At 36.3% G+C, this 256,475-nt stretch overlaps 65 protein-coding genes, 1 long non-coding RNA gene, 2 other non-coding genes and 1 pseudogene across 115 annotated transcripts in view; 32 read left to right on the forward strand and 37 right to left on the reverse strand.

The window, feature by feature from the left end:
* The first annotated feature begins 719 nt into the window (after positions 1-719).
* Positions 720-3,515, forward strand: LOC108814660 (transcription factor TGA4). 2 transcript variants are annotated; one of them, XM_018587272.2, is made up of 10 exons: positions 720-1,004; positions 1,385-1,478; positions 1,614-1,797; positions 1,887-1,958; positions 2,032-2,091; positions 2,180-2,257; positions 2,325-2,388; positions 2,471-2,742; positions 2,829-3,056; positions 3,157-3,515. In XM_018587272.2, exons 3-10 carry the CDS (start codon positions 1,624-1,626, stop codon positions 3,307-3,309), a joined length of 1,101 nt encoding a protein of 366 aa, XP_018442774.1. In that variant the 5' UTR covers positions 720-1,004; positions 1,385-1,478; positions 1,614-1,623; the 3' UTR covers positions 3,310-3,515. The 2 variants fall into 2 exon arrangements, with proteins under 2 accessions (XP_018442774.1, XP_018442773.1); XM_018587271.2 differs by lacking the exon at positions 1,385-1,478.
* Positions 3,516-7,650: 4,135 nt separating this feature from the next.
* LOC108817276 (probable inactive receptor kinase At5g10020) lies at positions 7,651-11,474 on the reverse strand. The gene is made up of 3 exons (XM_018589925.2): positions 10,295-11,474; positions 8,541-10,199; positions 7,651-8,462 (listed from the first exon to the last, which is right to left on the reverse strand). Exons 1-3 carry the CDS (start codon positions 11,235-11,237, stop codon positions 7,885-7,887), a joined length of 3,180 nt encoding a protein of 1,059 aa, XP_018445427.1. The 5' UTR covers positions 11,238-11,474; the 3' UTR covers positions 7,651-7,884.
* Positions 11,475-11,771: 297 nt separating this feature from the next.
* On the reverse strand, positions 11,772-16,362 carry LOC108817277 (protein HEAT INTOLERANT 4). Of its 2 annotated transcripts, XR_008936899.1 has the most exons (15): positions 15,721-16,362; positions 15,464-15,502; positions 15,332-15,385; positions 15,158-15,221; positions 14,874-14,932; positions 14,635-14,759; positions 14,466-14,525; positions 14,102-14,160; positions 13,872-13,948; positions 13,728-13,766; positions 13,534-13,596; positions 13,398-13,445; positions 13,180-13,308; positions 12,947-13,067; positions 11,772-11,992 (listed from the first exon to the last, which is right to left on the reverse strand). XR_008936899.1 is itself a non-coding variant. In XM_018589927.2 (14 exons), the coding sequence occupies exons 1-14, from the start codon at positions 16,162-16,164 to the stop codon at positions 13,020-13,022; spliced, it is 1,308 nt and encodes a 435-aa protein (XP_018445429.1). In that variant the 5' UTR covers positions 16,165-16,361; the 3' UTR covers positions 12,746-13,019. The 2 variants fall into 2 exon arrangements, 1 of the variants encoding a protein (XP_018445429.1); XM_018589927.2 differs by lacking the exon at positions 11,772-11,992 and having other exon boundaries at positions 12,746-13,067; positions 15,721-16,361.
* A 1,492-nt stretch (positions 16,363-17,854) lies between these two features.
* On the reverse strand, positions 17,855-18,287 carry LOC108815208 (probable ferredoxin-4, chloroplastic). Its single transcript, XM_018587856.2, has one exon. It carries the CDS (start codon positions 18,275-18,277, stop codon positions 17,855-17,857), a length of 423 nt encoding a protein of 140 aa, XP_018443358.1. The 5' UTR covers positions 18,278-18,287.
* Positions 18,288-18,556: 269 nt separating this feature from the next.
* Positions 18,557-20,000, forward strand: LOC108814666 (uncharacterized). Of its 3 annotated transcripts, none has more exons than XM_018587278.2 (5): positions 18,557-18,946; positions 19,091-19,141; positions 19,238-19,371; positions 19,471-19,559; positions 19,650-20,000. In XM_018587278.2, exons 1-5 carry the CDS (start codon positions 18,644-18,646, stop codon positions 19,841-19,843), a joined length of 771 nt encoding a protein of 256 aa, XP_018442780.1. In that variant the 5' UTR covers positions 18,557-18,643; the 3' UTR covers positions 19,844-20,000. The 3 variants fall into 3 exon arrangements, with proteins under 3 accessions (XP_018442780.1, XP_018442781.1, XP_018442782.1); XM_018587279.2 differs by having other exon boundaries at positions 19,653-20,000; XM_018587280.2 differs by having other exon boundaries at positions 18,558-18,946; positions 19,664-20,000.
* Positions 19,965-20,709, reverse strand: LOC108814667 (elicitor peptide 5). The gene is made up of 2 exons (XM_018587281.2): positions 20,271-20,709; positions 19,965-20,181 (listed from the first exon to the last, which is right to left on the reverse strand). The coding sequence occupies exons 1-2, from the start codon at positions 20,400-20,402 to the stop codon at positions 20,056-20,058; spliced, it is 258 nt and encodes an 85-aa protein (XP_018442783.1). The 5' UTR covers positions 20,403-20,709; the 3' UTR covers positions 19,965-20,055.
* A 3,430-nt stretch (positions 20,710-24,139) lies between these two features.
* Positions 24,140-25,525, reverse strand: LOC108816167 (elicitor peptide 4). Its single transcript, XM_018588739.2, has 2 exons — positions 25,316-25,525; positions 24,140-24,528 (listed from the first exon to the last, which is right to left on the reverse strand). Exons 1-2 carry the CDS (start codon positions 25,499-25,501, stop codon positions 24,409-24,411), a joined length of 306 nt encoding a protein of 101 aa, XP_018444241.1. The 5' UTR covers positions 25,502-25,525; the 3' UTR covers positions 24,140-24,408.
* Positions 25,526-29,333: 3,808 nt separating this feature from the next.
* On the reverse strand, positions 29,334-29,600 carry LOC130497769 (histone H1.2-like). Its single transcript, XM_056990915.1, has one exon. It carries the CDS (start codon positions 29,598-29,600, stop codon positions 29,334-29,336), a length of 267 nt encoding a protein of 88 aa, XP_056846895.1.
* Positions 29,601-34,587: 4,987 nt separating this feature from the next.
* LOC108838157 (transcriptional adapter ADA2a-like) lies at positions 34,588-35,387 on the forward strand. Its single transcript, XM_018611124.2, has 4 exons — positions 34,588-34,600; positions 34,686-34,811; positions 34,893-34,965; positions 35,053-35,387. Exons 2-4 carry the CDS (start codon positions 34,785-34,787, stop codon positions 35,247-35,249), a joined length of 297 nt encoding a protein of 98 aa, XP_018466626.2. The 5' UTR covers positions 34,588-34,600; positions 34,686-34,784; the 3' UTR covers positions 35,250-35,387.
* Positions 35,388-36,230: 843 nt separating this feature from the next.
* Positions 36,231-37,244, reverse strand: LOC108858544 (precursor of elicitor peptide 1). Its single transcript, XM_018632460.2, has 2 exons — positions 36,842-37,244; positions 36,231-36,494 (listed from the first exon to the last, which is right to left on the reverse strand). The coding sequence occupies exons 1-2, from the start codon at positions 36,971-36,973 to the stop codon at positions 36,393-36,395; spliced, it is 234 nt and encodes a 77-aa protein (XP_018487962.1). The 5' UTR covers positions 36,974-37,244; the 3' UTR covers positions 36,231-36,392.
* Positions 37,245-44,845: 7,601 nt separating this feature from the next.
* TRNAL-AAG (transfer RNA leucine (anticodon AAG)) lies at positions 44,846-44,926 on the reverse strand. Its single transcript has one exon. It is a non-coding gene; the product is annotated as a tRNA-Leu (tRNA).
* Positions 44,927-49,051: 4,125 nt separating this feature from the next.
* LOC108814919 (cytochrome P450 78A7) lies at positions 49,052-51,029 on the reverse strand. Its single transcript, XM_018587571.2, has 2 exons — positions 49,955-51,029; positions 49,052-49,841 (listed from the first exon to the last, which is right to left on the reverse strand). The coding sequence occupies exons 1-2, from the start codon at positions 50,948-50,950 to the stop codon at positions 49,233-49,235; spliced, it is 1,605 nt and encodes a 534-aa protein (XP_018443073.1). The 5' UTR covers positions 50,951-51,029; the 3' UTR covers positions 49,052-49,232.
* A 5,190-nt stretch (positions 51,030-56,219) lies between these two features.
* Positions 56,220-57,636, reverse strand: LOC108818391 (uncharacterized). Its single transcript, XM_018591353.2, has 3 exons — positions 57,460-57,636; positions 56,604-56,879; positions 56,220-56,380 (listed from the first exon to the last, which is right to left on the reverse strand). The coding sequence occupies exons 1-3, from the start codon at positions 57,478-57,480 to the stop codon at positions 56,333-56,335; spliced, it is 345 nt and encodes a 114-aa protein (XP_018446855.1). The 5' UTR covers positions 57,481-57,636; the 3' UTR covers positions 56,220-56,332.
* Positions 57,637-59,485: 1,849 nt separating this feature from the next.
* LOC108818389 (uncharacterized) lies at positions 59,486-60,351 on the reverse strand. Its single transcript, XM_018591351.2, has one exon. The coding sequence runs from the start codon at positions 60,173-60,175 to the stop codon at positions 59,618-59,620; it is 558 nt and encodes a 185-aa protein (XP_018446853.1). The 5' UTR covers positions 60,176-60,351; the 3' UTR covers positions 59,486-59,617.
* A 340-nt stretch (positions 60,352-60,691) lies between these two features.
* On the forward strand, positions 60,692-63,654 carry LOC108818388 (ABC transporter F family member 2). Its single transcript, XM_018591349.2, has 8 exons — positions 60,692-61,563; positions 61,766-62,107; positions 62,172-62,312; positions 62,393-62,572; positions 62,640-62,795; positions 62,901-63,002; positions 63,091-63,219; positions 63,310-63,654. Exons 1-8 carry the CDS (start codon positions 60,778-60,780, stop codon positions 63,508-63,510), a joined length of 2,037 nt encoding a protein of 678 aa, XP_018446851.1. The 5' UTR covers positions 60,692-60,777; the 3' UTR covers positions 63,511-63,654.
* Positions 63,655-63,659: 5 nt separating this feature from the next.
* LOC108818390 (DNA-directed RNA polymerase II subunit 4) lies at positions 63,660-64,999 on the reverse strand. The gene is made up of 6 exons (XM_018591352.2): positions 64,864-64,999; positions 64,601-64,709; positions 64,371-64,448; positions 64,163-64,196; positions 64,012-64,080; positions 63,660-63,891 (listed from the first exon to the last, which is right to left on the reverse strand). The coding sequence occupies exons 1-6, from the start codon at positions 64,913-64,915 to the stop codon at positions 63,814-63,816; spliced, it is 420 nt and encodes a 139-aa protein (XP_018446854.1). The 5' UTR covers positions 64,916-64,999; the 3' UTR covers positions 63,660-63,813.
* Positions 65,000-68,378: 3,379 nt separating this feature from the next.
* LOC108814218 (26S proteasome non-ATPase regulatory subunit 12 homolog A) lies at positions 68,379-71,057 on the forward strand. The gene is made up of 11 exons (XM_056991504.1): positions 68,379-68,578; positions 68,674-68,864; positions 68,954-69,061; positions 69,149-69,253; positions 69,347-69,403; positions 69,496-69,692; positions 69,867-69,966; positions 70,053-70,165; positions 70,265-70,418; positions 70,502-70,579; positions 70,669-71,057. The coding sequence occupies exons 1-11, from the start codon at positions 68,572-68,574 to the stop codon at positions 70,885-70,887; spliced, it is 1,329 nt and encodes a 442-aa protein (XP_056847484.1). The 5' UTR covers positions 68,379-68,571; the 3' UTR covers positions 70,888-71,057.
* A 1,999-nt stretch (positions 71,058-73,056) lies between these two features.
* LOC108818467 (uncharacterized) lies at positions 73,057-76,541 on the forward strand. The gene is made up of 13 exons (XM_018591442.2): positions 73,057-73,536; positions 73,620-73,692; positions 73,769-73,825; positions 73,968-74,023; positions 74,622-74,841; positions 74,997-75,083; positions 75,164-75,241; positions 75,332-75,415; positions 75,498-75,562; positions 75,649-75,829; positions 75,948-76,036; positions 76,130-76,244; positions 76,319-76,541. Exons 1-13 carry the CDS (start codon positions 73,163-73,165, stop codon positions 76,352-76,354), a joined length of 1,515 nt encoding a protein of 504 aa, XP_018446944.1. The 5' UTR covers positions 73,057-73,162; the 3' UTR covers positions 76,355-76,541.
* Positions 76,542-77,075: 534 nt separating this feature from the next.
* Positions 77,076-77,655, reverse strand: LOC108816650 (uncharacterized). Its single transcript, XM_018589213.2, has one exon. The coding sequence runs from the start codon at positions 77,539-77,541 to the stop codon at positions 77,272-77,274; it is 270 nt and encodes an 89-aa protein (XP_018444715.1). The 5' UTR covers positions 77,542-77,655; the 3' UTR covers positions 77,076-77,271.
* Positions 77,656-83,333: 5,678 nt separating this feature from the next.
* On the reverse strand, positions 83,334-84,719 carry LOC108815209 (putative FBD-associated F-box protein At1g05080). The gene has a single exon (XM_018587857.1). It carries the CDS (start codon positions 84,717-84,719, stop codon positions 83,334-83,336), a length of 1,386 nt encoding a protein of 461 aa, XP_018443359.1.
* Positions 84,720-85,226: 507 nt separating this feature from the next.
* Positions 85,227-88,047, forward strand: LOC108817095 (probable mediator of RNA polymerase II transcription subunit 26c). Of its 3 annotated transcripts, XR_008936743.1 has the most exons (9): positions 85,227-85,332; positions 85,857-86,152; positions 86,250-86,318; positions 86,402-86,487; positions 86,565-86,737; positions 86,812-86,933; positions 87,021-87,099; positions 87,203-87,463; positions 87,700-88,047. XR_008936743.1 is itself a non-coding variant. In XM_056990829.1 (7 exons), the coding sequence occupies exons 1-7, from the start codon at positions 85,787-85,789 to the stop codon at positions 87,316-87,318; spliced, it is 1,011 nt and encodes a 336-aa protein (XP_056846809.1). In that variant the 5' UTR covers positions 85,243-85,786; the 3' UTR covers positions 87,319-87,577. The 3 variants fall into 3 exon arrangements, 1 of the variants encoding a protein (XP_056846809.1); XR_008936742.1 differs by having other exon boundaries at positions 85,243-86,152; XM_056990829.1 differs by lacking the exon at positions 87,700-88,047 and having other exon boundaries at positions 85,243-86,152; positions 87,203-87,577.
* A 1,981-nt stretch (positions 88,048-90,028) lies between these two features.
* LOC108817096 (uncharacterized) lies at positions 90,029-93,235 on the reverse strand. Its single transcript, XM_018589699.2, has 3 exons — positions 92,680-93,235; positions 91,202-92,588; positions 90,029-91,087 (listed from the first exon to the last, which is right to left on the reverse strand). Exons 1-3 carry the CDS (start codon positions 93,083-93,085, stop codon positions 90,229-90,231), a joined length of 2,652 nt encoding a protein of 883 aa, XP_018445201.1. The 5' UTR covers positions 93,086-93,235; the 3' UTR covers positions 90,029-90,228.
* A 21-nt stretch (positions 93,236-93,256) lies between these two features.
* On the forward strand, positions 93,257-94,376 carry LOC108817097 (protein BOLA2). Its single transcript, XM_018589701.2, has 3 exons — positions 93,257-93,393; positions 93,887-93,909; positions 94,001-94,376. The coding sequence occupies exons 1-3, from the start codon at positions 93,334-93,336 to the stop codon at positions 94,200-94,202; spliced, it is 285 nt and encodes a 94-aa protein (XP_018445203.1). The 5' UTR covers positions 93,257-93,333; the 3' UTR covers positions 94,203-94,376.
* Positions 94,377-95,851: 1,475 nt separating this feature from the next.
* Positions 95,852-98,129, reverse strand: LOC108817098 (actin-7). The gene is made up of 5 exons (XM_018589702.2): positions 97,979-98,129; positions 97,421-97,486; positions 96,934-97,327; positions 96,239-96,852; positions 95,852-96,147 (listed from the first exon to the last, which is right to left on the reverse strand). Exons 2-5 carry the CDS (start codon positions 97,478-97,480, stop codon positions 96,082-96,084), a joined length of 1,134 nt encoding a protein of 377 aa, XP_018445204.1. The 5' UTR covers positions 97,481-97,486; positions 97,979-98,129; the 3' UTR covers positions 95,852-96,081.
* A 4,650-nt stretch (positions 98,130-102,779) lies between these two features.
* Positions 102,780-106,524, reverse strand: LOC108816207 (protein IDA-LIKE 3). Its single transcript, XM_018588775.2, has 2 exons — positions 106,052-106,524; positions 102,780-103,181 (listed from the first exon to the last, which is right to left on the reverse strand). The coding sequence occupies exon 1, from the start codon at positions 106,399-106,401 to the stop codon at positions 106,093-106,095; it is 309 nt and encodes a 102-aa protein (XP_018444277.1). The 5' UTR covers positions 106,402-106,524; the 3' UTR covers positions 102,780-103,181; positions 106,052-106,092.
* A 1,718-nt stretch (positions 106,525-108,242) lies between these two features.
* Positions 108,243-110,356, forward strand: LOC108815044 (histone-lysine N-methyltransferase ATXR5). Of its 2 annotated transcripts, none has more exons than XM_018587702.2 (6): positions 108,243-108,831; positions 108,926-109,006; positions 109,174-109,406; positions 109,503-109,603; positions 109,687-109,899; positions 109,983-110,356. In XM_018587702.2, exons 1-6 carry the CDS (start codon positions 108,453-108,455, stop codon positions 110,140-110,142), a joined length of 1,167 nt encoding a protein of 388 aa, XP_018443204.1. In that variant the 5' UTR covers positions 108,243-108,452; the 3' UTR covers positions 110,143-110,356. The 2 variants fall into 2 exon arrangements, with proteins under 2 accessions (XP_018443204.1, XP_018443205.1); XM_018587703.2 differs by having other exon boundaries at positions 109,177-109,406.
* Positions 110,357-111,257: 901 nt separating this feature from the next.
* On the reverse strand, positions 111,258-113,187 carry LOC108814850 (probable pectinesterase/pectinesterase inhibitor 51). Its single transcript, XM_018587481.2, has 2 exons — positions 112,232-113,187; positions 111,258-112,092 (listed from the first exon to the last, which is right to left on the reverse strand). Exons 1-2 carry the CDS (start codon positions 113,157-113,159, stop codon positions 111,410-111,412), a joined length of 1,611 nt encoding a protein of 536 aa, XP_018442983.1. The 5' UTR covers positions 113,160-113,187; the 3' UTR covers positions 111,258-111,409.
* A 5,023-nt stretch (positions 113,188-118,210) lies between these two features.
* LOC108815211 (transcription factor HEC3-like) lies at positions 118,211-119,067 on the forward strand. The gene has a single exon (XM_018587858.2). It carries the CDS (start codon positions 118,292-118,294, stop codon positions 118,949-118,951), a length of 660 nt encoding a protein of 219 aa, XP_018443360.1. The 5' UTR covers positions 118,211-118,291; the 3' UTR covers positions 118,952-119,067.
* A 1,153-nt stretch (positions 119,068-120,220) lies between these two features.
* Positions 120,221-122,692, forward strand: LOC108814852 (histone acetyltransferase of the MYST family 2). Its single transcript, XM_018587483.2, has 9 exons — positions 120,221-120,578; positions 120,862-120,950; positions 121,024-121,083; positions 121,193-121,402; positions 121,542-121,610; positions 121,684-121,845; positions 121,919-122,012; positions 122,090-122,232; positions 122,320-122,692. Exons 1-9 carry the CDS (start codon positions 120,272-120,274, stop codon positions 122,521-122,523), a joined length of 1,338 nt encoding a protein of 445 aa, XP_018442985.1. The 5' UTR covers positions 120,221-120,271; the 3' UTR covers positions 122,524-122,692.
* Positions 122,693-123,275: 583 nt separating this feature from the next.
* On the forward strand, positions 123,276-126,302 carry LOC108816108 (beta-D-xylosidase 3). Its single transcript, XM_018588678.2, has 6 exons — positions 123,276-123,734; positions 123,834-124,121; positions 124,217-124,386; positions 124,564-125,012; positions 125,117-125,530; positions 125,638-126,302. Exons 1-6 carry the CDS (start codon positions 123,297-123,299, stop codon positions 126,204-126,206), a joined length of 2,328 nt encoding a protein of 775 aa, XP_018444180.1. The 5' UTR covers positions 123,276-123,296; the 3' UTR covers positions 126,207-126,302.
* An 83-nt stretch (positions 126,303-126,385) lies between these two features.
* LOC108818533 (cytochrome b5 domain-containing protein RLF) lies at positions 126,386-127,689 on the forward strand. Of its 5 annotated transcripts, none has more exons than XM_018591528.2 (4): positions 126,386-126,462; positions 126,762-126,829; positions 126,917-127,190; positions 127,255-127,689. In XM_018591528.2, exons 2-4 carry the CDS (start codon positions 126,791-126,793, stop codon positions 127,530-127,532), a joined length of 591 nt encoding a protein of 196 aa, XP_018447030.1. In that variant the 5' UTR covers positions 126,386-126,462; positions 126,762-126,790; the 3' UTR covers positions 127,533-127,689. The 5 variants fall into 5 exon arrangements, with proteins under 5 accessions (XP_018447030.1, XP_018447031.1, XP_018447033.1 ...); XM_018591529.2 differs by having other exon boundaries at positions 126,785-126,829; XM_018591531.2 differs by lacking the exon at positions 126,386-126,462 and adding an exon at positions 126,473-126,528 and having other exon boundaries at positions 126,785-126,829.
* A 276-nt stretch (positions 127,690-127,965) lies between these two features.
* Positions 127,966-130,012, forward strand: LOC108818532 (malate dehydrogenase 2, glyoxysomal). Its single transcript, XM_018591527.2, has 8 exons — positions 127,966-128,126; positions 128,266-128,484; positions 128,572-128,886; positions 128,980-129,069; positions 129,142-129,261; positions 129,356-129,445; positions 129,543-129,637; positions 129,733-130,012. Exons 1-8 carry the CDS (start codon positions 128,052-128,054, stop codon positions 129,806-129,808), a joined length of 1,080 nt encoding a protein of 359 aa, XP_018447029.1. The 5' UTR covers positions 127,966-128,051; the 3' UTR covers positions 129,809-130,012.
* Positions 130,013-130,150: 138 nt separating this feature from the next.
* On the reverse strand, positions 130,151-130,224 carry TRNAV-AAC (transfer RNA valine (anticodon AAC)). The gene has a single exon. It is a non-coding gene; the product is annotated as a tRNA-Val (tRNA).
* Positions 130,225-130,337: 113 nt separating this feature from the next.
* On the forward strand, positions 130,338-132,126 carry LOC108814147 (soluble inorganic pyrophosphatase 6, chloroplastic). The gene is made up of 6 exons (XM_018586649.2): positions 130,338-130,688; positions 130,957-131,117; positions 131,197-131,297; positions 131,364-131,545; positions 131,629-131,727; positions 131,844-132,126. The coding sequence occupies exons 1-6, from the start codon at positions 130,425-130,427 to the stop codon at positions 131,934-131,936; spliced, it is 900 nt and encodes a 299-aa protein (XP_018442151.1). The 5' UTR covers positions 130,338-130,424; the 3' UTR covers positions 131,937-132,126.
* A 1,339-nt stretch (positions 132,127-133,465) lies between these two features.
* Positions 133,466-136,306, reverse strand: LOC108816426 (serine carboxypeptidase-like 19). Its single transcript, XM_018588998.2, has 13 exons — positions 136,089-136,306; positions 135,814-135,959; positions 135,583-135,659; positions 135,342-135,464; positions 135,139-135,241; positions 135,022-135,059; positions 134,837-134,938; positions 134,677-134,763; positions 134,421-134,588; positions 134,275-134,346; positions 134,058-134,176; positions 133,770-133,932; positions 133,466-133,650 (listed from the first exon to the last, which is right to left on the reverse strand). The coding sequence occupies exons 1-13, from the start codon at positions 136,220-136,222 to the stop codon at positions 133,570-133,572; spliced, it is 1,413 nt and encodes a 470-aa protein (XP_018444500.1). The 5' UTR covers positions 136,223-136,306; the 3' UTR covers positions 133,466-133,569.
* Positions 136,307-142,070: 5,764 nt separating this feature from the next.
* LOC108818033 (uncharacterized) lies at positions 142,071-143,992 on the forward strand. The gene has a single exon (XM_018590881.2). The coding sequence runs from the start codon at positions 142,337-142,339 to the stop codon at positions 143,792-143,794; it is 1,458 nt and encodes a 485-aa protein (XP_018446383.1). The 5' UTR covers positions 142,071-142,336; the 3' UTR covers positions 143,795-143,992.
* Positions 143,993-145,173: 1,181 nt separating this feature from the next.
* On the reverse strand, positions 145,174-146,856 carry LOC108818088 (succinate dehydrogenase subunit 3-1, mitochondrial). The gene is made up of 4 exons (XM_018590951.2): positions 146,696-146,856; positions 146,140-146,207; positions 145,960-146,041; positions 145,174-145,845 (listed from the first exon to the last, which is right to left on the reverse strand). Exons 1-4 carry the CDS (start codon positions 146,768-146,770, stop codon positions 145,435-145,437), a joined length of 636 nt encoding a protein of 211 aa, XP_018446453.1. The 5' UTR covers positions 146,771-146,856; the 3' UTR covers positions 145,174-145,434.
* A 373-nt stretch (positions 146,857-147,229) lies between these two features.
* LOC108818089 (uncharacterized) lies at positions 147,230-148,913 on the reverse strand. The gene is made up of 5 exons (XM_018590952.2): positions 148,765-148,913; positions 148,415-148,486; positions 148,239-148,322; positions 147,940-148,118; positions 147,230-147,524 (listed from the first exon to the last, which is right to left on the reverse strand). The coding sequence occupies exons 1-5, from the start codon at positions 148,784-148,786 to the stop codon at positions 147,426-147,428; spliced, it is 456 nt and encodes a 151-aa protein (XP_018446454.1). The 5' UTR covers positions 148,787-148,913; the 3' UTR covers positions 147,230-147,425.
* A 608-nt stretch (positions 148,914-149,521) lies between these two features.
* LOC108816445 (guanosine nucleotide diphosphate dissociation inhibitor At5g09550-like) lies at positions 149,522-151,963 on the reverse strand (annotated as a pseudogene).
* A 399-nt stretch (positions 151,964-152,362) lies between these two features.
* Positions 152,363-153,522, forward strand: LOC108815036 (uncharacterized). The gene has a single exon (XM_018587695.2). The coding sequence runs from the start codon at positions 152,417-152,419 to the stop codon at positions 153,269-153,271; it is 855 nt and encodes a 284-aa protein (XP_018443197.1). The 5' UTR covers positions 152,363-152,416; the 3' UTR covers positions 153,272-153,522.
* A 707-nt stretch (positions 153,523-154,229) lies between these two features.
* LOC108814447 (protein PELPK1) lies at positions 154,230-155,369 on the forward strand. Its single transcript, XM_018587017.2, has one exon. The coding sequence runs from the start codon at positions 154,326-154,328 to the stop codon at positions 155,103-155,105; it is 780 nt and encodes a 259-aa protein (XP_018442519.1). The 5' UTR covers positions 154,230-154,325; the 3' UTR covers positions 155,106-155,369.
* An 864-nt stretch (positions 155,370-156,233) lies between these two features.
* Positions 156,234-156,933, forward strand: LOC130497443 (protein PELPK1). Its single transcript, XM_056990222.1, has one exon. The coding sequence runs from the start codon at positions 156,358-156,360 to the stop codon at positions 156,805-156,807; it is 450 nt and encodes a 149-aa protein (XP_056846202.1). The 5' UTR covers positions 156,234-156,357; the 3' UTR covers positions 156,808-156,933.
* A 2,856-nt stretch (positions 156,934-159,789) lies between these two features.
* On the forward strand, positions 159,790-162,679 carry LOC108817725 (transcription factor bHLH143). 2 transcript variants are annotated; one of them, XR_001944032.2, is made up of 5 exons: positions 159,790-159,948; positions 160,191-160,661; positions 160,767-160,951; positions 161,080-162,231; positions 162,304-162,679. XR_001944032.2 is itself a non-coding variant. In XM_018590488.2 (4 exons), the coding sequence occupies exon 4, from the start codon at positions 161,129-161,131 to the stop codon at positions 162,140-162,142; it is 1,014 nt and encodes a 337-aa protein (XP_018445990.1). In that variant the 5' UTR covers positions 159,790-159,948; positions 160,191-160,661; positions 160,767-160,951; positions 161,080-161,128; the 3' UTR covers positions 162,143-162,679. The 2 variants fall into 2 exon arrangements, 1 of the variants encoding a protein (XP_018445990.1); XM_018590488.2 differs by having other exon boundaries at positions 161,080-162,679.
* Positions 162,680-168,678: 5,999 nt separating this feature from the next.
* On the reverse strand, positions 168,679-169,886 carry LOC108814459 (protein EXORDIUM-like 4). The gene has a single exon (XM_018587038.2). It carries the CDS (start codon positions 169,824-169,826, stop codon positions 168,930-168,932), a length of 897 nt encoding a protein of 298 aa, XP_018442540.1. The 5' UTR covers positions 169,827-169,886; the 3' UTR covers positions 168,679-168,929.
* Positions 169,887-178,917: 9,031 nt separating this feature from the next.
* On the reverse strand, positions 178,918-180,203 carry LOC108815932 (uncharacterized). Its single transcript, XM_018588472.2, has 3 exons — positions 179,411-180,203; positions 179,255-179,322; positions 178,918-179,173 (listed from the first exon to the last, which is right to left on the reverse strand). The coding sequence occupies exons 1-3, from the start codon at positions 180,161-180,163 to the stop codon at positions 179,056-179,058; spliced, it is 939 nt and encodes a 312-aa protein (XP_018443974.1). The 5' UTR covers positions 180,164-180,203; the 3' UTR covers positions 178,918-179,055.
* A 2,209-nt stretch (positions 180,204-182,412) lies between these two features.
* Positions 182,413-185,888, reverse strand: LOC108814644 (outer envelope protein 64, mitochondrial). The gene is made up of 13 exons (XM_018587257.2): positions 185,527-185,888; positions 185,188-185,340; positions 184,982-185,106; positions 184,751-184,876; positions 184,400-184,582; positions 184,179-184,314; positions 183,879-184,047; positions 183,637-183,774; positions 183,363-183,560; positions 183,149-183,276; positions 183,013-183,064; positions 182,818-182,887; positions 182,413-182,644 (listed from the first exon to the last, which is right to left on the reverse strand). The coding sequence occupies exons 1-13, from the start codon at positions 185,769-185,771 to the stop codon at positions 182,562-182,564; spliced, it is 1,806 nt and encodes a 601-aa protein (XP_018442759.1). The 5' UTR covers positions 185,772-185,888; the 3' UTR covers positions 182,413-182,561.
* A 415-nt stretch (positions 185,889-186,303) lies between these two features.
* LOC108815212 (uncharacterized) lies at positions 186,304-191,485 on the reverse strand. Its single transcript, XM_018587859.2, is given in 6 exon segments — positions 186,304-187,439; positions 187,442-187,990; positions 188,192-189,244; positions 189,410-190,337; positions 190,460-191,405; positions 191,457-191,485. Coding segments are annotated over 6 exon segments (4,641 nt in total).
* Positions 191,486-192,385: 900 nt separating this feature from the next.
* Positions 192,386-197,564, reverse strand: LOC108817797 (calmodulin-binding transcription activator 1). 6 transcript variants are annotated; one of them, XM_018590595.2, is made up of 13 exons: positions 197,301-197,564; positions 196,895-197,014; positions 196,658-196,773; positions 196,359-196,447; positions 196,183-196,225; positions 195,967-196,096; positions 195,716-195,769; positions 195,369-195,577; positions 194,617-195,063; positions 193,847-194,535; positions 193,128-193,713; positions 192,701-193,033; positions 192,386-192,607 (listed from the first exon to the last, which is right to left on the reverse strand). In XM_018590595.2, exons 1-13 carry the CDS (start codon positions 197,344-197,346, stop codon positions 192,488-192,490), a joined length of 2,982 nt encoding a protein of 993 aa, XP_018446097.1. In that variant the 5' UTR covers positions 197,347-197,564; the 3' UTR covers positions 192,386-192,487. The 6 variants fall into 6 exon arrangements, with proteins under 6 accessions (XP_018446097.1, XP_018446093.1, XP_018446095.1 ...); XM_018590591.2 differs by having other exon boundaries at positions 196,895-197,023; XM_018590593.2 differs by having other exon boundaries at positions 197,375-197,563.
* Positions 197,565-198,029: 465 nt separating this feature from the next.
* Positions 198,030-200,333, reverse strand: LOC108814704 (protein LIN1). 2 transcript variants are annotated; one of them, XM_018587326.2, is made up of 9 exons: positions 200,168-200,333; positions 199,700-199,886; positions 199,487-199,612; positions 199,215-199,388; positions 198,958-199,087; positions 198,829-198,870; positions 198,585-198,720; positions 198,369-198,446; positions 198,030-198,220 (listed from the first exon to the last, which is right to left on the reverse strand). In XM_018587326.2, exons 1-9 carry the CDS (start codon positions 200,239-200,241, stop codon positions 198,151-198,153), a joined length of 1,017 nt encoding a protein of 338 aa, XP_018442828.1. In that variant the 5' UTR covers positions 200,242-200,333; the 3' UTR covers positions 198,030-198,150. The 2 variants fall into 2 exon arrangements, with proteins under 2 accessions (XP_018442828.1, XP_018442827.1); XM_018587325.2 differs by having other exon boundaries at positions 199,700-199,953; positions 200,168-200,330.
* A 272-nt stretch (positions 200,334-200,605) lies between these two features.
* On the forward strand, positions 200,606-202,869 carry LOC108815941 (uncharacterized). Of its 3 annotated transcripts, none has more exons than XM_018588483.2 (11): positions 200,606-200,715; positions 200,795-200,841; positions 200,935-200,990; positions 201,117-201,177; positions 201,282-201,318; positions 201,414-201,488; positions 201,588-201,643; positions 201,739-201,799; positions 201,876-201,958; positions 202,078-202,299; positions 202,605-202,869. In XM_018588483.2, the coding sequence occupies exons 2-11, from the start codon at positions 200,815-200,817 to the stop codon at positions 202,752-202,754; spliced, it is 828 nt and encodes a 275-aa protein (XP_018443985.1). In that variant the 5' UTR covers positions 200,606-200,715; positions 200,795-200,814; the 3' UTR covers positions 202,755-202,869. The 3 variants fall into 3 exon arrangements, with proteins under 3 accessions (XP_018443985.1, XP_056847087.1, XP_018443986.1); XM_056991107.1 differs by having other exon boundaries at positions 200,650-200,715; positions 200,802-200,841; XM_018588484.2 differs by having other exon boundaries at positions 200,666-200,715; positions 201,287-201,318.
* Positions 202,870-203,462: 593 nt separating this feature from the next.
* On the forward strand, positions 203,463-206,081 carry LOC108816269 (laccase-14). Its single transcript, XM_018588847.2, has 6 exons — positions 203,463-203,582; positions 203,678-203,829; positions 203,911-204,155; positions 204,228-204,359; positions 204,464-205,414; positions 205,810-206,081. The coding sequence occupies exons 1-6, from the start codon at positions 203,463-203,465 to the stop codon at positions 205,938-205,940; spliced, it is 1,731 nt and encodes a 576-aa protein (XP_018444349.1). The 3' UTR covers positions 205,941-206,081.
* Positions 206,082-206,864: 783 nt separating this feature from the next.
* On the forward strand, positions 206,865-209,710 carry LOC108817299 (NAC domain-containing protein 82). 2 transcript variants are annotated; one of them, XM_018589953.2, is made up of 5 exons: positions 206,865-207,020; positions 207,395-207,927; positions 208,024-208,301; positions 208,404-208,874; positions 209,045-209,710. In XM_018589953.2, the coding sequence occupies exons 2-5, from the start codon at positions 207,771-207,773 to the stop codon at positions 209,420-209,422; spliced, it is 1,284 nt and encodes a 427-aa protein (XP_018445455.1). In that variant the 5' UTR covers positions 206,865-207,020; positions 207,395-207,770; the 3' UTR covers positions 209,423-209,710. The 2 variants fall into 2 exon arrangements, with proteins under 2 accessions (XP_018445455.1, XP_018445456.1); XM_018589954.2 differs by having other exon boundaries at positions 207,398-207,927.
* Positions 209,711-210,011: 301 nt separating this feature from the next.
* On the forward strand, positions 210,012-212,287 carry LOC108817298 (vacuolar protein sorting-associated protein 9A). 2 transcript variants are annotated; one of them, XM_018589951.2, is made up of 5 exons: positions 210,012-210,192; positions 210,414-210,561; positions 210,654-210,824; positions 210,910-211,089; positions 211,223-212,287. In XM_018589951.2, the coding sequence occupies exons 1-5, from the start codon at positions 210,101-210,103 to the stop codon at positions 212,156-212,158; spliced, it is 1,527 nt and encodes a 508-aa protein (XP_018445453.1). In that variant the 5' UTR covers positions 210,012-210,100; the 3' UTR covers positions 212,159-212,287. The 2 variants fall into 2 exon arrangements, with proteins under 2 accessions (XP_018445453.1, XP_018445454.1); XM_018589952.2 differs by lacking the exons at positions 210,012-210,192; positions 210,414-210,561 and having other exon boundaries at positions 210,682-210,824; positions 210,914-211,089.
* A 126-nt stretch (positions 212,288-212,413) lies between these two features.
* On the forward strand, positions 212,414-213,530 carry LOC108817300 (pentatricopeptide repeat-containing protein At1g62350). Its single transcript, XM_018589956.2, has 2 exons — positions 212,414-212,899; positions 212,975-213,530. Exons 1-2 carry the CDS (start codon positions 212,552-212,554, stop codon positions 213,392-213,394), a joined length of 768 nt encoding a protein of 255 aa, XP_018445458.1. The 5' UTR covers positions 212,414-212,551; the 3' UTR covers positions 213,395-213,530.
* Positions 213,531-213,867: 337 nt separating this feature from the next.
* LOC108817301 (probable gamma-secretase subunit PEN-2) lies at positions 213,868-214,620 on the forward strand. The gene is made up of 2 exons (XM_018589957.2): positions 213,868-214,169; positions 214,294-214,620. Exons 1-2 carry the CDS (start codon positions 213,899-213,901, stop codon positions 214,452-214,454), a joined length of 432 nt encoding a protein of 143 aa, XP_018445459.1. The 5' UTR covers positions 213,868-213,898; the 3' UTR covers positions 214,455-214,620.
* A 121-nt stretch (positions 214,621-214,741) lies between these two features.
* Positions 214,742-216,319, forward strand: LOC108816122 (putative pectate lyase 2). Its single transcript, XM_056991012.1, has 3 exons — positions 214,742-215,726; positions 215,806-215,941; positions 216,036-216,319. The coding sequence occupies exons 1-3, from the start codon at positions 214,951-214,953 to the stop codon at positions 216,258-216,260; spliced, it is 1,137 nt and encodes a 378-aa protein (XP_056846992.1). The 5' UTR covers positions 214,742-214,950; the 3' UTR covers positions 216,261-216,319.
* A 109-nt stretch (positions 216,320-216,428) lies between these two features.
* Positions 216,429-217,924, reverse strand: LOC108816123 (uncharacterized). 2 transcript variants are annotated; one of them, XM_018588695.2, is made up of 2 exons: positions 217,822-217,924; positions 216,429-216,901 (listed from the first exon to the last, which is right to left on the reverse strand). In XM_018588695.2, the coding sequence occupies exon 2, from the start codon at positions 216,869-216,871 to the stop codon at positions 216,530-216,532; it is 342 nt and encodes a 113-aa protein (XP_018444197.1). In that variant the 5' UTR covers positions 216,872-216,901; positions 217,822-217,924; the 3' UTR covers positions 216,429-216,529. The 2 variants fall into 2 exon arrangements, with proteins under 2 accessions (XP_018444197.1, XP_018444195.1); XM_018588693.2 differs by lacking the exon at positions 217,822-217,924 and adding an exon at positions 217,388-217,716.
* A 1,269-nt stretch (positions 217,925-219,193) lies between these two features.
* LOC108815864 (vacuolar protein sorting-associated protein 20 homolog 2) lies at positions 219,194-220,907 on the reverse strand. The gene is made up of 6 exons (XM_018588387.2): positions 220,719-220,907; positions 220,231-220,383; positions 219,972-220,124; positions 219,790-219,873; positions 219,509-219,647; positions 219,194-219,409 (listed from the first exon to the last, which is right to left on the reverse strand). Exons 1-6 carry the CDS (start codon positions 220,818-220,820, stop codon positions 219,384-219,386), a joined length of 657 nt encoding a protein of 218 aa, XP_018443889.1. The 5' UTR covers positions 220,821-220,907; the 3' UTR covers positions 219,194-219,383.
* A 178-nt stretch (positions 220,908-221,085) lies between these two features.
* Positions 221,086-222,922, forward strand: LOC108815956 (RNA polymerase II transcriptional coactivator KIWI). Of its 2 annotated transcripts, XM_056991013.1 has the most exons (5): positions 221,086-221,169; positions 221,794-221,952; positions 222,161-222,266; positions 222,573-222,595; positions 222,690-222,922. In XM_056991013.1, the coding sequence occupies exons 2-5, from the start codon at positions 221,818-221,820 to the stop codon at positions 222,747-222,749; spliced, it is 324 nt and encodes a 107-aa protein (XP_056846993.1). In that variant the 5' UTR covers positions 221,086-221,169; positions 221,794-221,817; the 3' UTR covers positions 222,750-222,922. The 2 variants fall into 2 exon arrangements, with proteins under 2 accessions (XP_056846993.1, XP_018444001.1); XM_018588499.2 differs by lacking the exon at positions 221,086-221,169 and having other exon boundaries at positions 221,723-221,952.
* A 1,125-nt stretch (positions 222,923-224,047) lies between these two features.
* Positions 224,048-226,596, reverse strand: LOC108814431 (amino acid permease 2). Its single transcript, XM_018587001.2, has 7 exons — positions 226,480-226,596; positions 226,095-226,212; positions 225,775-226,008; positions 225,595-225,688; positions 225,298-225,512; positions 225,070-225,209; positions 224,048-224,873 (listed from the first exon to the last, which is right to left on the reverse strand). Exons 2-7 carry the CDS (start codon positions 226,210-226,212, stop codon positions 224,217-224,219), a joined length of 1,458 nt encoding a protein of 485 aa, XP_018442503.1. The 5' UTR covers positions 226,480-226,596; the 3' UTR covers positions 224,048-224,216.
* A 338-nt stretch (positions 226,597-226,934) lies between these two features.
* On the reverse strand, positions 226,935-229,958 carry LOC108818355 (uncharacterized). Of its 8 annotated transcripts, none has more exons than XR_008936895.1 (8): positions 229,635-229,958; positions 229,052-229,271; positions 228,889-228,970; positions 228,761-228,824; positions 228,280-228,624; positions 228,026-228,191; positions 227,155-227,958; positions 226,935-227,071 (listed from the first exon to the last, which is right to left on the reverse strand). It is a non-coding gene; the product is annotated as an uncharacterized LOC108818355 (long non-coding RNA). The 8 variants fall into 8 exon arrangements; XR_008936896.1 differs by having other exon boundaries at positions 228,761-228,845; XR_001944138.2 differs by having other exon boundaries at positions 228,280-228,824.
* A 2,317-nt stretch (positions 229,959-232,275) lies between these two features.
* LOC108816166 (serine/threonine-protein kinase Nek6-like) lies at positions 232,276-234,289 on the reverse strand. 9 transcript variants are annotated; one of them, XR_001943801.2, is made up of 7 exons: positions 234,120-234,278; positions 233,615-233,948; positions 233,162-233,393; positions 233,037-233,092; positions 232,873-232,922; positions 232,713-232,786; positions 232,276-232,631 (listed from the first exon to the last, which is right to left on the reverse strand). XR_001943801.2 is itself a non-coding variant. In XM_056990626.1 (7 exons), the coding sequence occupies exons 3-7, from the start codon at positions 233,309-233,311 to the stop codon at positions 232,577-232,579; spliced, it is 300 nt and encodes a 99-aa protein (XP_056846606.1). In that variant the 5' UTR covers positions 233,312-233,393; positions 233,615-233,948; positions 234,136-234,289; the 3' UTR covers positions 232,276-232,576. The 9 variants fall into 9 exon arrangements, 4 of the variants coding, with proteins under 4 accessions (XP_056846606.1, XP_056846605.1, XP_056846607.1 ...); XR_008936650.1 differs by lacking the exon at positions 234,120-234,278 and adding an exon at positions 234,030-234,105 and having other exon boundaries at positions 233,011-233,092; XM_056990626.1 differs by having other exon boundaries at positions 233,011-233,092; positions 233,273-233,393; positions 234,136-234,289.
* Positions 234,290-236,265: 1,976 nt separating this feature from the next.
* Positions 236,266-238,518, reverse strand: LOC108814121 (nuclear transcription factor Y subunit A-4). 8 transcript variants are annotated; one of them, XM_018586615.2, is made up of 6 exons: positions 238,185-238,516; positions 237,737-237,820; positions 237,492-237,671; positions 237,236-237,419; positions 236,917-237,009; positions 236,266-236,687 (listed from the first exon to the last, which is right to left on the reverse strand). In XM_018586615.2, the coding sequence occupies exons 1-6, from the start codon at positions 238,272-238,274 to the stop codon at positions 236,626-236,628; spliced, it is 693 nt and encodes a 230-aa protein (XP_018442117.1). In that variant the 5' UTR covers positions 238,275-238,516; the 3' UTR covers positions 236,266-236,625. The 8 variants fall into 8 exon arrangements, 5 of the variants coding, with proteins under 5 accessions (XP_018442117.1, XP_018442118.1, XP_018442120.1 ...); XM_018586616.2 differs by having other exon boundaries at positions 237,492-237,656; positions 238,185-238,515; XR_008936400.1 differs by having other exon boundaries at positions 236,631-236,687; positions 236,917-237,132; positions 238,185-238,518.
* A 4,488-nt stretch (positions 238,519-243,006) lies between these two features.
* On the forward strand, positions 243,007-244,313 carry LOC108817628 (protein ATAF2). Its single transcript, XM_018590365.2, has 3 exons — positions 243,007-243,266; positions 243,353-243,633; positions 243,725-244,313. Exons 1-3 carry the CDS (start codon positions 243,107-243,109, stop codon positions 244,124-244,126), a joined length of 843 nt encoding a protein of 280 aa, XP_018445867.1. The 5' UTR covers positions 243,007-243,106; the 3' UTR covers positions 244,127-244,313.
* A 33-nt stretch (positions 244,314-244,346) lies between these two features.
* Positions 244,347-246,444, reverse strand: LOC108817626 (uncharacterized). Of its 2 annotated transcripts, XM_018590362.2 has the most exons (5): positions 246,191-246,444; positions 245,890-246,039; positions 245,007-245,794; positions 244,819-244,906; positions 244,347-244,714 (listed from the first exon to the last, which is right to left on the reverse strand). In XM_018590362.2, exons 1-5 carry the CDS (start codon positions 246,218-246,220, stop codon positions 244,415-244,417), a joined length of 1,356 nt encoding a protein of 451 aa, XP_018445864.1. In that variant the 5' UTR covers positions 246,221-246,444; the 3' UTR covers positions 244,347-244,414. The 2 variants fall into 2 exon arrangements, with proteins under 2 accessions (XP_018445864.1, XP_056847166.1); XM_056991186.1 differs by lacking the exon at positions 246,191-246,444 and having other exon boundaries at positions 245,886-246,014.
* A 38-nt stretch (positions 246,445-246,482) lies between these two features.
* On the forward strand, positions 246,483-247,526 carry LOC108817627 (uncharacterized). The gene has a single exon (XM_018590363.2). The coding sequence runs from the start codon at positions 246,483-246,485 to the stop codon at positions 247,398-247,400; it is 918 nt and encodes a 305-aa protein (XP_018445865.1). The 3' UTR covers positions 247,401-247,526.
* Positions 247,527-249,349: 1,823 nt separating this feature from the next.
* Positions 249,350-251,904, reverse strand: LOC108814206 (uncharacterized). Its single transcript, XM_018586723.2, has 4 exons — positions 251,568-251,904; positions 249,850-250,895; positions 249,690-249,764; positions 249,350-249,603 (listed from the first exon to the last, which is right to left on the reverse strand). Exons 2-4 carry the CDS (start codon positions 250,768-250,770, stop codon positions 249,487-249,489), a joined length of 1,113 nt encoding a protein of 370 aa, XP_018442225.1. The 5' UTR covers positions 250,771-250,895; positions 251,568-251,904; the 3' UTR covers positions 249,350-249,486.
* Positions 251,905-252,533: 629 nt separating this feature from the next.
* On the forward strand, positions 252,534-255,308 carry LOC108817949 (alternative NAD(P)H-ubiquinone oxidoreductase C1, chloroplastic/mitochondrial). Its single transcript, XM_018590777.2, has 9 exons — positions 252,534-252,714; positions 253,042-253,238; positions 253,348-253,443; positions 253,530-253,596; positions 253,672-253,855; positions 253,959-254,052; positions 254,127-254,339; positions 254,426-254,865; positions 254,952-255,308. Exons 1-9 carry the CDS (start codon positions 252,672-252,674, stop codon positions 255,193-255,195), a joined length of 1,578 nt encoding a protein of 525 aa, XP_018446279.1. The 5' UTR covers positions 252,534-252,671; the 3' UTR covers positions 255,196-255,308.
* A 498-nt stretch (positions 255,309-255,806) lies between these two features.
* LOC108817947 (probable E3 ubiquitin-protein ligase ARI16) overlaps positions 255,807-256,475 on the forward strand; it is a 2,698-nt gene continuing 2,029 nt past the window's right edge. The window contains exons 1-2 of the mRNA XM_018590774.2: positions 255,807-255,962; positions 256,073-256,475. The exon at positions 256,073-256,475 is cut by the window's right edge and continues 390 nt beyond it. Coding sequence (XP_018446276.1) covers positions 256,075-256,475 — 401 coding nt within the window. The 5' untranslated portion in view covers positions 255,807-255,962; positions 256,073-256,074. The remainder of the gene's footprint in view (positions 255,963-256,072) is intronic.

Genomic DNA, 256,475 nt, shown 5'->3' on the forward strand with positions numbered 1-256,475 from the left:
GTCATGTCATATTATTTTGTGAAAATGATTGTAGAATACATGTGGCAAAATCACTTATCAAATATAGTCTAGGAGATGAAAATTTCATAATTTTCAAAATTAAAATTAAAAAATATTTATAAAATCTGTAGATATATATAAGAAACTAATGATTTTACGATTTAATTTGATTTTATGATTTAAATTTTGTAATTTTCTAAAAATATGTATATTTTTGAAATATTTTTAATTTAAATGATATTTCGAAATTTGAAATGCCATAATTGAATATATTTATTTTAATGATGATTTATGAGTTATTACCATATTTTTAAAAAGTCCAAAAATATAAATCGAAAATAAATGTAATATATGAGTTATTACCATATTTTAAAAAGTTTACCAAAAATATAAATTAACATTAAGTATAATTGTCCATGTCATATTAATCTATAAGACATGTCATCAATTTTTATTAGTCATGTCATATTATTTTTGTGAGAATGATTGTAGAGAAGACATGTGGCAAAAATTGTCCATGTCATATTAATCTATAAGACATGTCATCAATTTTAGTAGCCATGTCATATTATTTTTGTGAGAATGATTGTAGAGAAGACATGTGGCAAAATCACTTCTCAAATATAGTATAGGGGATACTAAACCTAAACATGTAAAAAATATTCATTTTGTAGTTACTGTATTCGGTATTTGCTAACTGCGTAAAGACAAAAGTCACCGAAGAACCAACCAAACAAAAAGAGACGAAAATTTAAAAAATTCTGTCTAAATGTCTCTCTCTTTTTAAGTTGTCGTCTTCTCGCACATGATTCTTCTTCTTCCTCGAGATGACAAGGCTAGAGAAAGAGATTCTATCAGACCGATCATCATAACTACTGTGTTTTCTGGGATTTCCATCAGGTTTCGTCGCTGAAAGTGAAAAAGTTGCTTTGCTTTTGGCTTTCATTTCATGGTTTCCGCGGGAAACATTCGCCCTCCCTTTTGACGCAAAAGACGAGAAGAAGGTTCGACCATTAAAACTCTAATGATTTACTTCTCCTTTGCTTAGGGTTTATTGCAACTCTGACTGGTTCATATCCACGTGATATTTTTTCTTGTGTATCTCTCTTCTTCTCCGAGCTACCTTTAATCTAATATTGACTTTAATGTGAAAGAAACAGAATGTTTAATCAAATCAGTGAAAGAGAGAAAGAGTAATGAAACTTCCTTTTTTATTATTTTCCTTATTGGGAGGTGTTGAAGATGGTCCACCATTAGGTAACTAAAAGAAAATGACACAGTGAGATCCAATGACTGACACTATAATTTGGTATACAACTGTTTGTGCGATTAGAGGTTTTTGATCAATTTTCTCTTCATTATACAGTTTTTTTTTTTTAAACAGTAGTAAGAACAGGGTCTTTCTGGTGTATAACATGAGTCCGATGTTGAGCTTATAGTAACAAGTAGGAGAAGTAACGTTGACTATTTGTGTGATGGTAAATGACTTAAAAGCCACATCCTTTTTTATCGTCTTTTCTTTATATGTATCTTTGTTGCAGTTCTTGAGTCTTGTTGGGGTTTTTTGATTAATGAAGTTTTTGTATGTATCTCTTGCCTTTTTTTTTTGCCAGTTGAGGAAACATGAATACTTATACAACAACTTCGTCACATTTTGTTCCACCGACAAGGTTTGAAATCTACGACCCTCTCAACCAAATAAGTACTATGTGGGAAGAAAGTTTCAAGAACAATAATGGAGGCTTCTATACTCCTAACTCTGTCATCATCCCCTCAAACGAAAAACCAGACAGCTTGGTACAATTTTCACATTTTATCAACTTCTCTCGTTTTTTTTATTTTGAATTCAGAAACTAATGGTTTGCCAATTTTCATCTTTGTTTCAGAGTGAAGATGGAACAGGAGGGACTCCTCACAAGTTTGACCAAGAGGCTTCCACATCTAGACATCCTGATAAGGTCCGTTATATAATAAGCTCATTTTGTTTTATCTTAATTCCTTTTGTGAATTAAAATCTTTATATCTTCACAGACACAGAGACGGCTTGCACAGAATCGTGAAGCTGCTAGGAAAAGTCGTCTGCGTAAGAAAGTATGGAAACTTCATTACAAAGATCGTGAAAGAGTTATGTTTTTTTTTGTTTAGTTAAAATGATGTTTTTGAGTCTTTGTCTCGTTAGGCTTATGTTCAGCAGCTAGAGACAAGCCGGTTGAAGCTAATTCATTTAGAGCAAGAACTTGATCGTGCTAGACAACAGGTTTGCTAAAATAATCTTTCTTAAGTCTCTTATCGGTATAATGATGTATGATCATGTAATCTTGTAGGGTTTCTATGCGAGCAACCGTGTAGATACTAATCCTCTTAGTTTCCCAGATGACATGGGCTCAGGTTTGAATTTTTTCACCTTTTTTTGACTAATCATTTCAAGTTCAAGATTTTCATTTGTTTGTTTTTGTGATGTTGCTGGTAGGGATTGTTGCATTTGAGATGGAGTATGGACACTGGGTGGAAAAACAGAACAGGCAAATAAGCGAGCTAAGAAGTGTTTTACACGGACAAGTTAGCGATGTAGAACTTCGTTTGCTAGTTGACAATGCAATGAAACACTACTTTCAACTCTTCCGAATGAAGTCAGCTGCTGCAAAACTAGATGTCTTCTACATCATGTCTGGAATGTGGAAAACTTCAGCAGAACGGTTCTTCTTGTGGATAGGTGGGTTTAGACCCTCGGAGCTTCTCAAGGTACTCAAAAAAAAAAAAACTCAAGTTAATGTTTTTTTCTACAATGGTTTTGGGTGTATAGACTTTCTTGATTTTGTTCTGGTTAGGTTCTGTTGCCGCATTTTGATCCTATGATGGATCAACAAGTGTTGGATGTATGTAACTTGAGGCAATCATGTCAACAAGCGGAAGATGCAGTATCTCAAGGTATGGAGAAACTGCAACATACATTAGCAGAGAGTGTAGCAGCTGGGGAACTCGGTGAAGGAAGTTATGTTCCTCAAATAACTTGTGCTATCGAGAGATTGGAGGCTTTGGTCAGCTTTGTTAATCAGGTAAGAAAGAAAGATTGAAACAGTAACAACTAATCTAATAAGAGCTTATCATTATTTATCAGGACTAAGAACTGTTTTGTTAAACTGTTTTTGTTTGTAGGCTGATAATCTGAGACATGAGACATTGCAACAGATGCATCGGATCTTAACCACGAGACAAGCGGCTAGAGGATTGTTAGCATTAGGTGAATATTTCCAAAGGCTTAGAGCTTTAAGCTCGAGTTGGGAAACACGGCAACGTGAACCAACATAAGCAAGGAGATTAAATTTCAAGAACAAGAACATAAGCTTGTGTTTGATGATAATATAATGATTTTCTTCTCTTGCGGCTTTGACGAAAATTGTAAATATCATCAGCAACGTAAAGCTTGTGGCTAGAAACCCAAGCTGTAAATATGTAGATCATGTATGATTTGCTTGTGGTATATTATACGTTATAGTGTATGTTTATAATAATTACGGAATCATATCACACAGATAGGAGGAAAGAAAAATTGATCAGAAGATATATGTTGGATGACTGCATAGAATCTTTGGATGTAGATCGTTGATAAAAAAAAAAAAAAGTAGGTCAGAAGATAAAAAAGACTAGTACTTTCTAAGAGCATATTTATCCCAGTTTTTTGGCCTTATCTTGAGAAAAGAGAGAAAAAAGGGGACCCATGAAATTGTCAAAACCCATGAGAAAAGTTTTCTGAGGAAGAAACTAATCAGTTAAGTTTTTGGTCTGATTGTGAGAGAAGGAAGAGAGAGGGAGGGAGACCACCCTTTAAATCAGATTAAAAAAAAGGAAAAAAAAGAAAGAACCCCATTTGAGTTTATGAGATGAATATGCTCTAAGAAAATTATCTCTAAGAAACTCAATTATTTGGACAACTCTTTGGATGCTTTTCTTCGAGTTTGAACAAAAGCTTGAAGCCTCAAAACACGAGGCAAGTCATTGAACTTGCAATACTTGAAATTGAATGTGTTCTTATTGTTCTTCACTTTACCCATACTCAATGATCCATGCCCAATGTGTGTTTTCCATAGCATATACCATTTTATCAAGTTTTATTTGAATATGTTCTTATTGTTGTTCACTCTACGCATACTCATGAGATGATCCATACCCATTATGTGTTTTTCAAAGTACATACAATTTTATCAAGTTTATGTGCTAGTACAATCATAGTATATCACTATGTATGTTATATGTTTCCCTACATATATGAAACTTAGTTGGTATCTAAATATTGAATGGTCATAAGATAAGGTTTCTTATGATCTATCTTGGCGGGGTATGGGTTGATAATAAACTCGAAGCAAAGCATTGTCAGCCAAGGCTGGGTGCATGCCACATGTGTCTTCCTCTGCTTTCTCAAGAATTATATCAGATCCAATATCCGCCGTATCCACAAGAAGCTCGGCTGGGAAGAGGCTAATCCGGTGGCCACTGATTCGTCGACGTCTGCAACAGTCCAACTTGCCAACCAGGTCTAGCTAATCTTGATTGTTGATTGTGATGAGAAAGAAAATATTTTTCTTGATTGTTGATTGTGATTGTGACAGTAGTTGAATTGACAAATGTGAGCATTAAAAAGACAAGTCAAAAGATCTCTACATCACTGTTACAATCTATTATAATCTCCGTAATGTTATAACGAAATAAATCAAATAAATAGAACATAAATTAGCCATCTATTTTGATCTTTCATTCTCGCTTTCGTTACTTTTGAGACATCATTCTCTTTTCTTCCCAGATTTTGCTAGCTTTCTTTTTGGTTCTAGTTAGTAAAATATCAATTTGAGTATTTTTCATTGAAATTGCTCTAATAAGCTAATTGAGATACAATGGTGACAAAAAAAAGATACAATAAGTTCAAATACCAACTAAACTAATTACATATTTCATTTACTAAAATGATTCACATGATTCAATGTTAAGTCAATGTATCGAGAGTTGTTAGAATCGAAAGCTTCCCCTCATGATGTGTTACTAGTTTTTAAATTTTTGGATCTCTCTTAGAGACCATCAGTGACCTGTGTCTGATCCATGCGACGCATCCTCTCAGTTTCTTCCTCTTTCTTATCATTCTCGATTTTTTAAATGATTTTGAGGAAACTCTTGAGATTTGCGATAATCACACGTTTGTTGGGTACTTGATGATGATGAATGATCATAAGATTGTGAAATTCTTTGTTTTAAGAATGTAATTTTCTTAATTTTTGTGCACTAATTCAAAACATGATTAGAAAAAGGGAATAACATTCTTAGAATTGTTGTTTCCAAATTTGTAAATAGTATTCTATGAACAGTTTCTGTTGGGAATACAAACTTTCACGTATAATAATCAGAACAAACCCTAGTATTTCTAAAGATTTTTTTACTCTCTAGGACACTTTATGTCTTATGAATTACTCAATAAGACACTTCCTACTTGCCACACACATTATGGCTGTTGAAAGTCCTTTATATCCTTATTTTTGACTAGACCACACTAACCTAACCAGAGACAAGTAACTATGGTTTCTTTTTTTTAATTAAAATCCATTTTCTGCCAGACAAAACAAAACACGTGATTCAAAACATAGATCCATTTTCACTTTCCAAAATTTCAAAACCCTTATTTCTGTTTTCTCCATACCTCGAGAATCAAAAACGAAATCGATGAAGAACAATGGTGAAGAAGAAATCCAGAAACTCCAATATGTGCTCTACCTTGATTTTCTATTCCCAATTTCACAGATCTGTCTGAAAAATTCAGTTTAGATTTCAAAAAAGTTAGTTCATCAGATAAGAAACCAAATCTGAGAAAAAATCATCTTTCATTTTAAAGATTTAGTCTTTCCTCTGTTATGTATAAATATAACGAATCTGTTAATTTTTTTTGGAACTGATTTTGTCTATATATGAATTGATGGAACTGATCTTGTTTGAAGGAGAACAAAAACTCTATGAGAGATTACAAGACGCTTTACAAGTTATTCAATTATTCCACTTGTTGAATTATTCATGTTGTTTATTAATTTCTAGTGGTTAGTTTGTTGTGGATGTTAAATCTGATTCCACATTTTGAATTACACACGAGTCCACATGTCGTTATTCATGAGTCTACATTTTTTTTTTATCATATATGTCCACATTTAACTTGTCCACAAACAAATCATCCATATCCACAATTTGTTTTGTGCATTAGTATGTTTTCTTTCGGTTTTGAGAATGTGAACAAGTTTTGTCATGAGATCTCCATCATTTCCACTTGTTGAATTACTCCGGTTTCTTAGACTCAAGTGTGAACACTTGTCTACTGATAAGTGTAAGACTCAATGTGTATTTTTCACGTTTAAGTGTAAAACATGAACACATCTTTCTATCCACATTTTCCATGTCCACACATTTTATATAATCTTTTAAAATATATAAAATATATATATGAAAGTAGATCTTAAAATGTAGAAAAAAGGAAATTACAATCTGCTGTGAAATTATATTTATTTTATATATATTAAATTTTAAGGAAAAGCAAATAAAAGCATTTGATAAAATGACTAATAATAAGAACTTAAAATAAGAAAAGAAGGATGTGTACATTCTTTCTCTTAACCAAACTAAAGGATAGCGATGTCAAAACACATGAGAAAGAAAAGAAAAAAGTGTACCTCCAGCGGAATGTGCCTAAACATGTCAAAAAAAGAAAAAAGTGTCTTGAAGAGTAGCTAACTCTAATATGAATCCTAACAAATCGGAACATGAGAAGGAGTTGCTACAAAAGTAATTGAAGTTAGAAGGGTTAACATGGTAGACAAAAATTTGGGAAAAAAGTTGATTCTAAGCGGATATACAGACTTCTCATGTCTACGGTTGGAGCACTTAATGTAAGCCTGAATGATGAAGTGGCCCAACGACAAGATAGTAAAGCCCACACATCAGAAAGGCCCAGTGAATCAAGTCTCCTACGGTCGTCATCGTCTCTGATAATACCTGTGAATAAGACAACATCCGTAGAGCTGCGTAACTAATTCGACGCTCTCTTAGCTGTGGGAGAAGGACAATAATACTTTCCAGCTGTCTTGTATATTTGTCACTCTTATCTGTCTTTACTATAGAATGTTCCTAGGACTCATATAAGAGTATGATGTGAGACATTGTGAAAGGTTAACGAGAATAATATCATTTCACTCCAAAAGCTCTCGGTTTTACTCTGTTACGCACACTTAAGACTGATGAAGTGGAGAACGGTCCTTCACAGATTTATTCTCCACATGACTTGGACTAGAACTTTGTCAGACAAAACAGGAGACATAACTTCGTAGTTAAAAAGATTAGATTGTTGGTGAGTGGATTTTAAACAAAAACATAACCTGGTCTTTTTATATGGTAACATGATGATGATGATTCAACCTTGATCAGCAACGTGAAGGTTGTTGCTTTGGAAACCAAGTTCTTTTTTTTTGTCGACTTTGGAAACCAAGTTCTCTATAGTTGTTTTCTTGTATTGTGTAATATTATATAGAATCGCATGTGGTATACTATATGATAGTGTGATGATGTTTACAATAGTTATATTCAAGAGGAAAGAAAATTTGATCTAAAATATAAAAAAAAAATCAATAACCAAACTGAAACTTTGTTCCGTCAGAATCAATGGGATTAGTTTTTCTTCTACCTTTACAAAGGAAGGGAAAAATAATCAACAAAATATAAAACTGTAAGAACACCTGAGAATCTGAATCATCTGATCAAAACCACTGGAGAAACATAAAACCACAAAGAAAGAAAAAATGGGATGATGGATGAATAGAGATATCCATAGAGATATACAAAGGAACAAAAAAAAAACAAATCTCAAGAAGATAATGAGCTAAGAAGATCAAGAACTTGTCTGATGTTAGGCCTTTCATTTACAGAGGCAATGCACCTGATTGCAATAGCAAGTGCATCCTCCATGGCCTTTGAGAATTCTTCCCCACCTGCAATGTCTCTGTCTATGCAATCCATTCTCCTACCTTCCTGATCACACAACCTCACCCAATCCGTCAGATCAACGGCTCCTGATTGACCCGAGATTATGTCACCTGCGCTCCGTCTAGTCAGAAGCTCCATAAGTATCACTCCAAACGCATAGACATCGGATTTGAGCGTTGGAACTGGTTTAGAAGCTGATGCAAGTTCAGGAGCTGAGTAACCGAGTGCACTCATGTTTAGGATCTGTTCCGCTACACCAGAGGAACTCATCAGACGGTGAATACAGTAATCCGTTATCCGCACTGTGTTGTCAGGACTCGTGAGGATAATGTTTGTAGGCTTTAAGTTCCCGTGCGGCATCGCTCTATCGTGAAGGTAAAGAAGACACTGCGCAACTTCAACCGCAACTTTTAGTCTTTGGGTGAAAGACATTGGAGAATACCTACGAGGAGTAGTCTCTGCAGAGAAAGGCTTATCACTTTTTAGCTCGAAATAAGATTTAAAGAGACTTTATATATAAAGAGATTCTATCTAACCGTATAGATGCATGGCCAAGCTTTCTCCTCCCAAGTAATCAGAGAGAAGAAGCCTTTCTTGTTCTCTGGGACCCCAATAGTATGCTCGCAGTGGGACAATGTTTGGATGTTTCAACGAACCAATCTTTTTAGCTTCTTTCGCAAAATCTTTCTTGTGCCTCACGAGTCCAACTCTCAACCACTTCACGGTCAACATATGCCCGTTATCCAGAGTCGCTTTGTATAGTGTCCCGTGGCTGCTTCTACCTAGCACTTCTGCAGGAGCTCGTGATAGCTCCTCTGCTGTTAGCTTTAACGAGACATCCAAAAAGAAGAGTTCTCCAGCCAGACGATCGGGTGAGTAAACATCTAACATCACAGGCTGGTCGCTAAAACGAGGCGAAGACAAAGGGGAGCCTCCTCCTGAAGAAGACTTCCGTCCAGATGCTGCGGGATAATCATCAAGGAGGTTAGGTATTGTAGTGGCGGGTAAACACTGCTCGGTTATCTCAGCTTCAGACCCGGGTATCCCGGATAAAGACCGTGAATTCGCGGTGAGCAAGTGGTCGTTAGAGAAGCTCAGAGATGAAGACTGGTGGTGTTCAGCGTTTGAGGTGAAGTTGAGAAAGGAGGGACGAGTAGAGCGTCCGAATTTGGCGTCTCTAGTCGTGGCTCCGTTCTTCCTCCCATGAAAGTCCTTGAGCTGTGTTCGATGATAGACAAACAAAACAAAGAGAACCATAAGAGCTGCTCCAACCGAAGCGACGATGATAGCTATCTTAATGCTAAGCCTCGAATGATTATGACGACCCGCTTTCTCATGCACAGCCAGCTCACCGTTAGAAGAACCCACTGGAGGAGTCCCACCTGGGAGACTTAGCTTGGAGTTACCAGGATAGAACGATGAATGCGGGTAGCTTCTCAGGCTTTCAGGAATGATCCCTGATAAATCGTTGTACGACACATTGAATCTCGCCATTCCGGAAGGGAGCTTGTCAGGAATCTGACCGTTGAAATCATTGTTCGACAAGTCAAGGTACTCAAGGTCACTAAGCTTGTTGAGTTCGCTTGGAAGCTCCCCGGAGAGCTTATTATTAGCAACATTCAGCACTCTGATTCTTTCCATCGTACCTATATCTCCGGGTAACGCACCGGTCAAAGAGTTAGTCGAGAGATCAAGCAACTCCATCTGAGGATCAGAACTTATAGCCATAAGCTCGCTAGCACCCGAACCGCGAAAAGGAATCGGCCCTTCCAAGCTATTCATAGAAAGGTTCAAACTCCTCAAGCTTGCAAAAGCGAAGAAGCTTTGCGGGATCGAGCCGCTGAACTTATTAGAGCTTAGATCAATCACGGAGAACTGAGAAGAAGCCCCTGAATCATCATCCCACAGAGAAGGCAAGCCACCGGAGACAGAGTTATTCCTGATGCTCAACACGCTCAACCTAGAAAACGTATTAGTAAAGTTCGGCAAGGCTCCCGACAAGGTGTTTGAGCTCAAGTCAAGAAACTCTGGAGTAGCCTCCCACTTTCCGACAACAGACACATCTCCTGAAAACGCGTTCCCGCTCAGATCTACCACTAAGCAGGTTTTGAAACTCGACGGAAGATCACCGGACAAGCCGTTGGAGGAAAGATTCAACAGAGTTAAAGTCGTCGAATTGATTTCACTAATTGATCCTGCACTTTGAATAAATTAAAAAAAAAAAGAAAAAACATAAGTTCAGTTATAATTTCGCTAAAATAAAAAAAAATCAAAATATTTCAATTTCCACCTGTGAAACCGTTTTGACTGAGATCAAGCTCTCGCAACGGAATCGAGCTCTGCAGCAGCTCTCCAGGGACTGTACCGAACAGCTGGTTACGCGCGAGCCTCAAGATCCTCAACCCAGGCTGCGATCCGAAACGCGGCAGCTCGCCGTTGATCTGGTTGTTCTCTAAATCGACGACCTCGAGGCTCTTGAACGAAGCGATTGAATCGGCGGCGAAGAAACCTCCGTTCAACGCGTTGTGGCTCAGGTTCAAGTGACGGAGAGTGTTGGAGACGCTGGAGACGTTTTCGATCGATAGAGAAGACAAGCCGCCGTGGAAGCGGTTAGAGCTCAAGTCGACGAACTCGACGTTCCTCAGCTCGGGGAGAATCTCCCGGACGTCTCCCCAGAGCTCGTTCCCGCGCAAATCGAGAGATCTCAGCTGCTGGAGGTTCCGGAACCCGCCGACCGGGAACCCGCCGGAGAATTTGTTGGCGGAGAGGTTGAGGTGGTTGAGGTTCCAGAGATCCGAGATCCGACCCGGGACGGGTCCGTAGAACCCGTTGTCCGACAGATCCAGGCGCTGGAGAGAGGAGATGGCTCCGAGGGAAGGGACGACCCGGCCCGAGAAGTTGTTTCCGGAGAGAGTGAGGTTGCGGAGGGAGGTTAGGCCGGTTAGGGTGCTGAATTTGAGCTCTCCTGATAAACCGAGCCGGTCTAGATTAATGGCGACGATTGAACCGGTTTGTGGGTCGCAGGAGATGCCGGGCCAGTTCTCGGGGCAAGTGGTGGGGTCGGTTAGGCTGCTCGTTGCGGACCATGAGATGCGCTGGTTGGAGGCCTCGTCGCGGATGCCTTTGCGGAACTCGAGTAGAGATCGGAGCTCAGGCTCGGTTACCGCGTTGGCGCCGAGTAGGAGGAGGAGAGAGATGAAGCAGAAAGCGAGAGTGTGGTGGAGAGGACTCATTTAGCCCCGGAAGAGAATGTAAAAACGGAGGATGTGAACCCTAGAGATTCATTATCTGTTGTGTGAGAGAGAGAGAGAGAGAGAGAGACAGTGAGACGGAGATTTAGGGATTGAAACTCGAAACCCTAGATTCTGGAATTTGGAAGAGGGAAGAAGAAAGAGAGAGAGAGAGAGAGTGTGTATCTGTGTGTGTGTGTGTGTGTGTGAAGAGAGAGAGAGTGTGTTCGAGGTTTTACAGAAAATATAAATTTTTATATTTTATTACTATTTATTATGGTATGTCTTTCTCGCTAACGCAATTACAGATGAGATTTCTTTACAATTTCTTCTGTCAATCACATTAATCAATAGTTTCCACTTATAGTTTCATTTTTAAATCGTTTTTACCAATTATGAGTTTTCTCGTATGATTTTGTTCCAAACTAGCTAACTAAAACATTTAATTTTAAAACGTACTTAGTGGGACTAGAGTCAAGAGGGCTAGATTTACGATTTAAAATTTTGGATAAAGGTATACCAAATATCTTCAATATAAATTAGAAATATATTTATATAGAAGAAAAAGAAGACATGGTGGAAGGAATATGATTAGTTTGCAGATAAGTAAAAGAAACAGACTGGAAAAGACAATGGCATGTCGTGGAGTCGTTCTGTCTTTTTTTTTTCCTTTCTTCAGAAAATTCGTACCAAACCCACCTTCTTCGTGTGACGCAACGTCGATACGTGACGGAGAAGTGCAACGCGGCAACACCGTCCTAAAACGGGACGGAGAGACAATAACTTGGTGTGTCACTATACGATTCTTCTTGACCATCAAGTCAAAGTTTGTTTGCTATTTTAAAACTTTTTCAGTTAATTTCAGTTAAGCAATATTAGTTAATCCGAATCACATAAAGTATAAATTAACGTAGTTATATAAACATCATTTCGACAATCTTAAATAAATAATTTTTTAAACAAAACTCAATTAAAAAGTATTTAGATTGTAAAAAAAACAGTTACATTTCATCCACCCCCCGTAAATGTATTTTAAAAGTAAGAAAAGTTCATTATTTTTAGCAGGAGGCTGATGAAGATACATGGTTAATAATGCTCGGAAGAAATGAAATTGTTCGTTTGAAAATTTATGGCACTGTTTTACTGATTGATATATTTATTCCCACTTGGAATATGTATACATCAATCAAATTTGTCGCGACAAATTTTTTGATACGCAAAATATGAACATAGATCTTGAAGAGTCAATTTATTTGGTCCTTTTTAGAATGTCATTTTCTCTAATCATAAAATGAGAGATGCCAAAGTTATTCCACTGTCTACATATGCACACATTGTTATATGTCAATCTCTCTTTCTACATCATATCGGGTCCATCATAATAAATATCATTTTGTCATTGTCGAAACTTGACAACAAGTTGAAATACCATTATTAAATACTCTGCTTTTCTTAGTATATAGTAGTATTAAACTAATCTTCTAGAATAATTAGAACATGCCATTGCGTAATAAGAAAAACTTCAAAGGTAATATTATAAATTGTTGTTTCCAAATTTCCACCGAAAAAGGTTGGTTTCCCGTGACTCTTCTAAGATCTCAAGTTATCTCTAGGAGGAGAATAAAAACTCATAAATGTAAAAAGTACATTTTGTCGTCCAAACTTGCCTTTTTTTAACTATAAATAAAGCTCAAAAAGTTTCTGAGAAGCACCTGATTAAATATAAGTTTCACTGCTATTGAAGCGGCCAAGAAAAGCTATTCCGGGTTCTCAAGATTTGAGATATCAAAGGACTTGATGAGCCTTTCCATAGTATCTGTTGATGAACGGCGACTGCAAAATGGGCAAAAACAAGCAAACCACATTTTACATATTGACGGCTCTGTAAACAATTAACAAACCATACTAAAAAAAAAAACTGTTTTTGATTCTCTTTTGTTCTTACCTTGACGCCACTGACATCTGGTGTTTCTGGTGAAGGCTGAGGGTAGAATTTGTAGAACTTCATGCTTTGAAAAGCTTGCTTAGTATCTTCGCTCATTTCTTCTATTGCTTTCTTTCGGGCCTCTCTAGCCTGCAAGGATCGTTCCGTACGCAAAACAGTTTAATTTTAATGTTGTAGCGCACAGATATCATTCATCTCGGTTTGATTAGGTCTTTTACCTCTCGATTAGCTTTCTTTGCAGCTCGAACTTGCTCTTTGACATACTCCTGAGATAAAAAAAAAAAACAAAAGAGCTTAGACAAATCTTCAACCGTCATGAACTAGCTATTGAGTTATATATACATCTACACTTACTTTGAACTCATCCTTTTGCTCTGCAGATAAGGCTTCCTCTTCAATCAGTTTATCAACAAATTCCTGGAATACATAAGCAAAAATCAATGCAAGAACACACGAGGACGGAGCGGTGCTAACATGAATACGCTCTTCAGCCAAATGAAGAAGTGATTTTCAAGTTTCATCATTACAGAAAAGCCAAAGGCACACACCTCAAGTTCGTCAAACTCCCAATCAAACTCACATACAACCTGCACAGAGAGATCATTAAAGCTTTGATTATTAAAAAAAAATACCCCACATATTTTGTGTAAACTGTCACTTCCAGTACATTCATTACTTGCTGGGAGACTTACCGGCGGTTCAGAGGGGAACATTATTTGGACCTCAGTACTCTGTTCGAGTTCATCTTCCTTAAATGGCTGATAGAAATCTGCAAAGCGAAAAAAAAAACGAGAGATCAGATATTATTTGATAACCACATGACATAACAATGAATAAACTAATAGCATGCCAATGACATGTACTATAATGATTCTCACTCTGCAAATGTTAGATAGTATTAGTACTGAAAAACAAAACTCACATGGAAGGCAGTACTCGTACTTCTTAACACGATCTTCCTTCATATGTCTGAGAGCAGCTCTGCACATAATATAAAGCTAAAACTGAGCACACCGAAATTGGCAGATTCATTCAAACAATACTATCTGTATGAGAATAAAGATCTGCAATACTAAAGACCCACATCTAAAATCATGCTCCCTAACGACAAATTACTAGGCAGAGATAGCGGAACAAACGATGCAACGTGAAGCCATGTTTCATGGTCTAATGTCAATACCATATGCAATGTAACTCACAAATCCTTTCATAGCAAGTAGACATCCAGTTTTTTAATTCTATCAGTTATCTGACATTGAGAAGAGAAGACAACACATGTTACTTACCTCCTCTGTGTACAGGTCATGACAAAAATCTGAAAGTTCATCCTATCAACTTGTCTACCTCTGCAGTAAAATAAAGAAGCAAAGGTAATTAGCAAGTGCTAGTAAACATTCAAAAAAGAATAGTAAGCAAATGTGTTCAGATACAAGTGAACTCATGGACTAAGAGTACCTTTTGTCAAACGGAATGTAAGGAAGCCAGTCCATTTTCATCGTCTTCATTGGAAGGATTTCCTCAATCTCTCTCTGAACCGACGTGACTCCTATCTTATCAGAAGGTGGAAAGGGTGACTCAACCTACAAATATAGCATGGATAAATTAATCACAAGAAATGATATATGATACTGAATCCAGAGATCAACGATAGCAAGCAAACATTGGCAGAGCCAGAGATTCAAACAAGAACTTACAGCAACAACGGCCGGGACAAGGACAATCTTGTTTGCGCCTTTGTAAGGGACTAACTGAGCTGTAACGATGAAAAGAAAAAATTAAAGAGTAATTATAAGTAAATTTTTAAGAAAAAAACGGAGAGCATACTGCACAGCCTGGTAGAGATTTAAGCACTTGGAAAGAACAAGATGTTATAACAAGTTTGAAGACAAGGAAACTGCCAAACATAAAAGAAACGTAGCACATACAGCTCCAACTATCAATAACCAAAACAAGAACAAAAGCGAGAGAGACCGCTTACGTTCCGTACAGCCAAAAACAAAGACCTTCTTCCCGTGGAGCAAACCACCTTCCTCCAATGCTTCCTAACATACAAGTGAAGAAACAAAAAATATTCAGAATCTCATCAACCTTGGAAAACTTGCAAACTAAACAATAGACAGCAAAATTGGAGAATGTAACCCAAACAACTTACTTCAAGATTTTTGAAATCCCAATTGAATTGATAAACTGCATCCAACTTGTCCCACTGCCATCACAAGTTTAACAAACGTAAGCAAAGAACAAATTGAATTTATCAATAAGAGACATTAACTACACAATATACCTCAGTTCCCACTGGAAATGCAGCCTTCCACAAACCCTCCTGAAAAGAAAAACAAACAAGCGCACATGTACCATTAAGAAAACTAACTATCCCTTTGTTTAGAAATACAAAACACTGAAACGCTTTCAAGATACCAAGAGAACAAGATACACTACAACATTCAATAAGAAACTTTCCCTTCAGTAACTCCATCTCACCATGACATACCATATATGGCAAAATCTGTTGAAATGATTATTCAAGAGTAAAGGCATTACCAGATTACGCTCATCCTCGAAGTACTCAGGCTCTTCCTGTGGCTTAGCCACTCGAGCTTTCTTAGCTCTGGGAGCAGGTTTCTTCTCCTCCTTCACTTCGACATCCTTCTTCGCTGTCCTCTTTCGCTTACCACCACCTCGACCAGCAGGTTTCTTCTTATCTACCTCTACATCCTCCTCCTCCTTTTGCTGAGAAGACGAAGCGACATCGACCTGCTTCGACGAATCAGGCTCCTCCGGTTTAACTTCCTCTTCCTGATTCTCCTTGACCTCTTCTCCGTTCTCCTCGGCGACTGCCTCCTTAGGCTGTTGTTGACTCTCCTCCTGCGTCGACGCCTCGAGAGACTCGGCAATCACCTCGTCGTTCTGTCTCTCCGCGACAGCAGCACCTTTGCGGCCACCTCCTGCTTTGGAGGCACCCCTTCTCTTCGCTCCTTTCTTCATCGCACAGATTGAGAAGAAACGCTACTAGTGCTTCGCCGACGGAGAGATAGAGAAGTTAGGGCTCTGTGGCGGTGGATCCGGAATTTCGAATTTCAGATTTTAAGGGTTTTGTTTATTTTATATATCTATTTCATCCACGTTGTCTGTGTCCTGCGTCAAAGCAACGCCTCTTCTAAATAGAAATTAGGGTTTCTTTTTCTTTCTTTTTTCCCCCAAATTAAATAAGGCGCCGGTTTGCTTAAATATTGCAAGTCCCAAAACTAAAACTAAAACATTTATTTTGCCGGTAATAATTTAATTATTTTTGAATTTTGGAATGGTGGAAGTTTGACGATCATCTTTCAGATTTATTTGCATTTTATTTTCATCTTCATTTTTTTCATTTTTTTTTCATCTTCATAGCTTTTCCTTTTTGGTTTGTCAACCTCACACATACATAGAATTTTTACATAGTTTTAAAGGATTTTTCTTTGTTTTATTAAAAATCCTATATATTTCTTTTACAGCTATGTTGTTTATATTTGAAAATTATTTTCAAAATGTGAATGAAAATGAAAGCCTACCTAAAAAATATTAGAGTTCTCACAGTCACACACATGTTATTTCATTTCTTAATGGGTTTGGTTTTTTAAACAAACGGGCCTATATATTGAAGACCAATTACATGCGCATCGTTAATTCAAGATGACTCAGTGTGTGTGTGACTCAGCAAAGATCGGATTGCTTGTGGGTAGGGATGTTAATATGGGTAAACCCAACTCGTTTAGACCCGCCCCATTTAGAACCCATATAAGTTTAGACCCATATAGGTTTAGACCTAACTATTATGGCTACCCATTTAGAACTCACGAAATTTACATGTACCCATTTAAACTCATTTAGATCCATTTAGATCAGAAATACAAATCGAGTTTTCCTATTAAAAAACACAAATCGAGTTTTCCCGCCAAAACTGTTAAATCGAGTTTTCTCACCAAAACCACAAAATTAAGTTTTCCCGTCAAAATCGTAAAATCGAGTTTTCCCGCCAAAATCGTAAAATCGAGTTTTCCCGCCAAAACCACAAATCGAGTTTTTCCACCAAAACCGTAAAACATATTTTTCCCGCTAAAAACCGTAAAATCAAGTTTTCCTATCAGAAATACAAATCGAGTTTTCCCGCCAAAACCACGAAATAGAGTTTTCCCGCCAAAAACACAAATCGAGTTTTCGTATCAGAAACACTAATCGAATTTTCCCGCCAAAACTGTAAAATCGAATTTTCCCGCCAAAATCGAGTTTTCCCGCCAAAACCACAAGAATCGAATTTTCCCACCAAAATCGTAAAATCGAGTTTTCCCGCCAAAATCGTAAAATCGAGTTTTCCCGCAAAAATCACAAATCGAGTTTTCTCGCCAAAACCACAAAATCGAATTTTTCTGCCAAAACTGTAGAATCAAAAAATTTCCGTCAAAACATCAAAATCAAAAAATTTCCGCATAAACCACAAATCTAATTTTATGTTAAATTACAACAAAAAAACATAAACGGGTTAAATGAGTCTCCATTTATTTTAGTGAAAACCCAATTAATAAATGGGTCTTAAAAGGGTTACCCATTTGAAACCCGACTAGCTAAATGGGTCTAAATGGGCATTTATTTTTTCTAAAACCCATTAAGAACCCGCGGGTTTGAACCCATTTTAACATCCCTACTTGTGTGTGTAGACGACACAGTCCTCTAATGGTTGTGCGACGCAAGTGAGGACGTAACCCTTCTGAATCTGCTCTTCGTCAATGAAAGAACCTAGCGACTGATCCACTTTTCCAGACACTATCTTCCCGCAACAAGTCCCACAAGTCCCTGACCTACAAGAGTACGGCAGTTCCATTCCCGCGTTCTCCGCCGATTCAAGTATGCAACTATCTTCGACTACTTCGATCTCCCGCCCCTCTCCCTCCGTATTAATCAGCTTCACTCTACGAGACGCCGTTGCAAACACCTTCACACGATTGCCTCTCGACGACGGGGAAAAAGACAGAGCATAAGGCTTCTTGAGCGTGGTCATAAGCCGAGAACGTGATGGTGATATTAGAGGAGGTTTGATGCTGCATGACAGCACTAATTGAACCATGATGCCTTCTCTTTGGTTGAAATTGTGTAAAAAACAATTAATGAATCAAGATAAAACTTATATATTTTACGCTTATACATGATACATCAGCGCGAAGATCATGCACGTAACACGTGCAGAGAGTGATGCTATGTGTAGTTATAGCTCGCAACCAACGTGGTGTGGTCCGATTCACTCATAATGCGAATCAGGTTAAATTACTCCAAACAGTACTATGAGGTATTTTGCTAATTAAATCGTTATCCGAGGACTTGTTTTACAAATCTACTGTTTCTAAAACTTGTACTCCACTGTTATCGTCTCGAATCGGAAGCTCAAAAACAATGGATTCCGAGGAGTAAGTAAGCACGAAAGCATTTATTCACTATGTTCTCCTCTTCGAAACTGCAACCGCCCAAACCTGCAATCTTCGTGAATCCGATTTTCAAACAAGGATTCATCGGCAAAAGTCCTCCGTTCCGCCGCCGGTACACTCTCCGGCGAGCCTCTCTGCGATTCGCCAAGGTTTCGGACTCAATCGCGTCTCCATCGCACTCGAATCCGCACGAATCTTCTTCCGAATCGTCGTCCCGTCTGACCTCTTCCGTTGGACAACCTCCTCTCCAACTCTCTCAGTGGACGCTCACGCCGCAGAGACACTTCGTCTTGCTCAACGTCGTCGCTTGCGTTGTAAGTCTCTCTCGTGGATCTAGGTCAAATCAATTTTGACTGCTTCTTTGCCAAATTCAATATAAGCTGACGATAGATCATCACCATGTATTTGATACTTATTGATTCTAACGATGCGTCATTACCATTACTGTACACTTGTAGACGGCGATCTCAGCATCATGGCTATTCTTAGCTGCGATTCCTACTCTTCTGGTTAGTTCTTGAACATTTGCTTTTTTTTATAGATTTAACAGATCTTTGGGGTTAAATCTCTTTTAAGTGTTGTTTACATTGACATGTTGTTAAAAGGCTTTCAAGAAAGCAGCAGAGTCGCTTGAGAAGCTTTTGGATGTAACCAGAGAAGAGTTACCCGATACAATGGCTGCTCTTCGCTTATCAGGGATGGAGATCAGTGACTTAACTATGGAGCTTAGTGATTTAGGGTTTGTTTTTTGTTTTTTGTTTCTTGCCTCGCAATCGCATATACATCTTCGTTTCATGTCTGACAACTCTTTGGTGTTGTTGTGTTTGTTTTTTGGTAGCCAAGGCATCACTCAAGGTGTTAAAAGCTCAACACGGGCTATTCGCGTGGCTGAAGATAGACTAAGGCGGTTTACTAACATGAATCCAGGTTTAGCCAATCATTACTTTCAAAAGCTTTTGTTTTTTTCAGATATGGGATACTACTTCATGGTTAACTTCCATGTTTTACTTCATTCAGTAGCTTCAATGCAGGAGGAGGAGGAGGTGATGCATCAGACCAAGAGAAAGGAAACAGAACCAGCGGTGGCTAGAGCAGCGAGGAACTTCAAGGAAGGGATCGTTAAGGGACGTTCTTTATGGCAGTTGTTCTTCACATTCGCTCGCTTCTCCAAAACCGCCACGAGTTATTTGGCGAAGCGAGTTAAGCAGTAGAAGGTTTATAATCACATCCTTGTTTTTCCCTTTGCCCTTTGACAAAAACCGAGTCTAGCTCGAGTCTTGGTAGCTTAAGAATACTCTAGTTTGATGGATATGAAACTATGAAGATGATATGAATCATAAGACGTGCATCAAGTTTCTTTTAGTGTTATTGGTAAACAAGAGTATTTAATTCTACATCATAACAAAGTTAAGAAAGACTATAGCTACATGTCGTACTTGTTAACTCCACCTCTTTTCCCCGAGCTCACCATCGGTTTCCTTGTCCGTTTACTTGCCACGTTGAGACTCCTCGCTGTAGTTTTAACATGTGAAGCTTCTTCTTCCTTCTCCTGCCACACAAAACCAGAAGCCAAGCATAGAATAAAAGAACATAAATACTCGTCTTAGGTTACAAAAGAGAAAATAATCATCAGTTTACATTTCTTGATTTAGCTTTAACTGCGTCTGAAGAAGAAGATGATCGTCTGAGATTCAGACACTCTAGGAAAGCCATCACAGTTTGAGTGATGGGCTTGCGCCTATGTCTTTTGTTATCCCTCTCTTTACGCATCTTCTCTGTGTCTTTAATTAATTTCCCCTCTTTGTGACTTTATGACCAAATCGTCCTTTCTACAAAAAGACCAAAAGATTAATCATTCTTCTAGATGCGACTAAAAAGCAGTAAAGATAGATTCCAATTCAATCTTGTTTCAGTTTTTGCTCCTCGTTTCTATGCAGTGGCCGTCTCTGTCTTTGTAGAAGCTGCTAGAAAAAATCCAAAAAAAAAATTGATAGGTCCGATAAGCAATCCAGTATCCACCGAATCCGGTTTATGGATAGTCTTAGGGATAGGTATTTAATCAGATACCCGAACTCATATCCCAATTGGATCCAAAAAACTCGAACCAAACAGCAAAATATTCGAACATGTATTGATTTAGAAGATACTCCCTCCTTTTTTTAAAGATATATTTTTTAGAAAAATAAATTGTTTCACAAAGATGTATTTTTTATGTTTCCTATATAAAAATTGCAAATTTCAATAAAATTGATTGAATTTATTAAAAGACTATTGGTTAAAATGCATTGGAATTCGATAATTTCTAAAAAAAATGTATAATTAATGTGTTTTCTTAATATATGTGAAAACACCAAAACATACATCTTTAAAAAACAGAAGGAGTATTAGATATCCAAATCCGAACGAATAATATTCAAACCTAAACAAATAATATCCAAAAATAACTGAATATATGTATATTTTTCTTATATTTTTAGTTTACATGTTTTATTTTATTTAAAATATTTATATCAATGTTACGATCATATAATATATATAATTACGGAGAAAATGATTTGATATTCATTTAAAATATATGTAAAATTTTTGTTTTATATATTAACAAAAATTATATCCAAATTTAAAAACAAAAATCAAACTAATGTCTACTTATTTTTGAATTCTTAACTCCAAGACTTAAAAACGAAAAAAATCTAATTCTTTTCTTTTAAAATTTAATTATTCGAATCTCACTCGAATTAACTGATCCAAATTAAAAAACCTGAATTCGATCTGAAATACAAAAATATCCAAAGGGATTCTATACTACTATAACGAAATTCTCAAAAGTCCAAAATATTCGACGTAAATCCGTTGATAGCTATATCTATTTTATTAATTCTTCAACATGTCCAATTGATATTAGTTGTGTCCATTTTAAAATATAATTTTGTCTAAAATATAACTACATAAATTAAACTATAAATTCAACTAAGTATAACTGTATCTAAAGTATAACTGCTCCACGTTTGCTAACCACTAAAAATCCTATTTTAAAGGGATATGAATATGGCAACAAAATGTAGATGTACGTATGTTGACAGAAATGATAACCATCTAAATATAACTGCTCCATATATTATGTCCAAGAACTAAAATGAATTATTATACGTATGTTGACAAAACAAAACACATGTGTACATATATGTATATATATAACATTAGTGTATTTGATTTAGCTAAATCGTTAACTAATATCTTGATTCAAGTCTCAGTAAAGATATATATATATACAAATATATAAAATATTTAGAAAATACACAAATTTAGTTTTTATATTTTATTTTCATTTGACATATAAAATATAAAAATAATCTTGATTATTTAAATATTTTTTTGTAACAAGTTAAGATTTATGACATTTAATTGAAAATATCAAAAATTTATAAATATTTATTTGTTTAATGTAAATAATAAAATTAAACTTCAAATCCAAAGTAAAACAAAAGTAAAATATTATTAATAAATTGTCGATAACAGAACTAAAAAACCTAACTACTTTATCAAAAATCACAAACAGATTTTAAAAACAAAATTAAAAACTAAAAAGGGTAAAATTTATTTATTGGTTTAACCAGTGGCTTAACCGGTAACCGGATTCCATGTTTTAGTGATTTTTGCGGGTTTTGTTAGATTTATAAATATAAAAACTTAAAATTCATAAATATTTATATGTGTAATGTGAATAATAAAATTAACTTTCAAAAAGTAAACGAAAAGTAAAACATTATTAATAATTGTCGATAACAAAATTGAAAAACGTAACTTCTTTATTAAAAATTATACAAAATAGATTTAAAAAACGTAAATAAAAACTAAAATAAAAAGAGTAAAAGTTATCTATTGGCTCAACCAGTGGTTCAACCGGTAACCGGGTTACGAGTTTTAGTGGTTTTTTGTGGATTTTATTGAGTTTTAAATATCAGAAATTATAAATTCATAAATATTTATATGTGTAATATGAATAATTAAATTAAATTTAATATCCAAAGTAAATCAAAAATAAAACATTATTAATAAATTGTCGATAACAAAACTGAAAACTTTAGCTTATTTATTGAAAATTATACAAAACAGATTTTAAATACATAATTAATTATCTTTTTAAAAGTAAAATTTATTTATTGGTTTAACCGGTAACCGAGTTCTAGGGTTTAGTGATTTTTAACGGGTTTTACTAGATTTTTTCACAAAACTCAAACTGAATTTATCTTGATCACCGGATTTACCGGTTCATTCGCAAATCCGAATACAGTTGATAGTTTTTACAAAAGCATAATAATAATATATATAATTTTATTAAAATATTTAATATATGATCATTAAATAGAGATTTCCTTAAAATTTTGTATTTAATATAATTATCAACATCCATTTTTATTGCAAACTATTCTTCCATATAAAACCAAAATTTATGTAGAAATCTGTTTTACATTTATAGTTAACTCAAGTATATTCTATTTATTAATAATGTTAGTTCTAAAACTCACAAATATAACCTTAAAAATCATTATAAAACCTATAAACTAAAATTTATAACAAAAATAAAATGAATTTACCATATAATAAAAATAAAATAATTTCTTCAATTTTATGTAAATATATGAGAAGTTTATTTTTTTAAAAAATCAAACTTTTCTAAAATTTTGCATGATCCATCGGTGTTGGTTCATAGGTTAACGACAGAGTTTTAGATTTATTTTTATTATATGGTAAAAATAAAGAAGGTGACAAAGAAGCTTCACATCAAGAACATCATTTTGGTAATGTCGAGACAAAGAAGGCAAATCAAACTTCACAATATCAAGATTGGATGGAAATTAATAGAGAGAATAAAGATAAAAGAATGAGTAACCTGTTTACAAACTCCAAACAAAAAGAAATGCATTATATGCATTTTCTTTTAAATCATAACAAAAAATTGACCAACTACACAGATTTACGAACTGTTAATGGAGTTTTGTATCCAACTTTTGAAGATGCTTATAATGCTCTTTTTTTTTAATTACTATTTTTTCTTTAGGGATTTTTTTATTTCTTTGTAAGCTTTCGTCCAATAATAATTTCATTTCAATGTTCAAAATAAGAAGACTAATCATTTTGAGAAAAAAATACACAAGTAAAATTAGAAATAAAAATAAAAATTTGCCCAAAACACACATATCTGATACAAAAATATATATATAATAACAAAAAAGCATACACTTAGAAATGCAATTTCAATAAAACATACAAAACAAAACATATACCCGTCCTCTTAGGGCGGGTCAAAATCTAGTTAGTGTTTTAAAAAGAAAAAGTGTTCCAAAAAAAAATAGCCCTGCTATTTTTTTAAGAAAGCTAGCCCTACTAATATGATTCTTTGTAATAAATGTACATATTCGAGGCTAGCTACATAACACGTGCGTATGACCAAAGGATAATGATGTGTAGCACTATTATCATCGACGATTTTGATGGGGTAGGTAGACACTAGTACAGAATGTACATGCAATTAATTTTGCGGGTTCATACGATTATGTTATTTGTTTTACAACATTCTCGCCAAGAATCACACAAGATTCTCACCGTCTTTTATTATTATGAAACAAAAGGTCTCGGTGAACTTGCAAGCTTCGAGAAATATACAATGCAAAATCAGTAAAAAGAAAAATACAGTGCAAAAGGAGAAGAGAAATCACATTTTCTTAATTAGCAGAGCATGTAAGCAAGAATCTTTCCGTAAATTATACATAACTTAGGAAGGCTTCTTGTTAACACTTCCGGGCTTGCCGGAAGTTGCTTTCGACTTCTGCTGTAGTTTCGGTTTCGCCCGGAGCCCCCTCGATGATACTTCCACAACCTCAACTTCTTCTTCCTGTTGAGTGAAAATATGATATTTTTTTAAGACTTTTGTATCATGTAAAATGAGTTAATGGGTCATGTGTTGTCACCACTAGCGTTGAGAGGATAAGTTTTGTTTTGGTGAGGTGTCAACATCTTATTAAATTTAATACTGTGAATATTAATTTATTTTAAATACCTTCTTTTTAGACCACCCAAAAAAGTTCATTTAAAACTTCAACATGTTTTTGTTTTGTTTTAACAGTTCATACTAAGATGCATTGATCAATATGTAAGGGACAACTAGTAGCTCTAAGTCTCTAACAATATGCAAATAAAAATTTATGACGAAAACTAAAAGGAGAAATAATAGTGTGTTCAGAATTGTGTTTTAAATCATTGTTTTTGAGTATCTACGATATCAGAAATATAATTTTGTTGACGACTCTACTGTGATTAAAGAAAATTTTAGGCGAGTAACACCATTTAGAATTAATTGTTAAAGTTCTTTATATAAAAATCCAAACAAATCAAACCCTGGCTACTTCAAGTGTTATGTACTTCATATGAACTTACAAGCGCCTTGGACACTGCGGTTATTACAATTCAGAAAAATTGTTACGTAACTTTTGTTGGTTGTTGAACATGGTACACAAGCAAAAGCAGAGTCCATGGAGGAAAATTTAATGCAATAAACCGCAAATACCATCACGTTGGGGATATATTAATTGTACCATGTTCAAAGAGGTAGATCTAAAATCACATGAACCTTCACATACAACTGAAATGTTAAACTGCTAATGGTTAGTTGAATTACTTACCTGAAAAGTTTGGTTAGAAGGAGTTCGCAGACCGAAAAGCTTGAATAAGAGAGATCGGAGAGTTTGGTAGATGAACTTAAACGGAATCCAAAGATAGTAAAAAGCTCCTTCGCCTTCTTTTCTTCCTTCTCTCTCCATGTTCTCTCCGATTGAGCTAAGTGAGAGAATCAGTGACTTGAGTTCCATTTAAATATTTAGATAGGCAGGCTGCATCAGTTTTTACATCAATTGTCGTAAAATCGTAATTAAATATAATATCATCTTGACTAGTTAGATAACAACAGCTCATTTGGCGCGTCTATTTGTAGCGTTGCATGTTAAGTGTATAATGTTATTTATCTGCTGTATTTATTTTAAAATATTTACTTTGTTATAAGTCATATACACCAATTTGTATTCATCAAGTTCAGACTTATATTTCAAACCAAATGTGTGTGTTTTCTTAAAAAGAAAATAGCAATAACTTTTTTGACTCCATGTACAATTGTCAGCCTAGACTATGAGAAACTGGCCTTGTCAATTCACACTGCTGCTGATTTTTACAATAAACTACTCAAACAGACTTACAAACCGTCAGTAATCATTTACTAATATACACAAATGAATAAATATCTATAACAATTATACATCAATGATAAGAACATACTAAGTTCGAGATTTCTCCGTACGTGCATTACTAACTTGAAAGGTTGACTTTTGTCTGCATGGCTTCATTGGCTCGCCGGAACTCGTTTTCTGATCCATTTGAATTTTCCTCGACGACCCTCTTCACTTCTTTCTTCTCTCCCCATCTCTTCCTTTTCTTTTGGTAAAATGTTAAGCTAAACTATACGTGTACAAAAGACTAACCGGATCTTTAATATAGTACACTCATCATCTATATTCTTGGTCAACTTTCAGCCTTCACGTTAATTACTATTAAATACTTTTACAATTTATTTAAGTGTAACAGCTCATCGGTTGGATGACTCTGATACCAAATGATAGGTCTCAAAGACTTAAAGAACAAAAACACAAAAGTTTACTGCAATTTTCTTTTCATATCATCCAAATAAAACTACATCGTTATATAATAGCAAGCACCTAAAGTAACTACCCAATCTTCCAACTATCACACGTTAGATAATTCCACTAATACAAGAGCAGTTCCACTAATACACGTGTATTTTTAAACCAAATGATTGGTTTACTTTGGTTAAGATCTTATCAATGTTAGGAGTAAACTCAATCACCCCTTTGATATCTTAGAACACAAGTTTGCTTTGATGCCAATTAAGGCCCCTCCTCAAAGCTAAGAGAGTTTGTAAAAGAACAAACTAAATAAACAAAACAAGTTACCACAATTTTCTCTTCATCTTCATTAACTTCCCAATTCATGCTTAAATACAAGACTAGAAATAAACTAACTACTACGTGAACATGCACAACTAACACATCCACTACACACCCTTCCACTAAACAAAATATTAAATAAAGATAAATGTTTGAAACCGTTATTTTGATCTAAGGCCACGTCATCTTCTTGTATCTCATCAATACTACCGCCCTCGAAATGAACCTTGTCCTCAAGGTTCAACAATGGAGAACAGTGTTGAAACCGATTCATGATCTGCCAAGTCCTCTCATCTACTGGCAATTCTTGTCCTTTCATTTGTGTTTCATGCAGAACAATATCTCCACCACGCTCATGAACAAGACGTTGAAAGGAAGACTTTCGTATTACCAACCCCTTACACTTTTGAAAGGTAAGGATATCATCATGGAAAGGAGTCGTTCTGGAACATAAACGAAAAGACTTACCGTCTCCTCTAGTGCTAGGCTTATTTCTTCTCGTCGTCTTGAGAACAATAACGACTTCGGGATAGTAATGTTGAGGCTTCTTGACCAGTCCGGTTGTAGGCTCACTTTTCTTTGTTGTCTTCATGACGCTTTGATTCCCAAGAGTTTTTTGACTCTTTGATTTTGTCTTATCGAAGTTGTGATCACGTCGACATGTGTCTAACCCTTGTCGGAAACTCTTAAATCTTTCTTTGAGCCGGCTGATGGAGGCGATAAGGTGTTGGAATTGATCTCCCATATCTAGCCTCATCTTGGTCATCTCCTCTTTTAGATCCAACGTCATCTTGGCCACCCCCTTTGTTAGATCCAGCTTCATATTGGCCATCTCTTCTTTTAGATTGCCAATGTTTTCCCGTACATCCATTACGTAACTTTTTTTTTCTTTTTTTTTTTTGTGGAGTGTTTTGACTTGATACCACAATGAAGTGGTCCGGATCAAATCGGTGAAATGAATTCGCAGGATAGAACGTGCTCTGATACCAATTGTTAGGAGTAAACTCAATCACCCCTTTGATATCTTAGAACACAAGTTTGCTTTGATGCCAATTAAGGCCCCTCCACAAAGCTAAGAGAGTTTGTAAAAGAACAAACTAATGAACAAAACAAGTTACCACAATTTTCTCTTCATCTTCATTAACTTCCCAATTCATGCTTAAATACAAGACTAGAAATAAACTAACTACTACGTGAACATGCACAACTAACACATCCACTGCACACCCTTCCACTAAACAAAATATTAAATAAAGATAAATGTTTGAAACCGTTATTTTGATCTAAGGCCACGTCATCTTCTTGTATCTCATCAATACTACCGCCCTCGAAATGAACCTTGTCCTCAAGGTTCAACAATGGAGAACAGTGTTGAAACCGATTCATGATCTGCCAAGTCCTCTCATCTACTGGCAATTCTTGTCCTTTCATTTGTGTTTCATGCAGAACAATATCTCCACCACGCTCATGAACAAGACGTTGAAAGGAAGACTTTCGTATTACCAACCCCTTACACTTTTGAAAGGTAAGGATATCATCATGGAAAGGAGTCGTTCTGGAACATAAACGAAAAGACTTACCGTCTCCTCTAGTGCTAGGCTTATTTCTTCTCGTCGTCTTGAGAACAATAACGACTTCGGGATAGTAATGTTGAGGCTTCTTGACCAGTCCGGTTGTAGGCTCACTTTTCTTTGTTGTCTTCATGACGCTTTGATTCCCAAGAGTTTTTTGACTCTTTGATTTTGTCTTATCGAAGTTGTGATCACGTCGACATGTGTCTAACCCTTGTCGGAAACTCTTAAATCTTTCTTTGAGCCGGCTGATGGAGGCGATAAGGTGTTGGAATTGATCTCCCATATCTAGCCTCATCTTGGCCATCTCCTCTTTTAGATCCAACGTCATCTTGGCCACCCCCTTTGTTAGATCCAGCTTCATATTGGCCATCTCTTCTTTTAGATTGCCAATGTTTTCCCGTACATCCATTACGTAACTTTTTTTTTCTTTTTTTTTTTGTGGAGTGTTTTGACTTGATACCACAATGAAGTGGTCCGGATCAAATCGGTGAAATGAATTCGCAGGATAGAACGTGCTCTGATACCAATTGTTAGGAGTAAACTCAATCACCCCTTTGATATCTTAGAACACAAGTTTGCTTTGATGCCAATTAAGGCCCCTCCACAAAGCTAAGAGAGTTTGTAAAAGAACAAACTAATGAACAAAACAAGTTACCACAATTTTCTCTTCATCTTCATTAACTTCCCAATTCATGCTTAAATACAAGACTAGAAATAAACTAACTACTACGTGAACATGCACAACTAACACATCCACTGCACACCCTTCCACTAAACAAAATATTAAATAAAGATAAATGTTTGAAACCGTTATTTTGATCTAAGGTCACGTCATCTTCTTGTATCTCATCAATTTGCCTCAGTTCCTATAATTTCATGTTTGTGATTTTCTTACAACTTTATTACCTAAGTATGCAAAAGTTGAAATTGAGTCGTATTCGGATGTATTCTATACGCTAAGACCATTATTATCGGTGTCCTTAGGCTGAGTTCTAAGCATTATTGGGCCAAAAAATAAATCAAAAAAGCTGAAATTACAGAGGGACGTCCTTAGTTAAGAAGTTTTCGCGTTAATCCTTAGTGCCACCTGGCAGAATGTAATTGGGTGTTAATTAGAAAGGAGAGAAAGAGAGAGAGAGACACAACGAAGGCGAGAACACCTTGTGCTTCTCCTCGATGAACTTCTGAATTGCGTATTGGCTAGAACCAGTTCTCTCCTTCAACAATACAATCGCATCCTTGATCATCTTCTTCGGCTTCGCTTTTTTAGCTTTCTTCGTCGTCTTGCCTCCCTTCACAGCAGGCTCCGTCGTAACCGTCGTGTTGATTCCGTCCACAGGAAGAGGGATATTCTCTTGATCGACCGCTGGACTCGTCATCTGAAACCGTAAACGTAAGCTTTTAAGAGAAGATGAGAAGTTATTATGAGAATGGGTGATGTGATCGTATCATCGGAAACGGCCGATTTATATATTGACTCAATGATTCAAAGGTTTGATCTCGAATTGACTCAATGATTCAATTTATTGGTTTAATTTTTCTAGCTAGGAAAAACTGTGTAAAGTTGATCCGTTTAGGCTCAAATCACTGGTGGTGTTGTTTGTTTGTTTGTTTGTTTGTTAGTGTTGAATGAATCTTATCTAAACCCTTTTTGTGTGTGTGACAGGACAACTTGTCTTTTCCGCTTGTTTCTTGTGATTGGAATGTGGATGAAGAGATTGTAATGTATAAAGCTCTGCAACTTGATCTGAAAACCGTGATCTTATTCATCAATAATAGTTGGCTTTATATAGCCTACAACACCAATGGATAACTACATAATGGATGACTCCGAAACTTAAGCAAAACATAAGAGATAACTCCAATCTTAAAGATAACACCAAAACAAACTTGTGCCTAAAGTCACGGCTAAAACAAAACGATAACGACACCAACGACACTTCAACTCTATCTCCTTTATTCTTGTTTGCTCCAACAAACCCTCCCTAAACTAAGCCTGGTTCACAAGGCTTAGCTTACTAGAAACAGAGCAAACTCCAAGCTTTCTTCTTAAGTTCTCGAACACTTCTCGACGCAGTGGTTTAGTCATAATGTCTGCTACCTGTTCCAGTGATCCGCAATGCTCCAACACTATTTCTCCATTGTTGACCAACTCTCTTAGGAAATGAAAGCGAACACCAATATGCTTACACCTTCCATGAAATACTGGGTTTTTAGATAACTTGATAGTTGACGTATTATCACACCATATGACCGTTCCTCCTTCTATGTGATGACCCAACTCTTCCAAGATTCTTTTATACCACACTGCTTGACAAGCACAAACTGATGCAGCAACATATTCAGCTTCTGTAGTTGAGAGAGTAACGATAGGCTGCTTCTTAGAGAGCCAAGTAACAGCTGCATCATCCATCAGAAACACATACCCTGAAGTACTCTTTCTGCTCTCGACGTCTCCGGCAAAGTCACTGTCCGTATAGACCTTCAGCTCACCCTTTCCTCCTCTCTTGTACCAAATTCCAAAGTCCATTGTTCCTTTTAGATACCTTAACACTCTCTTTGCCGCTTGAACATGAAGCAATGTAGGTTTTGACATGTAGCGACTCAGAAGACTAACCGAAAACTGCAAGTCTGGCCTTGTATTAGTGATGTACATCAAACTCCCGATGATCTGTTTGTAGTAAGTCTCGTCAACACGTTCTCCTTCTTCATCCATGTCAATCTTACTTCCAGGAACCATTGGATTACACACTGAGTTGCAGTTCTCCATGTCAAAACGCCTTAGAATCTCCAGAGCATATTTTGCCTGACAAATATGTATACCGTGTGGTGTCTGCAGCACTTCAAAGCCTAGAAAATACCTCATTTTCCCTAAGTCAGTCATATCAAACTCCTTTTGCATTGACTTCTTAAACTCTTCCATCATATTAGGGTTGTTTCCTGTGTAGATAAGATCATCCACATAGACACTCACCATCAAGATATCATTATGTTCTGTTTTTAGAAACAGAGTTTCTTCGTTTTGTGACTTCTCAAACCCATCTTTCATGAAGTATTCCTCGATGCGACTGAACCAGGCTCTAGGCGCCTGTTTCAGGCCATATAATGCCTTGTGGAGCTTGTAGACCTTGTCTTCATGTCCTGCAACTTCATATCCTTTTGGCTGTTGGATATATACCTCTTCTTCGAGTACTCCATGCAAGAAAGCTGACTTTACATCTAACTGATGTATCTCCCAAGCTTCCCGTGCAGCTGTTGCAAGTATGGTTCTAATAGTGTCCATCCTAGCAACAGGCGCATATACCTCTGTGTAGTCTATTCCATGTTCTTGAGAGTACCCTTTTGCCACTAAGCGCGCCTTGTACTTGCTTACTTCACCATTCTCATTGAGCTTAGTCTTGTACAACCACTTCACACCGATGCATTTGGCTTCTTCTGGTAAGCAAGATAGCTCCCAAGTCTCATTCCTTATAATAGAATTTATTTCTTCATTCATAGCCTCTCTCCACTTCAGACTTTTCTCAGCTTCCTCAAACGTAGATGGATCTGTGGAGTTAATCTCTACCATATTCACCATGTGAGCTTCATCTTCCTCATCTACAGCTGCGCTTCCAGTAACATAATCATTCAGATAACGTGGACGTCTTGTTCTACGTCCCTCCCTAGTCTGTACTTCCTGCTCGTTAGGAACATCTGATGCTTCTGCAGGTTGTTCTGGTTCTGGTTCCTCATTATGTTCTGGAGCAGCCACCGGTGTTTCATCATCACTGCCTTCTTCTTCACTTTCTTCCCAGCTTACATCGTCATCATTCCAAGTAAGAACAGACTCTGATTGGTGATCGTGTTCTTCTTCCCAGTTCCAGCCCTTCTTTTCTTCAAATATCACATCTCTACTTATCACAATCTTTTTCGTTTTTGGATTGTAGAGTCTGTAAGCTTTTGATTCTTCAGAGAATCCAACTAGTACACACGCCATGCTCTTATCATCAAGCTTGCTTCGTTTCACATCAGATATGTGAACATGACCAATGCTCCCCCACACACGGAAGTGTTCCACACTTGGTTTGACTCCATTCCAAGCTTCTTGTGGCGTAATATTCTTCACTGCAGCAGTAGGACAACGATTTAGGACGTAAAACGTCCAGTTTGCAGCCTCAAGCCAGAAGTGTTTCGGTACTTTCTTGGCTGATAGTAGTGATCTGACCATGTTCATTACGGTTCGATTTTTCCTCTCTGCAATCCCGTTCTGCTGCGGTGTATAGGCTGTGGTTAGTTGCCTTCGAATCCCTTTCTCCTTACAGAAATCAGAGAACTCATGTGACGTGTATTCTCCTCCTCTGTCAGTTCGTAAGCACTTTATGCTCTTACCAGTTTCAGTCTCCACCTTCTTCTTAAATATCTTAAACTGAGTAAATGCTTCTGACTTCTCACTCAAGAAATACGCCCAAGCTTTTCGACTGAAATCATCAATGAAACAGAGGATGTATCTCTTACCACTTGGAGATGTAGGGTTGATAGGCCCACATATGTCAGAATGCAGCAGCTCCAATATTTCTTTAGCTCTCCATGTGCTCTTCTTTGGAATAGGGTGCCTTGGTTGCTTCCCTACTAGACAATCTGAGCATGTGAAGCTCTGAGCATCGAACGTTGGCAGTCCACGCACCATTTCTCTGCTCTGCAGTGTCTTCATCCCACGATGACTTATGTGACCGTAACGCTCATGCCACAGCATTGGTATATCATCTGCAACTGTCTGCAGACAACGCTGCTTTAATCTCTCAATGTCACTAGTCTGATCCATCAATACAAACATTCTGTTTGAACTCATTCTGCTTTCTGCAAGCAGTCCTCTTTCGTCGTGATAGATCTTGCATCTTCCCTTCTGAATGACAATGGCAATGTTCTTCTCTTGTAGCTGTCCCAGACTCAGTAGATTGTTCCTTAGTTCTGGGATGTAGAAGACGTCACTGATGGTGTAGCTCGTGTCTCTCAGTACTATCTTCACGTTCCCTTTACCAACAACCTCCATCTTCTTGTTGTTTCCCAATTTAACTGAGTGTTTTGAACTTGTCATTCATTGTTGAGAATAACTCTCGATCCCCACTCATGTGATTTGAGCATCCTGAGTCAAGAAACCATGACTTCTTCCTTGTTTCCTCACGTGCATCTGAGTGAATCACTAGTGCTTGGTCTGTGATGGTTTCTTCATCATCTTCTTCGTCAATGTATGCCATTAGTAACATGTCTTCATTCTCCTCTGTGTAATTTGCTTCTTCCTCCCACTTTGGACACTCGAATTGGAAGTGCCCAAGTTTATGACATTTGTAACACTCGACCGTGCTTCTGTTTGTGGTACTGCGACCACGTCCCCTTCCTCTACCTCTTCCGTTATAACCTCTTCCTCTGTTTCCCATTCCTCTTCCTTGAGTTACAATCAACAGCTTGTCATCTTCCTTGTCTGGCTTCCTGAATTTTTGTTCATGGACCACCAGAGAACTCTGCAGTTCTTCCAATGTGATGTTCTCAATCTCCTTGGACTCTTCTATGGAGACCACAACATACATGAATCTCTCGCTTAAGGTCCTGAGAATTTTCTCTACTACCTTCAAGTCTGGCATCTCCTCTCCGTTACTTCTCATCTGATTTGTGATGGCCAGAACTCTCGTGAAGTACTCTTCCACTTTCTCAGAATCTTTCATCTCCAATAACTCAAAGTCCCTTCTGAGTTTTTGCAACAACGATCTCTTCACACGATCGTTTCCTCCAAATTTCTTCTTCATTGATTCCCAGATAATCTTGGATGTTCTCCTATCCAAGATTTGTTCAAGCGTTACCCTATCAATGGATTGATATAGGTAGTGTTTGACCTTATGATCACTTGTCTTGTCGCTTTCAAGACGATCCCTCTGTTCCGTTGTCAAGATTGTCGCATCTGTTGGTTCTTCATAACCGGTTTCAATCACGCTCCATAGCCCCTTGGCTCTGAAGAAATTCTCCATCACTTCGCTCCAGTGGTCCCAATGACCGTCGAACTGCGGCAACTTCATCTTGTCATCACCCATCTCTTCCGGTTGTCTTTGAAAAACAGAGCTCTGATACCACTTTGTAATGTATAAAGTTCTGCAACTTGATCTGAAAACCGTGATCTTATTCATCAATAATAGTTGGCTTTATATAGCCTACAACACCAATGGATAACTACATAATGGATGACTCCGAAACTTAAGCAAAACATAAGAGATAACTCCAATCTTAAAGATAACACCAAACAAACTTGTGCCTAAAGTCACGGCTAAAACAAAACGATAACGACACCAACGACACTTCAACTCTATCTCCTTTATTCTTGTTTGCTCCAACAGAGATACTCCTTCTTGAGGTAAAATCATTCATTCAAACGTTTCTATCACTAACGTATTTTGGTTTTGACTCTTGGGGGGTTTGGCTATTGTTTTTTTTTCTAGGCAATTGTGACATACGGGTTTGGGAATTGGAAAGAAGTTGTGAACTATGTTGGCAGTAAGACGCAGGCTGAGTGTATTGATTACTTCAACTCTGCTTACATGCAGTCACCTTGCTTTCCCCTTCCGGTAAGAACACACATGATCTCCAGATAAATTGACAGTTGTCTCGTTTATTTTTATTTTTTACTAAAGCTCTTGGCTGTGTAGGGCTTGTTTCGTACAAATGGAAAGAGCAAAGATGAGCTTCTTGCTATGAGTAAAGAGCATGTTGTGAAAATAGGTCTGCTTGATGATTTTGGGACTCTCGTATATTATTAACCTTGAAAGAAAAAACTGACAGCTCATTCTTTTTGTTTGTTTGTTACAGAAACACCTGCACTCTTGATGAACCTATCGCCAAAAGAAGAGCTGCCAATGTCAGCTGAAATCAAGTATGTAACAACCAGTGTCCCGTGTGCTATATTCCCCTGCCTCGACTTGATGCTCTCGCTGCAAATCGGTTCTTTATTGGTATGCATATATCCTATCACAAGCCTTTTTGATATTCAGATTGTATGGTCATGAAGCTATGATTTTGCATTTCATTCTCTGATGAATTGGAGTAGTTAGAAGGGAAGAATGAGTTGTAGTTTTGTGAACAATACGAGTTGGATGAGATGAAGAACAGATTTTTTGGTTTTTGTTTTTTTTTTTGTTCCAATTTTGTAATTTTATTATGTTTTCAATTTTTATGTTATATGTTTTATTAAAAACTTATCTTTTATATATAATTACTTATTAAAATAAAAAAATTATTTTACTAAGAGACAACAACAAAAGTCCTACCAATAATCTATATTTTTGGGATTGTCCTTAACTTTGTCTCTTAAGTAAAAAATAGTAATAAAATAAGCTAAGGACTAGAATTTTTGTCCTACCAATAATGTTGCTCTAATCTGTTCGGTTTAGCGATATTTCACATGCGAATTTCCCATGCGCATATTTTTTAGCAACACTTTTCATGTACATCTAATCGATCAAAAACATGAATTAATAGAAGTAAATGTTGACTATGATATATGCGCATATATATGCATATGTGGATTGTTTATGCATCAAAGCTGCCAGGTAACTGTACAGCACAAACGTTGACCATTGAGCGTTTATGCATCACGACAGAGATGTTTCGATTAGGGAATAATGTGTTATAAACAGCGAAAAATGATTTACACATTTTGATTCTAATCAGGTCTATACAATATATTGTTTTTTCTTTTTGTTTTTTTGGAACATTAGGTTTATACAATTGTTGTGACTTAGCTCTGAAATTAAAAAAAGTAACCCACGAGCAAGCATAAACAATGCTGTTGCTTTTCAATATATATTTTACACACTTGTAATTTCTAGATTGGTCCAGAAACTAAGATCAGCTAATTAATAGTGAAAACGTTTTTATTATTATTAAATATGTAAAATTTTGTAACCTTAGTCACCGTCCGCTATCGTCCAATTGCCACATACGCTTGAATAGTGATAATAATAACAGCTTTTGTATCATATTAGAAATTTAGAACCTTGTGAAAAAACTTCATGAAGTGAAACGGTCATTAGAAGAAACAATATATACACATTTACGATGATTATGAATGAACGTGAAATTGCATGCACTTGTAATCCGTTTTCCACGTGTATGGGTGATAGCAGCAAATTAACGAACAAATCAACTCCTTAGTTGTGGCGGCCTGGCCTTCCAGAGCTAGGTGTCTCTCTCCCTCTTTGCTTTGACCTGACTATCATTCCCCTTGTTGTCACCTCGCCGTTTGGAGCCTCCTACATGCATTTGTAAACTTCTTGTTAGAAATAGCTCATCACTTTATTTATCAGATATGAACTTCCAATTTGCTCAAGTCGATATAAAACAAAAAGAAAATTCATTTTGAAAAACTTCGAAACAAACTAAAGATATATATAGCAAACTATATGACCGGAGAAAATCAATTTATATGCACATGCATATGCATGTGAATTTATATATATATATATATATATATATATATATTTTTTTTTTTTTTTTTTTGTAAACTATATATATATATATATATTTTATTACACCTTTTTTTTTGTAAAAAATTTATTACACCTTGATCTCTTTACTTTCTCTGCTTATAATAGATTACCGAAGATGCCGAAGGAGAAGGGGAGATATGAAGACCAAGACACTTCAGGAAGCTCTTGATAGCTTCGTTAAAGAAATGAAAAGGATTCCAAAGATGAGAGCTTTCTTCTTCGCTTCGTCTCTCTTCCTCCATCGGAATCCAAGTCACTCTAGTTTATATCTTCTTGTGCGTATGTGTGAATAGATGTTTGAGTAAATTTAGAGGTGACGTTTTGTCTCAGATAGCCACGACCCTTTTTATAGCACTGAGACAACGAAGAATACCATGTGTCTCTCTAAAACTTGGTATTAGCAGGCCGGTTTAGCGGGGATGGAAGGTGCAACGTCCAACTTTGGGTCCAATAATAAAACAACTCGTTTATACATTTTATGCTAAAAAAATTCCAATTTAAAACAGAAGTCAAACAAAATTTACAACGTTAGCTAGTAATTATTTATAAATAAATCAGGTCTAAAAGAGATTTTTTTTGTCTGTTGATAAATGATATTTTAATTGTTTGTTTTGAGAGCCTCTAGTAATGTTGACTTTACCATGGGCCATGGGTATTAGTTGTCTTCAGTCCATTTGCATATTGCTGTATGCTTTTCAAAAAACTCCAAAAACTTTCCAATGCATTATTGGTGACCTTTTCTCGAGTTTTCAATTCATTGTCATACATGTATATATAGATTTTGATAACTTTTAAACAAGCAAAACATGTGCAATCATGACTGTTACTATAATAAGTTAATTTTGGAGATAATCCTTACAAAAAGTGAACAATGTTCACGCACTAGTCATATAAACTATTCCTGATTAGTTTAGTGGTATTATTCTTTATATGATAATATTAATTCTTATATTTTTATATATTGATATTTATTTTTCATAATTAGTTTTATATTTTTAAGATGTCATGTAACATAACTAATTATATTCAAAAGACATGAACCGAATCAGGTAATATGGTTATTTTGATACACTATTCGAACCGTTTTAGATATATTGGTTATTTAGATATTTTTAGGTTTTTATACATCAAAACCGAATTCATCCAGATCTGAAAGGATCCAACTCAAAACCCATACATAAATTTATAATATTGAAATGGATTTAATTTTAATACAAAAAACAATAACCGGAAAGAACAACTTGTACCTAAATAAATAACCAATGTTTATGCCTAACTGATTTTAATAAGAAAAACTCTTTCTATGTGTTTGGTTAAATTAAGTAAAATAAAAGTTTTTTATTTAGTAAATTATTATATGGAGTGAAAATTTAAGTGACAGTAAAAGTAACACATCTTTATTATTTTAATTTTAATTTATTATTTTATTAACAAAAACATGTATTTGAATTATGTTTTTGACTACGTAATTTTCTAATGAATTGAAACTAATATAAAAATGTTTTAGTAAATCAAATTAAACAGAACTTTTAACCATATATAAAATCTAATTATTTATATTTTTGATTTTATAATTGGCACAAGTTTATATTGATTAATTAATAAATAAAAATCTGCACTATTATTATGGTAATATAATTAATGATGTGAATTATTGTTTAGGTAATATAATTAATGAAATTGTTAAATTAAGTAAAATATGAAAATGCAATTAATGTAATATTGATATCTATGTTTCCAAACAATTTTAATTTTTTTTTTTTTTTTTTTTTTTTGATCAAACCTTCATTTATAATAATAAAACAGAGTTTTCAGTTCACTACAGAACCGTTTGACAACAGAAACAGAGCATGTTTAGCAAGCTCATCAGCTTGAGCATTACAGACCCGGGAAATAAAACGGTAAGAGATAGAAGTGAAGGATCGGCTCAACACGCATATGTCATGGAGGATCCCTCTAAGAGCTGTCACAGACTTGTTCCCTGTGAGCAATTGAACTAGACATTTAGAGTCTGAGAGACAGACAATGTCTTTGATTCCGGCCAGAGTCGCCTTTGAGAGTCCCTCTTTTAAAGCTAAAGCTTCTGCAACTAAAGCTGAGGGGACTAGGCTTCTTGGCGAGCTTCCTTGGGTAAGCGTACTTCCCAAGTGGTCTTTTATCATCCAGCCCAAGCCACCTGCACACGTCGAGCTGTTCCAAGCAGCATCAGAGTAAAGAGTGGTAGCATTGACCTGATTCTGAGTAGACGAGGGTGGACAGTCTTTAGATGAAGCAGTAGATTTTTTAGGTTTTTGAGTAGCTGATTGCCATTCTTTTGCATTCACAATAGCCTTTAACATCATTGCTGCTTCTGAGAAAGACTTATCCTCGAAAATAAATTGATTTCTGCTTGTCCACAAGACCCAAAATATCCAGGGGTACAAGGGAGCAGATAAGCCCGTAGGGGGGAGGTTTACCATCCGAGTACATGACTTGAGCAAGTCCTCCATGGAGTGGCATGAGCTACTTGACGGCACGAGAGTTGCGGGGGCAAGATCCCACACTTTAACTGCAAACGGGCAGGAAAACATAACATGAAAAACAGTCTCCAATGCTCCGCACCGTTTACACTTCCCGTCAACTTGCATCCCACGCTTTAGAAGCGCTTCGCCTACAGCCAGCGCATTGTTTTTTAGTTTCCAGAGAAAGTGTTTTAACTTTGGTGAACATTTGACATTCCACACACACTGTTTCCAGTTGAAAGTAACTGCCCCTCCACCATTGTTCACCTTTGCCAATGCGTATCCTGTTTTTGCAGAATATTCTCCTGATTTTTCATAGAGCCAGATTCTTTCATCCTGCAGGTCATTTGAGCTCAGCACCAACTTTCGAATCTCCTTCTCATGGTGAGGGAGGTGGAGTCTTATCTGATCAACATCCCATTCCGCTGCATGAGGTAAAATTAAATCCTTGACCTTGAGGTTGAGAGCCTCTTCCGTGGGAGGCCCCATAGGTCCAGCCTGATGATTGATAGATAGCCAATTTTGGCGCCAGATGGGGATTGATTCTCCATTACCTACAGACCAGCCCATTCCTCTATTAATGATGTCCCTGCCTGCTAAAATACCACGCCAACCATGTGAGGCAGCATTAGGGGCAGAACACGTTAATAGGTCTTGGTGTAGACAATATTTGTTCAGGAGAGTTTGACCGAGTAGGGAGGAAGGGTTCCTTAGCAGCTTCCAGGTATGTTTTGCCAATAAGGCATCATTAAAGACCTCAATCTCTCGGAAGCCCAGTCCCCAGCGCCTTTTGGGAGAGTAAGTTTCTCCCATGAAACCCAACACATCTTTCGAAGCTCCGGTTTGATGTCCCACCAAAATCTGGTTAAGACACTTTGAATTTGTTTGCATAAGGACATAGGCAGCTTGAAGCAAGACATAGCATATGTAGGCATAGATGCTAATACTGCTTTTAGAAGCACCATTTTCCCCGCACCGGACAGGAACCTGGCCGTCCAGCTCTGAGCACGTTGCTTGATACGGTCCACTATCGATGCAAAGATATCCCTCTTCTTCCTACCAAAGTGCTCGGGCAATCCTAGGTACTTGCCTATCCCTCCTTCATTCTCAATGTTGAGCTCACGTTTTGCTCGAGTTTTACATTCCAGGCTGGTCTTTGAAGAGAAGGTGATTGCCGATTTCGAGCGATTTATACACTGTCCCGATGCTGCTTCGTACTTGGCGAGAATAGCTATGAGTGTTGAACAGCTCGCTGCGTTCGACTTCCCGAAGAACATCGTATCATCCGCGAACAGCAAATGATTTATAGGCGGGCAGTGTCGTCCCACTTTAACTCCAGGGAGAGTACCCTTCACTAGTGCATTGTTGCAGAGGCCCGACAACACTTCAGTGCAGAGAATAAAAAGGTACGGAGAAAGTGGGTCTCCTTGCCTAAGTCCCCTTGAGGGAGTAACCTTTCCTTGCGGTCCTCCATTGATTAAGAAAGAGTAAGAGACCGAGGACACACACTCCATAATCCAAGAGATCCAAGTATCATGAAACCCAAGGCGGTTTAAGACTTCCCGAAGAAAGTTCCATTCAATCCTGTCGTAGGCTTTGCTCATGTCTGTCTTAACCGCCATAGAGACATGTTTCCTCGCTTCTGATTTCCGTAGATAATGAAGGATCTCGTGAGTAATCAAAACATTGTCGGAGATAGCTCTACCCGGAACGAATGCTGATTGTGAAGGCGAAATCAGAGAGTGGAGCAGCGGTTGTAACCTCTTGGACAAGATCTTTGCAATAATCTTGTAATGGGTGTTGCATAAGGCTATGGGTCTGTAGTCCGAGACCTTTTTTGCCCCTGTCACTTTTGGAATAAGCCTAAGATGGGTCTCATTTTGGCGCGGGTGGAGGTAGCTGGTCTCAAAGAATTCCCTGATATCTCGAACAATGTCGTCACCAATTACATCCCAGAAAGTTTGGTAGAACCCTGCTGAGAACCCATCTGGTCCGGGCGCTTTGTCCGAGTGAATCGAGAAGACAGCCCTTTGAATCTCTAGCTTGTCCGGAATAGCAATCAGAAGTTGGTTCATTTCAGGTGTGACTTTCGGAGATAAGGCCTCACAAACCAATTCTTTTGCGTCCGTGTTGCCCGATTTAAAAATCTGCTGGTAGAACAGGGCAAATGTCTTGACAATCTGGGTTTCTTCATAAAGGCGTTCCCGACTTCATCTTCAATTATCGAGAATTTGTTACACGCTCTACGTCCCCTGGTGACAGCATGAAAGAAGCTGGAGTTTTTATCACCACCATTTAGCCATTGAATTCTGCTTCTTTGTCTCCAGAACGCCTCTTCTTCCGCATAAGCAGTAGCGAGAATCTTCTTTATTTCCTCAATCAGTCCCACATCCGGGGACGAGTTGGATAGTGCTTGCTCCAGCAGGTTCTGATTTTTTAAAATAAGCTCTTTGCTTGAAGCAGCCTGAAGTTTGGCCCACTCTACTAGTTTTCGCCTAACCAGATTTAGCTTTGTGATGACCGAGTCAGTACTAGAAGCCTGCCAAGTCGATTCTACAATACTGCGGATCTCGGGCTTTTCGCTGAGTCGTCGATCATATCTAACCAAACCCTTCTTCTTCTTTAGGTTCTGGTCAAAATGCGTTAGTAGAGGCCGGTGATCTGATCCCTCGAAGCGCAAATACTCACTCCTTGCAGCAGGGAAGAGCTCCATCCAGTCCACATTTGCCATAGCTCTATCAAGTCTTGACTGGATGAAGTGTGAGTACCTGGTTCCCCTCCAAGAAAGAGAGTTACCAGAAAACTGTAAGTCCCACAACCCGTTTTGGGATACGAAGTTGCGGAAAGAGAGGAAAGATCCCTCCCATCTCGGAGGTCCCCCCACTTTCTCGGAATTATCGAGTAGGTCGTTGAAATCTCCTGTGAGGAGCCAAGGAGATGATCTGCCTTTCCCTAACTCAGATATAGATTCCCAGAAAAGTAGCCTGTCTTCTCTATTTGGTGCTCCATAGATGTAAGATACATAAAAAGATTTGTTATTGAACTCAATCTTAGTATCAATTACATTAGCAGAAGAGTATAAGACTTCAAGGCTGACATTGTCCTTCCAAGAGAGTGCAAGTCCTCCGCTAAGCCCCACTGGTGGAACTGTGTAGAGGTTTTTGTAGTCAGAGCCCTTATACATCTTATAAATATCCTCGTCTTGTCTTTTTGTCTCCATTAAGAACATTATATCCGGAGAATTCTTGCGGAACTCCCGGAGACGCTGGACTGTCAGGTCGCTCCCAATACCTTGACAGTTCCAGCTCATGTTGACTAAGGAAGAGGTTTTGGAACGGACCGAAAATCCGCTCCCTTCTTCTTTGTTGCCGGAACAATGGTTGATTTGGGCTGATTACCATTTACTCAAGTTCCAGCAGCCTTATTCTTCCTCTCCGATGCAGGAACTGGCCTCACTCTCGGTGAGCTTTGAGCTTTTGTCGTTCTCCTCTTTTTAACAGAAACTCCCTGCGCAGGACTTCTTATCACTCTCTTTCTTGTGGTAGAAGTTTCAGGAGCCTTTCCTTTTTGAGAGCCGAGAGCGACAGTTGATCTTAGGTTTTTTCCCCTGCTACGAGTGGGTACTGTATCATCCTCTTCATGAATAATAAGAGGCCCCAGTCTCATTGAGACATGTAGTCGATCTTCACTAAGAGACCTTATCGGAGAGCGATCCTGCGTTGCATCGTAGTCCAGCACTCGATCCTGTATAGGGGTCTTAGATGATGATGGAACATTACTGCCACCTGATTGGATCCTGGGCGTAGTGTCTTCCAAGTACTGGATATCAACCTCTTGAAGTCTACCAGACGCAGAATTTGCCACTCCATCTTGCAGGAGGGGAATTCTCTCTGTTGGGAGGGAGAGTCTATCCAGTGCTGATCTTCTGTCTTGGGACAGAGGGTTACTATCTCCCGATCTCAGTCTACCATCGTGACTTCCTTTAACCAGACTAGAGCCACCTTCTCTCTGTGGTCTTGGGGAAGGGGTATGAGAAGACTGAGGTTGTACAGCCTTTGAGGAGTTACCCGTTTGCGAGTTAGAGACCAAAGGTCTCCATTCTGTTCTTGGAGTTTGGAATCTTGTGCGGGCTTGAGACTCTCTTTGAGACGAGGTAGTACTGTCTCTGTGGAAAGACAGTCTCTCTCTAGCAGAGGGTCGTTTAGCCACTTCAATTGGGTCTTGCCTTGAGGAGTACTCCTTGTAATTTGGATCTCTCCTTGCCCCATAGTTATAACGGAAATCTTTGTCGTGTTTCCAGTTAAACTCTCGAGTGGGGTAGTTGGAGGTTTCAAAACGCTGCCCAGATGAGAAGTTTGACTCTGCTCTTGATTCTTTCCTTGCAGCATTTCTTCTTCTGTCAGCTTCCAGTTTATCCAGAGTACGGGTTTGAGATATGCCCATTCTTGTGGATCCATCTCTAGAGTTCGCGGAGGCTCGGACAGAAGGGCAACTTTCTCTCTCGTGAGACAGGGAGAAACAGAGGAAGCAGTGCTTTTCTAATCCTTCATACTCTAATTCCACTTGCTTTATCTCTCCAGAATCCATAGCGATATCCAACGACATTTCCAGTGGCTTCAGACCATTAATGAGGACCCTGATTCTGCCTCCCTCCACATCAAAAACATCTACTGGTCCCAGTTCATTACCAATTGTTTCAATAGCCACATCAGACCAGTAGTGCAGAGGGATTCCATGTATCTTAATCCAGAAGGGGATTAGAGCAGGGAAGAAGTCTGATACAATAGGCTCCCACCTCTGAAGAATCAGCATCCATTTCTTAAAGTGGTAAGGAGCTTTAGAGAGTATAGCTTGTAGGTCCTTCTCACTTTCGAATTTGAACTGAAAGAGGTGAGGTCCGAGATCCCTTCCAGTGATAGAACCAGAAACATGCCAGTGTTGTAAGAAGAAGTCCACTAGTACTCTGGTTTTCTGGATTGAAGGGTTTGTGACTCTGCCTATAAGAGTGAACTTGTTTTCTTCTATCAGAGCAGCAGTGTTAATAGCAGGGATTTTGACAGGGGGGCGTCGGGTTTGTCTTGAGGAGTCAGCAGCCCACTTGCCTTTATCCATTCTTGAGTGTCGGTAGGCTATAAATGCCAAACTTCCAACCGTAAATTAACTCAGTAAAAACAAAAGACCTAACTGCAGTAAGCAGTAAAAACCTCAGAGACAAGGTAATATTTATGTTTCCAAACAATTTCAATGTGGACTTCAGTTTTAATAATATAGATGTTTCTTTATATGATAATAGTTTAACAAAACATGTTTCTTTTTAAGGTTTACTCAATTACTCGCTACCATTACTAACAGATCGTGATGAAGTATTAAGAGAACAGAAATGCGCAATTCAAATCTTAATTTTCTTGGTTAGGTTTTTGATTTACTCATTTGTTTGCCACAATATTTGAGTAGAAATCAAAATGTGCATATGAATTGACCCACAATATTTACACATTAGTTTTATCAAAGTAAAAAGGCCCATGATCGAAGGCCCAAATACAGTTTTTAGACTTGGAAATGGGCAACCTTAAACTGGTATTCCGCGATCATTAGAAACCAAAAAAACAATAGTGTTGACAGTGGGATTTGAACCCACGCCCTTTCGGACCAGAACCTTAATCTGGCGCCTTAGACCAACTCGGCCATATCAACTTGTTGTCAAGCATTTATCAAAGGACTACTCAATACGTACATAAGAAAAAGTGAAGCGGATGGCCAACAAATAAAAGGATGGGTCAATGTCACCTGAAGAATTGTCGACTGCCCCCAGCCACTAACATTGAAGCAGTGATAATTCAGTGTTTTGAAATGAAATGACTAGTGAAGAGACAAAGACACGAGCCTAGTTTCAGAATACAGAGATACGACTCCATGCACAGGTTTCCGTGTCTTTATTTATCCAACTAGACCATCAGTCTCAGCGACGAAACCTATGACTCCTTCACCTCCACATTAACTCTCTGTTTTCGTATCTCTTTTTATTTTAGGTTCCTAATGAAAAGACGAATAAAATATTAAGGATCTAGCGGATCAAATAAATCAAGTGAATCAGATATTAACCAAAATGTATCTAACATGAAAAAAAGAGAAACAAAATTCAGCTTTAATGTATTTTCTCACAGATTCAAAAGTAAAGTTCCTAGTGTTTTTTTTTTTTACTTTAACAACAGTACTTGGAGTAAAAATAAAATAATGTAGCCTATTTGATTTGTTATTTTTGAGCTGAACTCAGAATAAAATAGTTTTTTGGCTAAATAATTTACGCTAAATTTACTATACACTCATATTCCTAGCTATAAAAATATGGATAATACGGAGTAGAAAATATATGTTTGAATGGTATATGTTTGAACGATGAAAGTAGATAAAATGCATTTTAAAGTACTATATAAATTTAAAATTATATATATATATATATATATATCAGTTTTGTTTTTGCATAATTAGATAAAATTGTTTTTAAAGTAATTTGTAGCTGCAATAATTATGTAAAATCTTATGAAAAATACAATAAAATTACTTTAAAGATATATATATATATATATAATTATTTTGAATAATTTTTTAGATATATGAATTCTTATATCCAGAAACATTATTCATAAAATAAATTATATGATGTTATAAGTTTATAAAATTTAATTCTATAATAAAATTTATAGTCTTTTGTGTTTAGTGATAACTTTTAATCAGTTATTAATGTCGTTTATCCAAGAAAGATATAACAATTAATAAAAAAGTATCATTCAAATAAAAGATCATAGTAGAATAAAATCTTTTGCAAAAACTGTTACTAATTAGTTGTTATTATTTTTATGAAAACTGTTGACAAATATAATATTTATATATAGCATATTATATGAAAATATTATTTTCTAATCTTTTTTGACAAGAGATTTTTTTCTGCTGTGAATCATCTCATTTGATAATGTTTGTTTTGCTCCATTTTATTAATCAATGCAGTGATTAAAGAAAAATGGCTGTATCTTGTCTTTTTTAAGCGGTACATTAAATGAATCATTCATCTTATTAGATCCAAATAAACGCCTTCCATTCCAGGAACACGTCTCCTCGGCGATCATGGCGGAATCTCTGGCGATACGAGCTGCCCTAGGACACGCCGCTTCGCTCAATCACACAACAATCTGGCTCAGATCAGACTGCAAAGGGCTTATTCAAGCCATCACCACGAATCATCGCTCGGTTGAGCTCTTTGGAGTTCTTGCGGACATTGAATCGACTATCTCTACTGCTTTTCTCTCTTTTCACGCATCTTTTCTTCCTAGATCACAAAATGGGCCTACTGATTCTCTAGCAAAGGCTTCACTCTGTAACAAATATTCAGTGCTGGGCCTGAGCCCACACTAAAACTCTCTCTTTTCTTTTAAATGAATTTTTAGTTGCTCAAAAAAAAAAAAAGCGCCTTCCATTCAAAGTTTTAGCTTTTAACCTTTTGTGATAAAAAAGAAGAAGACTAGTAACTTTTTCATGGTGTTATTAGTTTATATATTTTGATTGATATAAATTTATGTAGTATTTATAAATCCAAAAAAAATATATATATTTTCAAATTTTTCTCGGATTAGTATTTACAAATTCTGAGGTTTTCTCTCGGATTTTGGTTTTTATATTTTTAACAAAAAAATCAATACAAATTCATTTAATTAATCTTATAAAATCAAATCTATTAATAAATTCGTATGATTGAATAACACTTGAATTGAATTAGAATTTATAAATCATAAAACAAATAAAACATGATTTCAATACATATTTTAAAATCATAAAACCAATAACACTAGATTTAGTTTAAATTTTCAAATGCATTAAAATACACTAACCAATAACAGTTTTGGTTTTGAGTAATCGTAGACATCATGTCGATACATTTTAATATTTTAATTATTTTTAGGCTATGTTTTGATTATATATCTGGAATCTCCAAAACTGTTCAAAAAAATCTGGAATCTCCATTTGATATCTCGGGCGATTTTCACTTTTGTAAAAAATATCCCAAAACTTAGTTATACCTACGAGATTTGAAATTAGTAATCAACGTTTATACTTTAGTCGCTCAAAATCTATCTTATTAAAACAGAAACATTCTGTTGGACCTAACATTTATTTTGTAAGTTTTTAAATTAAATACACCTTTATACTTTATAGTTAAACCTACATTAAATCACTAATCTTCTTTTCTTTATACTACTATTCATGTTTCCAAACAATATACTTATTTCTTTATACTACTATCAATGTTTCCAAACAATAAATTTTTATACTACTATCAATGTTTCCAAACAATACAATAATTAATCTTAGTTATTTTATATCTATCATTTTCTCTTTAAAATTTTGTAGAAACGTCATAATTTCATAAATTGCAAAATAATAAACTTTAAAATTTGGATTATAAGATTACAAATTATGAAACTATTACAATTTAAATCAAATTAAATTACATATCGGTCATCCAACAGTTCAATCGGTTAATCTCGGATTTTAATGATTTTTTCTAATATGAATATTTTTAAAACCTAAATTGAATTGTCAGATCTCGGATTAACCGGTATAATCACAATTCGGTTGAATTAAAAAATACTGATTTAAATGCAAAAATATTTTAAATACACACTCTTTAAAAGTTACCAAAATATTTGTTAAGTTATTAGTGAAATTTTTCATTGTAAAATATTCCGCGCTTCTAAAGCGCGGGTCAAAATCTAGTAATTGTTTATTTCCTATCAAATATAAGTGCTTAGTCGTTAGATCATCGGGTTATATATCTAACCATCATATCGATTATTTGTTTATACCGCTCGATTCGCACGACAACAAATCTTATATCAAAATATTATGTCATGTAAATATCTACTCATATTAGAAAAAAAAACAAGGTAACTCACCTCCTGTGAGATCGATCACCATCATCATATAGCTTTCTAAGAGCCTATTTATTTTTGTCCAGCAATGTTAACAGAATTTGTCTTGATTTGAGATGAATATGACAAAGTGTAATCAGTTCACTGATTTTTCTCTTCCAAATTATTTTCCCACCGACAGATCAAACACACCGAAAACATGTGTGTGTGTGTGTGGCTCCATCCATGAACTAGAGTTTCGTGCTATTGCTTCGTGCGGTGTTTTTGAAGAATTAACCGAGATACATAAATGATATTGTTAATAGCTTTATCAAATTAATGGATGTGATCGAACGATTTTCTAATCAACATCAGATTTTGAAACTGCTAGTTTAAAAATGTCCTTTGCATTCACCAGAGAATATATAGACCTCGAATTTGTTTCAAATAGGTTATCTGCCCATATAGACAGCTTCTTCTCTCTTTTTTCTCCGACTTTTAGTCCACAGCCGGTCTTCAAATTATGAAAGCACAAACTTTCATAATTAGCTAAATACAAATACTCGTGTCTGAATACATTAATGACATGATGCCATTTGAATTGCCTCCTCACTTATTACAAAATGACAACGTATTTGTCGGATGTAACTGACCGAGCAGGTGCATCAATTTGATTAAAATCGTCCAAATTATAATTAAAACGCAACCCTTTCAGTGTTTTGTCCACGTCCCATCCGGTTTGTTTCTTTTGATTCTGAAAATATCTCGTTGTCGCAAGCAAACAAGTGCAACTATTTCGACTTTTACAGGTGAGTTAAAGTAAGTACGTAGCGAAAGTCCTAACAAGGACAACTGACCAAAACTGATACGATATGTTGTCATTGCTGATCCATTAATTTATTTAAACCCATTCTAATTAAGGATAATGATAATGATATTACGTTCGTGCATAACAAACCGAGTTACTAAATCAACTAACTGTAAACAAAAGCAAACCACACGACAAGCAATCCAAACCTCTCTCGACAAAACAAAGCTAAAACGTATCAAATATAGAAAATACCATAATAAGGTTGACTATAGTCAAAAACCCTAATTTAATATATTTCCGTTACAACGGCACGTAACGGATGCTCCATCTCACAAGAAAGCTTCAAGACCTCACTAAGATTGACCGGTTCTGTCTGATCTTCACTCCACTCGAACCGTCGCACTAGCTCAGCCACCCAACGAGCCACAGTAGCTAAGCCCATGTTCTTCCCCGGACACACCCTCCTCCCGGCTCCAAAGGGAGCAAGCCTTAGATCACCACCACGTATGTCCACGTTAGCATTCCCAATGAACCTCTCCGGGTTAAATTGTAACGGGTCCGACCAAACCGTCGGGTCGTGAGTGATGGCCCACATGTTGACCATCGCTGTAGTACCCTTTGGAATCACCATGTCGTTGCTGAGCTGGACATCTGACGTGGAAAGACGGGCCCATGATAGCAATGGCCCCGGAGGATGCAGCCTTAGAGTTTCCTTCAACACTGCGTTCAAGTATGGGAGTTTTGCCAGGTCAGCATCCGACACCTCGGCTCGGTCGCTCACGGCCATTTTGATCTCGTCCCTTAGCTTGGCTTGCACGTTAAGGTTCAGTACTAGCTCAGCCATGGTCCACTCCGTTAATAACGCCGTTGTATCTGTCCCTCTAAAAATCATCTCCTATATGTATACATTTAAAAACAATAAGATAACAGTACAACGTACGAGACCGTTACATATATAAACCGTTATAATATAACGTGACTATTATTTCCAATTTCATAAGGACTTACCCATAAGACGGCGATCATGTCATCTTCTTGAATCTTCTCATCACCGTCTAAAGACAACAAAACGTCAACAAAATCTCCAATATCTCTTTTATTTTCAGAGTTACTTGCTCGATGTTCGTCAATAATTTTCTTGACGAGGGTGTTGATTCGAGGAACAAGATCTGAGCATCGTTGCTTTAAACGAATCGGATCATAGAAATAACTCAACCATGGAAGATGATCGGACCAATTAAAAGCACCCAAGAGCTCGAACCCTTCTCTAACTATTGATGTAAGCTCATCAAGAGCCTCTTTCTGAGTCAGAGGGTCGTATCTTCTTCCAAACACACTCCCCATGATGTTGTTCAAGGCCGCTAGCTGCAAGTGTTTCCTCAAAACGACAGACCCAGCGCCGTTTTGCTCTTCTAACACAGCTTTAACTATTTCAGCGCAGTCTAGCCGGCGTCCAGCTTCATGTGCTAAAATACGCCGCGGAGCGAATAGATGAGTCGAGGCGATCCTTCTTAACGTGCGCCAGTAAGCACCGTTGGGCGCGAAACCTATTGCTCGGCTGAACATGAGGCTCTTAGCCGACTGCTTAACCGGCCGGTCCGCAAAGTGAGGCGACATCAGAATCTCACGAGCCGTGTTCGGCTCAGAAGCCACGATAACAGCCGTATTGCCGAGGCTGAAAGCCATAATCTCAGTGTTGGCTCGGCTCCAAGCCATGGCGGCTAATGACCGATGAGCTAAGCCGCGGCTTAGAGTGAAAAGACTACCGAATACTGGTATGCCTCGAGGACCAGGAATCGCGACACGACCAATACGGTTACGACCGTTCTTCCATGCAACGCCACCGCCTCCGGCGAAAGCCCACGTCAGTAGAGAGAGAGAAACGACGGCGAGGATTAGATAGCCGAAGATTGAAACATCGTACATGTTTTGGGTTCCAAAAACGGCGGGTAGTGCGATCATCCAATAACTTGTTTCTTTTGACGCCATATTCATCAGCTCCATTTTTTTGTACTATTAATCTTGTATCTTCTCAAAAAGGTACTTTTATTTTGGTTTAGGAGAGGAACAATGGTGAAGGTATAGGCGGTATATATAGATACATATGAGAGTATAAATATACCCACATGCATTTTTTGGCAGCGTTGAATAAATGCGCAATGCATGGGACGAGAGACGTCTGTTTTAAAATGTTTATTTTATAGTATATGAATAAATAATCTTAATGTAAATTTGATTAATGTAGGGAATTGAAATAGTATGGTTAAATTGAGAGAGAATCACGTGGAGGGAGGTGGTGAGTCGCATGAACTGGTTTGGTGTTGAGATGAAAATGAAAGATATGCGTGTGAATGAGAGGGCGTTATGAACGTATGACAATAAATTCTGCATTTTTATTGTTCTCTTGATAAATCATTTAATTTTGATTGCACCGTTTTATTTCTTGGTTTTATTGTTTGCATCGATGCGAGGTACAATAGAATTTAATGAGGTTCGTTAAACAGAAAAATAATTTAATAAAGTCAAATATTATTTCGGCTTAGGGAATACGAAAGGAGGAACTAATTAATGTATACTCCCTCCGTTTCAATAAGATTCATATTCTAGAAAATACACACATATTAAAAAAACTTCTTAAATATACATTGTTTTTTGTGTTTAACAAATTTCTATAAGTATTAACCAATCAAAATTCAATAAACATAATTAATTTTCTTGAAATTTGTTATTTGTCATTATTATATGCATGGAAAATGTAAAATATTGATCTTTTTGAAACAAAATATTTTTCTAGAATATGGATCATTTCAAAACAGAGGGAGTATGTTTATTAGAAGTAATTAAATAATACTCTTTCCGTTTCGAATTACAAGTGTCGTTTTCGGTTTTCAATGCAAAATTTATTTACAATATTCTCTATTCTATTTTTTATTAGTTAATATATGATTAGATGTATTAGTAATAATGTTTTTGAAAATATGTAAAATTATATGTTTTATTAATATGTGTGTATAAACTTAGAACGAAAAGTAATATAAAATGGATGGAGTAGTACTTTGATAAAAATAGTACTAATCGGGTATACAGTGGGCTTAAGAGAGCTGTGACGTGCAAGGAATGGCTTGCCCTAATTAATGTATGGACAAGACTTGGGTTCACCTCCTATGGTGAACTTTCAAATTCACCACCTCTCTAATAACTAATCAAAGTGCCAACTAGATTAATGATTAAAAATATTAAATAATTTTTTCAAAAATCAAAATAATAAAAAAAAAATAAATAGTGTCAATTTTAATAATGCTAATATCATTATCTAATATAGAACTTTAAATTTCAAAAGAACAACATCAATATTAATCCAAATATTTAGGGTATAGGGTTTGGACTTTGTATTTACGTTATTAATTGTATCAATCCAATTATTTATTAGGGATTAAATATTGACATTAACATTATTAAATGTGATATTATTTATTTTTTTAATTATTTTATCATTAGTCAAGTTGGCACTTTGATTGGTTATTAGATAAGTGGTGAATTTGAAGGTTCACCATAAGAGGTGAACCCAAGTCTTGTCCTTAATGTATATGTTTGTTTTGTTTTCTGCTTATGGTTTTTCAGCATAGACGGTTGTAACTGGTGAACTAATTAGATAGAAAGAAATGTAATAAAATAATGAAATGCAGTAGAAAAATAAAATAGATTCATTCCATTTATTCTTTGAAAAAATTATTATGGATAATTTTATTTATATTTTATTTATTTTTTCTTTGGAATTGATGGAAATAAATAACATTCCACTCCATTCATGTTAAGTGGTAATTTTTTTATAAAATTAGTGGAACAGATCATTCTAAAACATTTCATTACAAATATAGGCAATCTAGTTGCAGCCATAATTGCAAAATCACGAGTTTGAGTCAGTAAACCGTATGCACGTATTTTTATGAGAGTAAAATTAACTTTTCAACCATCGTACGTTAGTTTTGAGACATCTACATGCAAGATGTTCATATTACTGCACCGTTTTCACTCATGTTCTAGATTCCATGATATTTCATCTCAACCCAGATCCAAATAATCAGGACGGTATAAATACATATTCCTTTATAAGAAATGCACTAATTTTCATTTTTCTTTTTTAGGCGATATTTTAAAATGCTGTCAAATCATCGCAGAGATATTGACTAAAGTAGTGAGCAATTTAATATCTTGTCATTATTCTGTTACGATTGTTAGAAATATCAATGGTTTGTTAAAAGTTGTTTGATCACAACTCGCAAGAGTTCATGCAGAGAAGAAAAAAAGCAACCAATTCGTATACCACGAGATCCCAAGTCTTTGTATCTCTTCGACGAGAAGTCGTTGTATGATATCAAATTAGTTGTAAAGTAATAACCAAGAGCTCTTGGCCTAGTGGTAATGGAACTCCAGCTGGAGTGCCCGCCCTGGGTTCGAGTCGCCTTGGCCACCTTCCCGCCTATAACCGTGCGTGCCCGGATGGAAGGCCTCGTGGGGATTAGTCTGGGCTTACCGCCTGGGAACCCCCACGGTTATCAAAAAAAAAAAAAAAAAAAAAAAAAAAAAAAAAAAAAAAAAAAAGTAATGGTGGAGTTTCTTCTTCTTTTCCTTCGAATTCTCTCACTATTTATCATATTCAGCATATTTTATACGTTCACAACTCACTAAGTCTTGGATAGAGGGTGGCATACGGCTCAATGTTCAACCAAACTTGTAAAAGACATATGGTTCAACCTATAAAATACATTCATAATATGCAACTTTGTTACTTATGATAATGGATCGTGTACAAACTTGGTTTATAACATATCTTTTTAGTATCTTATTAGAAATCGGTTAAGCAAACGTTGTTGCATATGTTGAGAATCTTAACCTGATTTTCTAGGAGAATCTTATATGATCCTATATTGTAAAATCTCCAGCATAATTTTAAGATAACGTAAGATTAATTTCATAATAAGATCTGATTGTCTTAAAATACTTATGTATAAGGTATCAATAGAAAGCTGGCTAAGTTTATGTAAAGATGCATTTATGAGTATAAACAATCTTAAATTGTACGAACAAGGAGGACAATCAAATCTCATTGAAAAGCCGGTTCACTATAAAGGTCTCATGCAATTTGTATGTTGCTTATTTCTAGCTCGCCGTTTACCGTTTTCTTTATCAGATAATGTTTATGAATATTAAAAAAAAAAACCCCTAACAAATTAGTGAAATTTAAATGAACCTGTTGTAGAATCTCAGAGGCTGGGGCTGTTAAGCACCGAATCATCCATTATCCATGTTAAATATATTAGATAACAGGTTCAAATCTCGGCATATGTCCAAACAGACAAAAATACATAACCAAAATAGAATTGTAGTTTTCATTTTATTTAGCTAAAGTTTATTAAATAATTTTAGAATCGCTCAAGATAAAAAAGTGTGAATGGTGAAGAAGGTAGGTTTGGCAGGGAATGGGGCTGGTGGACAAAGAACAGTAAATGATAGGAGACATGAACCATCCCAATGTCCACAAGTACTCAAAGTACATTGTACCTCTTCTATTTATACATACTACAAATTCGATCTTCGTTTCATAATCTTTTGAGATTCAGGTACAAGAATTTGATAATACATGTAACAATTTTAATATATATATATGTAATTCACGCGATAAGACTAAAACAATGAATGCATTTATTGGATTGAGCTAACCATACTTGATCATATATTGAATTGTCGTCTAATTTATCAGTAGCGACGTTGGGTAAGTCTGACAACATGCATGTTTCACAGTGATCAAACTAAGGGTTTCTACTACGAGCATTTCTGGGTATTTCCGGATTGTCTTTTGTCCTCTATAGCATATTTAAATAGAGGCAAAATAGATACAGATTACAAACTCACGTTTGATTATAGTGAAAAAAAACTGAAGCGGTGAGAAATATATGCATCTCACATATCACGATATAAACCATATAGTGTCAGTTCAAAAAAAAAAACCATATAGTGTTCATTTATTTTACACTGCGATACAAATCGCAGCAGTATAGTATTCTTTAAGAATGTTTACCAATTACCAGTGAAGTGAAATATACTCAAGGAAATATACGAATCTTAACAATCCAAGATCGTCAACTTATTGGCACAGGTAAATCATAAATATTATGGCGTGAAATATACTCAAGGAAACAAAAGTTATCTTATTATATACACCGATATACGCATTGGCCTCACCGACAAGACTCTACAATGTATCTAAGGTGTAAGTGAAAGAGCAACTAGGTCTGAACGAGACACCGTCTGATTTGGTTGACAATTTAGAACGATTCAGTCCTTCTGACATCTTGGAAGCAAGAATTGCAAATAGATTTGGTCGTCCACATGTATGTACTGTGTATGCCAGGCGAAAAAAAGTGGAAACATGCATGATTAAACCCATGAGTTCTCTCATCAAATACATAGCTTTTAATAAAAAGAATCACGAGTACGTATCATTCATATTTCGTTCATCATTCTTTCTTCATGTGTAACGTAAAATAGTTACAAAGTACACTAGTACAAAGTTTTGTGGTGGTATTTTAATCGGCTGATCCTAAAATATACGGACCCTGATACCACTATCCAACAAGGCAGAGGCTAGTGGGGCCATCAATAATAGTATAGATTTAATTATTAGTTAACATGTATTTCAAATTTTACCATATTTGCACTTTTGCAGCATAGTCAGTTTTATTCACCCATTGTCATCAAAATAGTTGTTTTCTTTTTTCATAAATGTAACGAGAAATAAACGAAAGGCAGGTAGGGCATGGGAGTTGGGCCGTAAACAAGACTAAACATATGATGTTGACCGTTGACAGATTCGTCCTCTCTGCCAGGTCTTCCTGATTGTGGGGTCCATCTTTTCATGACACTGTCTTCAACGTGGGGAACGCAATTCCAAATCCATGCACAGCGCGTGAAGGTGCTTGATGGGCTATATATTAAAGCCCATTTAAGAATTTTAAAAATGGCCACTTAAATTTCCTTTTGTTTTTAAACAGGCCTAAACTAGGAAATGCATAAATGTTAACAAGTTAATATGGATAAATTAATTACCAGCAAGTGTAGACCAATGGGCCTCTGAAAATTGCCCATTGCCATAAGTATTGGAGTGGTCAATATAAAGTTCGAAGTCGGACAAGTGTCCATGTTTTGCATTAAGCTAATTAACTTGATTTTAGCCTAATTTTTTTCTTTTTCTTTTTTTGTAATAGATTAGAAATGGATTCAAACATATATGAAACATAAAAGTGTCCTGATCACATAACATTTCCACATTGGAATGACATAAGTCAATATATAAAAGCTGCTCCATTGCTGCTAGAGAAGAATCCTTCAAGCTTTGACGCAGCAGTTGAAGCAGCTGAAGATGCTTCTCCTCGCCTGTTTCCAAACAACCACACACCAAATTCTCATCTTTACTTAAGAGTCATTATCATTATCAAGAACCGGCTAAATAAAACTAGATTCAAATAAGACGTCCTAATGATAGTAATGCAGATCTAAAAAATAAAGGATTTGTATGATGATGTGACCACAAATGCAAAATATTCATGTTTGACACGATTCGAATCAAAGACAAAACAAAAGTGGTTTGGAATCTTACGGAAGGGGGGGAATGTGGTTGGTGATGGTGGATTGGAGAGAAGTGATGTTGTTTCTCACTATGGACAGTGGTGAGCTTAGCGGTTGCTGTAGCTGACTCGGGTGGCGGCTTAACGAGTTCATCCTCGTTGCCAAGACTGGCTCGAGAAGGGTCTCTCTTGTTCTGTTTCCTCATCTCCCTAATCTTGGTGAAATCCATAGAGTAATCAGGAATAGTTCCTCCTCCTTTCTGGTCCCAATCACCAAACTGTGGCACTGATAGCCACGGAGAGTTCTTCTGCAAACCCCAACAACAACAAAAACGTTAAACAATCAAAGTGGTTTTATACTTAACGAATATAGACTTCAAAAAATACAGAGATGTTTTACATAGCGATGCATCCTGAAAGAAGAACGAGGAGAGGTGAGACAACAGCAAAGGGGGCAAAGGTCTCTTGACTTTATTGAATACTATCTGAGTAAAAGTAGGATCTTCTTTTGAATACCAATAAAGGTAACACAAAGTTTGAAGATACAAAACTAAGAAAATTCAAAACTTCGATGCCTCGTAATTAACAAGATTTCTGCTTCCAATAATAATCGAGGAAAAGAGAGAGAAGCTTTTACTCAGTTTTAGTTTCCGATTACCAATCGAAGTCGTGTCATCACTACAACAGCATCAGTACTGTTTGGAGCTTGTGTGTTTAAAATAAGTCTAAAGATGTTGTTCGATTTCCGACAAAAGCACAACAAAACAAGCAGATCTTCGATTTCATAGTTCAAAACAAAATAACTCGGGAAACAAACAACAGACAAGAGACGTTTTAAAAATAGATTTTTGAAAAGCAGGAACTGAAGAAGGATAAGATGGTTTGTACCTCTTTTCGATCATCCTCCATTTGATTAAAATCCGAAGAAGAGAAGGTTTCAGATAGAGCAAGATATATATATTAGTCCCTTCTGAATTCTTCTGAGCCCCCAATCAAAAGCGAAGCTAGAGAAACGGACTCAGTTATAAGAAGAAAGACTAAAGACTTGTGTATTTATTACAGCAAAGAAAAACAAGCTCGATTTACCAATTAAATTTTGTTTTAATTTCATGTCCAATGTCCAATAAACATTACGGAAAGTCCGAGGTCGCCTGTATAATCACGAGACTGCCATTTAGAACTTTTTATTCCTTTCTCCTTTCGGCGTTGGTCAAATCAAAGAATCTGATGTCAGGGGGGCATTAAAGTATTTTATTTAGAATATACTATTAGAAATGTTGACCCAAGTTATTTCTTATTCCTTGTTACGATTTACAATTAATATTCTTGTTACGATTTATAACCTTTATAATTAGTATAATTTTTACACATAATAAAATTTATGTTCAACCCAATTTAAAAAAAAAACATTTTAGTATATTAGTGTGATTCTAACATTATTATTATTATATTTATCTCTAACACAATTTCAAAACACAATTTTAACATTATTTAAAATACTGTGAGTTTTAATGTTGGGTTGAAAATATTTACTGTGAAAATTATATTAAACTAGGTGTTTTCCTGCACCATGTGCAGTTAAAAAATATTTAAAATATTTTTTAACAGATAATATAAATTATATTTAATTTTTTATTAATATTATAAATTTTATTTTTCTTATCAATATTTTAATATAAATTTGATTTAACTGAATATTAAAATTAAGATAAAAACTATTTTGTTTATTTTGAGTTATATTTAAGAATGTGCATGTATATATTTAAAATTATAATCTTAGATAGATTTTTCTATCTATTTTAATTAAATATATTAAATAAATATGTAAAATTTCATAACTGTCAAAAATTAAAATTAAACAATATTTATAAAATCTGTAGATGTATATAAGAAACTAATGATTTTACGATTTAATTTGATATTGTGATGTAATTTGATTTTATGGTTTACTTTTTTGTAATTTTCTAAAATATGTATATATTTTTGAAATATTTTTAATTTAAATGATATTTTGAAATTTGAAATGCCATAATTGAATATATTTATTGATGATTTATGAGTTATTACCATATTTTAAAAATTACAAAAATATATATCAACAATAAATGTAACATATGAGTTATTACCATATTTTTAAAAGTTTGTCAAAAATATAAATTAATATTAAATATAATTTTCCATGTCATATTAGTCTATAAGACATGTCATCAATTTTAGTAGCCATGTCATATTATTTTTGTGAAAATGATTGTAGAGAAGACATGTGACAAAATCACTTTTCAAATATAGTTTAGGGGATGTAAAATTTCATAATTGTCAAAAATTAAAATTAAAAAATATTTATAAAATCTATAGATATATATAAGAAATTAATGATTTTACGTTTTAATTTATTTTATGATTTAATTTTATAATTTTCTAAAAATATGTAATATTTTTGAAATATTTTTAATTTAAATGATATTTTGAAATTTGAAATGCCATAATTGAATATATTTATTTAATGAAGATTTATGAGTTATTACTATATTAAAAAAGTCCAAAAATATAAATCGAAAATAAATGTATTATATGAGTTATTACCATATTTTAAAAAATTTACTAAAAATATAAATTAACATTAAATATGATTGTCCATGTCACATTAATTTATAAGACATGTCATCAATTCTAGTAGACATGTCATATTTATTTTGTGAGAATGATTGTAGAGAAGACATGTGGCAAAATCACTTCTTAAATATAGTCTAGGGGATAGTCTTTTGGGATTGGTCTAGAGATTGCTTGAAACATAATAATTCCAGTCATGACTAAAAGGTCGGTTTGAAAAATGTTCAATTCAATATTAAATTTGACTAATTGATCACCTCATTTAATTTGTTCTTACTGCCTGTCACATTTCAGGTTTAGAGGAGAGATGGAGAAATAAAATTAAAGAGACGACAAAATGAATTCTTTGTTTGGATCAAACAATTTCTTTAGCCATACCCATACGAGAGAATTCAGAACATTACATGTAACCGAACCAAATAATTTCAATCGGACATCAAACTGAAGTGGGACACTGGTCTTGGAACACTAAACCAAACTCCAAACCACTATTACTAGTGACATTATTACTTAGAACCGGTCTTTGACTGGACAACTGAACCGGAGGATTTATCCATCTAAGAACCGGGCCGGCTATGAACAATGACTCAACCAACGATCCAGCTTCACTAACGGCTTGCAAAAACTTACCGTTTTCCGGCAACACTCCTCCGATGATCTCCAGCACAACGGTTTCGTAATCTCTCATATTCTCAACCACAAAACGCATCTGATTCGACAGAAGGCTGAGATCCAACGGAGATGAATTGACACTAAAATTCAACGGAGAATATCCGGTAAAATGATTGTAACTACAGTTCTGATGACCAGTAGATTCATCTGCGGCTTCTATGTAGTAACCGGGTATCTCTCCTTCAGACAACAGTACAGTGTTGAAGAGTTCCCGTAACTTAGAGACTTCGGCGAGTGAATGCATCAGTAGCTCTCTTGCTTCGTCTCTTTCTTGGACAGCAAGTCTCCACAGATGATAAAACTGCTGAATTTCTTGGTACATGTTTATACCCTTTGTGAAAATTGTGAAATGAGAAAGAAGATTTAAGAAATGTGGGGTAGCTTTTATAAGAGCTTAAATATAGTAGTAATAAATAAATAAATAAATAACGAGATTATACATAATTTTTTGTAGTGTTCTTATTTAATGCCCTAAATGATGATGGAAAGCTAAGTTGTTCTTTCCGAGCCTGTTGATTTGGAGAATATCTTACTGATTCACTTGCATTATATATCGCGCTTATACAAAGTGATCTAGATATTAAAATTAGGAAAATATAATATTTTATATTCTAGTGATATATTTTTGTTCCTCTTTATAAAAAGAGTGAGATGTATTTTACCCAAAAAAGAGATTGAGATGTTCTAAACAATTTTGAGCTCTTTGTGCGTTTTGAATGGTTATGTACTTGACACGTGACAATTTAAGAGCCTTTAGTTAACATGAACACGTGTGTTTCCGTAAGACTCTTCGCTCACGCTAGAGAAAACTCCAGAGTCTTTTGATTAACGATTAGAACTCTTGTTCTGTTTTGCTGTCAAAAAACAAAACATTTTTAAATCGTCTGATCCTTTGATATCTACAGTAGACTGATTTATCCCACAATGGATATAACGATGAACCTCCATAGATTCACTAGTCCTCTTCCTTGCCATACACTCTACCCCCTCAAACTCTCCTCTGTTTCAAACCCTAGACGAGAATTTTTCAAAATCAGATCCCATCTTCCCTCCATCAGCTCCATCTCCTCGAAGAACGAGCACGAGCCGCTCCTCTCCACAGAAGATCACGATCGTAAACCATCAATCGTTAAGCATTCAAACGACGACGGCGCGTCCACGATATCTTCCGGAGTGAGACTCGAAAACGTAAGCAAGAGCTACGAAGGGGCCACGGTGCTCAAGAACGTGAGCTGGGAAGTGAAGAGAGGCGAGAAGGTAGGGTTGATCGGCGTGAACGGCGCGGGGAAGACGACGCAGCTCAGGATAATCGCTGGCCAAGAGGAACCCGATTCGGGGAACGTCGTCAGAGCCAAACCCGATATGAGAGTCTCTTTCTTGAGCCAAGAGTTCGAGGTGTCGATGGGGAAGACGGTGAAGGAAGAGTTCACGAGCGCGTTTGAGGAAGAGATGGAGATCTCGAGGAGGGTCGAGAAGCTGCAGAAGGCTATAGAGGAAGCTGCTGATGATTTAGAACTGATGGGAAGGTTGCTCGACGAGTTCGATTCCTTGCAGAGGCGAGGTCAAGAGATGGGGTTGGATTCTGTGGATGCGAAAGTCAGCAAGGTGATGCCGGAGCTAGGGTTTTGCACAGAGGATGCAGATAGGCTTGTGGCTTCTTTTAGCAGTGGGTGGCAAATGAGAATGTCACTTGGGAAGATACTGCTTCAGGTATATCGATATACTAATTGAACCAATTATAAAATTATATTAATTTTTAGAGATTTTTTAGTGTATATTAATTTATCGAATATTAATTTAAAAAGTTCATAATGTATATATATTAGGGGTTATAGACCAATGTTTCACTAGTCTATGCTCAGGACCGGCAATGTACTGAACCTAAATAGCTAACGTGTGGGTATGTGTATAGGATCCGGATCTGCTGCTTTTGGATGAGCCGACTAATCATTTGGATCTTGATACTATTGAGTGGCTTGAAGGCTACTTGAGCAAGCAAGATGTGCCGATGGTTATAATATCACACGACAGAGCGTTTCTTGATCGGTTATGTACCAAGATCGTGGAAACCGAGATGGGTGTGTCCAGGACTTTCGTTGGTAACTACTCTCAGTATGTGATTTCGAAGGCAGAGTGGGTCGAAGCTCAGTATGCTGCTTGGGAGAAGCAGCAGAGAGAGATCGAAGCAACAAAGGATTTGATCGCTAGGCTAAGTGGTGGAGCAAACTCTGGTCGAGCTTCTGCAGCAGAGAAGGTAGTAAATAAAATATAGCAGCAACGTTTACTTCCAACATCACTGAACATTGTGTTATGAACAGAAACTGGAGAAGCTCCAAGAAGAGGAGCAGATAGAGAAGCCGTTTCAGAGGAAGCAGATGAAAATTAGGTTTCCTGAATGTGGATTAAGCGGGAGATCTGTAGTCACTGTGAAGAATCTTGACTTTGGTTTTGAGGATAAGGTGAGATGGTAACATTACCTTTCACTACTTGTTTCTGATCTCATGGTTTGATCTGTGTCTGATACTCTGATTGCATGCAGATGCTATTCAACAAGGCAAATCTAGTGATAGAAAGAGGAGAGAAGGTAGCTGTTATTGGTCCAAACGGGTGCGGTAAAAGCACGTTGTTGAAACTGATTATGGGTTTGGAGAAGCCTATGAGAGGTGAAGTGATTCTTGGTGAGCACAATGTATTGCCAAACTACTTCGAGCAGAATCAGGTTTGTTCTGTAATAAAGAAAAGGGTAGGAATCAGGAATATGGTTTTACTCACTTGTTGGTTATTAGGCAGAGGCTCTAGATTTGGATAAAACTGTGATTGAGACGGTTGTTGAAGCTGCTGTAGATTGGAGGATTGATGATATAAAAGGTCTTCTCGGTCGCTGCAACTTCAAAGCTGACATGTTTGATAGAAAAGTCTCTCTGTTGAGTGGTGGTGAGAAGGTAGTTTTATGATTTTATTTTTTATTTTTCTGCATTCACAATAATACTTTCTTAGTCTCTTTGGTATGTCATGTACTTCATCACTGTTTCTTTTGTGTTCTTTAGGCACGCCTTGCTTTCTGTAAATTCATGGTGAAACCATCAACTTTACTCGTGTTGGACGAACCCACCAATCATTTAGACATACCTTCAAAAGAAATGCTTGAGGTTACCTTTTTATCATTTTCTTTCTCTCTCTTTTGAACTGTTCTTGGAGGTTGAACAAGTTTTGATACTATGATTCCTTCTTCGTTAGGAGGCGATAAACGAGTACAAAGGCACAGTCATCGCAGTCTCTCACGACCGATACTTCATTAAACAAATCGTCAACAGAGTTATTGAAGTCAGAGACGGTGGTTTAAAGGACTACGCAGGAGACTACAATGTAACAAAATATATCTTTCTAGTTTCTTTCCTATGCACATTCGTCAAAATTGTTATTCTTGATTTTGTGCAACTCTGAGATGTTTCTCAGTATTACCTGGAGAAGAATTTGGAAGCTAGAGCCAAGGAGCTGGAGAGAGAAGCAGAACTGGAGGAAAAAGCTCCAAAAGCGAAAGCAAAGTCAAAGATGTCAAAGGCTGAGAGAGAAGCAAGGAAGAAGCAGAAGATGAGAGCGTTTCAAGCTTCCAAAAATAAGTCAAAGTCCAGCAAAAACGCCAAGAGATGGAATTAAAGAAAGCTTCACACACATATAGCCGTAGGTGTATGTATGTGTACAGTCATATTCATAATTCATATCCAATAGAAGTGCCAAAGAGATGGAGTTGAAGCTTTAGGGTACGTCATATTATTCATAATTCATATATCATTGCAAGCTTGCGATCATCCATTGCAAGTTACATTCATTTAACATTGAAGATATAGTTCCGGAAATACATGAAAGCTTTTATAATTTCAGACATGAAAAATCAACTTCAGACACATCAGCTAAAAAGATTTTATGTTTATAATGTTTAGATCTTGAGAATGTTCTGCACTACTCGAATCTCTTGACAAGGGAGAGATCATTGAGCATCTTCTCAATTGCTTCATCACTATGAGCTCTTCCTTTTGTCTACACAAAAAGAAGCTTACATCATATCTCAAAAGACCACAAAACATAAAAAAGGCTATTCGTTCTTTATACTTATCTGATCTTCCACTGAACAGAAAAGGTTAGAATGTTCTTTTTTACCTTGAGAGAAGGAACCATAGCCACTGCTTCTTCAGCAGTTTCAGGACATAGATTACCAAGAACACAGAGCTGTTCAATGCAATGAGTCTTGTGTCAAAAAGCGACACAGCTGATGACAAAAATCCAATCTCGAAAAGATTTAACATCTTACCTCAAACTCAGTGAGTTGATGTCTACTCAGAATCCTGTGAAATTTGAGTTAAGGTAAAAAAAAACTCGCAACAAAAATCATATGGCATATTCTCTCATTCATCATTCAGTGCTAGGAAAAGTAGAAACAATGCACTCTCATAAAGATGCAAACATAAGCGCAACCATGAGTTAGATACTATATATCAAGTCATTCAGAAAGAGGATACTCTCGAACTTGTCTAACAGCATCTGGATTCTTGTACCGGCTAAACCGCTTCACATACTGCAAGGACTTCTCAAACACTCTGCAAGGAGAGACAACATATATAAATTAATCACCAATAAAGAAGTGATATTTTAGACTAATAACAAAAGCAGAGTACATTTTTTTCCAATTCTTAATCTCAAAGATCGAAGCTTCTCTGCTAACTTCACAGTGAATGTTTAGAGAACTTACTGAGAAACTTGATTCATAGGATCCTCGGAGACCTGCTGAAGCTGTTCATACTTGTGCTCAAGGATCAATGAGACCTCACAGTTCATTAAACACTTTGCCTTCAAAAACTCTATTTGCCAAAAACCAACGAAACCACATTAATTAATTTCCAGGGTAAATAAAAGCTCAGTGAAGAGAATTCAGAAAAGACGATACTTTTCAATCCCTAAATTAGACTGAAAAGAAACAATTTTGCGGACATGGAGAAGGAAATAGAGAGGTACCATCTCCGATCTTGAGCTCGGCGGCGTTCTCTTCTTCTTCTTCTCCGGACATGGCGAGTGAGGGAGATTGAACCCTAAGCTTTTATTTTCTCCTTCTGACAGCGAAACAAGCAAAACCTATTTTGTCTGTAGGTAGCAAAACTATATTTATAGACAAAACAAAAAAAAAGTTAATTAGCAATAGCGAAAAAATTAAATAAAATAAATAAATAGCAATGCCCTGTGCTGAAACCGGATTTGAGTTAAACCGACGAATCTGATTAAAAATCAGTTACTGACTAAAACATTCACTCACGGGGCTGACTGGTTTTCCCGCTACCATCCGTAACCGCAGTTTTTGCGGTTCATAGCGGTTGTTGGCATTTCGAAACAATCACAGAAAATACTACAAATCGCTTCAAACCGCTCTAAACCTCTTAAAATCAAAAGCTGGTTCCAGCTAGCGTTTGCGGTTGCGGACGGTTGTGGGAAGGTAAAAATTTTTTCTTTTAAAAACAGAATAAAAAAAAATAATACTAAAAATATCCAATAAAATTTTTCAATTGAAATAATAGAAATTGTAAAATGTATTCATATTATATTTCAATTTATATTATAAAAATTCAAAACTAAAATATTTTCTATAAATTTTTAAAATTGAATAATATGATTTTATAAATATAAATTTTATATTTATCATATTATTATGATTTTTATAATTACATAAAATGTAAATATTGTTAAATTATTATTTAACAGATGTTGCGTTTGGTAGTTTACCACAAACTCCCGCAACCGCAACCGCAACCGCTGCGGTTACACCAGTCAGGTCCTAAAACAGATGATCTAGCTATACTAAAAAATGTGGAAGCCCCCTTGGTCCAGTGGTTTGACTAAGGTTCATTAATGCTTCTACACCCGAAGGTCTGGGTTTCGAGTCCCAGTGAAGACGAAATTATGCGAATAAAGGGAGAGAAAGCTTACAAGAGGTTCTGCAGCATGGCGCAAGGAGTACCGTCAGACATGGATACGATAGGGTGGTTCAGGTGAGGTGATGCAGTCAGTAACGGGTAAAATTGTCGGCTGTAAAATCGTCTGTAACATTCTCATAGTTTGTAATAGCATAATTATCCAGAGTTAAAAAAAAAAGCTATACTAAAACTTGGTTTTCTCAAATTTTTTTTTACTCAACAACTACTTCATACTGGGTTATTTTCCTGTGCGCATGCACAGATATAAATATTTATAAAATTAATATATTAAATAGTTTACTATAATTTTTTTATTTTTAAATTACTATGTAATTTATATTGTAATCAGTATGCTATTTTTCAAATAATATTATTTTATTTTAATCAAAGGTATAATTTTGGATATATAAAATAATATCTAATTTTCCGATTCAACCATAATTTGTTTATTCTATAGATTAAAATATTGATTAATTTTGTTGTTTACAATTAGATTTGTAAATATATTTAGAAAGATTATGTATAATTTAATATAATTTATTTTTAAAATCAAATAGTAAAAATAAATTAAAGTTTTAGTTGACTCAAAATTACTGATATTAATATAACAACGATAGTATTATGAAACCTCATGCATATGTATAAATTATAGAAAATAACTTAGTTGCAATAGTTGGTTAATATATATTCATAATATTAATTGAGATCTCATATTAGTTAATAGTATGTTACATTGTTCTATAGTTTATATTTATAAAAAATATTAATATGAATAATAATACATTATATTTAGTTAAGTGTTTGATTTTGTATTAAAAATTTAGATTAGTCCAATTACTCATTTTGTGGATATATTGTGTTACATATATTCCTTCAAACTAAAATATATTATTTCTAGTTTAACTCAACCAAATTGAATTAATTGTATTCCTTTGGTTCTTCATCATAGATATGTAAGTATGTTACTATCTTTTATAATTTGGTATATGTTAATTTGCAAAAAAAATAAAATAGAAAGTAAAGTCATGATCGGTACGAAGTTGCATAAAAATAACTTATAAACTTATAAAGTCAAGATTATTTTCTGAACTTTTTTTTTATATAAATTACATCACATATAAAAATGTTTTCATTATAAATTTTCTAAATACTTTCTTTATTATATATTTGATTTGGAAAAATATAAAAGGATACTTAATTAGAAAATAAAAAATGCATTTTTATTCATTAAAATATCTTGTGTTATGTTATTTATTTTTTTTGTAATAAATTTGAGAAATAGATTAATTAAAATAAAATAATTATATTAAATATATATTATGTTGTTTAAGATTATCTTTTAAAGGGATAATTATTTATTTACTCTAAAATCAAAATTATTTTGTTAAGTTTCCTTTTAATGAATCGCATTATATATAAAAGATATTTTTCGTTTTTAAAATTTACAATTTTTTTCATTATATAGGTTATTTAGAGAAGGAAACCCAAATAAAAAGGAATTTTTTTTCTTTTTAATAATGAGAAATAGATATATTTGATTCACTAAGAGTACTATTGTAATTAACCATCATAAGAATTAACGCGACCGCGACACATAGGAAACTGTCTTCTTAAATAATATTATAGAGACTAAAACTAAACAATATTTTTAAAAAATTTAGATATCTAAAAGAAACTAATGATATTACGATTAAAATTTATTTACTTTTTTAAAAGATGTAGAAAAGTTTGAAATTTTAGTAATAAAAATTTTATAATTATAAAAGTAAAATTAAATAAATTTCGAAATTTATAATTCATATTTGAATATATTTATTTTAGGGATGATTTATGAATTATTACCATATTTAAAAAAGTTTACCAAAAAATATAAATCGACATTAAATGTAATGTATGAATTATTGCCATATTTTATAAAGTTTACCAAAAATATATATCAGCAATAAATCTTATTGTCCATGTCATATTTAACTATAAGCCATGTCATCAATTTTAGTAACCATGTCATCATTTTTTGTGAAATTGATTGTAGAGACGACATTAAATTGATTGAAATATATATGGTGATGACACATATCAAAATCACTTCTCAAATATAGACTAGGGGATTAGCCAATTCAATGTTATACTAAAACTTGGTTTTCTCAAATTTAAATTTAAAATAATGTTTTTTTGCAAAATAAAATAATTTCATAAATATTGTAGTTGTTCTTCTTTTAAATATCTTATAAATAAATTAGTTTTTATTATATTTTGACTTTACATTTATTTTCATATTACTTTTAAACCGGCTTGATTATTGACCAACTAGAATGTATGTCCTATCCGGTTTTTAAAACATTGTGTATAACAATCATTTATTTTCTTGACATACGAATTATACGATTCCAAAAAATAATATGTTACACCATGTTTATATGATTGTGAAATATAATTTTCTTTTGATCAGATAAATATGTTAAATCAGCAAATTGCTTACCAAACCGGATTATGATACCAAACGAACCAACCAACCCCAAACTGGAACCATATTATATGAGCTGAGATTAGTTAATGGCCCAACAGTGGCCCACTGTAAGAAGAAAGGATTATCGGCCGAAGAATCTGAGATTTCTTGTTCAAGGGGTTCGGACTTTGCGATTTCAGCTGTTCTCGGCAACTCCATAAGCTCTCTTTCTCCCCCGTCGCCTCCTCTCTCCGTTCTGTCACCATAATCTCAACCATTCCCGATTTGAGTTTGATTAGCTGTGCTTTCGCGATGGCGAGTTCTCGATTTTCTCAGATCTGTTATTATCATCCATTGTTTCCTTGTTTCGAATTTTGCATCTCATTCTGTTTTATGATTTTGGATCTCAGGGAGACAAAGGGAACCTCGAGGCGTCGATAGATCGGCTTCTGAATGAAGAGAAGCAGATGAGACTGGCGGAGAATGTCTCCGGTACAAGGAAAGCCGCGACTGAGATTCTGCAGCTTTGTTTCGAAGCCAAGGACTGGAAGCTTCTCAACGAGCAGATTCTCAATCTCTCCAAGAAACGCGGCCAGCTTAAACAGGTACTTTCGATTGAGCTCGTGTGGAACAAGGACCTTGTTCATAGTTCTATGTTAGTGATCTTACTTTGCGAACTTGTTTCGTTTTGCAGGCTGTGCAATCCATGGTGCAGCAAGCTATGCAGTACATCGATCAGACTCCAGACATTGAAACGCGGATTGAGCTTATCAAGACGTTGAACAATGTGTCTGCTGGGAAGGTGCGGAGATCGAGAAAACTGATGTTGTTTGTTACTCTTCATCATATCTTGAGTAATTGTTTTGTATTTTGAACTCCACGTGTGTAGATATATGTTGAAATCGAAAGAGCTCGTCTGACAAGGAAGCTTGCTAAGATTAAGGAAGACCAGGGTCAGATTGCTGAGGCTGCAGATCTTATGCAAGAAGTTGCTGTAAGTTTTGTCTTTTTTCTCTGCCTTTTACTACTAAATCCATTGTAATTGCTCTTTCGTAGTTAATCCGTGGATTGTGATGGTGAACAACAGGTGGAGACATTTGGAGCTATGGCAAAAACTGAGAAAATTGCATTCATCCTTGAACAAGTGAGGACTTAGCTCTGCATTGTTGTTTAATATGTATCTATTGGTGTTCTCATTTGGTGTTGCTAACTACGTTTGGGGTAACCTTTTTCAAGGTCCGCTTGTGCTTGGATCGTCAAGATTATGTTCGTGCACAGATCTTATCTAGGAAGATCAATCCTAGGGTTTTTGATGCAGATACGAAGAAAGATAAGAAGAAACCCAAGGAAGGTGAGAACATTGTAGAGGAGGCTCCTGCTGATATACCGACTTTGTTGGAGCTCAAGAGAATTTACTATGAGCTAATGATTCGGTAAGGCTTCTCTAACATATTGTTCTTGCTTTGTGTTCTGTGTTGTTTTTTCTGAGTGTTTTCCTTGACCAGTGGTGTATAACATGAATTGCATTTATGTTTCAACTGACTTCTGATGATTTCCGCGGTATTTCGTATTTCTATAAATAACCATATAAAAACTCAACCGTGTAGGTATTATTCTCATAACAATGAGTACCTTGAAATCTGCCGTAGCTACAAGGCAATATATGACATCCCTTCTGTTAAAGAAACGCCAGAGCAGTGGATTCCAGTAAGCATCATACCCATTGGTTCAGTGTTTAGCCTACGTTCTATGGTTGGTTTAAGAATTACTTCTCTTTCATCTTCAAACAATAGGTCCTGAGGAAGATCTGCTGGTTCTTGGTATTGGCACCTCATGATCCAATGCAATCAAGCTTACTCAATGCAACTTTGGAAGACAAGAACTTATCAGAAATTCCTGATTTCAAGTACTTTTCTTTCTCTGTAAACTTGGTTTTCTAAATTACTGTTTTGGTCTCATATGTGGTGCTGAGTGGTCTATTATGTTTTTATATTTTTCGATCCAGGATGCTTCTAAAACAGGTAGTGACAATGGAGGTTATTCAATGGACATCTCTCTGGAACAAATACAAGGGTGAGTTTGAGAACGAAAAAAGCATGGTTGGAGGCTCTTTGGGTGACAAAGCTGGTGAAGATCTGAAGCTGAGAATCATTGAGCATGTAAGCCTCTCCATGAGAATCATTGTTGGTTGCTATGTCAGTTTCTGTTATAAATTTTCTTATTCCCTCTCTGTAATCTGCAGAATATTCTCGTTGTCTCAAAGTACTACTCAAGGATAACCTTAAAGAGACTTGCAGAGCTTTTATGCCTAAGCATTGAGGTAATTGATCTCTCTGGTTGTTACATATGCTTCTCACTTGGATTCCTTGGTAATTTATACAAACTGTATTTCTATTGGAATACCTTCAGGAGGCGGAGAAGCATCTCTCAGAGATGGTTGTGTCGAAGGCACTGATTGCAAAAATAGACAGACCATCAGGAATCGTGTGCTTTCAGATCGCAAAGGACAGCAACGAGATTCTCAACTCGTGGGCAGTGAATTTGGAGAAGCTCTTAGATCTTGTTGAGAAGAGTTGCCACCAAATTCACAAGGAAACCATGGTCCACAAAGCCGCACTGAGACCTTGAACATGTTGTTTCCTTGGCAAAACCTTTTAAGGATCTTCGTTAAGTTATTAGCGATTTGTGTTGAAAAAATAACTCGAAACAGTTGTTTACTTGGCAAGACTTGAAAAATGTAGTTGCTGTACACTAGTGGAGTTTTTGCCACTTCTTGATTTTATCAGTCATTTGTTTAACGGGAAAATTGCCTATTCCAACCTGAACTATTTGGATCGTGCCAAATACAACCCGAACAAATGGGTAGTGCTAAATACGACATGAACTCAATTAAAATTTTAAAAACCTACCTGAATTTTTTAAAACGTATCTAAATCTACATTAAAATATTATTAAATATTTGAAATTATATAAACTACTATTTTTCATCGTATTAAATTTTAAAACTTTGGTAATAATTTTTTTTCTAATTTATATAAACATATAACCTGTTTTACTTATTATATCTTCAATAAACTTATATCTTACTAAAATATAAATAATAAAATATTTATAATTACATGAACTTAGATATACTTAAAATTTAAAGTTATTTATAAAAATTTCTTGTATAGATTATTTTTATTTTTAAAACTTAAGTGAATTTTTTTCAAAGTTATTATTATTTATTTTGATACACGGGAAAAATATCTATTTCGATCCAAATAATTTTGGTGGTGCCAAATACGATCCGAACACATGGTCGGTGCCAAATACGACTTGATATCAATTATAATTAGAGAAATTGTCAAAATACCACAAGTTAAGTACCACTTTTCAAAAATACCCTCAATCAAAAATATATAAAAATTTGGGTTTAGGTTTTAGTGATGAGTGTTTAGGGTTTAGTATTAAGGGTTTGGTTTGGGTTTATATATGTTTTATAAATATTTTTGAAAAATTAGTTTAGTGTTATTTTATCAAAAATTTAGGGTATTTTTTGAAAATGTCCCTTTGTTGATAGTAAACATAAAAAAATAGTATCATCAAAGTGGTATAAGTGAAATTTTTCCTAATTAGAAAAAATACATGTACTTAAAATGTGTTTAAATCTATATTGACTCTAACAGAAATTAGTCAATTGTTGTTAATAAGATAAAACAACGTTGTTTTAATATATATATATATATATATATATATATATATATATATATATATATTAATATATGTTCAAAATATGTTTAGTATTTTGAGCAAGATATCTTAGTGAAAGAAAGTTAAAATGTTCTTAACATTTTTGAACAAAATATCAAATATATAATAATAACTTTGAAAAAAATTCACTTAAGTTTTAAAAATAAAAATAATCTATACAAGAAATTTTATAAATAACTTCAAAATTTAAGTATATCTAAGATCATGTAATTATATATATTTTATTATTTATATTTTAGTAAGATATAAGTTTATTGAAGATAGAATAAGTAAAAACATGTTATGTGTTTATATAAATCAGAAAAAATTATCACCAAAGTTTTAAAATTTAATACGATGAAAAAATAGTAGTTTATATAATTTCAAATATTTAATAATATTTCAATGTAGATTTAGGCATGTTTTAAAAAGTCCAGATAGGTTTTAAAAGTTTTAATTGAGTTTAGGTTGTATTTGGCACTACTCATTTGTTCGGGTTGTATTTGGCACGATCCAAATAGTTCAGGTTGGAATAGACCCATTTTCCCCATTTGTTTTCTTCTGAGTATTGATTGTTGGTGGATGAATTCTTTGGTTAAAAATTAACAAAAAAATATATATCTATAAAAACTTAGGAAACCTTTGATTATAAATTAAAAATAAGAAAAAATGTTTTGTAACTTTAAAAATAATTACTGAACTAGTTACTAGTGTGAAAACCTTAAACTTAATACTTAGATTATCAAGACATAAAACCAAATCATACGATACTAAAATGTATACATGATATATATCAAATTGATCTTTTAGTTTAAAACATTTTGCGTATTTGAAACACAGTACGAAATTAAAAATCAAATTAATATTCAGAAAATCTAAAACGTAATTCATATAAACCAATATAAAAACCCAAAATAATTCAAATCGTAGATAATAATAAGCAGACCAAACCGAGCATAAAATGGGCCTTTTTGGGTTACTGCAACACCAACTTAGGCCCATTATTAACGGTGCTAGTTTGTTTTGTTTATAACCTCGCCTATTTGTTTACGTATTACCCACCATCGCCCGTCTAGATATCTGTCGGAGCTAAATCCATTATTCCAATTCCTTAATCGCCTTCGTCTCAATTCGAAACCCTAATTGGTGAATTGCCGCGTCGTTGACGAGGATGGGGTTTGACGAGTACGATTACCTGGAGAAGACGGTGGAGGAAGGAGACGGATTGGATAGGAAGAAGGAAGAGAGCGGTAACGAGAGGAGTTACAGGAAGAGAGAAGGAGAGAGGCGTGACGTAGAAAACGGTGACGAAGAGCGAAGGAGCAGTCGGAGTAAGAGGTCTCGGGGAGAGGACGAAGAGAACGGCGAAGGCAAGAGAAGGGATCGGGAGAAAGAGAGGCACAGGAGCAGCCGAGACAAGGAAAGAGAGAGGGATCGTGAGAGGACTAGCAAAGAGAGAGACAGGAGCGATAGGGAGAAAAGCCGAGACAGAGAGAGGAGAAGCAGCAGTAGATCACGGAGGGAAGTAGAGGAAAGAGGAAGCAGGTAACGTTGTTGACACATGTTTATAGGAATGAATGATGCAAAGCTCCAATGTACTGAACTGAAAGCTTTTATGATTTGCACAGGAGACACAAGGAGAAGAAAGATGAGCCTGAAGCTGATCCAGAGAGAGACCAAAGAACTGTTTTTGCATATCAGGTAGACTATTGAAGTCACATGGTTAAGTTTCACTGATTAAGCCAACCTTAACTGTTTTTTTTTTTGTGATTCACAGATGCCTCTTAAAGCTACCGAGAGAGATGTTTATGAGTTCTTCTCCAAAGCTGGCAAGGTCAGTTTACTTTCTGTGCCTTCCTGTTCCTTTCCCTGTTGTAGTTTGATTATGCCATAGCAATGTGTTAATATTATTACTCCATCAGTCTCGGTCTTTTAGGTTCTTTTTCTTATGTTTCCTTCTCTCGTTGTGATTTCAGGTTAGAGATGTGCGACTGATCATGGACAGAAATTCAAGACGATCAAAAGGAGTCGGGTATGTTTCTCTTTCACCTTCTTGTAAACTTAAGTTTTGTGTATGTGCACTTGGTTCGTAATATTCTGCATATTCAGTTTTCTCTGCAATTTCAAGAGCTCGGTTTAACTGTATTCTTAGATGCACTATCAATGCGATAATGATGGGGATGATGGCACTTGTTTAAATCAATTCTGCCTGCTCAAGGTAGATGTCAGAAAACCTGAATCCTGTTTCAGTTGTTACTTTCCATTGCAAAAACTCTTCGGGAAGGAGGGAACCAATTAGCCTATCATTCTTATTTTAGATTCTTCCTCTCTTTTTCTTTTATGCTTCCTCCTTCTACTCTCTGGTGCTTTTTCAGTCCTCTGTTTGGGATATGTACTAATAGAGGAGCTTGCTTCTATCTCCATTGCTTATTAGATTTAATTATTGTTCATTTTATCATGATGGCTAACATTTTCTATTAATCTAGGCCTCTAACCAAACCAAGAGAGACTCAGCTTGATTCCCCGCACAAAAGTTTTTTTTTGTTTACAACTTCTCTTTGCTACGTTTTTCTGATATATTCATCTGACGTGTATTTTAAGTCAAGTATCTCTCTCTTGTTGACTTGCAGGTATATTGAGTTTTATAATGTGATGTCTGTTCCAATGGCCATAGCTATGTCTGGACATATGTTTCTTGGGCAACCTGTGATGGTTAAGCCCTCTGAAGCTGAAAAGAATCTGGCACAATCAAATACCACTACAGGCGTTGTAGGCGGTACTGGCCCTGTTGATCGAAAGCTCTATGTAGGGAACTTGCATTACAACATGACAGAGTTGCAACTTAGACAGGTATTGTCATATTCACCCTCCTTAATAGTATCAAAAAGAAAAGATAAATGGCTTCTTAAGACTTGAGATGCTGTATTACTTATGAACGGATCAGCAAGTGTTAGTGAAGATCTTTAATTAATCCATCTCTGCTCACATTTTTTTTTCATTGTCAGATTTTTGAGCAATTTGGTCCTATTGAGCTTGTTCAGATGCCATATGACCTTGTAAGTGGTCAGTGCAAAGGTTATGGATTTATCCAGGTTAGTAGAACTCATTTTCAAATTAGTTGGTGCTCTTTTTTTTTGGGGATTCCTCACTCATATTATTTCTCCTTCCATAGTATGCCCAATTTGAACATGCGAAGGCAGCACAAACTGCCTTGAACGGTCAATTAGAGATTGCCGGTAGAACAATCAAGGTGAGTTTTGAACTCCTCGTAGAAAAATGATCAGTTGATGAACTTGCTTGTTATTTCACACTGATAAATATATATTCTGTTTGCTTTTAGGTTTCGTTCGTCTCTGAGCATATAGGCACACAAGACGCTAATCCAAAATCCGCTGATTTTGATGATGATGATGGAGGTGGGCTGGTAAGCTAGAGAACATTCTTCTTGTACCCTTTGTCTCCTTTCTATTTACTATTACTTGTTCTTTAACGACTCTCTCTCGCAGGCTTTAAATGCACAAAGGAGGGTTCAGCTTATGCAAAAGCTGGATCGTACAGGTGTCGCAGCAAAGTATGTCTCTCTTTTATGCATTATTACTCCTTCAGTCCACATATTTTAAAATTTTAGTGCGTCTCTAACATATTTAATATGCACAGCATTGTGGGACCTTTTGGAGTACCAGCTATAAATGGAGCAGCTCTTAATCAACCAGGCATGAATCCTGGTTTCCCGACATCAGTGCTTCCGACAACAGCCAGCCCTGCTTTTGTCACAGAGCCTGTTGGTCAGCCAAGTCAATGTCTTCTATTGAAGAACATGTTTGATCCTGCAACCGAGGTCGGTTCTTGACTCTTTCTTTTCTCTTCGCCTTAGAGCTGTGGAAAAAAAAGTCTCAGCCTTGTGTAAAGCGGGTGCTGGCTTTTAATATTAACATTAAAACATTATTTTGTTGCAGACGGAATTGGATTTTGATGATGAAATAAGAGAAGACGTTCGTCAAGAATGCTCCAAGTATGGGCAGGTCAACCATATATATGTAGACAAGTAAGTATCATCCCATGAGTTTCAATAAAAATGTCTTGCATGTATGGTGTTTATAGATATGTGATGTTGGGGCTAAAACTTGGTGAAATGCAGGAAGAGCGCAGGTTTTGTGTATCTGCGGTTTGAAACGGTTCAGGCTGCAGCGGCAGCTCAAAGAGCGATGCACATGAGATGGTTTGCACAGAAGATGATATCTGCAACTTTCATGGTAAGATAGATCAGTTTATTCTCTCTTGGTTTCATCTATTTAAGGTTTACTGAGTTGAGTATCATTAATTGCAGCCTCCAAATGAATATGAAGCCAAAGCCAAGGCGTGAAATGCAGGCAAGATAGATTTGTTTGTTCCGACTCGGTATAAAACCTAAACTGGACTGCGATTCATAATCAGTCTCCTGACTGAAACATGTGTTATTATCTAAATCAAAAGATTATTGGAGACCTTTCCTTCCGTTTTTGGTTGTAACATTTCCATATATTTATATCATAAGGTTATTTTACTTTCTATCAACAGTGTTACTATTTGTTTACTGTTTTGAAATTGGCCTGGTGTTCTAGACGATGATACATGAGATTTAAAGATTTTGACTGATAGGTGTTCGAAAAAAAAAAAATTGACTGATATCTTTAGCCAACTATATACTAGCTTAGCCATACGGTTTAATCAATATAACTTGTTTTGATGATTTCATTTGTAATTTGGTTACCTAGAACCAAACCATACCGGTTCCAAACACTTTATGCAGGCATTTTGGCTATTCAAAGAAATCAATCAAGTTACAATTTAACTTCTTCTCCAAGTTCTCTTCCTCTATATCATCGCCAGTACGCCACCATCATCAAACAAATCCAGCTTCTTTGAGATGATCTCTCTTCCATTTTAGATCATCTCCTAGACCTGTATTCACCGGTCTCAGGATTCTGGGTGGATTTCTAGATTGGACTTATCTACATTTGTTTTCCTGTAAAAGTCGAAACTTGAAACCTTAACATAGGTTTACATAGAACTTGGCAGTTGCAAGCACACATTATCATGACATATATATACTACGATACAAAGCTTATCTCTTTAAATCATTTAACATTCATTCATATTCTTCTTTGAAATAATTATAAATTCTCAAATATAGATCATAATGTCTAGCTAGGTCTCGTCGCCATGTAAATGCTCAAAGAAGACCACTATAATGTGATAACAATAGAACCCTAAAATATCGAACCTAAGAGAGTTGTATCATCATCTTATCACGACCCTGATAGGTCGTGTCGCCATGTAAATGCTCTCGAGCGTCCTAATTTTTTTCTCCTTCTTCTTCGATGACGTTACTCTCAAGATCACCCTTTCTTTCGTGCATTGGTCTTCATGAGTATCATCTTCACCGAATAATTCTTCAATCTTCTTCTTCTTGATTACTTTGAAGCTAATCTCTTCGTCGCTTAGCTGCATCAGGTCCTCAGCTGCCGTCTCTATCTCCGTTACCATCTCTTCTCGTCTTCTCTTCTCCATAACCAGACGGAAAAAATCAGATTGAAGCTAAATATTAAATTATCTTCTGAAAACAATTCTATCTTGCAGATATAAAGTTTTGGTCGAATTCTTTTTTTAAAATATTTTATTTGTAGTAAATTTCTTGGATGCTTACGTAATATTTTATTTATAGTAAATTATCTTCTTTGAAACTACGACGTTGTTGCTAAGAAATCTATCTCTCTTTCCCCATCATCCTTTTGACTTCTTTCCATGGCAACGAAACGCGTGTCTGCTCTAACACCTTGGTTTGTAAGCTTTTTCTTTTCGCTGACTTGCTCTTATTTATATATCTTTATATAGAGTTTTTAACATAGATACTGTTATTGTAATTATATCGTTATTCAAAACACCTGAAAATTTCGGTGAGACGTGTGAGGGTCTTAATTAACTTATTATGTAATTTTTTTTGTCAACAAACTTATTATATAATTAGATACTCAATTTTTCTTTGTTTCTTTTGATTAAATGCACATTTTTTCTGAAAATAGGATCACGTATTGGTTGGCCTTAAATAATTAAACAAATCTATATCCTCCTGACAAATCTTAGTTTGGGATAAAAACAACTTGAATATTATTGATCATAAAGCTTGGTATTTATACCAAGTAAAGTAGTTCGACAATAGGAAAAACATAAAACCAAATCTATCTAGGAAAATCATATAAATCCTTATCTATAATTGTATTAGTATGATTTCTTAATCTATATAGAAATCATACTCCAATACCCCCCCTCAAGTTGGAGCATGGAAATTATTAATGCCCAACTTGAGAAGAAATGCATCAAACTCTTTTCGTCCAAGAGCCTTTGTTAAAATGTCTGCAAGTTGATCCTGAGACTTCACAAATGTTGTTCGAATAACGCCTTTTGCTATCTCATCTCTAACAAACTGACATACAATTCCCATGTGCTTAGTCTGCTCATGCATAACCGGATTAGCACTGATATGAAGAGCTGATTTGTTATCACAACAGACCGTCATAGGCTCTTTATGATCGATGCCCAACTCCAAGAGTAGTCCTTTGATCCAGATCAGTTCTTTAGTAATCTCCCTCATAGCCCGAAACTCGGCCTCTGTTGAAGATAGTGAAACCACATCTTGTTTCTTAGTTTTCCAACAAACTGGTGAACTCCCAAACTGTATTATCCAGCCAGTAAGCGATCTATGAGTGACCGGACAAGCGCCCCAGTCCGCATCGCACCAGCCAGTGATCGAAAACGTAGTGTTGGCACGAAACAAAATTCCTTGTCCCACGGTTCCTTTCAAATATCTGACCACTTTTAAAGCTGCATTCCAATGTTCTTCTCTTGGTTTTTGCATAAACTGAGTAAGAATATGTACTGAATAAGTGAGATCCGGTCGTGTAGCAAGAAGATAGATGAGACGCCCAGTTAGCCGACGGTAACGTTCTGGGTCTGGAAGTAGTGAGCTCTCCGATTTACCAAGCTTATGGTTTTGATCCATAGGTGATCCAGCTGGTCGACATCCCAACAATCCACACTCTGTAATAATATCCAGAGTATACTTTCGTTGACATAGGTAGATGCCTTGCGGACTTCGAGCAACCTCCAAACCTAAGAAATATTTGAGATGTCCCAAATCTTTCATTAGAAAGCAAGTAGATAGATATGTTTTGAATACTTTAATTGCATCTGAAGAGTCTCCAGAGATGATTAAATCATCTACGTAGACAAGAATACGCAATGTGACGTTGTTGCGAGAATACACAAAGAGAGAATGGTCGGAGTGTGTTTGAGTGAATCCATATTTGAGAAGTGCCTCCACTAGCTTAGCAAACCAGCAGCGAGGAGCTTGCTTTAAGCCGTATAATGATTTGCGTAAACGACACACACGAGTCTCGCCTGGTTGCCGAAAGCCAAGAGGTATTTGCATGTATACTTCTTCATGTAGGTCTCCATGAAGAAACGCATTATGGACATCCATTTGATGGATCTCATGGTTCTTCTTTACTGCAACATCAAGAAAAAAACGGACTGTAGTCATCTTTGCCACAGGTGAGAAGGTTTCCGTGTAGTCCAAGCCTTCCTGCTGGTTATTTCCCAAGACAACAAGACGTGATTTATGTCGTTCGATCTTTCCATTAGCAAGTAGCTTAATCGTATAAAGCCATTGGCTTCCAAGTGCCTTTTTCCCCGGTGGTAACTCTTCCAAGTCCCATGTATGGTTACGTTCGAGAGCATCCATCTCAGTCCCCATTGATGCACGCCAGACATCATATTTCATTGCTTCCCGAAAGCTTCGTGGCTCAATATGTGTTGTTAGAGCAACAAGATAGCTTCGATGGGAACTAGAAAAACGGTCATATGACAAATAATTATCAAGAGGAAATAGTGTACCTGAGGAAGGCTGAGGTGCGGATGATGGAAGAGAAGAAGCGAAGACGGGGATTGTAGTAACGGTATTCACGACGAAGTCACGGAGTCGAGTAGAAGGCATTCGTGTTCTCTGTCCTCGTCCCATATTATCTTGGGTTTCTGTGATAGGTTCGTCTATTACAGAGGTCGTGTCCTCTGTTTCAGTGGATGGGTCTGAAGAATGTGTCTCAGGGATCTCATTCTCAATTTCTGAGTCATCGGGTGATGTTAGTAATGGAGTCACTGTCTCCGTCTGTTGTTCAATCTGTTTTCCTTTTTCTGTGTATGGAAAGATGTTTTCCTGAAACTCCACATCTCGAGAGATGAATACAGTTAGCTGTTCCAGATCATAAAGCTTCCAACCTTTAGTCCCTGATGGATATCCTAGAAACATGCATCTCCTACTGCGAGGTGCAAATTTATCACCTTTAGTGTCTTTGTTGTGTGCATATGCCAAGCAACCAAACACCTTTAAGTGATTCATACTTGGCGGCTCTCCATGAAGAATTTCATACGGCGTTTTGTTCTTGAGTAAGATAGATGGTGTGCGATTGATAAGGTGTCCAGCGGTTAGTACACATTCACCCCAGAATTCAATTGGTAGCTTAGCCTGGAATCGTAATGCTCGTGCTATGTTGAGGATGTGACGATGTTTCCGCTCAGCCCTTCCGTTTTGTTGAGGCGTGTGGACACAGGATGTCTCATGAATAATTCCTTGCTCTTTAAAAAATTTTGTAAGACACATGAATTCGGTTCCATTGTCGCTTCTTAATGTCTTGACCTTTTTAGAGAACTGCCTTTCAATCATGATCAAGAAATCTTTGAGTTGCTGTGAGACTTTCGTCTTGTCTGGTAATAGGTAAAGCCATACTGCTCGAGATCGATCATCAATTATTGTAAGAAAATATCGAGAACCACAAAGTGCTGTTGTTCGGTATGGCCCCCAAAGATCACAGTGTATTAAATCAAAAACTTCTTTAGCATTATGAGAACTATCAGGAAAACTAAGTCGAGTTTGTTTAGCTCGAAAGCAAATATCACATGTCTTAAGAATATTATCAGATGATGGCGAGTTCTTAAGATCAGGGATCATGCCAGTAATGCGAGATGATGGATGTCCTAGACGTCGATGCCACAAAACCGAATCATTGAGAACAGTAGTATGGAGCGACACGAATGACTCTATTCCGCGAAACCGATACAATCCCTCTCCTTCTCTTTCACCCGCTCCAATCAGCATCCTCGAGGTACGGTCCTGCAAGATCATTAATTTATCAGTAACTTGGCCGACAAGAAAGTTGTCTGTAACTAGTTGACCAAAGGAGATAAGATTAGTATGAAATCCATCCACATAATACACATTGTGTATGTGTAATGTTGGTGTTAATTTAACCGTCCCTTGCTTAGAGGCAACAGCCTCTGATCCTGCAGGTAATATAACAGGAATAGGCAGGATATCACGAGTGTTCTCCATTAGTTCGAGACATCCTGTCATATGATGAGTGGCTCCTGTGTCTAATATCCAGACACAGTCGTCTCTCTTACCCTTCAAGGAGTCTGCAGAGGTGCCTTTGGTGATTAACTTTTGTACGATAGCCCACTGATCATCTGTGATGCCGCTAAGACCTAGACGATCTTCATCTGTGATGGTTACATTTGCCTGAATTGTTTTTGGTGTCGAGACCGTAGCTGTATTTGCTCTTGGCATCGTATTACGGTCTTGACTGCTGGAGGAAGTTGTTTTGTTTGTAGTATTGCGGTTGTTGCTCCTAGGTTTAGATCTCTCTTCCCACCATTCTGGATAGCCAATCACGGTAAAACATCCTGAAGCTTCATGACCTGTTCGTCCACAAACGGTACACTGACGAGAAGGATCTCTGTTTCCTGGTCTCGAAGTATCCTTTGCAGTCGGTCTGGAATAGTTTGCTGGTTTAGCTTGAGATGTGAAGCTCATGACGGATGGCTCTGTTTTTATGGTTGATCTGATAATCTCATTCTGTGAGATAGTTTGATAAACGCTATCTAGATCAGGAAGAGGAGAGATGGCACAAATTTGGGACCGTATGACACCGTGTACGGAGTCGTCAAGTCCTGCTAGGAAGTCGTGAATTTTTAGAGTCTCTGCTTCTTGTTCTCTTGCTGTATTGAGGTCACATTCGCACTTGCCACAGCCACACCGTTTAGATGTCATACATTCGGCAATCCCATCCCAGAGTTTTGTGAGACGTCCGAAGTATTCATCTACGGTGGAACCTTCTTGCTTGCAATTTGCGAGTGCTATCCTTAGTTGTTGAAGCCTTGCTCCGCTCTTGATGGAGTAACGCTTCTTGATGATGTCCCACAAATCTTTTGCGATTTCTCGGGTTGAAATTGATGATCTGATCTTTGGTTCTATTGTTTGTTTTATCCATCCTACTATCAGATGATTATTTGCAATCCAATCTTCAAGATAAGATGAATCGGCTGCCGGTTTTGGGAGACTGCCGTCAAGGAATACGAATTTCTTTCGCGAGCTAAGGGCCATACGGAAGTTGATTGCCCATTCATCATAATTTGACCCGTTGAGAAGTGGTTGTGAGATCACTGCTCCCGGATTATCATTAGATGACAGGTCGTATGGAGTGATGGTCTTGTATTTGACTTCACTTTTTGCTGTTGTAATCGACATTGTTTGAATGGATGACGTGTGCTTCAAGTTTCAGGAAGAACACAAGAATGATGAATGAATTCGTGTGTCTCAGGTTTTGAGAAGAACACGAGAATAGGAATAGATTTGGTGTTTAAATTTGTTTTGGCTCTGATACCATGACAAATCTTAGTTTGGGATAAAAACAACTTGAATATTATTGATCATAAAGCTTGGTATTTATACCAAGTAAAGTAGTTCGACAATAGGAAAAACATAAAACCAAATCTATCTAGGAAAATCATATAAATCCTTATCTATAATTGTATTAGTATGATTTCTTAATCTATATAGAAATCATACTCCAATACCTCCACTTCTCGTTTAGATCATTATAAATGAACAACGTTCCATGACTTGAATGCCTCCAAAGGTTTCCAGTCAAAAAAGTCACGTTGACCTTGACTCATTCATGCTTACCAAAAAATCCCTCAGAAGCTAGAAGAGAGAACAATTACATTCATACAAGTACAACACGTCAAAAATAATTCATACAACAATAAAATCACAAACAAACCTTTTGTTCTCAACGATTAAAGATGAAACCATCCTTTTTAAAAATCAGGTATGTAGAAGATTTTCTCAAAATATTGAATGAACGAATTAAGAACAGATAGACGATACCACCTTATTTTTGGGAAAACAGACAACACCTTCCAAAAAATATTATATATCTATGGCTTCATTACATTAACATCTTAGCATCTCAGAATTGAATTTTCGATTGAACAAAAAGGTGAGATGATGTTGAAACCCTAGGAATATCTTTCAACTTCTCGATGATGAAATCTTGCTCTTCAGGAGCTAACATGGGTCTAAGAGAGATTGTTGTAGTCTTTAAACACTTAGAATTGGATAGGATGTATGTCAAGAATCCTTCCTCTTCTTCTCTGTCTCCGTAGTATCTCCATTCAAATATTTTAAGATGCGACGACAAGCATCCAGGAATAGAACTTGGTTGATACCATGTAAGTGGGATATCCTCAGGTTCTGAGGTAAAATCACTGTTTGCTGAAAATTCCTCGAGTTTTGGAGTATTATCAAGTAAAAGGAAGAGTGGTTCCACCCAGTCTGATATACTTAGATCTAGAGATAATCTTATAAGTCGAGAAAATCTTAGGGTGCTACAGTGCACAAGCATTTCATCGGTAAAAGTCAAGTCAAGAGACAAGATGGCCGAAGAAGCTGTTATGATCTTGTCAAAATTAGATAAAGAGTTGACACTAATACCTGCCTCCTCAAGACATGGCATATTCCCAATCGACCAAGAGTCTCTTGAATAATCAGTGAAGGAAATTGTTGTTAATGCCGGAGTATCTATAACCAAACAATTACCAGAATCCACTAGGTCATTGTCATCTTGCGACGACGATGTATTATGATACCATAAAACCTGTAAAGAAGGCACTTTCACAACAAACTTTGTCAGATTGTCATTCTTCTTTCTTTTCATGGCGAGAAATATAAGGACGGGGCAACTAGATAAAAACCTAGACAGAGAGGCCTCGTCTTTATATACCACACAGATGAGTTGAAGTGTTTTGAGTGATGGGAGGCAGGAATTGGAAGGGAGATCCACAAGAATCCTGTAAGATAGAGTCAGTTCCTGGAGCGTTTCGCAGGTGTAAAGGCTCTTAGGCAATTTGGTTGGACCTGCTGTCCATCGAAGCTTGAATTTTACCACCACCACGCCGCGATCAACAGCCTTTGCAACCCACTTTCCTACATTAGTATCAGTAGGACATCGTCGACCAAGATTGATAAGCAATATTGCTAGCACATGTGCTTTGTGGAGTTCAAGTGACTTGTCTAAAAACCACCAGATGCTCTTCTTGCTCTCACCATCATCACCATCATCATCATCATCATCATCATCATCATCACTAACAACATGATCATGGTTGTCATCATTGTTTTCATTGTAATCAAGGATAGGCAACATCATCCATATATAGCGCCATCTTTTGGACAAAATCATGGTGGCTACTGCATCTTGAATCGGGACAAGCAACAAAATCGTCACTAGCAACTCTTCGGGCAAAGCACTGATCCTATCTTCACAATCTGTCTCTTTAGTTTTGGCTTCTGACATCTTCACGAGAAAAACCATAGGACAAGGAATCGAAAGCAACCAAGGAAATCGTTATGACCTAAATAATAGATATATATCTATATCTTTTTTTTTTGGTAAAAGTATATATCTATATATCTATATTTTTTCCTCAATCTAATAGGGTTTCTTTCTCCACATAATAATAAAAGGCATTAACACAAATTTTGTGACACTATCCTCTTTACTTACCCCTGTTGAAAAAACGTTTAATGTATCATCAAAACGAGACCGTATCAAAGACAGTCCAACAGAAAAAAAAATGGAGGATGACCCAAAGAGCGAAAACAAAAAAAAACCTTCCAACAAACAACGGTCCCCACAGTCCAACCGGGAAGCGTTACATTCAACTTTGTAGGCCCATTAATTAAAGTGTGTAAACATTTTAATTTTTTTTCAGCTTCCGACTTGTCTCCCCTTACTTTAGGCCTAACATAGGCCCAGTAACCAAAGTGTAAACATTGTGTTGTTATTTTTTTTTTAATTTCCGTTTTTCTCTTCCAAAAGTAAACGCTATTATTGATAACCTCTCTCTATCTCTCTCTAAGCTGTTCATCTCCCCCCCAACAACAACAACCCAACTAGCTTAGCTTTGGTCTGTCCAGGACAAAAGCATCCTTTGTTTTTTTTTCAATTGTGCAATTGGTTTTGTCTGGAGAATATTTTAACGGAAAGAAAAAAAAAAAGAAAACTTGGAGAAGAGAGTGAATGAAAAGGAATAAACAAAATCTAAAGCCTCAAATTTGGAATATTCCCATTTTCATCTTCCTTTGTTCCTTCTTCTGTTATTTCCTTATTGATTAGTGACCTCTCTTTCATTTTTTTTTAATCTCTCTGTTCCTCGTAACAGTAAAAAAGCTTCATCAAAGCTCGAAAGGCTCTTCTTCCTTTGATCGGATTTTAATCTATTTCTTATCGTTTTTTTTTCTTTGTTGGTTTCTCTTTCGATTTTCAATCTTCCGAACTGAATCGTATTGAATTTTAGATCTGGTCCCTGTAATAACCAATCAGCTGATCCGTTCCTTTTTTTTGTCGTTGGCGGCGCGGTAATGGATTTGGATGAATTCCGGTCGATTATGGACAACGCCGGTGTCGATGTTTGGACGTTTATCGACACAGCGATCCTGGTCGCGTCTCTCGATTACGGTCAAGAGCTGAAGCAGCGGAGAGATAACATCGTGGAGCGTCTCTACGCGACGTCCATGGCTAACAAGTGTAGAAACTGCGACTTTGGAAGCGTTTCGGAAGCTGCTAGGGTGGTTAATGGGAGGAGGAGGGTTCACGAGGAGGAAGAATTGAGAGAGAAATCGGTTAATGGTGATGACGAGGAGGAGGAGGATCCGTTTGCTGGTTTGTTTGATGATGAGCAGAAGAGTATTCTTGATATCAAGGAGAAGCTTGAAGAACCTGATCTGGTCTGTTTACACTCTTTCTTTGATTGATTCTTTTTTTTTTGTGTGTGTGTGTGTTCTAAAAAGGGAAGCTGATAAATTCGTTTTTGGTGTATTTTAGACAGAAGAAGCTTTGGTGGAGTTGCTTCAGAATCTGGAAGATATGGAGATAACATTCCAAGCTCTTCAGGTATAGTTAAGTTCAAAATTACAGACTTTATTTCAACTGTTGTTTAGTTTTTTTTTTTGAAATGATTCTCTGTTTGTTTTCAGGAAACTGATATTGGAAGGCATGTGAATCGAGTTCTTAGGAAGCATCCATCCAACGAAGTTCGAAGATTAGCTAAACAGCTTGTCAAGTTATTACCATCACCACACTCTGAAACCTTCCTCTCCTCTCACACTCTTGAATTCTAATTCATTTCTCTCTCTGCAGAAAATGGAAAGAAACAGTAGACGAGTGGGTTAAATTCAACCAGTCTAGTGATCTCCAACCTCCTAGTTTAACAGCTGATGAGGACTCACCGCCGCAGCAGAGAGCTAACCATAACAGTAATCGCCAGCAGGTTCCTGATTTTGGGTATTCACCTGCTCCCCAGACCACTCAGAGTAAGTTATTTGAACCAAGACATTTGGTATCCATACAAAGCTTTATTTCAGTTTTCGTTTTTTTTTTGTGACAGATGGGTATTCCAGTTCAAGCAAGCATTGTAACGTTACTGAGCCAGAGAGAAGACCAACAAGACCTGTTGCTCCTCCTCCAGCTAAGCTTTCTCGCCCTTCTCCTTCTCAACAACCCATTCAGGTATACATTGCCAAACACTGGTTCCTAATATCAGTGTTCCAAGTCCTTTCATCTTGATGCCAGTTTGGGTTTGGGGAATTATTACAGAGGGAGAAGGAGCATAAAGACATTGATTTTGACTCAGCTCGGAAAAGACTAAAACAAAACTACAAGCAAGCCGAGAATGGTTTTCTAAAACTCAGATCAATTAATCAAATCTTTGATGTCTGCTACGTTGGATTGTTTTATGACCTGACCGTGGGGTTTGTTATGTTTTTTTTGAATGCCAGCTAAAAAGCAAAGGACTATACAGGTGATGGACATTCATGAGATCCCTAAACCTAAGAAAGGTGGATTCTTTCCAAGAAAAGGCGGCAGTTCTCAAGGAGGTGCTAGACACTGGTAGATTGAATGAAGAAGAGAGTTGAGTGAAACGAGAGAAGAGAATTATAAAAAGACAGAGAACAAAGCTCTGTTTTTTTCTGAGACAGACACAAGATGAAGACAGTGAAATCTTAAAAAATGTGTCAAGAATTTGGAACTAAGTTGTGGTGGGTAAACTTGTTTTCCATTTTGTTGTTTACTGCTTATATTTCTTTTATTTGCTGTTAAAGAACATATTTTCCTTAGATTTTATGAATAATATGTTCTGAAAATCAAGTTTACCATATTTGCCTTGTGTTTTACAAAAGGATGCTTGTATCTAGTTTTCTTGAGAACTGATTCTTTTGCCTAATGCCAATTTATATCTAAATAACTGACAGTTTTAGTGTCTGTTTTTGTGCAGATTCGCGTTTGCTGGAATTTTTTAATAAACGGGTCAATGTAAAGTGAGAAATGTGATCTTTGTCGAGCTTAGCTTTTAGTTCGAGTGTTGAGAAGAAAAAAAATCGTTTATGACTCTTGATAAATCGAAAGAGCTTGTCTTTCAATAAATCGAAACACACCAAACAAAAAAAACGTTTTTCTTTTTCTTTTTGACTTTATGCCCTTGAGACCCGCCGCGATGAATGAGACACATTTTTATTATGTTCCAGTCCGAGTCATTGTGGATAGGCATGAGCTGTATATTCTTTAACTATGGTTTATACTCCACGCGGAAATGATAATAATAAGTTAATAACTAATATTGCCATATTGGCATATCTTAAGGGAATAAGACAAAACTACGCTTAACTAATAGGATAAATGATAAGTTTCCGATGTGGGATATTTCTCATCAATACCCTCCCTCACGCTCAGACATCTAGGTCTGAAACGTGGATAATGTGGGAATAACATCCACAGAAGGGCCCAACACCGGTGTAGTAGTAGTTGTAGTAAATTAGGTCAAAGGATCTTATCGCTCTGATACCATGATAAGTTTTTTTGGGCTTCCACTTAAAACCAATTGGCAATTAGTGGATTGACCCTAACCCTTTATATAGTAGTAGAATAATTCTTATATTTCCGATGTGGGATATTTCTCATCAATAATAAATCTCTTTTGTTAGTTTATCTATTGTTTAAGTGTCCACTGCTAACAAAAAGGAGGACGAAAATGGAGAACATGACGTTACTCCTACCACAGAGGTGGAGACAGCGCTCCCTTGGATACCCCGAATCCCTATCTGTCAAATTGATGTTTCATGGATTGATAATGGTAGCGTTAGTGGTTTAGGGTGGAGTTTCAAGGACCAAATAGGCTCTGAATCCTTTGAATTAAGGGCATGTATCAAGAGCCTCTCAGCTTTACACGCTGAGATGGAAGGTTTACTCTGGGCAGCTTCATGTATGAGGAACATGAGGATAACCACGATAAGATTCGAGACAGACTGCACGGACCTTGTAGACATGATTATAAACCCGAAGGAGTGGCCAGCATTCGCGACAGAGATTGGGATATTCCGGAATCTCCAAGACGATTTTGAGGATGTGAGACTATCTCATATTCCCCGAAATATGAATGGATGGACAGATGCTCTAGCAAAAGAAGCAAGAAAGAGAGGTTACATCTTTTCTCATATAGATCAGACCCGGTCAGATGGAGGGGCTCCTCGGAGACTCGGCTCGTCGGACTATCACTTGATCTAATGAAAATGGGCAGTTGACAAAAGAAAATAAGAAAAAAAGTGTCCACTGAGAAGACTCAAGTCGCAAAGATAATCCACCAAGCAACTCCACATGTACGCCACAATTTCATTTGAAACTTCTATCTTATTAAAACAGAAGTACATATATAAAAATACCTTTAATTTTCAAATTTAATTACACTTCTATGCCACTGAGAATTAAATTGAGTTTCCTATTTAAATACTTGTCTTTTCAGTTAGATTAATGTGTTTCTTTTTCTTTCCTATTTTAATGATTGTCTTTTTCAGTTAAATTAATGTGTGTTTTTTTCTTTCTTATTTTAATGTTTGTCTTTTTAGTTAGATTAATGTATTTTTTTTTATTTTTTCAACAATTAATGATATTTTAAAGTTATTTTTTTTGTCAACTTAAAATTGTCTAAACTATTTGAAAATATAAATAATAGTCAAAAGTAAACATGTAAAGTAGATAAACAATAATCAAACACCAAAAATATTTAAAATATATATTTATTCTCCATCCAAATATTGAAGTTCAACCTATTTTTTAATTTTTAGTTTAGGTATTTTGGCTTACATTACTCAAATTTATATGTTTTGATAAAATTAAAGTATATATAAATTTTGAAAATTTTAAAATAATTCAAACGGGTTATCTGTAACCGAACCGAACCAACAAATACCCGAATCAAACTGAAACCAAAATTTATATAAATTTGAATGTTGCTGAAATCTTTAAACTCGGGAATCTCAAACTCAAATAGATTTTAACCGAACAGTGGGTATCCAAATACACATCCCTAACATAGTCAATGTAAAATGATCAAGTATTACAAATACATCATTTAGTATAAATGAATAAAAACTAAAACAGAAAATTAATACCCGTGCGGTCGCACGGGTCAAGATCTAGTTATTAGATTAAATACTAGTTTTAATCATGGTCTGGTTGACGTGTTTAAGACCAACTTATTAATATTATACCAACTTCATGGATACCACGTGATGTTTAAATTAAGAAAATCAAAAAACATAAACCACCAATTAATGCAAGCAACTGTGTATTACTATTAGGTAATGGAATCTTCAGGGACACTAAATTACACTTTAATGTTTGAATCAATCTGACCTTATTTCACCTTAACAGGGTTCGGTTTACCATATACCAAACATCAAACCGGCTTCCACAAAACTAGACAAAACTAAACTTCCCGGGAGATTCTTCACTACAAACACACTTGTAGTCACTGAACTTCTGAATCTTTAACAAAAGAATAAGTCTTCGAAGGCTTTGGCTTCCTAACGTTGTTCACAACCTTTCTCTCCACTGGTTGCTCCATCTTAACCTCCCCACTGGTTTTGTAATAAGAATCCAGAATCTGCAATAACGAGCTATCTTTATCATTTTCACTCATCATCATCACCTCCTTCTTCTTCTTCTTCGGGGTGTCTCTCTCCGAACCAGAATCTTCATCCTCTGAGAGAGATGGTTCATACACTGGAACCTTTCTGGTCATCATCGTCTGGTGGTTACTCGTTGCTTCAGAAACCGGACCTAGCTCCTCGAACGACGAGTCTGACTCATCTTCTTTAGTAGACTTATTACCACCACTTGTGGAAGGAAAAACGTATCCGGATGATATCTTCACTCCAGGCATCACTTGTATCAGCGACTGTAGGTTCTTGTAACCGAGCTTCTCAACGGCTAAATGGTACCCGTACTCCTCCAAGAAGTCTTTCCTGAAACGAATCAAGCTGTAACCTTCAGGGCTCTTCTCTGTCATCTTCTTTATCAGCTTCTGACAATCAGCGAGAGCGTTGCTCTTGTAACCAACGGAAACTCCAGCATGAGCAACGTTCTTGAACTTTTTCTCACCACCGTCTTGTGGTTTTGCACGATCAGAGAATATCGAGGAAGAAGCATGACCGTGGCTAGTGCTAGAAGAGGGTTTGGTTACGCTGAATGGTGGGGAAGAAGAGGGGTTTTCTTCAATCCATTTCTTGTGTGATATTAACAAGGTAACTAAATGAAGCATGCTTGACTCGTCGAGCTGTTTAAGGCACGAAGGCCCTTCCCTCTGCAGATTTTTAGCTATCATTTCCCTGACAGGTTGAAAAAAAGAACATAAACGTTAGCCAATGGCTAATGCAAGAACCAATTGTAATCAATGTCTGATTCAGTCTTTCCAAGATTAAAAGGAGGAATGTGTAAGAAACCTTGTCCTTGAGTGAGAAACAACAATGTAGCCTCTTGGAGAATTAATAAAAGATTCAACATCATCCCAGGAAGACTCGTTTGCGAAAATGTCATGTACTTGGACCAGCTCCTGAGTCTCACTCGAGTCATTGTTTCTTTCCCAGAACTTGAAACTCTTCAGAAGCTGACTGAAAAAGCCTGGACTTGTATTTTTAACACTATTGCCTGCTTCATCAGTTCCTGTTTTCACACCCTCAGCAGGAGATTCACCGGCAAAAGAAGGGGAGATTTGGGACATGGAATCAGTTCCCTGACTCGATGATTTTAAGTCTTTCTTATCCTCAGCCTTGACATCATTAACAACCCCTTCGTCCGTGTCACCACTTCCAGAAGCATTTTTATTTTCTGAGAGATGCTCTGATTCCATCTCTGGTGAAACAGACCATAGTCTTTTCAGCTTCTGAAAAAAGCCATCTTCCATGGAATCTTCACTTCCCGCAGCTTTGTCATCTGCCTTACCGTCCTCCTTCTGTCTGACCAGAATAGACTCTTGAGAACTCTCTGGCGCTTTCTCTTCGACATTATTTTTATCATTCTCCTGCTTCTTTCCAAATGAGACATCTCTTCCTTTCCTTTCAGCAGCAAGCTCGAAATCATTCATCACTTTTGTAGTTGAAGCATTATTAGCAGACACCTTCTCTGTAACCTTCTCATCAACGGCAGTAACCAAGCCAGGACTTGATTCAACCCGCTTAGGAATCATCGCCTTCTCAGCGCCAACACCACGAACAACAAACAAACCATCACTACCTCTACTAACCTGAAAGACATCAGGCATGGACTGCAGAAACCGAGGAAAAGACTTATACCCATAGAACTCTTTATCCAACGCCACATTACTCTTAATCAGCTCAGCACGCAGTTCAGAAACAGACAACCCCTTGGAGGGAGGAAACAAGCTCAACACCATACGAATCTTATCAACAACCTCTTCTCTCGGGACAAGACGAGCCTTAACAGAACTCGAACTAAACTCAGATACTACTTCTTCAGTAGTAGTTGCAAAAGGGTCAAGAAGAGGAACCCTATAGTGACCATACCAAGAGTTATAAGGACCATCAGGAGGCTGGTTAAAGTACTTAGCAGTAACAACGCCATCTCCTCTAACCAAACCTTCCCAGTCCCACATAATCGAAGCAGCGCTACAAAGAACACCAGGAGGAGGAGGAGCAGATGAGGAGGACTTACTCGAAAGCAAAACGTTGTAGTTACTCATCCTCAACCTGTGCAACACGCTAGCAAACCCTTCGTCGTTGGAGATAAGAAAGACGTGAGCTGGAGGTGGATTCTGAGAAACCCAACACATGAGATCTGTAATCAGAGACCTATCCGCACTGTTCTTCCCACCTGGAGAGAGATAGAGAGATAATTAAAAAAAAAAAGATCAAAACTTTTTTTTTCCTTAAAAACAAAAGATTAAACTTTTTTCTCATGAAACCTTGAGGGACGTGAGTTAGAGAGATTCCGGTGGAGGAGAGAGCTTCTTGGTTCGATCTAGGGAGGTTGAGGACGTCTCCGAAGGCCGTGATTGAGATCGGACCTTTGATTCCGCTGTTTCTGATAGCTCCGGTGATGGAGTGAGCTAGCTTGAAGACGTTGGCGGTCGCCGGGAGGTTGCATTTGTCCAAGTCCCACCACACGGCGACTCTGACGGATCGGGAGTCTTCGTCGTGGTGGTGACGCCGAGAGGAGGAGGAAGAAGAAGAAGAGAGGCTGGAGGCGGAGCTAGTGGCGGCGGTGGAAAATGAATTAGAGAGGGCGATGGATCGACGGGGGTATAGAGCGGTGGAGGAAGAGAAGAGACGGAAGAGAAGGGACTTTGACGGTAGTGGTCGCAATTTCATGATGGTCGGAGAAGTGAATAGAACTCTCGGAGAGGGTTTTAGGAGGGAGTGAGGAGGGAGACGAAGAAATTAAGGAAAGGAGTGCTTAAACCCTATTTTCTATCCGTCGTAAACCAAAATCGAATCCTAACTGAAACTTAAACCGAGCTTAACCGAATTTAAACTAAACCACTATTCTAATTTGATAAGATGCAATTAGGGTTGTGAGACATTCATTGTATTCGCAGCAATAGAGAGAGAGAGAGAGGATGGTGACTAAGGAACAGGTCGAAGCTTCGCTGACTTCGAAACTCAAGCCTATTCATCTCGTTAGTTTTCTTCTTCTTATTCTTCCAATTTTGATCTCTTCATTGGTTCTTCTTTCAGTTTTTTTTTTGGTAAAAACTTCTTCTTTCAGTTTTGTCTTCTTCTTTCACTTTTGTCTGTTCATACATATATGTTCTGTTTTTTTCCTTCTATAAATTAATAACTGGATCAGAAGGATATTCTTAGTCCTATGTTGTCTCTTGGTTTCTTAATTCATGGTGGTGGTAATATGTTTTGTCAGCTTCTTGAGATGGTTTTCTGCTATGAAACATAAGATTATAAAAAGTGTTTGTTTAATTTGATATGAACTCATGATATATGAATAACTTAGGACTTGTTTGTCAATTTCAAGCTCAGAACTAAATGGGTTATATATATAAGGGAGTGTATTAATTTTTTTACCTTACAACGTCTGAAGATTGGAGTTGAGTTGTAAAGGTTTATCTTCTTTTCGAGTTTTCTTAACTGATATTGTCTCATTTTACCTTGTACCAGGAAGTCACTGACATATCTGGAGGGTAAGTATAGGATTTCCCAGTATCAAACATCCTTAATTCTCTGGCTTAAGGAATAAATCTCTGGTTCAAGGTAAATGTTTTGTTTTTGCAGTTGCGGTTCGAGTTTTGAAGTTGAGGTTGTATCTGAGCAATTCGAAGGGAAGAGATTGCTAGAGAGACACCGTATGGTGAATGCTGCACTTGAAGAAGAAATGAAGGAGATTCATGCTCTTTCTATTAAGAAAGCTCAGACTCCACAACAATGGAAGCCGTCACAAGACTCTTCTTCTACTACTCAAGCCAAAGATGCTTGAAAACTCTGTTTTTTTAAGGCCTTGTGAGAAAAGAACAAGAGAATGGCTATGTTTGATACTTTTTACTTGCAAATCTACAAGACTATTTTTATGCTTTCTTCTTGTAAAACGGTTTCAGTTGGGCTCGGATGAGTTTAACAGTACTATTGGATATCCATAACTTCAGTTTATGAATTAGCATATACTATTACACTGGCTTCTTTTGCCCAAAGCCCATTGGTGAAGACAAGGTTTTTGGAATATTTCGATAAGGCATTACAAAGGTGTAACATTAAAGTTAGAGACTATAGAGAAAGTCTATGATTGCCAGACAACTAATCGATTTTGTGTGTGTGTATGAGTTGTTCAGTCGTTTTATTCCGAAGTATCGATTAAAGCTGTTGGGTGATTTGGTTGGACCGACCATTTCAACAATTTCAAATGGTGGGGACAAAATAACTATAAATCGGTAGGAAGACAAACCGATTGTGACGTTTTAGACATTTTTGTGATTAGTAAAGAAATATTTTTAGAAAAATCCAAAAGCTTAACCAATAATATACGCATTTCCTCCAATAAAAACGATGGCTAACGTAGCAATCTTGGTTGAAACGACATTTTTAGTTGTTACAAAAGTCGACAGGAGGATGATGCGTGCTTCCACCTAAGCATGAGCATTCGGAGTCCCAATCGGGTTTCGGTTTTATCCAATCGGGTTTCGGTTATTTGGGTTTATCAAAATCATCCCATTCGGATTATTTACAAATTAGGTTCGGGACCGGTTCGGGTTCTATTGGGTTCGGGTCGGGGTTAATAAATCTTCCAAGAACCGGTACAACTCAATGTACTTTCGGATTTGGGTCCCAATCGGGTCTTCGGTTTAAAAATATCTAATTTTTACATACTTTGTAACCAAAACATAAGAAAATTCGGTTCTTCGGGTTTGAAATACTTAATTTGTAACTTTTTGTAACCAAAATATAAGTAAAATCAATTTAAAAATAAGAAATGAGTATCAACCGTGATCATTTAAAATCAAACAAAAAAGAAACATATTTATTGATAAAAAGAAAACCAAATAAACGAAAGCAGAAAACGAAAACCACGTTCTCATGAAATGATAAATATTGTTTAGTGAAAACAAAATCTAAATCTAAATATTTCAAGATCCAATAACCACATTTAACCATCAATCTTCATGTAATAGTACCACCAACTTTCATATAATAGATAAGTATTTTAAATATTCAATATATATTAATGTATTTTGAATATATATTAGGAATTGAGATCATATTTGGTACAAGATCTTTTTGAATTTTGAATGTTTCAGATTCTATCGGATATCCATTTAGATTCTGGTTCGGTTCGGATAATACCCATAACCCGTAATACCATAAAACAAGATCCATTCGGTTTTTATGTCGGGTTTGGATCAGTTCGGATTCTTTTTTATCGGATCGGATTCGGTTCAGATTTTCGGATTCGGTTTATTTGCCCAGCCCTACTTCCACCGCTGTTTAACGTTGGAAAGAAGCGGTTCTGTGAATTTTCACATTCAATCCATTGTGAACATTCGTTATGGTTTAAATCACAATTTGATACAAAATTGTGTCTGACACAAATAGAGTCTCAGTGACGAACAAAAAACGATCAAAACATCGACCAAATAGAATACGATATTTTTTTTTTGCTTAATAAGGACAAAAAAACCAGCATCATCACAAGCATCCTAAAGAGAAAATAATAAACAGAGGTAAAACTAAAGTACACAGACTCAAGAGAAGGTTTTTAAAAAGAGACCCACGAAAACAACAACCACATAACAACAGATAGTTTCACTTCCCATCTCAACTTCGGGAAATAGATTTGTAAAACAACACTCACCACAAGAAACCACTTAGAAGCATTTCCTGTGGACAATCGACGGACCGGACTCATCGTACTCTCCCTTCGAGATCCACATCTGTTTCACACACACACACACACAAAGCAAAACATGTTTCAATATCAAAGGCTTTTACAAAAGAGGTAGAAACGTTTTGTTTCTGTTTTACCTGTTGGAAAGTGCTGAGGGATGCAAGGATAGATCCTCCAATCCAGACACTGTATTTCCTCTCGGGCGGTGCGACCACCTTGATCTTCATGCTGCTTGGAGCGAGCGCCGTGATCTCCTTGCTCATACGGTCAGCGATTCCTGGGAACATGGTTGAACCACCACTGAGCACGATGTTTCCATACAGATCCTTCCTGATATCCACGTCACACTTCATGATGGAGTTGTAAGTCGTTTCATGGATTCCAGGAGCCTCCATTCCGATAAGCGATGGCTGGAAGAGTACTTCAGGGCAACGGAATCTCTCAGCTCCAATTGTGATGACTTGTCCATCAGGTAGCTCGTAGTTTTTCTCCACTGAAGAACTGCTCTTAGCTGTCTCGAGCTCTTGCTCGAAGTCGAGAGCGACATAAGCAAGTTTCTCTTTGATGTCACGGACGATTTCTCGCTCGGCGGTAGTGGTGAACATGTAACCTCTCTCGGTGAGAATCTTCATTAGAGAATCTGTGAGATCCCGACCCGCAAGATCCAGACGAAGGATGGCATGGGGAAGAGCATACCCCTCGTAGATTGGCACAGTGTGAGACACACCATCACCAGAGTCGAGCACAATACCTATACAAAACATCAAAAGAGACAAAATTAAGCAATTACGATATATTCCGATTTACATGTATAAAGTTTTTGAACACTGACCTGTAGTACGCCCACTGGCATAGAGAGAAAGAACTGCCTGAATGGCAACATACATGGCAGGGACATTGAAAGTCTCGAACATGATCTGAGTCATCTTCTCCCTGTTGGCTTTAGGGTTAAGAGGCGCCTCAGTGAGAAGAACCGGGTGCTCCTCAGGGGCCACACGGAGCTCGTTGTAGAAAGTGTGATGCCAGATCTTTTCCATGTCATCCCAGTTGCTCACAATACCATGCTCGATCGGATACTTCAACGTGAGAATACCTCTTTTGGACTGAGCTTCGTCACCAACGTAAGCATCTTTCTGACCCATCCCAACCATGACACCAGTGTGCCTGGGACGACCAACAATACTTGGGAACACAGCCCTGGGGGCATCGTCACCAGCAAAACCAGCCTGTACAAAAAAAAAAATCATGATCAAAGGTTTTCCACAAGTATAATAAAAGACACTTAGCTACTATATAAACAAAAATCTTCTTTAACTCACCTTCACCATTCCAGTTCCGTTGTCACAGACAAGGGGCTGAATGTCCTCACCATCAGCCATCTTTCACTAAGCAACAGAAAATGAAACTGAGTCGATCAAATAAAAGCTATTCCCTAAGAGCTAACTCGTCATGTAAACAACAACAACACTGACTACATGCCTAAGAATCACATCAAAACCGTTTTCAAACAACAACAACCACACTGAATATTCACGATTTGATTAAAATCAAGCATGGAGTTTAGTGAAACTTCATAGATCTCAAAGAGAAAACAACAGTCGATAAACACCGAGGCCGTTACAGATCGATGTATACAACTAAAGCATGAAATCATCCACAGATCTAACGCCTAAGCCTTAAGAAACCAACGATTGATTTAGATAGATCCAGCCAGCAGCGATTGAATCAAGCATGAAACAAAGATATGATGAAACAACTTTCACATAAAACTCAAACGCATGCTTGACAGATCTAGCAAATCAGCATCGCTAAACAGCAATAACCAAAAGGAAATCGATCGGTGAGTGGAAAAAAAGAAAAGCAGATCTAAAGCTCACCTTGGAACGAAGAAGAAGATGATTCGAGAAGCAGCGAAAGAGAGAGATGGAAGCAGAAACAAACAACAGCGGCCAGCAGCTCGTGAGTAAAGTGAAACTAAGAGTATATATTGTGCGAATATATAGCTAGGATTTTCCCTTCTTCTCACTCTTTCGTTTTTTTATTTATTTTTATTATTCTCTAAATTAATTGAAATTAATTTAAGAAGAAAAAAATGAGCTATGCTGACCTGGCTTGACTCTTGTTTTTACTTCACCGACGCCTTGTACGTCACCGTTAGATTGTTTAATATTTGATCTCAGCCGTTGATTTGCGATTCACTTCAAATAAATTAGCCCGCGAGCCGTGCCTGATCGTTACGGCTTGGCTAAGGCTCAGCTGTTGTGGTTTTCGACAGCGTTCAAATTTTATTCTCGATGATTGCATAAACTTAGCAATAATTTAAATTTAAATGTTGCTGACAGAAGACCTATGTGGTTTTTCCCGTGACTGTTTTTGAATATCTATCGAATTTTAAATTTGTATCATTTATGTTTATTTTATTAAGTTTTCGTCTTTGAATAGTATTTGTATCAGAATGTGGCATGCAGGCAAGCTATAAAATAAAGAGAGGTGCCAAAATATGACGGAAGCTTTTTACAAGTGTTGCCTCTGAATGTTGTATTCGGCGCCTATGCTGTATACCATGTGAGAAGGCAAAGAATTTGTTAGCAGTATGGTCTCACACTATGTCCTGTCTACATATACTATTCGCTTATTTGGTAGTCATGTCCAAAGTTAAACTAGTTCTATATTCCAAATTCTAATCAGCTTTTGGAATCATTTAATTTACAATAAAACTAATCTTTTTGAAAATAAAGTTCTTGCCCCATGTTGGAAGCATGTGCTTAATGCTTATTATACCCTTTGCCAGATGAACAAAAAAAAAAGCTGGAAAGTGGTCTCGTTTGGTTGGATGCTTAAATAATCAAAATAGTTTTGGGACGTTTCTGATTTATAATTCCACATTTAGTCTCTTAACACTTTTGGTAGATTAAAATATGTAATCTACTAGGTGTTTTGCCCGCACATGCGGGCATAAATTTCTTATAAATACTTATTAGTTTATGTCTTATTAATATAAAATTAGTATAATAAATTATTATTTATGTTTTTAAATAATTAAATCAAACATCAAAATATTTATATATGTCAAATACTTTTAATCAAAATATATACTTATTATTGTGTTAAGTTTTTTTAAAACACTCATATCTTAGAGATAGTTTAGAAAATATATTTATATTTTTATGTTGACTAATATTTAATAATAAATTGTTTTGTATCTCAATTTTTCTTTTAACTTTTATAATAAAAATATTGTTTTCAGATAGGCACAAAAAAGAATATATATAGAAGAATTATCTTTTTTATAGTTCTAAAATATTTTTTTGTAATCAATTATTTAATACAGCATATAGCATATAAACTTTATATCATTAAAATAAATTAGTGAATAGTTAGAAACTAATAATAAATTAATAACCTATCTAAAAGTCTAAAACCTAATAAAAATATGACAAATAAGAAAAGCTAATATAACATATAAATTTAATATTAATAAAATAAAATTCGTTTTTATTTATATAGAATATTCATCAGGCTATTATTTAAATTAATTATTTAGTAACACAGCTCAAAACAAATAATACATCAATGATAATTTAGCTTAAACTTAATAAGAATATGACAAATAAGCAAAATTAACTAAAATCATGGAGAACATGACAACTAAGCAAATTTACTTCATAAATAATAGTATAGATAACTGTGTTTGAGCAGAGATGTAAAAAGATAAATTTAAAGGGAAGCCAAAGCCGTCATCATTTGTAAATTGTAAGTTGCATTCCAAGGAAAGATAAGTTGAGCGACCATTCTTCCCACTTCCACTTTTACAGTGATTGCATACTTTGAATTGCATCTTATTCTAATATTCTTATCTATAGATAGACCGGAAACGATCATTTAATATTCAATGGGGATATATTCAATTCACACATGACTTACAGTATATCACTGTACAAAAAAATATATTTAAATTTTCAAAATTTTCAAATAACATAGTATTTATTGTTTATTTTTTTGGCGAAATCATACATCAGTCACCACATCAACTATCATGTCATCTAATATTACTCACATGGATGTCACGTCACCTAATTTTGCTCACGTGGATGTTACATCAGCTGATTTTAATGACGAAGATAACACACATATAATTTTTTTTTTTAAAAAAAAACAATCCTTTAATAAAAATAAAATTTTAGAAAATGTAAATTTATAGATTTTTATATTTATAAAAAATTTAAAAATAATTAGAAGATAATTTTTTTAATGAGAAATATATTTATAAATCTTATATGCTAAATTTTGCATTATTAATTTTTAAATGCGGCATTCGGGTACTTGTTAGGTTCATGTCAATTTTTCAGATTTTGATTCTATCTTGTAACACGTCGTAAGACCTATACTAATATTTTTGTAAGAATAAATCAGGATTGGATATAACACGGCATGTTTAGGTCGGTTCTTCATTACATCTTAGAATTCATAAAATAACCATATATCGTTCAGATTTAGATTATATCGGATCGAATTAGGATAATCCGAAGTAAAAACTAAAATTTTAAAAAAAATCAGAAGAAGTATATTCTTACGAAGCAACAATAACATTAAATTTGAATCATTACAACATATACATATAACTTTTATAAAGATGATATTGTGACAGGATCGAAAAATTTAGAAAATATTTTTATATGAGATTAAAATTTTATTATTTAATTATTTTTTGTTAATTTTACTAATAATATAAATTTATAAAATTTTACATTAAAAAAAATTATAAAACAATTATTTTATGTTTTTAGATTTTTTTTTGTCTTTTGTAAACGTAATACTTTTCGTCAGCAAAAGATTAAAAAAATATATATGTTATTTGGAATTTTGAAAATTTAGATATATTTATTCACAGTGATATAGATCGGGCATAAATCCAGCATATCAGATGACTGTTGACAAAAAAAAAAAAAAAAAACATGAAAAAATCATATTCAATCAAACTTTGTTATGGGTTCGTCAAAATAAACAGGCCGAATTGTAAAGGACTTAAAAGAAGATGATCAATGCCGAGAAAAGCAGATTATTAATAATATATTTGGGCTTAGATATGTAGGATGTAGTAAATCTAGCCCAATTAGTAACATTAAGACCCAATGATCCATCCCATCATTCTTTTTTTGGTCAAACCCAGTGATCTATCTATCTTCACGAATTATCTCAGGTTCTTGTCCAAGTTGGAATTTTGCAACTCATTAGCTATTTACCAAGTAGTTGTGTATAAGTGATTTGACCAGAGAATAAACGTTTTGATCTTTTGTAACCTAGTTTAGCTTCAAACATTAGAATGTACAGTCTATTGTTCAATACCCCATGCTGAAATGAGATATGATCTAATGAAATATATATTATGTGAATAGTGTTCAGGGAAAATACTTTGAATCCGAAAACATCACATCCAGACACATGTTTTGTGTGGTTTGCAGCACCACTATTTTGTTTGTTTGTTTAGAGCATGTTTATCGGTAATTTATTGACACAAGTTCTTAAGACTAAAACAGCTAAAATAATGAAAAATTAGAAATTGAAAATTGAAAAGTTCTTAGAGCAGTTCTGATATATGTTGAAAGAAGTTCTAACAATTAAAAGTAAAACAAAAAAAGTAAGAAAAATATGAGAAAGAAGCATGAAAGGTTCTTGTTTGGACATTTTAAAAATTCGTTTACACCATAAAGTAACCGATTGAGTTGCTCTTGCCTAAACATTTTTAAGAACCGGCTCCAACACTAACACACATATTAAATATATTAGTATAATATTAATATCTTTTTTCTCTTTTAGAATCCTTCACATGTTCTTATCGATGGGCATATGCTCTTAAGCTAATTGTAGTCGGGTTTTTATTTAAGAAGGTTGTCAGAGTTTGACGGTGACTCGTTGGAATATATCAGAACAATCTTATTGGAGGTATCTAGTTCAGAGATTATAAAAATATATAAATGTATATATTATATATGTGTATGTAATTACGAGTTTCTAAACTTTAGAACTATGTAATTAAATACACATATATATTGTATACACATACATTAATATATTTTTAGAACCTCTGTACTGGATACCTAATGGAGGTGGGATTTTCACATGATCTCAAAGTGCTCAGATGTCAATCAAATATATTTTTAACTCGCAGATGGTATAATCATAAATAAGCAATGTCCGTGAATATTTTCATTTGTTTTCTACATATATATAAATAACTCGTTGTTCTATTTTTTGTAACATGATTAATAACTCGTTGTTCTTGTAACCGGATAAATATTAGATTACATAAAGACTAAGCCGATTCCAAAGCGTAAAAACATAAAACATATATGGATACAGACTACATATCCATGTTTTCAATATATACTAATATCATTACAGTTCGAATAAATCAAACGACCAATAATGTCGAATCATTGATCAAAATGTCGAGTTTTTTTGGTAGGAATATGTTTGTCGACGCATGCATATAGTAAGTATATAACAATAATTCCATTAATACATTTTCTTTTGTAACATGCAATTTCCATAAATACATGTGATCCGAAATAAGCGAGGGTTGAGAGCCCTCTCTATCCAGGCGGGGTACACCGCACGTGGACAGGGGTACACACGTATGCACGAACACATCACATGCCGCAAATCCAACTTAATATACACTCTAGCATTTTTCACACCGTATAAGCCAATTTTGCTTATTAATTTATTCATTGGCACACGCATGCTTTGATTAATACAGCTGCAGGTCACCAAGTTATAGTATCTACAACAAGACGTCCAATACCAAACAAGAGATGCAAGCCATGTACCAGTAAGTACTGATACTTTATACAATCTTGTAAGACCAGGGCAGCGAGTCACTGACGTTATGTAAGAAAAAGACAAGTTCCATTTAACCAAGTCCTCTTGGCCCAGTGGTGAAGGAGTACCCGTTCCTCGAAGCAACGTGTCCCCGCCCTGGGTTCGAGTGCACTTGGCCACCGAGCTTGAAAATGGTATCTCGGGCCTCAGGACCGCCTTCGGGTGGATAGTCGGTCGGCCAAATTCCGAACCGGAGACCTGATTAAAAAAAAAAAAAAAGTTCCATTTTGGGAAATCTTTGGTTAATAAAAGAAAAATAAATCTCTTACTGTTTGTGGAACTAATCTACAGCCCACGCCTAAATAACTTTATAAGTGACCTGAAGTCGCAATTAAGAGTTTAAGACAAGAAACTAAGTTTGAGTCAAGGGACCTTAATGTTCGTGAAAAGTATATATCATCACATGGACGTCAAATAAAGTTATTCAAAGTTGAATAGAAAACAAATTAATATAATTGATTATTAAAAAAAGTTTATGCAGAACAATGCACGGACCAATAATAGTTCACTAACCCCAACAAAATGTTAAACATCTAAAAATCTTAGGAGGTATCACATCAAATCCTCCAATAAGAATCTGGATCCGTTGCTCCATCGCATTCACAACGACTCCTCAATGACATTGTTCGCTAAATTAAACAAAAAGGATAGTTCCAAAGTAATCAATTATAAATCCAATCTTAATCACACGTTTTAGTTTAAATCGCTATATATACTGTTACCAACTGACCATTCTTTCACACACGAACACAGATTGTTAGTGCTACTTGTCAAGAAGTCCATTGTATAGTTACTTTATTTTGACATATACCACGCACTATTTTATTTTTATTTTCTTTACAATATGTGTTACAAATGAAATTTTGCTTGGTTCCCAAAATTGTTAATCGGAATTGTATTAAAACTATTCTACCTAACGAGTCGGTGATTTTGTACGCAACCTATATTGACTGGGATGATACAGCTCCATCATTAATCCGGACTAATATACGATTGGGACATTGTATATCAATACTTTTCAATTTATTAAAATTGAAGTACTTCTTTAGAATAGAAATTCTTATTTTTGAATGTATTTACATCAGTGCCACTGCTTTTAATTTTAAAGTTAATAATTTTATTAAACAAAATAACTAAATATTACCTTATAGTTTCCAATAAATTTAATCATTCAAGCTTATTAAAAAAAAACATAAAACACGTCATTATTTTCTACATAGGACAACAAAAACACTCCATTGTTTTCTAAATGATATCATGCACGTGAAATATCAACATATTAGTGCAAACTCAATATTTTATTAATCATAGTTCCGTCATTTTGGTATAAATAAAAAGATTTAAATTCATTCGAAAACAAAATCACCAAAATATATTACATAATATATTTTTCAAATTTTTCTTTTTCTTTTAATCTATCTGAATTATCTGATATTTTATTAAAAATACTACAAAATATCATTTTATCCGAATTATTTAAAATTATATGAGAAATGAAAACCAACCCTAAACCAAATTGAACTCAAAATTTTATAAGGTAGTCCCTAACATTGTTATACAAAGCAAGCAAAAATAGACAAAATAGTCAAACAAAAACCAAATTCAAATTTATAAATAATAGAACAGTTCCTACTTCGTTTAGACTGAAAAACCAGAAAACTGAAAATTTAAAATTGAACCAAAACCAAATAAAATAGAAAAAAAAACTGAAATTGACCTGAACACTAGAGTGCATACATAAACAAATTAATGAACACAGAGACGGGTTCTACGTGTAACAACAAGGGTGCAGTTGCCACCACAAAATAAAAAATTAAATTTAAGTGCATAAAGGATGTCATAAATTATGCAGTTTAGTTGATTAAAAGTTTTACTTTGCCTGCCCCCCACTGACCCTGGATTCAAAACTCTCTCTTCTCATACATTCTTTAAAATTTATTTATTTTTCTCTTCTTAAAATATTTTTGGATAAAAAATATTTATGCGCGTGGATCAAAATCTATGGAAGAACGAACGAACTTTCCTTATAGAAACGGTCGGAAAGAGTAATAATTGTTTATTGGACAAGACTTAGGTTCACCCCCTATGGTGAACCTTTAAATTCACCACTCTACTTAAATCCAATCAAAACGCCATGTAGATAACTAAATAAAAAATATTAAATTATTAAAAAAATAGTTAAAAGAAAAAATAAAGTCAATTTTAATGATGCAAACTAAACCCTAAACCCTAAATCATAAATTCTAAACCCAAATATATACCCTAAACTCCAAATTTTATACCCTAAACCCAAACTATATACCCTAAACTCAAATTCTAAACTTTAAACCCAAACCATAAACCTTAAATACAAACCCTATACTCTAAATCGATCATATATCCTATACCCTAAACCCAAATCCTATACCCTAAACTCAAAACGTATATCTTAAACCTAAATTCTACACTTTAAACCCAAACCCTAAACTTAAGAATTTGGCTTTAGGATTTACGATTTGGGTTTAGGGAATAAGATTTGGGTTTAGGGTATATGGTTTGGTTTAGGGTATATAGTTTGGGTTTAGGGTATAGGATTTGGGTTTAGGGTATAGGATATAGAATGGGTTTAGGGTATAGCGTTTGGATTTAGGGTTTAGAATTTGAGTTTTGGATATATGGTTTGGGTTTAGGGTATAAGATTTGGGTTTAGGGTATAGGTTTTGCTTTAGAATTTAAATTTAGGGTTTAGTATTTAGTTAACGTTATTAAAATTAATATTATTTCCTTTTTAAACTATTTTTTTATAATTTAATATTTTTTATTTAATTATCTACATGATATTTTGATTGGTTTTAAGGAGAGTGGTGAATTTAAAGGTTCACCATAGGAGGTGAACCTAAGTCTTGTCCTTGTTTATTTAGACGACAAAGACCCTTATCTCTCCTCCTTTGCACTTTCGTACGTGCAATAATTCAAGGGATCTAACAAGAATCAATATTAAAAGGCAAAAACATGATGACCAGAATTATAAATCAAATTATTATTCTATTTACATCAGTTTGGACCAAAATTAAACCACAATCACTTACCGAAATAAAAAGGGAGAATGATTAATCAAATCTTTTCAGGTTCAAGGAGAAGGAGTCCTAGTAGTACTACTTAAACCGATGTCATTGTGTTTTCTGGAAGGACCAGAAGCTGGAACCGGAAACTGACGTGGCAAGAATCCCAAAACCTGTACATTTTTGTGATCTTGTACTTGATGATTGTGATGATGAGGGGGTGAAACAACGTCGGCTTGTTTGGGTGGTGAACTCGTGCTGAACATGTTCGTGGTTCTAGCTCCACTGCAGCAACTGAAAATAACAAGAAGAAGACCGAGTATAAGGATTGTTCTCCTGAGTTGGTTGGTTCTTGATCTGCGGTTTCGAGAAGACATTTGATGATTTAAAGATTGGAGGAGACGATGAGAGAGAGAGGGAAAATATTTTGTTTGTTTGAAGGGTTTTTAGGTGGAATTATTTAATATTTAAAGGGGTTTTCTTTGTTGATGGCGATGAATAAGGAGGTTGTGAATTGTTGACAGCAAGAAATATGGGCACATCAAGAGAGAGATACAATGTGATTGAAAGATGTTGACTTGTGGTTCTATTCGTATTTTTTTTATCTACTTTATGGTTCAATTCGTATTCTTTTCATTTACTTAAGGTCTTATATTTCGTAATTTTTTTTGTTTGTAAGGAAACTACAGAACCTAAATCCAAACTAATAAATGATTTTTAAGTCCTTAAGTAAAAACCTCACTAATCTAAACAAGTTTAGCGTTCTTTGTAGCTGCCTCTAATTAGGTGAACGGGTAATTATCACATTGATTTCTAATTTTCTTTTAACGGGTATCGTCATTGTTATTTGTTTTTTTTTGTGTCAATAAGTATCATATTATTATCATATAAGAGAAAAAAAGCAAGCGGCGACAAAAAGAGAAGAAAATGACAGTAGAAATAATTAGTGGTGGGTCAAGTCAAAGCTTTTTCACTTCATATTGTCCAAAACTTATTTCATTTGATTTAGTCCAATATTGTATGTAAACGATCTCTATTCGTTGAGCTAGCCAATGACGCATTAGCATAGATACTTATATATAGAATTATAGATTGACATTTTACATAACAACAAGTTCGAGTAAAAGAAAAAAAAAGTTCGAGTTAGAACAGGACTTGACGGTGACTCAATAGTCAATACAACTACTATACCGCAAGACACGGAACAACCAATATAAATTCTACGTTTTAGCAACAAAATGTCATCAACTGTTCGCCTAGTGAACAGTGTTCCTCAATGTAATCTACGTAAAGCTCGTAGGTTTTACCAAATAATGCAAACCTAATGTGTTGTATCCTCTTTTGTGGCATAAAATTTTAAGTGGAATTGCCTTTATTACCGACAAGATGTTAGAAGAGCAGAAGGAAACCGAAAATAGAAGGCAACAACAGTAGTTATGTCAGAAGAACAAGAAATAGAAAAAGCTTGTCTTATTCAAGACCCTAAGCATTACTGTATCAAAAACTGTCGAATTCTACTGTTACGACCCGCAACGTTCGTTCACACGTTTTCTTCGATGCATCAGTCTCATTGAAATTTTATATTGTTCGTATGTCTACCCTAAGCTCAATGTAACCAGCTGAAATTCTATATAATCAATGTTGTTCTCGCAGGTCGGTCCAGAACATTTTCAGTCTACCCATTTAGACATTCATTTTCTCCTTGGTTCAACTAAACCGAATCGACGTTTACTATTTATAGTCCTTCAAACCAAATCTTTAATGGGCTGGATTAAATAGCCCATTAAAGATTTTCCATTTTTTTTTTCACCTACTTCCTTGTGAAAATCAAAATTCCAATTGATACGATACCTAAGAAAGATTAATGACACTAGTTATATTAAATTTGTAAGAGATTATCATTAATAGCATTTAAAAACTGAAATGTTTATATTTTTGTTCAACATTTTCAACATTTTATGTGAGAACAAAACATTGAGATACAAGAAAAGTATATAAAATCCCTAGGAAACATACATTTCTAAAATTTTATATATGAGTTAAAAAAATCATTCATAAATAAAATATTATATTAAATAAATTTATTTCCTTTACAGATTTTTTTTTGGTGTATCAGAAACAGAGGTGTGGTGTATACAAGATTTATTAGGAAAAGATTTGATAATTCATTGTAAATTTATCTCTTACAATGTGTATTCAAGACGAGCACAATGCATCCTACCATCACAATGTTTGAATATGTCAAAGATTAAAAGATAAATTAAAAACCGGAAAAAGAGGAAAATGCAAAAGGAAGAACCCAAATAACACTCCAGGTGATGCGCACACATCCAGTTTTCAATGCCCACACGCGGTGCACATTAGCCCCCAACCAATCAAATCCATCTCCGGCGACGAAGCTCTTCGTCTTCTTCGTCAGCCAACCATCATGGCCACGTGGAACGCCTCCTCCTCCTCCCACCCGGCAGCGTCTCCTTCCCCTCGTCGTTTAATCTCCTATAGGAGAAGAACCAAAGCCACACCACCGAAGCGACCCTCCTCCGAATCTCCGCCGAGGAAGATGAGATCGATCGTCGATATAATGGCGAAATCCACGCCCGTGGTCTTCGAACAGGAGGAGCAAGACGACGACAGCTACGGAGACGTGACCTGCGAGAAATGCGACTCCGGAGATAGAGACGACGAGCTTCTTCTCTGCGATAAATGCGATAAAGGTTTCCACATGAAATGCCTCCGACCGATCGTGGTTCGTGTCCCTGTCGGACCGTGGGTCTGTGTCGATTGTTCCGACCAACGACCTGTAAGAAGTAGGCATCTTTTTTTTTTTCCTTTTTTTTTCAAAGTTCCTAACTTTTGTATGTTTTCTTTTGTTAAATTTTTCATCTTTTTAAATGTTTTCAGGTTTGTCTCAGAAGAAGATTATGCATTTCTTTCGTATTGAAAAGCAAATTGATCCAACGGAGAAATCACAGCTGAGTCAAGGTAATGAATCTTTACTTGATTTAACAGCTTAATTAATGAGTATGAAGGAGCTGAACTTTAGTCTATATAGTGTTCTTGAAAATCTTGATTAGTGTTAAGTTAATAAGCAACATTGACGAGAACTACTACATTTTAATATATTGATAGCTTTATTGATTGTTTTGAAGAAGAAACTAGAAAGCAACGGAGACGATCTTGCTCCTTGACAGTGAAGAAGAGGAGGAGAAAGCTGTTACCTATGGTTCCATCAGAAGATCCTGAACAGAGGCTTGCACAAATGGGCACACTTGCGTCTGCTTTAACTGCATTGGGTATCAAATACAGCGACGACTTAACTTATGTTCCAGGAATGGCTCCTCGGTCTGCTAATCGATCCAAGCTCGAGAAAGGTGGGATGCAGGTACAAGAAACAAAAAAAAAGACAAATCTTTCACCTCTTTTTTGTTCAATAACTCTCTTATATAAAGTTATACAACATTTTTTTTTTTTTGTGCAGGTGCTTTCGAAAGAAGATTTAGAGACGTTGGAACTATGTCGAGCTATGTATAGACGAGGAGAATGCCCTCCTCTTGTTGTGGTATTCGATCCACTTGAAGGGTATCATTCGATCAAATCTTCCTTTAATGACATAGTGGGAGTTATAAACATTGTTTTTTTTTTGTTGTCTCCGTGTAATACAGTTACACAGTTGAAGCAGATGGTCCTATTAAGGACTTAACATTCATAGCTGAATACACAGGGGATGTTGATTACTTAAAAAACCGTGAAAACGACGATTGTGACAGCATCATGACTCTCCTTTTATCTGAAGATCCATCGAAAACACTTGTTATCTGTCCTGACAAGTATGGAAACATATCTCGATTCATCAGTGGCATTAACAATCACAATAGGTACTACCAAAATTTAGTATCTTTATACAACCTTTGGGAATCATCATAGTCATTATTCATCACATCTACCTGATGGTTTGCAGGTTTGGTAAGAAGAAGCAGAACTGTAAATGCGTGAGGTATAGCGTAAATGGAGAGTGTCGGGTTCTTCTAGTCGCTACACGCGATATAGCTAAAGGGGAAAGGCTCTATTATGACTACAATGGTTATGAGCATGAGTATCCTACTCACCTTTTCCTCTGATCAATTTTCACTTCAAACAGTTTCACAAGAGGATCAATTGGTCTTTGTTTTGTTGCAAATTTACAGGTCAAAATTAGAATACTAGATTTAAACTGCATATGGCCTTTGAAGAGGTTATGCATTCTTGATTATGAATGTTAGTTATAGACTAATTATAGCTTCTTTGGCAATACTTCTATTCAATTTCAAAATGAAAATTTTAACTTTATTTTTCTTTGGAGAACTTTGCAAAACAATATTTTAATTATTGGTTATGGGCATGATCAACCGCTCCCGGTGGGATAATGCTTGGTTGAACGGCACATTGCTGCTGATCCTATCTGTAATTTTGTTGGTTTAGTCAAAAGGTATGGGTATACTTGCTGGCCCAAAGCTCAGTCCAAAATTAATTTGTGCCGGGCCTGATCATAGCTGATATAGTGGCACAAGTGAAAGTTGGGGGAGATTCCAGAAATTTATTTCACCTTGTTGGTTCTGCAGTTGTGAAATTTGATACTGATAAAGTGAACTCACCTATTGACAAAAAAAAAAGTGAACTCAACATATTACAAAGTGTTCAAAATGACCGCTTGATAATGTCCATCAACCGGTCAAGAGTAAAAGATTAGGTTAGAGTTTGTGACCTGACCAATCATCTCTTAACGTGTGGACCTAAGATTCACCAAAACATTAGAATTATGTGCCTAATGCATGGATACCTCTGACCTACCCCACTTGCAGGTAAACCACTTAAAAAGAACCCTAACAGACTATTATCCATATTGGTTACGGTTGAAACCTACTCTTCTTTGAAACTAAACGGTTTTTCTTACCTGCCCTTTCCCAGTTTCTGCAACCTCCATCCTCCTCCTGACTTTTAATGCCAACTCTCAAAGACATTGAAACGCTGATGATGATGTCTATTTCGTTGACAACTTAAAATAACAAACTCTTCTTTAACGTCAAGCAAAAAACATCATACGCTTCCGGGTCGCGTCACTAGAAAATCTCCTCCATACTGATTTATAATTTCAACCCAATACGCTACTTCGATAGTTGGATTCAGTGATAATCAAAAGCAAAAAAAGTTGCTCCCTTCTCTATAGTTTGGAACTTTATTATTTTACCTCAATTAGTTATAAAGATATGAAACTTCAATTTATATTAACTAATACGAATGCAAAAGTTTGAATTTATTTGTTTTAAAAACTTTCTCAGCTAAAGTACAATGAGAAAGTTTTCTTCTTACAAAAGCTTACTTTTGACCCTTTTTTAATCTTGACTTGAATCAACTAGACATCTTCCACTCATCGGCTTGAATAAAGTTAGCCACCGAGTACACATCAACATGCTCGTCTGGAATCACACTGCTCCATGGAACCCTTTTCGACCTATCAGCTCCCGGACCCGTGTTCTTAGATTCACCGTAATAAAGCGTCTTGAGCGACAAATCCCCGCTCCAAGGTAACCACCCATCAGGATGAATCAAAGCCTCTAAATTGCAGCCTATAAACACAGTCCTTGAATAATCTTTCCATGGCCTTCCCAAATAGTTCTTATGCACCTTAGGGTTAGCTTTATACAGCTTCGTGTACTCATCCGTTCCGCTTATCGAACAGTTCAAGAACACGAACCCCGTGGACTGCGCCGGGTCGATTCTCCCTTGGGCAGTGACGGCGTTATTCTCACCCTTCTCGGGGTTAAGTTGACGTGGCGCGATTAGGATCTCGCAGTCTTGGAACACAGACGCCGCGTTTCCAAAGATGAAGTCAACGTTTCCTTGGATACGGCATTTTTTGTAAAACTGACGTAGGCCATGGACATAGAGCGTGTCTTGGTTCCCAAGGAACTCGCAGTTCTCGAGCAGAGAGAAATCGCTGTCTGATCTAAACGCAACCGCTTGGTGAGCGTCTGGTCCCGCCGTGTTCTGGAACGTTATATCACGTGCCATGAATCCATCTCCGACCACTCCTATCAAACAGAACATGTAACAACACTATGTTATAATTTAAAAAATTAAAATAACTTAATTATTATCTACAATTAAATAAATAATTTACGTTGCTTTAACATTAAAAAGACGTTTACTTATGATAATAAAAAATCTTACCGACAGTTGCAGTGTTGTACGTGGTGATACCAGGCATACCGACGTTCAAAGATCCTGTAATGACCGTTTTGCCCATACCGTCTCCGATGAAGACAACGTTCTTCTTCTCAAACGGAACCCTGACGGTCTCCTCATACACACCTTCGTTAATCTTTATAACAAACTTACGCGCTCCGTTGTTATCAGGCGCCGCGTTAACGGCATCCTGCACCATCTTGTAACGGCAATTTCCGTTTTTACACACCGTAACGTCTTCTTTTAAACCGGAAGGGAAGCCCAAACTCGGCCCAGCAACCAGCTTAGGCCCAGTCTTATCCCAGAACCCGTCTCTTTCCGTCGCCGGAGGAGTCCACGAGGCGACCTTGTCTCCGTAGTTATCGTACGATACCATCATGCTGAGAGCGTTGCTGGTGACGTTGATGAGCCCGTTGAGAAACGACATCGTTTCAACGACTTGGTTCGTGTCGTTGACGTATTTGAGCGCGGACCATGAGTCGTACTGGTAGACGAGAGCAGCGCTCATCCAAGCGCGAGCGTTTTTTATTTCGCCACGTGTCAGAGCTCCATCAGTAGATTGGGTGCGGTGCTCGGAGTAAGAGAGTAGCTGGAGGCACGTGTTCGCGGCGTTGGTGCGGTTTAGATTGCCTGCGGAGGCGTCCAGGATAGACTTCACTTTCAACTGAGCGGTTTTGAGATTTTCTAAAGAGACGGAGATCGCTGAGTGGATGATCTGTGATGGGTTAGGGTCCGAAGGGACTTGACCCGGTTCGGATAGAGAAGAGACGCAGACGTCTGGGTGACGAGTGGCGTTGCATGCGAGCCGGATCTGTGCGGAGGGAGGGGGCGAGGGACTTAGGTGGTGACGGGAGGAGGAAGATGGAGAGGCGAAGAGGAAGAGAGAGAAAAGAAGGATGAGAATGGATGACATGATGATGGAGTAGTTTCGAATAAGCCATAGAACCGTGTATATAGAGATATATATATATGTGTGTTTATGGGAATGAATTATATTGTTTTCTGAAATTGGAAAGAAATATCAGAAAATTATATATTGATTACAGTCACAACTCACACACACACTATTAGAGTCACGGGTTGACCTTCTTTTAAACTGTCCATTAGAGTCACGGAGAGGATACCGATTGGAATTTTGTGGGTTGACCTTCTTTTCAAATTACGGTTTAATTAGGAAGGAAAGTAGATGAGATTATCCGGGTTGGTATATGGTTATTATCGGTTTAATGTTTATGTCTACGGTTAATTAAGCTCTATTGATCTGATTTTGAGGATGGTATGTAATTGTTGTTTTTCTTCGTTGATTTTTTCTACGTTTCTCTAACTTTGAATTGTAGACTAATTTTGGACAATTTTAATTTGAATAATAGCATAAATTTAGTAACTAAACAGTGATCCATTAAGCAAATGATGAACATATGTCACTATGAAGATACATTGGTAATATGGTTTTGATCTAGAAGTATATATTGTGTATTGAACAAATAATCTCCATTTCCAAATGTTAAATTAGAAAAAAATCCCAGTAAGTAAATACTTAACATATATGGCATATATTAATATGAAAAGATCGGTAGTATGGTTTTAATCTAGAAAGTATATATAGTGTATTAAATAAAAAAGTCTCCGTTTCACATGTGTTAAAGTATATATTTTCTGCACATAAAAGTTATAAAATTTAAATTATATTTAAATAAAGTTTTGTTAATTTTTTAGTTTTTATTAGTTGTTTACAATATTTAATTTTAAACTTTAATTTGATTCTATGTAAAATCTAAGATCAAATAAATATTTTTATATAAATTTATATTTAATAATATATATGTATATATTTAAATTATAATCTCGGAAAGATTTTCATTTATTTATTTTGGTTAAAATATATATAATCAAATTCTATAAAATTAGGAATTTTTTTTAGGTATATAATTATCAAAACGTAAAATTAAATAATATTTACAAAACTTTAAGATATTAAAAGTAATCATATTGTAGTTAGAAAATTACAATTTAAAAAACTGCATAAAATTTTGAAGATTGTTTTAGTAAGAAAAATTATATAATAATATAAAGTATTTCAAAAATGGTAAATATCATAATATTTTTTTCTACTATTTTATTATTTATCTTTGTATTAATGATGATTTATGAATTATTAGCATATTTTAAATAATTAATCAAAAATATAAATCATCATTGAATTGAATGTAGATATCCATGTCACAATTAACTTCAAACCATGAGTTATTAGCATATTTTAAAAAATCTAATCAAAAATATAAATCATCATAGAAGATTAGAAATAATGAAACTGAATGGTCATATCTTAAAAATTATTACTGATGCATTTATAAGAAATATGTAGGAAACATTTTCTTAGTTTCTTTAACACAAATTCATCTAAAGGCATATTAAATATTATTTTGCATGATTATATATTAAAAAAAATTCATGCAACATTACATTATGAATAAAATAATAAGATTAATGGATGTTGACAAAAAAAAAATCAGATTACTGGACGGCCCATATTTTGAAGAACAATACTTGGGCTCGAATCGGCCTCCGATAATGTAAGCTGCACCTAGGCAGATAACCAAAATATACACACTGGCTTTATATAGAAAACCCCATTAATTAAGCAAAACACACACACACTCAGGCGGCCTCTGACGTAGATGAATAAACCATTTAGGCTATGATTTTTCTGAATTTATCTGGAGCGGACTCGGACCACCCTACAGAAACAAATACCTGCTATGGCGCAAATTATAAAACGCTCATGAATTGTGTTCAGAATAAGTTTCTTACTATATATATGTTTTTGATATTACGAACATAATTCCCTATGTTTATTCATTTTTCTTTGTTTATATATTTTTTGTAGCTTTCTTGTTTATATTTCTGCATGCAATACTATATATTTCATATTGTACAAAAGAACCATATCAACATATATTGAATAATAAAGCTTGCAATTCGTCTATTTATTTATCTCCGCCCAAAAGATAAATAATAATTAAAGCGAAAACTCATTAAAGAGCTTTCCATATCACAACACTTTTTGGACCAAACAAGAGAGTTCTTCACTTTCTACACAGCATCTGCCCATACATTGTAATCAGTTTTCTAGACTTTTTTTTTCCTTTAAAATTACTTCCATTTATCTTTTTTTCTGTCTTCTCACAAAGACTTATAGATCTCACAAAGAAAATAACAGAAAGAAATTAGTTATATAGTTTTTACCATCTTTTTATCAAATATATAATTTTGTAACGATTATGTAAACTAAAATTCTAGAATTTTTTTTTTCTAAAATATTTTTTACAGTTTTATGTCAAAATGCCATACTTCTCATATCTCCAAACTATATATATCGACACGATTAACCACTAAGGATTGCATAGCTCATATAGCGGCATAAGTGAAAGTTGGGGGGAGATTCCAAAAATTTATATCATCTTGTTGGTTCTGCAGTTGAGAATTTTGATACTGATAAAGTGAAATCACTATATTACAAAGTGTTCAAGGTGCAAGCAGAAAAGGGAAAAGCGAGAAAAGAGAAGTCGCTGTCAGAGACCAGACTCTGAGGAAATGAGGTTAGGTCATTGGATCGTAACACCAGATTGTTTTTTTTAAAAAAATAAAACACTCAAACACACAAGAACTATGCGCGGTAGTTAAATGAAAAAAAAAATAATGGAGATCATGTCAGAGTTTATGATTCAATCTTCCTCGGAAAATGATACCTATTTGTTTCCCCCACTCAAGAGTCTATGTGCAGTACTACATACATTTTACATAAATTAGATTCATCTAAGTTAGGGTTTACAGTTACGGTTTATACCGGACAAAAATGAGATTTGTTTGAGGTGTCACAAGTTTCATATCATAAACTTAATTAAGTGATACTTCCTATGGTTCTTTAAAGTCACTTTAACACTTTTCTTTTGTTACACAAAGAATATCATTTTGAAATTTCAACGTATTTATATTTATTTTTAACTTAATATTAATTACAAAATACATTTATTTTATAAATAAATTTATTTATCTCAAATATTATTTATTAAATATATGTAATAAATGAAAACTCTAGCATTTCAATCATATTTTTAATATCAGTGAAAAGTATCTAATAACACTCTTACAAAACAAATTGAGTAAATGACAGAAAACATAATTACATCATTCTAGTTAGGTAAGAGTGTAAGTAGATATCTACATGTATATGTAGTTGGCGGTTGGATGATTTTTATAAGAACAAGATACAAGTAATAACAATGGATAAATACCAAAGAAGGAAAGCCTATCATAGTATCATGCATGATTGCAGCCTGCAAGCGCAGTTTGCAATTTGTATGATTATAATGCATAACTGATCATATCATATGTGCAAAAATATAATTCTTTCTCAGGTATATAGATACATGTAGATGTATATACACATGAGACATATGATATAACTCATAAGAAACTTGTCACAATATTACATCAGGACCATATATATGATGCTATTTATATATTAATTATAAGATAACACTAGTGAGCTAGTTGGATCATTAGTCAAGAAACGAGCAAATATTCTCCCTCTTTTGAAGTCTTGCATACAACTTCCGTGTATTTTAAGAAAATGGGTTTGTTATATAAACTTATTATACACGAGTGTAGTTACACAGATGTAAACTTAATGACAAAATGAGGAATTTGAAGCTGTAGGAACCGTAGCTTCAAGGTTTGAGGACACCTTTCTTTCGGTAGCTCGCGGTGCCCGGCTCTCTTTCTCGACTGGTCTTGGTTTATAAGGTCTGCGCTTGGCTCGTAACTAACCTGGTTCTTAGTCTTTGTCCTGCTTCCTTTGAGTTTGTTTCATTTCGCTTAGTTCTTTGTTTAGTTTCATTTTCCGCATTCCGCTATTTGTTCTCTATGTAACTTCTGTCACAAATTCAAAATTGGTATAATAATTTAACATTTTACTAAAAAAAGATAAATTTTCTTCGTGGAAAATGGTATATCCACCGTTTTATATAACGAGTCACGACGATGGTCGTCTTACACTCTTACTTGTTAACAACAATCATGGTTAACACCCAAATCTTGATGAAGATGTCCCCATGCGAGTGATTTGATGTGATCCTTCAAAGTTTAAACCCTTTAATCACGTTGCAGATTATATACAGCTTGTGGAGAAAAAAGCAACTTGATATTTGTTTTAAATTTATATTATAGCATTGTGAGTCACACACAATTTACATTCAATAATGGAATCACAATCGTTGATTGAGATATGAGAATACGATCAACAAAATGTGCTATTTAGTGAAGAGACAAGGGAATGAGAGAAAACTTATCAATATATCCTATTTTGAGATGAATGTGATTTGCAAAGAGAGAATGAGATAAAGAGATCGTAAAATTGAGAAGTCAGAATAAGAGCACGCAAGTGGTGACATCTTTTGAGAATCAAAGAGAAACTCATGTTCATATAAAGCAATTCACATACTTGTTCGTTATTACTTTGGTGAAATCCACTTTCTCGATATATCTACCCTAATTTCAAGTATCAATCTGAGAGAAGAGAACCCTAGCCAGGTTTTGTTATCTTCATGTTTATGTAAAATTTGTTAAGGAGTCAAAGGGCTTGTAATAATTATAATATATACAATCAGCAGGAGAAATAACTTGCTAGGAGTTTCTCTTTTAATCCGAAAGCTTTTTTGGGTGCAAAAGTGCAAACTAGCTATAGTTAATTTACATAATTTATACGACGATTATAAACATTTTGGAGCATTTGAGGGACTTCTTATTCTATTATAAACAATTGAACTTATTGTAGCGGCTAGTGACGTCCACTTAGTGAAAAGAATAAATATACAAATTCCTAAAGTTAATATTTTCGATCCTTATTGCATCACCAACCTAACCCCCTCATCATATGATGATCACCTTTCCACCTTTAAACTATATGCACAGCCACACATATTTATATATATATATCTGTATCAGTGGCATTAATTTTTTCACAAATCAAACAAACATAAAAGTATGAATGGTAATAATACGAACCCATCTGTCGCCCAAAATTACACCTGGAACAACATCGTCATGAACAACAAGAGTGATCATCACCATCACAACGATCCGATTGGTATGGCGGCCATGGACCAACACCCTCAACTCCGCATCTTCAATCCTTTCACTTCTTCTCATCTCCCTCCTCTCTCTTCTTCCCTCTCAGCCACCACGTTCTTCTCCGAGGATCAAGAAGAAGAAGAAGAGCCTGTAGAGAAACTCAGTGCCATGAAAGAGATGATGTACAAGGTCGCAGCCATGCAGCCCGTCGACATCGATCCAGAAACCGTCAAGATACCCAAACGGCGTAACGTTAGAATCTCCGACGACCCTCAAACCGTGGCGGCTAGACACCGCCGTGAGAGAATCAGCGAGAGGATCAGAATCCTCCAGAGACTCGTCCCAGGCGGCACCAAGATGGATACAGCTTCAATGCTGGACGAAGCCATACGCTACATCAAGTTCTTGAAACGGCAGATAAGGCTTCTCGATAATCCTCCACCGCCGCAAGATCAAGATTCTCAGGCGATGACCACGTCATGGTTTTCGCAGCTACCACCGCCAGATTTCGGCAGTGGTGCAGGAGGAAGTGATTGGTGTAAAACAGGTGAAAATTCCATTAATAGTAACTAAACCTATGTTATAAAACACAAACTGTGAGTTATGGTTCAATTATGGAAAGCGTTTATACATAAAAATGGACACGAAGTAAGAGTTTGTTAGGATAAATAAATTGTTGTTTGACCGAGAAAAGGTTGTGGAATACTCATAACGGTTAGTTTGAGCTGTGTACCACCATATATAATATTTATGTTATCATTTCATAAATAATAATAATAAGGTCTTTTTTTGCTAAAACGTAAATATCATATATGAACAAAAGACTTTTACAAAGCTCTAAAGTTTGAAACCAACTTGGCAAAAAAACAAGTTGGATCATGGAGAACAACAATAAAATCAACTCAGCCACATGACCATCATAGAACTAAACCCTTTCCTATTTTTTCTAGCTGAGATGATATTCCTCATTTCCTTGTCAATACCAGCAAACACAACAGCAGCAGAGAGTGAAACCTGATTGTGAATCAGATTATTTCTTTGCTTCCATAAGTGGAAGATGGTTGTTTGAACTGCAAGCTTCCTAAGCTTCCTAATAATAAGGTCTTGATTTGTAGTTTGGTTGTATACAAGTTTTGGCCGGGCGTTTTTCGGGAATAAGAACCATGACGCCAAGAAAGACCTTAATTATTTAACTGGTGCTATCACTACTGTAGACTTTTGTCTTTGTATACACACGACGTATAAATTTGTAATACATAGAGCCATATATATGAATCACGAATATGCTACTTCAGTGTTGCATTTCTCACTTATATAATATAGTTATTTATCCACATTTTCATAGTGTCGAGATACACATAACCTCATGTAAAAAGGAGCATGTTGACACATTTGTAAAGAGGATGGCGCGCGCAGAGAAAAATGTACTTGCTCGTTTATCTATTGAATTTAATGAATCGAAGTCCAATTTCAGTACTCTTTTTACCTTCCCAAGAATAAAAAGAAAACATTAACAACAAACGAACTTTAACTGAAACCAGAGCTTTGCTCCACACTTGTTGGTCAGAAGGTATGTTCTTTGTTGACTTTATTTCGATATTTCCTCTGTGACTTTTGTGTCTCCTCACATTCATAGGTTTTAGTTAAGACACAACCAAGTGTCAGTGAGATTCAAAGAAACCTATCCATCTTTCAGTTTCTTATTTTCTTTTGGAAACATACATCATTGTAGATTCATAAATGTATAAACCGAATAATTTTATTATTGCAGCCCATTAAGCCCAAATAGCGTGATCGTATCTAATGGGCTTTCGATTATCCATTTTTCTCAATCTAGAGTTCTCTCAAAACAGACCCACTCACCCACCCGGGAATCTCCGACCCGACCGAAGAATGGGAGGACCGTCTGCGAATAATACACAATCCAACGGCGGAACCGCCTCGTCGAATCACAATCCTCCGGCTACGAACGGCGGCGACGCGTCTCCGAATCAACCTCCTCCTTTAGCAACCAATCAGGCGATCACAGAGTCGGATCCGTCGAAGAAGAGGAAAATGGGGATGCTTCCGCTCGAAGTAGGTACTCGCGTGCTGTGCCGATGGAGAGACGGAAAACTCCATCCCGTCAAAGTAATCGAGCGCCGGAGGATACATAACGGCGGCCAAAATGATTACGAGTATTACGTTCATTACACAGAGTGTACGTCGTTTTTAACTCTTTTTACCAAGTTTTTTGAATTTTCTAGGGTTTACGTGTTTGGATCATGATGTGCAGTGTATTCAGTTTTTTTGGTTGATTTTGTAATGTTGAAACGCCTAAAGGGTCCAACTTTAGTAAAAGGGCTCGTGTTTAATTCGTTAAATTGCACCACTTTGTCAATTGGACCGTTTTGATATTTTGAACCCAACTATGATCAAGTGGTTATCATCAGTGGTGTATGTTTAGAGTGTGTCATGTTTAGGATTTGTTTTTGAAACTGCAGTTAATAGGAGGCTGGATGAATGGACTCACTTGGATCAGCTTGACCTTGATTCAGTTGAATGCGCCGTTGATGAAAAAGTGGAAGACAAGGTCGTTTTTTTTCTTACTCAGTTAGTTGCATAATGCTCCATTGTATTCAAACAAGTGTTTCTGTGGCTTTTAGGTGACGAGCTTGAAGATGACACGCCACCAGAAGCGGAAGATAGATGAGACACACGTAGAGGTAAGTTGTCAATGAATGCCAATAGATAGAAGGTGGAGGATCTTAGAAACATAAGGGTTATCACTTATGTCAGACTCGATAATCTGTGTTTTGAAATTGTTCTTATAAGGGTCATGAAGAGCTGGATGCAGCAAGTTTGCGTGAACACGAAGAGTTCACGAAAGTGAAGAACATAGCAACGATTGAGCTTGGAAAATATGAGATTGAGACTTGGTACTTCTCCCCGTTTCCTCCTGAATACAACGACTGTGTGAAGCTCTTCTTTTGCGAGTTTTGCCTGAATTTCATGAAACGCAAAGAGCAGCTTCAAAGGCATATGGTGAGCAGAGCAGCTCTCTTCTGTCCCCCTTTTAAAAAAAAAAAAAAAGTTTATGTATGATGTTCTGTGAGTATGTTTTCATTGTGTGAGCTTATTCAAATCCATATTCTATGTTCATCGCCTTGCTTTTTCCCTGCAGAGGAAGTGTGATCTGAAGCACCCCCCTGGTGATGAAATTTATCGAAGTGGTACCTTGTCAATGTTTGAGGTAATACACCGTGATGTTTACATTTCTCACCGGACAGATCATTTTAACTGACCCTATAACTCTGATGTTGCAGGTAGATGGCAAAAAGAACAAAGTCTATGCACAGAATCTCTGTTATCTGGCGAAGTTATTTCTTGACCACAAGACTCTTTACTACGATGTTGATCTGTTTCTCTTCTACGTTCTTTGCGAATGTGATGATCGAGGTTGCCACATGGTTGGATACTTCTCAAAGGTAAACATAGCCAACGTTTATTGATATGTTTGGTTTCAGCTTGTTGAAAATATATAAACTTCTGTTGGTACAGGAGAAACATTCGGAAGAAGCTTATAACTTGGCTTGCATTCTAACTCTTCCTCCATATCAAAGAAAAGGCTACGGCAAATTCTTAATAGCCTTCTGTAAGTTTTCTTATCACTTCCACAGTTCTCTTCTTCTCGTTGTATGATATAACAAAGTGTCCTTATGAGTTTTGCAGCTTATGAACTGTCAAAGAAAGAGGGAAAAGTTGGGACACCGGAAAGGCCCTTGTCGGATCTTGGCTTATTAAGCTACAGAGGTTATTGGACCCGTGTTCTACTAGACATCTTGAAGAAACATAAAGGAAACATTTCTATTAAGGTTAGATTGTGTGTTCAGTCCGATGGAAAACTCTTTTAAGGCTATTCTCTGAGATCTAAGAATCCATAACACATAATGATGATGTAGGAGCTGAGCGACATGACAGCAATCAAAGCGGAGGATATATTAAGCACACTTCAAAGCCTAGAGCTGATACAGTACAGGAAAGGACAACACGTGATATGTGCGGATCCAAAGGTTCTGGACCGACATCTGAAAGCTGCAGGAAGAGGTGGTCTTGATGTTGATGTTAGCAAACTGATTTGGACACCTTACAAGGACCAGAGTTAAAAAAAAGTTAAAAAAGTATCTTATTGATATGAAAGTTGAGTACACTCTTCTTCTCCTACAAGTGTCTGTGTAGTTTGCTTGTAAATGTTTAACTGTACTTAAAGTGGTGTTTATGACAATCTTTATGAATGGGGAATTTGAAGCAGCTTCATTGTTTCATCTTTCAGACCTCTAATATTATTTTAGTGTTTATTTTACACTGTTTATATATTTCTCTACAAAATATAGTTTGCTGTTTTATAGAGGCAAAATATATTTTTCACTAATTAAAAATTCTTGTTCTTTTTGATATATAGTTTGTGTTTTTTATTACATACTTTAGTACTTTTTTCTTTGACGTCCAAAGTAGATTTGCCGCCAACCAATAACGAGAAGAGTCGCTGAAAAATGTCTGCTGATGTCAAAATTTGAAACATTATATATCCATGTATACTCACGGCAATACAAGATTTTAAATCTGAATTAAGGAGAATCAGTTATACATTTCGGATGAAGTTTCCATGTTAGTTTTTTTTGTCAACAGTTTCTTTGTTAGCATTTCTACAAATAGCGGGAAGTATAGTTACCATTCGCACTTCGCAGTAGTCTTATCATCTGCTTCTCTATCTTTAGTTTCTATCTAGATAAAATGCCAGCACACATAAGACTTTTAAAAATTCTAATCCTTAAAAACTAACGTACAATTTTTTACTACTATATATATAACAGTGTCACAGGTTGATAAACAAAACACACCTAAACGAGAAACACAAACACAAGACACACACAAAGCAATGAGTTATCCTCGGCAAAAGATAGGAAACAGAGCACTCTCCTCTGTTTCCACACTTCTCCTAAGTATTCTCTTCTTCGTCTCCACCCCATCGAACGCCCAATCTTCTTCTCCGGATTTCGCATGTGACATCACCAGAAACCCTTCACTAGCAGGGTTCGGATTCTGCAACACAGGTTTGAATGCCGAAGCCCGAGTCGCCGATCTTGTAAGAAGATTAACTCTGGAGGAGAAAATCGGGTTTCTTGTGAGCAAAGCTACCGGCGTGAGCCGCCTTGGGATTCCAGATTATAACTGGTGGTCGGAGGCACTTCACGGAGTGTCTGACGTCGGAGGTGGTTCTAGTTTCGCCGGTCCAGTCCCTGGCGCAACTAGCTTCCCTCAAGTCATTCTCACCGCTGCTTCCTTCAACGTATCTCTCTTCCAAGCCATTGGCAAGGTAAGAAAAATTGTTTCTTGTTGTACAAGTAATAGACATAAGTCCTTTTCATGCTTGTAATTTTTCATTAATACTTTAACTGTATGCATGGTTTTTAAGGTTGTGTCGACGGAGGCGAGGGCAATGTACAACGTTGGAGCAGCTGGATTAACATTTTGGTCGCCGAATGTGAACATATTCCGTGACCCGAGATGGGGAAGAGGACAAGAGACCCCCGGCGAGGACCCGACGCTCACAAGCAAATACGCGGTGGCTTATGTAAAAGGTCTTCAGGGTACTGACGGTGGAGATCCCAACCGTCTAAAAGTTGCCGCTTGCTGCAAACACTACACGGCCTATGATGTTGATAACTGGAAAGGCGTCCATCGTTACACTTTCAACTCCGTGGTAAAGAAAACGATAGAGAGAACATTTGTATTTCTTTAGAATATTGTTATTGGTCACACCAAATACATTTCTATCTTGCTTTGTGTTTGGATTAGGTGAACCAACAAGATATGGATGATACGTTTCAACCACCGTTTAAGAGCTGTGTGGTTGATGGGAATGTGGCTAGTGTCATGTGTTCTTACAACCAAGTTAACGGTAAACCAACATGCGCTGATCCTGACCTGCTTTCTGGTGTGATCCGTGGTCAATGGAAGTTAAATGGGTATGGTTTTTTTTTTCTTTGACTATGACCGGTTCTTGCACAATCAACCAGATGAAACATTTGTCTTAATTCCCAAATTTTAAAGTGTTATTATACATAAAATATCATTACCCTTGCATTGTCGATTTTTTTTTAATTAAGATTAATCTAAAAAAATTGAGGGGTTTATGTTAATAGGTACATTGTTTCCGACTGTGATTCAGTAGAAGTGATTTATGCGAGCCAACACTATACCAAGACTCCAGAGGAAGCTGTGGCAAAATCTATGTTGGCAGGTTTAGATTTGAATTGCGATCATTTCACGGGTCAACACGCACTAGGCGCGGTCAAGGCAGGTTTGGTAAACGAAACAGATGTTGACACTGCGATTTCAAACAACTTCGCGACTCTGATGCGTCTAGGATTCTTCAATGGTGACCCCAAGAAGCAGCCCTACGGTAATCTTGGTCCTCAGGACGTTTGTTCTGCTGAGAACCAAGAACTCGCTAGAGAAGCCGCAAGACAAGGCATTGTCTTGCTCAAGAACTCTATTGGTTCGCTTCCGTTCTCACCTTCTGCGATCAAAACTCTAGCAGTTATCGGACCAAACGCTAATGTCACCGATACAATGATCGGAAACTACCACGGTAAATTAAAATTAACTCAACTGATAATTTGCGTTAATAGTTCATTGCTTAGGCTTAAATATGTAAAAAAAATGATATCATTTTAATTTTAAATTATTCTTTAGGCGTACCGTGCAAGTACACAACACCACTTCAAGGACTAGTGGAAGAAACAGTGTCGGCGACGTATCAGATGGGCTGTCCTAACGTGGCGTGCACAGAGGCGGATATAGATTCAGCAACTTCTCTAGCAGCTTCAGCTGACGCGGTCGTGCTAGTTATGGGAACAGATCTATCCATCGAGAGAGAGGACCATGACAGAGTCGACTTGTTCCTCCCCGGAAAACAGCAACAGCTTATAACTGAAGTGGCTAAGGCTGCGAAGGGACCGGTGGTGCTAGTCATCATGTCTGGTGGAGGATTAGACGTTACTTTCGCCAAAAATGATCCGAAGATCACAAGCATCATGTGGGTCGGGTTTCCTGGTCAAGCCGGTGGTCTCGCCATTGCTGATGTCATCTTCGGTCGTCATAACCCGAGTAAGAAATACACTGTTCTCTTAATTTAACCGGGGATAACCAACCGGTTTGATTTTACTATTGTAATTAGTTAACCGGTTTTTTTTTTTTTTTTTTTCTTGGTATAGGCGGAAAGTTGCCAATGACGTGGTATCCTCAGTCGTACGTGGAGAACCTTCCCATGTCGAACATGAACATGAGACCCGACAACTCAACCGGGTACCCGGGTCGAACTTACCGATTCTACAGCGGAGAAACGGTGTACGCCTTCGGAGAAGGAATGAGCTACACTCACTTTAACCACCGGCTAATCAAAGCCCCAAGACTCGTCTCCCTCGATCTAGACAAGAGCCACTCTTGCCGAACTTCAAAATGCCAATCAGTGGACGCGATCGGACCTTACTGTGGGAAGACTGTCGAAGTCCAGCTAAGAGTAAGGAACGCCGGAGAGAGAGAAGGGAGCGACACGGTGTTTCTGTTCACGACGCCGCCTGCTGTGCACAGGTCGCCGGTAAAGCATCTGGTAGCGTTCGAGAAGGTACGTCTTGAGAAGAAGGAAAAGGCGGTAGTTGGGTTTACGGTGGATGTGTGTAAAGATCTGAGTGTAGTTGATGAAACGGGAAAGAGGAAGATAGCTCTAGGGGTGCATGTTCTTCATGTCGGAAGCTTGAAGTACTCCTTGAATGTTAGGATCTGATGTGAATGTAAATTTGTTTTAATATTTGTGTTCAATGTTAAAATTCATTGAAACAAAAAGTTGTAAACTTTGATTGTTTCTTCTTTTTAACCGGACCAAACCTAACCGAATTGAACCGATTCGAATATGATACTAACCAAATTTGTCAATAGGGATCTCTCCGGTTTTTTTTTTTTTTTTCACTATTCTGTTTTCTCATTCGATTCTCTGTTTCAAGGAGGCCGAAGCTATTTCTACCCTCTCTCAGATCTACCTGGTATTCGATTTCTTCTTCTATTGATTGCTTGATAATGGGATTCATGAATCAGAATTTGCGTGGCTGGTTTGTGAGATTAACTCTTTTGCTTTTAATTGTTCTTCGGTTTGTTTCCATTATCTAAAGTTTGCATCTTTAGACTCTGTTCTGTCTTTAACTTTTCGTCTATGAAGTCTTTGTTGTATTGTGAAGTTGGATGAGTCCTTTGTTTAGATCTCTCTTCTTCTTCTCTAGAGTGATCTAGAGAGCTGTTGATGTTTAAAATTCGAACTGAATACAAACTCTTCTGAAAATTATAGCTCAGAGCTCTGTTTTTTTCCAGCTCAAGATGGATAGTAATAAGGATGATGATCTCACATTCTCAAAAGTAAGTTTGCACTCTCAGTCTGTAGGATAAAAACATGAAAGGTTAAGACTTTTATGATGATTGATTCTTGGTTTGTCCTGTTTTAAGGTTGTTCCACCAGATAGTGAAGTTGTTGTAGATGTAAAAGATCTTTCGAACTCTATTGCCCTTAAAGATCCTCAAAGCAAGTCTCTGAATCAAGTTTCTCCAAAGGAAAACACAGTTGGTTCTCTGTCTTTCACGGTGGTTGATTCTTCTTCACCTGACATTCTCAAAGCTTCTTCAGCAAGAAAGCCTATAACTCGTACTAAAGTCCCGTTTGAAAAGGGTTACAGCCAAATGGATTGGCTTAAACTTACACGAACACATCCCGATCTTGCAGGTAATAATGCTTTCTCTTCTTCCCCCCTAAATGCATCTTAGTGAAAGGACAATGTGTTGTGCAGGTCTGAAGGGAGAGTCGAACAGGAGGCTTATATCAATGGATGAAGTGAAGAAACACAAATCAGGAGATTCGATGTGGACTGTTTTGAAAGGACGCGTGTACAACATATCGCCTTATATGAATTTTCATCCAGGAGGTGTTGATATGTTGATGAAAGCTGTTGGGAGAGACGGTACACTCTTGTTCAACAAATACCATGCTTGGGTTAATTTTGATATGTTGCTTGAGAAATGCCTTGTTGGAGTTTTGGATGACTCCAAAGTGAAGAGCAAATGCTAAAAGGTTGAGATAATCAATATACTCGTACAGATGATTCTTATGACAAATAAGTGTTTACATTTTGGTTATTCAAATGAAAACGCTGGTCACAACTATGTACTGTGTATTAGACTTTTACACAACTATTTGATGCCAATATGAATCATTCATTGTATCATACAGTATGTGATTAACACTTCACAGTAGTAGTACATACAGTAGAGGAACAGAAGATAATAGAGTTTAGTGTTTGGGCCTTTGGTGGACTTTTGGAAAGCTAAATCAAAATCATTTTTAGCATAATCTAATTCAATTCTTTGAGAGCCACAACGGCCAAGAGAAAGTTGCAGCATGAAGAAGATAAAGGGATAAGGGTTCCTACTTGTGAACAACATTTATTTCCACACAAAACATTGTTATCAAATCTCATGATAATTTACAAGAAAATAACAAATGTTTACGTCGTACTCTTTCAGTCTAGTCCCCATATTTTAAGTCAAAACTCTTTGCCAGCTTCAAACAAAGAAAGAGAAGACAAGAATGGACTTTCGTGGAGATGCTAACCAGAGGATTGCTATGATATCAGCTCATCTTCAACCTTCTTTCACTTCTCAGGTTTCTTTTGCTTCTAAGTCAAGTTATCTTCTTTTGCTTATTCACTGTTTTGTTGTTCTAAACCAGAGTTGATAGTTAACATTTACACTCAAGCTCTCTAGCACTGAAAAGTGTTTTTTTTTTCTTTGTTGTTTACTAGACGGAGGCCAAGAACACTGTAATGGGAAGAAAAAACTGCAGAGGGAAAGGTGGGAACGCAGGATTCAAAGTAGCGATTCTCGGAGCTGCAGGTGGAATAGGACAATCTCTATCCTTGTTAATGAAGATGAACCCTCTCGTCTCTTTACTTCATCTCTACGATGTTGTCAATGCTCCCGGAGTCACTGCCGATGTTAGCCATATGGACACTGGAGCTGTTGTACGTAAAACTCTCTACTTTGGAAAAAGCTTGTTTTGAGTAATGTCTGAGTAAGGAGGACATACTCTTGATTGGTGGTTTTTTTAGGTTAAAGGATTCTTGGGAGCCAAGCAGCTTGAGGACGCGTTAACGGGTATGGATCTTGTGATCATACCAGCTGGTGTGCCGAGGAAACCAGGGATGACACGCGATGATCTCTTCAAAATCAACGCTGGGATTGTTAAGACACTATGCGAAGGCGTGGCGAAATGCTGTCCTAATGCTCTTGTCAACTTGATCAGTAACCCTGTGAACTCTACTGTGGCCATTGCAGCTGAGGTTTTCAAGAAAGCTGGAACTTATGATCCTAAGAAGCTCCTTGGAGTTACTACACTCGATGTTGCTCGTGCCAACACATTTGTGGTATGTAATGGTTTCCTCGCTCTCAATTATAGTTCTGTTGTTGACTTCTATTCAATCATCAAGATTTGATCTTACTGCTCAATCTTGTGAAAGGCTGAAGTTCTTGGACTTGATCCGAGAGAAGTCGATGTACCAGTCGTTGGTGGACACGCGGGAGTCACAATCTTGCCACTGTTGTCACAGGTTTCATATCAATAGGGTCATTTTCATTACATCAGCTTCTCTGCTAATTGATGTTCTTTTTTTTGGCCTCAGGTGAAACCTCCTAGTAGTTTTACACCTTCAGAAATAGAGTACCTCACGAACCGGATTCAAAACGGTGGAACTGAAGTTGTGGAGGCAAAAGCTGGAGCTGGATCAGCAACACTTTCAATGGTATATAAAAAGCAAAACCTACTTACTTCAAAAACATCATCATCACTTGGTTCTTCTCTTGGAAAATGTCCTCCTGAATGTACTATTACTACAGGCATATGCTGCAGCCAAGTTTGCAGATGCTTGCCTTCGAGGGTTAAGAGGAGATGCCAATGTCGTTGAATGCTCTTTTGTAGCTTCACAGGTGTGAATCCTGGAAAGGCTTTTCAGTTTTCTTTCTTTTAATGGAAAGTCTCTAACGGTTCTGATTTTTGTAATGGGTTTTTTATTGGCAAGTAAAGGTGACAGAGTTACCTTTCTTTGCAACCAAAGTGCGTCTTGGACGTACAGGAGCAGAGGAAGTGTATCAGCTTGGCCCCTTGAACGAATACGAAAGGTCTTGAAACATTCCCTCTTGAAATTACTTTGTCACAGTAAAAGAAAGAAAAGAGAGATGTTTTAATTAACTTGATGGTTTTAACATATATACAGGGTTGGTCTGGAGAAAGCAAAAGAAGAATTAGCAGGGAGTATTCAGAAAGGTGTCGACTTCATCAGGAGGAAATGATAGTTGGGAATATATCAAATCAATGAGACAGACAATATAAAAGATGGTCTTTCTGAAATCCTATATATGATCATGTACTCATCATGTCCTTTGTGCCTCTTCTACAGCTTTGTAAATTTCCTTTTTATCAGTTTGTGTAACTCTGTGGCCTCCTCTTAAACGTACTCTTCTATGGGTTTTTGAAATGAAGGGACATTACAGATATGTCAACAGCTTCTCAATACCGACCAGTTTAGGATTGTACACATAAGATTGAGAGATCCTTAATTTTTCAAAATGGCAAAAGAAAACGTTGTTGCAGTGTTAAGTGTGTGAAGGTGTAAAAAAAATTGAAAAAAGAAATGGCTTCGCCCGGGTTCGAACCGGAGACCTTCAGTGTGTTAGACTGACGTGATAACCAACTACACCACGAAACCTTTACGTTTAATGCCTTAAACTTTAAATACTTTTCAGAATTTGTTAAAGTTGGTATCACCTACCACATTACAAAACCCACGTGGATCTATAATTTTCCTTTTAAAGAAATAAAAATAGATTTGGTCAGGGAGAGAGAGCCAGCGAGTGAAACGAAAGGCCATCATCAACTACTCTCTTTTTTCAATCTCTCTCCACAGAAATGGCAGCCACAAGAGTGATCACTGCAGCTACACAACCCACCTCCTGTTTCCTCTCCAAACGAGCTTTCCTTCTCCCTGCCAAGACATCATCATGCGGCGCTCTCTCCTTCAACAGAAGAAGAGCAGCTTTGGTGTTGAAATCGAAGAAGCAGCGACCCTTCTCTTGCACTGCCATTTACAATCCTCAGGTTAAGGTTCAAGAAGATGGTCAATCCGAAACCCTTGATTATCGTGTTTTCTTCCTCGATGGCTCCGGAAAGAAGGTTCCTTTTTTCTCTTCCTACTCTGTTTCTCTCTGTTTTAAAGTTCAAACCTTTACTTCTCTCTCTGAGCTCTATGGATCTTTCGCATTGCTAATTGGAATACTACTATGGTTAGGTTTGGTTTACCAATCAATGTTTCTAAAGATCTGCTTTTGATTACATCACTCTGTTCTGTTCTGTTCTGTTCTGTTCTGTTCTGTTTGTTGTGTTGTGTTCTGTTTGTTCTGTTCTGTTTGTGGATTAAAGACTGAAAGGAGATTTTGTATAGGTTTCTCCATGGCATGATATACCGTTGACCTTAGGAGATGGAGTATTCAACTTTATAGTTGAGATCCCTAAAGAGTCTAAAGCAAAGATGGAGGTTGCTACTGATGAAGACTTCACTCCTATTAAGCAAGACACTAAGAAGGGCAAGCTCAGATACTATCCGTAAGTTGTTTCCTTCCAATATTCATCTAAGGTTTGCATCTATTGATAACTTATCTCCGGCACAACTGGATATATCCAGGTACAACATAAACTGGAACTATGGGTTGCTTCCACAGACATGGGAAGATCCATCTCAGGCTAACTCTGAAGTTGAAGGAGCTTTTGGTGATAATGATCCAGGTAATACTCTCTTTTGTTATCTACTGGAATATGTATCAAGCTTATACTTGGGTTTTGGATTTGTAGTTGATGTTGTTGAGATTGGGGAGGCTCAAAGGAAGATAGGCGAGGTCCTAAAGATCAAGCCTTTGGCTGCTTTAGCTATGATTGATGAAGGAGAGCTAGACTGGAAGATTGTTGCCATTTCTTTGGATGACCCAAAAGCTCATCTTGTCAATGATGTTGATGATGTTGAGAAACATTTCCCGGTAAGAGAGCTGATCTACTACTAGTAGAAATACCAGTCTAATATTCCTCAGGTTTCTGATCCTTAATCTGGTGGTGGTTGCAGGGTACATTAACAGCCATTAGAGACTGGTTTAGAGACTACAAGATCCCAGATGGAAAGCCTGCTAACAGGTTTGGTCTTGGAGACAAACCAGCAAACAAAGTAAGTTCCTTTCAACCAATTTCTCTTGCGTTATTAGCTTCATGTTTGGTACTGCATACTGATACAGAGAGGAGCTATAACACTTATCGTTTGGTGTGTTTTTTTTTTTGTTACAGGACTATGCTTTGAAGATCATCCATGAAACAAATGAATCATGGGCTAAGCTTGTGAAGAGATCCGTTGATGCTGGAGACCTTTCACTATTCTGAACAGTTTAACAATCATATCTTGCAAATGCAATGTGTCCAGTTATGAGCTTGAATAATTTGATTTTGATCAGACTCATGAGTCCTACATCATTCTTGTTTTTCTCTATCTCTAAAGAGATCTAAACATTGAGATTTTAGATTTCACAATTGATGACTGAGTGAAATAATAAAGACACTATTATTAGTTTCATCCTTTTGAAAATAATTAAATTGAAAAAATAAACAAGGCTTTATGACTTTGCCATCAAACACAGCTTTTATTTATTTATTTACAGGAAAATAGGTGAGATAACCAACAAAAAATCAATAATTCATTATCTAACTAAAATCACACACTTTCTACTATTTTTTCTTTCTATCTCTCTAGGAATGTCCAATCCTCTACTCTTTTCTCTTTCTATCTCTCTAGACGTATCCAATCCGAAGGTTTGGTTTTTTCAATATTTCGGTTTAAAAAAAGTGGGTACCATACTAAAATCATATCTACTTTAATTTGGTTCAGTTTATATACCGTCGACTTTGGTTTATTCGATTTTATACAAAAAACCATAAATGTTTTTATTCTTTATAATATATTGTGAATTTTACGTCAGTTTTAGTTTTAATATAACACAACGATATTTTGGTTTTTAAATAGATTTTTTTTAACTATTTAAATAATTAGTAATAATAGTAAACATATTTAGTTAATAATAGTAGTAGTTTTAAAGAATAAAAATAAGAAAAATTAGTTATCCATAATACTATAAAATAACTAAATATTAGCACACATATTTGTCAAAAAAGTAAAAAAAATATATTTTTTGTTTAATTTGATAAAAATGAAAAATAACTTTTAACTTAAAATAAAATAAAATATTAAATCACTAAAATAACAGTTAAGTACGAAGATACTATCAATAAAATAAATTATGTATATCTTATTAATCATATTATATAATTTACATATACATATACCACTGTATTTTAATTGATCAGTTTATTCGGTTTATTCGGTTTAATCGGTTTATATACCAAACCATATCCATATACTGTGGTTTCTTAAAAAATACATTCATTCGGTATATTCAGTACTACTAAATTCAAACTATTCTCTATCTCAGTTTAATTTTAATTGGTTTAGTTTTACCGGATTGAACATCTGTGGTCTATACACTCTGTCAAACTTTTAATGAGTCCTTTATTTATTTCAACAATAGCATCAATAGAAGATGAAAAATATGATTCTTTCATTATCATTCTGTTACTGTACATATTGTAATAGTTTTTTGTTATCATATTTTCTTAATTTCCACTTTTTTGTTTTTGCTTTTGAGTTTATATATGTTTGATATGTTTTTTTTTTTTGGTAAAATATATGTTTGATATGTTTACGTGCTATATAAAGTCTTATTTGCACGTGTCTAAATACTTTTACATGCATGGTATAGTAGTGAGCTTTTTTCAAATAGGTGAAACCCCAACGTAGCATTCAGGGTGTTTAAAATATATAAACTGGAAACTTGAACGGAACTATTATTTATGAAGACATTATTATGATATGTTTTTGAACAATTTAAATGGTAACATGAAAATAAGATTTGTGATTTGACAATTGACAAGAAGCTTTTGAGAGAGAAATGAGTGAGAAACTTCAGAGAGGTTTTCCATCAATCCATTTTTTGAACATAAGTGAGCATTGGTCTGGATTATACTCAGCGGTGTGTCCTCCTCCCTGCAAAACCACACAAATCAAACTCTGTTTCTTTTCACTATATTTACTGCAAAAGCTTTGGAGAAAAAAGAAAGAAAGAAAGAAAGGGGGGGGGGGGGGGGGGTTATATATATTAGTGCCTTGATGGTTGCAAATGTCATCTTATTAGCATAAGTCCTTGTATATCCAGCGACTTGATAGCTACTCATCATCCAAGGTCTCCAGTCATCAACAATGGAATAGTTGAGATCTCTGATCCATTCTTCCGTTGAAGAGTAAGGTGCCATCATATCATGATCACCACTGTTCAAAAACTTCTAGATACTTAGTTTGTGACTTACACACCAATAATGAATAAAATTTATGTAATATTAGTAACCCTCGAAAGAAAAAAAAAACAATGCCACATCAACAAACAAAAATCTTGCCTGTAGATGAGGAAGCGGAAGCCTTTACGACTATTATTCACGTGATATGGAACGGCATTGTCAATATCAAATGTATACGGAATGTTTTGGATGTTGCATCGGTTCCATTTTCCTAACTCCTGCATGATGATATTAACATTAAATTGGTCACTATTAGTGCTGCCTTTGTTATGTTTTTATTTAGAACAAAAAAAGAAAGAAAATCACATATATGTACCATCTTCGCGCCCAGAGCTCTGCGTACATTTTCATCGTTTGCCCAAATAGCAGACAGAAAATACCTATAAGTCTGCGAAGACGATAAATAATCAGAAATTTTCAAACCTATGAATATATAAATAACCAAAACAAGAGAAGTCTTACAAAGCAGCTAGGAGGAGGCAATGATGGTATATCATTTCCTGAAAACTCTTTCAGTTCTCGCCTTGTACCAGTTTTGATGTTTCGGAAGGTTTGTGGTATGTCTCCTAAGACGTAATCTACTGGGCAGTTTGGTAACAAAATCTGCTCTGCATATATCTCCGAGATACACTAATAACACTCAGAAACAAAGAGTCTGTGGGTTAAAAGCAATCAGATATATAGATATTCAAGTGGTGTTTGGTATTATGATCTTTACATTATCATAAGCTTGAAGATCATTTAAGCATTTTGCATTACTCGGGTCTACATTAATGTGTATTCCTCCACAACTTTTTTCAAGCGACTGCATAAAAAAGTAGTGAGAAAAAAAGATTAGAACCATATGTCTCAGCAGCCATATATACCATAGACAGTACCTCAAAGAGCTCATCTGAGATAAGTCCCATCCGATGAGCAAATGGAACTTTGTAACTAGATTCAAGGTTTAGATTTGTTATAGGGTTTCCAAGAACATATCCCTGCTCAATTTATTGGAAGATGTTATTAACCTCAGCCGAATCATTCAACCCAAAAAAAAGAGAAGAGAATAGACCGTTAATACCTGAATATTAATGAATGGTGTGAGACCTTTCTCATTTCCTGTATTTTCATATAGTATAATGTGATTAAGATCTTTATTGGAAGCCGCGAAAAGAAGCCTAAGTACTAATTAAAATACCAAGTGAAATCTGTTGCACAACTCCGGGAACAATGTGCCCGGAATATGAATCTCCACCAACGTAAAATGGATTCGATATAAACTCAGGGTGATCCACCAACCACTGCAGCAGGCAAACAAAATCTAAGGACGCTTAAGAAGAAAAAAACAAATGAAGAAACTGTAACAAAGCACAAAAGAAAAGAAAAGAAATTAAACTCAACTCTTCTAAGGAATTGGTCGATTTGATGAATTTGTTTGGTGTCGCTCGTCTCAGCAGCACGCGGAGTTTTGGCATAAGAATATCCAGAGCCAACAGGAGACTCCAAATATAAAATGTTAGCCACCTGAAAAAAATATGAATTATGTACAAATTTGAAAATGTTGTATTTTTTTGTTTGAATGTAAAATTTATAGAAAGGAGAGAAACGGTTTAATAAAGTTGGTATATATATTCTCTCTCACCTTTGTCCAAGAAAAAGATGTTAGCTCCAGAGGAGGTAACGTCCCATTATACTCATCCCCTTTGAAAGCTAAAGGACCTGACAAAACCCATTTGAGAAAAGAAAAAAACATCAATTCGAAGACTTCTCTTAGTCCTCCAAACTGGATTATGTGAATACAAGGTGGGAACAATAAAAAAAAAATGAAATGTAGGATTAACTAACAAAACTCATCAGGTAACAAATTTGTTACCGTTTGCAAAGAGTAGTCCACAAATGGAGCTGCATCCAGGCCCACCGGTGAGCCAAATCATGAGAGGATCTTTCTCTGGATTTCTCTCTGATTTCACAAAGTAGTAAAAGAGCTCAACATCCTCAGATTCACCAACACTCACATACCTTTTATTTTTTTCACATTTTTCAACCCATATGTAAGTGAAGCAAAGAAGAAAGAAACATGTAAGAAATTAGGAAATAAATAACTTTTCTGATAGTAACAAATTAGAATAAAGAGGTAGAATTTATTACCCAGTCTCGAGCGCAAAAGGAAGAGGACCTTCAAAACCAGGAAGATACTTCACATGCAAAGAAGTAACAACAACATAATGTATGGAGGTCAAGATGCTCAACAAAAATAAGATGAGGAGATGAATATTTCTCATTTCTCTGCTTCCTAACGTCGCAAAGCACTAGGTTAAAGGAAGGATGCTACGCTAATTAAGAGCATGATTACAGACCCATTAAAGGGTTTCTTCAAAAATTTTTTTTTTTACTTTTTGTCTTGAAAAAGAAAAAATTTAAAATGCATCAACCGCGAGCCGTCACGTGCCGGTGGAGTCCGCGAACAATGCAAAACACCACCAACAAACGTTTCTTCTCTGACGACTTATATAACATGTTTCTTATTTTTTGTGGGGTTCACAACCTACTTTTTCACCAAAAACTCCTCTGAAAAATTATCTTTATGCATTGAGGTTTTTATCAAAGATATAATATAAATTCAAATATATTATGTTATTTATTTATTAAGTATTAAAGTAAAAAGAAGTAGGCTGTAGACCCCACAAAAAGAAAAAAACATGTTAAGTAAGTCTTCAGGAAAGAAATGTTTGTTCGTGGTGTTTTGCAATGTTCACGGATTCCACCGACACGTGGCAATCTACAATTAGTGCATTTTAAAATTATATTTTTTTTTCAAGGCAAAAAATAAAAAAAAAATTGAAAAAACAGAGCATCCCCCGAAACCGATCTATCATGTAGGTTCTTAATGGGTCTGTACGATAATCATGCTCTAAAGAGTAAAGACCAATTAGCTAAAGTAGAATAAAACTAAAACATTAATAGTCAAACTAATTAATATTCATATGCATTATAATACATTAGTTCCCTACTATCACACCATTAAACAATATTCGCAGTTAGTTCATAAATTTATTAAACGAATATTATAGTACATATACAATACATTTTTCATGTAAATGATTTTATCTAGTTAAATAATTGATAAAGAAAGTCATATAAATAATATTATTTCATTAAAACATGACGATAATTAAACAACAACGTATGTATAATCAAACTAAATAAAAAAAAGTCAAACCTGCTGATTATGATGCATGTGATAAGATTCTTATCGAGCCAACAATTCATAATTCCAGTTTCGGTAAACAAACTTAAACTCTTTCATTTTTCTAAGGTTTAGATACATAATTATATTAAACTCTAGATAAATCTGACAATATAACATGAGCTGATCTATAATTGTTCAATTAAACTAATTGTCCAACTATCAGTTCTGAGACCACTAGCACATGATATAGAACATGATTTAATTAAAAAATTAATCATGTTATTTGATCAGATTAAACTAATACATTTCTCACATGTATGTATCCCAATTATTGAACAAAAAAATAAGTATCCCAATTAAAGTATAAAGAGCATGAATAAATTGAATAAAGACTTGGTTGAAGTGTTAGAAATACTTTGGAAGATCATACTGACGATCAGAGAGAACGTAATCGATCTATCATGAAGCATGATGTTATTATTCTCGAAAACTGATTAAATTGAGTGAATTTATTAAGATCAAATTAAAACATACTATGAAATAACAAACAGATCAAATCATAGTGTGTTTTTTTTTGTGACACAAATCATAGTGTGTTTACATTTACGTTATAGATCGATATTAGTATAAACTGTATGTGAATAAAAATACAGTAGTTAATTACACCCAAATAATACAGTAATTAAAAGAAGAGGCAAAAAAAATCTGTTACATAGAAACGGAAGCGGGTACGTGGAAACGAGAACATATAGAATCGTAGAAATGAGATTTAAAAAAAAATTAAAAAGCAGATACGTGTTGGAATCGTATATCATATATATATTTATAATAAAATTCTAGGACTAAAAATTATATGATTTAAATTTAAAATAAGACAGTTATTCATTTACAATAATTTTAAAATTATTTCATATTGAAACTATAAAAATACACATAAATCAAGATAAAAATTATTATATTAGTTATTTTAATACTTCATAAATAAATGACATAATATATTTGAATTTATGTTATATCTTTCATAAAAACCTCAATGCATAAAAATAATCTTTAATAAAATTGTTATATTAATTATTTTTAATACTTGTATATTTCTATACTATCTATTTCACTCTATTAAAATTTTGACTCTATATAAATTAAAACTATGATTTTATACTTTTATTGATTTATAATAATGTGTTTTAAAAAAAAACGGAAACGTAAAATTTCAACGTATTTTAAATATTTTTTGGAAGCAAAGTTTCGATTCCAAAACGGAAATCAGACGTCCGATGAACTTCCGCGTCATAATAAAGAGATCTGCACTTTTAAACATGATTTGATTATTGTGGATAATATTTTAGTTATTAGGAATTTATAATTAATGCGTGATTAAAAAATAAAGCACGAAGTACATATCGATAGATAACGAACATGGTGAGATCGAAGTTGCCATCGATCTGTGACAGAGGTGTCGTTGGCTATATGTGGCATGTATTAATTAGACGCCATGTTTCCTGAACCCGTCATGTTTGATTAAAATATATCTTGCAATCGAATAATCAACAGACGCTAGAAGCACTACATTATTCTCGTCTTGCTTTCAATATTAGATTTTGTTTTCACTATTCATAACCGAGGACTAATAAAAAGACATCTATAATATTAAAGAAGGATTTTATTGGGTTTTTTACTAAAAATACCCCTTCATTTACTAACATTGCATATTTCATTAAGGGCAATCAAGTAATATTAATAACACATTTATATTGGGCCATTTTTTTGGATCCAGCCCACTTCCCATATCAGATCTCTCTTAGGATATTTGGGCCGATTAAAAAATCAGATCCAATTTTATTTTTTTCTTCAAGTTCAAATAATTTATTTTCAATCATTCTTAATATTCTGTGTTGTGAACAAAAAATAATCACATAATTATTACTCCCTCTGTTCCAAAATAAGTGAGTTTTGAGGTTTTTGCACGTTGATTAAGAAATTACAAACTTTTATTCTATTCTTCTCGTTTACTTAAAAACAATAATGATTAAAGTAATTTCAACCAATAAACAATTATACTACAGAATATAAATAATTAAAAATATTAAAATGCATTTATTTTTTATCTAGAAACTTGAAAACATCACTTAAAATGGAACAAAATTTTTTTCCTAAAACTCCACTTAAAGTGGGACAGAGGGAGTATGTTTTTTTTTTAATATAATTTAAGCATTCATAAAAAAAATTGAATTTTTTCGTTGAAAAGTATAAATCTTTACTAAAAGTATATAAATTTTTTATTTAAAAAATTAGCCACATAATGAAATTAATTTTATCAGAGTTATACCAACTTAATTCATTAAAAATAAAGTTCAATTTTCTAAACATAAATACTCATTAGACCTGGACGTTCGGGTACAGATCGGTTTTTTCGGGTATCGGGTTTTTAGAGTTTTGAAATTAAACCCCATTCGGGTATTATAAAATTTTGGGTCGGGTTCGAGTCGGGTATTTCCGGATCCGGGTGGGTTCGGTTCTCATGCATAAGAACCTGAAAAATAACCAAATAACCAAAGTATCTAAAACCGGTTCGGTTATTTGTACTCAAAGTAACCAAAATATCTGATTTGGTTCAAATTTTTGTATCCAAATTACTCAAAAGTAACCAAAAGTAACCAAAATATTCATTCTATACAGTTTTTTGGGTAAACTTTTATCCAAATTATCATATTTTATCCAAAAATACTCAACAGTACCGAAAATAACTACTATAGTTAACTTATAATATTAATTTAAAATATTAAAATAATTATAAATATAATTAATAAAATATATTTTTAGATATATATTCACATTTTGGATATCTTCGGGTACTCATTCAGTTCTCGGTTTGGGTCGGGTTCGGGACCGGTTCTTTGGATATAGCAATTTAGAACTCATTCGGATATTTACTCCGGGTCTGATCGGTTCGGGACCCTGATTTTCGGGTCAGTTTCGGGTTGATTCTTCGGATCCGGATATTGTGCTCAGACCTATACTCATTTAAAGTGAAACACGATAAAGAAAGATAAAAAGTTTAAGTTTTTTATAAAAAAACAAATATATGAAAATATGACATTTACTAAATATTGTCAATTTAAAAAAATAAAGAAAATAAATCCATCAAAATCTAGTTATTATTATTATTGAATTTCTACTTTGAAAATATATTACACAAATGGAACATGAAATCAGGCCCTCGAGTTGCAGCGAAGCTAAGAGCTTTTTTTTGTTTTGTTTAGAATGCAACAACTCAATAACACAGGACAAAACTATGATCCAGTGGATTATAATTTCAGTTAGAACAAAAAAACAAGGCATGAATATTTTGAGAGAGAGAGAGAGACGTGATCAAAGAGAAACTTCAGAGAGGTTCTCTACTAAATTAGTAATCCATCAGTTTTACCATCAGGGAGCATTGTTCTGGATTATAAGCACAGGTGTGTCCTCCTCCCTGCAAAACCTCACAATCAGATTTTGTTTCTTTTCACTATGTTTACTGCAACGGCTTTGGAGAAGAAAGAAAGAAAGAAATGGGGTTTAGAAAATAGTGCCTTGATGGTTGCAAATGTCATCATATTTGCGTAAGTCCTTGTATATCCACCCACTTGATAGCTACGTACATATCATCCAAGGTCTCCAGTATTCAATAATGGAATAGTTGAGACCTCTGATCCATGCTTCCGTTGAAGAGAAAGGTATTCCCATATCATGATCACACTGTTCAAAAACTTCCATTACTGAGTTTGTGACTTTATACACAAAGAATGAATGATACGTATTCGCATATCATGATCCATGCTATACTGAGCATTGATTTCGATCATCATCTAGTGAATAAGATACTTGTCCACTATATTTACGGACAATGGTTGTTCGAAGCTGGAGATTATATGGTTAAGGAAGGTAAAGTAGAAGTATGTACCGAGACTTGATATCAGTTTCTAGAATTTCACCTAGTAACGTAACCGTCACTGAAACTCAGTGACAATGAGCCTATGATGAGATATTGAGATGGATCTTATATATGCGAACCTCGGGAAGCTGAAACCCAGGAGTCTTGGGCCTAGACGGTCCAAAACTGGAGATGAAAGCAACAAAGTCCAAGATGTACAGACCTCTAGGTTTTTGTTTGTCCGGTGAGTAGATTTGGTTTAAATTTCAAATTTTTAGATATACTCTTAAACTTATAGTTTATAATTTGAGAGAAACCATAAATATATATAGATAAAACTATTAAATTTTATGACTATTTTATTAAATCTTTATATATATAGCTAATATAGTTTTGAGCAGAGTCTTAATAGACGGCTCTGGTGAGAAAACTGGCCAATGATGATGCCTCGTTGCCATGTTCTTTGCAAGCAATCAATAATGAGACTCAGCAAGAACTGCCGTTCTCGCAGGTTCAAATGCCCTTATAGTCCCGCACAGACAGAGCTTGATCAGCATGCAAACTATTATATTTTGAAAGATATTCTGGTCTTTGGTTAGACACAAAGGTTCTAGTTACTATTCTTGTTTCATGCTCAATAAAATTAGATGTGAACAAAGTCGTTTTTTTCTTCTTTCTCCGTAGGGGAACATTCGTTGATTCGTTCTTTGATTGTGGATCTTTGGAACTATAATTAGATTTAAGAATCTGTGATTTTTATACTAAGAACTCGAGTACTGGAAAGGAAAGTTTGAAGCAAAGAGCACGTGGTTTCTCCCCTAAATTTTGGTGGCTTTCAAGACATTATCATTGAGACTAAGGAAGAAAGAGCATTACGCCTTTATTTAAACCAAGTAGTTAAAATGCCTATTTAAGTAGCGTGATTAACTAAATCATTGTCAACAGTCAACTACTCAAAACCTTGGCTAATCAATGTAATCAAACACGCAATTAAAAAAAAGCACTAACGGGTCCCGCCAAACTGCCGCCAAAGTCCATCAAATCCATCACTTTCAGCTACCCTCACAGCTCCGTCACCTAAATCTTCATCACATTCAACCCATACCTAACTGCCACGTGTACTAAACCAACGACTTCACGCCAAAGGCAACCCGTCACGTTAGCATTGTCCAAAACCACCACCGTTTGTCCTCCCTCCATGATAAAACAAGCTACACGACTCCCCTCTCTTCAACACTTCGATTTTCATGGATTATTAATTTAACCCATTGAATAGTTTTTGTTTTTGAAAAGATGGAGAAGTTCTCATACAACTCGTATCCAGACTCAGCCGAATCGTCGCCTCGATCTCGCGACGTGGACTTCGACAACCCTCCCCCGTGGGAGGACCAGCAGCAGCAACAGACGCAGCATAGCTACAAGGTGAAGTTCATGTGCAGCTACGGCGGGAAGATCCAGCCGCGTCCCCACGATAACCAGCTCACCTACGTCAACGGAGACACCAAGATCTTATCCGTCGACCGCGCCATCAGGTTTCCCGCCCTTGCTTCCAAGCTCTCCGCCGTCGTCGGCGTCGGAGGCGGCGGAGGAGACGGAGGCGAGATCTCGTTCAAGTACCAGCTCCCCGGCGAAGATCTCGACGCGCTGATCTCGGTGACCAACGAAGACGACCTCGAGCACATGATGCACGAGTACGATCGGCTTCTCCGCATGTCGTCTAAACCGGCGAGGATGCGCCTGTTCCTCTTCCCGTCGTCTCCCGTCTCCGTCTCCGTCTCCGGCGGATTCGGCTCCGAAGGTTCGACGAAATCGGATCGGGAGACGCTGAGCGCGATCCCTAACAGGCCGGAGTCGGAGAAATCCGTAACCGCTCCGGCGAGTAACGCCGATTTCTTGTTTGGATCGGAGAAAGTAGTCGTAGCTCCTCCGTCTCCGCCGGCGGCGGTGACGGTGACTCAACAGATTCAGGATCCACAGATGTTCGTTAACCAACAGGTGATAACACCGGAGCAGGAGATTCAACGACAGATCCATGAGTTTCAGAGGATTCAAATTAGAGATCAAGAACAACAACAACAACATCAACAGATACAGCAGCTCCAACAGCAAGAGGCTGCTATGTACAGAAGAAATAGCCAAGACGGACGTTACTTCACTCCAACCTACGCTCAAAATCCTCCTCCGCAGCAGCCGCCACCGACTACAACGACTGTGTCTCAGACGAATCAACAACCTCCTCCGGTTGGTTACTGGCAAGGAAACAACAACAACGTTCCAGGGAACAACATTTACACAACGACGGAGCAGCAGCAGCAAGTATACATGATCCCAGCTCAGTCTCAAGCACCAGGGACGTTATACCATAGCGTGATGAGACCACCACCGACACAAGGGAGCCAAGGGTACTACCCACCTGTTCAACGTATCCAACAGCATCATCCTGATCCTTACATGGAGCAGCAGAACCAGCAAGGTGGTTACAACGTGGTTCAACCACCACAGCCAACGTATTCAGGTGGTCCACAGGTTATGAGTAGTGGTCCAATGGGATTACACGAAACGCCGCCGTATTCACAGATGGGGAACCCTGTGTACTATACGGTGGCTGGGGATGGTATGATGGTGCCGCCTCAACCGCATCAGCCTCAGTACCAGGGAATGGGTCAGCCGGTTAGTGGCATGACCGGACCGGATGGGAAAGTGGTGGTTAACACGGGGCCTAAAGTATCGCAGAGTGCAGATTCGGTGTGAGTGTGAAATGAAGCTGACGGTGAATGTCATGATCACATTATTATCATTATCCGTTTGCAGATACTTTGTAATATTATATGTATAAGCGTTTGAGATCAAAGTGGAATCTGGATGTGCTTGCTTTTGAGTTAGCTCCTTCTAGAGCTCTGTTGTAGTTTTTAATAAATATGCTTCTGGACCTTTTTGGTCTCATCGTCTCTTGTGCATCCATGGAGTGAGCGTTGAGATTCTAGCTTTTGTGCCTACTCTTACATGACTTCTGTTGATTTACTTTATTGATTAAGACTATAAATCGATGATCATGCCATTGTTTAAAGTGGTCCAAAATCTAGTATGGACATGTGTTGTGCGAGAAAAAGAGCGTTAGGTGAGAGAGCACTGGATCTTTAAAGATGAAAGTTCACTCACTCTTTACTAACTAACTAATCCACAGGACCCATTCTCTGTCTTATCATTCAGTTTTTGTTATGAAAAAGGATTTTACTACGCGACAATCATTGTATTGTCATCTTAATAGATCATCTAAAAGTCTTTGTCCTTATAATTGTGCTGCCAATATTAATTACATGTCTCAATCCAGAACATAGGTGTCCATGTAAAAACCTATCTTGTCTTTGTCATGAGGATTCAAATTGATTTTGTGTTCTTCCTCTTGCTCCAAAATTTGTCTTATCAACTTGGTTTATTGCCTTTACATCTATGGATGTCGGTCAGTTTGGTTAGGGTAGACCCTATCCATAACATTGATTTGTTAAAAGACTAAATCCATTTACAGCTCAACATTAATTTTAGTTTTTGAAGAAAGTTGCACCTTTTGTGTAAGAAACATGAATTCTAAATGTGTGTGTTTTTTTGACGAGTTAAAAAGAAAGAAACTAAAAGAACCTAAGATCATCAGATCAATCTTTTTGACTGTTATAATCTTTTCGTTCTCATTTTGATCATTTAGTTCCCAATCATAAAATTCGATCAGAGATTAACAGGCAATTGACAAACATAAAATGTAAACTAGTTTGCTTAAAATGTATACTACGAAAGAAGTAACCCACGAATCGCGTTGAGCGCGTCAGCCCAAAATCCATAGACTAGTATAGTTATAGACCCATATATATTGGGCTTTTCCCATAAATAAAATTTAATAGGATAATAGCGCGTGATTAGGCCTTTCACCGCTACCTATTACTTTGTCTCCTTCCACATTTAGCCCAAAACTCAAAATGTCTTTTGTTATTTTATCAACTAGTCAACGATCAAACCATGAGAAAACCAACCTAAGTCTCCAGAGAAATCAGTCAAGAATGCAATTTTCAATTTCTTCTCCAATCACTCTCAAAGTATTACTATTATGCCCAATCTGCATCTCCCTCGAGCGTGGTCTAAGAACTGGTAAACATTTTATTACATTCCAACCACTTCAATTAGGTCTTAGAACAAAGAAAAAGCAAACAAACATAAGCTTTCAAAGCCTGAAATCCCAAAACAAAAGCTAGACACTTGCTTTGTCAAAAAGACGATGAGAGTTTGACAAAACGTTTCTACTCTCTTTTATTAAATCTTGTGCATCTCAAGGAAACTCTTACTGGAGACTCTGGCGGCCTTTAACCAAACAACGAAAGAGCTTTGGGAGGAGGTTGTTGTTTTCAATGGGTCAAGAGCGAGTGAATACTCTTGATAGTATGGTAAAGCGCGGCTAACGCAGTAACCGAGGTGATGACAGGGAGTTGCTGCTGTACGAGGTAATGAACCTGGTAGAAGCTTGGGTAAGTGAGGCAGATCATACCCATCTTCAGGTAGAGAAGGTATCCGCCATAAAAGACTCCGGTCAAGTAAATCCCCGAGATTCTGTTGAAAATGGATAACATGGAGTTCTTCTGAGGCTGGTAAACAGTGAGGTGAGGAGATAGAGGGCGAAAGCTCTGGGGTTTTGGAGAAGTCTGATCTTCCTCTGTCATCTTTATACTCTCTGCGACTGTGGACAACACGCGTCTCGGTGTTCCCACACCAAGAGCTCTCAAATGAGCTCCCATAGCATTCACAGTAGCTCTTGAGTGCTAATAGAATTGAAATAAGGAACAACCAGTCACAATTATAAGTTTAAGCTGCTCTTAAAATATTACATGGAAAAAAAAAAAGAAGACCAAAGTTTAGACAAAGACAAATCTTACCTCTCTCTCCTCTCTGAAGGCATTGCTTATGTTAGTAGTTCCAAAACCAGTCCCAAAATTGTCGTTCAAACCAGATTTCGATCTACAAAGAAGAAGAAACATAGTCAAAACTGTAGCTACAGAGTGACTCTAATATATATATTTTTTTTTTTGCATCCCATGGAAGAAAAGGAAACATACCCGAAAGCTCTACACAAACTTGCATAGTTTTGACCACTACCCAAAGAAGGTTGAGCGTTACCAGCAAGCTGCAAAGAAGAACGTTTTTTTTTTCCAAGCACAGTTAAAGAAAAAACAACTGTCTCTAGCCATATCCAACAAGAAAAAAGAAGATCCTATCATCTGATTCTCATTAAGCGAAGCCCAGAAAAAAAACCCAAAAAATAATACTAAATATGATAGCTAAGTCTCTATTCTTCTTTGCTAACACCAGTCTTCAGATTATTTCGAAGAAAAGTTCATTTCTATTCCACAAGAGGCTATACAAACATGTGTCCTACTAGATAATCTCCTGTTTTCAATTTTTTTTTTAATATTCCAAATCAACGATTAATACATTAATACATTAAAATATGCAAATCTGCAAATCTATTTCATATTCACGAATACTTCCGGTGAAACGAAGCAGAACTGAGAGACGTTAATCGTCGAAAGTAAAGACGAAAACCAAACGAATCGCAATTTTTTTCTCGATCTATCAACTGGTTCACCAAAAAAAAGACGGGAGAAAACGTACAGATTTGTAGACGGAAAGAGGCGCAGAGACGACGTCGCGTCGACGAAGCGATCGGAGAAGAGCCGTGGCAGCCATCGTCTGAATCGAAAGCAGTATCTCGACTAACCTTCCTGCGAGCGAGAGACAAGTCCGAACAAAAGGAAATGGGATCTCGACTAAACCAACCCTTATTTTTAACCAAATAATAATAATTAGAGGGTAATCTGGTAAATTACACTTCTCATCAGTCAGTGTTATCTACACGTTTCACAATGACAATGTGTTGAATAGTGGAATCCTCTCTTTAGATTAGCAGGTTTGCTCATACTTCATCTTTTGCTTCCTATCTAAAATTGCTCTGAAACAACTTATACTTTACATATATTCTTAAAATTCCCCATTTTATTTGGTATCGTCATTTGAAGCCCCTTATGATGGATTCTTAGAATTCCCCATTTTATTATGATAACATCTGGGAGGCTACTACTACACACATCATGATGAGAATTGGATGTTCATGTTGTTTAGCAAAAGAAGCAAACAAAAAAGCAGTGATTAGATCTCAATTAGCATTTGATTACTATTCCATAGAGAAAGGTTTCGTCGTCGACATAGGAGATCACCGGATCTTACAAAATAAGAAAAAAACTACTAGACTTTCAAACTTCTGATTCATCAAAGACACTAGAGAGAACAAACTCTTCTTCACAAATTTATTTATTATTGCAGATCACGATAGTAGATGATGCACTTAAGCAGAAACCATGGAACCAGAATTCTTCTTGCATTCCGAGAGCATGTCCATGTAGAACTGGCACTTGCTGATGTCGCTTCCATAGCTGTTCACACACTACACAACATCAAACAAGACAAAAGAAGTGTCAACCAGAATGCATCGGATATTCAAGGATTCAACAACAATCTAGAGCACATAACACATAACTTCTATTGTGTTTATCTTTCCATAGAGAACAGAACAAGTAAGATTCAGGAATCACTTTTTAATGTGCCTACTTGTTCTTCGATTCTAGTGTAAATGTCAACGTCAGATCTAAACAAAACATGACCAATTAATGATAATAACAGATGCTGATTTAACCAACTTTCCTAATATCTACTAGACAAATAATACATCCGCAATGCTAAGGCTACGGGACAATGAGAAGGGCCCAAACGCTTAAGTTATCACCCAATGCACAGTAACGGAACAGATCCAACCTAAAATGCTCACTGCCGATAAAAGCAAAGGGGTTTTCAAAACTAACCTCCTGGAAAGCTTTGGACTGAGTGTCACAAGAAGAAGAGGCCATGCTGTTAGAAACAGGGGAAGCAGAAGCAGGGGGGGCCGCCTCAGAAACAACGGCTTCATGCTTAATGGTTCTTGGTCCCATCACAGCATCCATAACCCTGTGTGCAACTGCATTCCCAGTACCCCAAGCCATACCTATATATATTATAGTTCCAAAACAAACAACATATCATTCACAAACCAGACCACAAAGCTATGAAAGACAAAGTTCTTGTAAGAATACACAAATAGAAACATATAAGAAGGCACACATACCATCAGCTATGGTAGAGCCAATACCACCAAAAACAGAACCACTGCGTGGAGGCTGAGCTGTTGCTGGAGGAGGAGCATGCTTCACTGAAACCGAAAAGAAGAAAAAAACCCTAACAATTACATACGGAAGAAAATTAACCGACGGATTACTAACAAAATCGGAAAACGAAATTCACCAGTTTGAGGAGGCGGGGTACGTGATGGTGCAGGGCGAGCTGGTGCAGGGCGAGCGCGGTAACCAGAACTTCCTGCACAAACCAAGAAAACAAAATCAGTTTTCCTCCTCGTCGACACAAACATTTTTTTTGTAACAGAGACAGAGATATTCTGTCGACACAAACATTTTTTTTTAACAGAGACAGAGACCAAGAAAACATTTTTTCCGTCGACACATACATAAACCCTAAAAAATGTTTTGTGCCTCCACATATGTATAGCTCCAGAGACAGAGAAATTATACAATCGCATCCACAAATCAAACGAGAAGGAAGAATAGATCTGAAAAATTGAAAAAGAGAGAACTCACCACCGGAGCTGCGTCGAGGCATTTTGAAACTTAAGGCGTCGAACAAGTGAAAAAATTATTTATCAGGGAGAAACAAGTCCTGCGCTCTAGAAACCTGAGGAAACGTATTTTATAAGAGGAAGACAGCAAAAATCAGATGAGGTCGAGACTACGCGGATATTTACACGTGTAGACCTTTAATTGGTTGCTGGAACTTTCTAGACGAAAAGATTCGACCTTGCTCATCACGTATCTTGCGCCTCAAACCGAGATTTTCTCTTTTCTTTTTTTTTTTTTTTTAAGTTACAAACCCCAACGGATTCGGGCTTTGACTGGTCTAGCCCATAATAGTTTCCTCCTTTTTTTCCTTCGCTGAATTTACAAGTCGGATCCTTTTATTTTCCTCTAGTTTACAGTTCAGATAAACATTTCTAGTTAAAATTATTTACTTTGTACTGCGATTTCCTATGGAAAGTGGGGTTTGTTACCACGTGAATGGTTCCTTGTATAGCTTGATACTAAATTTGATTTTTGTTTTTCAAAATTTGATGTCATTTAGTTAATTAATCTGTCATAATATAAAGACTTAGAAATGTAAGTATTTCTTAGATGAAACAACACAAATGAAAGCAAAACAAACAAGTATGATAAGTAAGATGAACAAAAAAGGTTAACATTGACAACTTCTGTTACTTTGAATTGCATTGTAAATATCCAATAGAAAACAAAAGGAGTCACTTGTAGTTTAAAAACTCAGTGAAATAGCAAGACAAAGTTATCAATTCTCTGCAGTGGCACTCGCAGCACTCAAGTCCACAGACAAATCAAGAGTCTGCAAAAAGAAGAGTGAAGAAACCACTCAGTATTCAAAATATTTGTGTTTACTTGTGAATCAAAAAACATAATTTGATTAGTTTATACCTTCCCAGTGATTTTGGTGTACATCTCTAGGACATCCACCACTGTACTCTCGAAATGTGTTGTTGCATCATAAGTCTGATAAGAAGAAAAAAACAAAGTAGCATCAACAAAAGAAAACAAAGACATGTAAGAAACAAAAAAAAATAAGTGAGACTATATGACTAATATTATTCACTTACACCGGAGATGAAGCAGTTGTCTTCTTCTTGCTTATTGGTCGGAACGTATGTGTCATAAGAATGGTAGAAGATCTCATCAGTAGGTCCAAGCAATTCGATTCCAGGTTTAAGCTCTTCTTCTGGATTATCAGTCTCAGCTTCTGCAGAGACAAAAGCAATGTATTTCCCCTTTGGTGCTACGTTGTGAGCGTATGAGCAACAGAACAAGTACCTACGAAATCCAAAACCTCAAGAGATTCATCTACAATGTTTTCAAACTAGAAGCTACTCGCAACCATGTTCCTTACATGTCTGATTTGCGGCCGAGCTGCTTCTGAGGAAGAATGATTTGGACAGAGTGAGCGTCGTTGGTGTCTGGAATAGGATGGCTCATTATGCACACCGCTCGAGTCACTTTCCCAACTTTCTTAACCTGAAACACAAGTAACCCTTCTTAGAAAGTAACTCGACCGTACGAGAACCAGCCTTTTTAGGTGAAATGGGTTTAGGGTTACCTTGTCAGACAAGTAAGAAGGATCACAGACAACTTTCTTGCATTTAGCAGTTTCTCCTGCAGAAGTGACACCGATAGCTTTCCCAGAGCTATCAAACTCAACCTGTCAGGGATAAGATTCATGAGTATCTAGCTACCTTTACATATATGGATGTGAGATTTCTAATAAACAAAACCGGGAAAGAAGAGATCATGGATCGTCTGTAACCTTGCATTCAGGTTTGTTTAGCATGTAAGTCCCTCCATACACAGCGCTCAAACGCGCAAAAGCCTGAGAATAGAAACAGAGATTTGAGACATAGAAAAAGTGTTGTAAATTAAGAGAAACCCTAAGATGTTTCATGAGAATAGTGTGAACACGGACCTGTGGCAACTCTCCTAGACCATACAGTGGGTAGATGTAAGGAGATCCTCCTTGGAAGCGAGCCAAGGACTCCGCGTAGAGCTTTTACCACATAACAAAACAATAAAATGAACACCGAGATCAGAACATTCCTTGTTCAGGAAGAAAACAAAAACGCTTTACCTTGATTCTCTTAACAAAATCAATGGCAGGTTGGTCCAAGTAGTCATCGTCATTGTGAAGCGCTAAGGCATGGCCGATGAAGTCAATTGTATCATCTTCAAGTCCGTACTTCCTATTGGGAAAAGAAAAACAGAGAGACAAACAAAGCGTGTAAAGCAAGTAACTATGATGAAATGATTTTGAGTTGGAAAAAAAATACGTTATACATACGAGATGATCTCTCTAGCAGTGACTTTGCTAAGGTCAAGTCCTTCGTGAGACTTAGGATCATTCTCTTCGTAGTCTTGCACATAAATGAAGAACTTTCTCGCACGTCGTTTCTCGAATAGTCCCATCAATGGCGATTTTAGGGCCTCCACATCAGTGGCTGGGACTTTATAGATCTGACGTTTTCGTATGGTATGGATGATCAAAATTTTTGAGTAAGTGCTTGTTTTTAGTTTAAAGGTAAAAATAGACTTTTTAACTACCTTGCCCTTCTTGTAGACGAAGCTACCATCAACGGCTTTGAAGTTAAGATACTTTGTGACATTAGTGTGAATTAGGGTTTTAACAAGGAGTCCATTAGCCATTATGAACTGCAGATCAAGAAAACATAAGCTCAATTAATCGGTTCATGTTACATATGTATGTGCATATTCACTTATAGAAATGTCATGATATACCTTTGGGATCATATCGACATTGTATTCTCTGATAGCTCCAAGATTTTCTTGAGGAGAGTCACTTCCCCTGAAACGCTTCCATAGCTGAGTGAGGTTAAGCGAGGATGATTCTCCTCCATAGTGGTCGTTTCTATCCATATGCAGTACCTATATATATATACATCCGAACATACAAACAAAAATAAAAGATCGACTATGTTTGCATATTAGAAAGATAACTCCTTTATAAATATTTGATGTGATGCACCAAAAAAAAATCATGCATTTGGAAGTGAATTGTGAAGAAAGAAAACCTTGAGGCCATCGACAGAGAGGAGACCACTAAGGATACACTCCTTGAGACCAGTCCCAAGAACAATCACATCATACTCTTCATCCATTGTTGCAACCGATCTCTATTATCGATCCTCTTTAATTTTTCTCTGATCTCTAATATCTTTTTGTTATATTAGAGAAACAAAATGTGTGGGAAGAAAAAGAAATAGAGGATGATGTGTGGCTGTTAATACAGTCTTTACCACCACCTCCGATCTTACCGTTTAACCTCATGAGAATGTTCCACGTTAATCATCAAACCCGCGTTGTTAGGAACCTAATTCATAACTTTAAATGTATACAAATTTTTAACGAAACCAAAAAAAAATTACTGTATTCAGGCGAAAATTGTCCTGATTTACAATGGTTGACCAAGAAAACAACTTGAGAGTAATTCAATAACAATCATTATACCGGCCGGTTTAGGAAGACCTAGTACCTACCGTTATACAACGTAAATGACGAGAACACCCATAGATATTATTGTGTACAGAGACAGTGTTCTGTTGGTCCACTAGTAATGTAACACTGTTCTGTATTTACTGATCAAAAGCAAAGGTTGAGAAACAGAGATATGGTAGTAGCCGGCGACGATAACAGAGCGGATGCGGATCGGTGGCTAGTTACATCGAAGGAGCTTTTAGCCTCAAGCGACTTCACGGGAGCAAAGACACTAGCGATCCGCGCATGCGAAGACGACCCTTCTCGAACACATGCAGCGGACTACATCATCGCCATCTCCGACACTCTCCTCGCCGGAGAATCCACCGTCGGAGACTCGAACCTCCCGGACTGGTACGCGGTGCTCCGTCTCGACAGCAGGCTAACCCAAAGCCTCGAACGCGTCGCGGTTCAGTACCGTAGACTCGCCCTTCTCCTCAACCCCACCGTGAACCGTCTCCCTTTCGCCGATCGAGCGCTTAAGCTCGTCTCCGATGCTTGGCGCGTCCTCTCCGATCCTCCGAGGAAATCATCATACGACCGAGAGTTGCAGCAGTTTCAGAGCCGAGCTGAGACTACCTCGGAGGCTACGAGCAGCTTTTGGACGGCTTGTCCGTACTGTTACGCGCTTTTCGAGTACCCTAAGGGCTACGAGGAATGCGCGTTGAGGTGTCAGCACTGTAGGAGAGCGTTTGAAGCGGTTAAGACGGAGACGCCGCCGGCGGTGGAGAGTGACGGCCAAGGCGTTTACTTTTTCTGCTCGTGGGCTATGTTTCCGGTAGGGTTTTCGGGTCATGCTAAGACCTCTGGTTCTGGTTGGTCGCCAGTTTCGCATCTCTTCCACTGCCCTGTGCAAAGCTCTGGTCATCAAGCAAGTCTTAAAACACCTGCTTCAGGAAACTGTCACGACGTTGATGGTGGCGGTGGTTGTGGTGTTGATGAGTTATATATTACAATATCTGATGATGATGATGCAAATAAAAAATAAGAAAGGAGGATGATATCAAACAGGATCGAGTGTTTTTTTTTTTGAGGAACTTGATGAGTTCTTGAAAAAAATCTGTACTGTGTTGTTGCAGCTGATAAGGTCAAGGCTACTTGGTCAAAGTTAGACCTTTTGTATGTCTCTCGTGTTGTTTTGTGGATGCATGTTCTTGGGACTTCGGCTAGTAGTTGAAAGTGATGTAGTTTTGATGCGTTTGTGAAATCAATGTTAATGAAATCTTATATTATGTATAACCTTTATGTATCATATATCCAAAAACCGGTTTCGAATGATATAGTTGCTATGGAGGCCTGATTAGAGGATGTAGCTAATTAGCAGAATGGTTCTATATGGTGGAAAAGGCTTCTCTGCTCAGGCTTGTTTAGTTTGTTTTGGCTGCATTTTACTGCTACCGGCTGAGTTATGCCCAATTCTGTAACTTTTCTTTTGCAAACATGTCTGAAGATCGATATCAAGCCACAGATTGTACTTCTATGACTTTATGACGAATACCATAACCTACACACAACGAGGAAGGATCTACAGTCGTTGTGTAGATTACCGACCAAGACCTAAACATTGTTTGCTTTCTTACTTTCTTTAATCTGAAACTGCGTTTTGAAATGTGCAAAAATTTATCTTGAAACTAGGTTTGATTCGTCAGAAGCATAACTGATCACAAGCCTCAATCTTGATTGTAATTTTTAAAAACTTGGTATAATTGATTTCAAGATTGTGTTCTTCTGATTTTGCAAAGTTATAAACATTTTCTTAAGATATACGTGTAACAAAAGCATGAACACGTAAACACCAAGACCTAAAAAGGTCAACTAGATTGAAAATGACAATTGTAGATATATAATACAGATAGAGAGGTTAAACGAACTTTTCGAATTGAACATATTTTTCCCACCAAACTCAGCTTCCTTCTTTCTCAAATCACCTTTAAATACCCATTCGAATCAAATACCAAAAACTCATCAAAAACCAACAACAAACAAACACATCAAAGCAAAAAGAAGAAAGAAGGCAAAAAATTTATCAAGCAAGCAGAACCATGGCACTGATGAAGAAGAGTAGTCTCTTTGCTCTTCTCCTCTCATCATCACCACTTCTGATCATCTGTCTTACTGCATTGCTCACTAATCCGGCTTCAGTGGGAGCTCGCCGGTTACTCGAGGAGATTCCTAAACCGGAGATACCCAAATTGCCCGAACTACCTCACTTTGAGATACCAAAATTGCCTGAGCTACCTCATCCGGAGCTACCGAAATTGCCTGAGCTACCTCATCCGGAGCTACCAAAATTGCCCGAACTACCTCACCGGGAGCTACCGAAATTGCCCGAACTACCTCACCCGGAGCTACCGAAATTGCCTGAGCTATCTCACCCGGAGCTACCAAAATTCGAAGTGCCCGAGTTGCCAAAGATTCCAGAAATTCCGAAGCACGAGGGGACTAAGCTGATGGAGACTCCGAAGCCCGAGGCTCCTAAGTTGCCAGAGATTCCAAGACCCGAGTTACCAAAGGTGCCGGAGATTCCTAAGCCGGAGCTACCAAAAATGCCGGAGATTCAGAAGCCGGAGCTACCAAAGGTGCCGGAGATTCCTAAGCCCGAATTGCCAAAGATGCTGGAGATTCAGAAGCCAGAACTACCAAAGATGCCAAAGATTCCTAAGCCGGAGCTGCCAAAGATTCCGGAAATTCAAAAGCCTGAGGCTCCAAAGTTGCCGGAGTTGCCAAAGATGCCGGAGATTCAAAAACCGGAACTACCGAAGATTCCAGAGATTCCAAAGCCGGAGTTGCCGAAGATGCCTGAAGTTCCTGGAATCCACTAAGCCTATTGAACCGTATGAAAGCCCATCTACTTTAAGGCCCACCCACGCCCATGGTCTAGATTTCTATTATCACCTTTAATCTTGTGTGTCTATCTCTATCTCATCGTCGTTTTTTTTTGGTGCAATCTCATCGTCGTTTTCTTAGGGAACAATATCTTATATGGTTTGATCTCATAGCCATACTTCTTTTTCTTTCTTCATACACTTATACTTGTACTCTGTTATACTTGTATGTTTCATACATAAAGTTTTATTTGTGTTTCATATACTCTTTTAACGGTTTGTTACTTATCTAATTGTTCACGAGTTCGGATTATACGGGCCGATTTTATGAATATCGATTCTGGTGATCTGAACAGACAAAAATCCTTAAGGTTTTATTAAAAACAAACGTGGTTAAACGGAAAAAGAGGAACTAGTGAGAACACATTTAAAGAACATGGTGATATATGCCTGAAATGATGTGAAGCATCATTTGTGTGTACAACGGAAAAACGTTTAACCAGGGATGATTGGACAGTGGGACACTACAGGTAGCGTAGCTCTCAATCTCTTGCAATTCGGTTAAGCATGGTAAACCACTAAACCTTGCCAAGGTGCCACACAGTCCTCTAGGTTTAATCCCTCTAAAGTCTCATGTGAATCTTTACAAGGAGACTTCATGCTATTTTTTGTTACCATGGCGTCATTTATTTTCCTCGTTCACATCTGTTACTATTGTTTTGGTGACTTCCTTTTTAATACCACCACGGGGTGACTTTACAATGTATTTAGTTGATTTTTGCTCCACATATATATAGAATATAATTTACTAATTGGATTTTTAAAATTTGATTGAGGAGCTTTTATATGTTCTTTTGTTTCTATCTATTTTGGCTAGTAAGGTGAGATTGATCTAATCCATTATACAAGTTTTCTTGTACTGTCTAATGTTTATAACTTGAACAGGTAAACTACTTTAAGTTCTCAACTAATTAAACTTACACGAGTTATACATATAAGAAGTAAAATTAAATGAAAATATAGGTGAATTTGTTGAAGACTAACGTCAAAACTCACAATTCATGTTTAGAATTTTTCTCACCAAATTTGTGGACTCCTATGAAATTTACATTATAAGTAGCTCTCTCGTCTCGTGTAATATATAATAACTCACTCGTTACACAAATACCAAACACACAAACTCTTCACTCGCAATATTACTTGACTCTCAAGTTGGTTTCCATTCAAGAGAAAATACCATATCACAAAAATGATTAATCTTCGCATTCCTATTCTAGTCTCTATTATGTTTTTCCTTGTTTTTATTTCGCCCTTTTTGTTTGCTACGCCTGTTTTTGCTGCTAGAGTAGGTCGATCTCTAGTCCAAGAAGAGGTCACAAAGATTCCACAATATAAAAAGCTTGAGGAGACGGAGATTCCAGAAGAGCCAGAGATCCCAGAAGAGCCTGAAATTCCTGAGGAACCAGAAGAGCCTGAAATTCCTGAGGAACCAGAAGAGCCAGAGGTTCCTGAAGAACCGGAAGTTCCTGAGGAACCTGAGGAGCCACCAAAGGAGTCAGAAGGATCAAGTTTTGAATTCCCCTCGTGGATTCCAAGCTTCCCTTTTCCTGGTAATAATGGCGGTTTTCCAGAGACTGAAAAGACAAAACCTACAAGTGTTTCTGAGGAAACTTCTAGTGGTTCGAACAAGAAGCCATAGATCAATGAATTGAAAACATTAAGGGAATCTATATTCTGCTCTTGCTTGATTATTGATAAATAAAAGTACATTTGTAATTATAAGTTGGTTTGTGTTTTATGAAATACGAGAGAGTACTTATTAACTTATGGATTGTTGCAGTTTCATGTCATGTTTGGTCTCTGACGTCTCAATATTAAGTCTTTTACTATAACGTTTTGTAATTTATTTTTGAACTTCGTTTTTTGTCTCTCTCCCTAAGTTGGACTGGTAATGGGCCACTATTAAGCTTTCAATTCTCTCTTTTTTTTTGGGGGGAACGTAAGTGTTGTTAAGAAAACTTGGTAAAGCTCTCAACATCTGGTGTACGTTACACAGGTCGTAGAACTAAAAAAAAAGTAAACAAAAATCTATCAAAAGAAGTAAAGAAAATATAAGGATATAATTAGAGGTGGGCGTTCGGGTACCCGTTCGGGTTCGGGTCGGGTATTTCGGATTTTCGGGTATTTTGTTATAGGGATATAGAACCAGTTCGGGTATTTCTGTATTTCGGGTCGGGTTCGGATATTTTTAGTTCGGGTTCGGTTATTTCCGATCGGGTTCGGATATTTAGATTTTAGAAGAAATTAAAATAAAATTTTCAATTTTTTAAACTTTTTGTATTTAAAAATATAGATTTCACTTAACTGATTTTTCTATTTTTTATAGATTGAATGATTAATATATTTGGAGATAACATTTCAAAAATAAAAATATTAATTTGGCTATTGTTTTTAAACTTTGGATGTAACTTTTGTTAATACATGTATTTTAAATGAATATCAATTTTTTTTTCATAATTATATATATAATATATGATCTTAAAAATATGTATAACATCAATATAAATATTTTAAATAAAATGAAAGAGATATAAACTAGAAAAATAAGGGTAAGTATACATATGTTCGGTTATATTCGGATATCCATTCGGGTTCGGGTATTACCCGTTCGGGTTCGGATATCCAATCTCTCCTAACTTAATATCCGTTCGGGTATTTTACTACTTCGATTCGGATTTTTCAGGTTAGGTTCGGATGCCACTTCGGGTATCGGATAAAGTGCCTACCTCTAGATATAATTATGACTATTATCAGTCTTGAGTTAGGCAATAGACCCTAATTTCGTAAGGGCACTCATCTTAGCAAAGCTTAGTCTTCATTGATAACGTGAAGTTTATTTTTAAACATCATGTTCAGCAGTCTTATCGTAACATGTTTTAATGATAATTCTCAACTGATCACATAATTGTTTCCTAGAAATTTAGAAATTTTAAAGCACTTTGAAATCATATTGAAAATGGTAATCATATATCTCCTCTTGTGGTCTCACACGGTAACTACTATCTCATTTCTCATATGAGTCATATCAAATCAAACAAACCACATAAACAAGGTAACAAGAAATCAATCTTAAGAAGGAAAAAAATTCAAAAAGCAAGAAAGAAAACAAAAGGATGGGAAAAAGTAGTCGTCAAGGCAATTAAGCACTTAATCCCCGTGCATTTCTTTAATCATTCACTTGCTGCCCTTTTTCTTTTTCTTTTCTTTGTTCCCTTTCTCAACCAAATCCGCGGAATGCTACTCAAATTGTTAAATACTCATTAAAATAGAACTATGTATTATAGTTTAAAACTAAATGTAAAAAACGATTGGGCAATTGGTGGTTTCTTAGCTTAGGTACTGAACTAGTAGACAAAGCGAAGTTCTAATGTAATTTGATTTTTCTTCGACCTTTGAAGTCTGCTTTTTTAAATATATATGATCATCGTAAATGTTCCAAAACATCTTACCCACGCACCTAAAGGAAATAATTTGAAACAATAATTAAAGAAACCACCCAGGAAAAAAGTTAAAACTTACTTCCACTATTTGGCTAGATAATTATTTAAAACAGAAAAAAGTGAAAGAAGACCAAACATACGGGCTTTACTTTAACTAACAACTAAGAAATTATTACGTTTGTTGTAGTGTTACTTAATCGTGAGGGTTTGCCATTATATACGCCATGATTACTTCTATACACGTTCGCCCCCCTCGTCGTCTCACTGCCTCCATCTTACTAACAACAACAATTTTAATACTATGTATATCATTAATAACCAAATTTGTTACACAGATTTAGAACACAAACCTGGCAACTAGTAAAACCCCTAGAGTTTTTCAAAAACAAAAAAAACTAGTAAAACCCCTAGAGGGTAAAGCTAGCAGGAAACATGACTTTATCCATAGTCATAAGCCAAAAAAGTTACTTCTTTTACTGAATATTTTCTTACCTACTACATACTATATTTTTTTTGTCATCAAATACACAGATTCATATAGACTTTTCACACCAAACCAGTAGCTCTGCATCCATGTGAACGACAAAAGACGATTGTTGTCTCGCACTGCGTGCTAAACAATCCGCCCTTAAATTCTCCGTTCGTGATACATGAATGAGCTGTGAGCTATGGAAACTGCTTTGTAGACTCTTTATATCCTCCAGATAACTTGCGAACGCTGGCCACTCCTCTGGTTCCGAAAAAAACACATTACATTACACACTTTTCCATTTAAAATTGTACGGATCATTCTTTTAATTTTCGGTTGAGAACTTATGGACCATTCTAAATTGAGGATAGTGCAATCCGAATCCATCATTTGGTCATCCTCTTCCATTTTTTTTAAAAAAAAAAATTTTGTCTAAAACATCCTCTTCAAAATTATTGTTTCGTGAAGACCAATATAATATACGTAATTCCATCCATTTGGTTAGAAAACTAGAAAGTGGATGAGATATGAACTCGAACTAGAAACTAACGTAAAGACACATAAAAGAAAGCTGCTTAAATCATTAGAAACGAATTAATATTTCGAATCGGATTGAGGCATTCTATTTTTGTTGAAGTGAAACTATTATCTATATATCTTCTTTCTATTATTTATAGTACTATAATTTCATTATTCACCACTATGTGAAGAAGGGGTAAAATCGTCAAAAGAAAGGACCTCTATTATAAAGCAAAGCCTCTGCACTCGTCTTCTTCACTCCTCCCTTTTGAAAATATTTTCGTAAAAAAAAAAGAGTTACCTTGGCTTCCTCTGGATCTGGAAGATAAGATCTTTCACTTGCTTCCCAACTGTAAGTTAATGGATTTGCTTTTATTAAATGTTTTTGGATGTACACTTTGGTGTGGAATGAATGAGCTTAAATCCGTTAGTAAAATTGAGAGGGAATTAGTCTGGTTTGGATTTTGTTAGTAGATTAGTCTCTAAATAGCGAGAATTTGATTAGAATTGTACTTTTGTTCAATGATGCTAATCTTCTTCGTTCGGTGTTGATGATGATTAATTCGAATTTTTGACCTTCTCCTCATGTAACAGAACTCATCTCTCTCTGGATTACAACAGCATGTATTGGTTCACACGCTCTGTACGCAAAGTTGTCAGTTTGAATCTATATTGCCGTGTTATTCTGTAAATCTCATCTCTCTCTCTCTCTCTTACCTCAAAAATCTTTCTTCTCATTCTTCACCACACTTTTCTCTCTTCTGTTTATTATAAATCTCTCTCTCTCTCTCTAAATCATGGGATCCCAACGTTTCTACGTCTTCCATTGTGAACAATATAGGATCAGCTAAACAGTCTCAACTCTTTTCTTCTTTAGCTCTCCCTTTCTCTCTTCCCTTTTCTCTCAAACCCAACCCAAAGTGTTGTTTTGTAAAAGTTATGGTAAGCCAATCAGCTGGTCAGACAAGATTTCGAACCTTCAAGTACGAGAACAACGGTGACTCTAACAAACCTGCAGTTGTAGTAAGAGCTATTGTTTGCTTTCAACCCATGGCTAATTGTCAGGTCTGTTTCTGATTTTGATGCTCTCTTTGTTGCCACACACTTTAGTTCATAATCTTTATATGTACTTTATTTCTAATATTATTGTTTTTTTCTTTCAACTTTCAGGCTGAATACTTTAGACATATGCTCAAACCAGTGACGTAGTTTGGTTTGTGTGTGTGTTTCTGTTTTATCTTTCTACCTGGCATTTTCTCCCCCCTCCCCGTTTTGTTATATATTTTCTCTTACGATAAGAAGTGTATTTGCGTTCACCACATTGGTCTTGTTGCAACAACTAACTTCCACAATCGGTATGCTTTACTCTTTATCTTTCCTATCTTCATTTTTTTAAGTTATGTTGCTTCTGTTTATATACTAATTTTTTTTTAAGACATGTAAACTAAATTCATCCCTTTCTTTTTGCCTTTTTCTCTTGCAGTATTGTATTGTATTCCTCTAAAGTTTCCTTGGCCTTAAACTGCAAGAGTATGCCTCTTGATAACGGGCAACAGAAATGGTTGCCACTGGGCTTGAATACTCCTCAGCCTCAGGACATACCTACCGGGTCTTCCTGTCCTGTAACACCTTCCCCGGAACTCGGTAAAGTATATGCAGCTCAGCATCAGTTCCGCCGCTATCTGCAACCACCACCGTTCCAGGCCTTACTGTCCACTTGTGAAAAACAAGCTTCATGTTTGAACGGGCCTCCGTCTAACTGCGATGCTGCTCCAGAGAGGGCACTCAAGTCTTGTCAGAAAAGATTTCTAGTATTCGATCAGTCAGGAAACCAGACTCGCTTGTTACAGTGTGGCTTCCCTCCTTCTGTGGCTGCTGCAGATCCAGGGAAAATTCTCAGTTTTCTAAACCTAGAGAGAGGGTTAAGCAAAGATCATGCCGTTCCAGAAAAGATATTGCTCCATGAAGATCGTGTTAATGGAGGAGAAGAGTCGGAGATGCACGAAGACACTGAGGAAATCAACGCACTGTTGTATTCTGATGATGATGATGATTGCGAGAGTGATGATGATGATGAAGTAACGAGCACAGGTCACTCTCCATTCCCAGTTGAACAACAAGCGTGCAATAATAAAACAGAAGAAGAAGACGAAGAAGAACCGGATGAAACCGAAAGCTATGATGATGATGATGATGGTCCACGTCTTAAAAGGCAGAAAGTACTACTGGACCATTATTCACACAGAGACCTCTCACCATCACCATCCTTTGTGGGTACCAAGAAGAGTTTAACTAATCTCAAAGGGTTATCGGATGAGAAACTACAAGAGTCCAACATCTCAAGCAGCAATCAAGAAATGGGTTCTGGTCTGAGCGACGAGGAGACGAGAAAAGACAAGTTCCACACCGCTCTGAGAATCCTTGAGAGCGTTGTTCCGGGCGCAAAAGGAAAAGAAGCTCTGTTACTTCTAGACGAAGCCATCGATTACCTCAAGTTGCTGAAGCGAAACTTAACCTCACCCAAATGTTTAAACAACCACTGGTGAAAAAAACAAGAACCCTTTGTTTGACTCTGTTGTGATAAGCATGGCTTGTTGGTTAAAGAGAAGACAAGAGACAAAAGACAATCAATGAGGTAAAAATAAAAAAAAGGACTGAAGAAGATTCTTTCAGTGTTTTTGCATTAACGTGCGTTTGAAACAATTAGGTCACGCCTGGTGGCCTAGTGGGACCGTATCCACACTGTTCAGCTTAGCTGTGTCAATAGTGATCTGCTTTTGGATTTGGCATGCTCTCTCTACAAAAAGAGCAAAATAGACGTTTACTTTCTTCTGTGCTTTGGAGAGTTGGGAGTGGAATAGATTTGAAACAAAAGCAAAGTCTTTGGTGGCTAGCTCATTGGATCATTAATAATTTTATCTTACTTTTTTTATTTCCTCTTGAGTAATAATAATAACCACTGTGAAGGTGGTGGTGGGTGTGGATGGAGTAAAAATCAAAAAGACAAACATTGAATTTGTTAATGTAGTTGTTGTGGAAGTGTAATCTCGCATGTTCTGTGAATATATCTCCACTTTACATTATTGGGTGAATCTATGTCCCCACGCTCTTTTGTCTCATTATTACTCTTCTGTTGCTATCAATCCCGTTTCTTTTCTTCTCTCTTCTTTTCACTTTTTGTTAAGTCTGGCTCTTAAGCACTTCAATGGGCTTTTTTGTATTATACTATAATGTCATTTGCTTCTGTTGTTTCTCTCGTGGGTCCAACACACGTTTTGATGTATCAGTCATGTTCTATTAGTAAATTTAGAGCTGTAATATATGGAAGAAGCTTCTTTGACTCAGCTCCTTGCATGCCAAACTTACATCTTTTCGACCTTTCAAAATATCAGATTTCTGTACTAAAACCAAGCTTTGTAGACTTGTAGTCCAGACGAAAATGACTGATGTAAACAATAAAACTTTAAGTCAAACTAGATTTTGATCCGCCCTTAAAAGGGCGGGTATATTTTTTGTTTTAAATTTAGTTTTCATATTTGTGTTTTCTTTGTGATTATATTAGTATGTTTCTTTGTAATCATGTTTGTGTGTAAATCAAAATATATTTTATTAAATAATGGCAATTTAAAAATTGGTCCGGTGTACGTTCGGTTAAGGATGGGTTGCGGATCGAACCCGGCCCGCTGACCCGCCAATCCGCGGATTTCAATTTTGTTCTGGTCAAAAATCTGACCCGTATAACCCGCAAACAAATAATTTTATACCCACTCCACTTAATTTTATGGTTATCTGGAGTTATATATTTTTAAACAATAATTCTTTAATATAATTATTATAAAAATATATAAAAATATATTTATAATAAACCTTTTATCTATTATCAAAATTCATATACAGTTATATATTTTGATTTGAATAAAACAATATTTGAAACTTAAATAAGATATATGGTTTGAAAGTTGAGGTCGGATCATAATTTTAATTTTTTTTTACGTTTTGGTCAAAACAAAACAATAATTTAAATATGTAATTTCAATGCCAATCAAAAGGATTTATCATTGTCCAAGTTCTCGTTATTTTTTCGTGATGGAATATTATTTATGAAAATGTAACATGAGTATTTATATTTTGAAACATCACATGTATTCTCATCCCTAAATAAGAATGTAGTTGAACATTCTGTTTGAAATATGTATATTTAGTTTGGGTTTGAAGAAACTACATATAACATATAAGCCTTATACTTATATCCATTTATTAAATTTGGGTTTGTACAAATTGCATATAACTTATAGATCTTGTACAACCATTTGTTATGTATATTCGTTTAGTTAGTTACGTGAACATAAATCTATGAATTATAATAGCATAAATATGAATTTAAATTTCGACCTATGATAATAATATAAATCTATTTAGACTCATTAAAATCTATTAACTAATTGGTCTCGTGATCTGGAAAAGGTCTTTTAGTTTTTATTTTTGTTTTTTATAAACTACCTATATATGATTGCTTATTTTGAAAACATAGATATTAAAAGTGGGTTTAATGGAAATTTTTATTGGGATTTGCTAGAAATATGTTTTCAACATTTTCGAAAATATTGGTTAGTAATTTAAATAAAATCCCAGATTAAAAGGTATAAAATGTATAAAGTTGTGTGCTTTGGATGTAATTAGTTAAAATCTGAACATCAATTTACGGTTACAAAGGAAAATAAAGAGTTGTGTGTTTTGCATGTAGGAAGTAAGAAACATGTCGACTTACGGATTAGTTATATATGTATTTTGGTCTAAGTTATATATATATTATGATATGGGGTATATATATTAGGTAGAAGAAAAGGAACCTACAAATATGTCTGTTTCTCAAAAAATGTTTAAAAAAAAAAGAAGCTGTTTTGTGATTAAACCTAGCAAGTTTGTATCATCATACCCATTACCTACACAGATTTTTATATGAAATCTCATTCACGTTAAAGTTAGTATGACAGTTTTTACCTGCAAAGAGAAGTGGGTTCCGCATAGTTTGCGGCAGTTACAAATTTACAATCGTATTAGACACCTTTATAGATATATATGCTAAACACCGCTAGATAATTATTCAAAATGTGTTTATAAATAATTGGACTGAACCTTTATCAACTGGTCATGCTGAAGAATTAATAGAATAGATTCGGACTTCGTAAAGATATATGAAATGGCCTAAAGCCCATTGATATGTAATATGGGCCATGACTGCTACTAAATGACAAATAAATACGTACTAGAGTTTTGACCTGCATGTCCATGCAGGTATATTTTTCATTTTATAAAATATATAATTAAAAATTTAAATATATAATTTACATTTTAATGTTATTATATATTGTATAGTTATATAGCTTTATTGTTTTAAGTTTCTTATTTGACATAATTAATATATAATGATTTGTTGTATGTATTAAAATTGGTTTTTTTATTATTACACCTAATATATTTTAAAGTTCGGTACAATAAATTCATAATTTGAAATTATTAAATAGAAAATCACGTACAAGATATATTTTTAATACAATTCTACATTTTGCATACAATATATTTTTAAAATTTATTTAATTATACTATAGAAATGATATTTTTGAATAATTTATGTTTTCATATTTTATTTTAAAAATATACTATAATGTTATTATAGTGCCTAATTTTATATGTAAACACATTATTCTGTTTAATTAGTTCAGTCCTAATATTTTTTTAAAATTATGCATTACAATATCTATTATATTATTTTAGTAACTTTATTGATATATGATATTTTTGATGTTATAGTATTAAGTTAGTATTTTTTTTTGATTTTTTATTAAATTAAGATTTTAAATATTATTTAATTTTTACAAAATTGTTCGTTTTCCGTGTTTCATTTTTAAAAAATACTTTAGGACCTATTATTTTATATTTTGTAAAAATTTTGAATTTATCATAATGATTTTAGAAGATATATTTTTAATATTAATATTTAGTCAATATAAATTTGAAAAATTACGTAAGTATTTTGATTTTGGAAGACTATATGACTTTTAATTCTTCTTTTTATTAAATTAATGTATTATTTTGTTTAATAAATATTAAAATTTTCAGAAACTTTTTCATATTTTTCAACAATTTTTTTTATAATTGTAAATAAAGAATAAATTTATTTTTAAATTTATTTTCTTATTAATATTGAAAAATATTTAATTTTCAATTTTTTTAGTAGCATAGTTTTTAAATAACACATGAATTACAGGTTAGTTGTATAATTAATATTTTGTTGATAATTATTTTTAGATGATATATTGTTGGGAGTTTCAATTTAAATAAAATAAAAATATATTATTATTTTTAGATAATATGTTGTTGTGAGCTAGAGAATATACGTTAGCAACTCGTTTTTTAGGTGTAAAAATATTACATGATAGAATTTCTAATTTAATACAATATATTCTAAAATTATAAAATTTATAAAGTATAGCATATCTTAATATTTAATTAACATTAATTTATGATAATTTATAATCACTAAATTAGGTATTATTTATTTCATAAAAGATATTTAAAAATGTTTGGTAAGATTTTATATTAATATTGAAAAATATTTAATTTTCAATTTTTTTAGTAGCATAGTTTTTAAATAACACATGAATTACAGGTTAGTTGTATAATTAATATTTTGTTGATAATTATTTTTAGATGATATATTGTTGGGAGTTTCAATTTAAATAAAATAAAAATATATTATTATTTTTAGATAATATGTTGTTGTGAGCTAGAGAATATACGTTAGCAACTCGTTTTTTAGGTGTAAAAATATTACATGATAGAATTTCTAATTTAATACAATATATTCTAAAATTATAAAATTTATAAAGTATAGCATATCTTAATATTTAATTAACATTAATTTATAATAATTTATAATCACTAAATTAGGTATTATTTATTTCATAAAAGATATTTAAAAATGTTTGGTAAGATTTTATTAGATTTTTTTCAACAGACTTTTTATATTGAAATTGATTTATTTTTGATATCCTTATTAAGTATTAAGGTATTTTGAAAATAATATATATTTAATTGATTAATGTAAATAATCAAATCATATTAACTAATTAATGAAATGGTCTAACATGACTTTTGTACAGTAGATTTTTTTTGTACTTCTCTTTTAATAGAGAAGATAGGTTTCTGGCTATCCATCTAGAGTATAATTCAATTCGTTCGAGTAGTGTTTTTCTTTGTTAGTGGGCTTTCTTTTACATCTCTACCGGGAAACTAATTGGGCATGTTTAATGGGTTTGATATAAGGCCTGTTAGTTAAGAGGTCATATGGCTGTGCTCAAGGAGGAGGGACTGAATGACAGGATAAGTCGCAATCCAAACTCGGGATAAGGAAATTTGTTTACTTTCTAGACTCGCTAGTCTACGGAGAGAATCTTCGTGTTATTCACTTATTTGTTCTTAACATATTAACAACTTTCTTTTTTGATAACTTTTGGAACATATTAACTACTTGCTAAATGTATTATTTGCAATTTGATTCGTGATCACTCGCTACAACAACGATCAAATGCGAAAATCGCTATGCGACTGGAACTTTTTATATTGGGCATTCTCGTGAGGACATCTACAGAGGGATTCTTAACTCTTTAATATCTCTTTGTTCTTATTCCTAAGTTGTTGTTTAATATCTTTTTTTTTTGCTATCTAACAACGTAAGTTACGTAACCAAACCTATCTCTCTTTTGTCACATAGATAAACCAAAGACTTGTCACGAGTTTGATGTGCATCACATATTTAAATGTTCCTGCCAAAAAAAGCGAAGGGGTTAATCCGTGAACATCACGAAACAGATTGGACTTATAAGATTGAGTCTTTTAAAGGGTTCAGTACCGATACCACGGCTAAATCATGGGCTCCTTATTAACAAACTGTGACTGGAGTGTGAAGTGATTTCTTTGATAGCTTTACTGCATAACCCGTAGAAACCACTGATCCCACAAGTCTGCTCGAATCACTAAACACCAACCCACTCATCATATTTTAAAGAATTCCTGGAGATAATACAATTCAATTTACCTAAAAAGGTAAGATTGGTGGGTAAAGTGGATGATAAAAGAAAGTGGACAATAAAAATAAAATGATTATTCCCAACCAAGAATTAAATACGCTAATACAACCAAAGGCTAAGCTATTAGCTTCGATAAGGTGAAGTGTTTTTTTCCCCTCGTTTTCCTCAAGTTCCATCATCACCAAGACACCTTTATTCTCTCTTTACAATATTTGTTCACCGTATCTTACACAGCACAATTAATTTCTTAATCCCATTCCCCTCTTATCTATAAAGTCTGTTCCCTACTTCCCTTTGGTAAAACGAAGTTATTAAAATAAGAGTTATTCTTGGGTTCACCCCCTAAAGTAAACCTCTAGGTTCACCAACTAATAGGATTTAGTTATTTCAAATTTGACATTATTTAAAAAAGGAAATAAAATATTGTCAAATTATATTATGTTTTAAAAATAAAAAATAAAATAAAAATAAATAAAATAAAGTAAAAATAAATAAAATAATACTAAAAATGCAAAAAATAAATATTTTTTCAAAAAATAAATTAATACCACAAAAAAACACTAATCTCTAAATATTAAACCCTAAATTCTTTAGTAAACCTTTGGATAAATTATAAAACTTTGATTTAAAAAAAACTATTTATAACATAATCAACAAAAAACTATATCCTAAATCCTAATCATAAATCCTAAACTTTTGGGTAAACCCTAAACCCTTGGATAAATCCGAAATTCTTGGATAAATCTTAAAATTTAAGATTTATCCAAAAGTCTAAGATTTAATATTTGTTGGGAGTGCTAAAAATATTTTTGAAAATATTTTTTTTTAGATTAAAAAGTTTTTTTTGTGATTAGTATAATTTTTATTTAATTATTATTTTAAAAGTATAATATAATTCGATAATATTTTATTTCTTTTTTTAAAAGATACTGAATCTTAAATGACACAATCATATTGGTTGGTGAATTCATAGGGAGTTAATCCAAGAATAATTCTTAGGGGAAACTACAAATCGATTTTATTATCGGCATTAAATTAGATATATAAACCATCATTTCACACATCTCCAGGATCGAATGTACACGTCACACAAAACGACAAAGGAAACACATCCCCTTCCCCAAACTCCTCCGTACAATCAGACAAGATAGATATCTACACAGCTTTTCTTTGGCTCCGATAAGCTTCAACTCGCCATCTCCATTGATTTATTGCCACGTGTCAATTTCCAGACAGTCTAAACTCAAACCAAAGTCTTACACTTCGAAGTCTGCGGGTCCCACATCGCTGGCAAAAGATATTTCCTCCCGGCGAGACCCAGAGCGTTGTAACTAGCCCCGGTAGTCTTGTCCACGAGAACCCGACCCGCGTAGCCCGGGTAAGCACCGGACCCGAACTTCCCGGTACAGACCGAGACGGCCTCTTGATCCCCGGCATCAAAGTAACCGGTTTTAAACGGGTTCGTGACGGTGTTAACCAGTAGAGTCGCTAGGTTTATAATCATCCCGTCGACACCGACGTCTCCGTTAGGCGCGATCAAAGGCGGAGACTGAGGTCCGTAGATAGGCTGACGAAATGGCCACGCGCAGTAGCCAGCACACTGCGTCTCAGAGTTACCGACCCAGACGTAAGCTCCGCTGTTGACGGAACGGGCCTTCGCGCCGTGAGTCCCGCACCGGTTCATGCAGAACCCTTCGACGGCGACGTCTTTCGCCGTTATAACGACGGTTATCGACCGAACGCCCCCTCCTCCGTTGAGCTTCCCCGACAGAGCTCTGAGGTAAGGATTCTTCAAGGATTTTCCGAGTGGGTAGTTCTCGAGGAGGAGCTGTTTCCCGACAACGATATTCGACGAGCCGCCTTTGTACTTCTCCGTCGTCTTCCACCACGAAGCGACGGATGGACCTTTTGCTGCGACGGCGGAGGAGCTGAGAGAGCGGATGAAGTCGACGACGATGGAGCGTTGGATCGAGGTGAACTTCCCGTACCAAACGAGGTTGAGAGTGACGTTTCCTTTCAGGAGAATGCCGTTGTGGTACTTGAGCACGAGAGGCTGCTCTTCCACCAACGCGGCGGAGGAGAAGCCGACGGTGGCGGAGAGGAGGATGAGAAGAATAGCGAAACGGTGAGTATAGGCCATTTTGGGGTGAGAACAGAGAGATGGCAGAGAGGTTTTTGCTTTTAATTTGGGGTTTTATGGAAACCATAGAAGGATGTATTTATATTGGAAATTTTTGAACGGGGTACAGCTGTATAATGTAGAGAGCATCCGTTTCAACGTAGGTGACGTGGGAATATTTAATTGGTTAGGCGAGTGTACTTGACAGCCTGTAGTGAGGTTAGCCTAGGGTGACGTGGTGGTTTCTGTAAACGTGCATTAAATTATTAAAGTAAATGTTTTTTGATTAAATCTAGATATTATGCGACAGGGATGAATGCTTCCGTGCATGTCCGGATGAAAGTTTTAACTATTTACATTCAATAGTTCCTGGCTGAAGTTATTGAAAGTCGTAATCATGCATGTAATCCTTTTTCTTTTGTTGTTCAAAAAAAAAATCCTTTTTCTTTTGATAAAACTCGTGCAAGTAGTTCGATAAACAAAAGTTGAATTATTCATTTTTAAATAATGTTGGATGTTTGTTTTCTATACGTTTCCTAACGCATCGAGTATACGTTACATTTCATCATCTACAAAAGCATGGGTGTTTGGATGATTGGTTCACTAGCTCAACGGATTCACACAAAAATACTCAACGGATACAGAGCAAAAATCGTTGAAGCTTTTGTTTATCGAACGATTCATTAATCATATCTGACCAAACAAATGATCATACTTTGATGCGACTGATTAATTACTTCTTCTATCAAGTGATTAACCCATGCTATTTTTGAAAAATTTTAATACTATAATTTAGCAGTATTTGTTCTCTTCAACATGTGAAGAGCTATTAAATTTTAGTATTTACTCCGACCATTCACTAACCACACTAACCCATGCTATTCAAAAGTTTAAAGTTGCAACATTAACCGACCATGCACTAACTACACCAACCGATGCTATTCAAAAGTTGCCTCCAACTATTTTCAAAAACTATTGTTTTGAGGAAACTCATAATGGTGAAGACACTGGGATCATTTGTTTTCTGTAGGCGTGTGGGGACCTCAATTCACACGTACATCAATATATTAAATACAGTTTATTAATGTATATCATCAGCGTGTATGTATACACTATACAGTTTTATAAACTGGGTGTATGTAAAGAAATATACATAAGAATTTGAGGAGTAGTCAGTAGGTAAGGCGTACGAACCAAGCCATTTCCTATATCAATTATTGCCTCACATCTGCGTCTAGGTCCACTCTGGCACTCTTCTTCTTTTTCTTTAGCTTTTCTCTTTTTCCTTTTCTCAACTCTCTATATTTAGTCATTCGCCTTTTTATAAAGTATGTCCCTAAATTCGAGAATGTTGCACGTTTTTATATACATAATTTTGTTTGTGCTGTTACCAAAAAAGAAAGAAATTGTCTGTATTGAAACATGCCAGATCGATTTCAAAATTACTGTATACTTCCATATATGTGGTTGATGTTATCTCTACTGTATGTAACAAGCCACTAGTATTATCAATCGAAACTATAGACCATTAAATTAAGGGTCCCTTAAATTAAGTATAGTTGATAAATGTCCATTGTAGAAAACAGAGCCGTTGGATTTTCTAACGCCGAGTTACGACACGAAATACGAGGGAGGAAGATGAGCCTTGTGGATCGTGCATGTATGTATGTTTAGAACCTGAAAATATATTCTACGTCACATTGCCAGAACTCAGAAACTGCTCTTCGGTGATGGGAATCTCGGTAATAATCTCATCTTACTTTACCTCTGCCTTTGTGGAAAAATAAATGCATTTACCTCTTTAACAGATTTGAAATTTATATTTCCCACCGACGTAAATACATAATTTCTTGGGTTAAAACTGTTTCCGCAGTACTCTGTCAGTGTCTATTGAAGAAACTAAACTTTGATATAGGTATGCCGTATGCCAATCTGATAAGTATGTTTTTTGTTTGATTAACATATTAGAAATGTTGCTTCTTGTAATAAAATCATGTTAGATGAGCATATATATACTATTAATTTTTTCTTATCAACATGCTTAGAAATTTTCTTATGATAATCATATTTTCGGTCACACATTGTCTTTCATATAGTCATTTCCGAGGTTTTAATTATTAGAGAAAAAACCTAAAATAGCACAAAACCAAGTTTTTATCACAAAATAACATTATAAAAAGGAAAATAACCAATTTTTTTTTTATTAAAAGGTAAATATGTATTTATAACATTTGGATTAATTAATATAAAACTTAAGGCTTAGAGTTAAGGGGTGAGGTTTTAAGAATGTGTTTAAATTTTTAAAAATAAAAAAAAATATTAAAATTTTCAAAACAAAAAGTGTTATTTTGATCATTTTATTTTCTTAGTGCTATTTTGTGACAAAAATTTGCTATCCGAGAGAATTGCCCTAATTATTATAATAAATTATATAAATAAATTTCCATTTTATGGACTGTCGTTGATTCAATTTCCAACCAATAGACTAATAGATTGATATGGATATGAACCAATACAACTTAGATTCGACGTATTTGAAAGCTAAACGTTTGTCATCAAGTCATAACAATTAATGTGTTTTGGTATGATGAGCGTGCGTGTGGATAGGTACATGTAGTTGCCAGTGTGATTCGTAGGGCTAGAAACTGATTTGAAGGCGGCAAATATATGAAATAAGACCAACGCCATGCAATGCTTCGTTGGCATGAATTGTGACACGCTCTATGTTTTAAATGTCTTATGATAGCGACAAAGTATACGTGAAGCGATCAAATGATACATAATGCGCGAGCTCATACATGGGTCACATTAAGGTAACTTAAAAATAACAAACGTCAGTTACATAAGACCTAACTTGATGACTCATACTACATCGTAGTTGTTACCAACTGAAACTGAAACAATTATAATAAAGAACTGTGGCTTATTTATTAATAATAAAACATATACTAAACAGTAAAGATGGGTTAACAAACTAATCATAAATATGTAGTTTGATTTGAACTTGGAACTCAATTATTTACTTTTGTTTAACAACATCAATTTGTAACAATTAAGATGCGTCCTAGGTGATTATTATAACATAGATGTCTCTTTTTATGTTTGATCCGTCTCAGATCATTTGTAATATCGTTTAAAATGCAAAGAAGCATGTGTAAGATTATACGTCTGGTCATTAAATTGGCCGGCTGTAAAAGCATATGAGGGAGGTAAACGGATATGAAGTTTTGAAGGGACCATATTTATAATATGAGATATATCTAATCTATTAAAACTGAAGTACAAATATTATTTAACCCTAAGTTTTCCACAAAAATTACATCATAATGCCATTGTTCTTAAAACACAGCCGTTTTACTTATTACTAATCAGTGAAATTAGAAAATTGTACCAAAGCATAACAAACCCATCTAATTACAATCGCTAAGTAAATATTGAATTAACCCAAAATAGATACATTCCTAGATACACGATGAATCTGTTGACCAAAATATTAACTAATTTGCCGAAGATATTGATAATATGTAAACAATATTGTGTCTTTCCAAATTAAAACCCACAAAATAAATCATATTATTAAAGTAGTTACCTAAATATTGACAACCAGTTTAAAATAAAATCGGTATGCCATAATTAGGAAACCACAAATTGATAAGATATAACTAGATTGGCGTGATACAGAATCCTTTCCCTCTAGAATTAAAACGTGTTACCAAAGCTATATTCACACATTTATTTTTGAAATCAATATTCTAATTTATATGCCCTGTAAGGACATCTCCAACCCTACTCCATTTTCTACTCCAAACATCATTTTAGAGTAAAATCCTCTCTAACCCCACTCCATTTCCAACTCCAAAATGGAGTAATGACTAGGGTTACTCCATTTATGGAGTAATCTTACACATTACTCCATTTTATAGTTGAACTTTTTTTATTTATGAAATTGTCCTTTAAATATTTAATGTTCTTATTTTTTATTTAAATAATATTTTAAAATGATACACCAACATAAGTTATTTCATTATTTAATAATTTGACATAAAATACATAACATAATTAAATAACAAAAATAATATAAAATAAAAATAATATAAAATAAATGATTTAAATATCTGATTTCAAAAAAAAATACTCGATTTAAGAATATCAAAGATAAAGAAACTCATTTTTCATTACGAAATGCATTAATCGATCATTTGTGGGGAAATATTCTAATGCTTATTATTGAACCAACTTATACATTATGTTTTATTTATTTTTATGATTTTTTGTACCTTTTAATAATAAATGTTTAATTTAAATAAATTATATTTTTAAGTATTTTTGCAAACATAAAATAGTTGGGGTTAATTAGTAAAATTTTATAAGTATAAGATACTATTAAAAATTATTAACTATTTTTGGAGTAAAAAATGGAGTAATACATTGGAGTAAAACATCACTCCATTTTAGAGTTACACTATTTTGAAGTAAAATTTGGAGTAATACATTGGAGATGCTCTAATCACGCCAAAATCTAGCCTAATTAATATCGTATATCGAAGCATATATAGACATACCTATCTTCCTTTTTTTTTTTTTGGTAAAATGTTAAATTTATACCATTTTCCATTTTTGCTATCTTCCTTCTTTTCGACGTATTTACAAAGCAACTAAAAAAAAATGGCCATGGTAAACAACCAAAGCTATGTCCATATTGACAAACAATACGAAAAGTAAAGTACCGAAGCTGCAGTTATGGTGGTCATAGACTTCTCAACAGCCATTGGTGCAAGTGTTGTCTCCACAGCTGAGGAATGTGTTGGTTCCAGTTCTATAGTTCCACCTTTTTTTGGAGTCATAAAATCATTAAGGACTTCAACATAAATTCACTGTTAAAATAGGATATTATGAACACACTGTCACGGAAACAAGGAGGAAAGATAACAAACATATACAAAATACATTGAGAGACACCGACACAGAAAATTTTGGAGAAATAATAAAAAGTTGTTACTTTTTAGTTTTTACTAAACTTTTCCAGGGGTAATTAGTTGGCCTAAAGAAAATTGAGGACAATACTAATATGGACCACATTAATGTACATTTGGGTAAATGATTTAAGAATTATATTGTATATCCCATTTAAGAAAATAGACATATAAACTTTTTTTATATAAAACAAAGTAAATAATTCTATATTTTCTTCACCATTTAATGGTTGTTGTTTTCTGTAGTAAAAATAAAAACCCAAACAGAAATATATCTTATATTAAATAAATCAATATTTACTAAATATTGTGTTATATAATTTATTTTAATCACATATAGATATTTATAGGATACAATATTAAATAAAATAGAAACAATTAATAATAATTCATATAAAACTAATGTTTAAAATTAAAATTTTCATTATTTTGTTACTTTTTAAAATAAATAAACAAATAACAAGTGGTTGATATCTGATTAATAGAATTTCATAGAAAACAAACTGTAGAGGTTATAATAGTTATAAAAATGCACAAGTAAAAAAATATTTCAAAATAATATTATGTACAAATAAAAAATAATTGTCCTAATTAACTAATAGTATTGTTTCATTTCTGAAAAAAATCAAAACATAAAAGCAATTTTTAAAACTGTACAGAATCATTTAAATAAATGTCGTGTCATTTGAATATTATAAATTTCAGCATCATGTTTGAGCCAGATCACTTTCGGTCCCAGATGGTTTGTAGCAACTTAAAAATATAAAAATAAATTTTGAGTTTAAAATTTTCAGTAAATAATTTTATATTAAAAATCCAAAACCCGCGCGGGCGCGCGGGTCAGAATCTAGTTAATCTATTAAAAGGGAAGTACAAATAGTATTTAACCCTTAATTTTCCTCAATAATTACCATCACATGCCACTCCTTAAATCTAATCTATTAAAAGGGAAGTACAAATAGTATTTAACCCTTAATTTTCCTCAATAATTACCATCACATGCCACTCCTTAAACCAATTTTAATTACTTAATTAAAATTAACCATTTTATATGGGCTTTGAATTATATGGCCTTCGAATTTTTTTCTGCAGGCATGGGCTTCATATATTATTCAATGGGTTTCAAATAAAATTGCCAAAATCTTAATAATATAAGTGCATGTATTCTCTATTAACTTTTCATTATTTTCATGTTCATGATTATATAATGTATTTGTTTTTTAAATATATAGAAACATAATTAAAATATAGTTTTAAGTTTTAACCATAATATTTATATTATATTATAATTTTATAAAACACATACAATTATGCTTAATAGTCTATTTTTATACTTCAATACTTTTACCAGTAAAATGAATAAAAACAATGAAAAAGAATACAACCGGTTAATCAGTATTATGAATGTTTTTAAATTCAAGTGAAAATCACAAATACTTATGAAGAAAATACACCCGCACGGGCGTGCGGGTCAAAAGCTAGTATGTGTATTACAACTTTTGTCGGCGATGTCAATTAAAGTTAGAAAAGGAAGTCGAATATAATGTTAAGATACCCTCATTCCCCCATAACCTAACTTTTGACTTTGAGGGTACATGTAATAGTCTTATTATGGGCAAATGTTGCATGCATGCCCACTTGGATCATTGTCTTTCTCTTTTATCCTTACTTCATTTCCTTTTGGTCAAAGAATGTAAAAGTTGGAGCAAAAATATACGAAACACAAATAAAAGCATGAAACATGTTGATTGTATTCAATGGTAGAGGTGTCAATTGGGCTGTCCAAGTCCATTTGGGCTGTCCAAATGGACACACCAGTCCAAATGGATATTATTTTTTTAAGTCCAGATTGTACCAGACCAAATTGTCCAGACCAAATTGGTCCATTTCAAATGGGCATTCCGCAAAGCCCAAATATAATCTCTATTTTAACATCCAAAAATTCATTTTTAACAAAAAAAAAACATAATTTCATTGTTTTTTAATTCAAAAGCATAGATACGATTTTGGCGAGAAAACTTGATTTTACGGTTTTGACGGGAAAACTCGATTTTATGGTTTTGGCGGGAAAACTCGATTTTACGGTTTTGACGGGAAAACTAAAAATTCGATTTTATGATTTTGGTGAGAAATCTCAATTTTACGGTTTTGGAAAAAAAAACTTGATTTCACGGTTTTGGTAGGAAAACTCGATTTTACAATTTTGGCGGGAAATATCAATTTAACGGTTTTGGCGGAAAAACTCGATTTACAGTTTTGACGTGAAAACTCGATTTTACGGTTTTGGCGGGAAAACTCGACTTTACGGTTTTGGCGGGAAAACTCGATTTACAGTTTTGACGGAAAAATTAGATTTACAGTTTTGACGGGAAAACTCGAAAACTCGATTTTAAGATTTTGGCGGGAAATCTTCATTTTACGGTTTTGACGGGAAAACTCAACTTACGGTTCTGTCAAGAAATCTCGATTTACGGTTTTGGAGGAAAAACTTGATTTTTTCCTCAAAATAAAATGCTATGATTTTTGTATCATTTGGCCGTCCATGTCCATTTGGGTTAAGGCCATTGGATTTGGGTCTAATTGGTTAAACCCAATTGGACATCTTTATTTGCTGGTCTAATTTGGTTTAGTCCAAATGGGTTTGGACATGGGTGACCAATGACTTGATGTCCAAATTGACATCCCTATTCAATGGTACGCTGAAAAGTTTTGAAGTGCGTCTCGCGTTAAAAAGTCTATATTTCAGTTAGTGATGATAATGATTCTTTTTACAAAGTATAGAAGAGAACGACCAGACGCAAGGAAAGTTTTCCCTTTCGCTTATTGAAACAGCGTATATTTCTTTTTACAAAGACGCGTATAAATTAGAGCTCTATATATTAGTTTCAGTAAAAGCTGTAAAAATGGTTGTTTTCATTCAATTAGCGTGATAACGTGAGAGTTGAAACGCTAAATACAACACAAGCAAGTTAAAAATCAAAGCCATCGTAGTGCAAAATTTGCAATGCCCACCAGTGACAACGACACTGGTTCAACAGCTACAATAATTAAACTTTTCTATCGACAAGGCGATACTGAAAAAGACTAGCGAAAGTAATGGAAGACCAATCATATTATTAAAAAATTAAAATGATAAAATATATAGACAAGGGTCAGTCGTCTTAAATTGAATCTTGTTGTCCTCCTGTGATTATTATTCGTCTGCACTGGACGTGTACCGGCAAGTGTATCAAACCCACAAGATTCAACAATTATTAGTCCGCACAAGCAGCCAATACCACATGAAAAGTAATTCCTTTCTACTTAGTTATACAGTTTCATCAACAATGCCTAATAAGCCAAACAAGTGGATGAAAAGACATAATCCTGAAACGTTTAATAATATAGATAAACTAATATTTTGAATTATTGATTTCTTTCAGAAGTGCCACTAAGTAGGTAGATTAGTTAAGCAACGAAATAAGCAAAGTTTTAACCAGGTATTCATGAATTAATAGAATGGTTTATCTCTGTTATTAAGCAAAAGGGTCCTAACAATCCAATTAGTATTTATATGCATAATCTTAAGATAGGGTGGGTTGATCAATAATATTGAGTGTAGGTTGGTCTGATATTGCCGCCAACCGACCGACCCGCTTCTCATGTTGACTAACAACCTCTACACACAAATTGGTCCCAGTTATTTTGTCACGCATATGTAAGAGTCAACGTTTTGTGGAATCTTCCCTGAATAATTCAAGCCAAAAAATGTATACAACAAGAGAAAATCCAACCATACTCGATAGGGAGCCAGATAAAACTGAAGCAATGATAAAACGGATATAGGTTTAAATTTCTTTTAAAATGTTTCGAAAAAGGGTTTAAATTATTAAATTTGTGGAAATTCTTTCGTCCGGTGATTTGATTAAAAATTGACTAATATTTATACGTTAAAAGGTCCTGAATTCAAACCCCTACATATATATTATAAAAAAAAGATTAAAAAAGACATGATTTAAAACATAACATCAAACATAGATTTCATAAAATACTGTAGAATCGTCACTATAATATCTTTCAACATTGTAATAGTAATAGCATAATTAATCAGGCGTTCAAAATTTATTAAATTTTGGAGGTTCATCCATTATATATCTCTCTGTGCCAAACAAAACCAAATCCAATAAATTTCACGTTAAGAAAATCCTACAAGTTATTACTTATTTCCCTCAAAGCCATCTAGTATGAATAGGATGGGTACCAGAACAGAACGTTTCCAGATGAACAAAACAAGATATTCACAAAGAGTCAATGAGAAAAGATTTCAAGTGCTTGAGAAATTCTTTGGACTTCTCCAAATTAACAGCATGTCCTGCCTTTTTTATCAACACCATCTCTGCATTTTCTCCTATATATCTGTTTCACCATAGTTATAATATAAATTGTTGTTTCACTTACAAAAATGATTATCAACGAATTGCAAAAGATGTTGCTTACCTTTTCAATCTATAACCAAGTTCCACTGGAAATATCTGATCTTCTTCTCCCCATATTATCAAAGTTTTCTATAACTCAAAACAAAAACAGAACACAGCTAATAATATCAAATGAAATGTCTGAAACAGAAAAGCTAACAAGTATAGTTTCCCCCACCTGTTTGATCCTAGGAAGATCGGAAAGTCTCCGATCTTTTAATATCGACTTGATCAAATCTCTCTTCTCCTCTACAAACTCCGTACACATCACATCGATAAAATCCCAAAGAAAAAACGAAGGAACACCTTTGATCGGCTTAACGAAAGAGAATCTAATGAGCTCCTTAAGCTTCTCGGGCGTCTGAGGAATCAAGATCCCAGTGGCTTCTTCCAAGTTGGGAACCTTGAACAAACCATCCTCCATGTCTTTCTCCTCAAGGCAAACCCCGGCGCAGCACAGCACCAGCTTCTCCACTTTCTCAGGAAACTGCGCCGCTAAGCTGTACCCGACGAACCCGCCGTAGCTTATCCCGACGATGTTCGTCGTCTGGACTCCGTGCGCTTCCATCAGCCTCATCAGACAGCGAGCCTGGAAGGATTCGGTCCGGTTCGGTTCGGAGGTGGATGAGAGTCCGAAGAAGAGGAGATCGGGGACGTAGACGTTGAACCGGCCGGTGAAGGATCGGAGATGCTCGCCGTATTGCCACATTGCGTTGGCTCCGAATCCGTGTACGAGGAGGAGGTTGGGTTTGGATCGGTTTGGAGATTTGGGGATCCAGCAATGCATAGAGGTCGTGGATTTGGTGGAATCGCCGTGGGAGAGATCGGTTATGACGGAGCGGAGACCGGCGTTTGCGAATGATTGCCGGAATAACCAATCACGCGATGCCGTGAAGCTGAAGCATCGCAACAATCTCAAATAATCAACCATTTTTTTTTAATTGTTTTTTTTTGAAAAAAAAACGAACAGAACAAAGCTGGTTTCATTTCATTTATTGTCCGACTAAGCTCGTATCCTGGACCGTGACAAAAAAAAAAAAAAAAAAAAAAAAAAAAAAAAAAAAAAAATTGTCCGACTAAGCTTCTCTCCATCTTGTGCGTCCGCGTGTCAGTACACGTGTGTATTTTTGCATCAATACTATTAAAGTTGAAGTATGCTCCATTGATATTAGTTGTGTCCACCTTTTTAATTTTTATAACTGCTTATTAATACCTTTAATATACCTTATTTAAATTTAGATAACCGCCAAATTTAACCACCATGTTATAATTATATCTGCCAAAAATGGTTTCCACTTTCTCTTTATCACTTTTTTCACGACTGTTACGATCATTATTAATATCTCAGAAATAAAAAAAAGTTTTGCCCACGATACAGAGTTACGGAACAATGAACATGATGAAAAGAAGAGCATATAAATTTATTTGAATCTACGTTTAGTTTACGTTTGTTAGTCTATATTAGTTGAATATATAATTATGTGATAGGTTTGACCAAGTAATTGATGAAAACAAGTTAATTAGATGATTAAAAGAATGAAAGTGGCCGCTATTAGAGGAGAAGAATTGCAGAGCATAGGGAAAAAGATGACATGCTATTTTACCCTTCATTAAAATGAAATGAAAAAAAAAAAAAACGACAGAAATAGTCAAATTTGGATAAATTTTTTTTGCTGTAATATTATGTGTGCTATTGTGTGCAATAATAGTATTATTATGATTATATATGAAACCAAACTTTAGTGAAAAACATATAATTTGCATTTATTTAATTACTATTTGATTAATAAACAAAATAAATTTATTTTGGTATTTAAACAAAATTTGTTTCTACATATTTATGACCAAGTGTATAGTTATGAATAATCACTAATTCAATACAATTATCAAAAAATAGTAATAATTTAAAAAAATATTTTACACAAATATGATTATAAAGAAAAACACAAATATACTTACAAAGAAAAACAAAAATATATTCAGTAAGAAAAACACAAATCTATTCTATTAATTTAGCAGTATGACCAATTGATAATAGTTGAGTCCAATATAAAAAATACATGGAACCTATAACTATAACTGCAACAACCTATATATAACTTTTTATATGCCTAAGATATAACTACAACAAAGAAGTTCCATAACGATAAATTCCTATTTTTTTAGGAAAGTCATATTTTTTGTATATCAAACTCCTTATCATGGAGCTTAAACTCTTATTTTAAAAGCCTACCTATATCCAACTTCTTATCATACTAATCTCAATTTTGAATTTTTTATATTTTTTCAGCTACATTTATAGGTTCAGAGATGTGAGAGAGAAAAAATAAATATATCATAGAGAAAATTTTGATATTCAGAGATATAATTGGTTACATCCAAGATTTTATAAAAAATATATTTCTTAAAAAATATAAAACAAAAAATATATCCGTCCTTTTAAGAGCATATCATAAATTTGGTTCAACTATTTGAAAAAATCGATTTGCAGATGTAGGCTATGAGTATTTTATTCGGGTGAGTGCGGGTTGGTAGATTTTGGATTGCGGGTACCCGCCGACCTGAAAATTATTTAATAAATAAAAATAAAAAGAAAAGTGAACAATTTTTTAAAATATGGTAATTTAAAAAACAATTTTAAAATTTTAAAATATATAATTTTTATTATAAATATTTTTTTATTTTTATAATAATTAAATTAAATAATTATTTTTAAAAAAATTATAACCCCGCGGATAACCGCAAAATTGAATGGGGCGGGTGCCTGTACAAATTATTTGTTTGCGTGTTGTGCAGGTCATATTTTTTGACCAAAACAAAACTGAAACATGCGGGTTGGGGGTTCGACCGACAATCCAGCCCTAACTGAGCATATACTAGATCAATTTTTAAATTACTGTTATTTAATAAAAATATATTTTGATTAAAATTTACATACGAATATGATTATAAAAAAACACAAATATAATCACAAAAAATACACAAATATGAAAATGAAATTAAAACAAAAAATACATCCGCCCTTTAAAGGGCGGGTCAAAATCTAGCGGTTCATTAAAAGATCTCTTATCTTAATGATTAAACTGGATTAGATTAAACGGTAGGAGACTAGGCCTGAGCCCATCTGCTGTTGTAATAATGTTTGGGGTTCGTTCATTTTAATGGAAAGGCCGACAAAAATAATTATAATCTGTTAATGAGATTCAATCATGAACCGAACATTCAAAACCTTTGCTTTTAGGGTTGTAAGTGAAGTGAAGGACAACTTGGTGAACAAGAAAGGGTTTGGAAAAAAAAAAAACTGTGTTTCTTCTTTTCTTCTTCTCTTTTTAACTCATGAGTTTTCGGAGTCGCTTCTCAGCAGTCTTTGCTGTCTTGTTTTGTGGTTCAAGAACCAATGCGTGCTTGAAATCTGCAGCGATAGTAAACCATATGTTACTCTATAATTGACCATCTAAGCGAACCAATCTTTAACATTCAAAACTTCAAAAGCGGTATTTTATTGATCATTGATCAAGATACCCAAGGAGATAAAAATGAAGAGATTTAAATAAAAATCCAGAGTCTGAGATTAGTTTTAGTTACCTGCAGCAGCTTCCTTGTACCGTATAAGCGATTCTCTAGCAGTCCCTCGTCTCAAGTATGCTTTTACATTCTGTACAAAAACAAATAATCATAAGAATCAAACTTCCAAGAGCCATATGCTAAACGCAATGTAACAAAGGTAAATTATGCAATAGAATGGAGTATAAAGAAAGAATAGGTAAATCAAGTTCGCACCTTCTTATCGATCGATATAGCCTCGGTACAATCTTCTTCAGCTTGTTGGAAGCTATAAAACAAAACTCTCAGATCAGAAAGAGAATAGCAAATTATCTTCCGATCAGAAAGAAAGATAATGAAGAAATACAATTACCGGGCAAGTTCCAAGAATGCTGCAGCTCTGTTGCAAAAATAAGTAGCATTTGCTCCATTCAATTTGATAGCTTCAGTATAACAACTTACTGCCTTATTCCATTGTTTCCCCTTGTATGCAGCATTTCCCTGGAATTAACATTATTTTCTTTATAACTAAGATCATTACAACTCTAATAGTACGTGGATCAGAACCAAAAGAGATAGTTTTTTACCTTTTCCTTCATAACTTCAGAAGCTTCAATACCATTGGAGTCAGTCACTGGAGCTAAGCTGGCTGCAATATCGGCTTGGTCCTGAAGGGATGCATATACATCGAGAATCGTATCGAGAAGGAACTTATCACCTCCGTAGTAAGCAAGAAGCGACACGGAAATTGGACTGTCACCATGTTTCCCCAAAGGAATTGTAACCTGTAGAATTTGTATATAGAGATTTGTATTTACTATTCAAAACTCTGAAAGTGAGAAAGAGGAACTGAGAGGATACCTGACAACAACCAGACATGCTAGCAATGCTTGCGAGTGCATAGTTTCGATCAAGAAACTCATTCACAGCGTTCTTGTTCTTTGTGTTAAGCTTCGGTGGGGGATCAGCAACTGTGGGGATCACCAGAATCCCATCTTCCTGGTAATAAGTTTTACCATACACATGGGTTTATCATAAAACTATACAACTATAAAGCAGAGTAAAATTGAAAAAATTTAATATTACTGAAATGGAAGGTTTACCTTTAGAAGGCTTTGAAGGGCGGCACGCATCTCGGTTTTGATTCTGTAGAGAGATTTAATGTTGTCGTTTCTACTCTTGAGAGCTGTAACAACATCACTGGAGAATCGTGGCCCTAGAAACGATTTGCATGTTTGCGACCATTCTTCATGATTTGTCTTGAACTCATGCCTGGTTTTTATCAGAAAGTAAAAAAAAAAAACTTGTTTTGAGGATAATTGCAATCTTCATTAAATACCTTTGTATTGATACTCTAAATACGAGTGGATTATTAAAAAAAAAGAGGCAATCTTATTAAATACCTTTGTATTGATAACATCACCGATGCCAGAGCCTTCAGAGTTGATGCTGAATCTTGTGATTTCTCAGAGAATTCCGCAAGACTTGGCACGTTTGAAGCTACATACTGACCAACATTCATATGTTTTGGAGCCTGGTCTGCACGATCAGTTGAACCAGAGATATGAGATAGATATCTAGAGAAAGGCAACGAGAAGGAAAAGCAATAATATTGCAAACATACAGCCAGATAGATTTTCGATCGCCTTTCTGACAACATGCACCGATTTTTGCTTAGGAATATCAGAGAGGTCGAATAAATCATCGGCAAAGATTAAAGATCTTTGCCTTTTATGTGTTACTGCACTCAGATTAAGTAAGGCATGCCCAACTTGACACAAAACAGATGCATCACGTGCAAACCATCCTACAGAACAGTTCAGAAGAAAATATTATCAGTAAAGACATAGAGTGACATCTAGCACCAGACTTATTTGACAGGTACAACGAGTCTTCGTATGATTCGGTACAAATACACTAAGAACTTAATGTAAGACTTTGCTAAACATTGTTCAAAGAAAAGAATGTAACTTACCAACAGTCTCTAGGCTCTGGGAATTAGGCAAAACTCCAACTGAAGAGACAGTCCCCTGAGATGGTCGGAAGCCGAGAATACCACAAAATGATGCTGGGATTCTAACACCCCCAGTGGTATCAATCCCTGCCAGTCAAACAATTTAACACTACCACCAAGAAATGCTATTGGTAAAAAATAACTAGACCCCAAAACACATTCCCAAAAAAAACAAAAGAGATTAAACAATACCAAGTGCAAAGTCAACGAGTTGAGACGCAACAGAAACAGCAGAGCCACTGGAACAGCCTCCAGGAACATTAGATGGCATCAACGGGTTAATAGGAGTGCCATAGTGCTTGTTCTCACCAGTTATCCTGTACATTCAAATGATTCCCCAAATTAATCACGGAAACACTCATTTGAAGGCGGCAGGAAAAATGGGAGAAAAAATATACCCGAAACCCATCTCATCCATGACCGTCTTAGCAACACAAGTAGCACCGTTCCTCAAGAGCGTAGTCACAACCACAGCAGTTTTCTCAGCAGCCTCATGAGTCTTCTTCCACTGTGGACTACCAAACCCTGTGATATAATCCTTTATATCAAACCTGCCCTCAAAACAACAATTACCCTCATCATTCATCCTCTAAGCAAAGTCAAACATTCAATTTAAACCATAAAAAGTCAAAACTTTTTTTTTTTGCTTAAATAAAAATCAAAACTTTCAAGCGAGATCGTTATATATAATTAAAAAAAAAAGCGAAGAACTTTCGAGAGGGGGGAGGGGGACATACGCGTCGGAGATGGAGAAGGTGAGACCGGAGAGGGTTTGCTTAGCGGCAGGAGGAGGCGGCGGAGGAAAAGGAAGAAGCTCGAAACGATCTAAAAAGGCACCGAAGTGCTCTTCTCTGAGGGCTTTGATCCGGCGCTTCCGAGTCTCCGCGAGAATCACGATCCCGGCCACCGTCACGCCGATCACGACCCATGTCTTTGGATTCGACGCATTGGTTTGGATAAAAGTCAGCGAAGACTTCGACATGACGCGATCTCGCCGGAAGAGAGAGAAGAGAGAGAGAGGGGTTTTAGAAGGGTTTAAGAGAGAAGAAAAGTTTGGCGTGGTGCGCAAAGTGTTAACCTTTTTTTTCTTAATTTGGTGAGCCGTGGGAACCCAATGCGAATCTTCTTTTTTTTTTTTTTTTTTTTGATCAACTGCGAATCTTCTTATGGAGTCTTTTACTTGGTTATTTAAAATAAATGTTTAATTATATAACAATAAGTGACAAATTGATTTAAATCTTCTTGTTTTAAATAATTTTCTCTTAGTGAACATTTCCACTTGTGGAATGGAAAAGTAGGTTTTAAGTTTTAACCAAGTCAAGCCACCCGACAAATTTTATATAAAAATTTTCATTCGCAAAAAAATAAAAAACTTAAAATTGATATTTTTTCCCCTTGATAATGTAAAACAGAAATACTTCAAGTTATTGCTATAGTTTATTTGTCAAGTTTCCATATTCTATAGCCTTGTCCAGCAATCCTATTTTTTTTTTTTTGTCAGCTGCCCATCTTCATTAGATCAAGTGGTAGTTAGACGAGCCGATTCTCCGGGGAGCATCTCCGTCTGACCGGGTCTGATCTATGTGGGAAAAGATAAAGCCTCTTCTTCTAGCTTCTTTCGCTAAAGCGTCTGTCCTTCCATTACGGTTTCGTGGAATATGAGACACCCTCACATCCACAAAAACCTCTTGAAGACTCCGGAATAGCTCGATCTCTGTCGCGAAAGCAGGCCACTCGTCCGGGTTTGTAACAATATCTACTAGGTCCATGCAATCAGTCTCGAACCTTATCATGGGCATCCTCATGTGGCTCATACATGAGACTGCCCAGAGTAGCCCTTCCATCTCAGCGTGTAACGCCGAGAGGCTCCTTGTACATGCCCGTAGTCCGAAGAATTCCAGGCCCCGTTGATCCTTGAAACTCCACCCTAGGCCACTAACGCTACCATTATCTATCCATGAAGCATCGATTTGGCAGGTAGGGGTTCGGGGTATCCAAGGATGCACTGTCTCCACTTCCGTAATATGTGGATCGTCGAGATCCACTTCTTCTTCCTCTTTTTCGTTTGCCTTCCTCCAACATTCTGCCTCAAGTGACGCATGTTGAAGAGTGTCCATCGGGGAGACGACTTTCCCATTAAAGAGTTTGTCGTTCTTCGCCTTCCAAATGTACCAACAGATCCAAGGGAAGGTGTCGAATTGTGGTCTCTGGGGAGCCACTTCTTTTCTCTTCCAAAACAGAAAGTTCATGTTTTGGTATATAGATGTACTCGGGAAGTAACCCGGAAGGGACGGATAGTCCGATAGAGCCCAAACCTGCAGGGCCGGGGGGCATTCAAATAAAAGATGGTTAATCGACTCCACTGGAGCAGCACATCTAGGACAACTCCTATCGGTACCCAGGTGTCTATAAGTGAGCCTCTCTGCTGTTGCCACACAGCCTGAGATAGCCTGCCACAAAAAGTGCTTCATCTTGCTCGGAGCCTTTATCTTCCACACCTGACTTTGGAGCTGTGTGAAGCTTGGTTCACGCACCCCTCCATGTGTAAGGCTCCGTTTAGTTGATTGTAGTAGGTCATATCCGGTTTTAACTGAATATACGCCTGATTTTGTATGGTTCCAAACGTACCCATCCGGGGTCAGGGAGCGAGAGGTTTTAGCCCAAGTATCAAGGGGATATCTTCTGGGTGAAAGAATTCCCGTAACAATTGTATATCCCACTCCTTGGTATCAGTCTTAATAAAAGACTGAACAAGAAGTTGGGGGAGTCTGTAGACAATATGTTCTGCGGGTCTAGGTGGACGAGCCACCAAGTCTGGGATCCAAGGCTCACTCCATACTCTCGTATCACCACCCGATCCAATTGTCTTCCGTAATCCCGATATAAGAAGGGGCTTCGCTGCCATGATACTACGCCATCCGTATGATGGTGAGTACATGCGTCGATCTTCTAGTGGAGAGGTATGATTGTAGTATCTTCCTTTTAAAACGCGTGCCAGTAAAGAGTTCGGGTAATGAATGAGTCTCCATAATTGTTTCGCAAGAAGTGCTATGTTAACATCATGAAGATCTCGAAAACCTAATCCTCCCAAATCTTTGGGAGTACAGATCTCGTCCCACGATATCCAATGCAAGCCTCTGCTGTTTTGGTTCGAGCTCCACCAGAAATTTGAAGTTGTACTTTTTAGCTTATCAATTATGCCTTGTGGGAGCAGAAAGCTCGACATAACATATGTCGGGACTGCTTGGGCCACCGATTTTATCTGGACTTCTTTTCCTCCCTTCGAGAGTAGTCTCGATGACCAGTTGTTAACCCGACCATTGAATCGATCTTGTACGAAGGAGAACACTTTCATCTTTGAACCACAAATTTGTTCAGGAAGGCCAAGGTACATTCCCATGCCTCCTTCGGAAGAAAATCCGAGTACTTCTTTTATATCTCTCTTCCGGGAATGCTCCACTCGGTTTCCAAAAAACATCGACGATTTTGATGCATTTAGTCTCTGTCCTGAGGCTTTCCCATATATGTCTAAAATGTCCATGATCTCTTTGCATTGGCTTAGTTCTGCCTTACAAAAGAAAAGACTGTCATCTGCAAAAAGAAGGTGAGAGATCCTCGGGCTGGCCCCAGAAACACGGAGGCCGACAATCTTCTTCTCCTCTTCGGCTCCATTAAGGAGTGAGATCAGCGATTCCGTACACAGGATAAACAAAAAGGGGGAGAGAGGATCTCCTTGTCTCAATCCTCTCATTGGTAGGATTCGTCCTCTAGGTTGGCCATTGATTAAGACTTGATATGAGACTGACGTGACACAACACATAATGAGGTCAACCAGTCTTGGATCAAAACCCATCTTTAGCATAAGCGCTGCTATAAAGCTCCATTCCACTCTATCGTAAGCTTTACTCATGTCTGTTTTAATGGCCATAAATTCTTCTCTACATCTCTGATTCGTCCTTAAAGCGTGGAAATTCTCTTGGGCTATTAGGATATTATCAGTAATCAAGCGTTTAGCTACAAAGGCAGATTGTGTCTCTGAGATCAAGCGCGGAATAACTCGCTTCAGTCTCTTGCAAAGTAGCTTAGATATAATCTTATAGCTGACATTGCATAGACTAATGGGTCGAAACTCTGTCATGTCCCGAGGTTTCTTCTTTTTCGGAATGAGGCAGATGTTAGTTTGGTTTAGGGCTGGGTCGAAACTGCCTGTGGCGAAGAAGTCTTGTACAAGTTTGATAATGTCTTGACGTATCTCCTGCCAAAATTTCTGAAACAATTTACTAGTCATGCCATCCGGTCCGGGTGCTTTATCCGGGTTAATGTCAAAAAGAGCTTTCCTAATCTCTTGTTCCGACGGTTCTTCTAAGAGTAACCTATTGTCGGCTTGGGAGACTTTTTCCGAGATGAAGCGAAGGGAATTGTCTAGCTCCGTTGGTGAAGAAGTAGAGAAAAGATCTCGAAAGTATTGAACAGCTACGTTTTCCACCTCGATTTCCTTCTCTACTATCTTCCCGTGCTTGTCTTTTATACTGATGATCCGGTTTTGAGCTCTTCGTTGCATTGTAATGCCATGATGGAATTTGGTGTTTCTATCCCCGAATTTGTGCCACTGGTCTCTACTCTTTTGTTCCCAATAAGAGTTCTCCTCTTTAAAGGCCATGATTAATTGTCTTTTTAGCTCTTCCAGCTCTTCTGTCGTAGAATTTTCATCATCTTGAGCAAGATCAATCTTTCTTTTTAATTCTTCGATCAAAACAGCAGAGTTCGTCGGGTTATTCTTTTTCCAAGAACTAATTTTATTTCGGCATGAGGTAACTTTTTGATGGAAATTCCGAACTGGAGTTGCATCAAACTGTCCCCATCCCGAGATTACTGCATCTTTAAAACCCGGTTTTCCTATCCATCTCTTATCAAAACGGAAGTTTTTCCTTGTCCTCCGAGGGATTGATTGTATGCGTGCTAGGACCGGTCGGTGATCCGAGCCCCATAGTCGTAGGAATTCTACAACTGAATGAGTAAAGAGGGCGTGCCATTCTTCATTTGCAACTGCTCTATCAAGTTTGCATTTGACTTTTCCGGTACTTCTTCTTCCCACCCACGAGAAGGAGTTACCTTTATATGGAAAATCAAGCATTCCACAATTATCTAACATGGTACGGAAAGGGAGGAAAGAGCTCTCTAAGCGACGTCTTCCTCCCCTCTTTTCATGGTTTCCAGTGATCTCATTAAAATCCCCGATCATGAACCACGCTCCACTTCGGTTGGTACTCATGCGTGACAATCGTTCCCAAACTAGGTCTCGATGTCTAACTACAGGGTCGCCATACACAAAGGTCATAAAAATTGTGTGTCCTTCAAGTCTGGTCTCAATATCAATCATGTGTGCATCCGCATATAAAATAGTAACCGAGGGATCATCCATATAAAAAAGTGCTAGTCCGCCACTTCTACCAACAGGTTCAACCGTACAAACATGATCAAATCCAAAAGAAACTTGCACATCTTGCAAAAAGTTCCGATTGTTCTTAGTCTCCGAAAGAAATAAAAACTTGGGTAAAAAACAATGAAACAACTCATGAAGGTGCTCCTTAGTCAAGTCGGCTCCCGCCCCTTGACAATTCCATGCAATTGTGTTCATCCTGGAATCTTTGGTGGCTTACTGCTTCCCACCTTTGCTGATTTCTTGTTGTTATTCTTCAAAAACGCTTCTGCTTTCACAATATCGCTTGGAACTTGGTCACGGGCCTGGGGAAGATCATCGGCTTTGAGCCCACTCCTAGCAGATTTTGTCTTTGTTGAGGTCCGGCCCGCCAAAAGGTTTCTTTGTCGGAGTGAGACTCCCGTCGCGATTGGGCTAGGCGAGCCCTTCTTCTTCTTCGCCGGCGATGGGCGCGATCTAGATGATGGCGTCTGGGCAGGGCGAGTTTCAGGTCGTCGATCAGGGATGGTTGTAGGGCTTAAAGACTCCAGTGCTTTGTTCCCTTCATCCAAGTTCCTGAGAGCATCAATTGGGTTCTGGTCAGCAACGGTGATAGACGTCTCCTCCTGTTCCATATCATCAACAAGCAGGTCGTCATCCTCCATCAGATCGTCCTCCTCATAGTTATTATCATAGCTGTCTTCGTTAACCATCCAGTCCTCATCCTCCAGGATCTTTTCCGCATCAGGATCGTTCACTTCCTCCATCTCCTTGTCGTTCGATTTGGCAGGTTTGTCCATCGTTTCCTGATTCAGTATCTCTTCCTCTTCTAAGGTCTGCTCATACCAGCTCTTCTCTTTTTCAGGTACTTTTGCAGCGGATGCTAGTGGTGGTGAGGCTTGTGGTTTGCTTAGAACGGCAGTCTTCTCAACGTCAAACTTCAAACTCTTTTTAGCTGAGCTTCCTTCAGATACAATCTCCAAATCAGACACTTTCGCCTTTAGCTTTTGATCATTCGATGAGTTTGTGTGGAGGTTCAGCCTGAACGGCCTCTCTCTCACGTGCTCCGGGGAGAAAGTTCTGCTTCTCTCTTCTTGTGGTTTCTCAGTCTCAATCGCGTAAGTGTGAGAAGGCTGGGGGCGAGTAGATGGGTTAGCACGGGGAGCAGTAGGTAGATGCTCTTTCTCAGAGTTTGTCCTTGAAGATCTCAGCAATCCTATTTAGATTTTCTTTTCTCAAGTGGCATGCCAATCCAAATTTGGTAGATAGTTTTGCATTTCGATCAGGATTAAGCTCAACTAGATTTTGATCCGCGCTTTGGAAGCGCGGAATATTTTACGATGAAAAATTTCACTAATAACTTAACAAATATTTTGGTAATTTTTAAAGAGTGTGTATTTAAAATATTTTTGCATTTAAATCAGTGTTTTTAAATTCAACCCGATTGTGATTATACCAGTTAATCCGGAGATCTGACAATTCAGTTTAGGTTTTTAAAATATTCATATTAAAAAAATCACTAAAACCCGAAACTAACCGATTGAACTGATGGATGACCGATATGTAATCTAATTGGATTTAAATTGAAATAGTTTCATATTTTGTAGTCTTATAATCCAAATTTTAAAGTTCATTATTTTGCAATTTATGAAATTATAACGTTTCTACAAAATTATAAAAAGAAAATGATAGATATAAAATAACTAAGATTAATTATTGTATTGTTTGGAAACATTGATAGTAGTATAAAAATATATTGTTTGGAAACATTGATAGTAGTATAAAGAAATAAGTATATTGTTTGGAAACATGGATAGTAGTATAAATAAAGAAACATTAGTGATTTAATGTAAGTTTAACTATAAAGTATAAATGTATATTTAATTTAAAAACTTACAAAATAAATGTTAGGTCCAACAGAATGTTTCTGTTTTAATAAGATAGATACGACACCACTCTTCCAAGTTAATCTATAGAAAGATTACTAAATATACACAGAGTAATCTAACACTATATTGTATTTTTGGTAACAAACTCGACTGTAATAATGTTCGAGATGCCATATGGTATAAAATATAAAGATAAATATAGCATAAATGAACATGTGAAAACGTGAAAACTTAGACGAATAAAATAGTGAATAATCTATATCGTAAACTAAAAAAAAAAATCCAAAGTTCAATTAATAAAATGGTATTATCAACTTATGGTATTTACAGAGAAAAGGTGCAAAAAGTTAGAAAGTCGAAAGAATGAAAATGAATACACAAACGAGTCATTCAAGGAGAAGTAGACATCAAAATGTCATCGTTCAAAATAGACTCGATGTCGATTAAATCGTCTTCTTCACAGTTGACGAGTCCCTCCTCTCTGTTGTTTATAGATAAACTTGATGAAGCCTGTTCAACACATATTTATCACAAAGAATGTTCAACAACATTATCGCATAACATTTTTTTTTTCATGTTATGGGGGACTAGGTCTAAGGTTACCTCGTTTTCACGGAAGCCCTCGACAACGGTGAGGAGTCTACGGTATTGATCACGTGCTTCTGGGTATTGAACCATCGACTTAACCCGTGTGAGAGCCTTTTGAAGCCTTTCCTCCGTTTGTTTTCTTCCCTTTTCTAGAAAATCATAGTCATCCTCCTTTGGAATCATAGGGCTTAGTGGCTCTGGTTCAACGGTTTTGGGGACTACATTGCGTTTGAACCCTCTCAATCCAGTACCCTTGCGTCTCCATCGCAAAATGATTTTCTCTAGTAATCCCACAGACCAGACGATTGGTTTGTATTGTTTCCGGACCTGATGTCCTCTAACATGAGCCTAAAAGTAAAGAGTAAGCAATGAGAAAACAGACAAAGATTTAAAGGCAAAAAAAAAAACAGTGGGGAATAAAAGGCTCAGTGAAAGGCAAAACCTGAATCTTAACGACTCTTTGTCGGATTAAAAGAAACTCTTTCCTCTTCTTCCAGCCACGGTATTTTTTCTGGATGTGGGTAGCAGCAGAATGAGCAAAGACTTCACTCTGTCCTGGATTCTTAGTTTTAGAAGCTGCAAAAGAAACTGCTAACTCGTTGGAGATACCGAGCTCGTCATCATCATCGTCAAATCCAGACAGCTGTTTCCGCTGGAAAGATTGCATCCTGAATACTTGATGAAGACGATTAGCTGCTTGTGTCGCATTACGGACAGCCGTAAGTGAATCCTTCATGGAAAGTTTTTCTGGCACGTCACCATAGCTCATAGGAGCAGCGGTTCTCTCGGAGACTGTCTGAACAGCTTTTGATCCAGAAGAATTGGCAGGGCTGTTTTCCTTTGACACCATCGTTAGCTTTTCAAGATAACTAGTTAAGGAAGACTCTGCAAGAAAACCTGAGATCCCCCTGTGTTCCTTTCCGTAAGCCAAATCAGCAGCTGTTTTTCCCAATGGAAGCTCTGGAGATGGATCCGTCAATGCCCCAGCATCAGCACCTAGAGAGACAAGTACAGCGACAGTTTCCTCCCTGAAGTTAACAGGAAACAAACTTAGTTTAATATAAAAATGTAGACCAATAAAAGGCGTTACGTTATCATAGGAGTGTGAAACCTTTAAAACCAGGACAACGAATGAGGTATTGTAAGATAGAGATACTTTACCTGCCACTAAACGCAGCCCAGTGAAGGGCGGACCACCCATTTGAATCACGGAAGTTAATATTAACTCCTGCTGCTAAAATCGGTTTGATAGCCCAGTCATACCCAAGCGCTGCAACAAAGTGTAAAACACCCTGTCCGCCTTCATCCAGCAAGTTTGGTCCCTTACCCCCTTCAGTCACTTTATGGATGAGCCATATATATAGTTCATCCTCAAACTGTTCCCTGAAAACCCGTTCTTTTGGTTCTTGTTTGGTTGAGTCTCTCTCATACATCCCTGGGAAGAGATACTCTTTTTCCTCATTTAGCAACATGATGCTACTGATTTTTCTTCGTTTCTCCACAACATCTTCAAATATTTGGTGTTCTTGAACAAAATCTCTATGAGCAAGCAGCTTCTCGAACCGCAGCTGAAGTGATGTTTCTTTTGAAGAATAACCATAAATATCAGCGGCGTCGATCTTTTTGGTAGAACCAGAAAGGAATTCAAATTCTCGTAATTCACTGCAAGCAAATCTGTTTGAACAGGTAACATAAAAAGGCACTTGACCAGCTGTATGCGGTGGAGCATGACAGCAAAGAACACCGTCTACTAGAATCTCAGCAGGAACCTCCACTTCACCAAACATACATGACCAGCTACATATAGTTACTTCTTGAGGACTAAGAAGAAACGTCCCAATAACCAAGACCTGCAGACCAAAAGAGTAGTAGCATTTACTACATTTAAGAAATAATTTGGATGATAAATTATCAAAGGTTAACCATCTTACCTCAACTTCAGCATCAGTCTGTGCGCATTTTGGCCAATAATCAACTATGGTGAAACGCTGGTCCTCGGAGAGAGAAGGGCTAAAGGCGAGCCCAGCTGCTGCAGTTTCACAATCAACAGTGGTCCATGCAATATCTCCACGCGAAGACTGCATCTGCAAATCCTCCATCTCGCCTAGTTCTTTACTAGCCCACCGAGAAAAACTATCAACCTTTTTCAAACTATCTTCGTGTCTCAACAAGGATTTCTTTACAGGTATAAATTCAGTTTCCATATTTGAAGGAGGAATCCCATCAGATTGCAGATGTTCAATGTCAAGGAGACTGGAAAAACTCTCAAAATTGTCTTGTGCACTTTGCTCGAATAACGCCAGATCAGTGTCATCAGCCATTCCAGAATGTGGAGCCAGATGCCATTTTGGCAATGGTAGATCATCCTGAGCTGGAATCTATAGAGAGATAGAGAACCTAGAAATTAGAGAACTTAAACACCAATATTCGTGACACTAAAACACATCTTGAATAAATAAGTTCACAATTTAAACAGGAGAAAGATCGATTAAAAAACTTAGGTAAAATGTGTCAATGACAGAAATTTTAAGCCTGGGAAAATTGCTAAAGACATTATCACTCATTTCTACGCTTATTCCTCACAGTACATCCTCTTCCCTTTCACACATGGAAACATTCTTATGCTTTCACTTACGATATCTACGCATAGCTCTTGAATGAAAGATTATAAGCAGAACATTACCTGCCAATTTAGTTGGGTTTGAAGAGGACTTCTGAGATGCTCTGCTGCTAACATTCCACCTTTGTCTGTACGCTCTTCCACCAACAAATTGTTGCAAGGTTGATCATACCTTGTCACTAAATTCCCGACGGCATCCCACGCTTGGACATCAAATAATCTCTGGGAATCACTACGCATGCCAGGAGCCGATGTCCAACCATTGTGATTTCCTATACGGGAAAAGAAAGTCACTCTTATCTAACATGCTGATTGTAAACCAGAAAGACAGGTGAGTATCCAAAACAGAGCTTAAAGTAGTAAGACTTTAATATGCTAGCATCATTGCTTAGCCTTTATCTCAGAAGTACCAGTTTGAGGTTCAGGAGATGCTTGCAAGACAGAGCTTGATTGATGACTATCACCTGCGCCGCCAAAAACTGATATAAGATGGTGTTGACAAATTAAAATTTAAAGCACAACTAAGAGCATGTGATGTTTACAGATATGTAAATCATCACACCTCACAGATCAGAATGAACATAGATGATTCTTCCATGGAAAGAGCTGGATCTTTGAAAAAAACGTACCAAGCATGCAAAACTATCGAAAAAAGAAATACCGGAATCAGCATCTTCACAATATGATGACAATCTGCTCGTGGGGCTTGCTGCTGAATCAATATTCACTGAAACTGAGCCGCTTAGAGAATTTGAATTGTTTTCTTTCATTCCTATACTTGTCCGGCTTCCCTGCATCATATACAGTTTAATATGAACTCAAGGAAACTGATCACTAGAAAACTACTAGTAACCGCACATACAAGCAAGAGTTTTACCTTAACTTCCAAGTAGTGCACAAAAACAATATGCATCAATTCTCTGTAAACAGTACAACAACAACAAGAAAAACAGAGAGATAAGCACGAAACTGGAAACACACAATGAAGTATGAAGGTGCGCTATACTCAACAGAATAAGGAAAAAGCTGAAATATGGACAAACTCATACTTACTGTTCAAGCATCCAGTAGCATCGTCTCTGAAAATTCTCGTTGCCTTCCCCATGTGCATAGTAACAATGTAGCACATCAATGCTTCCTACCTATATATACATTTGGACAATGCTACTTCCAACAATTTAGATACATTTCACTATCAACTAATTAATTCCACATCAATGCTTCCTACCTATAAACATTTGGACAGTGCTACTTCCAACAATTTAGAATATTTTTTCACTATCAACTAATTAATTGCAAAACAAGAAGTAGAGAAAAGTAACTAATAAGAAGACCTCAAAGAGAATTCTAACCTTGAGCTTCTCATGAGCTTCTTTAATCGTTTTCCCATCCTTCTTCTTCCTCCAGTTATGTCCGTCTTTCCTAAAGTATCTAAGCACCTTCCTATCAAAAAGAAAGAGCGAACCACCTACAAGGGTGTGGGTAAAACGATGTCAGATTACAGACGTAATGTTAAAGATTTGGGAAGACAAAGTGACGACTATTCGTCGATTCATGCACTGAATAATACCCTGAAGTAGTAAACTTACTGGCTGGTCGGGTGGGAGACTCAGTTGCAATATGAAACTTGTGATAGTTCCGAAGGATTTCACAAATCTCAGCAGGCCTCAGCCACCTGTGTTGAGCTTCCGATAACAACTGTTCCATATCTGCGATTCCTTAAAGAGGCAAAACAAAACAAAAAAACATTGGCATTAATCTCCTATATAACAAAATAAACACACACAATGCAAAAGCTATGACTTCAACTCATAATTTCAGCAAATCAATTTATTTCAGATCATGCCGAATAAACACTAGTAAGAAGTAAATAAAGTTCATGTACAATGGAAGGAACACAGGTTCGATTCCTTTGCCTACCAAATGCAGAAGTCAGAAAAGAAGAAGAAGATAAAACCTAATCGAAGCTAAACGACAGTGACGAAGGAAAGAGACCTAATCGAGGAGGGCTAATAAATCCAAAAGATCCGCGATCCGCCATATGAACAAGAAACCCTAATAAGTAATACCCCAAGGAGATCTCTAGCTCCCGTAATCCCAAAGAGAATCAACGAACCCTAACCCTAACCGATCTGAGTATGCACGAACTGTGAGAAGCTTGTTTACTGTTTCCTTCGTGTGAAAGCCAAACCGATATTTTCTTTCTCCGTTTTCTTTTTCTTTTCCTTTTTTTTTTGTAAATATCTTATTGGAACGAGACTAGACCGATGATAAACAAAAAAACGCCTTATTAAATACACAGCGAATTATATAGATTATCCAATATTTATTTGACACGTATACATATTAGATTTGTCTTGTCCATGCGTCATGGACCATGCTTTACGATACAGAACTTTTCTTTTCTATTCAAAAAAGTGTGCGGCGGCGGATCCGACGGTGGAGATTCAACGGTCAAGATCTAATTTTCAGTGTAACCATATACACTCTCAAGAGTGTGATCTCTACTTGTATTACCCAAAGATGTAACATTCTTAACAAACAATGCAGAAACATCGATACAGTTTACAAATATTAAATCTGTGAACACTAAAAAGAAGCTATAGAGATGATTGGAATGAGTGTAGACTGATCAATCACTTCACTGCTAGTTTATCTGGGAAATTATGATCAAATATCTTTAGCATTGTACTACTCTTCTCAGTTGTGAAAACACTAAACCAATGATGAAATTGATAAACTGAAATATATATTCAAAAGCATGTCATTATGTGCTCATTTTTCAAACTAAAAAAAGAAATATGTAACTGGGGAAATCTTATGTCAAAAGTACAGACTAACGATATTAAACTTCCACCGGAGCAACTTCAGCAACCACCTCTTCATATTCCTTCGTCTCTGCGTTGTACTTGTACCTGCATATGCATAGTTTTATACTTAGTAGTGAGAATTAGAGAATCTCAGATACAAAACCTCATTCATTTCATCAACTTAAAAAGATGATTTAGAGGACAAAAAAAACACATGGATAAAAATTCTTTAACGTCGTTGGAAGTAAATTACCATTTGCCGGTTGCTGCATAGCAGTAAAGTCCAGTGTTCGGATCATAGTAGTAACCAAGGCTGCTGCTGTAGTAGTACCTGAAAACCATCAAGTGCATGTTGTACAGCTTTAAAATGCATTCAGACAAAACAAAAGAGCTTCATAACACAACACTTTAGTCCAAAAGCTGCTGATCAACGGAGAAATAAAGGAGAGATGAGAGTTTAAAACCGTACCCTGAAGACTCATCGTAGACATAATCAGATCCATCATTTGTGACCCCTGGTTGCACGGCTCCAGCTGTATCTTCTTCGTCATCGCCAAACATATCACAATCTTTTGCTCTTTCTTGAGCCAGTCTCTCATATTCATCTAAAAGACAAGAATAGAGGAGAAAACAAGTTAAGCAAAGCTGATTGTTCCCTAGTGTCGTGAGAAAAGAAATATCATGAGATTTTAAAATGTACTAGTAGTTCTTACCAACTTCACGCTGAAAAACATCTTGATCCTCATTATAAACATCTTCAATACATAAAAAAAGAGGAACTAATGTTAACAAATGGAAGAAAGGCATCACATTTTCATAGCAAAATTTATACGAGACTTAACTGTAATCTCCATTCTGGATGAGCTTGTTGGCATCCTCAGTAAGCTGGTCAAAGATGACCTTTGTCTCAGAATCCATCTTCTCTTTGCGATTATTAGAGTTCCCTTTCAACCTCCTTAAAGCACGCAGGACCTGCCAATAATGAAAACCCGAGTTATGCACAATCAACAATGCTATCCCAAACTAATATTTTAAACTAAACTAATCCGTGTTTCATATTCTGAAACAATTACTTGTTAAAAACACAATTGACTCTCACCGTTTCTCCTGGTTCAAGGACGCTAGCAATACGCCTCTTTAGGACTGCAACATCTTCTTTCGAAAGTTCATCCGCTGGTTTCTCGTCCCCACCATCTTCTTCCTTCTCAGTATCATTAGCAGTAGATCGTCCAATATACATCGGATTCATCTCAATACTGTCAAGCCATGCATCCTGAAAAGAAAAGAGAAAAAAAACATGTAAGACAAGACAACCAACTAAACACACATCGGAGCTAAAATTTACAACGAAAGATGTGTATACTTCCTAACCTTGTCTTCCTTCTCTCTAACATACTCAACATAGTTCCCATCACCATCAAAGTATCCTTCCTCTTTCTCTCTGTCAAGACTAAAAGCTTCAATCTGGATCCCATCTTCCGTACGGTTCCCATCGTTCTACAACAAGATAAATCACATCAGAAATAATCCTCTTCATGAACATATAATCGCAAAAAAAAAGGAACTATCGACAGGCAATCCCACCTCGTATCTCTCCTCGGGGTCATCAACACCGTCATCATCAACAAAGAGCGAAGCAGTATTCTGATTGCGAAGCCGCGCACGCTCCGAAGCAGCATCACGAGCTCGGCGTCGAGCAACAGTATCTTCCTCGACGAGCTCCTCGGGTTTAGATTTCTTCCTCCCCTTTGGAAACCGAACTCGCTTTTCTCTGCCAGAGAGAATCCAAATCTTAGCGTATGCACACGCAAGTTGTATACAAAACGTAGGCACTGTAACTGACAGATAATCATCATCGAAAAGCCGAGATTAATACTCCTCGAGACAAATGATAAAGTTCCTTCAAACTACGATTTTTCTCTAATCCACGCAATCAATTTCAGGTTCAAGGTATCGCAACGTCCTAACGCTAACAGGAGATGAGAGAATCATACGGCAGATAAAACGACGAATAATGAAAAATTAGGGTTTGAGAATGGTTGGGAAACTTACGGTGGTTGCTTGTCGGAATCGTCATCTTCTAAGAAGGAACGTTTGAGGTTCTTCCTCGATGAACTCTCAGCCATTGTGGTAGCGTTCACAGACGAGAACGGCGACGGCGACGATTTGTAGCTTCCCACGCGGTGAAAAGATGTGTCGACGGGAAAGAAAGAAAAGGAAAAAGAGTATCGAAGAGACGAAATATAAAACTCTCGCCGAGATAAAAAAAATAAAATGGCCTGTCTATTAGACCAGGCCCATTTAAAATCTAAATGCCCAATAAGGCGGCGAACCAACCCAGTTTAAGGTGAAAACGTCACCGGGACAACAAAAAAGACCAGCCTAATGGGCCTAACCCAATTAAATCTAAATTCCCAATTAGGCGGCGAACGGGTTTAGCAAACCAACCCGGTTTATTATAAACGACACCGTTTAGCACACAATAAAGGCCCTAATTCTAATATGATCTCTTCACCGCCGATCATATCCTTATTCTCAGGCTAATTCGCTCGCCGTCATTGAACCAACGATCGCCGATCAACCAGACTTCGAGCCCGCAGGTCAGCTTCTAAACCATGTTTTCGACACCTTTTTGCTCGTTTATATACCATTGAACTCAATGTTCTTATATGGTCAAAGGTTTTAGAACTCAATTAACAATGGAGCAGAAACCACCAGTACGGAAGGTTCGTCGTTCGTTATCATCATCATTCACCGTCTTTTATCCCAGATTAGGGTTTATGCTCCTGCTAAAAAAAAAATTATTTTTCTTCATTCAGATGAAGTTCGCGCCAAAAGCTCCCCCGAAGCGTGTGCCAAAACCGGAAGTTAAACCGTAATCATCTCTTTCTCTGAGCCATTGATCTGATTAAGTGATTATCATAAGCAAAACGTGTTGCTTTTAGGTCGATTTGGGTTATGAAAATCTGATTCTGGATTTCGAATTTTTTTTTTTCTGCAGTGAAGTGGTTGAGGATGATAATCACAGTGCACAAGCTGCGGAGCTGCTACGTAGAGTCACTGTAAGCTTTAGCATTTTGAGTGTGAATCATCGGTTTTTTACTCTCGTTTTGGGTTTGTTTTCTTATAAATCTTGTTGGATTTTTGATTTATGTTTTTGCTTTAGGAAAGATCATTACGTAGGCCAAAAGGAGAGAAGAAAGGTAATAATATATCTTTTTTAACTTGAAACTTGACTCTTTGGTAACTCGTTTTCAATACAATTGATTTGAGTTTTTTTTTCTTTTGAGCATTACAGTTGCTGCTTCTCAAGTTGCTTGGATGGGTGGTGTGGTGAACTCAACGAGGTCAAATAGGTTCTCCAGTGGATATGGTACTACTACTGGTTTTCAAGTTGTGAGACGTTCATAAATCCGCAAGATCGTTTTTTTTTCCATGCTTTTTTTAATTTTTTTTATTAATTCGTGTGCAGCTGGAGGTTATGGCTCAAATGCTCCTCCGCAGGAGATATCGTATCAAGAACCATGGGTCAGTAATACAACATTAACACGTTATATCATCTTGAACTCAATATACCGAGATAAATACTAATGCATGATTGGTTCTTGGATCCCCTCTCACAGGATTATTACAGTTATTATCCGATCACACTTCCATTGAGGAGACCCAACGCAGGCGATCCAGGTACATTTCTTTGCTTGAGAAAACAGATTCTTGATTGATTATTTGCTTATCTTTGTGATGCCTCTCTTTGTTGCAGAGGTTCTTGACGTGGACGAATTTATGAAGGATGTGGGAAATCATGAAGAGGCACTCAACACAGCTGCTGATCTCGCTCTTACGGTTAGTGTAACATTACAAATAAAAAAATAATAATCTGAGAATCAAAATGTCACACTCACAAACTCTGGACACTCCGTAGTTACATGTTGTGTGGGATTTAACTTGTCTGTTGTTGGCAGGAAGATAGTGAAGAACCTAAAATGCTTTTTATGAGGTTACCGGCTGTTCCTTTGGCAAATCAATCGGCAACAACAGAAGCCCGTGGAAGCAAGCCAAACAACAGAGGTGTTGCTGAAAAGGCTTGTGATTTAAAAGCCGCCTCGGCAAATGGTTTCATGGGAAAACTTCTAGTCTACAAAAGCGGTGCTGTCAAGATGAAACTCGGTGAAGTGCTTTATGATGTGAGTGGTTTTCTTCCTTCTGTTAGCATAGATCCCGAGCAAAAATACTAGGCCAGTGTTTAATTAGCGGTGTTGCCTCCAAGTTTAGGTTCATATATTTTTGGTTTTCATTGGGAGAACATAGATAGAACCAAATGTAGTATGGATCCGGTTACTTTAAACTATTTCTCGTTATGTTAGCTGTTTTCTTTTTCCTGTTCTGTTTGGTTTGGACCCTGTTTCAGTTGTCCGGATATAGAACAAGTAATAACCATTCTTGCAGTTGCATGAAAATTCTAATTCTGCTTTTGGTCCGTGTGTGGTAGGTAAGCCCAGGGTTGAAGAGCGAGTTTGCACAAGATGTGATGGCGGTTAACACAGATGAGAAGAACTGTTGTCTGGTTGGAGATGTGTACAAGCATGCAGTTTTGACTCCTGATATTGATTCTATCTTAAAAGATATCGACAACATGTGATACTCTTTTTTACTGTTTTATTTCATCAAATTTTGGTTCGTTCTTTCTTATTGGAAAGAACTCAAAAGTTTTGACATTGATAGAGAAAATAAAAGTAACTTTCTTTTTATATAAATCATAGATATTAATCACTACTGTTACTGAATGATTAATATCTCATTCAGAAAAATAAAGTAACTTTCTTTTGATGTTGGCGGGTACTGACTGGTTCCATTCGGTATAATTCCAGAAAAAAAGAAATCAGAGATATTAATAAGTTGTTGTTGTTTTGTCGAGAAAAGGTAAATTATTACGTGTCCCATAATAAATTCATATTCAATTGGGCTATAATGCTATAAAATTTCGTAGTCTCTATAGAACCTCATTACAGATTTCATTCTTAGTTTATCCTTCTCTGTTTGAACAAATTATCCTTCTTTGTTTAGACTATAATTAGTCAATACACCAAAATTTAGGAAGAAATCATATACATATATACATTAATTTATATTAATAGCTTTTCTGAACAATGCAAATAATATTTGATTGTCTCCCCCATAAATGTTTGAGAAAAAGGACTCATGACTATTAAGAGTCAACATATCAAAAGAAGAAGAAATACAGAACAAAAAATAAATAAAAGTAGCGCTATAACAGATACTCAAAAGCATTGGTTTATGACTTTATTCTATTCTATCTGAGATGATCAATCGGTTTAGAAGAACAAACATGGACTTCAAGCTCGGCATTTCAAACACAATCGTTAGCACATTGACTATAGTCTTCTCCATCTTTGTGTTTCTTACAATCCAAATCGTGGAAGCCAAGGTTCATCGTCACACCTTCACGGTATTGTAAACAGAATTATCATTTTTACCTAACTAATAGAGACAAAAAGATTATGTTGTCAATAATGAGATATTATACGAAATTTATCTATGCAGATAAAGTCAAAAGCGTACACCCGACTCTGTGACACCAAAAAGATATTGACAGTGAACGGGAAATTCCCCGGGCCGACGTTAAAGGCCCACCGTGGAGACAAACTCATCGTCAATGTCATCAACAAAGCAAACTACAATATGACCCTCCACTGGTAAACATTACAACACATCTCTTTTTTGATTTCGCATTGTCTATATGCTTATAAAACGTGGAGTCATGCTTAATATATTAGGCATGGAGCGAGACAAGTAAGGAACCCGTGGTCGGACGGGCCTGAATACATAACTCAATGTCCGATTCGACCAGGCGAGCGTTATGTTTATCAAATTGATCTCACGGTTGAAGAAGGAACGATTTGGTGGCACGCACATAGCCAATGGGCACGTGCCACAGTCCATGGAGCGTTTATTATCTATCCCAAACGCGGCTCATCTTATCCTTTTCCCAAGCCTCACCGCGAGATTCCTCTCATTTTAGGTACATTGTTACTTATGTAATCAAGTTTTTATTATCGTTACAATAGTGATAAATTTTGTGACAAACTGATAGGTGAATGGTGGAAGAAGAAAAACATAATGGATATAGCAGGAAACGCTAATAAAACCGGAGGTGAACCGGCTATCTCAGATGCATATACCATAAACGGACAACCCGGTTATCTCTACCCCTGCTCTAAACCGGGTAGGTCTTCCAACTTCAAGTCTTCAACACATGCTCATAATCTTTTATCGAATGTAAATGGCACTAACACTATTATTTTTTCTTTGCCATCCGGAATTAAACAGACACATTTACAATGAAGGTAGTGCGCCATCGACGATACCTTCTCCGGATCATCAATGCAGTGATGGACGAAGAGCTCTTCTTTGCAATAGCAAACCACACCTTAACCGTTGTGGCTAAAGACGGGCTCTACTTAAAGCATTTCGATACTAGCTACCTAATGATCACTCCAGGCCAATCCATGGACGTCCTCCTCCACGCGAATCAGCGGTCAGGTCGTTACTTTATGGCGGCTCGAGCGTACTCCTCCGCCTTTGGTGCCGGTTTTGACAAAACCACCACCACTGCCATCTTAAAATACCAAGGTCATCCCTTAACCGATAAATCAAACCGGGAAACTCCGGTTTTGCCCTATTTACCTCCTTATAATCATACCGAGGCGACCACCCGGTTCACTAACCAATTCAGAAGCTATCGAACCAGTAACCGTCCGGTTAACGTCCCGCTTAAAATCGACACTCGTCTTCTCTACGCGATCTCCGTGAACTTGCTGAACTGCTCCGACGACAAAGCGTGTAGCGGGCCGTTCGGTAAGAGATTCTCGTCGAGCGTTAACAACGTCAGCTTCGTGAACCCGACGGTCGACATTCTCCGAGCTTATTACCGCCGCATCGGAGGCGTTTTCCAGGAGGATTTCCCGAGAAATCCGCCGACGGAATTCAATTACACCGGAGAGAATCTTCCGTTTCCGACGAGGTCTGGAACGAGAGTGGTGGTTCTCGATTTCAATTCGAGCGTCGAGCTGGTTCTGCAGGGGACGAACGTGTTGGCTTCGGATAATCACCCGATCCATCTCCATGGTTATAGCTTCTATGTGGTTGGTTCTGGATTTGGGAATTTCGATCGTCGGAAAGATCCGTTGAAGTATAACCTGGTTGATCCACCGGAGGAGACTACCGTTGGAGTTCCTCGTAATGGCTGGACCGCCGTCAGATTCGTAGCTAATAATCCAGGTCAGTGCCTAAAAAAACGTTGCATATAAAAAAAATCCAGCTAATAATCCAGGTCAGATTCGTAGGCCCAAATACATGTTTTTGGGCCTAAGTTTTTGCATTAAACTATGTGGGAATGGGGGCCCAAATATTAGCCCATATAGTGTTAGAACCCCATATGAATTCATTCATATACCTATGATTTGTTTTTCAAGCATTTAGATTTTAAAGTAAATTTAAAATTTTAAACAAAATAAAAATAAAATACAAATATTTAACTATTTTAGTTCAATTGGAAAATAAAAAAATGATCAATATACACCATAAAATAAATGTTTGTTACGCTGAAAGAAAGATATAACTATCTGACTTGAGATTTATTGAGTTTTTAATGATGTTGGTTTGATTATATGTAGGGGTGTGGTTGTTGCATTGCCATATAGAGAGACATGCTACATGGGGAATGAACACTGTGTTCATAGTGAAAGATGGACCGACCAAAACATCTCGAATGCTCAAGCCTCCTCATGATCTGCCTTCTTGTTAGCTAATAATATAATTCTATAGGAATTATAAAGTTCTGAAGAAGAGAGACTAGAGATTAGGTATTGGTGAAAATTTTAATAATATGAACAAAAACTATGTTTCCTTATTCATACTAAGTCTTTCAATTCGAATATTCTTTATCGATTTCGTCATTCTATTCAATCATTTTATTCAATTTCCTTTCCAGCTAAGTTTCTTAGTTCTGACCAGTTCTATCAACAGAAATTGCTAGGAAAGATACAAAAGCTCATGTGGACTTTCCAACACACATTTAACAAAAATAGAGTAAACTGGGATTAAAAATTACACTGTCAACAACAGTTAAAGATGAGAGAAATTTTTTTTTGTCCAAAAAAAAGAAGATGAGAGAAATTAGTCTCTGTATATACGTTTGAGATCATATCTAGATAACTAACACTAGTATACTTTATTTAGTCCACTAATACCTTTATATATAGTCCCTGATTCTGTCTGTTAATTTAAAGATTAAATACTACAGTGACTTAAACTTTAAACATGTGTCTGACTTATTAAAATGGCTCGAGTTATATGTCATTTGTTATTTAAGACAATAAAGCCAAAAATGTCTTTCTTCACCTTCTCAAACCTTTCAGGAACTATAAAAGGTATGATAATGTTCCATACTTCCATTATCTTTCTTTTACTTCTTTTGTTCATATACATTGAAATTTCTTTTGTTATAATGATGACATTTATGATGTATTTATCTCCTTATTACAAAATATAAGGTTTACAAAGGATTAACAAATGTATAATTCATTTTTAATTTTAAACTACATTTAATTTTTGATTGGTTAAATATCGTCACCAATAGGGAGAAAAAACTCATTTAAAGTCACGGCCTTGTCGGGCTTTGATTAAAAATGGGCCCACCACTCTCTCAGTAAAAACGCGTAGGGTGTGGTGGTAGCTCCCAAACGACCTATATAAAAACCCTCTCTACTGTTCTGTCTTTTCTTTCACGCCACTCTCTCCAATCTCTATAGCTAATCTATCGCTCGCCTCTCCTCCCCCTTGCGCTGATCGTCCTCTCCGCCGTCGAAAAGTCCTCTCTCTCCGGGTACGAAATTCAATCCATGTTTTTCGATGTTGCCTTTGATTTTTGTTTTCACACTTTTGATTATGTTTTTTTTTTTGATACTCTGTATCTGATCTGAAGTCGATTCCTTTTAGGGTTTTAATTGATGAATTGTCTTTTCTAATATCTGCGGTTTATTCTCGTATCTAGCTTGGTTGCGTAGTTCAATTCTATCTCTCTTTTATTGTTTTGGTATGTCTTATCTCTCAATATTCAGATTCCTTTTAGGGTTTTAGTTGTTTTCTTATATCTCTCATAATTGATGATTTGTATCTGCTGCTGTTTATTATCGTATCTAGCTGGTGGTTGAGTAGTTCAAATCTCTTCTTTTTTTTTGTATGTCTGTGTCACAATAGCAGGCTTTACGTTCCACACCAGATGTCTGTTGATCTCTGCAAGAAGAACCCATCTTTTCTTTGGTGTGACTGTGGTTATATGAGCAGGGGTAGGTTGTGGTGCTTCCAGATAATCTTGTTCAGGCACTGGACTTAGCTACCGTTCTCTCTCACCTCCTTCTTTTTTCTCTCTCTTCTCTCTCTCTCTTCCTAGCTTCTCTGCAATTTTCTGTTTGATTTGAGTACAAAGTATTCGCTTTTGCTGCTTCTGTTACTGTGAACTTGAAGAAATAGTCTTTTTTTTTTTTTTTTACTTCCGCTGCTTCAAAACTCCAAACTTGCTTGTGAGGAGGAGTTTCTTAGCCGAGTGCAAGTTTTCCCCCTTTGGATTAGCCAAATGGGGAAAACTGAACTGGCTCCTGGTTTTCGGTTTCATCCGACTGATGTTGAACTCGTGAGATATTACTTGAAGAGGAAAGTCTTGGGGAAGAAGCTCCTCGTTGATGCTATTGCTGAACTTGACATTTACAAGTTCGAACCCTCTGACTTACCAGGTACTCATTTTTATAAACCTTTTTGTATTTTTTTTCCGGATGTTATGAGAGCTTTTAGATACCGTTCTGCTAACGTTCATGTCTCTGTCTTTACAGATAAGTCCTATATAAAGAGTGGGGATCTTAAGTGGCACTTCTTCTGCCCGAGGGAAAAGAAATATGCAACCGGTGTTAGGGCTAACCGTGCAACTGAGTTTGGTTTCTGGAAGACCACAGGGAAGGAACGAACCGTTCTGTGCAACGGTGAAGTCGTCGGAAAGATTAAGACTCTGGTTTACCACGTTGGTAAATCTCCTCGTGGGGAGCGGACTGATTGGGTTATGCATGAATACAGGCTTGAAGACAACGTGCTGACACAGAAGAACATTCCTCAGGTAACTTAAAACGGCTATAAATAATTTTCAACTCGCACTTGTCTTTATAGTTAAGCTTGCATCACTCTTTCTTTGCTGATTAATTATGCTTGGGGGATGCAGGATACTTATGTGCTGTGTGTTCTGTTCAAGAAAGATGGTCCGGGACCTAGAAATGGAGCTCAATATGGAGCTCCTTTCAAGGAAGAGGACTGGAGCGATGAGGAACATCGTACTGATATTCCCAATACTAGCAATGCCGCAATCTTCCTTCATGGGCATAACGCAGAAACCAGTCCGGCTGTGGCGCCTTCGCATGACTCTAATAAGGCTTGTGTTGGTGGCATGATATCTGAATCATGCGTCTCTGACTTCCCGCCAGCTACAGCTACAGCTACTAACAGCGTGACTGCAGCACATCTGACTGATGCAGCCAACACTCCTGTGTCTGCACCACTTCTTGATCCTAATAGCAGCGCCTCTATGGCGCAAACCCTTCAGGCTCCCAACGACGATGATGACATATATGCAATGTTGGATCTATTTGTTGAGGAGGACGACTACCTGCGTTTCTGTCAAACCAACAACAACGAGGTAGTTGTTTATTCTTCTTCTTTTTTTTTTGGCTCACTGTTATGATAATTAGTGGGTATCATTGCGTGCTAGGATAGTTAAGCAATTTTGAACTTGCTTAGTGTTGTTTTGAACTTTAATGGCATTGGAAATTAGTAAACGTTACATAAAGCTTCTTTGTTATCTTACAGGCAAGACATGAAGCCAATGTCTCAGCTCCAATTAGCTTAGGAGAAGAAGTGATATTCGACGACCTACCCGACTTTAGCAGTATGCATAACAACAGCATTCCAAGGACACCCTCTTACGACCTGATTGAAAACTCGGAGCTATACTTGGAGCTCCAGGATCTCACTACTCCATTAGCACCACCCCATATCTGGAATGTCAGCGACTCTTACCTGACAGCTCCACTAGCACCAACCCAACTAGGGAATGTCAGCGACTCTCACCTGACAGCTCCATTCGCACCACCTCAAGTAGGGAATGGCAGTGACCCTTTTCTGAGCCATCAAGGCCACTTTGATTTCTCCGCTGCTGCTAATGATGATGCATATGGCTTTCCTTAGTCCTTGGGACAGACCAGACACATGAAAAAGAGGTTTTAATTTCCAACCAGGAATCCTCTTCTCTGCCCAGTTCTGTCTTTCTCCATGTCTTCACAATTCTTTGGAAGCATTTCGAACAGATTATAAAACCATGAGATAATGAGCGACCTTGTATATTTACATTTCTGAAACTCTCTTAATGTCGCAAATCTCCCTTCTCAGCATTCTCTTAGACTTTGGATTCTCATATTTCTAAGTGTATGACATTGGATTTCAAGTTTTTCCTTCAACTTGTTTTGTTTTTTCTTATTTGAAATTCCTTCGTTATTTAATTTAACAACTGTTTACAGTATCAGAATCATACATAGGGTGTAAACTCTCTATAATTGATAGCATCACTCGCACTTTTCAACTTGTTTCTGTCTTTTATGTTGGCAAAGTATTCGAATACAAGCTTTACTTTACTCGGAAAGCCCAACTCAAACTGTCGTTCGGTTTTTATTGTAATTTTTCGCTTTTCTAAATACCGATATGGGCGTTGGGCTTAAATGGGCTTTACTTCATCCGTAACAGAAGCCCAATATTTATTATAGCTTCCTTGCGTTTCTTCTCAGCAGCATTCATCATTGGTCCGACCAAAACTACTGAATCGTTCGGAGATTTAAGCTTTGATTGTACGGGATCCGGTGGTGATCGTCGATGGAGAACACAGACGTATTCCCTGGGCTGCACGATTTTCTCGAGCGGATGCGTAAACCTTCCGCCGGCGATTTCGTCAAATCCATTAAAAGGTTCTCTTATCTCTCGATGAGGCTTTTGAGCAAGATTTTAGTAATTTTAAAATTCCCTCTTACATTTTTGGATTTGAATTGATATGAGAACATTCTTGGTTAGTTGGATGCTGTGATAGCAATATCTAAAGCTTAGATCTGAATTCGCATAGTCTTATCATTGTTTGTTCTGTTTCTTCGTCTATGTTTTTTTTTAAGTAAAACTAGTTCTTATGTTGCAGTTTCATTGTCTCATTCTCGAACAATGCACCAGACCCAGAGAAAGATAGCGAGGCAGTTCAGGAGTTCTTTACCAAGATGGAGGCTGCTTTCAGGGCTCATCCGCTTTGGTCCGGTTCTTCTGAGGAGCAGTTAGACAATGCTGCAGATGTGCGTAGTACATCACTATCATTAGTCTTCCTCTCTATTTTTTTTCCTTCCCTTTTCTTAATCATTGCTCCTTTTTGTGTATATATACATAGGGACTTGAGAAGTATGTCATGACAAAGTTGTTTACGCGGGTATTTGCATCAAACACTGAGGATGTAATCTCCGATGAGAAACTCTTTCAGAAAATGTCATTAGTTCAGCAATTCATTTCTCCTGAAAGCTTGGATATACAACCTACTTTTCAAAACGAAACGTCATGGCTGGTTAGCTGCTCTAGCTCTCGTTAGTGTTACCCTCTCTTATGTGATAATGGTTCTTGCTTTGATATATCCTGTCCTTTTCTGGCAGTTAGCTCAAAAAGAGCTTCAGAAGATGAACATGTACAAAGCTCCTCGCGATAAGCTGATGTGTATTCTTAGCTGCTGCAAAGTGATTAATAACTTACTGCTAAATGCTTCTATTGCTTCCAAGGAGAATGCACCTGGAGCCGACGAGTTTCTTCCTGTTCTCATCTATGTTACTATAAAGGTACGGTGACGGGATTGGCCAATATATGCATGCTGGTTTATGATGTCGTATGTGTATTTCATACTCTTATGCCTGAACTTTGCAACTGCATTTACTTAAATAATGATCATTACGTACTTTGTTTTTTTCCCAGGCTAACCCTCCGCAGTTTCACTCAAACTTAATGTATATACAAAGATATAGGCGTCAATCTAAACTGGTTGGTGAAGCTGCCTACTTCTTCACAAACTTGCTCTCTGCAGAGTCTTTCATCTCTAATATCGATGCGAAGTCCCTTTCTATGGATGAAGCTGACTTTGAAAATAAAATGGAATCTGCACGGGCACGTCTTTCTGGTACGGGAAGCCAGTCTTATCAAACTGATCACGGCGCTGCACCACTCCCTCGTGATGAACCCACTGCTTATAATCCCAAGAGGGAAACCACGCTTCTGCAATCACAATCGTCTGATAGTCTTTCTGGGACCAACGAGACTTTGAATCAGAACAGTGGACTACCGAAAATACAGAAAGCTGAATCCGTTTCAGATTTGGAAACCAAGGGTGCTGCCACGCTCTTGAACGATAGCAGCGAGGCAAGCAAGATCTTTAAAGAGTATCCTTACATGTTCGCCAGTGCTGGTGATTTAAGAGTGGGAGACGTTGAAGGGCTGCTAAATGATTACAAACAGCTCGTTTTCAAATATGTTTGCCTCTCCAAAGGCTTGGGTGATGGAGCAACCTCTTTGGTTTCATCAAGCTTACCTATGCAGCCGTCTACTGAATCTGAGGATCTCACAACAGTGTCTTCGGATGTTCAAACGAAAACCGAAACTGACCGGAGCGTTGATGATTTGATGCGAGCTTTGCAAGGTGAAGGAGATAATGTCCATAAACTTTCAGATGTAAAACAAGAAGATTATGGGGAAGATGTTGTAGAAGAAAGGGAAGTTAAAGAAGAAGTAGACACCGAAGACACTGATTTGAAGAAGCAAAGTGGAGAGAGAGAGGGTGACAATTCTAGTTCCAAAAAAGCAGATGCTGATTCCAAACATCTAGTTGCAGAAGATCAGAATGACCCTTCACGGTGATGAGTCTCTTGTATTGGATTTAGTCCTCGTATAAAAGAAGCGCAGCTATGAGTTTTGATCAAAAGAAGAGTGACAACGTTTTTACCAAAAAAAAAAAAAAAAAAAAAAAAAAAAAAAAAAAAAAAAGAAGAGTGACAACGTTTCTAATGTGTTGTGATAAAATTGTGTTATGATGAACTTGGTTAATTTATGAAGCGACATTGGACTTTTAAACCCCACAAATTGAATACAAACCGGTTTCATAATGAGACATTAGGAATCCGGTTTAGATCCATCTTCGTGGACATGAAATGAAACAAAGAAAGCCAGAGGGTATTAGTGTAATTTTCCACTGTCATCCTTTTTCTACTGCACCAGAGAGAGAGAGAGGGAGGCAGAGCCTTAACGGCGAATATGGAAGGGGTAGGACTTAGAGGTTGCGCTGGGGAGATTCTCCGTCTCGGATTTACAGTTCCACGTGGTGTCTCTGGCCGTAATCCGATCCTCCGGCGAGCTATGGTGATAAAGATGAGAGACCGGAGCAAGAACAGGAAACCACTCCAGAGAGGTCGGATGCTCAGCATCGAAGCGATTCAAGCCGTTCAAGCCCTGAAGCGAGCCAACACTCCTCCGTCTCCTTCCTCCTCCTCATCGATGCTCGATCGCGTAATCGATTCCAAAATCCGCCGGCTCTTGAAATTTGATATGGTCGCCGTTCTCCGGGAACTGTTACGCCAGAACGAGTGCTCTCTAGCTCTCAAGGTTCATCATCTCTCTCTCACTTCCTCTCTCTCTCCATCACGTGTTCTATCTCAAATTTTGGATTCGTTTTTTCAGGTTTTTGAAGAGATTCGGAAGGAGTATTGGTACAAGCCTCACGTGAGACTATACGCAGACATGATCGCTGTTATGGCGGGTAACAGCTTGCTAGAGGAGGTCAACCGTCTTTACGCAGCTATGAAATCAGAGAAGGGATTAACGGCTGAGATCGAGAGCTTCGACACACTCTTGGTGATTCTTCTGAATCACAAGCTGTTTGAACTTGTCATGGACTGCTACGGCTTTATGCAATCGATAGGGTACGAGCCTGATAGGTATTCCTTTAGGATCCTAGTCCAAGGTCTCGAGTCGAATGGCGAAATGGGCTTGTCGGCTATTGTTAGGCAAGATGCTCTCGAGTATTATGGCGAATCATTAGACTTTACTGAAGAAGTTGAAGACATCTCTAGTCTGTTGATCCCACAATGGAGGAGATAAATTTAGCTTGAAATTTTGATGATACTGTAACTGTGTTACTAATCTCTATAAAGTACTGTAGTCCCTTTTTTTATATCTGATTTGTGTAGCCGCAAGGCCGTTTGGTATTTGATCAGATGATGCATTGATTCTTGTATATAGATCAGCCAAACCATCTTATCTTAGACATTATAAGTTGTAACGTAGGAACTAGGAATGTTATCGGTAGCATCAGAAAAGTTATGAACTTGAATCTGTTCCAGCCAGGTCACTCAAGTCTCTGGAGACCACTAACAGCTTAAAAGTCCACAACTACTTGTTAAGTATTCATGTAATTAGCTCGAGAGTCTCAGAAGTTCATCAATTCATTTCCATATACAATACGCAAAATAAAGAAGACTTGCAAGGTTTGTTTGAAGAATGTGTAATTTCAAATGTTCTATGCCAAAACGACGTCGCTGCGTATCGGTACTACATAGGAAGGAAATGTTTTTCCTTTTCAACTTTCGGTAGTGGCTGAAGAAGATGGAGGCTTCACGGAGCGACGAATCCAATCTGAGCCCTAACCTCAATCGGATATCAAATCTGAATCCGGCTCATAACCCTATAATCTCTTCAGCGCAGGTTTGGCCGACGATCGACGGTCCGTTGGGATTAACGGAGGAAGCATCGGTGGATTACGCTCGTAGATTCTACAAGTTCGGGTTCGCTCTCTTGCCGTTTCTCTGGGCTGTCAATTGCTTCTACTTCTGGCCCGTTCTCCGTCACTCTCGGGCCTTCCCTCAGATCCGCAATTGTAAGTTTTCAGATTATTACAGATACATTGTGAAGTTATTGACAATCCAGTGGTTAATGAGTTTCTTCAAAAGTTATGGGTGCTCTCTGTAATATAGGTTTGTTAATATCTTGTGATGTTGTAGATGTTGTTAGGTCAGCAATTGGATTCAGTGTCTTTACAGCACTTCTTTCGGCGTGGACATTGACATTCTCAATAGGTGGAGAACAACTTTTTGGCCCTGTTTGGGATAAGCTGGTTATGTACAACGTTGCTGATCGTCTTGGCTTGTCTGGCTTGGCCTAGCTCTCTACTCTTTCTCTCTCTCGTTTATCTTTGACTTGTAGAATCTGAGAGATCTCAATGTTACTTTGTCTATCCCCTTCTTCTGCATTCCTGTGCGAGGATATTACTTGTTTAATGAAAATTGATGACATCCATGTTGTGAATATAAGATGGAGTTTCAACATTCTGTTAAAGCCAATAGTTCTCGAGAGATGTTTCATATAAAATGTACTTCACTATTAATTATTAGTAATTAGCACTATAGTACTAAATATAGCAACAATAAATCAGTTACACTATTTCCTTTCTACTTTTAGAACATTGCTTCAAGTTGTTACAACTTACAACTTCTCTAGTTCTTCACGAACTCACACTAAATAGAAAAAAGAAACGAACCTTTTCTTTTGGTTAAAAGTAACTAAACTCGATCTTTCATATATATTTCCTCCATCAGCCATAGATCTCATTCTTCAAAACAACCTTACTTCCTCTTCAATCTTATATCAAATCAAGAATCATGGCTAGGTTCTTGACCATCGCATTGATTCCAATCTTGTTCGTTTTGTTTGTGGCAAATGTCTTGGATGCCACGGAACTGAATGTAATGGACAAATGTTGGAGACCAAACCCGCACTGGCGTAGAGTCCGTAATCAGCTGGCACGGTGTTCTGTCGGATTCGCCGGAAAAATGACCGGAAACATCGGTAAAGGAGTAACACAATACAAAGTAACCGACCCTTCTGACGATCCTCTAAACCCTAAACCAGGAACCTTTAGATATGCTGCAACTCTCATCAAAGGCAAAAAATGGATCACGTTCAAAAGGAACATGAAGATCAACCTCCACAAACCGCTACTAATCAGCAGCTTCACCACACTCGATGGTCGCGGTGTCAGCGTTCACATCTCCGGCCCCGCGTGTCTCATAGTCTACAAAGCCACCGACGTGATCATTCACGGACTTAAAATCCATGACTGTAAAGCTCACCCACCGAGCTCAGTGATGGGACCAGACTCAAAGATCATTCAACTTGGACAAGTGGACGGAGATGCGATCAGGCTAGTCACCGCTAAGAAAGTGTGGATCGACCACAACACGCTCTATGATTGCGAAGACGGGCTATTAGACGTCACGAGAGGGAGTACTGACGTCACGGTGTCGAACAATTGGTTTAGGAACCAGGACAAGGTCATGCTTCTTGGACATGATGATGGATATGTAAGAGACAAAGACATGAGAGTCACTGTTGTGTTTAACCACTTTGGTCCTAACTGCAACCAGAGAATGCCAAGGTATATATATATAAATCGTCTTATAAACGTTTTTTTATTTACTTTAATTTGTTAAATTGATTTATTATGTAACATGCAGAGTGAGACATGGATATGCTCATGTGGCGAATAACTATTACCAAGGATGGACTCAATACGCAATTGGAGGAAGCATGAGCCCTCGCGTGAAGAGCGAATCAAACTATTTCGTCGCACCAGAATCCGGACGCAAAGAGGTACGCTATTCAAACCGCAATCTCGAAATACGAAAACGCAAACGCATCTTCTTCTCATCTAACGTTTGAGTTTGTGTACTGCACTACTGTGTAGATAACTTGGAAGAAACACAGCCAAGGTGATAAAATGCAGTGGAAATTCTACTCGGTGAATGATTATATGGAGAACGGAGCTAGTTTCGGCCTACAGAAAGGTATCGGAAAAGCCCGGCCCAATTACGGCCCTTCTCAAAGGTTCACAGTAGCGGACGCTAAGACTGTTAAAGAACTCACTTCTTCAGCTGGAGCGTTACACTGCACCAGAAACTCCGTCTGTTAGAGAATAACAACAACGCTTAACATGACTTTTTAGTGTTTCAATATCATCAGAGTTGTCTCTTGCCTTTTTACATTCATGCACATGAATATGTATATGTAAAGGTATAAGAACGTATATATAACCCAATAAATAAGTGAAAGTTTAAAGAAAGCAGAGTTGAACCTTGAGAATATTGAATCGGTTGTGCATGAATTTGACTTTATATAAAAAGCAGATCTCGTCATAGGTCTAACAGAAACAATGTGTTTCGATCATAAACTAGTAACTTATTAAGGCATTGATGATGTCTTGTCAGAAACTGAAGAAGACTTGTCTACTGATTGAGCAGATTTGGAAGAAGCTGTTACTGCTTGTTCGTCATGGACGAGTTTTCTAAGTTTAGTCTGAAGACCACGAACTCGATCCTCGGTTCTCCTAAGCTTCCTCCACCTATAAGCAGTCCAAAGGAAAAGACCGCCGTAGACAACAGTATAAGAACCCCAAACGTATGGATAAGCCTCGGCGTGATCTCTGAGTTTCTTGTATCGTTCTTCGATTGCACCTACAAAACCAGGGGACACTTGGTTTGGCTGGATCTCCTGGTCTTCTATTCCGCTTTGCTCTGTCGCCATCTCAGATCACAAATCAGCTTCTGACTAATTCTGAAGTGAAACCAAGCAAACAAAGAAAAAAAAAAGGACATCTATAAAGTAAGAAAGACGAGCTTAGATAATGCAGAAGAGTGTATGTAGAGTTAGAGGTTAAAGTACATTGAAGGAAGGAAAAGATAAAAGGCTAAGCTCATTCCTTAACTAGAAACTGAATCATGTGAAATATCAAACCTAAAAAATTGGTTACTTTGGATGTGAAATATCAAAACCTACACACTAAAGTCAACGCAAAGGACTTGATGACGTTTTTGGCTTGGGATGCAGAGTTTATCTGGAGTTGGAAGAAGATGCAACCAAAAGAGGGACGAGAGAGATAAACACTGCAGAGAATTCTATCTATAAAAACTAATAGAGAATTCGATCAACAATCTCTTAAGGCATTTACACAAACACTTTCTATGCATGCGGGCGGGCGGAGAGAAATCACCGAATTGAAATCCATTTCTCCATATTCTTTAAAGTCATAAACAGGATCACCTTTGAGTAAGAAGAAGCGCTCCTGATTAAGTTGTCGAATCAGAGCGCTGAGGATTTCCAAATGAAGAAGGTCAGAAAGCCATGGCAGCTTAAACCCTATTAAAACCCCAACCAGATCCAAGGACAGCTGATGAGAGTTTTACTCTTTTCCCTCACGGTCTGGGTCTGGTTTATAGGTTTTCTTTGGTATCAGATGTAAATTAAATTACGGTTTGGTTTAACATATGCACTACTCTTTTTAACGTATCAATCAATCATCATCAATCTTCTTCCATTAGTATATTTCAATGTGTAAAACACAATGCTTTATATGTTTTGAAATCTTAGACCATCATTAGCGCAAACTCTTAGTGAACTCTTAAACCCAGAAATTAATTAAAAAAATGAAAAAAAAAAAAGAAAATAGGTAAGAGGCGAGTGTCTTGTTCTCTTACGGAAAAGGCGCCTCTTGTGTCTGCTCTTCTTCTCTCTCTCCCTTTGTCCACGGAGAATTTCTTCTTCTCCCACCAAATCAAGCCAAAATTAAGAACTTACCATTGGAGCTCAAAAAATAATTGTCTCTTAACCCAACCCAAACCTCTTAACCATTATTAATTATTAAAAAATCATTAAGAGTCCAAATTAGGTTCTTAGGGTTAATCATGCTCTTATTAACAAAACTGGTATTAAAATTGATATTTTCTCATTTTACAAATCCCCTGTATATTAATCCTGGAACATTACAACATGTTTTGTAGCCACTTGTCATCACTAGGATGATTCTCAGAAATCCTTAGAAAAATATGTTGGTCCATATACATATATATTATACTTTTTATTAAACTAATTATCATATTAATTAGCAGTCTTAAATTCTTTCCTTAAATAAAAGCTACGTAAGTTTATTTCCTTAAATAAAAGCTACGAAATTACCTAATATGATTAACGTATATATGATAATTAATGATTACAAATCAAAAATATTTGATAAAAAAAATTGTATCCTCTACATTTTATTTTAATTAATATTATAAAAAAATCACTTAAACATATTTAAAAAAATAGATTTTTCATATATGTTATATTTTAAATTTTTTAAAACGTCTATAAACTACCAAAAATTGTAAGATGTTATTAAGATGATATTTTTTAGAACGGAACCTGATCCGAAACGAAATATTTTGAATATCGAATATATCGAAACCAGATTTATATACTTAAATATATTAATTATTTTTAGAATTTAATATCTAAAAGAACATAAAAATATATAAAATGTTATTAAGTTGTCCAAAATACTTGAAAATATTTACAAATAGTTAAAAATACATGATTAAAATAGTTAAATGATATTCAAAATATCAATACTTCAAATATCTATTGATTTCTTATCCGAATATTGAAGCTAACCAAATTTTATGTTAAGTTTAAGTATTTTAGCTTGCATTATACACATTTATATGTTATAAATAATTTTGTATTTTTATATTTTGAGAAATTTAAATTATATACAATTTTTTTTTTAAAAAAAAAATGAGTTATCTGAGTTCAAATCCAAACCGAATCCGCAGATCTGAACCGGATCAAACTCACAAAAAATCGAAACATAACTGGACCGAACCAAACCAAACTGAACTAAATGGTATCTGAATGTCCACCCCAAATCAAATGTAAAAAAAATCTTGATAACAAGATACATTCTAATTGTAATATTTTAATACAACATATTTTAAAAAACTCATTCCGCGCATGGCACGGATTATCATCTAGTATCCTTGTTAAATGTTACCCATCAACTTGTTTTCTTGTTCAGCTCAAACAATCTGATTTTTAGAAACCAACCAAAACATTCATAAACCATAATGATCAACATTTTTTTTTTCATTGTCACACAGGAAACTCCAACAACTTTGTTCTTTTGCAAGCTTTACAAAATGAGCTTCAAGAGCCCACAAGAAAAAAAAAAGTGTCCAGAGAAAGAATGATATATACTTCCATCATATTCTTCTCTTCTCAATCAAGCTTCCAAAGGTTCTTCAAGTACTGTACCAAACAAAGAGAACGTGCATATAAGGTTCTTTGTTATGAAGCATATCTTACTTAGACAAATATTACAAATTAGAGGAAGGAGAAAAAAAAAACCTTTTCTCTTTGTTGAAGCGATTTCTGCAGTGGGAGCAGCGAGTGGTTGTTTTGTCGGCACATCAGGGAGATCCAATATCTCGTCTTCTTCACGCACTGGCTCTGTTGTAGGGACGTCAGGCATGTCTTCAACATTGAGCTTTAACCAAAAATAAACATACATTACATATCACCACTTTTGACTCCATTTAAGAAGATTATAACAAAAGTAAATGGTACCAGAAGAAACATCAACACGGACATAATATGTATAATACGAGAGAAACCATGATTGTAAGTACCTGATTTTCGAGGTCATCGAATTCTGCTAAGATCTCTTCTTCGTCTTCTTCTGATAGTTTCTCCCCCAGTATGGCACTCAGCTCCTAAGACCCCAAAATAGTTCAACAAGTTAGACAAAGCAAACGAATACTCATTTTATAAATATACACATAAAAAGAATACAGAAAAAGAATTAACTCACATCCTGATAAGCCTTGGCCTCGGCAGTATCATCCATTAGTTTCTGAACATCGTCAAGGTTGACTTCACTCTGAATCGCCTTAATGGCACTGTTACCTTGCTTCAAGCTCTCAAAGACTGCCTTCTGCTTGCTTGTTAGTTCAATATCTGCCAACTTAGTCATACCAACAATATGTTTGTTTTTTAGGTTTCTTCCAAAAGACTAAAATTAAGGAGAGAAAAAATGCAAATTATAAGAAGAGGGATCAAGTATGTATTACTTGTTGTTCGACATTGATGACCCACTGATCAACTTGCTTCAATAAGTCTTCTTGAGTCCGCTTCTTCTTCAATGCTAACAAGGCCCTGTCTTTCCGCTTCTCACGGATTAGGTCTCTTGCAGCTTGCTTTTCGGCCTCAATTACTTTCTCAAGCTACAAGAAGAAGAGGGGTTTAGGAGAAAGAAACTAAGGTTACAAAGAAGTAACATTCTAATTCTCAGCGATCAATCAAACTCACTAACTAACAACCCGATGATTATCATTTAGCATGACACAAGAATCAAAAATTTTGGAGGCAGTATCATCACCCATTTTGACAATGGAAGATAAATCAAGTCTTTGGACAAAAGCCAAAAAAACCACAGAAAGTGAACACCTTTTCAATGGTTCCAACAATGAAGATTAACTACTCAAATCACCCTTTCAAATCTCAGATTCAAGAAAAAAGATCCAATTCAAGCCCCAGAAATGAGCGTAGAAAGCGAAACCTGTTGCTGATATTGACCAAGCTTGCGGCGTTGGGTTTTGAGAGAGAGAATCGCTCGATCAACCTCTGTGATCTTCGGTCTCTTCACGAACATATTCCCCATCTCTCTCCTACTCCACCTTTGATAATTGTGAAGAGCTACGACGCGATTTCAAAACCCAAGTCCCAATCTTTTTCCAGTTGGAAACGAATTTTGCATAAACCACAAAAAGCCTTAAAAAAGCTTCCGCCTTTCAAGTTTAGCCGCGCGTTTTCTCAAAATCACGTTTTAAAACTTCGTTCCGAATAAAACAGCTGTTCACAGTTCTAATCTTATCACACGCGCACTACAAAAGCGCGTGAGCGGTGGACGCAAATACGCGAGTAAAGACGCGCCGTTTCACTTTCCCTCTGTAAAGAAAAAAAAGAGAGAGAGAGAGAGCTTTTCTCTACCGCTGCAGCGTTCCGACTAGGTTAGTGCTGGGTTTGCGGGTCGACCCGCCCCGACCCGCCCCGCCCCTTCGGGTCGAATCATTTTTTTGATTCAAAAATCCGATCCGCTTGACCCGCAACTGAAAAAAATAAGACCCGTCCCGCCCCGCATAAATTAGCGGGTGACCCGCGGGACCCGCGGGTAAAATAAAAAAAATAAAAAATAATTATTTTATATATTTTATTTATATTTTTTTGTAAAAAAATATTCGTAATTTTAAATAATATATTTTAATAATTTTATTTTAAATATTCGTAATTTTATTATTATTTTTTAATAAAAACATATTTTTATAAACAAAAAAAAAAAAAAAAGATTTTTTTTTTTTTTTGCGGGTTGGCGGGTACCCGCAGTCTAAATTCGATCGACCCGCACCCGCCCCGCAGAAAATATGCTCAACCCGCACCCGCCCCGCATATTTTTCAAATTTGTTGACCCGCACCCGCTCCGCAGCGGGTCAAATGAAGCGGGGCCCGCGGATAAAGATTCAGATTCCCAGCTCTAGACTAGGTTCCTCTCTCACTCTCTCTCTCTCGTTTCCTTAATTTTATGATTTTGTCTGATTTTTGGTACTTTGGTCTGAAGAGAGCTTTTTTTGTAACAGGTTACTTGCTCGAGAACACAAAAAATGTCGTGGAGAGGAAAAAGAAAAGACGAGGAAGTCCGAGCATCAGATGACGAATCTGAAACCCACGCTCCGGCTAAGAAACTCGCAAAGCCTTCCGAATCCTCCGACGAGTCTGACGACATCGTCGTCTGCAATGTTAGTCCGCTCTCTCTCCCTCCCTCCCCCCCGTCTCTCTCTCACTGTGTTTGTTCGTATAGCATTTGAGTCTCGTATCTACTGTAACTGCGAATTTAGAATTCGAATCAGTTCTTATTTTTTTAATTGGTTTTTTTTTTTAAATGTAATTAGGGTTTTGATGAAATTAGGGTTTATAATGACTGTTTGTTTCGGATTTGGTATTCAGATATCGAAGAACAGGAGAGTCTCTGTGAGGAATTGGAACGGTAAAATTTGGATTGACATACGTGAGTTTTATGTCAAGGACGGTAAAACTTTGCCTGGCAAGAAAGGTACTCTACTCTCTTTTTTCTTTCTTCTTTCTTTCTTCTGAGTGTTCCCTTGTGTTAGTCACAATACGCCATTGCAAAACATGTGTTTGTTTCCTCATATGTTAATTTAGTCCAGTTCAGTTTTGCGTTTTTTTTTTTTAAGTTTTATGCATCTACTAGTCTGGAGTGGAGACTGTAAAAGTTACTGCATACTATTAGGGTTTTATGACAGGCATCGGAATGTACTAGTCTAGTGTCGATACTCTTTTGTCACTAGGAACAGCTAACATTTGTTGACATTGACAAGTTTTGTTTTATATTTTGTAGGTATCTCTCTAAGCGTGGATCAGGTATTTTTACATTCTTCTCCTTCTTTTCCACAGGTCTTTGCTTTTTGTTTGTTATCTGATTATGTCTTACACATAATGTCTTCTTACATTGCAGTGGAACACTCTTCGGAACCACGCAGAGGGTATCGATAAGGCCCTCGCTGACCTTTCTTAGGTTTTTAAAACTTGTATTGTTTCATCGGTAGTAAAGTGTAGTAGAAGATTACTCTCAAGTGCTTTTTTTTCTTCTTTTGGATCTGTTTCAGCCTTTTGACAGAACATTATGTTTTGACGGTGCTTTAGTCGGACGTCAGTTATATGCATTAAAAATGATGATTTACTGTCTTATTTTCTTTTGAAATTATAACGCGAGATAAACAGGAATAGAGGTGTGCACCTAAAAAATGGATTCAAGTTGGGTTGAACTTAAAAATGTTACATAGCCACTTGATTGATTTCTCTAATTCAAGGCATTGTCCTATAGAACTGAGGAAAGCAGTGAAATGTAACTGGAACAAGAGATGTCTTTCTTGGTATGAAACACTGCCAATCCGAAACAAACTTTAGGTCAATTTAAACATTAGGAAACTGACAATTCTCACAATGAGAGTCTCAGGACTTTCTCCTTGCTCCCACGTTATAGTATGCAAAAGAGCTCTTCTCTTCTCGGTTATTAGATGATTAGCCGGTTAGCTAACGATTCACATGAGAATCTGTATCCGAAAGAGGTCATGAGTGCCAACTATCTTGGTGCAGTTGGTTATTTACATAGGTCTCTCAGCTCTTGGCATACTAAAATGACAAATTAGATCGTGTGCTGCGTTATTGTACACGCAATTATTAATCTTTTTTTTTCTATCTCATGTCAATATCACTGACTTAACTCATCAGCACTGGAATCTACTCAAGCACCTGCTTGTTGATGAACTCTCTTCATCTTCCCAATATCTCATTTCATACGATTCCTCTGTGTAAGAAACTGTTTACCCTCTGAGAATAAGTGAATAACTAATAAGATGCACGTGGAAGGCATGTATATTTTAATATTTCTGAGTCCGACTTTAGATGCATTAGTAGTAGTACCAAACCACTAAGCTTTATGGGTTGTACTTTTCAGACTCGTGCCTTAAATTAAGGGTAGATACATCCAAAAATTTCAAAGATTCTAATCATTCCCAAGATCCAAGAACCATACATGTTCTTGATAAGTGAAAGGTAGACATTATGTGTATAGTTTTATTACAATAGTCAATAGGCTGCTGCTGGGTGGCCAGCTTACTTTGACCATTGAGCAATCTCCTTTAAGCAAAACCATCCAAGTTGCTCCTTTTTTAACTTTCACTTTCTTATTTTATAAAAAGCAATAAAATGTCAGTGTCACTTTGATTCAAATTCTATCTTACAATAACAAAAGTTTCAAACAAATATATAATTATCACTGTAAATGGATTTCTACAACTTGAATATTATAAATTGCATGTTTAAAACATATCTATAACATATTTGATAACTTTATTACAAAGATGATACGATACATCAAATGGAAACTTAAATTATACACATTTTCAAATGCTTAACATAAACAATAAGCTTTATACACCAGTTTTCTTGTGTTCATTGATCGGCCATCACTTATCAATCATCAATACGTAGTCTGAAATGGCTTGTAGACTTTAAGATCAAGCATTACTCCAGCGATTGAACCAACTCCAGCGACCACAGAGATCACTAGACAAGAAACACTAAGCATCTGCAAACAAACCCACCTCGTGCTCCATTTCTCCACCTTCCTCTGCTTTATATACATCTCAATCGGGAAGTAAACCGTCAAGGGCCAAAACCCTAAGGCTCCCAAGATCCCAACCACGTCGTTGAAGAACGGCATTAGCATCGATATCACTGTGGTTAGAACGACGAAAGAACACCGGAAAACTACCCTGAAAACGTTTGTTTTGTATGGAGACCTAAACCCTGGGATTTTGAATTCGAGTTCCTTGGTGAGCAAGTCATTGTCTGGAAACCTCTCTGAGACGGATTTTTCAGCGAAGGAGAAGATGGGCTGAGAGAAGACTTGGTAAGCTCCTATGAGATGGATGACGATGGCGGCGTTGGCTATATCGATGAGCCAAAACGGGTTGTAGAATCCAAAACCAGTGAGGAGGTTTCCTGGTGCTGCATCTCCAAAGGCAGCGTAACCCATTGAGCCACATAGCATGTAGAAGATGGTGGTAACTGCTATACTGAGTTTTGTAGCTTTCTTCATTGTTTTCGATTCGGATGGTGGTGATCTTACAGTATCCTAGATAAAGAGAACCAACAAAAAAGTTAATATCATAATAAGTTTTTTGGACTTCAAACTTAAAATCAGTTGGTGATTAGTGAATTAGTTAACATTTAAGTGCAAATAAAATTGTTTAAAATAAACTTGAATATTTTTCTTTAGGGTTTTATTAAATGGAAGCTTGTGTTACAAGAACAGTATTTTATTAGGTTACCTGAATCTCGATGAGGACAACGGAGTAAGAGTAAGCAAAGGCAATGTCTCCAAGCGCTTGAAAGGTTCTCCATATCTTCTGTGTTTGAGTCACTGTTCCTATGCTTATTCCTGTGAGGCTTCCTTTGAACACTCCATTTGCTGAAGAGGTTTCAAAACAAAGACTTAGTTTTTCTTTTTCAAATTTCTCATAAAGATTATGAGAGTGTTTATGTAGTTTATATCTCACCAGCAACTTGAACAATGCCGAGAGCTAGACCAATGGCAGAGTAAGTGAAGGACATGACAGCTGCTACAATGGAGATCCACCAAATCTGGTCGAAGTCAGGAACCTGAGAGAGCAAGATCTCTGTCACGCCGAATATGATCATGTAAAGGTTGCTCGACATGTGACACGGGTCTTTCCCTCCGCTCTTGTGGAAACAGTTCGATCTCTTGATTGCCCTGCATGATTCATCAATGTAATATTAAAACCTTTTTTCCATTGTCTGAAGATTGTTCCACAAGTAAACTAAGAAACACTCACATCATGCTTATAGATGCTGCGATTGTGTAACCGATGGCGACACCAAACAGATTCAAGTATTGAATCAGCCCACAAATCTTGAACTTAAACCCACCTGTAATAAAAAAGTATCTCAATATTTAATACAAAAAGCAGAGGAAAAAAACAGAGTGAAATACTAAAGAACAGAGTGTTTATTACCGAGAATGGATCGAACTGCGTCCATGTAAGTGTAGTTTCTTTTGCCGGAGACTGCATCGCCGGTTCTGTAGCAGTCGGTGAGAAGTGACGAAGAGAAGAGAGTAACAAAAGAGAACAATAGCATCACTGCAGGTCCAGCGATCCATCCGAGCTGTGCAATGGCCCATGCCAATGACAGAACGCCGGATCCGATCACTGCTGTGATTATGTGAGCGCTAGCGGTCCAAACAGTCCCTGGATTATTATAAAAGAAAACACTTTTTTGTTAGTATTGTGTTTATGAAAAAAAGTTGACATCTTTGTTTTGCTTAGATTATAACCTGTTCTTTTGAGACGGCCATCATCGTCGAAGCATTTGAAAGCTGGTTGTTGAGGTACGGCCACGTCAAAGACTTGGTGGCCGTGATAGTGGTTGTTGGCGGCAGCGGTTTCACCCATCTGTTAGTAATCAAACCAAAGTTAGTTTACATGTTTTCTTACCAATAGAACAATCTTTTTTTTTTCCAATAAAACAATCTAAATTACACTTAAGTATTATTGGACCGTGCAAGAGTGATTCACAAGAACCTTATAGATCTGAATAATAATTGAAATTACTAAAGCTATCCATACTACTTTTTGATTATTATTCTTCCAATTTTTTTTTTGAATTTGAGCGTAGTTTTGAAGTATATGAGAAGATAGGGAGAGATGTAGTAATAGTACCTCCTCTTATTGAGCCTTAAGAGAAGCAAGAGTATTATTACAAAGCTATGAACACAAAGAAAGAAGAGCAAAATAAGGAGATGGGTGATGATGATAGGAGTTGCTGCTGCATTTTAATTCGTGTGATGGTCACCGTCTTATATAAGCCATGAAAAGTGAGTAATATTGATTAGTTAACTAAAAGTATAGTATGGCAATTATTTCAACTAGAACCTTTCCCGGGCTACGCCCGGGTTTATTTTGATAAAAAAATAATTTATTTTAAAATATTGTTATTATATTTAAATATATAGTATATATTGGAAACAATAAAGAAAAAAATTTTGCGAATTGCATAGGCCTTTTTGAAACTATTTTAACAGTAAGACAAAAATGAAGTTAGCAAACATGAAAAATTAAACGGTGAACAGAAATAAATCAAACGTTCTGGAGTTATTATCAAAATGAAGTTCGAATGCAGAGGAAAATTATTATCATTACTAAAAGCAGAAACTAAGGTCTTAAAACAGAAAAGTGGATTTCATAAAAAGGATGCTGGACTTTTTGCAGAAGAAGCGTCTAGATCTGTTGGGATTTTTTTGATGTGGAGTGCCTGAAATTTTTTAGAAAAAAATCAGTGATCATAACTTAGTAATATAAATCAATCTACTTAATTCATAGTATAGATAGACGTACTTGAAAGTAGTGGAATATTCTTCTCTAGCTCCAGGCGTCACGTTGGCTTCTTCATTCTAATCGCATCTTCTCTCTTCGTCCTCCTCAATTGGTATATCAGTGATGCCCATACTTTCTCATTTGTCTCTGTGTCTAGCTTATAAACCCTTTAACTTGTCCCAAAGTGAAAAAACTTTTGCAGATAATAAGTCTTGTCCCAGCTAAAATCATAACTTTGTCTCATATGGCCTTAGATTCTCAACCGTATATTCTGCACTTTTTTCATTTGTGTACAGAGGGCGAGAAAGGCTCTGTTTGAACACCTCAGGCTTATTGGTTCGAACGAAAGCAAAATGTTTATTTAAAATCTCGATATTATTTTCTTCGCTGCTAATATGTCAAAAAAGTATTCGTAACATTAGAAGCATTCTCAGAAACAGTGCAATGATAACTAAAACCATACCGGAGGAACAGAAACATAAAAAAAAAATTGAGAAAGAAACATAAATAACTTTGAACTTGAACATAATTCATAAAACTGTCTGAATAACAGAGTTGGATAGTTTGAATTCAAACCACATTTATGTGTAAGCATTATTATAAAAGCAACTAATATGTCAAGATACTGCAAACTTTGCACCTAAGCAGCTCATGGCTTCTTAGTCAGCTTGGTAGACGCTGGGTCCCGAGGTTTTATGTGTTGATGACGCCACTCGAAGTCGTTTCTGAACCTGGTGAGTTCTCCTTTTCATTATTACCAACGATCACCTTGGTTGGGAGAGAGCTGTAACCATGCATGTCATCTTCAGGTCCATTGCTACCCTCCTAAAACCAAGAAATTTGTTAACTTGCGAAAATAAAAGCACAGAATAAAATGAACTTATTAACTTACATCAGTAACACAATCAGGAACTGGCGCACGTTCACGCTCATCCAGGATGCGTGAGACGGTGAAGGTTTGATGCTTTGCACTGAAATGTGGAAGTGAAAGTATTGCCAGCAAGGTTAGCAATAAAATGTGTGAGCTAGATATCTTCTGGGTTCTCTCCTTCTCCTGCCTATTAGACCAATGGTTTTAATGAGAAACAATAAACCATAATTTTCGTAACATGGTTAATGTTGTTGTGTGGTTAGAAAGAGACATACCAGAAGATGAACAGCATCAGCAGCCAGGATATTGGTAAGCTTTGTTATTTCACCATCGAAACTTACAAAAGCTGCTTCGCCAGTGTCATCGGCAACAGTCATCTCGACACGTTACCTAATAAACAGGGTGCAATGCGGTAGTTACATGCATATATATTTATAAGAAAACGATGGAGTGGCTGTGTACCTGAGAACACCAACGGCATTAGTCCGATTGCAGAACATGCATGCAAAAGATGAGGCACTCCTCTGTAATTTCCTTCAACACTTGAAGAAAGATATGTTGCATCATCCATTTTCTGTCTTGACAGATGTGACTTTCCTACTGCAGGTAAATTCTATTATCTGCAATTATAAACGTTGCAACCATAAACAGAGCTTAGAATGATGGTGGAGACAAACATATTAAGGTCGCCAAGTGAACTTCAGGCTCGACTATGATGATAAACTGGTTCATCTCAGCTATTGTCAGTCGTTCAACCTTAGCATAACCTCTCAACAATGAAGCTGCTGATGTATTTCCAGTGTCGTCATTTGTGACCAACCTGCATTGATGAGAGTAACCCCTGAAATATAATGATGGAATAAAATATGAACGTTAGTACATACTCGTAAAAGTAGCTCTCGCCTGCTTCAGTCTCCTTGTCAAAATAGAAATGAGATCCAGACGTGGCATTGAGGAACATACGACCTGCAAATTGAATCTCGGTTAGTTTCCATAAATAGCATTAGAATGAAACTCATAATTAACAAAACAGATGTGAAGTGATACCTCCTATAAGCTCCGGATTAATGAATTTTGCCACAGCCACACGTGGATCAACCTTGTAGCCTTCAAGTTACTTGTGAATGATACAGCCTGAGAGTCGAACACACTCACAGTGAAGGACACACACCTGTCAAGTACTCCTAGTTGAGAGTGAATAATTGAAGTGTTTAGTAGAAAAGGCTGTTGCGTCAATTAAGTTGCATCATCATCAATTCTCAGCGAACTGTATCAATGTATTAGTGTTAATTAACGGAGTGAAGTTTAAAAGATCATCAGTATCAACGCTACCAAACAGGAAATAAAAAAAAATACTAAGCAACGCGATACAGTTTGCTGAAAATAATAAACCAGACCAACTAAGGTATTATAAATAATTAATTATTTGTTAAAAAAACCAAATAAATCAGATCAACTAAGGTATTTGAAAGATTAAGAATTTTTTTTAAAAAAAACCCAAATAACATATTCAGGTTCACCGGAAACAATATCAATACCCAGAAACAGGTTAAAGTTCCCAGGAAATACCAACAAAACTATGAACTCAGAACAATGGATCTCTAGAAGAACAGGGAAAAAAATCACTCACGTTAATGTCAACCATGAGCAGATCCAGATACCATGGATTTTCCGTTGGAACTCATTGCAGTGTGGTAGAGAGAATTGTAGAATCAGAAGGACAAAACATAAAACCCATAAATGAGAGTAAAGGGTAAAACGAAGTGGAGGTTGTATTGAATGATCGACGTTCAGATCGCGAAACGGAACAGAGAAAAGGAAGAGGAAAGGTTTCATGATCGATGTAGGAAGAACAGAGAAAAGGAAGAGCAAACGTTTGATGATCGATGTAGGAGATTAGGGATTGAAGAAAGGGGAAAGGGAGAGATCGCGTCTGTGAGACCTCAGCGGAGTTTCTGAATTTGATAGGCTTACTGGGCCACAAAATTAACACAGACAGACCCAAACAAAATTAAAAGCCCAGACGCAAACAATGGGATCTGACGTGGAAAAAAGTTGATTACCATTGGTGGATTTAATTGTCCGAGGTGGACATGCTCTCTGCTGCTCTTATTCCCTTTTTAATAGTGTTTGATTTTGACAATATTTTGCTTGTTGGGCATTTTCTTTTTCTCTCCACCATCATTAGTGATGGCTTATAAGAGAGAATCGAATGCTTGTGTTCTCCTCCGTACCTTTTGAGGTCGACTTAGTCACTCAGATATAATATACTATTTATATGAATTAAAAAGTTTCAAAACGTCATTATTAAGGATATACCACGTTTAGGATTATAGAATTAGAAAGAATTTTTATACTGCCTAAGTGCTTATATGTGGAATGTTCATCAAGCTGTTCCTCCTCCATATACCGTGGAGTTTCTTTTAGGCATGCCACGCGTGGTGTATTGTTCGAAAGTAGAAAACAAAAAGAAGGAAAATGAACTAGGAAAGTTTATTGATTAGTGTATTTTAATGACAAATCCACTATTATTAAACTTGATATTTCATAAAATATTCTGAAATCTACTGTTATTAAAAATATTTTAAGTTGTAGAGTTTTAAAGTTTTCATTTGATTTTATGGTGTTTAGATGGAATTTTTTAGTTAAAAAAATCTAAACTCAAATTCCATATTTTAAGTGATATTCTAAAGGAGTTTACAATAATCACTTAAACTTTTGTAACTTATTAAAATCATCTAAAACTCCATCAAAAATCAAATCACATCAAATGTTAAATTAAATACAATCCTCGAGAATATTTATTCATGTACCTAACAAACTGCATTTTCTATAATCAGTAATTGTAAATCTCAAAATTATTCAATGATTCAGGATAACTTATTATATTGACAAAAGACGAAGTTATATAAACTTCCATAGATAAATTTTGAACCAAGTACCAACACCATGAGACATGATTGGTTCTCCGCTACCATTTTACTAACGTAATTTTTGTAGTTGATAATGATTGTTGGCGTTTTGCAGCAATCACGTAAAATATTATAAATAGTTTCAAATCACTTTAAACTTTTTATATTCAAAAGCTAATTTCATCTAGTTTTTACGGTTACGGATGGTTGCGAAATGATATATTTTGAAAGAAAAAAATATAAAATACAAATATTTAATAAAAAATTTAAATTGAAATAATAGAAATATGGAATTTATATCAAATTTAAAAAGTTACATAACTGATCTAATATATATATGAGTTTATATTATATTACCTTTAAAAAAATTAATTGTATAATTTTATAAATATTACTTTATAATTATTATAATATTACAATTTTAATTTTTTATTATTATATAAAATATAAATATTATTAATTTAGTATTTAATCTCTGATGTATTTGATAATCAACCAATTATAAACATTCCATAAACACATTAGTTTCTAGCCATTATATCAATCTTACAAATTTCTTTAAAATATTCAAAATACGGTTATCCATATCCGTAACCGTATTTGCAACCATTGATATTACACCAGTTAGATAAGTTATGTAACTTTTTTTTTATCAACTACTCCCTCTGTTTCATATTAGATGATGTTTTACATCAATGCACACATATTAAGAAATCTATTTGTTTCCTTAAAATAACATTAAAATATAAGTTTATTTAATTATAAAAGTAAATATTAAAAATATAATTGGCTACACTGTTTTTGATAAAGATAAAGTTGCCTAGATATGTGAAAACATCATCTATTGTGAAACAACAAACTACACCTAAAACATCATGTAAATTGAAACAGGGGGAATAATATTTTTTTATAAATCCATAAAGGTTTAGAGTCAAGCCCATAACAAAATTAAATTACAGAGAGCATATTTTGCCACAAGGTCTGCTGGTCCATTAAACTCTCTTAGAGTAAAAGTGAAAAAAAAAATAAAAAGTAAATCGTGATGATAGAATTTTCATATCCAAAAGAACTCCCTGAAGATCCTTCGGTTTTGAGATCGAAACTATGGCTCTGATGAGCATAAGAGAATCTGAACGGATCAGTCATGTGACTATATTGAGAAGAGAATCGAATATGTCGAGTGCTTCTATCCACCATCATTTCGTTATTATTATTTTATATTCTAAGAGCATCTTCGAAACTCTTCATTAGGAAACTTAAACGAAACTTAAACTATAAGAGCATCCACAATGGTGGACTTGCTCTTGAAATCCTTAAGATTATTATAGTATTTTTTTTGTTTTCTTTTTTTTTTCTGAATAGTTAAGGACTCCAAACTATTTTGTGTGTCCAATGGTGAACTCCTTTTATGAGTTTTTAGAAAATAAATAGTCATCAGTAATATAAACAATAAAACTACTTCTGAATCCATTGTCCCTCCTATGAAGAATCTACTGTAAAACCAATTAGAATGTGTCACAAAGAAAGTATACCTAAAGAAACAAACTTCCTTCGCCTTCATGTCCAATTAGATGGCCAAGGTACCGGCATGGTGCTTCTTCTTAACGATGAATGCTAGGAGTTACGGGCCACGAAACATTGAGCTTGTGTCCTTGTTGGTCTATGTTGGTCTATGTTCAGGGATCTTGCGCAACATACTTTTAATCAGTCTCTTTCTGCAGAAACACATAACATTTCAGGCTCAAAAGCTTGTCTACTACTGTAAACTAAAGTAAAAATGTTGTATGTATACTTACATTGAAGAGGAATACATGACAGGGAGAGGAGAAAGTGAAGAGCGGTTAATCTTGTTGATGAGTCCAGCCATGTCCTGTTTCCAAGAAACATAAATTTTCAAAAAAGTTCGAAAGAAATTTCAGATTTAACACAAGACGAAAAATGAGAATGTGTTCTTACAGGAGCCTTGAAGGCAGGTTGATGTGCAGCTACTTCAAACATACAGCAACCTGTAAAACCAAAATCTATATGAGAGAAACCAAGAAAAAAAAACAAGAAGTTGTAAGGATTGTGCAAAGTTAAAGAAGAGAAATAAACCTAAAGACCAAATATCAGATTTGTACCCGTAAGGTATATCTGCAAGAAGTTCAGGGCACATGTAGTTTGGTGTTCCCACAATCTACAAAAAAACAAGAAAATGATTTAGAAAACATTCTGACGAAAAGCTATAAGGAAATGTGAGCATTACTGAGCAATATTGCAGTTAATTGCAAAGCAACAAGGTGAAGGCAAGTTTCTTGTTACACGAGTTCACATAAACTACACGAGTTCACATAATTTGGGATATTGCAGTTATTGCAGTTAATCTGGAAACTCCCAAGCTTCCTTCTTGTCTCATTCATCACCATAAACTTCTCCTCCATTAATGGCACCATCCTCGTCTCTCCTTCTTCTTTAGATGGTGTTGTTATCTCATTTGCCTAACAAATTCCACACAAACCCAATCAGAGCCCAGAACACAAAATCTAGTACAATCGAGAAGAAGCTGAAAATAGCCATTTTCTAAAGTGAAACAAAGATTAAAACTTTCAAATCAGTTTCGGTTACCAAATCAAAGATTCAATTTTCCCAGTCGTTTCAGATAAAATCAGAAATACCCATATGAAAAAGAGGTCAAATTGAGGAATAAAATGACACTCACCTGGAAACTCGAAGTGAAGAAGATTGAAAAGCAGAGAAGCCACAAAAAAATATAGACCTTCGATTCTTCTAAAGCACTCATCTTTTTAATTTTTTTGTGAAAGAGTTGTGGGGTTTACTCCCTCTGATCCAACAGCCTCTCACAGGCGGCGTTCTTCACAGACATCACACCCTCCTCCGTCAGTGTACTCATCTTCAACAGCACCGCTTCCTCGCTCGCACCAAAGGCTTGTTCATAAACAGAGACTTAAGATCGTCCGCAAGATTAACGAGAAGATGGAGAACAGTGTCCTCGAACTCAACATTCCCATTGCTTTTAATCCTCTTGCTCGCCTCTGCAACACAAAACACATCGTACACGTTTCACAATTGCAGAAAGTATCAAACCCAGACGAAAACCTTAAATCGATTTAAACCTGAAATCGATTTAAACCCCACGATAGAACCCTAAAACTGACTAAATCAACATGCATCAACTCTAAACGCAAAAATATTGAGCTAAATACCTCGATTTACCTTCACCTTTTCACAATCGCCAAATCGTCAAATCGCTTTCGAGAGAATTTTTTTTTCGTGATGGAAAAAGAGACTGAATTTTTTTTCGCGAAACACAACCCCCAGGACCACTCACGCCTTGCCATGTCACTAAGGATTTGATCCTTAAACGCCTTAGTTAAGGATCAATCCTTCAGTTACCAAATTTTTTTATTATTATTTTTTTACTATTTGCCTAAATAAACGCGCTAAGGATTCATTAACATCCTCCGTTGTGGCTGGTCTAAGTTCTTTGAATTCCAAAATGCTCGTTATTCTTTTTCCCTTCTTTATATATAACTAGATTCTTTGTCTGCGCTACGCGCGGATAGTGTACAATACATTTTTTTAAAAAATATTTTGAGTTATTTGTCACTATATTGCACTTAATAATAAAATAAATAATTGTAACTTGAAATTTTGCACTATGATTTTTTAGATATTATCATATTAGTTTAACTTGTTACTCATGGTTTGCATATTTGCATATATGTGTATGGCAAAAAAATTTGAGTACTTATATTTAATGATTAGTATTTGATAATATATTTTAAATAAATTAACTGTTTTCTAAATATACATATTTTGTAACTTTTATTATTATGTTTTGGTCCCTATTTTTCTTTTTAATGTTAAAGATTAATCAATTCAAACCTAATATGTTTCCTTATAAAATCTTTATCATATGGAAAAGTTACTTTAAATAATTTTTTATAAAGTAAATCAGATTGTATATATATATAACATGTAAAGAGTATAGCATCTAATTTTGTATGCCACCAAAACATAATTCTAAATATAATTTTATAAACCTAATATAATTTTCGCATTCATTTTTTTAATCTTTATCTTCAAAATATAATTTATAATTATTTAGAGGATAAAATCTGTTAGCAATATATTTAGACTTATTATACCAACCAATAGGATTTTTTTCAAAGTATTTTATGTTGTTAAAATAAAGAGGTAAAAAATAAATAAAAACAATTGTATTGGGGAAGAAAATTCTATTAATATTTTAACGTCGTCAACAAAAGATTTAACGTTATACCTTTGAATAAACCTTAAACACTTGGATAATTCATAAATCCTAAATCAAAAATATTAAACATTAAATCTTAAAAAACTAAACCGTTAACCCTAACACCTAGACGCGTGGATATTTAAGGTTTACATTTTAGTGTTTAAGATTTAGTGATTAGTATTTAGAGTTTAATGTGTTTTGTTGAGTTTAATGTATTTTGTGACCACGTTTAAAATATTTAAAAATTCTTTTTAATAATTATTACTATTTTTTATTTATTTTAATCCAGGGATTTAGGGTCAAGATTTAGAGTTTAGTATTTTTTAAGATTTAGTGTTTTATTATTTAGTGTTTTAATTTAGAGTTTATGGTTTTTTCAAGTGTTTAAGATTTACCCAAAAGTTTATAGTTTAGGGTTTAATATTTTTCTGACGACGTTAAGAATACTTAAAAAAATCTTGTTATTATAACTGCTACTAATTTTTATTTTTTTGTTTATCCTTTTATAACAAAAAGTAATATAATTTAATAATATTTTGTTTTTTGTTAAATGATGTCGTATATAAAACAACAAAGTTCTCTTGGTCAGTGAACCTACCTAGGTTCGACATAAGATTAACTAATATTCTTATAATTCAACTTGTTTAGCACAATTGCTTTTTAATCTCAAATTGTAGCGAAGGTAACTTTTTTTATATAAATATGTTTTGATTTCCTAAATGGCTAAGCCAGAGAGTTAATGACGATGGAGGATGTGTGGTTTTGGAGTATAATACGTAAGGGGTTTTATAACGATAGTGGAGTTGATTATATGTGGTAGGGGTAGGTTATTTATTTTCCAACGCCATTTGTGCGCAAAAAGCTCAGATTAAAACAGACCTTGCATGATCATTTGATCAACACGAAAGAGATCCTATGGTTTCAAGTCTCAACTAAGTGTTTGTTAAACCTTGTGCACAGCTGATTGACTCACAAATAACTCAACAGACCAGATCACGATCAACAATTCAAAGGGCAATCAAGTCGTCTTTGTAACAACGTAACAGTGAGAAAACAAAATCATTTAACAAATAAAAATTTATAGAAATACAAACTTAAACAAAACAACTTATATAATAAATTCAATGAAACTAAACTTGGAAGTTTTCCATCCTCAAACAAAATTAATAACATACTTGATAACAAAAACATTGAAAAACTTTTACTATATTTGCTTGTATTTCCTAACAGCAATAATAAACCAAATTTCTTACAAAGCTTGTAACACTCCAATTCTCCTTGTGGAATCAGTTGGATTAGAAATGATAAGAGCTTCAGAGCAAAGAGGTACATACATTTTTCCGGGACAAAGCTCCAAGGTGAAGCCTAGGTTGCCTTGATTTGCTCTACATTGATGACCACTCTGTGATAGAGAGTTGTTGACTTGTTCTCATCTCTAACCTTCTTCCCTCGGACTAAAACCCCAATGTTGTATTCCATAACTGAGTAAGGAAGTGACAGCCGCCATCACCGTACTCTGAAACAAAAATTGTTGAATATAATGACTAATGTCATTAAATAACACTTCATTTATATTGCGGAACCAAATCATCTAGAAAGGACATGTAAAGAGATTCACTCGGATGCTTAAGTTAGCCTATATTTTCTGTTTCAGGAACTTCAATAAAAATCTCTGGAATCCTAAGGAACTTGATGCTGAACTTTAATGCAAACAATGAAACTAACATGAGAACCACATAACATACCTGGCTCAAAAAGGCTGTGTGATTTATCAAAAGGTCCAGTACCACGTGACTCCTTTGAGTGAAGACCAACTGCGGCAGAGGAAACACCATTTACTGCATTTTAAGACGAACCAAAAAATTATGAAATCAAAACCGGCCAAGCCAGATAATGAATCATCTTCATATAGACTGATACATACCTTATCTGTTCCAAGCAATAAATAACCTATACACAGTCTACAGAGAGGGTCCAAAACAGTACTTTACTAATACAAACATCCACCCAAAATATAAAACTAAACATGTGGTTGTTGTGCATGAACTTTTACTCAAGATCTACCATTAGGAGCGATGGCTGACTTCTCTGATCTGAGGCTGGAACTTGCTTCTGAAGTGTTCTCATCAGAGGTTGTATCCTCCTCCTCCTTACGGCCTCCATTCTTCTTCTTGGCAATGAGAAACCGGCCTCCACATCCTCTTAGCCGGTTTATCGCATGCAAATGCCAAGATTCATGCATATATGGCTGAAACACAAGTAAGATAAGTACAAATATCTGGGAAGGAACCAACCAAACTAATCACAGGTTTTACATCACCTTCTTTGACTTCATGTCTCTGTTCCGAGCCTCAAGTTCTGCCCTGGATTGCCTACGCCTGAGTATACCGTGGTATTGCTTTGCGTTAACAAAAACAGGCTCCTCGACTGCATCATATTGTAATGGAACCACTTGTTGATGCATTCCCATTAACTGCATTTGAACCTGAAGAAAAAAACCCTTACAAAAGTAAAACAAAATCTTTAGAAGGCAAGACATCGAGGCTGAGTGATAGTAATACATACCCCAGGATCTGGATGTAGAAGATAGGTTTGCTGTGCAAAGATGCTTCTGTAGTAAGGATCTGGATAGGGGTAGAGCCCATGCGCCTTCAAAACAAACACCATAGCATCTCAAAATTCTTAACCAGAAAAAGGTTGAAAAACTTAGCATTACTTGAAGTTAGCTCAATCTTTTCTTTTTGACACTGTAAGTATCAAAGCAAAAGCTTGTAGCATGTAGATAAAGAGAGATGTTATATGACAAAACCAAACCAAACATCAATAACATAAGCAAAATATCACACAAAACTAAATCAAACAGCACATAACAGAAAGTAAGATCACACGAAACTAAATCAAACATCACATAACAGAGCAAGATCACACAAAACTAAACCAAAAATCACATAGCAGAAGCAAGATCACTTAGCCGGCACAAGTACTCCAAGTACTTGAGGCTTAGTTTAGGTACATGGCGACGGGAGCGGGAAGCCTTTATGGTGGTGACGTGAGCCTTTCTGGTCGTGACGGGAGCCTTTCCGGTGGACTTAACAGAGTTCATAGCTTTCACTTTATCTTCTTCAGTGGAGGTTGTAAATATTGATTGGAAAATCGATTGGATGAAGAGATTTATGAAGGAGTAACAAAAGGAGGTAGAACGATATCATAGTTACTGATTAAAAAAATAATTGAAAAAAAGAGTGGGTTGGGATAACGGAACGACCAAGACGTAGTTGAAGAGTCGGAGAGGTCATCATCCTTTCTGTGAAAAATAATCAGAAGGTATGTGAGAGATGGATCTAAAATGGACCAATTCAAAATATTTAACAGCCCACATGAATGACCCAGTTAAAGCTATTGAAAGCAAAAGACGACCTGACATGGCAAAATAGAGTATCCCCATTGGTTGATTTAATTGGGTGACGTGGACAGCCTAAGTGTTGAGATTATTCTCCTTTTAGTATTGTATTGATTCGTCAATTCGTGTCTTTCTTAGTTTAAAACTCATCACATATACATATTTTTCAACTTTCTACGTTTTTAATTCCTCATAGTTGTAACTTGTAATTACGAGCATTTCAACAAAGTCTATGATGGAAATGAACCAAATGACCAATCTTGATCGTGGTGATGTATGAATAATGATCTGATGTTTACCGAATCATTAGTGGATTTCACAACTGTGTCGCAACCAGGCATGTCTCTAAGCATGTGCACAAGCTACATTTACACGGGATCCAAAAGCAAGAATTGAACAATTTTAGTTACAATTTAAAATCTGGTTTTTTCTTCAAATTCATAACTTCTTTTACAAATTATTTTTTACTCGCTTAAGAGAATGAGACGGGCCTGGTCGCAACGTATCTATGTTACCCTTTGGCCTCCCTTGCCTTTTCCCAAATGAACAATGCTTAGCGATCATGGTATAGGATAATGTTGTAGTTGCCAAAACATTTAGTTGCGTGAGAAAGATCCAACAAAAACTACAAACTAAGTAGAAAACAAAACAAATATATTGAGAATCTTAAATCCATAAGTAGAGAAGAATGCAGTTCAAAATAAAAAGCAGAGAAGAATGGCAAGGGATATATTACATGAGATGTTGATCAAAGAAAAAAGGATATTACATGAGCTCAAAATATAATAACCGATTTTCATAATGTTAAGGCCCATACTTGGCCCATTGTTCATATGATGTAGTGATGAGTGATTGACGGAGAAGAGGACCTACGTGGCCCGTTAGTGACAAGTTGCCTGGTAGAGAAGAACAAGATTCTAGAATGAAATTCACTACTCAACAACAGTCAAAACTGCTCAATGAAAATTCTCGAATGCAGTTCACGGTTTTAAAGCACGTCTTATTTTACTTTTGCACGCACGCACGCACGCAAATATAATATTATAAATCTATAATTATCATCGTATAAGACAAGTAGTCATATGAATAGCATACATGTGATTGTGATCCATGTTAAAGATATGTTAAATTTTCGACAATGAGGTCCCAGCTTGTCCCCTTATTATCCAACTTCTTAAGCATATTCCCAAAAATCTAAATACGACAAAAAAAGAAAGCAATTAATCCACCGTAAAGAAGATATGGTATAGAGTACATATGTTTTAGGTCAAGTTAGGCAGCTATAAACATCACGCACCGTGAAGCTTCCTCTTTCAATTCACACAACGACTTAAACAAACAATTGCTCAAAGAAAAAGCATAAAATAAAAGTCGATTCTCTATATATAATGACATATTCAGATCAAGGCCAGATACAATTTATCTGTTCTTAAATTATTACAATAGCAAAATATATATTATTAGTCAATATGAGTCTTATCGATCTCCTTTTTGAGACTTTACTATTACCACCCAAAAGAACATTTAATAGATTACGTGCATGATCATCATGTCATATAGTTCCATTCTTGTCGTATGAAATGCTACGACTTATACAGATGTCTATATACTTTATACTTATATTATATCGATAAAAGTTCCATATTGACAGATAAAATTCATGTTTGACCAAAACCAATTTCGTATTATTCATTTGGTTATCGAGGACGACGAGGAGTGATATAATACTAAAATGAATGATATATCTTGAAAAAGAAAACACAATGTTGACAGATAAAATTCATGTTTGACCAAAACCAAGCCCACGTCAGTCTCTAATACACCTAGCTCAACTTTCCATTTAATTAGTTTGAACTAGAACACACTCGATGCACATTTTTTAACCAAACAAGTCAGATCAATGAATTTTAAAATTGTGTCACTAGTTAATGCAAGTGGAAGCGGTACTTAGTGAAGGACACAACTAAAGGCTCAATAATACTTGAAATTTGAAAACACTGTTCTATATACAACCGGGTAAGATAAGCCGAAGTGCAAACATTTTCTTTACGAACAATTTCTTTTTATATTTTTAACATTTTGAATATGTACTTGACTACTTGTAAATGATCAGATCTATTCTATAAAATACTAAAATTCGACATATAAAACTTTAGTACAAGAACTTGTTTTTTGTCACACGTCAGTCTCTAATAGGGAAATTTGGAGCCATATACGTAGTAGAAAAAATATCAACTATATATCCATAACAAATTGATGGCTATGATATTTGTGTAATATTTGCCATATTGTCTTTCAATGGGTTTTTTTCTTTTTTTTTATAAATATGGTTTCTCCTTCAATTTTTAATTGCTTTCAATTTCTGTAAAAACAATTATACAATTTTGTTGTTTAGATAATAAAAACAATTCTTTTTTTCTACACATAATATGTTTTTGAAAATTTTAAAACAAACATATATTTTATAAATTTTATATAATATTTCATAATCGTAATTTTGAATCTATACTATTTTAAATTACAGTATAGTCGGATAAATTTCTTTTTCTCTTCTTTTGTAATTTATATCTCTTTTTGTGCCTCCTGATTTTTCTTACTCACTACTTGATCAGTTACATTGTTTTGTTCTCCAACACTGACGCCACTCATCATCTCTCTCTAAAAAATTTTAGAGAATTTCATATATACAAAGTTTGTAGGAGTGTCGAGTATTCCATACTATAATATGTATAGCATAGTCACGAAATAGACAAATATTTAAATTTAGAGTTTAAGGTTTAAGATTGGGGTTTGGGTTTAGGGTATATGGTTTGGATATATGGTTTGGGTTAAGGGTATATGGTTTGGGTTTAGGGTTCAGAGTTTGGGTTGATGGTTTAGGGTTTGGGTTTATGGTATATGATTTGGGTTTAGGGTTTGGGTTTAATATTTGGGTTTAGGGTATATGGTTTGGGTTTAGGGTTTAGTGTTTGGATATATGGTTTGGGTTTAGGGTTTGGGTTTAAGGTATATGGTTTGGGTTTAGGGTTTAATGTATATGGTTTGAGTATATAGTTTGGATTTAGGGTATATAGATTGAGTTTAGAATATAGTGTACTTTTCACAAACCTTTCATCTTTTTTAGTTTTTTTATTTTTTCATTCTTTTTCATAATGATTTTTCTTCATAATGGTTGTTGTTATAAAATAATTGTTCTGTACTATATACTGGATAAATATAGTATAGTATGATATTGAACGTTGTGTTTATTATCTCTTACTCGCTGGAAAGGAGAGCATTGTCTAATTTTATACCAAATTGACACAACTTTTCATACATGGCTATATTCTTTATATTTGGTGCTGATATGATTATTAAGCAAATTAACCCTCTCCAATAACCAACCTCAACTTTCCATTTAATTAATTTGAACTAGAATAGACTCGATGCCCATTTTTTAAACCAAACAAGTCAGATCAATGAATTTTAAAATTGTGTCTCTAGTTAATAATGCAAGTGGAAGCGGTACTTAGTGAAGGATACAACTAAAGGCTCGATAATACTTGAAAAGATTGTTCTATATACACAACCGGGTCAGGTAAGCCTGCGTGCAACCACTTTCTTTACGAACCAGTTTTTTTATATTTTTTTAACCTTTTGAATATGTACTTACTTGTGAATGATCAGATCTATTCATAAAATACTAAAATTCGACATATAAAATTTGAGTGCAAGGTAAACTAAAAGAAACCGGTGTGACTACGATTGGTGATCGCAACTAAACCAACGTATTTTAGCAAAAAAAAAAAAAAAAAAAAAACTAAACCAACGACCTTTTATTACAAAAAGAAAAAAGAAAAACTAAACCAACGTTAAGTGACGTCATCCGTCATGACGAGAGCTTCGCTCAAGGATGATGTTGTGATATGCTGCGGAGAAGCTCACCGTAGTTTCATCAATTATCCAATCACATGTCACATCAAAAGCTTCCACCACAAGAAATGCTGACTTCTCTTCAGCAAGGTTTAACAATACTACAATAGTGTATCCATTTCAATATGATAAAGAAAGTATGGCTGCTGAGAAATTTTATTTGAGGAGAAAAATAAACATATAAGAAAAAGAACATAAAAGGCCTTAGAGTAAGTAAAAAGAATAAAATGGATAAGCAAGACTGAGAAGCAGAGGATTAAGGTATTGACACTTGTGGTCAGTCAACAATATACAAAGGGTGCAGGTGACGGAAGCAATGACAACACCACTGCTCTCGTTAAGTCGACTATCCATTAAGACTAGGCCACGTATGTAACCAGCTGGCTGCGGTCAGCGTAGAAAAGAAAACGGTCGTTTGCTTCACGTGCTTGAAAATCCCCACGTGTCATCTCTGTCTTTTTGGTCTTTAATTAAATTAAGTAAGTAAATTTTCGGCTATTCTCGTCCCTATAAAACCTTCCGCCTTCTCACTCTCCTCTCTTCGATTACAATCTTCAGCAAAGAACAGAGGTGAAACTCAGATCCAGGTGAAATTGTACAAAGAGATTTGAAGAGAGAAGAGAATGAAAGCAGAGCTGAACTTACCTGCAGGATTCAGATTCCATCCGACGGACGAAGAGCTTGTGAAATTCTACCTGTGCCGGAAATGCGCATCGGAGCAGATCTCAGCTCCGGTTATCGCCGAGATTGATCTTTACAAGTTCAATCCTTGGGAGCTTCCAGGTAAATTCATGGGTTTCTAATCATTTAATTCTGTTTTTTCTCGAGAATCGTTGTTAATCTGAGAGACTTGGTTCTTCTTCTTTCAGAGATGTCTCTGTACGGAGAGAAAGAGTGGTACTTCTTCTCACCTAGAGACCGGAAATACCCAAACGGTTCGCGTCCAAACCGGGCAGCTGGAACCGGTTATTGGAAAGCCACCGGAGCTGATAAACCAATCGGTAAACCGAAGACGTTGGGTATTAAGAAAGCACTCGTCTTCTACGCTGGGAAAGCTCCAAAGGGGATTAAAACGAATTGGATAATGCACGAGTATCGTCTCGCTAATGTCGATAGATCAGCTTCTGTTAGCAAAAAGAACAACCTACGAGTATGTTCTGTCTTTTCCTTGGTATCTTTTTTTTGGTGTCTGAATGTGATGATGATTTAAATTACTAACTTTTTTTTTTGTGTGTGAACAGCTTGATGATTGGGTTCTATGTCGAATCTACAACAAGAAAGGAACCATGGAGAAATATTACCCTGCGGATGAGAAACCGAGGACCACGACGACCTCAATGGCGGATCAATCATCGTCGCCGTTTGATACATCGGACTCGACTTACCCGAACGATTCGAGCAGCTCAGGGGGCGGTCACGTCGTGTCACCGGATGCCAAGGAGGTTCAGAGCGAGCCTAAATGGGGAGATCTTGAAGATGCTTTGGAGGCTTTTGATACTTCAATGTTTGGTAGTTCCATGGACTTGTTGCAGAGCGACGGTTTTGTTCCTCAGTACTTATACCAGCCTGATTATTTCACTCCCTTCCAGGATCCTCACGAGCAGAAACCGTTCTTGAATTGGAGTTTTGCTCCACAGGGGTGAGAAAGGAAGAGAGTACAAGGTGTTTAACTGTGTTGTGATGTGCTTGAGAGATTATCATCATCTCTGTTTCTTAGTAGTAAAAAAGAACGTAGATGTTAATAGTTGTTAGCCTCGATGTCTCTTTTATAGGCAAATTCTTGTTATTTCGTCAAAATTTTATATGGAAAATATTCAAATTTCTTCACAATGTTGCACCTATGTAGATACTAGAATATATAAAGAGATAGTAACCTAACCTTTATAACACAGCTCTTGCTCTCCAAAACAAATTTTCAGGTTCAGCATCTTTTATATTAGCTTTTGAATTCGAGGCGATTTCCTCAGCACTACTTTTCCTATGTCTTGAAGTCTTTTGACTCTCCCCTTCTTCGCCCCTGGTTTCTTATGCGAACCAATCTCTCTTTCCTTATGTTCATGCTGTTTGGAGGTCTTCATGGGAGTCTCCTGAAAGACTTCTTTGCTTGTACCTTCCCTTTCACATCCTCGAGATTCATAACATGGAAACACGGCTTCATCAATGGAACCGATGATCTCGGAGAGCTGGCTTTCTATCTTTTGGGCAAGCTTCCTCAGTTCTTTGCAGCTTTCCTGTATAGATAAGTGGCAACAGAAAAAAATAATACTCAGACCTGTTTTTCATCAGGTCATAAACGCACCAGTGACATGTAACATGATTTTTTTTTTCTCATTACCATCGACAGAGGCAAACGAGAAACATCACCAATCTCTGTGACAGCTTCCTTCTGCTGGTCTTTCTCTCTGCACTGCTTCAGCATTTTCCTATTTGCCCAATCCCCAAACAGAAAACATGATTTTTTGTTAAAAAGCTAATTAAGAGATCAATATACAAACATGAAAAATAAAGGGGTCAGAGGCTTACTCTAGAGCAATTATATTGCTGCATGCTTCGGTTTGACATTCCCAAAGTGTTTTATATGTTACACTCTTCACTTCCACACATGCTTCCTTAGTCGTGTTAGATGATGTTCTGTGCACTTTCGCTTTTCCTTGTTTCGAGTTTGTTTCACTTTGGTTTTCTTCTCCTTTACATGACTCTTCCATCAGCGCATCATTTTGTTCATCTAGAACAACTACCTCATGTCCTTCACTGTTTGCTTCAAACCTACCTTCACTCCCACCATTTACAAGAGCACCTTCTGGTTCTACTTCTATAGCAACTCCCTCTTTACTACGAGTTTTAACGGTCGACACACTCAAACATGCTTTGCCTCCAGCCTCACTTACTTCAGCGACGCTAATGTCACCACATGCCTTACGTTTGAGGCTGGCTCTGGATTCAGTCAGACCCCGTTCTTCCAACAAATCAACCTTATGATTCCCACACTCCAAAATCTCAACACTCTTTTCCACATTTTGGACGTTCAACACCTCATTCGCCGCACACTGATCATTCCTTACCTCAACGTCCTTTCTCTCAGCATCAGTGGAAGAAGAAGAACCAGTCTTCCTCTCTCCCGGAAGAGTGTAACAGTAGTTGTTGCAGTCACAGAGTATCTCTCTTTTCTCCACAAGCTTAGCCAGATGATGAGTAAGCAAACTCGTGTGAGCAAACGGCAAGCTCTCATACTTAGACTTGATAAACTCTGATATCGCTTCTTGGCAAGAGCCGCCTTCTTCATTCAACTCCGTGATAGCAGTAAAAATCATCTTAAACAAAAAAATGTATAATACAGTCAGAACAAAACACAGCAGAGAGATAAAGTATGTTGCACATAAAACAGATTCGAGATTGTCATACATACGGCAGAATAAGTGGGATGATCAGGAGTAGGTGATAAACAGAGGTCCAAGAATCTCTGTTCGAAGAGTCTACTCTCAGGAAGCAACAACCCTCTCGAATTCGCTAGATTCACCATAAAGGCTCTCAGATTCTCAACTTTCCTTCCATGTGCCTGTCGTCAACAACAAATCTTTTATAGTCAAACATTCAGATTTAATGAATGAGCATCGAGCCACCCTAAAGAGAAACAGAAAATACCTAAAACCGTAAAACCTAAAGGAGAAACACATAATCGAAGAAGATAAGAAGCGGAATTTACAAACCATTGGCACTATCATAGTAGAAGCCGCCATGGGAGAAGAAGTGAAGCTCTACAGTGTAGGCAGAATCGGCGCTGCTGAAGGGCGAGGGAAGTGAAGACGAAGACGACGACAATTTATTTTATATTGAGTTAAACCGAATCAAACCGGGATAAATTGAGATATATGCTTTTAACTTAAACCGGAATAAATTGAGATATAATGCTTTTAACTTAAACCGGTCGGTTATGTCTGGTACACCTAGAGGGGAAATAAAAAGCCGACGAAGAAGAAGACGAAAGCGTTAAGAGCAGAGATGCTTCCATTAAAGCTAGCTCGCTCTCTTCTCCTCCACGAGACTCTCAATCTCACTCACAATTCCGGCGATACAAACGACGGAGACGATGGCGATGGAGGAGAAACCAGCATTCGAGAGATCCTAAGCTCCTCCTACAAGAAGAAGAATCAATCAAAAACCCGATCGAGATCCAATAATAATAATTCGAAAACGGCATTGCTCTTCTTCGTCCCGACGCGAGAACTGATCGCCGACACTTACAGATTAGCGTCGATCGCGAGGGATCTAGGCATGGATCTGTACCCGACGCCTTCCCTCTCCCACGTCATCTTCTCGTTCCCGCCCCGCGATTCCTCGGTATCGCCGTCGCCTTTCTCCACGTCGTCTCGTCCTTCGACTTGGTCTTCTTCCTCGTCTCTCTCTTGGTCTCTTCCCAACGACGCCGTGATGCTCTCTTTCCCGTCTCTCTCCGCTTCCTCTCTCTCCCATCTCCGCTCCTTCGTCTCCCTCTCGAACGGATTGTTCAAGCTCGTGTTCTCCTCCGCCGCCGACGTAGACACACCTTCCTCCTCCTCCGTTAGCAATTGGGATTGCTGCTCAGTTTCTCTCGTCTCTCGAATCACCAACAAACGGATCGGATCGATGGAGAGTTTCGCCCAGGCGTTGGCTTCGAACGGATGGACGATTTACAAGACGAAAGCTAATGAGTCTACTACGACCAGCCACGGCGGCAATGCGGGAAGCTCCTCGGCTTATCTGTTCAGGAAAGTTTACTCGGGTCGGGTTATGATGATGACGACCCGAGATGGAGGAAATGGTGGGTCGTGTAGTAGAGTAAGAGAGCTGAGACTTCCTCTATTGGATTTCGAGAACGCTCCTCTCCGGATTCTCCAGTATCTCATGTTGATGACTGACCATCTCTTCTTCCTTGCATAGCTTTTAATTTTTTTTTATGTTTTGTGTTTTGTTTCTACAGTGTTAATATAATCTCTCGTTTGACAAAGGTTCGATCTTTAGAGGCATGTAAATTTTTAATATCAAGGTCTATTTCTTTCATCTTCATTCTCGGATCATAACAGATTTCATTCAAAACGGTACATGACTGAAATTTTTTGAAAAAGTTAAAAGACCTTAATTATTTTTGAGGTAGTCTACCACAAATTTGAAATAGCTATAGTTAATTTCACATTTATGTGAAAGTTCGTCCGTCCGTGATCGACGTTTACCGGTTACACAACAATGAAGTTGACTCTTTCTTGTAGTCCCCATCACTTTTTTTGAAAACTTTACTTATGAGCCTTTATACTTTGTTTGAATTAGAGTGCGGTGTCCTCCGTCACTTTCGGCGGGTGAACTACTAAACAACATGCGCATGTTCTTTTACCTGATGTTGATGATTGACAATTTTTTTTCCAATGTTTCTATATCATAACTAAAAGTTCGTTATTTTTCTTAAATTTTAAAGTGTACACAATAATTTAATTTCAGGTTTAAATCCACGTCGAATTGGAGATACGAGTTGTACAGTAATAAAGTTTTTTTACTCTTCTTGTATATCCCATGATATGTATATGTGTTTCTTCAATCCCTGCAGTCACTTCTTGAAACTTTTCAGCACTTATGGAGTTATGGGCCTTTTCCTTTGGGTGACGAAGATCTCGGAGTGACTATCGGCGGTTCAGGTTTGTAGGCTGTTAACAATATGCGCAAGTTCACATGATTTGTTTCACTGGAACTTTAATGGGTTAAGCTAGTTAGTAACACCATACATTTCTGAACCATGCATAATTTTTTTTTTATATACAAACAACTTATTCAGACTATTTGGCTTTCATTTCAGTTACGAATCTACCTGGTGGTGGAGTTGCTGGAAATTTATCGGCACATCGAGAATCTGAATACCCGGCTTTAACTAGAAAATAATAAAATTGAATTACTGGAGCAGGCTTCTTTCGTAAACAACGTAGAACGTGAGCAAAGTGGACACAAGTTTAAACTATGCTATGCGTAAAATATATATATATATATATAGACTAACTTGTGTGGCGTATGGCCTCGGCAACACCAACTTGAGAAGAAAGACATAGGAGCAGAGATAGAAGAAGAAGAAGAAGAGCAATTACATATGATTTCTCTTTAGCCATTTTTAAGCTTTGTTCTCTTCGTTTTACAACTAACATTGCCTGAAATGCTATCTTTATTTTATAAGGGAACAAAATGTACTCTCAAGAACTAAATTCCAATTTTAACGCGTTTTTATCTTGTACACTGACTTACGCTTAGTTATCTGCCATTCTTTTGCTATCCAACAAATGCTGACGACTTTGAGTCTATGGTTTTTGTTTTATTTGTATTCATTTCTCGTTTTGTTATATAAATATTTGATTGATTCCTGATATATGTTAAAATCAAAATAAAGCACAATATATATTATACTGTTTTCATGTCAAACATACATACAAAGTTTACGTCGGTAGACTCAAACATGAAACGTCTAGACGAAAAAAGCTAATCAGGATTTGACTTGTACGTACCGCAAGACTTCAGTCGATAGTAGTTTTTACCGACTCGGTCTTGGCCGTATTAGCTATTTACTAACAAAGACTTGAGTAAATCATTACAATTTCTCAGGACTTGAAACGGAAAGTTCTAACTCCATTGGAAATCGTCAAACTGGAGTTACTCAAATCTGAGAGACTGAGACACTCATCATATGAACACTAACATATTTATAATCACGCAACAATCCTGGAGACCACAAACAATCTTGATAACAACCGCAAACGTCTTCTGCATTGCTCTCTATGTTCATGTTGTGAAATTTTTTGTTTCTTCACAGGTCTAAGTGACCCATGCAGAAGAGACCGGCATGGACTAATAACAGAGAGACAGAACAGTTTCTTTTGTGGGACAACAAATAATTGTACATTTTGTTCTTCTAAACCGAAGGATGTAAACGATATTAACAGAGACAGACAGAAACAAAAGAAATAGTAACACAACAGAGCAGGGAGAAGAATGTTCAACTGGAAGCGTGAGCATGAGAACGTGATGCCCAAATTCCAAACACTAGAAACCAGAACACGAACAAGATCGCCCAGTAACGTGCTGGTCCATACCTGATTCTAGTCAGCACTACCTGTTTTTTTTTCTTTTCAAAATCAGTTCCATTCATTCACCTATCATCACAGATTTCAAACAAGAAAATGAGGTTTATTTACTTACGAATCTGAAGAAGATGACTACTGTTAAAGCACAGAGTCCACCCAGGAGTATGTGCAGTCCACTCTTTGCAGTTCTCTGAGGTAAAAACATCACATATATCAGTCTTTTAACACTTTCTAAATTAAAAAGAAGATTAGTCTGATCTAACTAGCATGCATACTTTTCCAACACGTGGAGCAATGAGCCAAGCCAAAGTAACAGTGAGTAATCCTGTAGCGAGCAGTATCCCTGTACCTTCCACAGCCCATTTAGTCGCTCTGCTCTCCATAGGCAATATATCAAAGCCAACTACACCCAAAGGCTGTTCAGATGTCACCTGAGAAGCAGCAGCCACCCCCGCAGCAACAGCTGAATTACTACTACCACTATTGTTGTTGTTGTTTGTACAATGCGGACCAAACCACAACGAAATCTCACTAAGCCGTTGCCTTCGAATGGCTGCAACCGCATCAGGATCTATCCCCGAAGAGCTCGTGTTGCTGTTGTTATTACTAACCGCTACAGGGTTGGGATCTCCATCCGCTGTTCTTTCTCTCAGCGCTGCGTAGTCTTTCAACGCGATGACCACTTTCTTGAGATCGACCGTTCTTATATTCGCCGCAACGCTCCCACAGATCTCGCAGACGGTCGATCCGTGGTTGACGAACCATTTCAACGCGCAGGCGTAGTGCACCAGAGCGAGATCGTTTTTGCAAGAGCATCCGAGCTCCAGCAACGTGTCTCGATGCTGCCAAGCTCCCATCTCTATGTCTTCGTCTGCGCAGACGAACACTTCTCCGTCGGGACTTATCAGTTCGATGAAGCCGCTTTTCTTCTTCTTATCAGGGGTTTCTTGGTTTGCATTGCTTCCACGAGGTGGTTCTTCTGAAACAACAGGAGGTGTGATGCCCAAAAAGCCTAACGCAGCGTCTCCTCTTCTGTCGGATTCTGCGCACTGGCACACGCGGCAAGTTGGTAAACCAGTGTCCTTGTCTGAACTGTAACGTGGAGCTTCGTGTACATCATCGTTCTTGACAGGTGGAGAATCGTGATGATGACTGACTCCGCTATTGGTAATCTCCAGCGGACTCTCTTTACCCATCAAATCACAGATGAAACTTGTTCACGAGACAAGTTACACATCTAAGACCATTTCTTCAGGATGAAATTCTACTCAAGAAGAAGTATCTAATATCACTCTAAGAGAAGAAGAAAGACGCAGAGCTCCTGCAAAATTAAAAACAGAGCAACACTTAAAAGACATGTAAAAGAAGGAGAATCCAAAAAAAGAAAAACAAAGGAGCTAAGGTTTGTGTAAGCAAAGGGAGAAGAAGTTGGTAACAAGAAGCGAAAGAGACGTAGCAGCTATAATAATAATATATTAGTAAGATGCAACTAACCTATCAGGATATCAGATCACGAGAATAAGAACCTACCACTAACAAGTTTTCAAAACATAGCATAAAAAGAAAGAAGGTGGCCTTCTGCAAATCAATTTATTTGTTTGTAACAGAAAGATATCATCATATATCATCAGATATTAATGTATAAGAAGTAGAGAAGAAGACGTCCTCCAATTACTCTACAATCTTTTTTGTTTTTGTTTTTGTTTTTACTATAGTTTGGAACAGCAAGGCATCCACCGAACAAAGAAAGTCGCACTCATGATAAAAATTACAGATATTTTATCACAAAAGATCTCTTTGGCGTCTTCTTAACACTGAGTAGTGTAACACAACGCAACAAACATATTGATCTAGATATTAGATTTGCAGAACAAAAAAAGCAAAAGGATCTACACTTTGCAATAGAAAGGATCATCTATCATAATACGAATCTTGACAGAAATTTCTAACAACTTTTCAGAAAACAATGGGTAGGGTGAGAAGCGAAGCAAACCTCCGCAGAATCTGGGAAGAGATCGATTGTGAGAAGCTAGATTCCAGGCTCTTCCAAAACCCCCCCAAAAAAAGAAAAAGTAAAATCAAATGCGTCTCACTCTCTATCTCTCTACTTCTCTGGCAGCCTAAAAGTAATAATATGGGGGGATTTGGGTATTTAGGTATTGGGATTTATCAAGGAAGAGCAAAATCTCATCCCTCTTTGTCTCTCTCAACTTTCGCCCTTTAAATTTCTTGTATTTTTTTTTATATTTTGTTATCTTTTACTTTTTTTTTTTGCAATAAGAAATGGAAGTGATTTGGTGACAGTTCTCATCTTTTGCCACTAACACCAACCACTCGTATTCTGAAAAGCGTAGCTTGTTCTTTTTCTCTTGTCTTTGTTTCTCTAATACTCTAATAGAGAAGCAAGTTTTATCTTCACCCAGATATTAAACAAAAAGTTCAGATTCCCACTAAAAACGTTAATAAGTTGATAACATTATAAGGTGAACAAGTAACACTCTTAAGGTAAATCCCAGAGGAACTGGTTTTACCTGCATTTTCACGGAGACAACCTAGCGGTATGTTTACTTTTATTCAAACAGTACTTATTAGAGTAAAAATGATAAAATCTGTTTTCACTTGACTGGTGAATTATCAGCTGAAACTGGAAGTAAAAACCTCTTTCACCAAAAAGTTATCGTTATTAAATACTATACAATACAATCACACTCATAGTAACTACATAGCACGACTCGACTGGTAGAGCTGTCGATCAATAAATATTGGAGGAGGGTTGTCGAGCTGTTTTTAAAATGTTGATAACGGGACAACAAAAGTTTTCACTATGGCGTTCAGACATAAATTCGTACCGAAAGTGGTTTTGTCAAAAAAAAAAAACACTCGTAGAGAACAACTTCAGAGTAAATAGCCGAACAAATTAGAAATAGCGTTTCGTGGATGCTGTTCAGCCGCGTTTTCTCAAATATTTGTTGGCCAGCGTGAGCGATCCTTTTTAATCGACGTCACAAGTCCAAACGAGAGAGAGAGAGAGAGAGAGCGTGGAACCCTCAACCTCCATAAGAAAACTAACCTCGGGACATTTCTCCGGCAGAGAACGATGGCCCTTCTCTCAGCCGTATCTTCTCTCTTACCTTTCTCTTGTATGTTCTCTTTGCTTCTCCTCAATCCATTCTGATTATTATATTGTTCTGGATCGATTCTGCTCTCTGTTTTTTTTTCTCAATTGGTTTAAAAAGATTTTAATTTTTCTTAATTAGTCTTTGAGGTCTCAATTAGATCAAAGTGAGAAGCTTTCTGCTTAGATTTAATCTCTGTCTATGCAAAATCATTTTGCTTACTTCACTTCCAAATTCTACTCTCTTTTTTTGATTTTTTGATTCGGAGCAGAACTGCTTCCATCTTATATTAGTGTCCATGGTTAACTATAAATGTTGAAACTTTTGGTGTTTGTTCTCAATGTGTTTCAGATGGGGCAACGAGACTAAGCAGTAAAGCCTCTTTAGCTTCAACAACATCTGGATTCAGTCTCTCCTCTCTTAGGAGTTCACAGAGAAACCCCCTTCGCTTATATGTGTCGAGGGCCATCGCAAACAACGGTGGGTACACAGCAGAGATCTCTGAGAATGAAACACCTCTCAGGACTTACACTTGGCCTGATAACAAGGTTTGTTTTTAACTCTTTTAAAAGCATTGTTTGTGTGAGATGAGATCTCTTTAAGCTTCCATTGCGGACTCTGTAACTTGGTGGTGATGTAAGGCTCTCTGTTTTACAGAGGCCAAGAGTGTGCATTCTAGGTGGCGGGTTTGGAGGATTGTACACAGCTTTGAGACTAGAATCTCTTGTATGGCCCGACGACAAAAAGCCTCAGGTTATGATGATTCTTTCGGTTATTCGCTTTTTAGTTTTAGAGTCGTGTTGCAAAAGACTTAAAATTGTTTAATGCATTTTGATCAGGTGGTTTTGGTTGACCAATCCGAACGTTTTGTGTTCAAGCCAATGTTGTATGAGCTTCTCTCTGGAGGTAGACTTACTTGCTTCTCGCTCAATCTTTAGACTTTCTGTGTGTTTGATTCAGTTTTATTGTTGTGATATGCAGAAGTTGATGTGTGGGAGATTGCTCCACGTTTCTCTGATTTGCTTACAAACACAGGAATCCAGTTTCTCCGAGATAGAGTCAAAACACTGCTTCCTTGTGACCATCTAGGAGTCAACGGCTCTCAAACTTCCGTTTCTGGAGGAACTGTCTTGCTCGAAAGCGGTTTTAACATTGAATACGATTGGTACCATGTTTTACACAATAGAAATGTTTTAATAGAAACTATCTCATTCGTCTGCTTTGTGTATGTGTCTCTGGACTCATTATCTTTCTTTTTCTACAGCTAGGCTGGTTCTTGCTCTTGGCGCTGAACCTAACCTCGATCTTGTCCCCGGCGCAATGGAGTTTGCTTTGCCGTTTTACACTCTTAACGATGCTATTGTAAGACTTTAGGTTTGGATTTTACAGGATACGACTCTTTCATCTAAAACACTGCAACTACAATGTCATTGCAGAGGGTGAACGAGAAGCTGAGCAAACTGGAGAGGAGGAATTTCAAAACCGGCGCTGCCATTAAAGTAGCTGTCGTTGGGTGCGGTTACGGAGGAGTTGAGTTAGCTGCAACCATATCAGAGAGACTGCAAGACCGTGGGACAGTGCAAGCCATTAACGTGTCCAAGAGTATATTAACATCAGCCCCTGATGGGAACAGAGAGGCAGCTATGAAGGTATTATCATTTTTTTTCAACTGCAATCCTGTTTATAACGAAGCGAAGATGCTAAAGTAAAAAGTCTGTGACTCTTGTGGTTTTAGGTTCTTACATCGAGAAAAGTCCAGTTACTCTTGGGTTATCTTGTTCGTTGCACAAAGAAAGCAAGCGATTCAGAAGAAGAAGAAGAAGACGGAGGAGGAGGGTATGTGTTAGAGCTTCAGCCTACAGAGAAAGGAGTAGAGAGTCAACTCATCGAAGCTGATATGGTGTTGTGGACGGTTGGGGCTAAGCCTTTGCTCACCGAGCTAGAGCCTTCAGGTCCTAGTGTCCTTCCTTTGAACGTTAGAGGACAAGCTGAAACAGACGAGACACTCCGTGTCAAGGGACATCCTCGGATTTTCGCGTTAGGTGACTCTTCTTCCTTGAGAGACTCAAACGGGAAGCTTCTTCCTACAACAGCTCAGGTTGCTTTCCAAGAAGCTGACTTTACCGGTTGGAATATATGGGCTGCCATTAACAACCGTCCTTTGTTACCATTCAGGTAAAAAAGTAAAAAAAAAAAAAAACTATTTAACTGTGGTCTGTGTGATGATGAAAACATAGTTTTAATTAAGCTCTTGTTTACAGGTTTCAGAACTTAGGTGAGATGATGACTCTTGGAAGATATGATGCTGCTATAACGCCGAGTTTCATTGAAGGGCTAACACTTGAAGGTCCAGTTGGTCACGCAGCAAGGAAGCTGGCGTATTTGATTAGACTCCCGACTGATGAACACCGGTTTAAAGTAGGTGTCAGCTGGTTTGCTAAATCTGCTGTTGAGTCAGTTGCTTTACTTCAGAGCAGTCTTGCCAAGGTCTTTTCTAGTTCTTGATTTTCAAAACGGTTCCGTTTGGTTTAGACAAATGTATCAGTTTGCAAACTTGATGGAAATATATACTCTCTGAGGATTGAGATCCAAAAATAATAATAGCAAAACTTTATGAATGGAGCATTAATACACATGAGAAGCAATCTCATTCAGTAAAACTTTCATACACATATCCTCATGATATTATAATAGTCTTCAAACACAGATTTTGATATTAACTTTTCGGCATTCTTAATGTGTTTTCATGCGTTTCTGTAACTGTTAATTAAATTTCGAATTGATAATATAAATAATTCGAAATTACGCACGAAATTTCATTCGTAACTGATGAAAAGGTCATGATGAAAAGGTCATGAAAGTTTCCTCGCTTCATATTCCACACGCGTCGAAAATAATAATGAGACAATGAACTTTACATTAATTTTACATTTAAAATAATTGGTGCGATAACGTCAAACAATAATTAGTCAAGCGTTAAAAATTGTTATCTTTTATAGAATTTACAGATAATCTCAAACCTCATTGGTTCTCTGGATTTTTAGTGATAAAATTTTAGAAATATTAACAAATCTGAAAATCTAAAGAATATCTTTCTCGGTAAGTAATTTCTGAGTTTTTTCCTATTTAACTAGATAATGCTAGCATCAACACCTAGTAAATCTAACCCTAAATCACAGTAAATCTTCAGCGTCGGCTTCCTCTTGAGACTTTTTCTCTAGCTTGCAACTCACGCTACTAAACCCCTTCTTTCACCATCGATCCTACGCAAGGTAACCTCATTATAAAATCAAAACTCTCCACCATCGATTAACAAAACTATTACCTCAAACTTTTATCTTCTGAGTTTTGAAATTCACTTTTCTCTTCTTTTTTTTGACAGCCATGGAATCAGACGGGCAGAGACTCTACTCTGTTCTCACGAGAACAGATGTTCTTGACAAGATGATGAAAGAGATCGTTCAGATCTCGGAAGTCTTCTCGTTATCTCAGTCCGATGCAACCGTAGCCCTAATCCGTCTAGGTTGGGACTCGTTCAAGGCTTCGGATCTTTTGGGCGACGACAAGGAGAGGTTTCTGTCGAAACTAGGGTTGGTTCAGGTCGTTCCTGATACCGATGGTGACGGAGATACTCTTCTTGTCTCCTCCACTCCCTTGTGCTCGCACAAGTTTTGCTCTGATTGCTGGAGCGATCATCTCGAGAAGAACAAGAAGGACGACAACACAAGTCTTGACCGAGTCTGCGTTGCCTCCGTTGGACCCGATACGATCGAGGAGAAACTCGC

The sequence above is a fragment of the Raphanus sativus genome, chromosome 7 (assembly GCF_000801105.2).
Source record: "Raphanus sativus cultivar WK10039 chromosome 7, ASM80110v3, whole genome shotgun sequence".
Classification (NCBI taxonomy): Eukaryota; Viridiplantae; Streptophyta; class Magnoliopsida; order Brassicales; family Brassicaceae; genus Raphanus; species Raphanus sativus.

What these genes read in the sequence shown, in the direction of transcription:
- LOC108815036 (XM_018587695.2), top strand. Translation starts at nt 152,417, where the DNA reads ATGGTAGTAGCCGGCGACGATAACAGAGCGGATGCGGATCGGTGGCTA.
- LOC108814660 (XM_018587272.2), top strand. Translation starts at nt 1,624, where the DNA reads ATGAATACTTATACAACAACTTCGTCACATTTTGTTCCACCGACAAGG. An exon ending in CATCTAGACATCCTGATAAG is followed by an intron (nt 1,959 to 2,031) that starts GTCCGTTATATA and finishes ATATCTTCACAG; the next exon opens with ACACAGAGACGGCTTGCACA. An exon ending in TTGATCGTGCTAGACAACAG is followed by an intron (nt 2,258 to 2,324) that starts GTTTGCTAAAAT and finishes GTAATCTTGTAG; the next exon opens with GGTTTCTATGCGAGCAACCG.
- LOC108817276 (XM_018589925.2), bottom strand. Translation starts at nt 11,237, where the DNA reads ATGAGTCCTCTCCACCACACTCTCGCTTTCTGCTTCATCTCTCTCCTC. An exon ending in CAGTCAAAACGGTTTCACAG is followed by an intron (nt 10,200 to 10,294) that starts GTGGAAATTGAA and finishes TTCAAAGTGCAG; the next exon opens with GATCAATTAGTGAAATCAAT. An exon ending in CTTGGCCATGCATCTATACG is followed by an intron (nt 8,463 to 8,540) that starts GTTAGATAGAAT and finishes CTTTCTCTGCAG; the next exon opens with AGACTACTCCTCGTAGGTAT.
- LOC108814852 (XM_018587483.2), top strand. Translation starts at nt 120,272, where the DNA reads ATGGGAGGACCGTCTGCGAATAATACACAATCCAACGGCGGAACCGCC. An exon ending in CAAATTCTTAATAGCCTTCT is followed by an intron (nt 122,013 to 122,089) that starts GTAAGTTTTCTT and finishes TGAGTTTTGCAG; the next exon opens with CTTATGAACTGTCAAAGAAA. An exon ending in AAGGAAACATTTCTATTAAG is followed by an intron (nt 122,233 to 122,319) that starts GTTAGATTGTGT and finishes ATGATGATGTAG; the next exon opens with GAGCTGAGCGACATGACAGC.
- LOC108818391 (XM_018591353.2), bottom strand. Translation starts at nt 57,480, where the DNA reads ATGGAGGATGATCGAAAAGAG. An exon ending in TGGAGGATGATCGAAAAGAG is followed by an intron (nt 56,880 to 57,459) that starts GTACAAACCATC and finishes TGGGGTTTGCAG; the next exon opens with AAGAACTCTCCGTGGCTATC. An exon ending in AACCACATTCCCCCCCTTCC is followed by an intron (nt 56,381 to 56,603) that starts GTAAGATTCCAA and finishes GTTTGGAAACAG; the next exon opens with GCGAGGAGAAGCATCTTCAG.
- LOC130497443 (XM_056990222.1), top strand. Translation starts at nt 156,358, where the DNA reads ATGATTAATCTTCGCATTCCTATTCTAGTCTCTATTATGTTTTTCCTT.
- LOC108815932 (XM_018588472.2), bottom strand. Translation starts at nt 180,163, where the DNA reads ATGGTTGATTATTTGAGATTGTTGCGATGCTTCAGCTTCACGGCATCG. An exon ending in ATCTTCCTAGGATCAAACAG is followed by an intron (nt 179,323 to 179,410) that starts GTGGGGGAAACT and finishes TTTGAGTTATAG; the next exon opens with AAAACTTTGATAATATGGGG. An exon ending in CTTGGTTATAGATTGAAAAG is followed by an intron (nt 179,174 to 179,254) that starts GTAAGCAACATC and finishes ATGGTGAAACAG; the next exon opens with ATATATAGGAGAAAATGCAG.
- LOC108817797 (XM_018590591.2), bottom strand. Translation starts at nt 197,346, where the DNA reads ATGGCGGATCGCGGATCTTTTGGATTTATTAGCCCTCCTCGATTAG. An exon ending in AAGCTCATGAGAAGCTCAAG is followed by an intron (nt 196,448 to 196,657) that starts GTTAGAATTCTC and finishes ATGTATATATAG; the next exon opens with GTAGGAAGCATTGATGTGCT. An exon ending in AAAGAGTCGTTAAGATTCAG is followed by an intron (nt 193,034 to 193,127) that starts GTTTTGCCTTTC and finishes CTTTACTTTTAG; the next exon opens with GCTCATGTTAGAGGACATCA.
- LOC108815864 (XM_018588387.2), bottom strand. Translation starts at nt 220,820, where the DNA reads ATGGGGAATATGTTCGTGAAGAGACCGAAGATCACAGAGGTTGATCGA. An exon ending in AGGCCAAGGCTTATCAGGAT is followed by an intron (nt 219,874 to 219,971) that starts GTGAGTTAATTC and finishes TTGGGGTCTTAG; the next exon opens with GAGCTGAGTGCCATACTGGG. An exon ending in CGCTTCAACAAAGAGAAAAG is followed by an intron (nt 219,410 to 219,508) that starts GTTTTTTTTTTC and finishes TGTTTGGTACAG; the next exon opens with TACTTGAAGAACCTTTGGAA.
- LOC108816166 (XM_056990626.1), bottom strand. Translation starts at nt 233,311, where the DNA reads ATGAGACAAGAAGGAAGCTTGGGAGTTTCCAGATTAACT. An exon ending in ATCTGATATTTGGTCTTTAG is followed by an intron (nt 232,923 to 233,010) that starts GTTTATTTCTCT and finishes TTGGTTTTACAG; the next exon opens with GTTGCTGTATGTTTGAAGTA. An exon ending in GTCATGTATTCCTCTTCAAT is followed by an intron (nt 232,632 to 232,712) that starts GTAAGTATACAT and finishes GTGTTTCTGCAG; the next exon opens with AAAGAGACTGATTAAAAGTA.
- LOC108816108 (XM_018588678.2), top strand. Translation starts at nt 123,297, where the DNA reads ATGAGTTATCCTCGGCAAAAGATAGGAAACAGAGCACTCTCCTCTGTT. An exon ending in GTTACACTTTCAACTCCGTG is followed by an intron (nt 124,122 to 124,216) that starts GTAAAGAAAACG and finishes TGTTTGGATTAG; the next exon opens with GTGAACCAACAAGATATGGA. An exon ending in GGTCAATGGAAGTTAAATGG is followed by an intron (nt 124,387 to 124,563) that starts GTATGGTTTTTT and finishes TTATGTTAATAG; the next exon opens with GTACATTGTTTCCGACTGTG.
- LOC108816269 (XM_018588847.2), top strand. Translation starts at nt 203,463, where the DNA reads ATGGACTTCAAGCTCGGCATTTCAAACACAATCGTTAGCACATTGACT. An exon ending in TTCATCGTCACACCTTCACG is followed by an intron (nt 203,583 to 203,677) that starts GTATTGTAAACA and finishes TTATCTATGCAG; the next exon opens with ATAAAGTCAAAAGCGTACAC. An exon ending in TACAATATGACCCTCCACTG is followed by an intron (nt 203,830 to 203,910) that starts GTAAACATTACA and finishes TTAATATATTAG; the next exon opens with GCATGGAGCGAGACAAGTAA.
- LOC108817097 (XM_018589701.2), top strand. Translation starts at nt 93,334, where the DNA reads ATGGTGACTAAGGAACAGGTCGAAGCTTCGCTGACTTCGAAACTCAAG. An exon ending in AACTCAAGCCTATTCATCTC is followed by an intron (nt 93,394 to 93,886) that starts GTTAGTTTTCTT and finishes ACCTTGTACCAG; the next exon opens with GAAGTCACTGACATATCTGG. An exon ending in GTCACTGACATATCTGGAGG is followed by an intron (nt 93,910 to 94,000) that starts GTAAGTATAGGA and finishes TTGTTTTTGCAG; the next exon opens with TTGCGGTTCGAGTTTTGAAG.
- LOC108816426 (XM_018588998.2), bottom strand. Translation starts at nt 136,222, where the DNA reads ATGAGAAATATTCATCTCCTCATCTTATTTTTGTTGAGCATCTTGACC. An exon ending in CATCTTTTTCTTGGACAAAG is followed by an intron (nt 135,465 to 135,582) that starts GTGAGAGAGAAT and finishes TATTTTTTTCAG; the next exon opens with GTGGCTAACATTTTATATTT. An exon ending in TCTCAGATGAGCTCTTTGAG is followed by an intron (nt 134,764 to 134,836) that starts GTACTGTCTATG and finishes TTTTTTATGCAG; the next exon opens with TCGCTTGAAAAAAGTTGTGG.
- LOC108815044 (XM_018587702.2), top strand. Translation starts at nt 108,453, where the DNA reads ATGGCCACGTGGAACGCCTCCTCCTCCTCCCACCCGGCAGCGTCTCCT. An exon ending in GAAATCACAGCTGAGTCAAG is followed by an intron (nt 109,007 to 109,173) that starts GTAATGAATCTT and finishes ATTGTTTTGAAG; the next exon opens with AAGAAACTAGAAAGCAACGG. An exon ending in GGCATTAACAATCACAATAG is followed by an intron (nt 109,900 to 109,982) that starts GTACTACCAAAA and finishes GATGGTTTGCAG; the next exon opens with GTTTGGTAAGAAGAAGCAGA.
- LOC108814447 (XM_018587017.2), top strand. Translation starts at nt 154,326, where the DNA reads ATGGCACTGATGAAGAAGAGTAGTCTCTTTGCTCTTCTCCTCTCATCA.
- LOC108814666 (XM_018587278.2), top strand. Translation starts at nt 18,644, where the DNA reads ATGTTCTCCTCTTCGAAACTGCAACCGCCCAAACCTGCAATCTTCGTG. An exon ending in TCAACGTCGTCGCTTGCGTT is followed by an intron (nt 18,947 to 19,090) that starts GTAAGTCTCTCT and finishes GTACACTTGTAG; the next exon opens with ACGGCGATCTCAGCATCATG. An exon ending in CTGCGATTCCTACTCTTCTG is followed by an intron (nt 19,142 to 19,237) that starts GTTAGTTCTTGA and finishes TGTTGTTAAAAG; the next exon opens with GCTTTCAAGAAAGCAGCAGA.
- LOC108817301 (XM_018589957.2), top strand. Translation starts at nt 213,899, where the DNA reads ATGGAGGCTTCACGGAGCGACGAATCCAATCTGAGCCCTAACCTCAAT. An exon ending in CTTCCCTCAGATCCGCAATT is followed by an intron (nt 214,170 to 214,293) that starts GTAAGTTTTCAG and finishes GTGATGTTGTAG; the next exon opens with ATGTTGTTAGGTCAGCAATT.
- LOC108817949 (XM_018590777.2), top strand. Translation starts at nt 252,672, where the DNA reads ATGGCCCTTCTCTCAGCCGTATCTTCTCTCTTACCTTTCTCTT. An exon ending in GTATGAGCTTCTCTCTGGAG is followed by an intron (nt 253,597 to 253,671) that starts GTAGACTTACTT and finishes TGTGATATGCAG; the next exon opens with AAGTTGATGTGTGGGAGATT. An exon ending in TTTAACATTGAATACGATTG is followed by an intron (nt 253,856 to 253,958) that starts GTACCATGTTTT and finishes TTCTACAGCTAG; the next exon opens with GCTGGTTCTTGCTCTTGGCG.
- LOC108817725 (XM_018590488.2), top strand. Translation starts at nt 161,129, where the DNA reads ATGCCTCTTGATAACGGGCAACAGAAATGGTTGCCACTGGGCTTGAAT.
- LOC108817626 (XM_018590362.2), bottom strand. Translation starts at nt 246,220, where the DNA reads ATGGCGGCTTCTACTATGATAGTGCCAATG. An exon ending in CTACTATGATAGTGCCAATG is followed by an intron (nt 246,040 to 246,190) that starts GTTTGTAAATTC and finishes TGTTGACGACAG; the next exon opens with GCACATGGAAGGAAAGTTGA. An exon ending in CTCGTTTGCCTCTGTCGATG is followed by an intron (nt 244,715 to 244,818) that starts GTAATGAGAAAA and finishes TTATCTATACAG; the next exon opens with GAAAGCTGCAAAGAACTGAG.
- LOC108818390 (XM_018591352.2), bottom strand. Translation starts at nt 64,915, where the DNA reads ATGTCCGGAGAAGAAGAAGAAGAGAACGCCGCCGAGCTCAAGATCGGA. An exon ending in CCTATGAATCAAGTTTCTCA is followed by an intron (nt 64,449 to 64,600) that starts GTAAGTTCTCTA and finishes CTCTCCTTGCAG; the next exon opens with AGTGTTTGAGAAGTCCTTGC. An exon ending in ATCAACTCACTGAGTTTGAG is followed by an intron (nt 64,081 to 64,162) that starts GTAAGATGTTAA and finishes TGCATTGAACAG; the next exon opens with CTCTGTGTTCTTGGTAATCT.
- LOC108816122 (XM_056991012.1), top strand. Translation starts at nt 214,951, where the DNA reads ATGGCTAGGTTCTTGACCATCGCATTGATTCCAATCTTGTTCGTTTTG. An exon ending in TGCAACCAGAGAATGCCAAG is followed by an intron (nt 215,727 to 215,805) that starts GTATATATATAT and finishes TGTAACATGCAG; the next exon opens with AGTGAGACATGGATATGCTC. An exon ending in CAGAATCCGGACGCAAAGAG is followed by an intron (nt 215,942 to 216,035) that starts GTACGCTATTCA and finishes ACTACTGTGTAG; the next exon opens with ATAACTTGGAAGAAACACAG.
- LOC108814147 (XM_018586649.2), top strand. Translation starts at nt 130,425, where the DNA reads ATGGCAGCCACAAGAGTGATCACTGCAGCTACACAACCCACCTCCTGT. An exon ending in ATGTTGAGAAACATTTCCCG is followed by an intron (nt 131,546 to 131,628) that starts GTAAGAGAGCTG and finishes TGGTGGTTGCAG; the next exon opens with GGTACATTAACAGCCATTAG. An exon ending in GAGACAAACCAGCAAACAAA is followed by an intron (nt 131,728 to 131,843) that starts GTAAGTTCCTTT and finishes TTTTTGTTACAG; the next exon opens with GACTATGCTTTGAAGATCAT.
- LOC108816123 (XM_018588695.2), bottom strand. Translation starts at nt 216,871, where the DNA reads ATGGCGACAGAGCAAAGCGGAATAGAAGACCAGGAGATCCAGCCAAAC.
- LOC108858544 (XM_018632460.2), bottom strand. Translation starts at nt 36,973, where the DNA reads ATGGAGGAAGAGAGACGAAGCGAAGAAGAAAGCTCTCATCTTTGGAAT. An exon ending in CTTCTCCTTCGGCATCTTCG is followed by an intron (nt 36,495 to 36,841) that starts GTAATCTATTAT and finishes AAATGCATGTAG; the next exon opens with GAGGCTCCAAACGGCGAGGT.
- LOC108818089 (XM_018590952.2), bottom strand. Translation starts at nt 148,786, where the DNA reads ATGCCTCGACGCAGCTCCGGTG. An exon ending in TACCCCGCCTCCTCAAACTG is followed by an intron (nt 148,323 to 148,414) that starts GTGAATTTCGTT and finishes TTTCGGTTTCAG; the next exon opens with TGAAGCATGCTCCTCCTCCA. An exon ending in TGGCTCTACCATAGCTGATG is followed by an intron (nt 148,119 to 148,238) that starts GTATGTGTGCCT and finishes TAATATATATAG; the next exon opens with GTATGGCTTGGGGTACTGGG.
- LOC108814459 (XM_018587038.2), bottom strand. Translation starts at nt 169,826, where the DNA reads ATGGCCTATACTCACCGTTTCGCTATTCTTCTCATCCTCCTCTCCGCC.
- LOC108818389 (XM_018591351.2), bottom strand. Translation starts at nt 60,175, where the DNA reads ATGTACCAAGAAATTCAGCAGTTTTATCATCTGTGGAGACTTGCTGTC.
- LOC108818532 (XM_018591527.2), top strand. Translation starts at nt 128,052, where the DNA reads ATGGACTTTCGTGGAGATGCTAACCAGAGGATTGCTATGATATCAGCT. An exon ending in AACCTTCTTTCACTTCTCAG is followed by an intron (nt 128,127 to 128,265) that starts GTTTCTTTTGCT and finishes GTTGTTTACTAG; the next exon opens with ACGGAGGCCAAGAACACTGT. An exon ending in GCTCTTTTGTAGCTTCACAG is followed by an intron (nt 129,446 to 129,542) that starts GTGTGAATCCTG and finishes TGGCAAGTAAAG; the next exon opens with GTGACAGAGTTACCTTTCTT.
- LOC108818467 (XM_018591442.2), top strand. Translation starts at nt 73,163, where the DNA reads ATGGGGTTTGACGAGTACGATTACCTGGAGAAGACGGTGGAGGAAGGA. An exon ending in TTGCCGGTAGAACAATCAAG is followed by an intron (nt 75,242 to 75,331) that starts GTGAGTTTTGAA and finishes GTTTGCTTTTAG; the next exon opens with GTTTCGTTCGTCTCTGAGCA. An exon ending in TGTTTGATCCTGCAACCGAG is followed by an intron (nt 75,830 to 75,947) that starts GTCGGTTCTTGA and finishes ATTTTGTTGCAG; the next exon opens with ACGGAATTGGATTTTGATGA.
- LOC108814206 (XM_018586723.2), bottom strand. Translation starts at nt 250,770, where the DNA reads ATGGGTAAAGAGAGTCCGCTGGAGATTACCAATAGCGGAGTCAGTCAT. An exon ending in TTGCTCCACGTGTTGGAAAA is followed by an intron (nt 249,765 to 249,849) that starts GTATGCATGCTA and finishes TTTTTACCTCAG; the next exon opens with AGAACTGCAAAGAGTGGACT. An exon ending in TAGTCATCTTCTTCAGATTC is followed by an intron (nt 249,604 to 249,689) that starts GTAAGTAAATAA and finishes AAAAAAAAACAG; the next exon opens with GTAGTGCTGACTAGAATCAG.
- LOC108818388 (XM_018591349.2), top strand. Translation starts at nt 60,778, where the DNA reads ATGGATATAACGATGAACCTCCATAGATTCACTAGTCCTCTTCCTTGC. An exon ending in TTGGGAAGATACTGCTTCAG is followed by an intron (nt 61,564 to 61,765) that starts GTATATCGATAT and finishes GTATGTGTATAG; the next exon opens with GATCCGGATCTGCTGCTTTT. An exon ending in ACTTTGGTTTTGAGGATAAG is followed by an intron (nt 62,313 to 62,392) that starts GTGAGATGGTAA and finishes GATTGCATGCAG; the next exon opens with ATGCTATTCAACAAGGCAAA.
- LOC130497769 (XM_056990915.1), bottom strand. Translation starts at nt 29,600, where the DNA reads ATGACGAGTCCAGCGGTCGATCAAGAGAATATCCCTCTTCCTGTGGAC.
- LOC108817627 (XM_018590363.2), top strand. Translation starts at nt 246,483, where the DNA reads ATGCTTCCATTAAAGCTAGCTCGCTCTCTTCTCCTCCACGAGACTCTC.
- LOC108817095 (XM_056990829.1), top strand. Translation starts at nt 85,787, where the DNA reads ATGGATTTGGATGAATTCCGGTCGATTATGGACAACGCCGGTGTCGAT. An exon ending in TGCTCCCCAGACCACTCAGA is followed by an intron (nt 86,738 to 86,811) that starts GTAAGTTATTTG and finishes TTTTTGTGACAG; the next exon opens with ATGGGTATTCCAGTTCAAGC. An exon ending in CTTCTCAACAACCCATTCAG is followed by an intron (nt 86,934 to 87,020) that starts GTATACATTGCC and finishes GAATTATTACAG; the next exon opens with AGGGAGAAGGAGCATAAAGA.
- LOC108815211 (XM_018587858.2), top strand. Translation starts at nt 118,292, where the DNA reads ATGAATGGTAATAATACGAACCCATCTGTCGCCCAAAATTACACCTGG.
- LOC108815208 (XM_018587856.2), bottom strand. Translation starts at nt 18,277, where the DNA reads ATGGTTCAATTAGTGCTGTCATGCAGCATCAAACCTCCTCTAATATCA.
- LOC108816650 (XM_018589213.2), bottom strand. Translation starts at nt 77,541, where the DNA reads ATGGAGAAGAGAAGACGAGAAGAGATGGTAACGGAGATAGAGACGGCA.
- LOC108838157 (XM_018611124.2), top strand. Translation starts at nt 34,785, where the DNA reads ATGCAGTCACCTTGCTTTCCCCTTCCG. An exon ending in CACCTTGCTTTCCCCTTCCG is followed by an intron (nt 34,812 to 34,892) that starts GTAAGAACACAC and finishes TTGGCTGTGTAG; the next exon opens with GGCTTGTTTCGTACAAATGG. An exon ending in AGAGCATGTTGTGAAAATAG is followed by an intron (nt 34,966 to 35,052) that starts GTCTGCTTGATG and finishes TGTTTGTTACAG; the next exon opens with AAACACCTGCACTCTTGATG.
- LOC108818088 (XM_018590951.2), bottom strand. Translation starts at nt 146,770, where the DNA reads ATGGCTGCCACGGCTCTTCTCCGATCGCTTCGTCGACGCGACGTCGTC. An exon ending in CTCTTTCCGTCTACAAATCT is followed by an intron (nt 146,208 to 146,695) that starts GTACGTTTTCTC and finishes TCTTCTTTGCAG; the next exon opens with CTTGCTGGTAACGCTCAACC. An exon ending in AGTTTGTGTAGAGCTTTCGG is followed by an intron (nt 146,042 to 146,139) that starts GTATGTTTCCTT and finishes TCTTCTTTGTAG; the next exon opens with ATCGAAATCTGGTTTGAACG.
- LOC108814850 (XM_018587481.2), bottom strand. Translation starts at nt 113,159, where the DNA reads ATGTCATCCATTCTCATCCTTCTTTTCTCTCTCTTCCTCTTCGCCTCT. An exon ending in GTACAACACTGCAACTGTCG is followed by an intron (nt 112,093 to 112,231) that starts GTAAGATTTTTT and finishes TCTGTTTGATAG; the next exon opens with GAGTGGTCGGAGATGGATTC.
- LOC108815956 (XM_056991013.1), top strand. Translation starts at nt 221,818, where the DNA reads ATGTCGTGGAGAGGAAAAAGAAAAGACGAGGAAGTCCGAGCATCAGAT. An exon ending in ACGACATCGTCGTCTGCAAT is followed by an intron (nt 221,953 to 222,160) that starts GTTAGTCCGCTC and finishes TTTGGTATTCAG; the next exon opens with ATATCGAAGAACAGGAGAGT. An exon ending in AACTTTGCCTGGCAAGAAAG is followed by an intron (nt 222,267 to 222,572) that starts GTACTCTACTCT and finishes TATATTTTGTAG; the next exon opens with GTATCTCTCTAAGCGTGGAT.
- LOC108814919 (XM_018587571.2), bottom strand. Translation starts at nt 50,950, where the DNA reads ATGGAGCTGATGAATATGGCGTCAAAAGAAACAAGTTATTGGATGATC. An exon ending in ACATGATCGCCGTCTTATGG is followed by an intron (nt 49,842 to 49,954) that starts GTAAGTCCTTAT and finishes GTATACATATAG; the next exon opens with GAGATGATTTTTAGAGGGAC.
- LOC108816207 (XM_018588775.2), bottom strand. Translation starts at nt 106,401, where the DNA reads ATGTCTTCTCGAAACCGCAGATCAAGAACCAACCAACTCAGGAGAACA.
- LOC108814121 (XM_018586615.2), bottom strand. Translation starts at nt 238,274, where the DNA reads ATGAACTCTGTTAAGTCCACCGGAAAGGCTCCCGTCACGACCAGAAAG. An exon ending in GAGACATGAAGTCAAAGAAG is followed by an intron (nt 237,420 to 237,491) that starts GTGATGTAAAAC and finishes CTTGTGTTTCAG; the next exon opens with CCATATATGCATGAATCTTG. An exon ending in GTCAGCCATCGCTCCTAATG is followed by an intron (nt 237,010 to 237,235) that starts GTAGATCTTGAG and finishes CTTAAAATGCAG; the next exon opens with TAAATGGTGTTTCCTCTGCC.
- LOC108817628 (XM_018590365.2), top strand. Translation starts at nt 243,107, where the DNA reads ATGAAAGCAGAGCTGAACTTACCTGCAGGATTCAGATTCCATCCGACG. An exon ending in CAATCCTTGGGAGCTTCCAG is followed by an intron (nt 243,267 to 243,352) that starts GTAAATTCATGG and finishes TTCTTCTTTCAG; the next exon opens with AGATGTCTCTGTACGGAGAG. An exon ending in GCAAAAAGAACAACCTACGA is followed by an intron (nt 243,634 to 243,724) that starts GTATGTTCTGTC and finishes GTGTGTGAACAG; the next exon opens with CTTGATGATTGGGTTCTATG.
- LOC108814218 (XM_056991504.1), top strand. An exon ending in TTGCATTCATCCTTGAACAA is followed by an intron (nt 69,404 to 69,495) that starts GTGAGGACTTAG and finishes ACCTTTTTCAAG; the next exon opens with GTCCGCTTGTGCTTGGATCG. An exon ending in TACTATGAGCTAATGATTCG is followed by an intron (nt 69,693 to 69,866) that starts GTAAGGCTTCTC and finishes TCAACCGTGTAG; the next exon opens with GTATTATTCTCATAACAATG.
- LOC108817277 (XM_018589927.2), bottom strand. Translation starts at nt 16,164, where the DNA reads ATGAAGAAAGGAGCGAAGAGAAGGGGTGCCTCCAAAGCAGGAGGTGGC. An exon ending in TCGAGGATGAGCGTAATCTG is followed by an intron (nt 15,503 to 15,720) that starts GTAATGCCTTTA and finishes TTTTCTTTTCAG; the next exon opens with GAGGGTTTGTGGAAGGCTGC. An exon ending in ATGACCTGTACACAGAGGAG is followed by an intron (nt 14,161 to 14,465) that starts GTAAGTAACATG and finishes TATTATGTGCAG; the next exon opens with AGCTGCTCTCAGACATATGA.
- LOC108814431 (XM_018587001.2), bottom strand. Translation starts at nt 226,212, where the DNA reads ATGGGTGAAACCGCTGCCGCCAACAACCACTATCACGGCCACCAAGTC. An exon ending in CGCAGTTCGATCCATTCTCG is followed by an intron (nt 225,689 to 225,774) that starts GTAATAAACACT and finishes TTTTTATTACAG; the next exon opens with GTGGGTTTAAGTTCAAGATT. An exon ending in GCAGCATCTATAAGCATGAT is followed by an intron (nt 225,513 to 225,594) that starts GTGAGTGTTTCT and finishes TGAATCATGCAG; the next exon opens with GGCAATCAAGAGATCGAACT.
- LOC108817300 (XM_018589956.2), top strand. Translation starts at nt 212,552, where the DNA reads ATGGAAGGGGTAGGACTTAGAGGTTGCGCTGGGGAGATTCTCCGTCTC. An exon ending in AGTGCTCTCTAGCTCTCAAG is followed by an intron (nt 212,900 to 212,974) that starts GTTCATCATCTC and finishes TCGTTTTTTCAG; the next exon opens with GTTTTTGAAGAGATTCGGAA.
- LOC108815209 (XM_018587857.1), bottom strand. Translation starts at nt 84,719, where the DNA reads ATGTCAGAAGCCAAAACTAAAGAGACAGATTGTGAAGATAGGATCAGT.
- LOC108814644 (XM_018587257.2), bottom strand. Translation starts at nt 185,771, where the DNA reads ATGTCGAAGTCTTCGCTGACTTTTATCCAAACCAATGCGTCGAATCCA. An exon ending in CCAGAGCCTAGAGACTGTTG is followed by an intron (nt 184,583 to 184,750) that starts GTAAGTTACATT and finishes ACTGTTCTGTAG; the next exon opens with GATGGTTTGCACGTGATGCA. An exon ending in GCATGTCTGGTTGTTGTCAG is followed by an intron (nt 183,561 to 183,636) that starts GTATCCTCTCAG and finishes CAAATTCTACAG; the next exon opens with GTTACAATTCCTTTGGGGAA.
- LOC108817096 (XM_018589699.2), bottom strand. Translation starts at nt 93,085, where the DNA reads ATGAAATTGCGACCACTACCGTCAAAGTCCCTTCTCTTCCGTCTCTTC. An exon ending in TCTAACTCACGTCCCTCAAG is followed by an intron (nt 92,589 to 92,679) that starts GTTTCATGAGAA and finishes ATCTCTCTCCAG; the next exon opens with GTGGGAAGAACAGTGCGGAT. An exon ending in GTTTCTCACTCAAGGACAAG is followed by an intron (nt 91,088 to 91,201) that starts GTTTCTTACACA and finishes TCAACCTGTCAG; the next exon opens with GGAAATGATAGCTAAAAATC.
- LOC108818033 (XM_018590881.2), top strand. Translation starts at nt 142,337, where the DNA reads ATGGAGAAGTTCTCATACAACTCGTATCCAGACTCAGCCGAATCGTCG.
- LOC108817098 (XM_018589702.2), bottom strand. Translation starts at nt 97,480, where the DNA reads ATGGCTGATGGTGAGGACATTCAGCCCCTTGTCTGTGACAACGGAACT. An exon ending in TGCCAGTGGGCGTACTACAG is followed by an intron (nt 96,853 to 96,933) that starts GTCAGTGTTCAA and finishes TGTTTTGTATAG; the next exon opens with GTATTGTGCTCGACTCTGGT. An exon ending in CCCTCAGCACTTTCCAACAG is followed by an intron (nt 96,148 to 96,238) that starts GTAAAACAGAAA and finishes TGTGTGAAACAG; the next exon opens with ATGTGGATCTCGAAGGGAGA.
- LOC108818533 (XM_056991184.1), top strand. Translation starts at nt 126,497, where the DNA reads ATGGGATTCATGAATCAGAATTTGCGTGGCTGGTTT. An exon ending in AGAATTTGCGTGGCTGGTTT is followed by an intron (nt 126,533 to 126,784) that starts GTGAGATTAACT and finishes GTTTTTTTCCAG; the next exon opens with CTCAAGATGGATAGTAATAA. An exon ending in AACACATCCCGATCTTGCAG is followed by an intron (nt 127,191 to 127,254) that starts GTAATAATGCTT and finishes TGTGTTGTGCAG; the next exon opens with GTCTGAAGGGAGAGTCGAAC.
- LOC108816167 (XM_018588739.2), bottom strand. Translation starts at nt 25,501, where the DNA reads ATGGAACTCAAGTCACTGATTCTCTCACTTAGCTCAATCGGAGAGAAC. An exon ending in CTTCTAACCAAACTTTTCAG is followed by an intron (nt 24,529 to 25,315) that starts GTAAGTAATTCA and finishes TTCACTCAACAG; the next exon opens with GAAGAAGAAGTTGAGGTTGT.
- LOC108817298 (XM_018589951.2), top strand. Translation starts at nt 210,101, where the DNA reads ATGGAGAACACAGACGTATTCCCTGGGCTGCACGATTTTCTCGAGCGG. An exon ending in TTCGTCAAATCCATTAAAAG is followed by an intron (nt 210,193 to 210,413) that starts GTTCTCTTATCT and finishes CTTATGTTGCAG; the next exon opens with TTTCATTGTCTCATTCTCGA. An exon ending in AGTTAGACAATGCTGCAGAT is followed by an intron (nt 210,562 to 210,653) that starts GTGCGTAGTACA and finishes ATATATACATAG; the next exon opens with GGACTTGAGAAGTATGTCAT.
- LOC108814667 (XM_018587281.2), bottom strand. Translation starts at nt 20,402, where the DNA reads ATGCGTAAAGAGAGGGATAACAAAAGACATAGGCGCAAGCCCATCACT. An exon ending in TTAAAGCTAAATCAAGAAAT is followed by an intron (nt 20,182 to 20,270) that starts GTAAACTGATGA and finishes TTTGTGTGGCAG; the next exon opens with GAGAAGGAAGAAGAAGCTTC.
- LOC108815941 (XM_018588483.2), top strand. Translation starts at nt 200,815, where the DNA reads ATGGAGCAGAAACCACCAGTACGGAAG. An exon ending in TATCGTATCAAGAACCATGG is followed by an intron (nt 201,644 to 201,738) that starts GTCAGTAATACA and finishes CCCCTCTCACAG; the next exon opens with GATTATTACAGTTATTATCC. An exon ending in TCGGTGAAGTGCTTTATGAT is followed by an intron (nt 202,300 to 202,604) that starts GTGAGTGGTTTT and finishes CGTGTGTGGTAG; the next exon opens with GTAAGCCCAGGGTTGAAGAG.
- LOC108814704 (XM_018587325.2), bottom strand. Translation starts at nt 200,192, where the DNA reads ATGACGATTCCGACAAGCAACCACC. An exon ending in TGTTTTTCAGCGTGAAGTTG is followed by an intron (nt 198,721 to 198,828) that starts GTAAGAACTACT and finishes CTTGTCTTTTAG; the next exon opens with ATGAATATGAGAGACTGGCT. An exon ending in TATGCAGCAACCGGCAAATG is followed by an intron (nt 198,221 to 198,368) that starts GTAATTTACTTC and finishes ATGCATATGCAG; the next exon opens with GTACAAGTACAACGCAGAGA.
- LOC108817299 (XM_018589953.2), top strand. Translation starts at nt 207,771, where the DNA reads ATGGGGAAAACTGAACTGGCTCCTGGTTTTCGGTTTCATCCGACTGAT. An exon ending in CACAGAAGAACATTCCTCAG is followed by an intron (nt 208,302 to 208,403) that starts GTAACTTAAAAC and finishes TGGGGGATGCAG; the next exon opens with GATACTTATGTGCTGTGTGT. An exon ending in GTCAAACCAACAACAACGAG is followed by an intron (nt 208,875 to 209,044) that starts GTAGTTGTTTAT and finishes GTTATCTTACAG; the next exon opens with GCAAGACATGAAGCCAATGT.